General features: G+C 41.0%; 4 protein-coding genes and 1 long non-coding RNA gene across 8 annotated transcripts in view; 4 read left to right on the forward strand and 1 right to left on the reverse strand.

The window, feature by feature from the left end:
• The first annotated feature begins 35,768 nt into the window (after positions 1 to 35,768).
• LOC310962756 (pleckstrin homology domain-containing family A member 5-like) lies at positions 35,769 to 243,082 on the forward strand. 4 transcript variants are annotated; one of them, XM_083935313.1, is made up of 30 exons: positions 35,769 to 35,871; positions 35,982 to 36,058; positions 36,862 to 36,919; positions 167,172 to 167,255; positions 175,528 to 175,581; positions 188,126 to 188,306; positions 190,845 to 190,949; positions 192,445 to 192,517; positions 198,193 to 198,293; positions 199,970 to 200,085; positions 201,472 to 202,593; positions 210,004 to 210,290; positions 210,533 to 210,771; positions 213,404 to 213,487; positions 215,274 to 215,393; positions 219,099 to 219,152; positions 226,150 to 226,212; positions 226,452 to 226,532; positions 226,623 to 226,775; positions 227,955 to 228,056; positions 228,174 to 228,282; positions 228,429 to 228,475; positions 230,871 to 231,006; positions 233,972 to 234,093; positions 235,767 to 235,958; positions 236,128 to 236,241; positions 236,443 to 236,538; positions 238,549 to 238,694; positions 239,714 to 239,880; positions 240,316 to 243,082. In XM_083935313.1, the coding sequence occupies exons 1-30, from the start codon at positions 35,780 to 35,782 to the stop codon at positions 240,348 to 240,350; spliced, it is 4,410 nt and encodes a 1,469-aa protein (XP_083791439.1). In that variant the 5' UTR covers positions 35,769 to 35,779; the 3' UTR covers positions 240,351 to 243,082. The 4 variants fall into 4 exon arrangements, with proteins under 4 accessions (XP_083791439.1, XP_083791441.1, XP_083791440.1 ...); XM_083935315.1 differs by lacking the exon at positions 219,099 to 219,152; XM_083935314.1 differs by lacking the exon at positions 175,528 to 175,581.
• Positions 243,083 to 246,632: 3,550 nt separating this feature from the next.
• On the forward strand, positions 246,633 to 257,205 carry aebp2 (AE binding protein 2; the record flags this gene model as incomplete). The annotated part of the gene is made up of 8 exons (XM_083934808.1): positions 246,633 to 247,168; positions 253,409 to 253,634; positions 254,511 to 254,618; positions 254,718 to 254,904; positions 255,252 to 255,376; positions 255,468 to 255,535; positions 256,665 to 256,778; positions 257,111 to 257,205. 8 exons carry the CDS (start codon positions 246,633 to 246,635, stop codon positions 257,121 to 257,123), a joined length of 1,377 nt encoding a protein of 458 aa, XP_083790934.1. The 3' UTR covers positions 257,124 to 257,205.
• A 1,536-nt stretch (positions 257,206 to 258,741) lies between these two features.
• ndufa5 (NADH:ubiquinone oxidoreductase subunit A5) lies at positions 258,742 to 263,195 on the forward strand. Its single transcript, XM_083934740.1, has 5 exons — positions 258,742 to 258,781; positions 260,438 to 260,482; positions 261,075 to 261,191; positions 261,703 to 261,768; positions 263,039 to 263,195. Exons 1-5 carry the CDS (start codon positions 258,761 to 258,763, stop codon positions 263,138 to 263,140), a joined length of 351 nt encoding a protein of 116 aa, XP_083790866.1. The 5' UTR covers positions 258,742 to 258,760; the 3' UTR covers positions 263,141 to 263,195.
• Positions 263,196 to 264,474: 1,279 nt separating this feature from the next.
• On the forward strand, positions 264,475 to 270,746 carry LOC310962887. Its single transcript, XR_014593675.1, has 4 exons — positions 264,475 to 264,606; positions 264,832 to 264,934; positions 269,670 to 269,742; positions 270,613 to 270,746. It is a non-coding gene; the product is annotated as an uncharacterized lncRNA (long non-coding RNA).
• cog5 (component of oligomeric golgi complex 5) overlaps positions 269,749 to 288,358 on the reverse strand; it is a 62,798-nt gene continuing 44,188 nt past the window's right edge. Inside the window, exons 11-22 of the mRNA XM_083935495.1 lie at positions 287,554 to 287,635; positions 282,644 to 282,848; positions 280,190 to 280,351; positions 279,307 to 279,406; positions 279,022 to 279,132; positions 276,710 to 276,772; positions 276,130 to 276,233; positions 274,466 to 274,703; positions 274,249 to 274,325; positions 272,921 to 273,047; positions 271,727 to 271,806; positions 269,749 to 270,735 (exon numbers count right to left, since the gene is read on the reverse strand). Of these exons, the coding sequence (XP_083791621.1) occupies positions 270,609 to 270,735; positions 271,727 to 271,806; positions 272,921 to 273,047; positions 274,249 to 274,325; positions 274,466 to 274,703; positions 276,130 to 276,233; positions 276,710 to 276,772; positions 279,022 to 279,132; positions 279,307 to 279,406; positions 280,190 to 280,351; positions 282,644 to 282,848; positions 287,554 to 287,635 (1,476 nt within the window). The 3' untranslated portion in view covers positions 269,749 to 270,608. The remainder of the gene's footprint in view (positions 270,736 to 271,726; positions 271,807 to 272,920; positions 273,048 to 274,248; positions 274,326 to 274,465; positions 274,704 to 276,129; positions 276,234 to 276,709; positions 276,773 to 279,021; positions 279,133 to 279,306; positions 279,407 to 280,189; positions 280,352 to 282,643; positions 282,849 to 287,553; positions 287,636 to 288,358) is intronic.

The following is a 288,358-nucleotide window of genomic DNA, read 5'->3' on the forward strand; positions in this document are numbered from 1 at the left end:
GTCAAACTTTGCCACCAAGACAAGAGCAATGCGTTGCGATGTTTGAAAAAACACAAGTCTGAAGATTTAGTTGCTAATGTCTTCAACATATTATATTAATTATAAGTTCAATGTTAGAGATGATACAGATTACAATAAGACAAAGGTTGTGTTAAGGATCACTCCTTCTTTTACTTATTCATTACTTTCTATGTTATAAAATAAAATAATAAAAATAAAATAGATGAGTCAATAGTTCACAGATGAATGACATTTCCGACAGACATACTTAACATACTTATATACATACACATACTATTTTGTCACCCAAACAATTTGTTGATTTAATCCACAGATCTGTAAAACGGAGTTGCTCCACAAAAATATTTCTTAGAACAGGGATGTTGCACCCTGAGGCCACCACCAGGCGGGCTGCAGCCCAGGCAGCACGCCCCTTCCCGCGCTACTGACGGGATGCACAGGCTCCATGCAGGCTTGCATCTCTGATGCATCTCACAGGAATAAACATGACCTTGAGCATTTATTTACACTCGCAGTCTATACTACATATTTAAGGGTTTCATTTAGGTCATTAAACTTAAATATTTTCTTTAATTTCTTATCATCTGGCCTTGTTCTTTATTTAAATGTTTCTGATATTTTCTCAGTGTTTGTCCACGGTAGGGCAATTGCTTATGCAGCATTGAGATGCATACATTTAGCATGTATTAAACACATGGACATCACATCAATACATTTTTCCCTAGAGTTTAAGAGGGAGATGGCAGAGGGTATAAAGCAGTGTTTGAAACTATGGGTTTTAGCCAGTGGAGTCTGAGGACGGTGGCAGAAACTGAAACTGTTGGTGTAAAGGATGGATTCTGATATCTTATATAACTGTTTGAAGATCTCACAGATATTCCTGTGCAGCTGTGCAGTGCCAGTTATTTTGCTGCAGACATTGACCACCTTACTGAGTACATTTTTGTGTGTGACTTCGAGAGATTGCAACCAGCCGATGAAAGAAGAGAAGCTGAGCACAGACTCAATGAAAGATCAATAAACAGTCATCAGGGTCCTGTCCACCTGGAACTTAGAGACTTTCCTGGGACACCATGTCAGTTGTACTTTCACATGTCAGTTTATTGTCGAGTATAGTTCCCAAATACCCGTAGGACTCCACTAATTCTATATTCTGGCCATCAGCCACTGTACTGTCAGGAGAGGGGTGAGAATGTCTAGAGGAAATTTCTTTTGTTTACCCGGCTCATCATGACTGCATCATCGGCAAACTTTTAGACGTGATGGTTTTCAAACAGACTGCGGCCATTATAAGTCTGTAATATGTATAGTAGAGGAGAGATTGCACCCTTGAGGAGAGCCAGTGGATGTTACAAACAGCTCGTAAAATTGACCATTTACTCTTACTGCTTGCATCCAGCACCCAAGGTAGTCTAAAGCTTCTGGACTAGTAGATGTGGCTGAAGGCTGATGAAAAGTCCACAAACCTTAATATTGCATTACTGTTGGAGCTGTCATGGTGCTTGTATATGTTCATTCCCCCTGGCACCATCCCTCCCTCTACCTATCCCTTTTCTCTTCTATCCACCATCTCTTCGCCCTCTTCATCCCCTCTTTTTCAGTGGTCTGGGGTCTGTAACTGGTTCGAGTGCCTCTTCCCAAGAGATAGATCCCCCACACCGAGTTTCCTCCTCCGTGGTCTTCACACATCTGTTCCAACCTAATTGGACAACTTCCTTCTCCATGCTTCCTCCTTGCATCCATTCATCCCTTCATCCCCTTCCACATATCGTTCTATCCGTTCTCAACATCCTATACTTCCTCATTTTATTAAACCTTTTATTAAAAAGATTTATGCCTGGTGGCCTCCCCATTTCAAGTCCAGCTGGGGACCTTTGTTGGATATCATTCCCTCGTTCTCTTTCCCCATCTCTCCGTGTCAACTCACTTATAGGCATATAATTCACCAAAAACGACTTAAAAGACTGAGGAACTCTTTCACTATATTTTTCTTCCAGTTTTATTTTAAGTCTTTCGAAGTGGTCACCTTTTCCATGAAATCACTAAAAACAAAAATAAATATGATGAACAAATATCTACAGTATATATAAAAACACAAGATTTTCTTGCTGTGTCCCATCCTGTTCATAAACTGGCTACCACTCGGGGAGTGGGGGGTGGCAGACTTTAACTCTGCATCATTTCCTCTTACCAAAAAAGGGTATTGAAGTTAAATTGGCGGGGGGAAGATATGCCTGTGGCTGATGTTTACCTCCGAGGCGAAGTGAGGGCAGGCGGCTAGCTGTCACTTAAGAGGCGCGCCCCTAACTATTCATAAACTTCAACCTCCAATAAAATAAAAAGTAGCCTGGTACAAAAACACACACCTCCCTCAGTGTTTTCACCGAGATCTGACCTATACATACAGACTAGAATTTTTTGTACCAGGCCTTGAATAGGTTTAATTATGCTGTGAAAATGGGCCTATTTAACATGGGGGTCAATGAAAAATGTCTCTATTAGGAAACCTACCCCTAATGGCCACTCAGCGAACTGCACTTTTGGCACTTCCGTAGTGAACCAGGACATTGCTGTGGTTTGGGCTTGGATCATACCAATTTTTAAACTCAGCCTTCATTTTGATCTCTACTACACACCTGTAACGTTTCAGGCAGGCAGAAGACAGAACCACATTTTGCCATGATGACACACACACACACACACACACACACACACACACTTACAAGGTGAAAACAATACCCGCGTCACTGTCACAGCTGGTAATAGAAATAAAGGCAAAATGTATTAAATTGTTTAAAACATGCAAAACAATTACTGATCCCTTAAACAGGTTGTTGTGTTCCCTTCCCACACACGCATCCACAGTTGAAGCGCTCCGATAGCATACAGCTTTTTACCTTTTTAAAAGACCATGCAATATAGATGAGTGAGCTAAAACACTGAAGCAGGGGAGAGAATTATAAAGCAGGTCAGACAAGTTGAGAAAGAGAGGTAGAAGAGGAACACCAGACACACACACACACACACACACACACACACACACACACATACAAACCTATTCCCCTGTTGTCAGTATTTATGTTGCCTTGCATTCTCCTCTCCATACAATCAAGGATTAACTGCTCTGCATTCAGCCTACTATCTCTTCTTCTCTCCACCGTTTCCCTGTGGGTTTGCAGTGTTCAGTGAAATGCAGCAATGTGCTTAGGCTCGCACACTCCGGCTCTGCTCGCCATGCAACCAGCTGCGATTGAGACATCAGTTTATAAGGGCAGACACTGGGCATGTTCTCCTGAAAAATAATATCTCTCTATATCCAAGGCAGCATCAAACCCTCAGCAATCATCAAAGGTTTGCAGCCACAGCTGGTGTGTGAGAGATAAAACTGAGTAGTTACATCACTCATATGAATAGACACACTCTTCCTGACCTCTCTGAACCTATTGAATGAAGTAGATCTGCTGCCGTTGAATGCAGCATTGATAGCTGAGTGAATAGGAAAAGAATGTCGCGTGGTTATTTGTATGTATGTGTGAAACACAAGGAATGCGATTCCAAATATTTCTTCAGTAGCATGACGAAAAAGTGTCTGTCTGTGTGTGTGTGTGTGTGTGTGTGTGTGTGTGTGTGTGTGTGTGTGTGTGTGTGTGTGTGTGTGTGTGTGTGTGTGTGTGTGTGTGTGTGTGTGTGTGTGTGTGTGTGTGTGTGTGTGTGTGTGTGTGTCAGTGTGTGTGTGTGTGTGTGTGTGTGTGTCAGCAGCTAATAACATAGTATTTTTGTCTTGGCAGTGGAGGCGAGAGGCCGCTGCAGGCAAGCTGCATTTGTGTCTGTTCTTTTCAAAGTCGCTTGTTTTGAGCTCATTAGCTTAAAAAGCTAATCCCAATGGAGCGCAGGGAAGTTTCCATAACAAAGCAAACATTCTATAAAAAAAGGTATAATGAACTGACGCGCCAAATTCCCTCAATGCCCTCATTAAAACTATCATTAGACGACGTGTGAACACAGACAAGGCAGCCTCAGAGCAGTTTGGGAAGACTCAGATTCTGCCCCCGTCTGTCTCTCCACATTAAAGCCTACTTTGTCAAACCAGAACAGGATGTATCAGATGACAAGCAGAGGCCCAGCAGAGTATGATGTAATATTAGTCATATTGTATGTACATCGTGATGACAGTTTGAGGATGGAGTTTCTCATCTTTTACTGATCAGTGTGGCTTTACCAATCAAATAAGTTTGGTTCCTACTTTCCCATAATCCTTCATACAGCTGAACAAAACATTATGAACCATGTAGAAGCCTGATATACATTTTATGTATGTATATACATTCATCATAGAAGGATGATGGAGAGCTCAAAAAGTGCTGTGAATATTAGACTTATTCGACAGGTGGTCAGAAATACAAGTCCAGCAGGAAGCTCTTGTTGCTGGATGTCAGGAGAAGCTGGAACACAGAGAGGCTGCTGATCCAGTGGGTCAGGGGGAGAGAAAGAAGTCACAGAACCCTAACAAGAATGACATAATGAACAACACTGTGCGTTGCACTGACATGACAGCAGAGCCTACACTATCTACATCTCCACCAAGACCCAAGCAGGTGACTATGATCCCATGCAGGCACTACAGCCTCTGAAAGACAAAGAGTCAGTGGGCCCGCTAGCAGTCTGTTGAGAGTTTAATGTTATTCCGATGTGTGTGCACACGCAAAAACTACATATCACCCCTGCATAAGTCAGTGCCCAACATGGGCCACCCCAGTCAAAAATGTCTGGACACGCCCCGCCCCACGGACATATTCTGCTCTTCAGTCAAAAGCAACTGGACTTGGTTATTTGTCTAGGAAGATTTTTCACCTCTCACCCAAGAGGCTTCATCAGTTCATGGACGCATCTGAGCAGGCTGGGACTGGTCTGACTGGTGAAATTGCTTTGGGGATAACGATGACCTGGACAAATGAGAACATTCACAGGCATTCTGCTCTTGGAAAGTCAGCGAGCGCTCCCAACTTATGGAACGACCTCCAACACACACTGAGGACCTATGGGTGGTTAAGGTCCATAATCACGGGCCATTGTGTGTCAATGTGTAAAGGTTTAAGCCGATTTGATCGTTTTGATCCATTTCTGTCCTTGATTTATACTCTGTATACAATTGTTTATCTGATTTAATTGTTTTTTTATTTATCTGACTTTTTTTAATGTAAACTTGCCGTCACTGCTTGCCCTCAATGTTTTTATTCAAAATACTTAATATAATTTCTGTTATTGTTACTGACCTGTTTATTTGAATACATTTTAAAAGAGGCAGCAAATGCAAATCCCAGGTGTCAAGAAGTAGAGATGTGCTGAACGAGTTCACAGTTGAATATACCTCATGTTGTATCTGTGAAGGATTGCATGCCTCTCTGCCAGCTGTTACAACTCGTACACTTGCAAAACCTTTTCAGAGTTCTTTAAATAAACTGAGTTCTGAAATTACAAGCAAGACTGAGCAGGGAAACTTGACATTTGAAAGTAGCAAGGACTTCCCCTGTAGACAGTATTGTATTAGACATCTGCAGCTCTTGTGGAACTGTGAGCCTGTTTTGGCTCTGGACATGACTTCATGTTCTGCTGGAGGTAACTGACGTGTCTTAATAATTATCAAGTTTCACAGCACTGCCAGGAGAGAGCGGGTGGATAACAGGGTTAGGGTAAGAGACCTGACATTTTGGGCCCATTTTTCAGGCACCGTTAGGACTCATTCTACCTCAAACATGTATTCATCCAGGAGACTCAGTTTGCGTGTCATTTATGTGAGAGTTTGTAAGGTGCATCTCCCTCCTCATTACATATGCACTTCAGGGAGGATCCCACATATAATAGAAGACAAGTTAACAATGGCTGATCATGTGCTCTGCTGGATTTACTGAGCTCACGCTAGTTGTGTCAGTTTTGTGGGTAAAACTCTCCTCCTCTAAAAAGCATAACAAAGATGGGATTACCAACAGCCACTGGAAACCAGTTGAGGAGCTGACAGCGTAATGAGCTGCAGCTGTCTTAGTAAAGAAGTTGTTTCTCTATTGCAGGGGTGTCCAATCCTGCTCCTGGAGAGCTACTGTCCTGCATGTTTAAGGTTTCTCTCTGCTCTAGCACACCTGAGTCTAATGATCTGCTCGTTATCAAGCAGCTGAAGCTCGTCATTTGTCTGATAATCGTTGGAATCCAGTGTGTTTCAGCGGGGAGAAACCTAAAACAACTAATACATGATTAAATAGGATTATGAATAAATAACGACTGCTGCTTGAACACAAAGTCTTGGACCAGATATCTGGTGGCTACTCTGGAAAGCCTAAAATGTTAGCCGTTTCCCCAAGAGGCTAAACTGTCATCGGACAGACAGCTGATGAGTTTGGAAACAATGACTGAGCCAAACTGTAGTGTAATTTGGTCTTATAAAAATGTTGCCAAATGTCAGTGGTGGAAGTAAAAAGTTGCAAAATAAAGTGTTAAAATACTCCATCACAAATAAATAAAAATACACTTATCAGCTAAATGTAATGAAAGTGTCAAAAGTAAAAATACTCATTGTGTGGCTGGAGGACATCTGTCAGAGTTAAATTATATTATTATTATTGTTATTATCATTATTATTATTATTATTATTATTGAGGCATTAACAGTTGAGAAGCATTCTAATGTCAAGGGGACACTGTTGGCCACAGTTGAAGTAGATTTAATGACTTGTTATGTGCATTTGTGTTGATTGATGGGTAGTTCAGTCATATTGTGCAAACTGAGCCTGTGTTCTGCTCGTAAAATCTACAAAGTTACTGGTATTTCTAGTGTCAGTTACAATTTGTCAACACACTAGTAATCAGTGACCTTTAGAGGGGACTTTGGACAACTTCCATGAAGCAGTTTCTCCCTGCCTTCACTCTTTATACCTAGCTAATAATTGTATTTCCCAAAATGTTCAACTTTTCCCTTAATACCTTAAATACCTCAAAGTATGCAGGTAGGCTGCATGAGGAGGAACTAGTATAGTGCCCATACAGTAGTAGTATCAGTAGCATCACTTGATTTTAGACTAAAATCATTTGAGAAGCAGATTCTTTTTAAATCATTTAGTAAAATGTTTTGTATTAAAAAATATTCAGTGAAATAACTCATAAGTAAAGAAAGATATAATATTTTCCTCGGAAATGTAAAGTTATAGTATGAATAGCTCAAAAGGGTATTCTTGACCACTGCATCTGTGCCCATGTACAGACACAGGACTGTCAGTAACTGCATGTGGTGCATGGACTGAGAACCGCCAGCAGGAACCATATTGACCCTCCTTAGTCTCAACTCTGGGTGGAGAAGCAGTGAGAAGGGAGGGGGGAACAGCTGAGAGCCAATGTGCTGACAAACTGGAAAAAATGAATTGCAACAAGGCAGACCACTGTGTACAAAATGACAGCAAGGAAAATGAATAGTGTCTTTAGTGTGGTGGCACACTCCCCAGCGTCATTCAGAAGACTTAAGGAAATGGAAAAACTAACCACCATAGTATCAGTTTGATTAACAGTGGAAAGATCCAAGTGCAGCTCCAGCTCCATCCTGGGACTCCATCTGGGCATGCTCATGGATCTGAACAGCCACAAACAGAATGGAGAAGTTGTGCTGTGTTAGCTTTATCTAACACAAAGTAGGAAACTGCTCAGGGCCTACAAAAGCCCCAAGTTAGCTGAATTTCACTTTGTTCTACATAATGTTATTCATTTTATTGCAGTTGCAATTTTTCATTGTCTTGTTTTAGGATATTAACTCTTGAACTAAAGTGACTTTAAAGACAAATAATCTAATTTCAAGTATCTTTCAAATGGATTTCTGATCATTCATTGCTTATATATACCTAAAAGATCTAAATAATAAATGTTATTACTTTATTGTTATCATTAATTTGTTTTGTTTTTTTCTAAACAAAATGTTTTACTAGTTTTAAGGTTAGATTGTGTTTTGGGGTGCTGGCTTACATTTGTAGAGTTTTTACTTTATTTCATTTGACTAGTTTAAAGAATGTTTTGTAATGTTTCCCGTAGGAGGTGTTCTGTATAGTGAATAATCTGCCAAATAACTTGTAGCTAAAGATGTCAGAATAAGAATCAGAATCAGAAATACTTAAACAATCCCAGGGGGAAGTTATTTTCGTTACAAAACTCCAGATATACAAACAACAAATATTATACCGATATCATGAAAAACATATAAATATATCTAACTATATCTATATATATATATATATATATATATATATATATATATATATATATATATATATATATATATATATATGTATGTATATATATTTAAATATCCTATTTAAATATACAGAAATTATTATTTGCAGAAGTGAATATATACAAGATAAAAAATACCAGAGTAATGTGCAAAAGAACAGATTGACCACGGTTGAGTCCGTATTACAGACAGGGGGTGAAAGACTCAACTATATTAATAGTACAAGTATAAAGTTTCAGTTAAAGTGCAAGTACCTCAACATTTCCAAGATTTACTCGACTAAATTAGTTACATTCCACCAGTGAAAGATCAGGTGGCAGCATCACAGTTTGAGTCGAGCAAGAGAAAAGCCCAGAATACTAAATACTGCAGGATCCAGTGCCAAGCTGCTGGAGGCCTGTGGATTTGTCTTTCAGTACTGGCACCAGCTCATATTTGGCTCTGCCAGCATGCTCACAAACACAACAATGTATTCATGCAAATGTTGGTACACATATCTTGTGTTTGTGTGTGTGTGTGTGTGTGTGTGTGTGGGTGTGTGTGAGATCTGATGCCCTTCATTAGCCACAGAGCGCCTTATTCCCCAATCAACCTCCTGAGAGTTACTGTATCTTTGTTCTTTATTTAACCTCCACAACCCAACTGTTGCCTCAGATAAGTCACTGCTCCATGGCGACTTCAGACTCCTCAGAGTTTGACTTCTGAGTTTTTTTATTGGACAAACGTTTAGTAAATCACTATTGAAAGGCAGAACATTTTAATGGATTATTTTCTTCAATGAATCTTTCACTATGCCCTCAAACAACTTCATCTATTCATCTAAAATGTTCTAACAAAGCACTGATTTATCATTGACACAGTAGAGAAACTTAGGGTCTGGCACTAGGCCTTCAGTGTCGCAAAGAAGCTTTTGCACACACATGCAGGCAATGGCACCTCCAGCAGCTGTACTTACTCACGATCAACGCCAGATTTGAGTTATATCATATCAATTTTTTACACAGTTGGTCTAAATGAGCAAAGTGTTATAATAATCAGGTATTCCAATGCCATAACAATGCAATATTAACAACCCAGCTTTGATTTGGGGTGAAATAAAATCAGCAACAGGCATGTTGTTGTAAGACAGAATTTGCCGTGCTGCTCATTCAGCTGACATCCCTAAATGTTTTAAACTCAGCTAGTGTTCAGGTGAACAGTAGAACCCTGGTGATGTTGAGCTGACTTCTAAATCCACTGTTAGCCCCCGCGATGATTTATCTGAGTAAAAAAGCAGCAACTCCAACAACCCAACCTTAGTTAGTTGATAACTGTTGGTCTCAAAAAAAAAATCTTGTTGTCTTCTCAACTGTCTTCAGTCGTAGGTTACTGATTTAACTCTTCCCGCCAGCGTGGCCTGAAGACATAGGGCCAAATAACCTATTTGACTCAGGGCGCACTCACACTGTCCATTCGTACCGTGCCCATACGCCTATACGTGCCCGTATGAGCACGAGCATTGACTGCGGTCCTGATATCTGTTAATATGCGTCTGTTCCCCGCGGCGGACTTTTAAAAAGATGCGCCAAACAGTTTTCTGCAGATTTGGTCGGCTGAAATGTTCAAAAATAGTCCGACAAAACGAAATTCCCGAGGGGTCATGACGTATAAGCAATATGCGGGTGAGAGGGAGGGGGGTAAAATTACCCTAAAGCACGGGGCACGGTAAGGATGGACAGTGTGAGTGTGCCCATAGAGACAGACAACTTTCACACTCACATTCACACCTACCGGCAATTCAGAGTTATCAATTAACCTAACACCTGCATGTCTTTGAACTGTGGGAGGAAGCCGGAGAACCAGGAATTAATTGAATTGAAATTTAATTTTTATATGTTGGCCCTTCTCTGAAGTCCTATTAGTCTCTATGGGTTCCTCTCTGCTTTGACATCCCATAAATGCATTATGCAAATAGATTTTGCACTAGAGAGACAGTGATGGTATTGCTAATGTCACCCAGTTCTTCCGTTTTTTTCCATGAACCAACCTTCACACACATTGGGGGTACGTCGTACATTGTCCATTCTGTGGATTTTCCATGGCCATTGAACACTGTGCCGAGCAGAGCACACGGTAATGGATGATGTCGTGCAAATTTCTAATCCCTTCCTGTGCCGCTACATGGAGTCACAGAACATCAGACTCACTGAAATATGGACGTTGTCTCTGTGACGTCACTCATAGGTTCCTGAAGAGCCAAAATTAAGCTCAAAGTTGCTGGCTGCTGGTGGCTCAGGTAGTCGCCATCTTGAAGTGCCTTACCTCGCCTGCTTTGAGCTAATCCAAAAATGGGCAAAGAGGTGGAGCATGGTGGAGCTGAGGCAGGCATAATGCAGCCTGGGTAGAAGCTACCGAGCTAGCAAAGGCTAACAAGCCAGGCTAACAAACGAGCTAGACTTTGACGTGGAGGAGAGTTGGCGGCAGCTTGGAGACTGAGTTACTTAACGTCTGTATGGGTCAGTATATTGAGATGCAGATGCCCTCAGGCCTGGACTCTGCCTGTTGTTCACGGCGGAACATGAAAACATGGCACACCGCCACTTCGAATCAGTGCTGATACTGATCCAGCTTCTCAGATCAGCGCATCCGTAGCCATGTTTGGGAAGGAACATCCAGTTCAACGATTATTGTCTTATTGATGTGTTTTTAACAAAAGAGGAGCTCTTTAGCTGGAAGAGGAAGAAGATGTGTAAGGCTGTGACACAATGAACTTGTTTTGGCTCTGCACATGAGGTTTGTTGATAATGACAAAAAATGGAATATCGCCAGACTTATCCTTTAGAACTCAGCTGCATGAGTACAAGTAGCTGTAAAGACTTAAATGAGGGAGACTTAATTAGAACAAATTAGTATTTCAAGGGAAGTAATTCCATTATCTGATGACCCAAATTATTATCATGGATTATGACTTGAGGATATGCCTCAAATCCTTGTTTACATGACATGTTTACATGACGTGTACATGAGCGTATGGCAAGAACCCTACACACCACAGCCTTCTTTATTTCGTTGATAGTGTCCAACATATGCATACAGTTGCCAAACAGTGTCTGTATCCAGATGTTGAACACTGATGGGACTTATTTCCAAACGAACGCATTTTTCAGTTCACTTGACATACTTTCAATTTGATTATGCAGTATTTTATTCTGTTTCTTCTATAATAGCTCATTATCGACTGGAATTGGCCTTTTTCATTTTAAAAATGCAATCACTCATCCAGTTGAGAAGGCATCATTAGGCCTGTAACCCATTAAATAATTATGAAATACTGCCTGCTTTTATGATCTGAACTGAATGAGAATGATGAAGTTCAGTTCAAATGTCTCAAACTCTCAGTTGGCATCTCACAAACTCATTTACATCAGTGTCCTGCTCCCTGTGTTCTGTTTATATGCAACTACTTTGCTCTGGAATATACTGCTGTCCTAATTATTCTTGTCTTATATCAAGCAGAATCAGAACAAAACTTTTTTGCCAGTACCTTCCAAAACTATTATATGTGGCTGTTTAAAAAACGGATCAAAACCTTCATGGTTGACTGTCAGTAGAAAACAGGAAACACATCTCCTGTGTCTAAGTCACATGCTCCATTGAAACCACAAGGATTACCTTGTTTGTTTGTTTTTTTTACGTGTTGTTATTAGTTTCTCTGTACTTACCTGTATTTTTGCCAGTGGTAATTATCCAATAATATAATATATTATTAAGTAATTAGCGGACAGGAAAAAGGAAGGAACGGTTTAACATGATTTATTTGCATTGTATGTTTCCATTGCACATTTTTCCACATTGGCCAAGCCCAAAAACCTTTTTGTGATACTTGTATTCTTTTTCAAATTTGTTTCAACGTTTGATGCAAAAACTAAAAATACACATATAACAGTGTGGCAATACACTTAGAGTCACACATCATCAACCTTTGTTTCTGAAAGACTAACCACCAGAGGTTCTTGTCAGATTAATATTAATTTAGGTCGCAGCAGGAATCTGAACAAATGTTGTTTTTCTTTTGAAGACCGCCTTGATGTTCGGCCCAAGTTGGTCACACATCTGCTGGAGATGACATGAATGACTTCTGTTGATGGTTGCCATTTTTTAGGAGGATATCCCTGGTGTTGAGGGGTGGATTTTTAACAACTTTGTCATTTAGGTGCAATGCCAACCTTCAGTGCCGATGCATAAAGTATTTTGACCGTTATGCACTGAAGTGTGTGGAATCAAACTTGGTACACAACGGCCATAATTTATGTTGCCATCACAGATACATCACTTTAGTGTTTGATTTTTTTAACTTTACTATATAGTTAACTTCTTCATCTTTCCCTAATCTTAACCAGATGTCATAGAAAGCATGGATTTCAAAAACACTGGCGTAGGAGGGGGAAAAACATTGCCATTGAACATAATTTGCGGTTTGTAGCATTGCCACAAACATGCTTGTCTGGCAAAAGGTTTGGCCATTTAGCAATTCCTACGCCCTGTTTGTATGGTCTCTGCAGTACATCACTTCAGAGTGACCTATACTACAACACTACATTACGGCCTTGTGTGGCTACAAATGACTTGCCTAAAGTCACTGTATGAGGAGACATTTAGCCTGGCTCACCACACGAGCCGCCAGATATCAAGCCCCTTCCGCAGTCTATTTTGCAAGGGCACCATTGGTGTAGTGTTGTCTGTGATTGGTTTAAAGAGATACAAAAAAGCCAGAGTTTTCGTTTTTTTCCCCTATCCCAGAATGAAGAGCAGTTATAGCCAGGCCAAACTCCACAGCGCTTTGAAGAGATGGCATTTTTGAAGGGGATGTTCTCTTGGAGTTAGGAGTTGAACGTAGATGACAGCAAGTTTAGAAGAACAATGCAATGGCTCAGTGGAAATGCCCACTATACCTGTATGACCACTTTTCTGGTGCCAAAGGTGTTGCAGTATTCCTAGCAGCGAATGTGTGTGATAACACATCAGTTGAAGAGTGAGTGTAGCCCTCGGCTGGCTCTGTCGGACTACAGGGAACAGAGGGAAATACCCCTGCAGGGATGTGACTTAAAAAAGAACAGGGGGCCGTAATTGGCTGCCATCTGTAAATCAGTTGAACATATTGGAGTTTACTGGCAGCAATGGAAAGTAATTTGTAGGGATAAGTGGCTGTTTTACTCCCTTGTCTCAGCCACTAATCACCACCTCTGTCCACGGAGCCTGAGGGTTAGGGGTGAAACAAGGAGAATGCTGGATAGACAGGAGGTTTTTTTTCAACTCTACCATACCTCTCTCTTCCTGTGGGCATAAGAGTTGACAAAGGAAGTTCAAGCACACCAAAGAAAGCCTCAGATATAAAAAAAAAAAGAAGAGTGAGAAACAGTAAGAAGAATGTTTCTAAATAAATCAGGGGAAAGAAACAAGAAAAGTATAAAGTATTAAAATGCGACACCAAATAGAAGCCACGTAAAAGTTGAAATATATTGAGTTATATTGAAAAGGTCAAACAAACAGGCAGTTTGAGATTAACCTTGGAGACTTTAGCAGGCTTCGCATTTTAGACCAGAGAAGTACTGAATAAGAGAAATAAGCCTGACCTTTACTTAGGTCAATGTAAATGCAACTGGAAAAGAGCAAGTTGTGTTTCAGTAAATTGTCTCCCTGACTACTGCAAGAAAAACATGCCTCGGCTGACTCCTGCCAAAGTAGAAACATTGGGTATTCTGTCAGCAAGACACCACCTTAAACCTTGTTGGATAATGAAGACACTAGAGTTATACATTTCCATGGTAGGAAAGAATTGAATCTTTCTAACAGATGAATTGGAAAAGAAAGTTTCTCAAGGCCTTTCTCTGAATGTGGACACTTTTGATCAGAGCATGTGTCTGAGCCTCTCCTATCTCAACACTTCCTGCACTCACATCTAAAGTCTATAGTATACTATCTTCAATGGCACAAATCAGTCAATCTTCCTCTTAAAAGTACATTTCAACAGAAAAAAAATGTCCAAGTGTGTTTTGAGGAGTAATTTTGCAGCAGGAACAGCAAAGCATAGTTATTTCCCTGATGGACTGAGTAGATCTGAAAATAATAGCACAATAGACTTAATGTAAAATCATGTAATTTATCAATTTGGCTTTTCAGGTAGTGCTTCCCGAAGACTTTTGGGGCGACAGTCAGGTATTTATTGGGATCATTGTTGCTTTATGGCCAGAAAAGAATCTTTATCTCCATATCATTTAATAGGTGAAAAGGGGAAAATGGGATTCTGTGCGTTTAAAAAGAAATGTAAAAGAAAGAGAGAAATACATAAGAAGAGATAACTAACCTTTTCTTGACATTTACCAGTGAGTGTAAAGACAATTAGCCTCACAAATGCCCACATGTGACTAAAGTCACTACAATCTGGACTTAGCCATTAGTTTGGATGGACAAGCCTTAAAGGTGACATTATGCAAAGTGGAATTTTTCATGGCTTTTGAACGTAAACATGTGTCTTTCCCCCTACTTCATCTGTCAGGAAACGTGTGCCATTGAACCACCTCCAGCTACAGTAAGTGAAAATCCCCGCCCACGATGTTCTTCAAGTTTAGTCAATTGACTTTGCTGTCCATCATTATGATTCTTTCGCTCTCCCTAACCTGGTCACATGGTAAGAGCAAAGCACATTACTTGTTCTATTTTTGACTGCAAAAACCAGCAGATAAGTCTTCATGTACTACCATCATCTGAGGATGTTAAGACCCATAATTTCCTTAGTGAATTCTATGGAAGGTTCTCAAATTTAATATTTTTTATAAAATCCCATTCATTCCACAAATAGTCTATGGTTTCAATACTTTCAATATCAGCTATAATTCATTTTATCTTTGTGCAATATTTCTTATTTTTAGATCAAGTTCAGTTGAATTTCCATCTGTCTGTTTTTCCTTTTTTTTAATTAGACATTAGCTTCATTTCTATTTTACAGTGATCGGTTATTGGGGGATTTGGAAATTGAAATGTCCAAAATAAGTTCCACAACTGAATCAGCTGCAAGCCAGTATCAACATTGAATTGGCCGGTAGTGTTTTATCCCTAGATTTAAACTTTTCCCCATATCTACCAGGCATCTACCAGGTTTTACTAATATATTCTCCATTTGAGTGATAAACGGGATCTGTCATCTGTCTTCACACTCATCACACAACATCACACGACGAAAACCTTCCCTTTAACAGGCAGCAATGTTGAACAGACCCAGCTTTATGGAGGATGGCCATCTGTCTTGACCAGTTGGGAAAAAAGAGAAAGTGACAGAAAGACGGATGGAAAGATAGACAAACAGGCAGACACAAGAGGCAAGTAGATGGCTTTGATGCTGAAATAGTTGAGGTAAATTTGTTTTTGTAGAAAAGCAGTCCAAGTATACATCAGGTCGAACAGCTGTTTCTAGAGTTCCTTCTAAGGTTTGAAGAAAAATTGGTTCCAAGCGAGTTGATTTTGTCTATAATAGTTATAATTTTGTCATTAAAGAAGGTCATGAAGTCGTTACTACTGAGGGTAGTATTGTTCTAATATCTATGGGCACATTTTCCAATCTCTGCCTGTATTTCTCTGGCATAATGTATGTTTGAATGTTCTAACCATCAGCAAATGAAAAGTTAAGGTCTCAGCTATACATAAATGTTTTAATGTACACTAATGTTTTTTGTGTTGGTGATAAAAATTGGCACATTGCTAAAATGCTAAAATTGAATCAGCTTTCTCCTGCTGCTAAGTATAGTTATGATATCGGTCTTAAAAAATCCACCTCTAGCTCAGATGTAAATCATTGAAAATGGATTAAAAAAGGCTCCTTAATTTTCTTAAAAAGCTGGTTAATTTAGTTCCTATCCAACTTTTTTGATGGAGCTCTATAGTACCGTGGAATAAGATATATCAAGCTTTGATATAAACACAATGCTAGTTTGTAGGACCAGTTAAATTGTTGGTTTCGGACTTCATATGGGATTCATATTATAATTAAGACAAAGTAACAGAAAGAGAGGTATACTCGTCCTCGACACCGACCTCACATCTTACTAACACACCTCCGACTATGCTGCACACCTCTGTCAAACACCAACAGACACAAGTGCATGCGTGGATCGAAAAAAAAAAACTTGGCATAAAGCTGCATTGGCATTCATCTCATCATTTCCCTTGAAGGCCCCCAAGGCGAAGTGTTCCCTGCCTGTGCCCTGGCCTACACTCTCTATCAAATGTCAAGGCTCGAGGAATGGCAGCTAGTTAGGAAACAAAACAGCACTCTGCCTTTGGACCAACAACAGAAAAAAACCTCTTGTTCTGCTTGTGATACAGCAGCAAGTTGCTGACGTGCTCCCCTGTGTATAGAACATTATTTTATTACTGCAGATCCAAGATGACCCATTGTAAAACTGTTAAAAATATAATCCGTAAGATTTTTATCTATTCAATTGTCTTTTTTTTAAACTTTTTATTTATTTTGCTTTTTGTTTTACATGAACAGCAGCCCTTGCACAACAATGCAAATGGCCAAAACGACAGGTGAATAAAAAAAGTAGGTAAAGTAAAACAATAAAAGTACTAAATAAAGGGGGGCACATCACTCTGGTTGCACCTTTTGTCACTGCCCATAAGGTCTGCTGAGTATTTGACTCGTCTTTTTTCATGTACACAGTCCATTTATGCCACCGTTGTTCCAAGGTCTCTGCTTTCATTCTGAGAAAGTAAGTCAGTCTTTCCATCGAGTAAATTTCCTCCACAATATCTAGCCACTGACCTGGGCTCGGAGGGTCACTTTTCAGCCAGTTTCTCGTTATGGCCTTTTTACATGCCAAGATCAATATTTTGAAAATATACAAGTCCTTCTTTTGAATAGTACATTCCGGAGTCAAACCCAGGTACAGAATCCGGGGGTCCCTGGGTGGCCTGTAGGAAAAGATCTTTTCCAGAATCTGAACCCCCCGGTCCCAGAAACCCTGCAGTTTTACACATGACCAAAAAACATGCGAGTGATTAGCACTTATCTGCCCACATTGTCTCCAACATTGCTGCTGTTCACCTATTTGTTGTATTTTTAATGTGTGGAGTGATAATAGAGAAAAAAAATAGAAAAGAAAATAGAATTAAATTCCTCCATCCAAACTCCCTCCATCTTTTAAAGCTGGTGGAGGTTTGTTGAGTTCTGCACATAGAATGCCAATCACTCTCAGTCAGTTTAATGTTCAGTTCTAGTTCCCATTTTGATTTTACATATAGTGAGTTACTTCCATTACATTTTTGTAGACCTCTATACAGCTTAGAGGCAATATTCACAGGTGTACAGGTGTTAATATTCAGTTAATATTTCATATCATTACTTGGTGTGTGATTAAAGGAGAGTATTTTTGTCTTAGCTATGTTTAATTTATAATCTGAAATTTGACCATACTCACCTAAGGTTGCCATGAGTCTAGGGAGTGTTGGATTAGGGTTTTGGAGATAGATAATAATATCATCTGCAAAGAGTCCTATTATGTGCTTCTCGTTTGCTATGCCGATTCCTCTCAGCTCTTTATTTTGTCTTATGCTCTGTGCTAGGGGCTTTATGAATATCGCGAAAAGTGCAGGGCTCAGACGGCAGCCCTGACGGGTGCCTCTGTCTAGCCTAAAGCTGTCTGTAAGATGGCCGTTGATTTTTATTCTAATAGTTGGGTCCCTGCTGACTATTGAAGCCCAGTCTCTCTAGCACTCGATACAGAAAGGACCAACAGACCCTATCAAAGGCCTTTTCTGCATCTAGACTAGCCAATACCGCACTTAGATGTTTTTTATTGATCTGTTCTATGATGTGAAAGGTTCATCTAATGTTGTCTTGAGTTTGGCGTCCTTTTATAAACCCTGTCTGATCCTCATTAATTAAGTCGGGCCGGTGATGCTCAATTCTTTTAGAGATAATAGATGTAAACTACTTGTAATCTACATTCAATATAGATATTGGCTGATATGATCCACAATTTTCTTTATTCTTCCCTTCTTTTGGGATTACTGATATCACTGCCTCTTTCCATGATGGTTGTGCCATAGCTTTCAATAGAGTCCAATTAAATGAATCTAATATAATAGGAGCGAGGCCCTCTTTAAAGATCTTATACCATTCATTTGGAAACCATCACTTCCAGGGCACTTATTTGTTTTCAGTTTGTTGATAGCCATATCCAATTATTTTTTTCGTGATGTGAGCAATTAATGTATCGTTTTGAAGTGTTCCTATGGAAGGGAGATCTATTGATGACAAATATTGTATGATGTTTTCTTCCCAGTTTTAGGCTGTGAATATAGAGTTTCAAAGTAATCTTGGAAAAGTTTGTGGATTGCATCTGGTTCACAAGTTATTTTGTTATAGGATCTCTAATTTTGCGTGCCATGTGTTTCATTTGTTAAGCCCTAAGGCGTTTAGCTAGAATTGTTGTTGCTTTTGGGCCTGATTTGTTAAAGCTTTGCTTAGTGAATCTCAATTTCCTTTCCAGTACATCATTCAGAATATTATTTATTTGAACTTTTACTTCTTTAATCTGATTTTTCAAGCCTTTGTCCTCATCTTTTGGTTGTTGCTTCTCTAATTTTTTTCTCCGTGTTTTCTGTAGTTTATCGTATTTTGACTTCATCAACTTGTTTTAATATGTTGTTCTTGAGATGAGTTTCCCTCTCATTATTGCCTTAACTGTGTCCCATATAGTGGTCTGGTCCACTTGATCAGTGATATTATTATATTATCCTTATACTTTACTTAATTTCTCTTTTAACCTCCTTAACAACCGCTTCCCTGTTTAGAATACTAATGTTTAGTCTCCACAGTGTACACTTCTGTCTGTCGTTCAGATGTATAGTCAGATAAATTACATCGTGGTCCGATATACAGTATCTGCGTGAGTCGGTGAGTAGCTGAATAGCGGGTATAGCCTTTTTCAGATGCATGCAGGTTCCTCCAGACATCAATCAAACCTGTCTCTTGAATTAGCAAATTGAGATCTCTTGATTTAAGGCATTCATCTCTTTTTGTACTTGTTGTGACCATAGAGTGGTTCAGGACTGTGTTCTAGTCCCCTGCACAGACTAATACTCCTTCACTTTCAGATGGTAATATGTGAAACAGAGACTTTTCCATCGCCCTCTGGAGGGACGTATATATTAGCAAAAAGTGACAAGGATATTATCAATCCTTCCTTTGGTAATTATGTATCTACCCTGTATATCTCTCTTTTCCATAATTCATTCAAAATTAAGGCTGATGGAAATCAAAGTAGCCACACCTCTTTTCCGGCTGTTTTCACATGAACTAAAAAAGGAGTTTGAATACCCAAACCTATTTAACTTCTCATGTTCGTTTTTGGACATATGGGTCTCTTGGAGTTATATGATTTGCACCTTATCTTTTTCATTTAAGCAAATACCTTACTTCTCTTTACAGGGTTACTCAGGCCATTCACATTTAAGGAAGCACATTTCAGACTATGTGACCCCATTATGTATACCCCTCAAAGCAAGCAAGCTCACACCCCCACAAAAAAAACTCATAACATGACCTGCAATTAGAAAACACAAACATGAACCTAAACAGGCCTCCACAGGTGCAACCCTGTTGGTGGGTCGAGGGAACAGCCTCTCACACAGAGAGGGCCCAATGTCAAGGTTGGAAAATGAGTCAAAAAACAACTCTGCCATCCTAATAGTCCAACTATAAAAAATTAAGCCGTGTGCAGTTCTGTATGTGCAGACTCCCATGGCCCTGTGAATCCGCATGCTTGTGTATGGTGTTTGGAAGCGGATACCTTTTTCTTTCAGGGCTTTTTTGATCATGTTATATACATTGCGCCTTTTTACGATTTCCGACGTGTAGTCATGGTCGAAGTAAATTAATCTTCCACCCACTTGTATTCTCTTCTTTTTCCATGCTTCTCTCAATATCAACTCCTTGGTGGTAATAAGTTAAAAACAATGGGTTTTGGGGGGGGGGTCAGGTCGCGATCTAGGCGCAAACATGTGGACATTGTTGTCATCAAGGGAGTGGGCTTTCTCCTTGAGATGTAAATGGACAGCGGAGTCCAGGCCTGAGGAGTTAGCTCTCCTGTGTTGGGCCATGCGTTTATGCAGTGGTTGTTTTGTTTCTCGAATGTCGAGTTCTTTTCATTCCTCATTGCATTGGACAGCATAAACCAGGTTGCTTTTGTGGGTGTGTGGTGTTCTGTCCTTGGGATGTACTAGTCTCCATCTGAGTTAGTTACTGGGTTTGAAATACACAGGGATGCAGTGTTTGTTGAAGATCCTCCTGAGTTTCTCTGATACCCCAGCCACATACAGAATGACTATGTTGTTTCTCTTGTTTTCTTTTTCTTTTTCAACCACTTTGGTTTTCTTTCCGAAAGCAGCTGCCGTTTTCAGAAAGGTCCAGCTGGGGTAAGCACAAGTTGTGAGGGCACCTCTCAGGTGCTTGTGATCTTCCCCTTTGGGCCTCTGAGCTGGTGGGTATGTTATCAGCTCTGTGTTGCATTGTTCTGATAACTCCAAGCTTGTGTTCCAGGGGTTGGTGAGAGTCAAACAGTAGATATTGATCTGTGTGAGTGGGTTTTTCTGTATACCCCAATGTGGAGGCTCCTGTCATTCTCCATATGGACGTCACAGTCGAAGAAAGGCAAACTGATGTCCTTGACTTCTTCTCTGGTGAACTTGATGTGTCTGTCCACTGAGTTTATATGTTCGGTAAAAGTTTGCACCTCTTTGGATTTGATTTTTCACCCATGTGTCGTCCACATATCTGAACCAATGGCTCAGTGTTATTCCTTTGAAGGAGTTTAAAACCTTGTCCTCTACCTCCTCTATGTATAGATTTTCCACAATAGGGGATACGGGTGAACCCATGGCACAGCCGTGTTTTTGTCTGTAAAAAGTGCCATTAAACTGGAAATATGTGGTGTTCAAGCACAAATCCAGAAGATTCAACAATCTGACCTCAAAGAGCTGTTCACAAATGGCCTCCTGTGACTCTAACGGCTGTGTTAAGACCCAATAGAGCACTAATAAAGCTGAAAACCAACTTCCCGACTGTCGTTGGCACTTGGGGCACGAAGGGTTCCAGTGACATCATCAGCCTTGTGAACGTCCTCACTAGAGGTTAAATACCTGGATCTCACACCAGTTAGTTGGACCAGTCCCAGCCTGGTCAGATGCGTACATGAACTGATGAAGCCTCTTGGATGAGAGGGGAAACATCTTCCTAGACAAACAACCAAGTCCAGTTGCTTTTGACTTAAATTTATTTGGGTATAACGATGACCTGAGAATATTGATGAGAATATGAGAATATTTACAGGCTTATTTTCTTCTTCTTCACTTTGAATGAATAAAGTTCCTTGGCGATGTGATGATAAATGTGAGCCAACACAGGATCACGTTTACTGATTGAGTTAAAATTAAAGAGCTGGTTACCAAGATGTCCCAGTGAGTGTCATGCCGATCATCGCACAGACAAGTATCCATCTACACACACACACACGCACACACACACATGCATAGCACTCTCCACACAGGGAGAAGAATACACACAAAAAGTCTCTGGGTGACCAGCTGGTAGCAGTTATCTCTCCCCGCAGAGCTGCAGCGTTAATCACACATGGATCTCTCTCTCAGACACACACACACATGCACGCGCGCACACGCACACACTAAACTACCATACTCTGCTTCAAAAGAGGCACCTCTGAGTCAAGCAAGAGACCTCAAACAGTGAGCCACAATTACTTATGGCCTGACTAACTGTTCTGTTTTTGAGGGCCTCACGCACACGCACACACACACACACAGACACACACACACACACACACACACACACACACACACACAAGATTGTGCAGACACACCATATTGCTATGGGATTATAGTGGACCCCTGCTGAGGAGCTGAGCTGTCTTGCCTGACAGATGCGCATTTGTGTGTGACTGGTGAGTAACGTCCAGTTTGAACAAACACAAAGGTTCATGGTAGCATTCTAACCCAAAAGTAGAAGAAATGCAGCCCTGGACAGGAGGAACAGAGGTATAATGACCAGAAAGAACAGGGCCAATAAGAGCAAGGCAATCTCGTGTTCATCTGGGGTGGATTGAGAACCCAAAATTCAAGCCTTGGCTGGTTTATACAGCTAACTAATGTTGAGTAGCAAATGAAACATATGGAGCAGTTTGGGGCTTGATCTGTCATATGTTTTAACAATCATAGCCACCACCTCTTAATGAAAAAAAAAAATCTTGATTTTATTAATGATTGATACAATAGCATATGGCAGCTTTAATCATCCTTTATTGGTTACATATTTTTGTGTGCTTATCATTACCATCTAGTGGTACTGTTGGAAATTACCCTGTTCTCCTTTTGCAAAGAAGAATATTTATTGGGTCATGTGTCTCAGTTTCATCAATTAAAACACAGTGCTGGATTCAAGCAGATGAGAGATCTCAACTTATTTTGACACCCCAAAGGAATGTACAGCCGCTTGTGCCGTCAACACAAACCAGCATCAAAGCAGGGGGTAGTTTTGTGTCATTTGTGAATGATTTGTTCAAAAGAACAAATCTTTTTTCCAAATAAACCAAATCGCTATTCAGTTCTCAGTTCAGTTGAGCTGTGTCACAGACCCACTGAGTAACTGATTCAGGTAATTGGTTTGCAGATTTCCAATTCAAATAAATTCTCAGCTCCACCACCACCACTACTTTGTTTTCTGTGTTCTGTTTTCTCTTAGCTGCTGAACGAGCCAACACAAGTAGACAAGTGTCAAGTGTCAAGAAACGGTACTTCTGCAAAACATCACTGCAGTCTTTTCACATTGTCCTTTTCTTTCTGAGAGCAGCAGTTTTCATGACTTGGTCGATCACTTTAATTATCTTCTGGTAGCCAGTATTGATAATGCTGAATTATTGAAACCTAAACAAATTTCTAACAAATGTAAAGCCCCATGAAGAAATGCTGAGCAGCTCAAAAGAGACTACCCTAAAAACAGAATGGAGGTGGAAAAACAACAAAACTGACCATTGAGCGCAAACTTTTCAAGAACAAACAAACAAAACTACAACAATGCAATGCATTTTCAGACTTTTGGAATGACAAAATTCTTCACATCAGTCTAAATATTCCAATTATTAACTTCACTTCTAACTTCCACCATTTTGTGCCACTGGACACAAGCATTTCCCCACTGTTGATTCCAGAACTCTCACTGATGCTTCAAATCAACTCAAATCCTCTGCCCCCTTGATCTGTTTCCAGCATCCTTTTTTAAATCTCTTTTTAACATTTTTTAACAGATGACATCTTATCAATAGTTTACTGTTCTCTCCAAGTTGGCATATTTCCCTATTGCATAAAAACAGCAGACCACTTCTTAAAAAAGAACAACCTGGACCCAAATGCGATTAGCAGCAATAGGCCAATCTCCCGCCTCACCTTTTGTAATAACATTAGCGAGATGGTTGTACATCTGCAACTTTACGGCTGTGTTACAGATAATAAAGTTTCATCATATATTCCAGTCTATTTTTCACATATAGTATACCGTGGCACAGAAACAGTTCTTTTAAATGTTGTTAATGGTAACAGTAAAATATCCCAGTGCAGCATTTAACACTGTGAATCATGGGACCCTGCCAGAAAGGCTGAATGTGTGTCTGTCATGGTTATCTAGTGGTTTGAATCCTTCCCAAAAAAATAGAAATTTCACTGTCATATTTGATTTCTACTCCATTCACAGATTGTGTCTGGGGTCCGCGAGGGGCTTATTTATGCCAATGACACACCACTTCTCATCTCATTAGGGGCGGCAGTAGCTCAGTCCATAGGTGACTTGGCTGGGAACCGTAGGGTCGCTGGTGGACCATATATGGAGCGTGGACTGGTGGCTGGAGAGGTGCCAGTTCACCTCCTGGGCACTGCCGAGTTGCTGTTGAGCAAGGCACCGAACTGCTCGGGGCGCTGGTCACTGGCAGCCCCCTCGCTCTAACATCTCTCCTCAATTGCATGTAAAGGTCCTGGTTGTGCATGTGTGTATTTCGGGCCTGTGTGTGTAACATGTATGATAATAAGAGTGAAAATTGAATTGGGATAAAAATAAAGTAATTCTTCTACTATCTACCGATGACTTCCAGCCCATGAACTTCCTGGTCAGCTGCTTGGAAGAAATCCACATCTGAATTCTAGCAAACCCTTTAGCTGAACAGTGAGAGGCAACTGGTCTTATAGTATCTGGAGTCAAGATCACTGAAAACAACTGACCAGTTCAAAAACCTAGGCGTAATCTTAGATGGTGATAACATCAACAACATCACCAAGGTTGCCTTTTTCAAACTCAGAAAAATTTCCAGAATCAAAGACTTTCTTTCCCAAACTGACTCAGAGAAACTCATGCACACATGTTATGAGCCAGCTAGAATTCTCTGTTTATCGGTCTTTCAAACAAAACGATTCACAAATTACAAGTTATTCAGAACTCAACCGCAATTCTAACCAGGACAAAAAGATCAAATCATATTACTCCTATCCACTGAAACCTTCATTGGTTAGTTGTTATTTTCAGAGTTCTGCAGTGCATCTCAGACATACTGTCATTTTATAAACCCAGCAGATCTCTCCAGTCACAAAGTGGAAATCTCCCCCATGTGCCTAGAGCGCTTTCAAAGTCCAGTGAGATGACATTCAGTATTTATGAACCTCAAGAACGAAACAGTTTGCCTGCTGATCTCACAGTCGCTTGGACACTGTGTTCTTCTTTAAAACCAAAGTAAAGACCTTCCTTTCACTTAAGCCCTTTATTTAAGTAACAAATTGTCTTTTGTACTGTATGTTTGTTTGTATGTGTGGATGTATGTACTATGTAGTTTTATTAACTGTACTGTGTACCGTATGTTTGCATGGATGTCTGTTCATTTGAGAAAAAATTGTTTCTATCTGTCTCTTTGGCGTTAAGATGTAATTGCCCTTTCTTTTAGAGCCCTCCATCTTGTCACATGTATGGCCACTTTGTGTGTTGACCTTTTTTCACTGCTTTGTAAACTTTTGTAAACACATTCACCTCCCTACTTCAAGTCCCTCCCCTATATGTTAGCCTCATAATAATACACACACACATGCTCCTATTACACTTCTGCCCTTACTACAAGCCTGTCTCAGAAGTTGGAAGTTCTGGATTTCCGAAGTGTAAGCAGCATAACCGACAATGACAAGCTCAATTGGGTAGACCAGCAGCTGTTCACAGCGTCACCAACATGGCGGCCTATTTACATCTAGCGAGGAAATGCTTCTACAGACACGGATATTGGAATACTTAGCAAAAAGGCAAGTAGAAGTGCTTTCATTAGTGGGTCATATGATCAATTACCATTGTTTAACTAACTCTTTGATGCATGTAAACTTAAATACAATTAACTTGATAAAAAATGTACGGATTACAACTTGAAGGTGAGGGAAGTAATCAGGGTCATGGTTAAAAGAAACCAAAACAGACTTTGGATAGGAAATGAACTGTAGATTTTAGATTCTTTATTCAAGATGGTTTATTTGTCATATACACAGTTACAGCAGCAGTCATTGACAAGAAAATTCTTGAGTCTCAGGCTCCTTAAACAATGCAATATAAAAGAAAATGTACTGTAGAAAGAGAAACACAAGTAAAGAGAGCAACCTGAGATCTAAATTAACACAAAAGTAGTGCAAAGACATACTACACATTAAAATTCAAGTGAAGCATCCCCTGATTAAATCAGACGGTCTCCTTTAAAATCAAAGGACAGGTTCATCATTTTTCAAGTCTGTCTGGAACAATAGTCAGATGCCCATATGAACATTGAGACATGTTCATACTGGCTATTTAAATATCTTTTTCTAATGCACTTTTAATGTAACTGATGGGGGACAAAATCCGCAGTCATTGTCTTAGTAAAAATGATTCAAAGGTGAATCTGAAGCTAATATGAGGTTTAAAGATATAGTCCATAAGGTTTTAATTTATGAAATTGTCTTCTAAGTTACTATCTATAAAAGAGTGAGTTAAAAGGATGGTGATCATATGACCCACTAATGAAAGGCCATGTACTTTCGTTTTTGCTGAGTATTCCAATCTGTGTGTCTGAACATTTTCTCTCCAAATACAAATGCACCGCCATGTTAGTGACGCTGTGTACGTCAGTCTGCAGTCGTAGGTCAGCCCAGACGGAGCTCATCACTGCCATATATTCTGCGTTCACTTGTACTTGGAAAATGGGAACTTCCAACTTTTGAGTCGGGTTTATAGTAAATGCAGAGAGGTGAATGAGTGTCAATAAAGTTTACAAAAGAACAGTCAACACACATAGTGACCATGAACGTGACAAGATGGAGTCTCTGAAAGAACAGGCAATGACCTCTTACTGCCAAAGAGGTCACTAGAAACAACGCATCTCAGTGCTTACGGATTACAGCTATAAGCCATCCAAATTACAACAAATTTCAGGGAAACACTGTAATTCTAAAAATATCGTAACTTAGTTAGATAGCCACTTTAAATAATTTATATATTTCAGAGTGATGAAGCCTCATTTCAGAATATATTTTCGCACATAACGTGGATTAGACTGTGGATTTGGTCGCTCATAACTTACATTGAAAGTTCATAAGAAAAAAACCTCAAGCAAGCCCAACGTGTTTCTATGTTCACATGCGTCACTCTTGAATAATTGTGAACCTACCCTTTAATCATGCTTTAGTTTGTTGTTATTGTAGGAAGGCTGTAAAATGTGTATTTTTTTTGTCAAGTTAGAGTTATAATCAAACATTAAGACGTGTTTGTGTCCTCTGTCATGTGTCTGTGGTAAATCCACTGAAATTCTTCCTCTTTCCTTATTTTTTTTTAATCTAAAACTGGCAGTAAGCACCTCATCTGGCTTGTTCCTCATCCCCAAATATCCTGATTATCCATGTTTGACAAGTTGGTGATGATGACAGCTGCCTGCTCTGTGTGTCCTGAAAAGCTTATTATTTAGCTGAAATGCAAACTTGAAATTCAGAGTGGTTGTTGTCAGAACAGCCCCAGTGTCTCTCTCTGAAGGTGGATTGCATGGCAGAACCTTTAGCACCCGGGTGCATTTTATGATTGTTTGCTGTTATGTTACATCCTGATCACTAAGGACACACAAGGCCAAGGATGTTTGAAAGGTTATTGTTAGTTATGAAACTATTTGACTTTAATTCGGATAGTACCTGAATAAAAGAAGTGAGTTAGAGGTCATTCAAGAAAGCTGAGGTTATTATTTCTAAAACTATTACAGCCGAGAGCACACAAGCCCTGTAATTACCACAGATAATGTTGTATAGCAGTGAAATGAATTACCTTTTGAAAATGACACTACCTGACCACCTCCAGCAAAACCATTCCCACCCAGTCGGAGCGTATGGCTGTGATTCATTTACGCCCCATACCTCTTATGCCCATTACCTACTTACAGCTTAAAATTGTTTTCAACTTCAGTTTGGTCTCTCTGTGAAAATCCATCAGGCATGCTAAACGTCTCAGTTCTTTTCCACCTGAACCTCCTGCCTTCAAAGGAATTATATTTTTCATTAAAGGTTCAGCACTAGCAATTTATTTTCAGGAGTTTTGAACATGACTCTGTGTTAAAGCCATGATGTGAATATAGTATACTCAGTGTGTTATCTACAGTAGACAGGGGTCGGCATGCCCCAGTTTGGAAAAAGCAGGCAAGAGGACAGGCATAGATGCTATGTAATGTAGAGCTGTGGACGGGAGCAGCAACTAAACATATTTTAGTTACCTAAAGAAATCCATGTCAGGTTAAAGGTTGAATATGGAGAATGAGAAGAACACCAGCATCTAGTGTCTTAAGATCGTAGTTGCAACAACAACAAATGCCATGTTCGTTGCGGAGTGTGTCAAGCGATCAGCCTGCGCCATGTCACGTGCTGAATCATACAGGGTAACGACTAATTTCGACTAATCAATTAATTTTACAACAGTATTTAACGTTAGCCACTCTTCACCTGGGAGTCCTTCTTTGAGTGTTGTGGAATCCATTAGCTAGCTCTCAACTCAAAATGATTCCTTGTTTCTGTAACAACAGACTACCCTGGCAACCCACAATGCCGGCTGCTATTGGCTGGTACAATGAAAACAGAACTTGACAGAAAGTCATTGTTAAACTGTCAAAATGTTTTAAAATATTAATTTTAGATTCTTTTTGGCAGTTTACAAGCCTTTTATGAGAAAGGACAGACAGGAAATGGAGTGACGGGGGGGCATGCAGCAAAGGGCCGCAGGTTGGAATCGAACTTGCGGCCCCTGCCTCAAGGACCTTCAGCCTCTTTACATGGGGCGACTGCTCTAACCACTGTGCCACCGGTCACCCCTAAAGATATTTTTTTATGGAAAAGCAATACTTTCATTCTGTATCTATCAAAACTCCCTGTGGCTGTGTCATTTTTTATCTGAAATATAGCTTTTAAAATATTCTTAAAGAAAGATTCTACATATTCAACCTTTAAGTGTACACTATATTTAGAACATTTTCACCACTTTACCTTGCTGTCAGACCTTCCTTTCCAACGGGGAACTGGAGTCATTATCTATGCTCTCTCCAAAGCCATTTGCTGCCATATGTGACCTTCCACATCTCCAACATCTTCCTTGCTCTTTCATCCCTTTTTTCCACTTTCCCTGTACTTTCAGTCTTTCACAATTAGTCATGGCATGACTGAGACGTTGACGGTAGGAACATGAAAATCTGAATCTGGGTCTGGCCTTGTCACGAGCAATGTGCCTCAGGCTGCTTTTGGTACTGGCAGCACCTTGGAGTATGTTAGCTGATGATAGGAAAAAACTTTGATCTTTGATTTGATATTATTTGCTTGGGAATTTAGAGGTACCCATTTGGAGGTTTGTGACCTGAGCTGCCGCTGCTTGTTACTCTGCTTCTCCTTGGAGCCATATAGCCAGAAGTGTACTAAATTATAATGGGCATAGGGCATTTGGGTGCACTGTACCAGCATGCCTTGCACAGTCTGATAAAAATTCAGTTGCTTAACAAACACTGAATGTGTAATGTGGAGGCGAGCTCTGATACCCCTTCTAGCCCTTGAGACTGCAGCATGCCCACCATAAATCTCACTCTCACTGTGGACGTATGGAAACTATCTGCCTTACCAGAGGGAACTATGGGGAAGGTTCAGGATAGCCAATACATGTGGTAATGTGTTCAACACATTGACCACAAGTACATTTAAATTTAAAAATATGCAACAAAAACAACGTGTAGGGGTAGGGGTGTCTCAATTCCCTCTGGCATTCATTGCGTTTACATTCAGTTTAAAAACTGATTATACTCGGATTAAGGCAATCATCCGGTTTCTCAAACGTCATGTAAACACTGTACTCGGGCTAAAATCTGAGTTTTCATACCCCACTTCAAACGAAGGGGTATGAGATATTATTCATTATTACATAGAATCCAAAGAATCTACTGACTCACATGCATTAGTTAGCATGTTGTGTAGCTAGGCCAGCTACAAAACCTTTTTTGCACTCTGTACTACATACCATAAACTGCTCCACCCGCACTTCCAAGACGTTTTTGTTTTCTGACAAGTCTTCACTTTGCTGCAGACAAGCGCAAACGGATGCTGATAACATAATGACGTATCGCGCTCGTTCATAGGGGTATATTTTCATTTCTTCCCCTTGTAACACGGGGTAGGGGAAAGTGGTGGGGTACAAATGAGACTTTGGATTGGGCCTGTAGGAAGGTAGAGACAGTATGGTAGCACTTTTACTGAGCCTCAGAAAGGAAGAGAAGACACTGTAGCGATATGAATCCAATCCGCGCATTCATACAAACACACTCACATACACCACATTTTTTGTTCAGCGAGTGATGGTATGATTTTAAAATGAAATGTCACAGGCACCTCAATTATCTCTGTCTGAATTCAGTATGAGTGGGAGCTGGTGAGGACCCGTGGGCTGCAGGGCAGGTACCTGGGCAAGTCGTGGGCAGCCAAAATTAAATGGAGGTCACACTGTCTGGTTGAGATGGAGGGAAAGAGAAGACACAGAGTGACCTTGTGGAGGATAGACACATATAGGAAGTGAGAGGAGAAGGATGAAGTGTAGATGATGTAGGAAGGGATGAGAATGCAGTGACAGAGTATGTATTCAGTATGAACACCCACCCCTGCCCTGGTCACTTTGTACTTGTTATCTTTTTATTTTAGAATTGACTGAAGTTATTCTGTACTGTGTGTGTGTGTGTGCGTGTGTGTGTGTGTGTGTGTGTGTGTGTGTGTGTGTGTGTGTGTGTGTGTGTGTGTGTGTGTGTGTGTGTGTGTGTGTGTGTGTGTGTGTGTGTGTGTGTGTGTGTGTGTGTGTGTGTGTGTGTGCGTGCGTGCGTGCGTGCGTGCGTGCGTGCGTGCGTGCGTGCGTGTAAAATAAATCTCTTTGTTGAATTTAAGCATGTGAAATATCAGGTCATACATGGCACTGCAGGGTTCCCCTCTCAGAGTGGTCAGTGGTCCCATAATGTGGCTATTTAACTGGAATAATTAGAACCCAGTGGGTCTGAGAGGCTTTTAGCCTATTGTGTAATGTTATTTACCAAGCCTCTGTCTTTGAAGAAGAAAAGTTGCTGACATGGTTGACAAGGAGAGGAAATGGGTAGGGAAATCACCAGGGAATTTCTTTCTTTCAGGAGTTTTACTGTGAAGCCAGATATCCGTTATTTGAAAACTGTGACACAAATTCGATCAAATTGACTGGCAGCATGAAGGGAGAACTCGCTGAATATATGTCTAGGAGCTCTCTGAGTGAAAAACAATAACTCTTTAAAGAGTCGCTCTTCCATTTTTTCTAAGCTGCCCATCCTGTTCAGGTCACAAGGGACTACTTGAGCCTTTCCCAGCATGCACTGGGCAAGAGGCTAAGGGCGTACACACTGACCCTGTCTCTAACAAAGTATTGATATAATGATTTGCTTTGCCAAATACATATTTAAAGGAGACATAGGCTGATGTTCTGACGTTCTTATCCTGCACAGAAACATTAAGGATGTGGTGGATGTTTGGGCCACTCACCATCATGCCTCACCGCCACAGCATCTCTGCTAAATCCACACTGAGGCCACATCCACACTACTACGTGTTCAAAATAAATGCATCTCTCATCATCCCTTGCTATGTTTACACCTCGCATCCTCACTATTGTTTCTGAGCCCCTTAAACAGAGACGTTTGGAAACACTAAGCTTTGAAAACTTGAGGATGGCATTGCATTTTAGTCTTGACGGGCAGAAACAAAGACCTCTTGAAACGATGATGCAGACCCATTATACTTCATGATGGATAATGCTCCATAATGCTCTAATAGGTCACCCTTTCAAATCTCTTTTTTTCAACCCCCATTACCGCCTTACAGACAAAAAAACATGGGGAGCCGATGTGCAAAGACTCTGTCTTTGTAGCTGTGGCTGCTGCCAGTTTCAGAGTGCATATTGAGCTTTGCCAAGTGATAATGCAGTTGGTTATGCAGGAAGCGGAGGCGATATTAAAAAGAATTACTTAACTGGATCCCTTTGACTTCAGGATCACGGATACACATTGATTTGATTGATTATTTTAATATGAAATAAAAACACAAGGTTACTCTGCTGCGTCATATTGCCCTCAGGCAAGCCGGTAATAACAGAGTTGAGCCTGATTGGATATAATGGACATGCTCTGCTGCTATAGCTAAGGTATGGCTAATGTGAGCCCTGACAACATGACTACTGTTAACACATTTCACCCTGATACTGTTTGTCCCTCCTTGACCTCCACAGCCTCAACAAGGGTCTGACAATCCTGTCTGCCCTAACGGGCTCATAATCAGCTAAGACCTGCCTTTAACACAGGGGCTTAGTAATTAGATGGCTTTATGGGGGGCTCCTGAGGGGCGCGCGCACACACACACACACACACACACACACAGACAGACACACACACACACACACACACACACACACACAAATCTCTTGTTCTGTCTGGGGCCATAACATGCACTCAAACACCAACTGTTGTAATGCAGAATTTTAGTAACCATATGCTTGTACATGTGATTTACCAAAGCCCACCTCTCTCAACTGGGCAGGAGCCGAGAAGTGTGCACAGAACAGTTGTACTCACACTGGTCAAACAAACTAGAGACAGACTTTAGATGTGAATCATGCTTGGGCACTGTATGAATGGATAGTGTGAGTAGACCCTTGCTGTATTTGGCCAGGACTTAACAGTGGGAGGGGCTCCTCCTCCTCCTGACAGGCCATTTGACCTCTGTGTTTGTGTTTGGGTGGGTGGGTGAACAGGGTGTGTCTGTGTGTGTGAGCTATTTCTGACCTCGGGGATAGGCTTAACAACGTGTGTGTGTGTGTGTGTGTGTGTGTGTGTGTGTGTGTGTGTGTGTGTGTGTGTGTGTGTGTGTGTGTGTGTGTGTGTGTGTGTGTGTGTGTGTGTGTGTGTGTGTGTGTGTGTGTGTGTGTGTGTGTGTGTGTGTGTGTGTGTGTGTGTGTGTGTGTGTGTGTGTGTGTGTGTGTGCATTTTGTCTAGCCTGATTAGGAAGTGCATGGGGGAAGTGTGACCTCCCATGAGACTGATCAATATTTGAGCAAACAATCAGCTCCAAAAAACCCTCCCTGTCATCTTGAATGACTGCACATTAGCGTTGTCATTAGGGCTTTGCATCAGAAAAGTGGGATTTGAGGATTAAACCATCAGCGCTCTTGAAGAATGTGAGTGACTGCTCAGAAGTGGTTTTGAAATTAGACAGCTCTGACTAAAGATATGCTAAAAGCGTATGCCTTTTGTTAAATTGCATACAAAATGTGTTGCATTTCATTCATTAAGAAGAAAAATAACCTTGAGATCCCATTAAGTGATACATCCGTGTACAGACCAGTGATAAATAAAATGAAAAACATGAATAAATGTAGAAATGGAAAATATAAACAGTTCAGTTCAGCTCTGTGACATGACGGAAAAGGCTAAACAGGAGCAGTTGGCTCAAGATAAAGAGGAGCAGATTTAATAGATTGTGACAGAGGGTTCAGAGGGCACCACAGGCACAGGGCTCGCTGACTGTTTCAGTGTGAATATGGAGTAAATCATATGCTGCAGCCTTCTCAATTACACATCTCACCCATAGAATCTTTAAAGATGGACGGCTTGACAGCTCTCTTAAAGTGAAGCTAAAACATCTGGATTGCCCCCTGGTGGCTGGCTGCAGTATGGGTCATAAACAAGCTCCAACCACAGATATTTCCCGGTTCTTTCAATAAGGAAGTGCCAAAAATTGGCCACTAGGGTCAGTTTTCATAATAGAGCAATTTTTCATTGAGGCCCATGTTAAACAGACTGTTTTCACAGCACAATTCAACCTATTTAAGGCCTGGACCCAAACATACAGACATTCTAGTCTGCATGTTTAGGTCATATATCCATGCCAATCTCCATTTTTTTTTTGACCAGGCTAGTTTTTATTTTATTGGAGGTTAAAGTTTATGAATAATTAGGGGTGCAGCCTCTAGAGCGACAGCTAGCCTCTGGCCCTCACTTCGCCTCATAGGTATATGTCAGCGAGATGGATGTATCACCCTCCCCCCAACGTCACATACATGCCCTTTTTTGGAAAGAGGAAATGAGGAGGAGTCAAAGTCTTGCAAGGCAAGGACAATTGGAATAAATACAGTCTATAATCGCAACCCAACAGAACACCTAAAGGAGATTTTGGGTCGATGTGCATCTGCAGCGCTGCAGTGGTCCACCAATTTGTAATGCCAAGCTTTACGCTAACTGTTCACCCAACATCCTACAGTGCCTTGTCTGTATTACTTAATGTTCAAAAGACTTTGATGTTGCATGTAATTAGTTTGAATTAAATTCTAATGCAACACACATAACCCTAATCCTTAACTAAGATGTAGAATTGATGTTCTGTTCATTTGGAGTGTGTCTGCAGCCTCTGTTAAAGCTGTGGGATCAGTTTCCTGCAGTTCTCTCCTCTCCGTCCTCAGCCCCTCCCTTCAGACGGTAACCTGTACGAGCACTAGCCATTCCCAGCGTCACTGTGATCATGACCACTGTATAGCAACACTTATATGAGAAAAACCATCCTGTTTTCTTTGTAAAGCCCTTTAAGATGACACACTTTGATTCAAGGCTCTTGCTCAATACAGACACATGAGCTTAAATTAGCGGCAGTCGTGAGCCTTTGGCTGTGATCAGCAGAAGGCTACATTTTTATTACTGTTTTCACTCCATCTCTTTGGTTTTATTGTTAGTCTTAATTTTATTTGGCCGCTTTTCAGTGTAGGCAGTTGTTGGTTTTGTGTATAAATTACAGGGAGATTAAGAATAAAGTACAGCTGTTCAATGACCCTCGACAAACACTATTTGTAAACGACATCGTGTTTGTGTAATAGAAGCTGGCAGATGGGTTATTTGAACATAGCATGCATTTATTCATAAACTGCAGTCTGTATTTGACTATTTTTTATGGGATTTTATACTGAGTTAGTTGAATTTTGATATTGTATGACACATTAAAGAAATATATTTTATTTACAAGGTTGGTGTCTATTTGTTAGTCTGTATTACCTTTATCAAGGACATGAGTCTGTACGTTCGATAAAGCAGTTTTATGTAATGGAGACGTTGTAATGTGAAGAAGTAACAAAAGAAGAATGCGCCTCATCCTCCAGTAGGTTTCATTGACAAGGAACTGCTCTGGAGGCCCGTGTTGGAACACCTTAATTAATTATTAATAATAATAACACACTTGTTGGTTTTATCTGTAGAGGGAAGGAAGATCCTTACTTCCGACCCCCATACGTATACTGCCATTGCTCGGACCACACCCAAATTTGTACTCCACCTCCATTTAGAGCTCAACTTTTTTACTTTTTACTGCTCATTCACTTTTAGTTTTTATTATTATTATTATATATTTATATATATATTATATATTCAATAAAGATTCAAATGTATATGTATATACTTTATATAAACTGTATATATTATATATGGACTTATGGACTGATAAAAATGAGTGCACCATATAACCTATAAAATAATATTTTGCATTTCCTGGTGAACTTGGCTGTATTGTCAGTTTTGTTACAAAGTTGTTGATTGATCATAAACTCACAGCTGAACCTTAAAGCAGTTATGGCAACACGTGCAGGAATCACACTAATAGTGAACGTTCCTTTAATCACACACCCATCGAGACGTCTACCCTCACTTGGCAGAAAAATCATTTCTTGTCTTTATCCTCGAAGCGCGCTCCTGTAGGCGCGCGTAAAGGATTGTGCGCGCGCTTGGCACGGCGCCGCGCACTCAGCCCTGTGTGTAGTAACCCAGAGCAGTGAGGCTCTCAGCTAGACATGGCGGCGGATCCTAAGCCGGACTGGCTCTCCTGCCTTCCCTCTTCCTGGAGTTATGGGGTGACTCGGGATGGACGCATATTCTTCATCAAGTAAATATCACGCGGACGCATGGATTTACGGACACGCACTGACGCATTTTTCCTGTTTGTCTTTTCTCGGGTTCTCTGTTCACCTCTCCCCCGTTTTCTTCCACCAACAGCGAAGAAGCAAAGAGCACAACCTGGCTGCATCCTGTTACTGGAGAAGCTATAATCACGGGGCACAGAAAAACTCCAGGTAAACAAATGTCTCTTTATTCTATCCCTTCGAAAACAGCGCACGCACACACGCACACGCGCGCAACACCTGGGAAAGATTGTCCCGAGCGTCACGGCGGAGGAGAAAAAAAAAGAAAAGAGGGCGACAAGTTGCGGAGAAGAGCCGTGAAGACGATGAGGGGAGATTTGTTCTCTCTGCAGCAAAAGCAACAGCCTCCTCTGTTCCGCTACCCTCTCTCTGCCCTCCTCTGGCGGACCATTACGCACGGCGTCCTCCCCCCCACCACCACCGCCCCCTGGTCGCTCCACCTGGACACTTTGCGACACACTTTTTAAAAGTTCCGTCACGTAGGCGTGAACCGATTTCGGAGCCGATTCCCTGCAGTGGCATTTGACATATTTCCCAATGAAGCCAGCTATGCTGCAGAAATCCAGTGTTTCTTAGCACGTCCAGGCGCCGAGGCTGCTTATAGAACAATGCAGTGCGTCAGTGCAAACCCATATTCCCAAATATATATATGGCACATCTGCCGCGACGCCAAAGGGATGGCGGGTTCCATGCAGATCACATCAGCAGTGCGTTCAGACAGCTGGAGGCTGAGCTGCACACAATGATCCAGCGATCTACAATGTCTGCTCTGCTTATTGGGGAAACGGGGGGTGGGATGCACAATTAAAGGGCACAAGCCAAATTAGCTATTTGTGGTCCAGACACTGCATTGCTGTGCAGGTGTATGTATGTATGTATGTGTGTGTGTATAATCAGTTCTATGTCTCTGCTCAGCTGCTCATATTTTCTCTTTCCCTCCCCTCTTCTTACAGATTTACCAACAGGATGGGAGGAAGGATACACATTCGAGGGAGCTCGCTGCTTCATCAAGTGAGTTGGAATGTGGTGATGAGAGAGAGAGAGAGAGAGAGAGAGAGAGAGAGAGAGAGAGAGAGAGAGAGAGAGAGAGAGAGAGAGAGAGAGAGAGAGAGAGAGAGAGAGAGAGAGAGAGAGAGAGAGAGAGAGAGAGAGAGAGAGAGAGAGAGAGAGAGAGAGAGAGAGAGAGAGAGAGAGAGAGAGAGAGAGCTCAGGCAGTGAGGGGCTGCTTTGTTTGGTGGGCAGGCACAGAGATTTCCCTCAGCTCTTATCAACGCCCACCTCTCTGCCCTGCTGCAGGAATTCTTAAATATCTCTGTTTGCCCTCCTGTAAAACAAACACACACACATACACATATGCACAAACAGGTAAACACGCACCAGTGGAGGGATTTTCTCAGGAGCCATTCTTTGCTGTCAGTAGGATGCAAGTTTGACAAGCAATTGTGACTCAGAGGCTGCTGCGCTGTGCTGAACAGGCTCTACTTGTTGGTGTCCTGCGTGTGTGCACATGTGTGTGCTGTGTGTGTGTTTTATATATGTGTGTCTAACGCCTCCAGGGTTATTAGCAACTCCGGCTCCAAGTGCCCATTTACGTACATATATTTTGTGGACCTGTTTGACGACAAAAACACCCTGCAGCTCTTAGCCTCGCATACACCCATAGCTGACACACACACACACACACACACACACACACACACACACACACACACACACACACACACACACACACATGCACTGAGGTTGCGAGGTGACACTTTCATTTGTTCTACCTACTTTTCCACCTAGTTTTCCTGCTGTTGCTCTCTGTGGCCATTTTGAGAGCAGCAGCTGACACATATGGTGAGCTAATATAGCCTCTCTATAAATAGCCCAGAACCGCTGCTCATTGGTATGTATGAATGCATGCAGAATGTGCACACATACACACCCTGCATGCATGCATGCATGCATGTATGCGTGCACAGGGACATGTAAATATACAAGCACAGTTACACATGTTAAGTGCTCACATGCAAACACGGCCGGTCCGTTAAAGGAGTCTCTGGAAGTGGACAGCTGTGAATGCAGCCAGAGCACGTTGAGGACGCGTTGGATCAGAACAGGACACAGTCAGAGGTGGTGCAGGGAGGCATGAAATGCGTGCAACAGTTGGGACTGATGGCAGGATTAACTAATTCAGACCCCCCACAACCTATGGCCATCAGTGCCTTGTGCATTCCCCTTCCCCACTTCACCTCCAAGTTGCCATTAATACGTCATAAAGTTGTAATTAAACACAACTTTATTGAGGAAGGTCTACCATATGGGCACTATATAACGTAAACTAAAGGTATTAAAACTAAACTTTTTACGAATTCTCTTATTTCAGTTTCTTAAAAGAGAATACTTTCTGGTTTCATTCCCCCTCTATGACAGTAAACTTTATATGTTTGAGTTGTGGACAAAACAAGACATTTGAGGACGTCATCTTGGGCTTTGGAAAACACTGATCGTCATTTTTCACCATTTTCTGACGTTTTTTAGAACGAACAACAAACCCATTAATCGAGAAAAATATCAATGGATTAAATGAAAATAGTCATTAGTTGCAGCCCTAATGCAGTGAAGCTGGAGCTTTAGACCTGACTCGACTGAACTCAACTTTATTGCCGATTTAAGAACTCAACCTGAGACCTGAAGGTATATGCTCTATACCATTCAATACTGACTGTTTGTTTTCCAGTATAATGCGAAAACAGCCAAAACTATGTTGAGACCATGTGGGCTTTGTAGCAGAACTCCAAATGGTCCTCAGGCAGACATTGCTTCATTTTATGAGGTTACTTTCCATAATCAAGGTTTGGCAGCACTGTTGAAGAATGAACGTAAATGCAGAGGTACCAGAAAACGACCTCAAGCCTCCTCTGTTTGTTTGCCTGAGCACAAATGTGTTTTTATTCCCTGAAGAACATGACCTGTGAGTAAGGGCTGAAGCTGGTCAATCATTGTCATTTTTGTACTAGTGTCTGTGCTTGGTGGCAGTTAGGATAGGCATTGATAGAAGAGATTAGGCCTGAGCTGACTCAGTCTGAACCGCACGCTAAGGATTCATGTTGCCACATATACAGTCATGAATACAATGAGCAGCAATTGACTGTGAACAATCGGGCTCAGTCTCAGATTCACTGAACAACACTGCATCATCACCACTTCTTCGAATCCTTTAAATTCCTCCCAAATTCCTGCAGAGTCACTTTTCTATCAGACCCATTATTGGAACATCCGTGGTGTTGAAGGACATGCTGCCCTCTGAATGGCCGTTGACAGGCGGTCACTCCCCAGGCTCAGTGTTTCGGGGATGGGGGTCAAAGGGCTCTTGCTCTTGTTTGATTTTGGATATGTTTCTGTCCTCGGTTGCATTGTAAGGCCTTTCGAGTTAACTCTAAATACCCCACGCTGGGGTAAACGGAGTCAGCTGAAATGTCATCACTTGGCAACGCTTGAAACCGCACTGCTTTTACGACAAACATTGACGCAATCTTAATTTGACAGCGTGCAAAGCCCTGGTGTCACTGTATCTCTTCAGTCCACACCACTGTTGTTTCAGAGAGAAGTGAAACATGGAGGGCTGGGCCACAGTTTTTCTTGGGCTGTTGTATGTTCCTCAGTGTTCAGGGACTGCTGCAGTGTCTTCCAAATGACTTTCAAAACATTGTTTTCTTTGATTGCCCAGATTTGGAAGTGCTGCCAAGCTTTTTAGCTCTGCACGGCTAACTAATTGCTCCTGCATTCACTCATGGCATGCAAGAGAAGTTTTGGCTTGGATTGAAACACACAGCTTCTCATGTGCCGCTATAGAATATATTTCACTTTCACTCAGGTGAACAATGCACAACATGGCTCTCAGGGAAATGAATCCAGCATGCAACTTACGTGGTTGTCCCATTGACTGCAGGAAAACATGAAGTAAATGATGTCACCCATTTGGCTTTTGGGGGAAATATTTAGGCTTTAGTGCTTACTGCTGCATTAGACAGTGGCTTTCATGCCTCTGAGTGATAGGCTGAGACACCCGTCATTCAAGGCCTAGCCATTTTTAAGCTTTAGTATCCAACTATGAAAGCAAGGAATCTCTGTATGTGTGTATGTCATTCTGTCTGTCCTTTGCATATCTCGAGAAGCGTTCATCCAATCTACTTCATGAACGCTTTATGCTATTGAAACCACATTTAGTGGACGTGTATAGATTTACCAATGCAAATTTTGGTACCAGTTGACCTATAGGTGGCGCTGTAACAGCATAACCTTACTATAAAGCAAGGAATCTCTTCATGTATTAGGGCTCTAGTCATTACTTAAAACAAAAAGTCGACTAATAGACGCATATATATATATATATATATATATTTCCCCCCAAGTATAGCCTCTGTGACGGAATAACATAATTCAACATAATTAATAACCATTATTTTACAAGTGCACACAGCCATGCACTATAAGTCTGCTGCCTGTTAATGACACCTGCAAAGTACACATGAATAGTCTAATACTAGCGTATAACAATAATAAAATGTATTTATCTCTGCTTTCAAACATTGGGCTAGGCTAACGCTACTTACATGTTTAAGATAGTGACCTTCTTGGGGTCATCCTTGTTCTTTTCAAAGTGATCCCATATTTTAGATGTCTTTCCCGACATGAACGGCTATTAATTATTAGCTGTCTAACCGCGATGTCGAAGGGACCTTCCGTGTAAAATAAAAACAAAACACTGACAGTGAGTGAGTGTCACGACTTCCTGTATGTAGCCCTTCAAATGAAATGCCCTCCAGCATTTTGGGCCAGCTGCCAGTCACATAGACATTAGTGTTAGACCTATAAATCAGCCGGCCAATATTATGCGGGCTGCTGCATTCGCTATTCGTTTTTTTCAGGCATTATTCACAGACAGGGACCACAGGCAGCTCCGTGTTGCTGGAGAGGCCTTTTTTAAGTTTAATAAATGTTCCTTTTTTAAAAAATTGACATTCGTAACATTTGTTATCATCTGTGTAATTTTTATGATATAAATTGAGGGAGCAAAAGTAGTATCAGCCCCAAATATTGGCTCAAGAAAATTGGCAGTCTGTATGGGTCATCGGATAAGGTTGAAAATCGGTATCGGCATCAGCCCTAAAAAATCCATATCAGTCAATCCCTACAAGACATGGCTCCAAATGTTGTCTTTTTTCTTGCCACCAATAGACTAATGAAATTTTGGTCGGCTAAAGATTTTTTGGTCGACCAGTGCTTGGTCGACTATTTGGGGGCAGCCCTAGTATGTATGTATGTATGTATATATGTATATATGACTGTCCTGCACATATCTCATTAACTGTTCATCGGTTCAATCAGTTGATTGGATGAGCAGTTATCAAGAACGCTGCAAGCAACAGTTCCGAGGGCCAAGCAATTGGCGAACAGGACTAGTCTGATAATGGAATCATAGCTTATCAACCTTTTGAAACTGACACTTTTTACTCTATTTACAGGCTTCTGGTAAATAATGCCATATATTGTTTATTTCTTGAGTAATTTGGGCTAATCAGAGATTCATCAGTTTGCATGCGAGTGTCGCAGTATTAAACATGTGCTGGTACAGCTTTTAAAAAAGATAAAAGTGGTATGCTTGTACAGATTAGATCAAAGTCAGTGTTCCAGGCACATTACAACCATCTCAATCTGTGTAAAACAATGTCTTGGTACTGTAAAAGCTCAAATTCATGTATTGCTTCATTTCTACAGTTTTATTTCTTTCCATTTGGCCTACACATGCTCTGTGTATTTTCATGATTTTTCACAGTGGACTGGGTGGGGCTATATTGGCCTGTATTTGTAGTAGCATCACTTCCCGTGGTGCGGGTATGACTCTGATAAGAAGAATTGTGAGATTGCACATTGGGGGGGTTTCTCTTTGACTTCCATGTAATCAGCCTATAAGAGGAACTGCAACTTCCACATTGTTTCACCACTCGGCTGCTGTCCATGTCAGCTCCGGAGCAAAGAAGTGGCTCCAAATGTCTTCCAAAAAGGGAAATGATCAACATGTGACTCTCACATCTCATCCCACTTTGCGTTATCTAAAACAACAGATCCAGCGGGCTACTGCTGTGCTGTATAAGTAGTTTAATGTGGATGAATAAGAGTTGGTTTAATATTTCACCATCAGAAGGAACTTGCAAAGGTCTGTCAAACAGTGATTTGAAAGATGATACTTCTACTCAGTTCTATCTATAACCCCTGACATGTACACTGCTGCAGCTGTTGTTGTAGGAGCAGTGGATGATTGTGAGAAGATGCAGAATCGGGGAGGTTTTATAGATGTGTAGGGTCAGATACAATACAGCAAATGTTGCAGTGAAGCTGGATGAAAAAAAACATGGCTGAATAAATATACAGCGAGCCCCGGGGCTCTGTAAAGAATCTTTCTCCATTCATTTATTCAGAATCACCCTTAAATTGGTCACCAGCCTGTTTATCTTGTTGGTCTCTTCTCTCAGTCTCTCAGCGTTTCTCTCTTCCTCTCTGCAGCACAGTGTCCCACTGGGTTGTACGAGTGGGACACTGTGCTTCCCACTACACTCTGCACACATTGGAGAGTACACGTGGGTTTTTATAAATGTGCACAATAATGAATTCCCAAGGAGGTTTGTAAAATAGCTCTTGAAAATCACTTTTTTTTTGTATTCTATCTGGTACAAGTTGCAGAACGATAGCCGTTGTGTAGGGATGTTGGAATTAACCAATTTTGCCATTACCTTGGTAAATGGCACAGTTTCATAACTGTTCAAATTGTAGAAGCTACGATCTAGTGTCCTGATTCCTGCATTGTTGCCCTGTGAAGACAAATCTCGCGACTGACGTTTATGTGTGCGCCAGTTTGTTCTTTGTGTGCGAGAGTCGTCGTGCCACTCAGCTGAAGTGTTGAGAAGAAAAGCCGTAAAAATGTCAGAGGGAGCCGACATTCCAGCTTATATAGTATCCTTCAAAAAGTGCCTGAAATCAGCAGCGTGGGCGCAATTTGGATCTTCAAAATGACCAGGGAGTTGTTGTAGAAGATGGATAGCTGATTTGCAAGTCTGCCATCAAATGTGAATGCAAAAGGTCCAACACATTGAACATGTTCCAGCATCTTCATGATAATCATCCAGCCCTTTATGCTAAAATCTGGGGTAGTAGTAGTAGTAGTAGTTCACATGCTACTGTTTTCTTTCTGAATCCAGCAGGGATATGTAGTAATTACCTGAATATAACTCCAGTCTGAGGAGAATTTGCTTAACCATCTATTTTAGATATAAAGTAGGCTGACATGGTTGATGTGCAGGAAAATAATGTTTGTGTCTCTTTTTCCTTCCATAGTGTTGAATCATAAATTACCTGATTAATAATTGTGAAAACGTGATATTTTCTCTGATTATAATTGTCATATCCAAACCTCACATCGTGACATCCCTAGTGTTGGGTATAAAGCAACCATAAATCCATAAATGAAAGACTGTGGCATCCATATTTGTTTGCTTTATGCGGCACACGGTATTATTAAGCACCAAGTTGCATATTTCCGACAAATCATAATAACAACTTGGAGGTTGACGTGTATTTACAAGTGGGAATAAAAGACTTTCATGTTGCATTATGTTAAATGTAGGATCCATACAAGTCTGAATCTGTCGCTCACAGGTTACGTTTAATTGTTCCTGTATTATTTGGTAATGAATGATGCTATTTGTGTTGTCCATTTCTTTCAAATAATAGACACTGATTTCTTCTGTGAGAGTAGCCTTGTGTGCACATTCCTTTTTATCAGATGCGTGTGCGTGTGTGTGCGTGTGTAGACCCTTTCTGCTTAGTGGGGGCCTCAGGTCTCAAATCCCAGGAGAAATCTGTGTGAAGCTTCTCTTTTTACATCTCTCTCTCCCCCTCTGTGCGTGTGTGTGTGTGTGTCTCTCTTGCTCTCCTGGTTGGAGCTGTTTGATGTTTGCTCCCTGCTTCACTGAGCACTCCTTAAAGCCTTTGCCAGCTGTGTGTACGTGGGCACTAAATAAGAACCTATCCTCTAAATCTGAATATATATGTGAGTGTGTGTGCCTGTGCGTGTGTGCGCAAACTTTGAGCTTGACCTCTCCTCTGAATGTGTTGGTGTATGAGCCTGGCAGGTATCAGAAGTTTGACCTTGCAGCTCTCACACTCCCAATGTGTGTGTGTGTGTGTGTGTGTGTGTGTGTGTGTGTGTGTGTGTGTGTGTGTGTGTGTGTGTGTGTGTGTGTGTGTGTGTGTGTGTGTGTGTGTGTGTGTGTGTGTGTGTGTGTGTGTGTGTGTGTGTGTGTGTGTGTGTGTGTGTGTGTGTGTGTGTGTGTGTGTGTGTGTGTGTGTGTGTGTGTGTGTGTGTGTGTGTGTGTGTGTGTGTGTGTGTGTGTGTGTGTGTGTGTGTGCTCCCTGATCTAGAAACAGATCCGTTCTGACTTTTGACTGTCCCTTTGCTTGACTATTGACATCCTTAAAATACACTATTAGATATGCACCAAATAACGTATTATTGCACCTGAGACACACACACACCTCCCCAGTCTTCTGCTGCCCCTCTGCGTAAGCGTGACTGTGGTGGTATGGGTGCAGGAGTTAGGAAGTGATATATAGCAGCAGAGATGAAGCTTGCTGTATTTGTGCATGATGAGCACAGCTGATGAGGACTAGTGATGGTGATAAATATCGGGGGAAGGACGCATGCAGGACGGCCACATAGCAACACATTAGTATCCACAGGGCAGTCGTGGATGCAGCTGATCCTCTTCACTGCAAACACGACGGATGGCAACACAGCGGAGCACAAAGATGGATTTTATTCCTAACTTGGGAACCTGTAACTTCATAACTTCATATTTATATGTTTGCTGGGATGTCAGTCCATCAATTCAGGCAGGGCTCTTTTTTCCCCAAGAAGCACATAAGTTGAGAAAAGTTGGTGTGCATAAAGAACTTTAAGGGTGTAAAAATAAAGTACTAGATTCCCTAAGAGCTATTTCAATTCACGTACATAGCTACATACATAGATACATCGCCCACTCATACGCACACATGCCCCTATAAAGGCATTTTTCTGTTCTCCTGAGAGCCGGCTATGGTTGTGAGAATATCGATTGTTTTGTCTTAGTTTCTTTTCTTGGATTTTGCAGTTATTTCTGCAAAGGTAGAAGCACAATGACGGTTGTAGTTCTTCAAAGAAAAGGGGTAGAGAGGATGTCAGTGGGATGGTTGGGCATTCTGTCTTCTACTATCAGTCAACAATAGTTTGCTCTAACTCTGGCCATGTTGTTTTGAAACGGTCTGAGCGTATTCATGCTCGCCAGAAGAAGAAGAACTCCCTGCATATTGATGCTGTTATTAGCGGGGTTCTTAGAGGGGCTGGAAATTACTTGGAAAAACACTTGAATTTTAATGTGTAATTTTCAAGGTTTGATGAGTGCTTGGATTTTAGATAAAGTGCTTGAAACTGCTGAAAATGTAGGTTGTATAGGAACATAAGTCTAATTACAAACAGGTGACACATTTATAAATGTGTTTTTAATGTATCACCCTTCTGTAGAATGTAACAAAACATCATTTTGGTTGTTTATAGCAAAATAACATCTTATTCAATGTGACGAAGACGTGAAATAATCACTATTGAGCATTGAACTTCATATAAATATGTAATTTACCAGATCTGTAAGCTGCTGGAAAAGCTTGAAATGCAGTTCAGTCGTGGAGGAGACAATGGGAAAAAGTAGGGCATGACCAACAAATGATTTTAGAGGGGAAAAATGTACTATATGGCGATATGGCGGCTGATATAGTGGATTTTTAAATGGAATGAAAAACGTCCTTTTCTATGTAGATTGTGCAGTGATTTCACACCAATATGCCTCTGCAAAGCTACTCAGAAGTTGCTTCCCTAAACAAATAACTTTATTAAAGAATATTTAACATTGATATACATTATATGGTGTATATCAAATGTATTATATTGTCAACCAATTCTGAATTAAAATAAAGATAAAATAATAACACAGTTATCTTCATCATGTTCAGTATCAGTCAATTGATGACCATTTAGGTTAAATCACCCCAACCAGAATTTTCCCCATTATATGTTCTGTAACAAAAATGATCATATTGGAAAGCATACATGCTGATACTGATATCTTTATGACTGGCCAAAAATATCAGTGAGACGATATTATTTACTCCAGCTCCTGCTACATACTGTCACATGTCAAAAAGCATCCCATGGCTCCATTTTCACTTTAATTATTCGACTGAAAGACAACAGTGAAGCCTCTGCTGGAGAATAGACATTCCTGTAGTGTTTAGGGTGCTGTCCTGCACTTAGAGGAGAGAAAATAAACACAGACATTACCTGAATGTTTATGGGAAATGTAATTAAACTAGTAATTCCAGCTACAGTTTGCACAGGCACATGCATAACAATGCAGCAAAGCACACTTTGGATATGAATAAAAAATGATCCGCTGTATACTGAAACTCACTAGCTTGGGGTGCTTATTTAAACATATCACGACGGAAGAGATGTCATGAGTGTGATGAGGGTTCGGGGTTAGAGGTCAGAACTTTATGTCTGACTTCACCAACTCTGACATGCAGCTGAATTTTGACCTCTGCAGTGGGAGAGTTAACAAACAGGGCATGGTCTGGGGAGTTGTCATTCGGACTGAACTATGTGGAGATGAAAGAGGTTTTTAGCTGTGTTGCTGAGCCTCCTGATACTCCAGCCCTCTGCTAACACAGACAGATGAATAAAAAATGAAGAGAAAGGGACTGAGGAATGAAATGAAAGAGAATCTGAGTAACCTGGAGCTGACACTGTGAAGAGAGGAGGGGTGGTAGTCATGTCAGGCCACTCAGCTGTCTCTCCCTATTTCTCTTCCATTTTCACTGTGTCTACATTTCTCTCTCCCTCTCTTCTGTGCCTTTGTGTATGTGTCTTTGGTTTTGCTAGGCAGCTGCTCAGTGCTTTGGGAACACCACAAAATAAACAGTTAGAGTAACATGAACATAGCCTTGTTGCTTTCCGCCCACCAGAAACACAACTTCATGCATGCACTGCAGCAGCAGCCCAGTCTGACTCACCGTGTAAAACTCAATGATGCTCAGCAGACAATAAAACTTTCTCCTTTCAGTGTGGATGTGTGCTGGCATGTGTTCATGCAGAGATGTCTGAAAGCACTTCACAGAATTTATTCTGCAAACATACATTTCTTTTATTACAATAAGTACATTTCATTTGAATAAAACATTGTAAAAGTGCTGGACAACATCTTTTAGAACTTGTTTCTGCAGCCTACACATAACATCATTTTTCACATTGTTTTCAGCACCGTTGCTTCCTGGTTTATTCAATTTCCGGTTCAGAAACCACTGCCACGGAGGAGCATGCGCAGAAACGAAACCCAATTAAAATCCGGGAAGGCTGTTTACATGCACGAATAATCAGGGTACTGAAGGAGTTTTCTAGGTCTGGTAACCGGGGTTCCTATTTTACCCGGGGTAAGGTGTTTACATGGTGTTTGAGAAACCACAGTATGCCCTTAAGTTGGGTTTTGAAACTGCATGTAAATGCACTGAGTATTGGATTATCCAACAGAAAATATTTAATCAAAAAATCTTGTTGTCTTAGTCTTAGGCCTCAGGTAACTGCTTGTATGTATCCTGGATGTGTGTTAGAAAGAAGATACACCTGAATCTGTGACCAGTTGTATTGTGGGTAATGTAGGCATACCAGGCAGAGAATATGCCTCAAATAAAAGGACGGTATCCCCTGTTCTGCTGCATCAATTTTGAGTAAAGTAGACGATAAAGCAGGGTGTACTTTATGGCCGGGCTGCAGCAAGATTGAAATAGCCGTGAAATTGTTTTTGTGGTATCGTTTTAGAACTTTGACCCCTCACAATGTGTTTTGACTCGATCATCGTTTGGTGGCTGCACCTTGCCAACAAAGTTAGCTAAATAGCTCTAGCGTTAGCTGGTAAATTAAGGGAATGCGTTTTCAACCGGTTCTGTGTCACTTCTGTACATGCAGATGAACAGCACCAGCACTAAGAGCTCCCTGCTCACCCTGTGGCAAAAGTCCACCGGATGATTGGTTGAAAATCGGTGAAAGTTTTCTTGAATGCTTTGAAACAACACTGAATTAGCGCTTCTCCTTAGTTCTGCCATCTTATCCAAATATGGTCACTTCTGGCTCCAAAATACCAAGATGGGGTAGGCCAACAGGAGTCCACAAACCAATGGGTGACATCCAGTGTCCAACTTGGCGACACTCTCACTAAATCTATCAACTTTACCAAATCCTATGGTGCCTTTTTTTGTCAAAAGCAACTAATCTAGCAACTTTTTTAGGTGTTATTGTAGACTTTTGTGGTGTTTGGAGACTCTGATGTGAAAGCACATATCACTCTGCAGTTACGGTCCTCAACGAGGAGTGGGTACTTAATGAGCTCCTCCACATATGTGTAGCCGCCACTGATCCAGGATGTAAATAGTACTGTGTGTGTTCATCTGTGTGTACACCTCACACATTGAAGCTCACACAGTGAAGTCACATTTATGTGCTTACGTACAGTATGCATACTTAAATATGCACTTGCACGACTGCATGTCTGTGCTCAAAGGTATGGCAGGTGTATACAACAGCGCATCAGCATGCAGAGACACACTGATGAGCACAGAACAGGTTTGAGAGCAAACAAGGACAGAATACTGAGAGTCAGGACATGTCTGGTTTGAGCAAGTAGCAGTGCCTTCTTTGCATTGTCATTGCTCTGACTATTGGCAGTTTGTATCTCATTTTAATCCAAAAGTGCTCAAAATGTATCCTCTCGAAGCTACAGTGTATTGAACAAGTTTATATTTGCCACAGGATTTCAGTTTGTAACACAACCAGTTGGAACAAAGGAGCCTTATCTTCCATATCATTGAACTTCAGATGATAACCTCATTACCCAACCTACTGAGCAGCAATTTTAACTGGATTCTGTAACTGCATGGCCCATGTTTCATCTCGCATTTATTCAGAAACTGCTTCTATTGGTCATGGATGAGTGATATGATGTATGGATATTTTTACATCAATGTGACAAGGTACTTGGAATTTTTCAGGTATTTAATTCACTGGATTAACCATAAACAGCCATTCCGATCAGGCTATTATATTTATAATCCGTTAACTTCTTGGATTCTGAAAAAAATGTAGTGTATTATCATATACTGTATGTTGTTGTCACAAAATAAGATTACACATTCTGATTGATCCATATAATCTATGACTATTAGACTGCTAAAGATCATTTTTATTATGGCTTAGTATATGTGTATTATTATTAGTACTGGCAGAGCAGAGCAGTGAGTGTAAGAAAGCTTTGTCTTGGTGTCAGAGTGAAGGAGAGAAGCCAAGTTAATAAGATTATCACAGTAAGTGAAACAGAATCTGAGTGTTAGGATTCTTATTGTGGACTGTTGACTTCAAGCACTAGATTTGCACTGAAGAGTCTGCCTTCATAAGCATGACAATATCTTCAATGTTTGTTTTGACCTTGATATAGTGCAAACATCCATCCATCCATCCATCCATCCATCCAATGGGGTTATACTAGGCCCCAGGAAGTGTGCTGGGCTTTTAAGCCAATTAGACATAGTGGCCAAACTGTGTAATTGCAAGTATCGGGTCCGTCACATGATGTCATTGGCCGTAGAAAACGTTTTCCCATTGACTTACATGGCAAAAGAGACGTTACATAGATACAGTAGATCTTTATTTTTTTACAAGCATCACAACCCCCCAGATATCACATCACTATAAGAATTTGATACATTCAGCCCGATAATATTTGAACAGTCTAGAAGAGCCACATGGTTGAATCATTTAATCCCTGTTCAAGTTAGCCAGAGTGTTAAGCTGGAATCAGCCCGCTCAAAGTCTCTAGTACGCCTGCTCTATGGGCCCCATAATGCGGAAATAGTGCTGATCATCCAGGTATTTTTAAGACGGCAGTTGAACCTTTCCTAGGAATAAATGGGGCACCTTGAACGCTGTATCCGCTTCTATTTATGCATCCATGGCTCATACATGTAGTTTTATGTGTGTGTTTCTTAATGCAAGATGATCTGAGGCTTCACTAAAGGGAAGTGCGAGCGCCAAAAGTAATGTGTGTGTGTGCATATTTACAAGCCAGTGGTCAGAGTATTCACCCCGTGGTGAACAGATGCAGAGAGAGATAGGACGAGAGGAAATGGTGAGCACGAAGAAGCAGAGGGAAAGAATGGATAAGACAGGACATGTCACTCCGTCATACATTCTGCAGGTGTTTCCATCTTAACAAGCAATGCGGACAACTGTGACGGCAAGGACGTGTGTGTGTGTGTGTGTGCATGTGCGTGCGTTTCCATAGTTATAACTAGCACTGCAATATCAATTCAGGGTTTTTTTTTAGGGGCAGACAGTTCCTAGAGTAAGTGGGTCGTTGGCTGGGTGGGGCAGATCTACTAATAGTTTCCTGTGCAATTTAAACACACAAACAAACACACACACACACACACACACACACACACACACACACACACACACACACACACACACACACACACACACACACACACACACACACACACCGTTAAAGAGTTTGAGTGAATTGATATGACCTTTAGCGTCTGACAGCTTGTGGTTGTGTTTTTGGATCCCTCTCAGATGAAACATGCTCTGTAGTGAATTCAAACGAGGACTTGTGTGAGGATTGTAAAAACTGTAGTTTGACGATCTAAAGTAGGAATCATCCCTAAAGGGAGGACTGGGCAACTGCAGGAGCAACACAAGATCACAACACTGAGTGTGTTTACATAAATGGCGATATTCTGATGTTAATCTATCTTTTGTGCTGTGATTTGTCATGGACATTCTTTATCATTTTCTGTACAGATCAATTTAAATAAGTAGAATAATTGTTGGCAGAAGCAATCATTTTCTGTTCATCTTAACCTTATAAAGTTGATGGTTTGAAAGCATTTGTAGCTTGTCAACACCTCCATGTGTCATTTGCGTTCTGGATAACATTCAGAAGTTCTTCTTTTTAATGAAACCCCAGGTGTAGGATTTGAACATTTCTGGGTTTGGCAACTCAAGTGGTAATTTAAAAGATGCTGCAATCACATCAAAATGCTATGCATTGATATTCCCATAATCACACCGCATTGCCATTTTAGTTAACACAGAAGCTGTTAGTATTTGCTTGGAGCAGTTCATTTAAAATGTTTCTTAATGATCCAAGGAATCTGCCAATTTAAGAATGATTTATGTTACAACAGCTGAATCTAGAGCATCTCACCCAGGCTGGTTGAATCACTATGCGCCCATTTTAAGTCCTGCCTACTGAGCTGATTGGTCGATCGTTTCTCCCTCACCAGACCTGCATGGATGTGGGTTTACATAAATAGCCTATTTCTAAATTGAGGATAGTAAAAGATCTATTTTGTTTTGTATGTATATAAGCCATTGTAGAGGACAAATGTTAAAAAAGAGAATGACCATAAATATATATACAAGCAGTAACTGATGTATGAACATGTTTGTTAATGAGTTTGTCTGGATTTTTGCTGGACTGAAGTCAATTAGATTTTGGTAGTGATCCACACCTGTAAGTTCCACTATTAAACAATTACTGAATGGCGCCATAACTGTGAAACTAATGGAGATAGAGGCTTATTCTAACTCCTAAGGGGATATGTGCAGAGTCAAGGAATCACTTCAACTTCAAACCGAAACCATAGGAATGATGTGTTGGAATGATGAATGAATAGTTGAGTGTTGGCAGAGGTTTGCCTTCTGGTTTGAAAGAGTGGGCTTTGCTTTTTGTTTTTGTATGAATATTTCACTTTAAAATGATACTCCCAGACTTCTGCAGCTTGTTCTTTGTTCCATGTGTGGGTGACTGCATCCCTCACGCTGTCTCTGCTGACACCCATCAAACGTCTGACCTTGAAACGGGAATGGTCTCGCGGCAGAGGGAGTCGCAGACCCCTAAAGACACAGCTAACCCCATTTAACCTGACACTCTCTGGAAATGACCTTCCTGTTCCCGGTCTGTTGATCAGAGGCGTCCAGATTATGTGCATGTAGGCTGCTGATACTCTGACAAGGGCCTGGCTGATATGGGATTATTGAGAGTGACCCTCAGCAATATGATAACCACCCTGTGTTTTACCATGATCAGTAAGGTTTACGCTTTGCAAACTCTAAAACGTATGCAAGCCAGCATGTAACCAGTGCTGCACCATGTGAGGAGCGTGACTTTGCTACAGAGACTGAAACCCTGCAGAGAAGATGTCTGGATTATTATGGGAGACCACAGTTTATTTCCTGTTTCTGTCACTTTCAGTGCCTGTTTACTGTCATCTCTTCCCACAATCATTTCAAAATCATTTCATAACCTTAACCAAGAAGTTATTATTGCAACCATGTCAGCAAAGGTTTCCTTTTTTAATAATTACTGTATATACCGTATATATATATATATATATATATATATATATATATATATATATTATATATCATTATGGTAATATATATATATATATATTATATATATTATTATGGTAATGGTGATTGTTTTTGAAAGGCAATGACAAATGATGTGTTCCTGCCAACACTGAAAACTGCAATAGTGTTTGTTTCAAAAGGCAACCAAACACTTTATTTTGTCACAGCTTGGAAGACTTCAGATAAAATTACACTTAATCACTTAATGAATATTTATAAAGTGCAATTTCAAAGTTGGTGTGAGTTCTGTTATGTTTGTTTCAGATTTTCACAAAATGTTAGCAATCTGATAGAAATTGATGTGAAGCATGCTGATCTGACGGATGGCACAGCGGTTTCCACTTTAGATTCCTGAACAGTTTCATGCTTCCACTGACTTATCTGTTTGGGATCAATGTTAAAGTCACATGAAAACATTTATCTGTGACATGTTAAACATTGACAGGTGTATGTTTCACTGTATAAGGGCTTTATCATTCATCCGGTCATGACTATCTTCAGACGAACGCAGTTACGTTGTGTTGTACTACCATGGGTGTGTTGCGTCATGGGTCATTTGTTAAAGGGTTAATGAAGAAAACTGAAGAGACAATAAGATTGGCTTTCTCCCTGTGAGTTTATTTCCAAATCATGTCCTTGCGAGGAAGGCCGTCTACAAGATGCCTGCACAATCGGCTACCGTCTGAGGCAGAGTGCCCCGAAGGTCAGGTTCTGTAGAATTTAAATACAGATAGCGCAAACAGCCCAGCTGGCATGACGTTTACAGCAACATATCAGAACACAAGGTCCTGACTTGTCCTGTGTTTTGAGTTGCACAAAGTCATAATTATAAATTTCCATCACAGTTGGTCTTAAAATGGGGTGTGATCAGGCACATTGTTTGTCCTATTGCTATCTTAAAGAGGAATCATTCAGATAGTAAGATTAGTGATCCACAGACTGCAGTTATAGCTGTAGCTTTGGGGTAAATCCATGGATCGCACGGGCCATAAAAAGTAAGCGGATGTGTGAAATAATATGTCATTAATTAGGAGACTATTAATCACATTTTCTAAAATGTTAGCAGAGCTGCTGTCCACTGCTGCTTGTGCGCATTTTACGCATGATGAACTTCCTTGCTGATTTCAGAAGCTAAACATTTAGTTCTGTTTCATCTGTCAAGTTTATAACTGCAGATTTTAGTTTTGCTGCTCAAATGGCCCACAATTGTTTACTGCGCATGGAATTGTTTACACTCAAAGTAGAAAACCCCTATGTGCTGTAGCAATACAATTTACAATTTAAAAAGCAACAGGGACTGGTAGAGGGGGAGTGAAATTTATTCATACGAGTGGGCAGCGAGATGATGATTTAGGTGTACAAGTTGATTTGGATGGCATCAAAGCAATGTGCATCATGCTTGTTACACGCACACACACACACACACACACACACACACACACACACACACACACACACACACACACACACACACACACACACACACACACACACACACACACACACACACACACACACACACACACACACACACACACACACACACTCACACACACACACACACACAGGAACATGCAGCAGCACCTTTTCTCACTTAAATGGGTTATCAGTGTATTTGCTCATATGCAGTCAAATGGAGTTGTTGATGGAACAGAGGACTGTGAGACAGGGGGCGGTCCGCAGCTCAAAAACCGCTGGCTTTTTTCACAAATCCGCTGCAGCTACACCTGGCTTATAAAGGGAACGGGATATGACAGTCTGACTGTGGTTTTAATTTGTGTCAAGCCCAGTACACACCTATGGTTAATTATGAGACTTAATACAACCTTTGCCTTTAATTAGTGGCCCAAATAATCGCTGTCTAACTAGCAAATGTGTAAATGAATGCGCCCTAATTGCACTTGTGCCATGCACTTTAGGCCAAGAGCCATACAGTAGATCATGTAAATAGGGCCCTACGTCTCATTTAGTAAAATGAGCTTGATCCACGTCACACATCACCGTGCTTATGTGACACTGCAGTCTTGGAGCTGACAGTTTCTGATGAAGCTGTCAAAGCAGCTCAATACTTTCGCTCATAACTACTAAGAAAAGTCTTTGACTCCTTTCTTTTCACACACAATCCTACATTACCCAATCACTATCAGCCTCAAAAACACACACTGTTGCTTTAAAAGTAATGAAGCGCTTGGACTCTAAAACCAGGCATTGATGCCTCTAAGAAACTGTTCATGACTAAACTTGAGGCTGTTGAGGTGAGGAGGATTGATTGAACTGAGTCTGTGTCTGCTGCTCAGTGAAGGAGCAACTCATTGAGGCAGGATGGCTCTGCAGAGAGAGAGCTCGATCACATCGCTCCGTCCGTCTTTCTCACAACAGTTTGCACTACCGGTTGCTCCAGACTGAAGTCTCTGCAGTACAGCTTATCAAAAAATACAAAGACATAAAAGTTGGCAATGTTGGCCTGTTGTGAATGTCAGATTTATAATCTTCTTGATTTATACTTTAATCGGGCAGTGTCTGAGTGGAATCATACATTTTAGAAAGTATTTTATTTTGGATCCAAGACGCCTGCTTGTCTTTCTACAAGTGGTTTCCTTCTCAGGTTAAAGCATTTTTAAGATTTTCAGAAGCCCGAAGAGGTGAAAAGCTAAATCACAAAATAATCGACATGATTTTGTGCAACAGAAGCATCAGGTGACATACAGCAGTCTCCACATTTTATTTTTTCAGTCTACAGGAAAAAGTTTTGATCGGGCTGTTTTATTTCTGGGAAACATGGTGCTAGAGTTCACTGCTGTGAAAACAGTTTGTGGTTGGTCATTTGGAAAAGTAGTTCATAGGCTCACAGTTGTGTACACAAAGTTAGTTGTGTAATTTGAGAACGGAATGCGGTCTTAGTATCAGGTTTCATGTTGTGGATTGTTGTCTCTGTTTACATTTGGTTTCAGGATGAACCTTTTAAGTGCTTCCTGTTTCCTGATGGTTGTTAGCCTGAGGGCACGCCACCTCACCCGACCCTTGGATTCTCAGAGACCACTCAACACTGCATCAAGATCAAAAGTTTCCAGAGCGGTTGTGAATATTTTATTGATATTACATGATGAAGATCACAAAAGAGCAGAATTCTACAACTGTCCCTCCATAGAGAACACCACCATGTTCTCATCGAATCTTTGAGAGTTCAAAGAGAACTGATCCGAGTACTGTTTGTCAGCACTTAACCCAAATGTCACTCTGGTAGACTAGATCATTCAGATTTTATAAACATGATAGACTGATAGTATTTTGATGCAAAAAATGAATGCAAACAGATGATGAACAGCTGGAGATATCTTAGAAAGAAGTGGAATTTCAACATAATGTCTCACTTTTCAACTGGATTCTGATCATGTGGCCGCAAAATATTCTAATACTTAATTAATAGCACTGAAAGGGGCTGTGAACTTGAAGCAAATTTGTTTCCCATCTACTTCTGTGAAGAAATGGAAACTGCTCCGTTTTTCTTAGAAAACCTGACCGTGTCCCCTTTTCTCCTTTATTACAAAGACATTTTCCACCTGCAGCTCTTGCATGAGTAGCCTACGCTTGACAGTGTAGCCTGTACATAAGCATGTGGGATCTATAATAGTGTATTCAGCATAGGGCCTGCCACACTTATTAGGACAGTGTGACCCCCACGGGAGTAATAGGAATATTGAAAAATTGGAATTAATGACTTCTCTGCAATTTTCACACTTTGCAAAGTCATCCAGTGGGATTAGACCCTATGGTGGGTTGTTTCAGGCCCTAGGGCCGTATGTTTGACACCCCTGTTGTAAACGGTGAAAATGTATAACAATGGTCTTAAAATGCATTTCCTCAGTGGTCTTCCAGCACACTCACACAGTCCTATGTCATCCTCCCCAGAACATTTACTGCAGCAGGACAAAATTATTTCAGGTGGAGCGATGAGACAGCTTTTGGCTCACGGCTCGCCCTGGCCTCTGTGTTTCAGCCTCTCTCTGAGGCAGGAGGTCACACCGAAGTGTATTTTTATCCTTTCAGACTGAACACAAAGCCTGAACACAAAGCAGGATCTATGTGTGGGTGGAGGAGGTTGTTGTTTTCTTCTGTTCTGACATTTTCATGCTAATGGTTTGAATTTAAGAAAGTAGTCATCTACATAAATTATGGCCATATTAATATGCGAAAGAGAAAAAAAAATTAAGTGAAAATCTTTGTGACTGGCAGCTGGCCTAAAAGGCTGGAGGGCTTCAATTTGAAGGGCCAGATACAAAAAGTTGTGACACTCAGTCACTGTCTGTGTTTTTTTTAAGACAGCAGGGCCAGGTCCTTTTGACATCACGGTTAGACAATTAATAATTAATAGCCGATCATGTCGGGAAAGACATCTAAAATATGGGATCACTTTGAAAAGAACAAGGATGACCCCAAGGTCACATGCAAACTTTGCAAGAAAAACTTTTCCTATGACGAACATGACCTACCACCTTTAACATGTAAGAAACGTTAGCCTAGCTACCTGCCCATGGCGGTCCGAAGTTTGAAAGCAGAGATAAATACGTTTTATTATTGTCATACGCTAGTATTAGACTTTTTGTGTGTACTTTGCTGGTGTCATTAACAGGCGGCAGACTTACAGCGCGCAGCTGTGCGCACTTGTAAAATAATATATTATTAATTCATTATTAATTATTAGTTATTAATTATGTTGAATCATGTTATTCAGTCAGGTCAAATTAGGTGGTAGCATATAACCAAGTCACCGAAGCCTATACCAGCATTTTAGGAAGTATCTGAGGCATTGTAATAAAAAACCCATGACCTCAAAAAACCTAATCTGCACCATGATGCACATATAGATGCAGTTCAAGCGCCAGGTGTACAGAAAAAAGAACAATAATTGGTCTTCATTCTGTAAATGATCCTCTCCTGATCAGCTGGACAAACAGAGGGCTTGACCTTGGCTGCTACAGATCAACATGGCAGTGTTAGGGAGCTGATTAATGTGGTCTTGGTGGCTGTTAATGAATAGAAATGAATAATCCCAGCTGAAGCAGCCTGAATCACAGAGATGACTTTGAATGACCTCTCCTGGGATCCTCCATTGTTTCCATTGTAGGGCTGTGTGGACCGTATGATTATAGGGTATGTTTGTTCCTGTGCTTGCACCTCCTGAAATGATCATTACTGGCGTTTTGAGTCTGTGTGGGGGGTCCCAGACTGGAGGTCACTGTAACAAAGAGAGACACAAGGGAGAACAACAGCGCAACAGGGGACGAGTGCAGGTTGGATAAGCAGTTTAAAGAGGAAGCAAACCGAAAGGCAAACAGTGAAATTCAGATATATTTTTTTTCTCATCTGCTCTCCTTGTCCAAGTCTTAAGATTATTTTTCTCTCGGCTGACTGATCAGACCCGTCTGAGGGAAATGGGTTTTGAAACATTGTGGAATCTGAGCAACACGTGGAGCTTCAGAGGTCTGTCTCTCAGCTTGTTACTCAGTGTTCTGTCACCGGGTAATAAGTGTGAGTCTCTCACAGAGTGGATTATCTGCCATTCATCTTGGATTATGCTTTGCAGTATCACACATACTGTAGGAAACTTGGTCTTTTCGGGAAGACAAAGAATTCATTTTCTGTCACTACTTTTTAAACATAGTTTTTCTTACATTTTCCGTTAAATGTTCCCGAATTTGTAGACCGCAAAAAAACCTCAAATTTCAAAATGAAGTTCGAGGTTTGCCAAATATTAACTTAGTATATACATGTCCCAGGTTCTCATTTCTGTTGTATCCCTCTTTTTCTCTACTTTGGAGCCACAAAAAAACATATTTGGACAAGGGGGCAGAGCTGAGGAGGAGCTAAATCACTGTATTTTCAATGGAGCTAAGCTAAATGCTAAAGAGGGAAACTTTTACTGATTTTCAACTGGCTGATGCAAATCATCTGGTGGACTTTTGCTGGCAGGTGATCAGGAAGCTTCCGGCACTGGCGCTGTTTGTACAGCAGTGACACAGAGCCAGTTGAAATTTCCCTTAAGTTACCAGCTAATGCTGGCGCTAGCTAGCTAGCTTGGTTAGCAAGTTGCACCAAAACATTACAATCAGATTTGATAAAGTGAAAATGCACTGGGAGAGGGCCGAAGTTCTAAGACTTTAACACACACACCCCAAAATAAGTTCACAGCTATTTTAATGTAGCCTACACAGTGCCTTGTACATGCATTACTAAGCCTCTATCCTGATTGACATGTTGCCATAAAGCACCACCCTAAAGCACACTCTGCTTTATCATCCATTTTATTCTGAATGGGACCATTTACAAATTGAACATGCATTGAAGAAGTCTTGAAACTAGTGGTTGAGACCCTAAACTCAATGGGAAAATGTTCGCTGAGGTAATAGACCAAGTGACAGTAGAGGGTGGCTGCTGCCAGCTTCACTGTTGGCATTAGTTTTGCCAAGTGACAATGTCGTTTGTTCTGTAGGTTTGGAGCTGTGCTGTCACATATTGCCCCATGGTACAATGAGGTATGTGTCGAAACTGTTGGAGGGATGCGTAGCCATGCGGAGCGAGAGGATAATACAATGGCGATTTAAAGCACTGGCCCGGAAGCTACGTCCATTATGTTTTTAGGATCTATCCTAAACCTATCCAGCGTAATCAAATGAGCAATGTCATGCCCATCCATTAGTTTGTCGACCCGAGGCATTCTGTACATTCAGATGAATTCATTCCACAAGAGTAAGCTGGTTGAAATATTGCAAGTAAACAGCGTCTTAAAGCAAAAGATGGGATATGATGACTTTTTCTGGATTCACGCAAAGTACAGTCTTTCACCAACCTTTACCAATGTTTTAGTAGCCTAAATCGTTGAGCACATAGGAAGCCTGACCTGCTCCTTATGACTACTGTGCAGTATAAAGAAGTTCACACACTGGGTCTTTATGCTTTTCTTTCACAGTGCTAAAAACACTTAAATATGACCTGCAGAAACTTGCACATACCCGTAGGCAGTCAGACAAGTTAGTTAACCTTCCAAAGAACTAACGTATGTATCACTCCCACACTTCCCTCACAGTAGAACCTGAAACACAGTGGCAGTAATAACAACATGTGGATTAGTATAGGGTGTGTGTGGATGACGAAGAGTCGTTGTTGATGCAGTCACACTTGTGTGTCATCGGGCCTGACTGTCTCAAGCAGCAGTGTTACAGCAGCTCGTGTTCTGAGCCCTGACTGAACATTACAGGGAAGAAAATGTACCGATTCAACCAACTGGCTGCTTTGCTGCCGGCCTTATGCAAGAGCTGCATTGTCTGTGTTTGAAAACAGTCATCTGTGTCTATGTCTGGGTTGGTTTTGTGTGTACCAGTGAAGTCAGCAACATTAGGTTTGGAAATGATAAATAGGACAATCAAATAAATGAGCATCAATGTTTTTTTTCTTTTTGGCTGTTTCGATACTTATGCATGTCAGCAGGTCTTTTATGACTATGCGTATCCATATGTATCATTACGTATCTTTTCCTAATTGCCTGCAAATACAAGGGAGTAGCTGACGGAGAAGAGTTATTTCAGGATCAGGGTTCTGAAAGTTAAAGTCTTGTTAATGAAACACAGTTAGGTGACTGACAGGACACTCTGCTGGTTACAGAAGCTAAATAATTAAATCAGTTCACATTCAGATTACATTTGAACACATTACCTGTGTGTGTGTGTGTGTGTGTGCGGTTGTGCGTGCGTGTGTGCTTGTGTGTGCGTGTGCGCGTGCGTGTGTGCGCATGCATGTGATATGATTTAATGATGTGCAGTCACATTACGCAGCTCAGTAAGCCGCAGGCTCTGTGAAGTTTGGTATTAACAAATCACATTTATTAAAGTACTCGGCTCTGATATTTGATTTAGATTTGTCACATTTTAAGAGGAAGTGCATCTGTCTCTATCTCAGCTCTCGTCCAGTAACTACAAACTCTTTCCATGTTGTGTCTGCCTTTCTCGATGGCTAGACTGTGGTCACTGAGTGTGTACTTGCTCAGGATCTGCCTCTGCTACAAATATTATAAGAGGTATTCATGATCATGTTAAATTCATGCTTTAGGGCCAGACAGTAATTAAGTTTGTTTTGCGTGTTGGTTCCAGATAAGCATCTTTAGTTATAAATTGTAATAATTTGGTTTCCTCTGATTAGTGGTTGAAAGCAGTGCTTGCCTGAGGTTGAACAGCAGTGGGTGTTATTTGGAGGATCAGCTGACAGAAGGGACTCCTCAGGGGATTCAGTTATTGGGTTTGTAGTGGGTGAGATCTCAGTGTGTCTTAGGGTTCTCAGTTGAAATGTAACCAGGAGACACTCTGTTTTCGGGTTGTCTGTCTGTCCATCCGTCTATCGGTCCGTCTGTACCACTCTCGTATATCTCAGTAACCCCTTGAGGGATTTTTTTCAAATTTGGCACAAATGTCCACTTGCACTCAAGGATGAACTGATTAGGATTTGGAGGTTAAAAAGTCAAGGTCACTGTGACCTTACAAATGTGTTTTTGACCATAACTCAGGAATTTCTATGCTAGTTAGCACATTTCACCCAAATGTCCTATTGGACAAAGTGATGACATTTCATATCTAATAGTCAAAGGTCAACTTCACTGTGAGTCAGTTAGACAAATCATCATCACACATTATCTTGGTTTAAATCATACAATTCACATGACCGAAAGGGAAAGCGGGACAAAGCAAACGCTTACCTAGTCCCGCCCCTGTTATCCACAGAATACATTATCTTCATCATACTATTTTTCTTATAACATTTGACATAACATGTTTCAGCAGCAGGTAGTAATCAGAGCTGCAGTCTAGCTTTAGACAGACAAACAGACTACGTGTATGTCTGCACAAGTGTCCATATTAGTCCGTCATGAGTGAACAACAGTCTCGTCTTGTTGCCTGGCATACAATTGTATCAGTTTGTCTCAGTACTATCTGTTATCTGCACATTGTTGTTACATGTTATATATACATTTAAAAAAAGTATGTGTGTGTGTGTGTGTGTGTGTGTGTGTGTGTGTGTGTGTGTGTGTGTGTGTGTGTGTGTGTGTGTGTGTGTGTGTGTGTGTGTGTGTGTGTGTGTGTGTGTGTGTGTGTGTGTGTGTGTGTGTGTGTGTGTGTGTAGTGTTAACTATTTAAAACTAGCTTGATGTAATTCCCTAAATGTCCCATCTGGCTGGTGTTACAGTGTGTTACAGAGTGCTGTACTCTGCACAGATGCGGACTCGTAGCAGTATAAGTCTGTGCGAGGCACTGTGATTAATTCCCACTGGCTATGGAGAAAGGTGGACTTTTCTGCTGTGTTGGCTATGGCTATGCCTCCTCTGCCTTCTGCTCGCACTCTCCTCTCCAGCTTCCTCACCGAGATAGATGGGAGGGAGTTAAAGAAAGAAATAAAACACTGGCTACTGCCGCCGATCAAGTTTATGTCCAGGAGCAGTGAGGCTTGGATGGTCACAGCTAATCACAGGATTTCAGGCTACAGCTGGGACAAAAGAGCTACTACAGTGGGAATAATGTGAGATTTTCAAATTAAAGTCACAATATTCTTAAAAATATATGTATTGTTGTATGAATTTCACTGTAATTTTGAGAAAGTCTAGAACTACAGTATGCATTTGAGAGCTACAGTCACAATTGACATTAATTTGTCGTAGTATTTTCAATGAAGAGGACATTCAAATCCTGATGCCAATGCAAGCGTCAGGCAGCCCACGTCTTGACAATTTTTGCAAAGGACAGAAACTATGTTCTTGAACAGCAGGTTAAGTCAATATATTGTTTTATTTTAATCTAAAATTTAGTTAGTGCCAGTAAGTCACACTATGGCAACTGCAAATGAAACGGCAGAGCTTCTCTCAAAATGCAAGTGAGAATGTAGTTTGGTTGTGAGCGTTATTTTTAAGACACCAGGCAGGCTGGTAACTTTATAAGACAAGGACGCAGTGTCACCATTGCTCCACCATTGTAGGATATGTGAATGGGAACACATCCAACATGATAACACACATTGCACAGCATCACCCGATGTGCCAATCACCGGGGCAAGTGAAAAACAACCTGGAGCCAAACGGATTAAAATGCTGTCGGACATGTTCCCTTGCTCTGAAAGCTTGACAGGCCCCGTCTCTAGATATGGTTGCTAACATAGGATTGGACAGTGGTCGTTCTAGGGAGGGGCTAAGCCAAGGGTCAGTTGGGTTAGATGAAGTGTTTTATTTCTATAAACGTCATTAAGCCAGCATGGGGGGTTTTAAAGTGTCAACTTCCAAGCTTGTTGTGTTTGCTTAGAGGTTCAGTTCTGTTCATTGTGTTTACAACATGAACTCATCTGCTCATGTCTCCCAGTGTCTCGCCCTGCTGGGTGTTTATACAGATGTATATTTGTGCAGAATGTCTGTTCATCATAGTGAACACTGAGCAGATGTGAGAAATGTTTTAGAAGGGGCTATAAGGAGCAACTCTAACCAGGAGTAAAGGCATCATATGTATCTAACTGTCTGCTGTAAAAAGCTGGACAGTGCGATGAGCCCTAATGTGGGGCATCCACTGTAACTTGTTTTACAAATAGGCCTTCACATTGTGGATGGGGAATATGAGTTGGGCTGAAAAATGTTTCAGTTAGATGATTGTTTGCTTTAATCCCTGTAATCCACATCACAGCTCCCCTGTGCCTCGGAGATGGCACTCTGTCCTCTCTCTGATCTCCCATCATGCTTCAGGCAGGATATATAGGTAATCTAGTACTGAGGCTGCCCAGGATTACAATCATGGGAGATCTGAGTTGCCCTGTGCCAAGCTTCTGAAATTCTCTCAATCCACACTGGCAGACAGCTGCCAGGCCTTTCTCACTACGCTAATGTTCTCAATCTGGCTTTGGAGGGCTGATCTCTTCATTGTGTGTGTGTTTATGTTTGTGTATATACTCATGTTTGTGTGTGTGCAAAACAAACAAATGGATAACATGAATAGGATTTTCGAGGTGAGCCCGCTGCTCTGGAGTCAATGGAGGCTTATGTTTGGTTTATGATTATGAATTTAAAAGCAGGGGATGGCAGCACAAACAGGCTTGTGTTTTTGTGTGTGACTGTTGAGATATGCTGCAGCAGTCAGTTTGCAGCCCTCTGCACTGTCACAAAAGTCAAGTTTGACTCTCTGGATATGAGCATACACACACACACACACACACACACACACACACACACACGCATCACAAATCTCTCCCTCGACACACACACCCCTTAAGTGGATGATGTGGAGCCTGTGTTATGGAGCATTGTGTTCCCCGCTGCAGACTAAAGCCATAAATCGGATGAAGTTAGCGCAGCAGTGTTGGCCGGTGCAGATACAGGTCTCTCTGTGTGAACGTGGGCAACATCACACATACCTCCACTGCTGCCCAGTAACTGATTATGTTAAAGCTCTTTCTGCTTTATTGAGCAGACAACACCTGGCAGAGTGACAAGAAGAACTGAAGGAGGAGGGAGTACTGTGAGGGTGTGAATCACATGAATCATGTTTTGGCCTGATGAGAGCTTGTTGACTGTGGACAGAAACACACGAAAAAGCCTGACATCATGGAGAGGGCCGAGACACAAAGAATCCAAACAGTGCATGCAGTTTATATGCTCACAGAAAAAGTGACGCAATTAGTGAAAGGACTGAGAAAGCTGAATGTTGGATCTTTAGCAGTTCTGATGTCTGTGTAAGGCAAGCACTGACCCCTCAGAGGTAATTTCAAACTGTGTTTTGAAGGGAAATGTAATGGCAGACAGTAGAGAGAAGGTGACCTACGCCAACACCATGGCAACCTACGCAGCAATGTTAATGATATTGGTTAGCTACGATTTGTATATAAATCTTGTCATATTGCCAATTATCGCTTCCTTTTAAGATACGCCCCCTCTGCTGAGCTCTGCGTAGAGATGAGGTTAGGTGGATCGCAGCAGCCTGTATGTTACTGGTGTTATCAGGATCAGATGTATCAATATAGCCATGGTAACAGAATTGAGCCCGGTGCTCCTGTTTCTCTTGTTGTTAACAAATGTCATTAAAAACCAAAACAATAATGTGTTAGTATTGCTCTCAACACTTGGTGTCTTCCCTACCCGGTATTCATATCGATCTCCATACACAAAAGCGTTTTAGCTCTGTATCAGAAATAATCTCTTGTCCATATTAACACACCTAAAATGCATATGACGTGACCATTCATACACTGCATGTGCATGTTGCCGTGAAACAGGAAGCAGATTGTCTAACGTTACTCTGTGGTGGCAAATCCTGGATGTATAAATTGAAAATATAGAAAATATTTTGGAGGAGGATAAGTAGCAGTGGTGATAAATATGCTGACATCTTAAAACATGGACAAATCCTGTCCTATATGTTACTTCAGTAAAAGTCTTAAAGTATTGGATATTTACTGTACATAAAAATCAAAAGTGATTTTCTGATATTAAATGTACTTAAGTATTGGAAGTTAAAGTACCCAAAAATTTTATTATAATTTTATCGTGGCTTTTTGTGTTTAAATGAATGTTAAATGAATGTAATGGAGCACTAGTCCCAATTTTCGCCACCCAGTGAGACGGCACGGTGTGGCTTCAGCCAACTCTCGTTGTCTTTAGTCTGGACGAAGAGAGAGAAAGAGACACGTGACACATCTCATCATTTCTCTGTTTCCACAGAACACTTTTTATCTGGCTACAGGCCCCTGATTATCAGGCGAGTGAAAGACGCACCGTATGATCCGCTGCCCTCCAGCACTCCAGTACTTTCAGCTGTGTGCTGGATGTCCTCTCTATTACATGCTCTATAATTACGGTGCCGGAACACTATGTATGCGGCGACACAGGAACACCTGTAATCGTTAGAGGAATTTATAAAAATGCAGATGTGTACAGTTCCGATGGATCGAAACATTTGGAGCCGGTTCTCGATTCCCAACCCTAATGGGAACTGTAGTCTTCAACAGTGTGGACACTTGGCCAGACATAGGCTAAAAAGGTCATTGCCACTGCCAGATACACCACCACATAAGGTCATAGTTTTTTAATTCTGCTTCTTCTTCTTCTTCTTCTCCAATAAATCCAGTTGCATTTACGGCTGCTGTTTTATTAGTTTTTTCATGAAACATCCAGAATTAGTTTTAGACTGACTATTTAACTCTATTCGGTTCATCATCCTTCAGTCCGAACACGCAACACACCAGCGGGCAGCGCGGCGTACTGTTAAAATATTTAGGCACTGCTACGAGGTAGATTAGCATACAGAGCACATACACGTTTCTCAAATAACACCACTCGCACACACACACACACACACACACGTACAAAAAGCTGATCAACAGCTGACCAACAGCTGTTCTTCCAGCATTCAGTCAAGGTTTAACTAGACTTAATTAACAGTTTGCTACTTGTAACAATCATCCAACACACACACACACACACTGTTAAGTGAAGTGGAAGCGAAAGCAGAGCTGTTAATTCCACTCTGCAGACACAAAGAGCTCAGTACTCAGTACAGTGATGCCCATCATGTTTCTTGCTATAATATTCAGTATTGCACATGTAAGACACTCTAATCCATTCATAATCTGTGACAGAGCAATTCAAATCCTGTCATATCGCATCTCCGCAGAGATTAACTGTGTTCAGACACTTCCAATGGAAAGAGAGCTTCTCTGCTCTGTTCCCGCTGCTGTGAATAACTTATTGCCCTAACCTTGTATATATATTTTTAACAAGGACAACCTCAGTGAGTGCAAGGATCTGCAGGTTCTGTACCACATTTGAAAAATGAATCAGCGCAGCTTGGTGCTTGTTTCTGATGTACAGAAGGCCAGAGAGAACAAGATCAATGATTTCATCATTGTTTTATGATGACATAACAGAAAGGCTAATAATAATGAATAATAATTGCATGGACACTTGACATACATGGAGGCAGAACAAATAACACTCAAAGTAAAGTGGTAGCCGCGTTTGCCAGGGATAACAGGATTTGAGTCCAATGGCTGTGAGGAACAGTTTCTTGCAGATGCATAGTGTGTACTGTCATTTAGAGACCTTTTCACTTGAATTCCATTGCTAGGCAACAGCGTTGGTCGTTGTTGACTTCCTGTCCTGTCCTGCCTCCGAAGTGACGGCCAGCATGTCATGTTCATTTTGGGTGGCGGCTCAAACGATCTTCAGGTGACACATTCCAGAATGCAACAATGTCTTAAATTGATCTTGCGTAGCTCAAAGCATCCATGTTCGCGTACATGCGTGTACCATTTTTTGGCCCTAACAGTCGTCATTTTAAAAAAGCTTGTCAGGCACAGGGGTGCAGGGTTTAGATAACGGCCCATTGTTGTGTCATTTGATATGTTAAACTTGGTAACCTGACATAAACTACTTCTCTGGACAAAGAAACCTCATTGAAATGCCTACTTAATTCTACACCTCCTTTTTGTCAGAGCCCAGGAAGGGTAAGAAGGTGGGAGTGAGTGAAAACCAGTGGTGTATTGTAACAAAGTATCTTTAGTACATATTATATTTGCCTTTCAAAATTACAAAAAATGAATTTTGTAGCCCTTCTTCTTACCATCATAATTCAGTCTAACCAGAACACACACTTCATACAGGAACTATAAGAATATCCAGAACCTTCCCTTTATAATGACGGTCATTTCTCTGTTACTTGTCATAATTAGTAGGTCCATGAGTTGTTGGCAAATAAAAGAAAAATACAGATTAGTGTATCAGAACTACTTCCTTTGGATGGGCCTCACCTCTAGGTTGGGACTAAACTACCTAAAAGTATATAAAGCTCTTTAACTCTATCCACCTGGAGCGGCTACAGCATAACAGGCTGCTCTGACATTGATGCATCAGTATTAAAAATGTGATATTGCAGAACATTACTTTTGACTATCTAGGCAGATCCAAGGTCAGCTAAGACATCGGGTAAACGCAATACCCATTTAGCTGCCAGCTCATGCATACCTGTGCTCGTATGAGTGCCAGCCCGTGTGATCTATACACATGACTGGAATCACTAAGCATGCTGTGAGTCTCTGTTAGTGTATCATCCTGGGACACACATTATCCCTCCCTGTCCAATCTTTTATGCTTCATAAAAAAAGACCATCTTCAGGAAAAGAAATTGAGACATTTCCTTTCTTGCAGTAAAATATTATATGCTCTTGGGCTGACTTTGCACAAGTTGGACCCAGTGTACTGTAGTAGTGCTGTCTCTGTTCTGCAGTCCATAGGGGGGAAGAGATCTGACGCTCAGCGCTCCAACCAGGTGGAAAACAAATTCTGAATGATAACATCTCTCCAAATCCGTGCTGATGTTCTTCTAGTTTTCTGCTAGTTGGGTTAGCCCATGGATGTATAGCTCATGTTGGTTATCCAGCAGCACTGGACAAAAAGCCCAGTATCAGACATATACCATAGACTGCTCACACTGTTGACCTAAAGTTGGGTATGTACAGTATGTGGAGAGAACCAACAATTACGCTAACCCCTTTTTGGTGGCATTCTTGTAGTGTGTTCTGCATTGCAGATTCAATACGCTCGTTGGCACATTAAGATCATAACCCGATGGTGAAAGAACTAATTCTATTTACCGTTTATGCGCAAGCGAACAATAATACAAACAATTGTGAACTGTTGCTGCTAAAGAGCTCAGTGGCCATAAATAAAGTATACTTACATGATAGAGCAAGTCTGTTTTTCATCTCACAGCTTCTTGACTTCAGCCGTTTATTTGCTTTCCTAACTTCTGTTTCTCTTCCTGTGCACTGACTGAGCTGCCATTCAGAGTAAGTTGTCCCGCAGACGCTTCCGACGGCATGCTGAATAGGCCGCATAACAGCCAAAGATGGCCGACTTGTGCTAACAGTGAGGGACACACCGCAAAAACTAGGGATTCTCACTGTCCTCCCGACTTTTAACGACGACCGACCATCGGTTTGTGTCCCTGCCTTAAAGCTGCAGTAGATAATAAGCAAAGAACACGCCAGAATTTGAAGCAGACTGAGACAGCTTCTTGTCTCTCTGTCCTGAGCCAATAGGAAAGCTCTCTCTCTTTCTCGCTCTGAAATTACCTGCGATTGGCTAAAGTCTCCCATCATGTATACTAAAACCGAGCCCAGTGGAAGTGCAGGAGTCCAGTTTTCTCTCAGAATACTAGAATTACACTATGAAGAAAGATTATTAGGGATTTGGCCAAAAAATCAACTTCCTGCCCCAGGTTTAACAGCACTAAAAACATGTTCTATTGTTGTTCAAAATGAGTGTGCCAGGCTTCATGTGCAATGATGTATTGTGGGAATAAGCGTAGTAAAGCTGTTGTAACACATCCATAGAGAAAGGATGAAACGTGTCACTGTTTCTGCAGAGATGATCTTCAATTCAGCCCACGCTTGGCAGGAAATCTGAATGCAGCAGTGCTGGCCTATTGTTTGTTTTCAATATGCTGACACACACACACACACACACATACACACACATAAACACAGACACATTTTGGATAAGCAGAAAAAAACACAGTGCAGGTATCAAGCCACGCACACCCTCCCGCATCCAGTCTAGATGAACATGACAGAAGGAGTCATACTGTTTGCTATACAATGTCTTAGTACAGTGTGTGTGGCTGTGTGTGTGTATGAAAAAATCTTCAGTTGAAATCTCACTGTCCTTTTGGTTTGCCAATAACGTTGAAGATTAAAAAGTCACATCATATCACCATAAATAACTGTAAAAAAGTTTCTGATTTTATATTTTAATGTGAAACTGAAACACCTCAAAACAAGGCCACGTCTTGTCCTTATGCTGGCTTAATAACCTCTTTTTGTACAGTTTCACTTATCTGTTAGAGCTAATGGGATGTCAGTCTTGTTGAAGCATTGACAGGCTTCTGTATTGCTGACTGTAGACACAAAGTTCTAAAGCTGCTGAGGGTTCACAGGTCTAAATTGGAGCAGGTGGACACGGTGAAGGATGTGTCTAGCTTTATTCTCCTCTTCTTATCTTCATGTTGACATGACAACTATGACTTAATTCATTTTATCTGCAATCTTTAGTGTTGTGCAGTAATGGACTGTTGTGTGTTGAATGGACTGTGGGGTCTGTGTGGTCATGGACTCAGTGAGATCCTCAAAGTCTGTGTTGATGAGTAAAACTATTGAGTCAGCAACAGCAGCATTATTCATCATCACATAAAACCATATTATGAGGAATGATGCTGCTGTGGCTGAATTGGAGCGAATCCCTATAGCAGGTCCCAGCATATGATGGAAATCCTGAAACATTCAGGTGTCCACATACCTTACTATGTACTTTGTACTGTAAGTAAGTTTTTAATTATAACAAAGATTTGTTCTTTCCTTTAGGGTCATTGTAACTGATAATAATAATTGTAAGATATCGTATACCATGAAACCATAACATATTTTGAGATGGTTATTGTACTGTGAAAATCTCCTACAGTTGCAACCCTACAAGTTATTTTTAAGTTATTTAGTGTGCTTGGCCTGCTCGCTCATTGATTTGTAGGACAATGAAATGATAAGATCATATATTTGCGATATGCTGACCTTAGATAATAATGTATTGGTACCTAACCTTTTTCAGGCCGATAAAATAAGACTAAGGATAATGTGTTTCTTGTCAACAGAAAACTGAACCCTACGTTATGTTTTTGGGAGGTAAAAATGTTCAAAATCACAGCAGGTTTCCTTTGTTTTCTCCCGACGTGTGTACGCTTTACAAAAACAGATATTAATGACCTACAGGAATGCTGTAAAGTGAGGAAGAGATGTGGATTATGATAAATATGTGGGATAAGTAAAACATCTATAATAACAGGAGGAGGAGCAATGGGAGCTGAAGAAAGTAAAAGGAAAGGAAGCGTGCTGTGTGACAGCATGATAATGTTCCTCGCTGTCAGCTTAGTGTCAGTGCCCTCTCTTCTCTATCTCTGCCCCTCATCCCTCTCAGTGAATCCCAAGTCTCTCTATTGTACCATATCTTCCTCCTTCTACTCCTTTGTGTTCCATTGCTAATACTACATATTCCACTCAGGCTGCAATTGTGTGTGGGCGTCTAAATATTGTGAGAAGAGACCGTTTTACTGATGACTTTACAAAAAAAAGCAAATCTGTGTGTAGGCACTGGAATGAAGAGAAAGAGACATGAGGTTTAAACACTGTTCACAGTATAAATAAACCACCTTTACTAATGACTTTATGTAAGATGGCAAATCTAAGTGGGCAGCAAGACAATAGGGATGCAGAGGAGAAGAGCACAATGCTGAGGAGAGGAGCTGTTCTGTAAGGGCAGAGGAGCAGGAGTACTGAGAGTAGAGGGTTTGGAAAGAGCCTCACGTCATGTAGCCCCGCGTAAAGTAGCTCCGCGTAACATAGCCCTGTGTAATTTAGCCCTATATAATGTAGTACCGCTCAATGAAGCCCCATATGATGTAGCCTCATGTAACCTAGCCTCATGTAACATAGCCTCGCGTAACGTAGCATCACATAACATAGCACCGTGTTAAAGCACCGCATAATGTAGCTCTGCGTAACATAGCTCCGTGTAATGTAGCTCCGCACAACATAGCTCCACGTAATTAAGCCTCATATAATGTAGCCCCACTCAATGTACCCTCACATAATGAAGCCCCATATAATGTAGCCTTGCATAACGTAGCCTTGCGTAACGTAGCCTCGCATAACGTAGCTCTGCGTAACATAGGCCCGCGGTCCTATGTTCCCGGCTTTGTTTGTGACTGGGGAACAGCAGACCCTTTTCACAGAAAGGGTCCTATGTTCCCCATTCTGTTATTTTTTCCACAATCAGTGCCGAATTCCCCGGCAGATAGGCCTACGTAGACCCTAACCCTACCCCCTGAACCTGACCCTAACCCTGAGTGGGGAACATAGGACCCGGGGAACAAAGGGATGACCCCAAGTAGTCAGGGTATAGGAGGCGTAATGTGCTGATCTGAGGAGTGAATGTGATGATGCTGCTTTTCTGGAGAGTTTACTGGAAGCAGAACAGTAGTGTATCCTGTCAAGCTCCTGTCAAGCAGCAGCCAGTGTGTGAGCTCACATTATAAGTAGGGATATGCATCTTCACTGTGGGCGTGTGTCCTCTCCTTTACGTACATTTATCACAGTCTTTGCCTCCTTCACACTTGTTTTGTATAGTTTTGATGGTACACCACTGCGGAGCTCATTTTATGACCATGGACAGTCTGATTTAGTGGAGGGAGGTACTTTGATTTTGGACAGAGATACATAGTTATTATTATTAACATTGTGCTTTTACACTGCCAGCTGGATAAGGGGACCTTTTATCAGGGTTTTCCTGGAAACTAATTACAGAATACTTAAAGTATGCAATGGAAGTGTGGAGTTTGATACGTGTGGTTGTTTAGCAGGCAGGAAGGGTCAAATGAAAGATGTTATACAGTTGTATTATGTGTGTTGGATTTGAGCTTGAGCCATACTGTAAATGTAAATAAATAATAGGGCGGCACGGTGTTGTGGTGGTCAGCACTGTCACCTTGCAGCAAGAGGGTTGCTGGGTTTGAATCCCGGCTGGGGCTCTTCTGTGTGGAGTTTGCATGTTTTCTCCGTGTCTGCGTGGGTTTTCTCCGGGTTCTCCGGCTTCCTCCCACAGTCCACAGACATGCAGGTGTTAGGTTAATTGATGACTCTAAATTGCCCATAGCTGTGAGTGTGAGTTTGAATGATTGTCTGTCTCCGTTTGTCTCTGTGTGCTCTGTGATAGACTGGCATCCTGTCCAGGGTGTACCCCACCTCACGCCAGATGTCAGCTGTGATTGGCTCCAGCCCCCCGCGACCCCGATAAGGAGAAGCGGTTTAAGATTGATGGATGGATGGATGGATGGGTGGATACTGTAATAGGGACTAAAAGTAATAGGGACTTAAATTGCCTGGATTATACTACGCTGGGCTGCATTTTGCTCCCTCTCTCTGTCCCCTGTTCCTATTGACCTCCAACCTCCAATGGCATTAAAAAACAAAAAACGTTTTGCTTACTGCTTTACAGTCTTAACTATCTTTTATGTTTTGTAAATTCTCAAACATACACTAGTTTAATTTTTCCTTATAGACTCTGTAACAACCGGAAGATAAGATAAGAGAGAAGTCACTCCAACTGAAGAGACGGGTAAAGAAGAGTTAGGGAGAAGAAGATGAACAGTTTTGGAAAGGATATTAGAGGTCAGGTAATAGAAAAAGGACATAAGAAGAGAGAGATCAAGTGAGATGATGAAGTTTGTAGATAGATGGCAAAGATCTTGAAGTTGGGAGGGAAGAGAAGAGGGCAGGAGAGACGTACTTCTGTGAAGATCTGAAGGGAGAAAAGAGTAGAGTCACTTAAAAAGAGGAGGCGGGAAATATGTTTTTGGAGAGGAGCACTTCCAAGACGAGAGGACAGAAGTAGATTTACTGAAAAAGCGTTTAATTGAGGACAAAAAAAATGAGCAGGAGAGGGTTTGGAAGAGGACAGAGCTTAGAAAAGAGGAGGAGATTTGAAGTGTTGTCCAAAGCAGCAGAGCTTCTGCATATCATACACACCCAGAGAACCTTGGCTCTAGTCAGGACTAGTTTCTCAGCCTTAATCTACTCAGCCGCTTTGTCGAATGCAGGAGTTTGTGCTTTATTGTGGTGTGTGTATTCTTTGTTTACAGTTTGCAGTATATAAAGACAGTCTTGGCTCCGTTGGACCTCTTCTCTGCCAAGCAACCCTGTGAAGTGCACTACTCCCAGAGCGAGAACACCAAGAATGTGTTGGTCATGTAGCTTCGATTCATTCAAGCCTCCGTAGGCGGGAAACATTACTGTAGCATTCCTGCTGCAGGAACATGTAACGATGATAAACTGTCAAACGAAATTCAGCTCTCATTCCTTCGACAAACATGTGGGCCTTGTGTAGAATTAGTGACGCTGTTATAACAAGAAAAACATTTGAGCATGTCAAATTTGATCTGAGCCAAAGCAGGGAGGTAATATGAATCCTAACCAAAATAAATAGTTCTGCTACAGATGGGGGGGGGGTCACATAGAAACACGTCTCATAACGTTGCATTAATCCACGCATGTAGCACACACTTCAAAATTAGCTGGGTGTGCTTATCAGAGAGTGGAATACTCCAATAATTTGTTTTCCTGAAGAGTTGACGCACATCAACGCTTGAAAATAGGATGTGCATTGGGTTTTTATATGTTTATATCTTGTTGCCCTTCAGGTAGTAGCATTAAATTCATTTCTGTCTATGTTGTTCACACTGCTGTGATGGCAGGAAAGTCAAAACATATTTTTATACCATCTTTCTGCATTCTCCTGAAAACTCACCATTGTTCAGTATTTTTAAATTGTTTTTTAAGATATGTTTTTTGGCCTTTGGTGCATTTATTTGACAGGAAAATGTGGGGGGGGGTTGCGGCGCTCTGTATATTGGTGCCACACCATTGTTCAGTATTGCTCATTTTGAATGTTAAGAATCACCAATTTACTAAAAATATATTGAACAATTTTGGTTCATTCATTTTCTGTCCAGATGCCTCTCTTTTTATAAAGAAAGTGCCAAGAAGAAGACAATGGTTTTCTTTTGCAACATTAGGCTTGCTTGCCCTTTGATGTGAGCTTTACATTGTCATCTGTTGACTCTGGTTGCCGGTTTTACTGCTGATCAATAGTCTGGTCCAATGTGTAATACGATATTATTTTTTAAATTTATTTTGATCGGTTGTAACAGTTTTGTTAGCCAGTTTATTTTTGACGGTTTAATGTATTTTAATATATAAATGATTGTAAGGATGCTTCGACTTGTCACTGCTTTAACACTGCTCAGTATTTCTGATAAGCACAGCAGCTAACAAATTCTATTTGTCTTTTCTTTCCATGTCCATCTGTCACATCACATCTCTTCTCCAGGTAAGATATTTGTTTTTTGGACTATAATGGGTTTCTGCCCAGGTGCCCAGATCTCATGCATGTTGGAAGAAAAATGTGTGGATTTATTTGTGGTAGTGCTGCATCTCTTATTTTGTTTTTTAAAGTCAAGTCACATATGTGTAACCATCTGTTGCAGTAGTAATGTGGTTGAGGCTGCTCTGCCTGCGTCCTTCGATATTGGTAGGCTACTTTTGTAACTCCATAATGTAGTGTTGGTCAGTTGGTCCAGTACTTTTATCCAGAGTGAAACATCCTGTTCTATAAGATGGATTGTCATGGATTCTGGAAGAAACAGTCCCACGTCACACTGTCTCAGCTGTGTGCAGTATTTAGTGCCAATTAGTAGATGTTTGCATGCTGTCTTTCATTGTTTCACCATGTTTTTTTCATACAGAATAATAGGTCATGAAAAGTATGGTTTTACAGGAGACTGGTAAAGTGTGTAGTGTGTGAGAAAAACCCAAAAGTTGATTCTTTTTTTACCCTTCCAGCGCTAAAATGTTCCACTATATCCTTCTGGGTCTCTGTAGAATGCTGCTGTGTATCGTCTGGCTATTGTTCTTCTACTCTAGCTGGTGGTATCCCTGAATTATTCTGATAACCCTCAGAGTTAAAAAAATATACGATCGGTAGGAAACTGCTTGAGTCAAAATGTAAGATTGTAGACATTCATTTACAGTGAAGCTAGTTAGCTAACTGGCTACACCCATAAAAAAATAATTGCCACAAAAATGGCGACCAGCATGAATGAGTGTGATGCAGGTGTTGTTGAGTTGCAGCAATCATTTTGAAATTGACACATTTTTTTTATTGACTTAAAGTGATTGCGCCAATTGCTCCTAGCAACTGCCATAGCTTCTGTCTTGAAAAAATGACATCGCTCACTACAGCATGATGTCGAGTAGAAACAAAATAGCACTTCAGTCTTTATGTCAGGCATGCTAGGTGGCATGAGGCTATGTGGTATGAGATTACGTGGTGTGAAGCTACGTGGTGCGAGGCTACATTATGCGGGGCCATGTGTTGCTAGGCTACGTGACATGGGGCTCCCTGACATAAGGCTACGTGACTACATCCATAAAAAAAATGCCACAAAAATGGCAGCAACAATGAGAGTGGCACAGCTGTATATAATATTGTTGAAAATAGCTTTGACACATATTGACACATTTCTTTTGTTGAATTAAAATGATTAAGCTAACGGCTAGCAACTGCTACAGCTGCTTCTGTCTTGACTGAAAATGATGTCACTCACTACGGCTATGGCAAGCATGATTTCAAGTAAAAACAAATTGGCAATCTTAATATCAGTCTACAGATTGATGTGAAAGACGTTATAACATCAAATTCTACTTTAATTCCATTGGTCGAATGGAGTTGTGTAAAGAAGCAAACATTCAGTGCTCTGGCGGCTTTTTTTTACAATGGAAAATTAAATCGTGACACGTAGAATTGACTCTAAAACGCCTTCATGTTAATACATTTGTAAAAAATGTGAACATGCCTTTCATAAATTATGTTTTCCCTCCCAGAGAGACGATGTCCTGCCTCTGTAGTGCAGTGGTCCAGAGAGAGGAGAAAACACAGACCATCAGAGAGCAGAGATGTGTAGGTGCTAATTAGCTAATCTGATTTTATTTTACTTTCACTCTGCCGCCAAGAGGGACAAGTGAAGCAGACCTATATTTAGGTCTGCTTTTAAGACCATGGGGAACTGATTAGCATGCACAGACACCCTGCTAACGAAATGAATGAACTCTTGGATAAACTGCAGTGGGAGTAGAGAGACATCTGGCCAGATCAATTAATTAATGCAATTATTCAGTGATAAATGATGCAGAGTTATTGCCTCTTACCTCCACTCTGTAGCTGCACATCTCACACACACACACGGACTGTCTGACAAACTGCACTCACCTGGAGGGAATGAGGTACTTGAGCTGATTCTTATTATAAGGCTAAATTATCATATTAATTTATTTGGGGAGTCATAGCACAGTCTTGATTTATTTTGGCAGTGTGTATTCGAAGCATCCATAATTAGTGTTAACTGAAGCTGAAAGACAAGTCATCATGGTTATTATTTATTGCTTATTACCCAGTTTCAAACTACCACATGCACTGTGGGTGGGTGCTGTTGAAGAATTTTATTTTCTCAAGAAAGCATCATAAAAAAAGATGACAAAAACTGATCGTGATGACACAAAGGAGACAACTTATAAAAAAGGTTGCAGGTAGAAAAAAGTCCTTGGGCAATCATACTGAAACGATTAATGTGATTTTTGCAGCATAATGGAGGCAGGTCAACACTCTGGTCCCCAGAGAATCAGATTTTATTTTGAACAATACATCACTTTTTTTAAATTGTCACTTTCAGGCCAAATGCCTTTGCAGACAAAACTAAATAAACTAAAAGGCACACTGCCATGAAACCAGCCAAACATCTTCATGCTGGTCAGTGATAAACCCTTTAGATTTTATGACCTTTCCACTGGCTCTGCCCTCGGGACAAGCATTAGATTCTTGGCTTCTCTTTCTGTCAGATTAGGCAGAATCATCACTATGCCATCTGACAGAGGCTGCCAGTGGAGCGCCATCCACATCATCAGCATTTTTGAAGAGTTTCTGTAGCATTCCTTAAATCTGTCACATTTCAGCTGCTCAGAAAAAGTTTCTTAACACATTTAACACACTAAGCACTCATGATTTGGCGGTGTAACTTCTTACTTTTTCTTCTCTGAGAAAGTAAAACATTCTTATGTGAGTCACGCTCACTTATGTAGCCGAGTCAAAATCAAAGTCAATCAGAGTCCAAATAGCTCCACACTGGATTTTTTACATGTTTTTTTTTTTTTAATCGCCCCTGAATGCCACTGGGAAATGTATGAACTAGTAGTTTAGTCACAGTACTTTCTGACACTGAGTTACTATGACTTTGAGAGGTGAGTGTATAATGCAATTACTGGCTTTCTTTTACTTTTTTTATTTTGATTTTCTTCCAAATTTAGTTAAGATACCATTCAATGAATAAGAACAATGTATGCAGTATTTTAGATTGTCTCATATAAGAGTCTACTCACACTTATCATTTGTGCCGTGCCCAAGCATGAATCACAGCTAATGTCTAGTTAGTTTTACCAGTGTGAGTACAAGTGTGCCATGCCCTAGGCCACCGCCCAGTTGAGAGAGGTGGACTTAAGTAAAGCATGATTGTACATGTAAGAGGACGAGCATGCACACGTGTACGAGCACGAGCATTGGCGACGGTCCTGAGAATATTTATATGCCACTGTTCCCTGTGCCGGACATTTAAAAAGGGGCAGCCGAAGTTTTAGCGGTGGTCTGATGTGGAGGTGGAATGTTTACTGCAGATTTGATCAGGTGAGAATATTCAGAAACACTCAGAGGAGTGATGACATGAGCAAGAAGCAATCGAGTTGAGGCCCAGATCATTTCAAGTAATGTGAGTACAGGCCAGGCCTGAGCTGTTGGAGTTGGTGTGGATTGAATGGAAGGTTCACTGGTGTTAATGAGGGGTTAGTCCAGTGGCTTGTAAGCCCTGAGTGTGTCTGTTGTCCTTTGCAGAGGGGTCCTCACAGCATCTGTGTACTGCAGAATGTAAACTATGTGTAAACTACGCAACCAGCCAACTAGTTCTTCTGCTCGCATTTTTTCCTGTGTCAGGCTTTCAGACACAGGCTTCTGTTACAGAAGTACAGCTGATGGCTGTACATAAGTACCCCCCCCCCCCCCCTCAGTATACCACACGGCCATGTACACAGCTTCCAGGAAAAAGGCAAGAATGAAGGAAAGCTGTAAATGAGGGTTTGGTGTCATGACCTCTCTCTCTCAAGCAGGATTTATTGGAAAATAAAAGATGGCCATTATCATGTTAGCAAGCCAGCCTGAATGAAAATGACTTGGCTGTTATCTTGTTAGGAAATGGATTGCTCGTCACAATAGTCTAGACGTTGCGGGTTTAAGGTCAGACCACACTTTGGAGAAATGGGAATTGTGTAATTGTTTAAATCCACAAGGTATGTGTCTTGCTTTGACCTGTTCGACAATTTCTATTGGTTTTTTTAAAGGCTCACATTCGTCATCATAATGAATACCAGGGCAAAAGTCAAGTTTTTGTGTTTAAGTTGAACACCGGGATAAAATATTTTGGTATTTTTATGTCAGCCATTTTTGCCATTTTTCAAAGAGGGAAACTAAGTGCAAGGTTGAGTTTTAAAAATGAATGCTACTTGTGACACATTCAGAGGACTCAAGGCTTGACCTGCACATCCTCCCTAAGGAATTGACTTCTTTTTTCAGACTGGCCTTTATAGCTGAACAGATGACCAGCACACTGTCAACATGGGGACGTTGGGCTCCAAAAGATACACTGGTTGTGTCATCTTGTGTTTGGCTACATTCCGGCTTCTGGAAATGAAACACAGCCAGGTGGATGTGCAAACGCAGTAGTTGGCATATAACCTAATTTGACCCCCTCTGTACTAGTGTTTAATACATAGACTGAAACACACCCATTCAGCTATTGTAACGCCCCTCAAAACACGATTTCCAGATCCAAGCCAGTCCATGCCTCGTGTTTCTACAACGCCGCAGTGCTGTGTTCCCCCTTGTTTGAACAGATCTTAGGTTTTAAAAAAGGTAATTGTCATTTTACGTCTTTCCTATGGATGAAAAGGGTGTCTCACTAAAGAAAGAGGTGATTGTTCACGTGTTCTGCCGTTATCTGTTTTGTTTCATTGGAGAGTTTGGACACAGAAGTCGTATTTTGAAAGGGTGTTATGTCAGACTTAACAACCGGATAGGATTCCTCTGATCCAAACACTCTTTCTCATGTGCTCACATCACACCTCTCCCTCTTACTTCACCAGCCTCCCCATAAGGACCTCAAACTGTCCCACAGACGTCCTAAAATATGCCTGGAATAATTATAGATGAGCTGGGGTTATTTATGTATGAATTATACAGTATATCACTGGTATGAAGAGTTTTGATACGACATATTTGAAGGCATGTATTTCACATTCTTGTGTGTATTCGCCTGCCACCAGTGTGTAAAGGCCTTAAGACACGTATTGGAAGACGTCCAAGCTGGAGTGAAGTTTTGGGGTTTTCCATTCACTTCTTGATGTTTATTTGAGCCAGCATGTTGTGGTCACTAGGGCTGTATATTGTTTATATTGTTGTATTGAGTTTTGCTACAGATACCAAAGCACTGCTATTTCAGTGTCCTAGTTGGGGAATACAAGCACATTTGAACCCTTTTCGTCACTTATCATACTAAACTGTTGTAGTTCGTAAGATTCTCACCTACATAATTGTTTAAGTTACTATCTATCAAAGAGTGAGTTAAAACACTGGTGATTGAGCTTATGACCCACTGAAGAAAATGATCGTATTTGCTGAGAAATACGATATAAGTGACTGTGGCAACTTTCCCGCACTAAAAGTTCTACTAATCAAGTCTGAGAATCTGAGCAGAACATGTAATGCCATCTTTCCATTTGTGATATATCCAGTACTCTTATTCATTGCGGTGTTGAGGTTTGACACCTATTCCTATAATGGGAATCAAAGAAGCTGCAGCTTAAGGCACTTTAGAGTCGGTTAAAACACTCGCCCTGGTGGTTGCCTGTTTGTTTACTCTGCAGTAGTGATTCACTTACTTCAAAGTTAAAGCTGATTCTGTCAGGCTTGTGTTGAACAAGTAATATTCTTTCATTTGTGCATTGCCAAACAGTAGTTTCTGCTCCTTGCCTTTTGAAGACAGTCAAAACACCTAGATCAAACTGTACTCTGTAAAGCCACCGTCAGAAGTCTGTTTAGCTCTCACAGCGTCACATCCAGTGCAATTTAAAAAAAAGCCCTTCTCCACAACTTCAAGAGAAAGGGTGCTGGTCTGACAGCTTAGTGTTTGCTAAATGTTGACATCTGCATCTCACTGACTGAGGGCTGGATTGAGTGGAATTAAGATTAATTTCCAGGTTTTTTCAGTTCTCCCTCTCTTATCAAACCTCCTTCTGTTTCTGTGCCTTGCTTTTCCCCCCGCCTGTAGTCTGTTTTCCCCCGTCTCTTTCACTCGACCCAACGCTCCCTGTGTGTATATGCAGTCCATTAAAGCTGACATGTCTCCGCCAACACACAGCCTTACATGGGGAGAGAGAGGGAGAGAGCGAAAGAGAGAGAGAGAGACAGGTAGACAGAAGCAAGACACTTGACCTCTGGCAGCTGCAGCAGACTGTAGTTGCAGCGGGTAGCTCTCTAGAGGGAATATGTCATAACTTTGTAAAACTGCAAGAAAAAGAGGATTAATGCTTAGTCAGACATTCCTGGATCGATAAAGATCAAAACTATAAAACTAAAGGAGAAGAGCATGGACACAAGAGAAAATGCATGCGCTGTAGGACTGAGTTCTTAGCTCTGTTGGCATGTAGATACAGAGTCAAATCTGGTCCTTATCAAATCCTGAATCAACCAATAAGCTTTTAACAAAGCAGCCTTCTGCTGCACAGCAAATGATGTGTCCTTTGTCCCTGGCAGACACAACAGTTTGCTTTTGCTCAATGCCTAAGGATGGCAATGCCATTCAGTCATTTGGACTGCACTTCGGCAAACTACTCTCTTCTAGAAGATATTGCAGAATGCGCTGTAGACAATGGCGGAATAAGGTGGTCATGGGCCCCTAGGCTACTGTTTGGGACCCCCACATTACTAATCATGCTTTATCAGAAAAAAATCCACTACAACAGAAGAATAGTCTGCAACCTTGACAAATCCTGTCAATTTAGGAATTTTCATTAGTAGATCTTGGTCCTGCTGTTCTTTCAGTTGTTTTCTTTTTCGTGCTCCGCTATCACATTTCCTTTCTGACATTTTGCAGCTATACTGTCAAGTATCAGTTAGTGATGTATCATTTGACAAAAAAATAACCTTATGAACCAGGCCACATGTTGGCAGCTGATTGGGTAAATGTGTGCCCACAGGTGTATGCACAGGTGCCCAGTCGGATCTGGCTAGCATGCTGAAATGCCTCAATCCATCCTTCGTAGGTGATTTCTACATTTCCTTACTCCATCAGTGACTTAATTCTTTTTAGCCACCAATAGGAGGCAAGTTTTTCCCCCCCAGTGAAGTAAAAAAAAAAAACTTTAAATAGTCTGGCCAATCTGAGGCCCCTGCACACCTGGGGCCCCTAAGCCAGCCTGTGCATTAATCAACCTCTGGCTAAACATTAGTGGTTCCTTTGAGCTGCAGATGTGATAGACGCGAATGCAATCGCTTAAGACGCTTAAGAACAGAAATGAGCTCTCAGAGGAAGTGTGTGGCTCTTAAAAGAGCCATTTTAGTGAGATCAGGCCGTCACTTATTTAACCTCTGCAGCTGTACAGGTGCTGTCCAGTCTCAGACGGGGATACGATTCACTCTGACAGCTTTCTTTTTCTTCTTTTGGATTTCCGGCAGACTAGATTCCTAAAGGCACTTTGCAGGAATCCACAGTTCATAGTTAAATCAATTGTGTTATATACATAGGTACTTGTCTGATTTCCCCCAAGGACTGCAACAATAGCAGCTTAGGTGAGCCCTTGAATGTATCACGGAGAACTTTGATGACGCTTACTGCAATCTCAATGCTGATTGGATGTCCTGGCGCGATGCTGCCTGAAAAGTTAAATATTTTCAACTACATTGGCGTCTCTCCAGACGCGGGATGCTCCATTCGCACGGCCTGAATCGAGTGCCATGCGCCATTTACATTGATTTTTAATGAAGAGTTGCCGCTCAGTTTGCATCTATCGCGTTTGGTGTGAACGCAGCTTAAGAGTTATGTGTAGCCCGCACCAGGCAAATATGTTAAGTTCCACACAGGAAAACCACATTCATGCTCCACAGAGGTACTTTTTTCATTATGGTCACTCCTTATGGAGTTATGGTTTGCCATGGCCATAGCATATGAAACAAAGCCCTGCTGCAAAACAATACAAGGCCAATTGTCCCACTAAAGCACGCCAGTGGCCATTCATATACATACAAACCCACATCCCAGGTAATAGCACTGTTTACCTGGTGGTTAAAATGATGATTTTTCTTTTTTGTCAAATAACCTTTAAAGTCACAGGTGTCTTACTCAAAAAGAACTTCCTGGATCTTTACCATAACATAGGGATACAAAATAACAGGTATCAGTAATGTGTTTGCTTACCCAGTGCATTTTATTCTAGATGTTGAACCAGACGACCCTGCAGAATAAATTGTTCAGTCCAAACACAGCTTGAAGGTGATTTAAAACAAAGCAAATGTTTCCCTTGCTCTATTCTCACCATTTTGACTGCTTAGTTGTTTGTTAATGTATTTGGGTAAAGCAGCTAATGTACCTACTGTACAGATGTTTGCTGTGAGCTTGGTGGAGTGTGTCTGTGTTGATGCAACAGGTCACTCACTGATATATCTCAACTTTTCTTCTCGTAATAACTTTTCTTCTCGTAATAACTAATAACTAAGTGCCATTTATTATTTCACGACACATTTACTTACATCTTCAAACTTCACAGACACATCTGCACCGTCCAGGGTTTAGATGCATCCTCTCTGACCTTTATACTGACTTTATATGCAATCACACCAACTGTGTGCTATGTGCAGTCTGAACACACTTTTATGTCAGCAAAATGCTCCAAAAAGATAATTGGAGCTGAATTATGACTATTTCACAAACCAAAAGATGAGATGAGAAAATAACGATTATAAAATATATAGAAAAAGAGCAGGGCAGTCAGAATGAGCAGTTACAAAAGGTAATGGGAAAACATCAATTAAGTATAACACAGTGACAAAATGAGACTTGACATGCAAATTAAACTATTCTACACGTTCATAATTTCTTACCGTCTTCTATGATTAAATAATCAGTATTTTGAGTCATGGAACAGCAAACAGAAGTCTCCTTTTAAAAATGAAAGCCTGCAATGTAAAAGCTTTCAGCAGCCACTTTGGCCCATTTATCTGTAGGATTGGACCTGTCGAACTTTGAACAGCCCGTTGCCTTTTTCTGTTCGTCAACTGATGTTTTACTGTCGTCTAATTAGTGATCATTAAAGAGTTGAACAGCTCTGCAGTCGGGCCTGGAGCCTGGAGTGTGCTGAGAGAAGCACTTCTATTGATCCGGTTCTGGACGGGCGTGTGTGTGTGTGTGTGTGTGTGTGTGTGTGTGTGTGTGTGTGTGTGTGTGTGTGTGTGTGTGTGTGTGTGTGTGTGTGTGTGTGTGTGTGTGTGTGTGTGTGTGTGTGTGTGTGTGTGTGTGTGTGTGTGTGTGTGTGTGTGTGTGTGTGTGTGTGTGTGTCTGTGTGTGTGTGTGTGTGTGTGTGTGTGTGTGTGTGTGTGTGTGTGTGTGTGTGTGTGTGTGTGTTTGTGTGTGTTGTCTGAAATAAAAATGGAAAACACCACTCATTGCATTTGTTTTAAGTTTAGTTTGTTAACCTGAACAACACTTTTTTTATGGGTCTGTAAAGTTCCAATATTTTCCAAGAACTTTTCTTGGAAAGGAAAAAGTAATTTGGTATTGATTAAACTGTTCATTTAGATTGCACTGCCAATTCATTTTAATGAAATGCAACAATGTGAAATTCGTCTACTGGCAAGCATACAAATCAACATACATGGTAATTAATGATAGTGCATATTCTTTTGGTTTAAATGGAGCTCTTATTTAAAAAGCTATAATTACCATGAAATCACAACGTTCATACAAGGTAACATCTCCCTAGAATAAATTAGGATATTATAGGGACATGAAAGCATTTTTTTCTTTAATTAAATTAGGACAGAAATATTAATACAATAGGTCCCTTTACAACAACAGAAATTACTGAGCCTTTATATATATAAAAAAAACTATTGCAAGGCCTTTTAAAATATTCCTGTCTCCAGAAGGAACCAATGGGCTTAGAGCTAAGAGCCAAAGAAAAGGAGAGAGGTATGGAGTATTGAGAGTAGTTTTGGTGTTATTGGTGTTTTGAATGAGCTGACGCCTCACACCCCCCGCTCACCCCTCAACTAATAACAGCTCCTAAGAGGACGCTGATTGGACAGATGATTTTTATCGGAAACACAAACACATTACTTGGAGCCTGACAAGATAGATTTTAACATGGAATGTGAATGCGATTATCGCATGATCTTGTGATTTCGCGAGAATTCGACTGCTTTGCGAGGCACACCAAAACTGCTGTTAAGTGACCAGTTAAGTTGAGGCACCACAACGCCTTTGCTAGGTTGATTTTCCCAGGTGAATGCGGTTTCGGGATCCATCCAGCGCCCTGACGCACCTCCCTAGATGGACTTTGGCACACTTGGTACTAAGTCATCTGATTTCCTTCTTTGCTCTGGATGTAATTTGTACTTTAATGAACATGGATTTAGACATACGATTGACGACTGAGTGCATTACTTTTCATTGTTATAAGTAAGAACAGTGAATGAGAGCAGCCTGAATTGGTAACATTATCATTAAACATACTGTAATATAGTTGTGGTTGAGCACCTCAATGATTTTGTCCAAATAAAGTGCAGTATTTAGAGATTACATTTGGTCTATGGTTATGTCCCCTCTCTGTATCTCCGAGTGCTCCATATTTAATTTCACTGGATGTATTTTTAATGCTTACAAATGGCAGTAAAGTACCTCTGTTCACTTATATGAACGTCAACTAATGTGTGTCCAGCGAACCTTGTATTGCCTCCTTAATAAGAGCTGCGGTGGATTTAGGAGCTGAATGCTCAGCATGCACAGAATGTTTGACTTTGGAGAGTTTCTTTATCCCCCTTCTCTTTCTAATGTCAGCCCGTCTTCTCCCTCTAGACCTAGATTTAAAGAAGCAGATTTTTCTCTCCCTTTATTATCTAAAGTCACGAGGCCGTTCTCTCAGTGTGAGCGTGAGCGGGTATATTGTTCTGTGAAATGGTCAGGAGTGCAAATGAGACACGGGTGAGTTAAAAGGTGTTGACATAAGCGACTCTGCTGTGTTGAAACTCATTGCAATGGCGCCGCTTTAGAGATCTGAAAGGCAATTAAGACCTAATTTTTTACGGCGTGCACAGAGTGGCGCAAAACATTTTAGTTCAAAAGTGCAGCGCCTCCTTTAATCCTGTCGGGAGAAAGGAAGACTCCAGACATATGCTCACACAGCTACGGATACACGCACTTTTATCACATATTTCCAGTTTCTTGTCGTCACGATGCAACAGCGGAAGAACCCAAAGGCGGATAGTCCAGACAGACAAGGAACAGTTCAGGGATGTATTAATGAAGATCAGTTAATAATTCAGGAAGGTAAGCAGGTACACTACAGGTGAGGGTTCCTGCCTCCACGTCGGTACAGTGGAAGATAATGGAGTATGTGGTCCCAGCACTGTCATATTACTTTTGGAAAAATGCAGCATCATATGCTAGGCTATAACGAGCACTAATTTAAAGCAGTGATTAACGAGTTTGGCAGCTGGGGCGTCCTGATGGCCGGATGGTCTGGGCACATACCACATAGTCACAATGTTCTCTGTTGAATTTCATGCTCCTGCTATCCCTTAAAATGCTACTAGGGCTGACCTATAAACATCAATGAAATGCATGTAAATAACAAGTTTTATCACAATATGATATTATATTGATTCTTTGGATAACAGTTTGATATTTGCTGATTATCACAGTCTTCCACGATACAATTTCAATTCAATCCAGGGGCCTGTGATCCATCATCTGCCCATTTAGCACAGTTGGTGACCAAATCAACAAAAAGCAACTAAAATATGATTAGACGGTGGGAAGACAGCAAGAAAGTGGGAATTTCAAAATAAAAGTGCATCATAAAGATGGTGAGAGTATCATGATGCATATTGTGTGTTATTGGATCGTTCATCATTGAATCGATATATTGATCCAGACGGATGTATCGTTGCACCCCTATTGAAATCTTCGCGACATCAAAGCTTTTGATGTGAGACCATGTTTGCTACTCTGTCATTGTACATTGTCACAATTGCAAAGCTTTACAAAGCTTCTTTTCTTGTTGCAAATAGACTTAAACCTCAACCTGTGAATCTGTAGAAGAAATAGTAACAATGGTGAAGGGTACAGGCACAGAGGGAATAAACCTTATAGTTTCAGTGTATACGGGGAAGACAGAGCTTTTACAAAGTGATGATGACGTAAGTGTCCCGAGTGAAGGTCGGGCTGTATGCTGATAAACTTTCTGTTGTCTCCAACTGTTTCTGTGATCACTGATTTAAATCAATACAAGCTGTCTGCTCTGCTAATGACTTTTCCTCCACTAAAACTATGAAGGATAAAAATGATTAAAATGTGACCAAAGCTAATAAGCATTTCCGTCTAAAGACTAAATCTTAATAAATGTCTATGAGTAGACATTTATCTTTGCAGATCATAATTCCACCCCTAATTGGAACATTGTTTATGGAAAGAGATGATAAATTGCAGCCTCATTCTAACAACAGTAATGAGACACGCTCTGAGTTAGTCACTGCGTCAACATGAACAGCACAAACTAACTTTCTTGTGTGGCAGTAGTGACATGTACTGTGTGTTACTGCTGTGTGTGTGTGTTTGTGTGTGTGTGTGTGTGTGTGTGTGTGTGTGTGTGTGTGTGTGTGTGTGTGTGTGTGTGTGTGTGTGTGTGTGTGTGTGTGTGTGTGTGTGTGTGTGTGTGTGTGTGTGTGTGTGTGTGTGTGTGTGTGTGTGTGTGTGTGTGTGTGTGTGTGTGTGTGTGTGTGTGTGTGTGTGTGTGTCCGCCCGCCCCAAAAACGCAGCAGCAGCTCCCAGCACTCATCTGCTCGCATGTCTCGTCAGCATCCCTAGAGAGAGAGAGAGCGACAGCCTGCTGAGGAAACACACACACACACACACAGCTGAATGTGTTTTTGCGAGGAGAAGGAGAAAGAAATGGTTTTTGCCTGTTCTCTCCTAGAAAGTGTCACCTGATAGGCGCGTGCGTGCGTGGTAACTGCGTATAGTTGCATTTTCATCTGGGATGATCGCGGTCTTATGTTTGGAAAAGAAACCACGCTCTCTGTTCTTAACCACACACACACACACACACACACACACACACACACACACACACACACACACACACACACACACACACACACACACACACACACACACACACACACACACACACACACAGTTGATGTGTCAGACCTCTGGCTTGAATTCAAGGGGATAATTACAGGAAAGAGCTGTTTGGCTCTCAATGCTGTTTGATTGCACTGCTGCCTCTTCCTCTACTGAAAGTCAAGAGAGTCTATTGAGTGTGTGTGTGTGCGTGTTGCCATGGCAATGTGGGACGAAGGGATGTCAGAGTGAGCGTCAGGATGATATGTTCCAAAAGGAGTAAACTTATTCAGATTGTCACGTTCATCATCTGCCAAATTACAGAGCATCCAACATTTCCTAATGTCTCACTGCACAATATGCATCATGATACTCTCATTAAAAAGGCTAATTATATTCAGAGATTGACATTATTTGAACCTTTGCAGCTGTCAAGGTGTTATTAAAATGTGATTGTAGTGAAACAGCTGTTGTCATGAAACAGCTGTTGTCATGAAACAGCTTGTAACCACTAATGTTATAACTATTTTATAACTGCACCATAGGGTAATTAGTTGAGTAATTGCTGAAGGATTCATTTTGAGGATTTGCTCCTTTCCTTAGATTGATCATTGTAAACTCAATGTATTGGGGTTTATAACCAAATCTTGGTCAACGGAAAAATGGATGGGCTATTTTTCATAGTTGTTTTGTCTAAAGGATGAATTTCAAGAATGAATTATCTACAGATTAATCCATAATGAAAAGAATTGTTAGTTGCCGCCCAGCAACAATATTATGAGTTTTGTTTAGGATAAGAAAACTGAAGGCTTTTCTTTACGGAAAAGATGTTTTCTCTCTCCTTGTGATTAAAGATGGTTCATCTGATCACCTGCCCGGTATGTTTTGAAAGCGACTGTGTAACAAACCATTTGACAAGTCAGGTTAGTTCCATGCAGTGGTTTCACTGGTGATCCATGAACTGGTTCCATTGAGCTCACGTTAACTGAAGGAGTAAATCAAAGTCCTGACATGGGCGGCTGTGGCTTAGTGGCTGTGGATTAGTGGTAGAAATTTTTGAAATTGGGCTGATGAACATGCAATTGTGACGTGGTTTGGGAATTAAAGGAAAGACCTGGTCATGTGTGACTCCTGTCGGGGCAGGTCTACTGAGGAGGTTAAAGTTTAGGTCAGCACAGACACCAGCAGCGGAATGAAACATGAGCAGCCTACAGCCTCAGAGACACTGTCATGCACCGACCCAATGTCAAGTGGACCAGGCTGAATTCACTGCAGGTCTCCTGAAACTGTGAAAACTAGACATCAATGCTCCGACGGACGTTTTTTCTCGCGACAGGTGTCCCGACGAGTGTCTCCTTAACTGGACACTTTCAGCTGAAAGCGTTGATGCCTCTATGTTTACTTTTTCATGACAATGTTAAACATAATTTCACCTACCTGATCAGTCTTTTTAGTTTTGTTTGAGTAAATATGTCAGTGGCGTTTATACGTTGCTTGTTGTGACATTAAACAGGAGGAGAGTTGCTCTTCCTAATAAGATCTATCTCTAATTCATTTTCTAAATAAATCTGTCTTTGAAAGCTGCCTGTGTAAACACGTGTGCGTAGAATTTTATTCACCATTTCAAGAAAACAAAACTTTTTTAGGAGATTTCTAGTCCTGCCGTCGTAGACAAAATAAATGAGAGTTAAGAGATTAACTCGGTGCGCCACCAGCCACGTCACCCTGGTGTAGTGAAACAGATTTCCTTTGTATACAGTCTGAGAATCTCTCTTAAAAACAGAATCCTGTTTTCATCCTCTGCAACCAGCCAGTTAACAGGGTCACTAGTTAAACTGAAACACGGGCAAGTCTGTCTGCCTAAGTTTGATTTAAGTTATCACAGTGTGGACACACTATTTTTCCACTGCTACAATGTTGCGGCTGCTGGTAATGCAGCCACATAAAAGTCTACTATGCTGGGTTATTTTCATCACCATTATGTTGTTTTTGATGATGGCACAGAGGTCCGGGGCTATAGCCCCGAATGCCCAGGTCTAACGACGCGCCTGATCATAGCCATGTTTCGATGCTGCCGTTGTTGTTGTCTGGTTTTAGCCTGACATGTCGCTTTAAGCTGGCACAAAAACACTATCACAACTTGTGCAATAATCAGAGGTTTAGTCCTATTTTTTCAACAGAAAATGATAAATTGCCTAAACTATTTGTTTTCATTTTATTTCTTGAATGACGATTATTATTTCAATTTATCATTTAGTTTGGAAAATGTCAGTCTAAAACCTGAATAGATGAATATGTATGATATGATAGAGAAAAGAGAAGAAGCAAATCATCCCATCCTGGAAGTTGCACCCAACAGAGCGTGCTAGCGTTGAAAATTACGGCCCCTCCCTCCCAGAGCTGTTGGTTCCACCCGCTTAAAGTCATTTGAGACCGCTCCGCTCAACTCACATTTCACCTCGCTCCACTCAAATTGCTCACCACCCGCTCCAAAATAAGAAAAAACTTGCGTGTCAGTGTGGATGCGCAATACACAGAAGCCTTCTGGGTCGGGCTCGGCAGGTTTGGTCTGATGGTGTGAACTGTACTGGAGCGAAATTGGAGCGGGAGATAAGGTAATGCTCCAACTATTTCAAAAATCCACTCGGCCCTCCATCCAAAATCTTCAAGCTCATATGCTCTGGCACCCACAGAATATTTATGGTGTTTGATGATCAAACTTGGTGCTGAGTACTTTTCTGTGAATGCACTGATTCATTCTTTCACTTCTAAACTTACTACAAGGAATTTTTCATTGGTCTGAAACAAGTATTTCAGGGTTACTATCCAGCATTCAGCAGTTGTTTTGGGGCAGTATTGTGTTGTCACCAACTTTGTCTTTCATTATCTTAGCTTGGTAACAGCTGTGGTTATGTGTCAGTCACAACCATCCTCCAGCCAATCCGAATCAAGGTTTCTCCATGGCCACTTGCATTGAGAAAGAATTCAAAACTTAGATAAATGTGTTGCAAACTGCATTAGCTGTGTGTGTGTGTGTGTGTGTGTGTGTGTGTGTGTGTGTGTGTGTGTGTGTGTGTGTGTGTGTGTGTGTGTGTGTGTGTGTGTGTGTGTGTGTGTGTGTGTGTGTGTGTGTGTGTGTGTGTGTGTGTGTGTGTGTGTGTGTGTGTGTGTGTGTGTGTGTGTGTGTGTGTATTTTACATAATCATTGGATTGGTTGGAATGTGAATTTGGCGTGTTTCCATTCACGGGATAAATAAAGTGTTAACCTGAGAGCAAGGTGCCAATGTTAAGAAGAAAACACATATAAGAGGCTGTCTGGACCTTGCTGCTGTTGGACAGGTTCTCCTGTTTCGGCTCATATATGAGACATATTTGTGCATATGATGTTGTCTGGCTTACTGGATGCACAATGCTGGGATAAAACCTGACATCGGGCGTGTCACTCATGCAGAGACGTAGACAGGACTAATATATTATAATCCATCACTCTGACCTGCTCTATGTTTCACTCTGTTCAGTATTTCTGTAAACACGGCAGCTAACAGATTCTCCCTCTGTCTTTTCTGTCCATGTCCATCTGCTGCATGACTGCATCGCCTCCTCACCAGGTAAGATGTGATTTTAATGAATCTGCCTGTTTTCCTGTTTGTTTCGTAGCAGCGGCTGCTTGTCTTGTGGTTTTGTACTATTGTGTTTTTTTCTGCCCAGATGCAGAGATCTGATGCATGCTGGGAGAGAAATAGTGGCTTTGTATGTTGCAATGCAATCGATTTTATTCAGTTTTTTAAAGACAAGTCACATTTGTGTAAGAGTGTGTAGCAGTGTGCTGGGGTTTCTTTGAATGAGTGTGTGTTGTAAGTTGAGGAGGAGTTGGAGACACAGAAGCCATCCGAGACGTCAGCTTACATCAACCTCTGTTTATTAACTTCTTTATTGTGTGGTTAAAGTGTTCTCTGCAGCCGATGTAACCTACCAAAGATTGTTTATTAGGTAAAAGAAAGATCACTCCGGAGCACAGATGTACACCTGTGAATATTTCTGTAGTTAACAGTGTCACATTCCCCCTCTAAAACTTTCATTCCTATAATTTCAATAGTTAAATCTTCTCAACTTAATCTTGTACGTCGATCTGGCTGAAGTATACCTCCAAGTAGAAGCGAGGGCCAGAGGCTAGCTGTCACTCAAGAGGCCACGCTCCCTAATAATTCATAAACTTTAACCTCCAATAAAATAAAAACTAGCCTGGTACAAACAAATTCACCCCCATCAGTGTTGTCATGGAGATATGACCTAAACATACAGACTAGAATTTTTTTTTGTACCAGGCCTTAAATAGATTTAATTATGCTGTGAAATCGGACTGTTTAACATGGGCCTCAATGAAAATTGCTCGATTATGAAACCTGCCCCTAGTGGACTCTCAGCGAAGTGCAATTTTTAGCACTACTATATTGGATTAACCTGGAAGTCGCTGCCGTGAGGGCTTGGAAATAAACCACATGGTAAAGCTTATTTTTGTAGACTCCTGTGTGGATTTTATACTTGACAAATGAGTGTTTTCTCATTTTATTAAGAGCTTTAATACAACAGTTTCAAGTGAAATTGTATATATTTCTCCAGCTATACACTGCCATTGTTTACATGCATACATACACACGTAGTGTGATGTCAAAACAAAATCTTCAAATGACATTCCCTCCAAATATTTCTATTTATTTTAAGTTTGATAATGTAACTGTATTTCACGGCATCTCCATATATGATTTAATTGTAATACCATTCCTTTGAAAGACGATAAATTTGTTATATTGAATTATTTCCCAGTCCTAGCTGTTATGTCAGTGTGTCCAATACATATTTAATCAACATATGCAGTTGCAATTTTCAAAGAGCTAGATTTTGCTTTGGATGACTTATTTATCAGAGTGATATCAGTTGAGTGTAGTTTTGAGTGTAACAGTAATTTAATTAATTAAGATATAGTTAATATAGCCAAGTCACCATTATTCAACCTCTTTTTAAAACCTTCTGCTAGATTTTTTAGTTAAAAAGTGGAGTTAAATGGGTCATTAACTTGCTTCAGCTCTGATGCATATAAACTTCACCCTTAAGGGTTTTCAAGGTGAGATGCAATCATGGGTTAGACTAAGAAGCTTCCACAAAAGCTGAGAGAGGAAATTATTTCATTGCACCTGAAGGGCTTTGGGTATGTGAAGATTTCCTAAAAAATTAACATTCCAACTGACACCATTGGGAGCAGAAAGTTTCAAACTTATGGCATTGCTGCAAACTTGTCTGGCCGTGGGAGAAAGCCCAAAATTTAATCAAGAGCAACTAAGAAAAACCCTGTGGTACTGCAAAATACCTATAGGATGACCTGATGAAGGTCGGGACAAGTGCTTAACAAACAAGGACTTCACGGCCTGACTCCAAGACATACTCTATCCTTGACAATGAGGAACATCAAAGGTCGACTGCAATATGCCAGGAGGAATTTGTATAGGACTGCAGAGTTTTGGGAGACTGTTCTATATAATATCCATAACATAGCATAACAGTTACATAACATTCCTCAGGTAGAAAAAGAGACATTATGGTCTGTGTGTGTGCGTGCGTGTGTGTGCGTGTGTTTGTGCGTGTGTGTGTGCGTGTGTGTGTGTGTGTGTAGCTCAGTGTGAGAGACACAATGAATTGTTTGGGCTTGAAGAGATAAAACCATAAAAAAAGCAGATGTGGTGTGTGTGTTTTCTCTGTTGTCTAGTCTCCTCATGTGCAGAGAGACTTAGGCAGGATTTGATTTAATGTGTGTGAGAGAGAGGAGAAGAAACAGTGAACGTCACATGCCCTCCTTCTGTCTTTCTAATAATAACTTTGAATTATATCCTCTTTTTATGATGAGGTCTCCTAAGTATTGTGTTAAATAGTTGGTGGGAAGGAATATGGCTGTAGTAGCACACACGAGTGAGGGAAGACAAACATGGCCACCTCGGACAGGAAGTTTGTTTACTGTGTGTCTGAGGCAGAGGGCGGACACAGGAAGGACAATTCAGTTATCTCTGCCCTTGCTAAATGCTAGCCCTGCACAAAGGTATGGCAGTGAAAAAACTGATTTAGGAGTTTTTCCAGGAGATGTGTTTGTATTTAATGTAAGACGACAACAGTGAGCGATGTATGGGGACAGAAGCTGCCAAAATACACAAGCGGATGCCCATTTGGCCTTGTGGATATCAACAAAGTATGTACTTTGAATCAGGAGACCACTGTTTGTGTCCTGTTTCAGTCAACGTTGCTTTCTTTTAACCGTGACAACAAAGGTTCCTTTGCACAGAGTAGTTTAATTTAACCCAAACTATGCATTTTATCTAACCAAGTTGTTTATATGACTAAAGACTCTGTAGTAAAGATGGACGTAGCTTCAGTGAAGCCAATGTCAGAAGGCCTTAAACCTGCATTCTTTCTAATTTCTTCCAGGGGGTGAAAAAAAATTCAGTTAGCATAGAAGTCAATGAGAAAATGACCCTTCTTCTCACTTTATTTATTATCTCAGTAAACATTTTCCTAATGTTTTCCTGATTAGTTTATGGTCTCAAGCGCTAGTTTCAAGTCTTCCTCAATATAGCATGATGTTCGTTTTGTAAGTTATGGGGCCATTTAGAGTAAAATGGGCGATAAAGCGGTGTATGCTTTAGGGCGTGTCTACCTTGAGATAGACATGCTAGTGACAGGATAATTGTAGCAGTACTAACAAACGGCAATGTGTACATTAAAATAGCTGTGAACTTGTTTTTGGGTGTTGTCCGTGTAAAATTCTGGGGACTTTGAGTGTGTTTTCACTTCATTAAAGTTAATTTTAACATTGTAGTTGGCTTTAAATGTCTTGATCAGTGTTCGGTGGCACCTTACTAACAAAGTTTATGTTAGCTAGATAGAATTAGCTGGTAACTTAAGGGAAACTGGTGATTTTCAACACGCCCCATGTCACTGTACCAAATGGCGCCAGTGACCGTAGCACCCGGCTCATCTGTCAGCAATAGTTAGAGCTGTGACTAGAGCTGTAAAATTTTGGAACAGCCTCCCCCCATATTAAATCCTAATGCTAAATATTTCAAAAGTAGCTGTTATCAGTAAAGAGATATGGGTCTTTTTTTCCTTTCTTTAGTATTTATTTCATTTCATGTCACTGTTTTTTGTTTTATATCATAAAAAAACATGCTACTGTGCCTTTGTGTTATAAAATGCTACCATCTGTTTCATTGTTCGGATATACCGATATGTGTGGTGCTTTATAGTATTTGGTTATGTATGTCTTGTGTTGGACCCCCGGAAGAATAGTCTTCACTATGGTGATGACTCATCGGTCACCTGGTGACTCTCATCAGTCGGTTGCAAAACCTGCATTTCCTTTTCTTTTTAGCGTTTATCTCAGTGCGGCACCATATGAACGACAGACACCGTATAAACAGCCTGAAGCTACTTAGTGCTCCGCCCCAGCTCTCCCGTCTTGTCCAAATACGGTCACGTTCAGTTTAAGAAAAACAAGATGTGGACTTCGAAAATGCCAATCTCCTGGCTTCAAAAGAGTAGTCTACAAACAATTAGGCATCGTCATGGTAGCTCCATCCATCTCTTAAATACAGTCATGGCCTAAACCCAACCAAACCTTATATGGAAAGGTTATATGAATCAAAAAAGTCCTCAAAATGAAACTACTGAATCCAGACCACGCATGTTCTCTGGTTCAGTTGTGTTACTTGTGATATACAGTATTTGAACTTGATTAATCCCTCAGATCTAGCTGCTAGACAGCACTAACGGAGGGCATTTTGGGGTACTAGCAGAAACAACTGATGCCATCATTCTTGGAAGACAGTGTCAATGTGACTTATTTCTGTAAAGGTGTTTCCTATTGGTCTTGGAAGACATTGTACCGACCAGAAGGGGTGCCAGATCAGAAAGCCATTAATGAAACAATGTATCGTATCGTTTGAACTTTGGCACTTTGGATACTTGTATTGGACTACTCCAAGTTGGCTACAACTGCACCGTGTTAAGGATAAGGTTTCAGAGAGGGAGTACAGTATGTTTGTATGGGGTAGAGGGAGCAAAGACAACCAGATTGTGATGTTTGGTCTGTGCTGCTGTTTGTCAGACTTGAACTCCCATATCATCCATATACACACTGTCCTCGAGGATAAACTATCTCAGCCAAAGGCCAGTTGCTGTATATTCCCTCACTGTGTGTGAGACTGCACCAGTCTCAGGGACAAGGCTAGAAAACACAATATGAGGAGGACAAACCACAAACATCAGCTGGTCTCTTCATAGCAGATCAGAGTTTTAAGTCTGTCTTGTTTTTCTCTTACTTAGCATAGATGGCCTGACCGCAGCAACCTTTAGTTATTATTTTATCAGCAGAAAAAAAAATAAACATATGAAACATCATTATTGACTTTTCCATCTGTGGCCCGTTGGGTTAGTATGGTCTCTCCCCCTGGCAGCTGGAGGAACGTCTTGTCTTTCATTCCAAAACATTTCTGGAAGCTTCCAGATACTCCCCTCCGAACACACAGCGCTTCATATGACCCTGTGTATGTGCAGTTGGACTGAGGGTGTGTTTGTGTCATCCAGGAGTGTCCTCACATTGACTCAGTGATGTCAGCCCAATGGAGAAAGTCACGATGTGGGTATTTCTCTTCACCTCCATCTGGGCTGCTGCGGGTCAGGGGTGTAACAGGAGAACTGGCCCCTCCTCCTCCTTTTGGCGCTCCGTTCTGTTTTTCTTTTGGTTCACAGCCTCAAGAGGAGCCACTCAGAGATGGGATGGTGATACAGAGAGAGGAAGACATGGGGAGAGGAGGAGGAGGAGGAGTAGTGTGTTTGTAAGGGCTTGATGGAAAAAAGAAAATAGTAAAAGGGGTACCTGTTGATCACAGAAATTGAGATTCAGAATGAAAGAGATGGAAATTGAAAGGAAGGAAAGAGAAAAAAGCAGGGTGGAACCCAATGATTGCTTGAGATTAGCATCACTGTTGGCTCAATTTAAGAAAAAGATTAAAAGAAAAAAAATACCTTAGAGGGTGGAACCTGTTGCCGGTTTCAAATGTGAAGCTTAACTCTTTCACATGAGCCTCAGAGATTAGGCAGCAGGACACGTAGTTCATTTACAGAGATTGAATTTGTCTGATGATTTCAGCATCGGTCCTTACAGACAAAAGTTCCCGGATCTCGTTGTCTCTCTAGTAAGACATTTTCATTGCTGACTTTGTTTGAATCAACCTTATTATTCACCGACGGAGGTTTGTTTCCATCCGCTATTGGCTGACACATGGTATTGTATTCACAAATCCAAGTCCACAAGGAGATTAAACGCTTTTTAGTTTAAGGAGCTGGTGCAATAAACTGATTCAGATATTTGCATTCACACATACAGCCATGCAGGATCATTTCTGGGTAATTTCAGGTGTGCAGCGCATGTGTATGCTATATAATATCCCATTTCAGTAAAGGTACACTACGAAAATTACTGCTTTTATACAATTTATACCGTATTTCCTCAGATAATGGCCAGGTCCAGAATAATGTTTAGGGGTGTGGTCGACATAAACAAATAAAGGCTGGGGAAAAAACTGAGGTGAATAAACTCCTGGTGGCTGTCATATCATGTGCATGCCACCTAAGCATAATGTATATTTCCATCGCTTTAATTAAATAAATTCAGTTCTGAAGTATTCTAAAGTATTGAGTTTGTAACTTTAACAGGGTAAATGGGGACAGATGGGACGTCATATTAAACTATCGCCAATTCTACTCATCAAACAGGTATAATTAGAAATAAAGGCCTGCCTCCAATAAAAGCCTGCTTCAAAAAAAGGCCTGTCCCCTTCTGCAGTAAACAAAAAAGATGCTGGTCACTATTTGAAGAAATACAGTAGTTACATATCCTACATAGTAGTGTTAACAAACTTTACCGACTCCTAAGATTGCCCACCTGGGCAGTGACCTGTGTTGACCTTCTTTATATTTCTTCTGTCACTTCCTTTTTGACTGTTGGATTATTGACAGTTAATGCAGCTGTGTGAAATGGTAGCTTGAAAGGTGGACAATAACCTGATAACCTGATGACCTTGTTGAAAACACAGACTGGAGCAAGCAAAACTGTGTGTGTGTGTGTGTGTGTGTGTGTCTGTGTGTCTGTCTGTCTGTCTGTCTGTCTGTGTGTCTGTCTGTCTGTCTGTCTGTCTGTCTGTCTGTCTGTCTGTCTGTCTGTCTGTCTGTCTGTCTGTCTGTCTGTCTGTGTGTGTGTGTGTGTGTGTGTGTGTGTGTGTGTGTGTGTGTGTGTGTGTGTGTGTGTGTGTGTGTGTGTGTGTGTGTGTGTGTGTGTGTGTGTGTGTGTGTGTGTGTGTGTGTGTGTGTGTGTGTGTGTGTGTGTGTGTGTGTGTGTGTGTGTGTGTGTGTGTGTGTGTGTGTGTGAGTGTGTTTTGGTTGCAGGCCAGTTGGTCGAGCCAATTCCCCAACAGCACAATTCACACACATACAGAGGTGTTGTTGCCAGGCCAGCAGAAGCAGCATGAAGTGCTGTGTCATGTTGTCTAGCAGAAAGAATCAGGGAGGAAGAGCTGGTTTGTCTGTGACCTTTGGCCCCTGGTCTGCAGATGTTTGTGTGAAAGGGGCTACAGTGCTACACTGTATTTATATCCGGTCTCCAACAGGACGCTTGCAGGCTACTAGTAGCTTACTGCCCACTTCTTAATGGCTCGTTAAAGCTTCAAGGAACATGTACATACATATGTCCAACATCTGTAACACACAGTCACTTGGTAAACCTGTTTAAATGTCTATCTAATCAAATACCAAACTCGATGATACAAGGTTTTTCCAAAAGCAGCCATATCATACGGCTTGTTAGATAACCTTGTGGTTAAAGCTATGTTCTACATTCTGAAAATCAGCTGAGCCTCTGAGATAGATTTGGAAAAAACTCTGAGCTGCTAAGCTAATCGCTAGCCGCTTAGAGTTTACAGAGTGGGAGGGGACGAGGCGGGATGACGAAGAGCAGGGGAGACGAGGGAAGGCGATAAGATTTGATGGAGGGTACGAGCCAAATCAAACCCTTCCCTGACGAAGGGCTCCCATCGATTTCTATGCAGGCCTGCTGATAGACTGAATTCATTTGTTGGTTCTTTTTGCTATTCATATTGTGTAGAACGGACTACAGGACCACGATCGCTTTATAAACGATGTTAATAATAATGACCAATATTCCAAATCGTAGACCATAACTGTAAGACCCCTTTTGATTTTTGTGCTGCTTTTGGATGTAACGAAAGAAATGCCAAAATATGGAGTAACATTTGATGCAAGTTGTCTTTCAATATTTTACCGTCACAAACGTGTTAAATTCAATATATCACAAGATTTAGGTCCTTATCCCTCTTTAACATAAATTAAAAATATTTTAGTAAGATGGTGAAAATGATGTTTGTCACTGTATGTAATTTATTGTCCACTTGACAGTTTCTCTAAAAGAGTCAATCCCCAAATGCACAATTACACCAGAAACAAACATATTTGCAGCCTGGTACAAAAACGCTTTCGTCTCTAAAGCTAATTTTACCGTTCATCATTACTGAACTGGGGATGAATTTTTGTATAACTCAAGCATTTAAATTATATTAAGGCTTAAAGCCATTTAATGTTACTATATACACAAGATAAAGTAGTCTGGTATGAAAACACACATTTTTAATTTAAGCAAGTATCCTGTATCATAAATACATATCTAACATCTTTCATATGTGTAACAAACCAAACAGCTTAAAAATCTGATGACTGATGATGATTTTAATAATGGAAACACCTCTTGCCTCGATCGACATACTTGCATTAGGAAACGTGGCTCCCCCGTCCCAAGATGGCGGCCGTGTTGAGGTATTGCACCAATGAAGAGCAGTTGCCAATGCTGCATTTACAGTACATATATATGAAAAGCAGCAAATGTACGTCCGTGTTTAGTTGAGGGAATTATGCCAAGTAGATCATTAACATAGTTTCAACATTGATATTAATAAGGCAGCAGTTAAATTGTATGACATTTTTTATGTTAAAGAGGCCCTATTATGCTAGTCTTCAGTCATCAGGGTCAAATTTGTATTTTTCAGCTACATTAGGTTTACATGCTTCAATCTTTAAAAAACACATAATATTTCTCATCCTGCCCAGTGCCGCAGCACCTCTGTGTGAAAGACTCTGTCCTCTGCCCCTCCCTCCCGAAGAACCCAATGTGCCCTGTACCCTTTTGGTCAGCTGGTTTACTCTGCTGTGTTTGGTCAATCATTTAGGAACATGTCCGCAATGTTACACCCTTTACAGTATACGCTGATGATGGGAGTACATGACAGCTATTCTGTTGGTATATGCAGACAACAGCTGACAGGTCCCGGTGTCTAACTGCTAGTCTCTGCGCAGGTCCGCACAGGTCTGTTTGAGGGCGTGCCTAACTAGGAAGAGGTCACAGCTAGGCATTCTGGGACAAGGAATGACATACTATTTTCACAGAAGTAAAGTGAAAATGCTATGGAAGAGTTTCAGGCAGTTAAAGAGAAGTGCTGTCTGAGGGGGACACAACCATGAAGAAAACTCAGTTTGCTGTGAAATATCGTTGTTTTTTATATATATATATACTTAGAACACCTTTTACATGCTCAAACAAGCTATATAACATACTAAAGGACAAGAACTCAAAAAAGCATAATATTACATAATATTACAAATATTTGCAAGATAAAGTCACAAAGAAGAAGAAAAATACTTGATGAAATTCTGGTACAAAAACAGCAGCTTGGAGGAAGACAAACTGAAAGCTGTGTATTTGTTAGTGTCTGCAGAAATGTGGGAGCATGGTGAGCCAGTGGGCCACAGCTGCGGTTTGTATCTTTAATAGATTAGATTGAGTGCAGCAGCCTGTGGCGAGGAAGCAGGACTTTATGAGCGGCTCTTATCATGGGAAAGCTAAATCTGGTTCCATCTTTTGGAGGACGACGGATAAGAGACTCCTGTGATGAACTTGGAGGTCACTGACAGATGTTGCTCGACAACACTGAATTTTTTTAACTTGGTCAGACTCCAAAACATCCGACATATAATGTGACAGGAAACTTATTGCTGGCATTCACTGTATCTGTGTGTTTTCTCTGAGTGCTGTAGTGCCATCACCAGCCCAATCACAGCGAATGTCTGCTGCCACACACACACACACACACACACACACACACACACACACACACACACACACACACACACACACACACACACACTGGCATTCTTCAACAAACACTAAAGGGATTCATGCTGTCCCTCCACAGCTAATTGAAATTTTCTGGGCTGAAATGACTGGGTGTTTGTGTTTCTGTGCTTGTGTGCCTTGTTTACTTACTGAGCAAGGACAAACCACTAAGTGAAGCAGAGGTGAATATAAAGGAGCAACATGCTTGGCCTCTTAATAATAAATAATAAAAGCAGAGCCACCCTCTCTCTCACCTCTGTGGTTCCCATCCTGGAGGGTTGACCCCACAAGGGCTTGCTTTGTATATCTCCAGAAGTCACTAGATGTTTTGCAAGATAGGATAGAAGGGAAAAGAAATTCTGCTACACAAAGTGCCCAGGTAAACTACTATATGGATGACCTGATGCTATTTTACCCCCTGTGTTAGCCACTCTCCAATGACCTCCAACGCTTTCTCATTAGGGTTACTGATAAAGATAATTTGAATAATCGATCAAGATCTTAAGCAGTTATGGAATTTGTATAAAATATAGCAACAGCAATAGATAAGAAACAACACACTGTAGGTATATTTATGATTTACATTAAGCGTTTTACAATTGATCATTCCTTACTTTTGCAGAAATTGGAACAATATGGTATAAGAGCTGTTGCGCATAATTGGTTAAAAAGTTATTTAAATAATACGTTTAAATATGTAAAAATTAAAAATACTGAATCACATTTTAGAAGAATAACCCGTGGTTTTCCACAAGGTTCAGTTTTGGGACCTAAAATATTTATACTTTATTTAAATGATATTTGTACAGTATCAAGTGAATTGAAATTCCTCCCTCCCCTTGTGTCACTCGTTACCCCTTTCCCTCATCAGCCCGGACAGATTGCCAGTGCTTCTTCATGCATTTTCTTTCCAGCCTCCTGAACCTTAACCCCTTTTCTGCACCTGCCTGTCTGCATACTGGATTCTCATTTAATTCAGTTTGGACTTGTTACCCATGCCAGTAAGCTCCTTTTCAATAAATTTCTGAGCCGTTCTGTCTGCCTGGATTGTCTGCATTTGGGTCTTTCTGCCTGCTGCCTTGCAGACTCACCTACCTGACAGATTAGTTCTTAACCAAGTCTCTTCCCATTCCTTGAATTTGTTTTAAGATCTTGGTATCGGCCCTTATCGACAGAAGGCTCTGAATCTTGTCATCTCTCCAGTTAGACGAAGTTGGCATCTTTATGTAAATCACCCTTCTTCACCGTCGGAGATCTGTTTTCCTTCTGGTTTCTAGCTGACGCATGATCATCAACAAGAACACTCGCTTGATCAACTGCAAAATATCCCATCCATTAAATATCACATGTTTTAATAACCAAATTTAAGGGATCCCTATTAAGGTTTATGACAAAAAGTCAACCAGTACCTTCAGATTAGCAGTGTGGCAAAGGTGACTCGCTGTATGTCCGTCCACCACTTTAGTTCCCAACAACTGTTGGATGGATTGTGATGAAATGAGGTTTATCATTCATGTTCCCCTCAAGGTGAATTCCAATAAAATTGGTGATCCTCTGACTTGTCATCCAGCTCCATCATCAGGTCAACATTTAAATGTGTCCACTACTTTGGTTTTATGACCATATGCTGGCCCTGAGTCCAATCAGACAGCTGTGTGTCATGTTTAGTGTTTATTAGCAAATGTAAGAATGTAAAGCTAGTTTGGGTGTCGAACCTCAACTGTTTTTTGACCCTAGCATGAAGTACTGAACATGAGCAAGTTTTGAAAGTTGGTTTTGAATGCTTGGTGAGATTTTAATTTTCTTGTTTGCTCAGTGTTTTGAGTCATGGCTGTACTTCATTCAGTTTTATCATGCACAAATATTGCCTTTCATTATCAGCCTCAGTTCACATTTTCTCTCTGCAGGGTTTCAAAAGTTTGGATTGACAGTTGAATTAAACTCTGGCTTCTGTTTCCGTCTTTCCCTCTCCATCCTGTTACACACATGTTAAATTCACAACTCAATGGAGATCTCAGTCGCACTCAAGTAGAGGAATGAATATTTCAGCCCTGCGAGGCTTCCCAACTCCAAAGCCTTTCAACGCTACAAAGACGGAATCTCTTCCGCTTCATCCACAATCCGTCATAAAATATTGAAGCGCTTGTCAAAAGCAAGAACCTGCTGTTTCTTTGGGATGTCATCCTCTGTGTAATAAAGTAATCGCTGTATTAAAGACTCCCCACACTCCACATTTCATTATGCATAAAATGTAGTGGAGTCTAGCTGTTAACATAAAAGACTTGTTGATAGAAATACTTTTTTCGCATCTGAAATCATTATATACAGTTAACTATTCAACCCTAATTTGTAAATATTTTCCTGCATCCTTGCATTGAATCGATATCCCCAAAGCAATTTCAGTCAAAAGCAACTGGACTTGGTCATTTGTCTAGGAAGACGTTTTACCTCTCATCCAAGAGGCTTCATCAGTTCATGTACGCATCTGACCAGGCTGGGACTGGTACGAGAACATTCACAGGCCTTGAATTGAACTACATTTAAGAGTTTAGATGAGTTGAGGAGATGATAATTCTATTTTCCTTATGGTGATAGATGCAGAGCGTTGTGTTCCTACAAGGCCTGTGCAGCATGTAGATCCTCAGTAGGGTCGCTGAGATAGTAGCAGTGACAGATGAGATGCTTTCACTTCATATATCTTTCACAACCTTCATTTCACCTGAGGCAAGTGAATCCAAAAGGACACTTTGCTGTCAGCACGAGTGGGGAGTTTTCTGTCAAAAATCCCAAAGTTTGAACAATGGTGCAGCACTCAGAACTCAAACTGTGGATATGTACAGTAACATCTGTCTATGCATTAGTACTGTAATGATAATGCAGTATTCTGTTCGTTTATTTTGTCTTTGCAGAGATGTGTGAGTCTGTACTGTATGTGCACTATTGGAAGTTTTCTTTTATTTGTCAAGGTTTTAAGATGTTTTACTTCATCACAATACAATGGAGCTGAATGGAATTTAAATTGAAAAAGAACTACACCCATGAGCCTACAGCAGTGCCAGCACTCTGAGATTGTATTAGGCACAGCGATGCTTTGAGCTAAACCAGGGGTGTCGAACATGCATCCCCAAAAGAGTCCAATCTGGCCCAGTAGATGACTTTGTAGAGAAAATTGCAGAGAAGTAATTTATTCCATTTTTCAATAAAATGCACTGCTATTTCAATTTGTCCCCTGGGGTTGTCCTAAAAAGAGTAGCAGGCCCTATGCTGGACACGCTGTTATTGATTTCTCATGCTCATGTGCAGGCTACACACTGGCAAGCTAGGCTACTGTTCAAGTAGGAGCTGTTGGTGGAAAATGTCTTTGTTAAAAAAGTAGAAAAGTGGACCCAATGTCAGGTTTTTCAGGAAAAATGACTAGTTTCTATCTCTTCACAGGGAAAAATGAAGCAAGTTTGAGGAAACAGCAGTCTGATTTTAGTCGTAGCCAGGGGGATTAGCGACGCAGCTGTGAAAGTTAGCTAACTTATGCTAACAAAATACTGTAGTATCAGCATCAAAACCATACTCCGAGGGTGAGTTTGTGAAGACACGCTGAAGCGGCAGAAACGGTGTTGCCTGACAAGCAGCAGGTTTTTGCCAACATCAGCCTGAGAAGAAACTCTGTGGTGGATAGGATTTCCGATCTTGCTTGAGTGGTTTTACTGGTCTGAGGGCAAATTAGGCTGTATGTGGCCCATGAACTGTAATGAGTTCCTCACCCCATTAGCTAAACGTTAATTTTAGAATGCTATCATGCTCACAGTGACAATGTTAACAGGCGGACGTTAAACAGATATAATGTTTACAATTTTAACCATCTTAGTTGCGTTAGTGGATGTCACACTGCCGGTCGAGCTAGATGAAAAGTCAAAGCTACATTGTGTGGGGGGACTTTGAATATCTGTATCCAATAGTTGTTGAGACATTTCAATGTGGACCAAAGTGGGGATCTGACCACCGAAACCTGCATTGACGTCCTTAGCATCCTGCTGCTATAGCTAAACAAATGATAATGATCAATGGGCTGATATTCATTTACCATTTTATATACATAAATGTAATGCAGCTTAAGTCTGACACATACTCTAGATATTATCTGGATATTTTTGATTCAGTATTGAGCATAACAGGAATATGGAGTGTTTATTTCTCAGTGGTAGAAAAGTCTCCATGTTTGCTTATTTTGTGATCATACAAAGACTCATTTCATGTGAGCAAACAATTATCTATTTTGTGTTTCATACATTTATTTGTATTGTAGCTATGACCCACATAACGATGATGACTTCTGTCCTCCAGATATCCCAACGGTGTGTGCTTCAAACCCTTGGACATATGTTCACAGTATCAGTCTTTCTTTCTCAACATATCTGCTCTGTTCTGTCAAGTTTTCCTGCAATCTCATTCGACCTGACAGAGTAACAATGTGTAGCTTTTTCAATCCATCAGAGCATTGGAGTGAAGGGATTTCTGTGTGCTGTTTTGTCTCCAATCAGATCACTACTAGGACTATCTGTCATGATGGTTATTTCTCTACAAAATGTAGTTTATGTTCCTGCAAAATCACTTTTTTTTCTGTGCTCAAAATGTCCCATCACACTATAATTGTGACACAAATATGATTTGTCAATACCTGACAAATGCGTTGACGCTGTGGCATCTCAGTCTTACAATATATGATAATAAATGTTATTTATGTAGCACTTTTCTTAACATTTTTTCAAAGTGCTTAACAAAAAAAATAAAACTAGACAAGGCAGAAAAAATGAGATTAAGGAAGCACAGGGGAAATAAAAATGGATAGGAACAAATAAATGGGAATAAAATCAGTATAAATAAGAACATATAATTTCCAAAAGCTTTTACGGGGAGAAAAAAACTGTCTTTACTGTTGCAGGAATAGTTTTACAAGCTGCAAAGCATTGTGGGTCTCATTGCTGAGTTTTTTTCTGTTTGAGTGACTTATAATGACGGCTTCAAATCTCAGATGATGATTCCAGACAGTCTACACATCCATTATTGTGTACACTGAGTAACCTCTAATGGTCTGGTGTCAGAGCAAGTCCTCATTACAATCAGGTCAGGGTGGAAATCACAGACATTAGCAGGACATATTGGAGCACAAAATAATTCCACAAATGGTGCCATTTTCTACAGGCGGGGATGGGTATCTGTTGAGCACATTAATCAGAGCTCATGCTGTCTGAGATATGTCCCCCTTGTTCTCACTAAAGATTTCGTATAACCAGACACTGAGAACAGCACGGCCCATTTCATTTTCACCTGAAGCGATGTTTCCTCTTGTGCCTGTTTCAGAAGGGTGTATTTAACACTGAGCAGCCATACTGGGATGGCATTTGTGGTCTTTTCTGTAATGTTAGGATGAAGTCATTGGATTCCTGAGAAATACCAGTTTGGAAGTACTAAACTTGACATACAGAAAGATAAATGAATGAATGTATAAAATAGCTGAGCGCTCTAAAAAAGGCAATGCCATTGTCTAACCCTGACCTAACAACCTTAAAACTGCCTGCAGATACTTCTACAGGCCTCTGCCTGCACATACCGAGGCGGTAGATCAGCAACTCCTGCGTTCTGTGAGGTGAAATTACTGTTTTTGTCAATAGAGTCTGGGGGCTTTGAAGAGAGCACAGATGACAGTTTCAGTTCCACACCGGAAATGGCTGTCCGATGACCAGGTAGCGTGTTTTTCTGAGACGCAGAGTTATACTGAATTGTGCAAAGAAATTACACGTCATAGCCATTGTATGTGGTTATTATACCACGGTTAAGAACCAATCAGGTTGCTAAATTTAAGCTACCTGTTTGATCATCTGTATCAACCAATCCCTGAGAATCAGCTCTTAAGTGAATCCTGTTGCGTACTGGAAAGAGTTTTCCAGTTGTTGTGGGGGCATTTCAGTGTAAAATCAGTCTTCACATCCTCAGATGATGGGAGTACATGAAGACTTTTCTGTTGGTTCTTGCAGCCAATTAACATAACAAGTACCTTTGCTCGTACCTTCCACATTTTCATTTTACTAGAGCCGGCAAAGCGGGGCGATTCATCATAGAGGAGGGTCTTCTGTCTAGATGCACCTGTGACACATTCATGTTGAAAAGCCATGAAAAAGTGCACTTTGGATAATGTCACCTTTAAGTAATGGTCACCAATGTTTTGTCAGTGCTCAGAGCCCAACACACAATAATCATGTAGTTATGCACGTAAAACAGAAGAAAATAGTAAAAATTTGCTCCATGAGTCAACCGCCGTTTTGATTTAAATAGAAGTGTATCCATTCCATGAAACACGGCTAAAAAGCCTCCTGTGTTGTTTGTTAATATGAGGTAGCTGTGAGTTATTGTTGGGTTTGAATTGATTTTAAGACAAAATGAAATGACATCTTTACTTCCCTAATGGGTCGCAAGTGGTGATGAATCAGGTTGTAGCAGAGCCTTGGGATCAGTTCTTTACTCTCACACAAGAAGGTTTTTGTCATTGCTTAAGAAACAAACAGATGACTTTAATATTATCTGAACAATACCAAATGTATCGTAAAGGAGTGGCTGTTTATCAGCCAGTCTATAAAAATTCCACAGCACTTTATTAATCAGCATGGGCACACTTAGCATGACATAGAGTGCTGAGCTGAAGCACTGTGCTCATGTTGGAGATGCTGAGATGAGAGGGGCAGATTAACTTCAATGAGATGTTCAATAGAGTTTATGTTCAATTATGAAATTGCCTCAGTTAATATTATGACCAAAAAGAAGAGGATATACATGGGACATAATGTAATCGTCTGTAGTGTAACTTAAAGATGCTGCTATGTCACCTTTAATCTTGAAACAAAGTCACTGTGTTGCCATAGAGATGAGAAGATATGGGGCCTTCAAATGGTGCAACAGGAAGTAAAATGGGACACATTCAGAATGTTTATGTCAACATCTTTACAAAGGCCTATACTGCACATAGCTTAGTGGTTCCACCTGGCATATGTTTAAGTTGAGAGGTCTGGATAACCTTCACTCAGTCTGTCAGTTATTGTATTCCTTCGGTACACTCAATTATTAAAAAAGTCCTTACATGCACAGTTGGATTTATTTTACTGCCGATATGCATAGAAGTGCATGAACTTATATATTCCTTCATAAACAGTGTACGGTCTTTCATGAATATGGAGTAAACCCAGATGGAGGGCATTAACCCCCTATCTGAGGCTGTTGCAGCAGAAGCTGAGTGCTACGCTTAACTGTGACACGCCACAGCTTTGATGTGCAATGTTTGATTTGCACACAGTTGGGACACCTAAACCATGACCGTACACGTTAAGCCCATCACTTCACTATGATGGCAGAGCTTAGTTGGAGAGTGGAGACCATCGAAGTCTGGTTCTGCTCCAAAGAAAGGCCAGAATGTTGCAGGTCAGCACTGTTCCCACCTGTCCTGAGGCTGCAGTGCAAATATATAGTATGATTAAGGTGCAGCTGCATCATATTATACCGAGTCAGTGGAAAACTGTTTGAGTGACGCGCTGGGCCTAATGTTGAACCCTGAACATCCAACTGAAAGCCATCCTGTGCTTCAGAATGTATGCACTATGTATTAAAGATGCACTGCCCTGGTGGGTAGAAGTGAGCTCCTCCGGTGATGTCGTCATGTTGAAGGGCAATCTTCAAAATGTGCAATAAAATAAGGATGACGTCTTGTAACTAAACTGCGAGAGTGCATTAAGAAGCATCAAAATTACAAATAAAAAAAATAGTCCCCGAGGTCCGGACTAAGCTGAAAGAAAGAGAGTCATGGGCCTTTAAATGTTTATTTACTTATCTTCAGAGAACAGTGGCTCTCACTCACTAATATGTGCGTGGAAATGTTCTTGCTTTATGCCTATCACGGAGGAAGTGGTGAAGCTGTTTTAACAGAGAGGCATGTCACCTAAGGCAAAGAAGCTAAACAACTTCACGACTAAAGTAACTGAAACAATGGTGTCTTAGATTAAAGCCAGAAAGGGGCACTTTTTCTAAAGTGTTTTAACATCAAGGGCATTTGACCGTTCTGACAAAGCATTTGTAATTGAAAAGTCGGTATGAGAACAGGCTTTTTCCTTGAGAGAAAGAAAAAGAAAAAGAAAAGGGTTTGACATCAAAGTGATGTGACCAGAAGAGAAAGAAGGAGAAACAAGATCACAGACTCTCAGCAATTATTGTAAAAAATAATAATAATATTTCTAATATTTTGATAATGAAGATAAAAGAAAATAAATTTGTAGGAACAAATAGAGGTAAGAAAATACTCATCAATCCCGGATTTGTGCGTAAAACGTTCGCCATTTGAGCACGTATTTCTGCGTACACACTGTTTGATGCCCGGTGTGTTTTCTGCCTATTACACGGAATTTTACTACGAGGTTTGGCTTTCTAGTGTAGTGTTCTTGATTCTGCAGCAGAGAGTGTGTGTGTGTGTGTGTGTGTGTGTGTGTGTGTGTGTGTGTGTGTGTGTGTGTGTGTGTGTGTGTGTGTGTGTGTGTGTGTGTGTGTGTGTGTGTGTGTGTGTGTGTGTGTGTGTGTGTGTGTGTGTGTGTGTGTGTGTGTGTGTGTGTGTGTGTGTGTGTGTGTGTGTGTGTGTGTTTAACACTGGTCTCCCCATGTGTCTTTCATTATGGACATTCTTAATGCTCAAATCCACGCCCACATTCCCGTATCCAACCACACACATGCAAAGTTATCAGTCCCACTTCATGCTGTTCCCTCCTTCCTTCAGCTCTATTCATGAATGACATCAGACAAACTCAGTTTACACTTGTAACTTTACGGAATATATATATCAGGCTTTTAAAACTTCACTTATTTACTGTGGCCCTCAAAATCCTTTGGCCTTCACTCACACAGGACACATAGGGCTTCCTGACCCCGTACCCTCCAGTACCAGCTGCAGAAAAAGTTTGCCTAATGATCTGACTTTTTTTGCTCAGACTGCAGTTTAAGAAAAACAAAATTCACTGAAAGCTGAAATCGTTTGGCTGCTGCAACCTCCTCTGCTCTCCTCTCCTCTCCTCATCTCTCCTCTCTTTTCCTCTCCTCTTTTGTCTCTGCTCTCTTCTCCTCTCATCTCTCTTCAAACCCTAACATTTCTATGCCGCATTTCCTCATCATTTCACTGTCAGCCGGCCCTGAAGCTGTTATTAAATGTGAGTGTAAGACCACACACTCAGCAGACATGGCTCTCCACTGGTGTTTAGTCGTAAACACACGAGAGCCTTGTTTATGCTATATTTAACTATCTAGTAGCCTTTTGGTCCTCCTGAATGCTTAAATTTGAACTCTATGTTACTAAGAAGCTGTTTGAAAAACTCATTTGAATACGTTATATGGCCTAAAAGATAAAGACGAGGAACATTGTCGGGTCAAAGCTAAGCAGGCTGTTGAGAAGCTGCAGCCATCAGTCCAGAGGCAGTTACAGTTCAGGGAAGCTGGAATATTACCGTCCATTATTACACCGACTGTAGAAGAGTAATGTGGGGGTGTTAGTTTAATGTCCCTGGTTGTATTACTGAGTGTCTAGAGAAGAGCTCCTGCCAAGCCCAGCAGGCAGCAGATGAGCGTTTTACTGGATGAGAGATGTTCTGAGCTACTCAGCAGCAACCGTCCAGCTGCCCTTGGACAAACTGTTTTTGGAGAAACCTAAATTCATGTGTCAGGGTTCAGAATGCATTTTTCCCCCTAGCTAGTGAAGCTCTAACAGTTTGGTCTTTGGTAAGCCTTGTTTTCACTATTGCTCAGTGCTGCTTAGTAGACAGTAATTGTTATTGCTCATTTGGATCTCTTGGTAGACTGGAGGTCACCCTTGGAGGGTCTTACACATGCTTGTAGCTACGCATGTGTATGATGGGTTCTTGTTAGTCTTCTGCGTTGATTGGAATGAGAGTGAAATGAATGCCTGTGAAATGCAGATGTGAAATGAGGTCAGCAGCAGATATGAACAACTATGGCGGTAGTTTCTGAAGACAAAGTTATCGTCTACATGAGCACTTCTTGTTTCGCTGTAGTCTCAAGGTTAATTTAGTAAAAAGGGATCACACCAATCTGACCTTTTCGCTCCTATACCTATTGTGATACCTCAGGGACATCTGCGTAATTGTAAACTCACTGGCCCTCATTAATCAAACGAACGTACGGCAGAAAAACGTGTGTACGACCATTTCCTGGCAAACTTCGGCATTTATCAATTTGGACGTGAGTGGGAGCTACGATCAAATCTCACATCAGGTCTGAGATCGTGTACGCACATTTCAGCCTGTGGATTTGCGGTGCAGCACAGCAAAATATGGGTGAAAATAATTAACAAACCTCAGTTGTCATTAAGCATAAGCACTCACATATTAAGAACAGATCAAAACGGATTCTTAAAACGAATAAAAAAAATAAAAATTGTGGTTGGAGCAATTGATTGTACTCATATGCGTCTGAAGGCACCATCTGTGAATGATTACGCATTCATCAATCGCAAAAACTACCACTCGATAAATGTACAGGTGATTTGTGATGCCAAGCTGTCGCTTTTAAACGTGGTGGCCAGGTGGCCAGTGGGGACACACGATTCTTTTATATTTCAAAACAGCTCAGCTCCAGCCCCCCGCGACCCCGACAGGGACACGCGGTTGAAGATGAATGAGTGAATGGATGTGTTGGCGCGCGGCTGCAGCAAGGCGCCCTGCAGAGCCAAAGTCATCTCCTCTGTTAGTGGCTCCCCTCGATAAATTGCATTAAATCAAACAAGGTATCAGATGATCAACATTTTGGTATGGTTCTTCTAGATGACAAAGGTTATCCTCTAACGGAATACCTAATAACCCCGCTGGCAAACCCCGCTACAGACCAGGAGCGCAGGTTCAGCAGTGCCCACACACGCACACGGGTCACAGTAGAGCGCTGCTTCGGGTTGACTGCCTCCGTTATTCTTTTCCATACAGCGTTTTTATGGGCCCCTTTTATTCCACTCTTAAGACTGCCAAAAAGCACATCTTTATTTTGCTCCATCTCGGATGTCAGGATGCTGATGTGTGTGTCTGAAAAGTTTATTTTCTTCCCAGTCTTCCTTGTCTCCATGCTTGTCCTCAGTGGGCGAACCAGGAATATTTAAGGGCGTAACATGTTAATGACGATCGAATTCAGCCGCCGCATTTATCGTATGCTGAGATTGGTCAGATACGAATGTTTCATAAATCACACGTGTGTCCTGTCCTACGGCCAATTCTGTGCTCAGATCTGCGCCCGTTTTCACGCAAGATTGATAAATGAGGGCCACTGTGTGAAACTCACTGGGATCCTTCTGGTGTGAGGTAACAGGAGGCAGGGATTGTCGTGGCACTAGAAACTAGAGCTGCAGCAGCGGCATTAATCCATATCAATATCTTTGAATCTTTCAAACAAAACATTTGAAGATGTCATCTTGGGCTTCGGGAAACGAAACACTGACATTTTAGAAATAATTGTTGCATCTTCTGACATGACACTGGAGCCTGATAAATTATAATCGACTCCACTCATTTCACCGCACAGCTCAGACGCCCACTAGCTGTGTGGGCTCACATTAATATGCCAAAATATTGACTGATTACTGCTTTGAAGAAATTTAACAAATTTGATTGTCTTTTTGACATTTCACCAGTTTCCTCCTTGTTGCTGTGGGAATCGTAATTAAAATTGTATTAAAGTTAACTCATGCACAAAGCTCAAATGCGTCAGGTGGGAAGTTATTGACTTCTGAAAAAATGTTTTAAAATTAATCAAAAATAGACACAGACAAAATATTACACAAAGTGATAGTTACAAGGGAGCTGCTGGATCCAATCAAATCAATCAATCAATCAATCAATCAATCAAACTTTATCCATCCCCGAGGGGAAATTCTTTAGGTGCCTGATCAAGTTCCAGCATGGTCCAGCACAAATTAAGCCCCGGTTGCAGCCCTAATATAGATAATGGCAGCCTGCTGTGACCTAATCAATGTAAATCCAAGCAGAGACACTGAATTATAGAGTATAACTGCCAGATTTTACCAATCTGCTTAATAAGGTCACTACACTCGGGATACCTATACATGTTCTCACTCACTCTGTTTACGCAAGTAGGAGCTGGTTCTTAGTATGGTCGTAAACAACTGCCTATCTTGTTGTTCATTGAATTTGTCTGACGAGTTCAGCATCAGCCCTTACTGACAGAAGTTCCTCAATCTTGTCTTCTCTCCAGTTAGACATTTTTATTGCCGTCTTTGTGTTAATCACCTTTTTTCTTCACCGTTGAAGGTTTGGTTTCCTCCACCAGCGCAGCGTGATATAAACATCATTAGCATGCCCATTCGTTCTCCGTGCACACTGGAGACTGAGCGGCTTTATTCATGAACTCTGTTTGATGCCCGGTCTGACTGGACATATGCGTTCTCACAAATTAATTATTGAGGCTAAAAACACATTCACTCATTGGTTTTCTTTTCAGTCGGCATCTTGTGGCCAATAAAGGAACTGCAGTTTGAGGAGTTAAAAATGTTGAAAAACACATTAGAGGAATTTATTGATTCAGTGTGTATGTTAATAGTTCACGTTACACGCTACATCTGAACAGGTGCATCGGCCGAAATGTGTTTTCTCAGGAGGGTGGCTGGAGTCTCCCTTAGAGGTAGGGTGAGAAGTTCAGCCATCCGTGAGGAACTTGGAGTAGAGCTGCTGCTCCTTTGCGTTGAAAGGAGCCAATTGAGGTGGTTTGGGCATCTAGTAAGGATGCCCCCTGGACGCCTCCCTAGGGAGGTGTTCCAGGCACGTCCAGCTGGGAGGAGGCCTCGGGGAAGACCCAGGACCAGGTGGAGAGATTATATTTAATGTGGCCCGGGAAAGGGAAGGTTGGGGTCCCCTGCTAGAGCTGCTGCCCCCGCTACCCGACCCCGGATAAGCAGTTGAAGATGAGATGAGATGAGATCTGAACAGGTTACAACATATCCATGGTGTTAGGTTCTTATTCTTGTGTTAAAGTACTGCTGCTTATACATGTCTCACTTTTCTAAAGAATGAATCAGACGAGCTAATCCAGATTAGATTCTACCGTCAGACGGCTTGAGAGAAATTTCTTCTTTCTCTACAGGGACCTTTCTCTGGATAAAAACAGTGTACGGTGTATGTAAGAGCACTGTTTTTGTGTAATCTTAAGTGCTGAGTGTCAGCTGATGGTTGCTGATGGATGTGGGAATATTTGCTGCTCTTTGTCCTCTGTGTGCCCTCTAGAGCTGTTTTGGGAAAAACTGCATTACAGAACCACATTAAAGCGTTGTCATACTGAGCGGGAATAATATCCCCGACCATTTATTTTTCATAAGTACATGTCAGAATCTGGACCACTTTATTCAGCAGAGGTAATGAATGCACAGGCATTTGTCTTAATGACAGTATTATGCAGCCGAGCCAAGGAGCAGACAGTGCATCAGTCACACTAGGAGAAATGACTTTAACCAAGAGTGTTCCTGGTACACAAGTAGATTATATAATGCTTGTGCATTTAAAATAAACATAATTTATGTTTAAAGGATATTACAACTTTGCGTAGATTTTTAGCAATCATTTTTAGTGCTGTGTGGCATGATCAAAAATGAGTGTCACAGTATTTTCTATCTTTCACATAACTGGGCCTCTAAAGTGGCTTCTTCAACTGTCAGGAGTGCATAGAAAATGAAAACATTAATGTCCAAAAAAAATTGAAATTGCACTTTGCTGAGTGTCCACTGTAGGGACATGTTTCATAATAGAGCAATTTCTCATTGACCCCAACGTTGAAAATGCCGTTTTCACAGCATAATTCCGCCTAATTAAGCCCTGGTACAAAAAATTGTAGATTATTAATTGTTCTAAAGTTGGATAAATATGAGTGAGAAGTGTATGCTGTTAATATGGCTACCCTCCCAGTACTCACAATGACCGTGGCAGTAAATCCATACCGTACACAAAATTGATAGGCCTACCGGTATACCGCGCAGCATTACAACATTTCTTTCCTTTATGATAACATTGCACCCGTCAAAGTCATTTTGGAGATCTGAAACAGTGACATCACAACATCAAAGTCACCAAATACGACTTAATTCACTTTTTTAGAAGGGGAAACCATATTGGTAAGTGAAAAGGATAAAGTGGTTTGGGTAATTATTTTACCTTTCTGTTTCAGTATTTCTTCCAAATTAGGTTTAGCCTGGTTCAACGCTTCGTAATTTCTTCCATTTAATTTCAGTGATTCAAATAGATTAATTTTGCACTCACTGACAGGTGTTTACACAATTGGAAAAACAATTGGGCTTTGTAGGCAGAATCAAGGATGTGGTTGTGTGCAGAACCAGGAAAATAGCAACACGTTGAAACAGCTGTGCAGGTTGTAGACAGGACTCACAGACACCTCTTAAAGGCCCAGTCACACCAAAATGCATCTGTTTTGAGGCAAAACAATTATTTTAATGCTTTTATTGCATAGCCACAAATGGAGAGATAGCAGCAGTAGAAAAGTAAGGAGACAGATGGGGAAGTACATACAACAAAGGTCCCTGGCTGCGGGCAAAGTGAGGACGATGCAGTTCATGATTGGCTCCTTAAACCCTTAAGCCACCTGGAGGGCGCAAATGAAACTGCTCCTTCTGCTCAGCAAACTTTTATGTACTGTAACACTGAACATGCTTTTAGGCATATCTTCCAAAGGGATACAGTGTTTTTCTTACCTATATAAATAATGGCCACGTCGTTGCACATCATCTTCCCCCTATTTGTCCTCACAGAAACATACATCCCCTAATGGCACAGAAGGGCCACTCCACGTTTAATGCCGTTTACAGTGTGTAATTGACTGTACAGCAGAGTCTTCTGTCAGTCTATCTCTGGTAATTGATAAATGGCACTCTGCTCAAAAAATGAAAATCTTCCGATGAGACTTTGCGGTTAATCACGGCTGGTTTTGTACTTTTGGTTTGTGGAGAGTCATTAATCATTTAATCAAAGAAGCAGTGTTGTGTAATGTTCAGAACAAACATCGCAAACACAACTTCTGTTCACTCAGCCAGGGGGGAGAGTGAATAGCATAAGTGATATAATATGTTCCCTAATTCATTTTTTAAATGCGTAACTCGTGAGGATGCATGTCTGCTCTGTTTTACAACTAGAAAAGGTGTGTGTGTGTGTGTGTGGAGGGGGGGGGGGGTATTATGGTTCTGTTTTGGTCCTTCTTTCCGTTTCTCCCTCTGCAGCCTTCGGGCGGGGGGGGGGGGGCTTAGGGTGGGGTGGCAGGCTGCTTTAGGTTCTGTTTCCGCTGAGTGAGTGTGTGTGCGTGCCTGCCTGCCTGCATGCATCGCGTCTGTGTGGGCTTTGATCCCGGAACGCAGCCAGAAGCATTAGGCACTTTTCCACTCGTGTCTTCTTTTAATTAAGGACCCAAATGAAGGCTGCACGCTTGGCTGCAACACATCACACACTCGGAGGAGGAGGAGGAGGAGGAGGAGGGAGATCCCACCCCCTTCTTCCCCTCCACCAGCCTCCTCTATGTGATGTTGAGCCCTCTCTTTGGCCTGTACACTCCAGTTTCTGTCTTCTTTTCTTTTTCAAGTAACTTAAGCCCGGGCTGTAAATCAGTGATTCACCGCCCTCTCTAGTTCCACGTGTGCCATGTTTCACCTGTGATCACAACCAACAGTAATACCATGCACCTGTACATCACTGCAGCGAGGTCAGCAAGAACAAGATCGTCAGGGTGTCTTGTTAGTTTAATCCAAACACGGAAAGGTTTTACATGATAGAATCATTTCTTGGCCATGCCAGTGACTTCCAGGGCCTGTATTCACAAAACATCCTAAGGCTTAAAGTAGTTCCTAACTTGTTGATTTCGGAGTAACTCTTTAAAAATGTCCTAACATCAGTCCTTATTTTACTGCTTTCCCCCTCCATCTCGTCTGGGTCTTGCACAGTAACCCTGTCATGTAGATCACAAAACTTCTCTCTAATGGTGAGGCGAATAGCTAGTTCCAAAATCGGAGGTGCTGTGTGCCCGCACAAAAAAACAAACTTTAGTACCAATCATGTTAATTTGAAACGAGGACTACTCGAGAAATCAATCGCTCAAGCCCATCCCTACCAGAAACCAAAGTTACTGTTTAAATTTTCCCAGACTTGTTTTGTCCTTTGCAGTTATCACGACTAAAAAAAAAAATCCGTTCTTGTGTCCAGTTTGGTTTGCGTTTGCACATCCCACTATCAGCCATTGTAGTCTGATAATTACAAGGCTTCCCACAAAGATACATATAAGTGTTAATGAGCTGCCAGACATGTAAGAGGCTGACAATTAGCTAGTCAGTAGCCTGCATTACTCCTTGTTTCATGTTAAATGAGCAGATGAAACATGACATCATCCATAGCAACGGGATCAACCCTGCCCTTTCTCTTAGCTTCAGACTTCTCCCAATTCCTTAGTAAAAGTTGATCTCAGCAGCTTTGTGAACAGGTTTTAGGAGGACACTCTTAGCCAGGACCTTTTAGTGATATGTGAGGGAGTCCTCCTGGTGGTAAGATCAAATGTTATGTGAATACAGAACCTGGGGTCTGTCAGCATCACAGTGACGACAAGGATCCAGGAGGTCACTGGCGGGCCAATGCAACACCTGGAGCACAGCCACATCCTTTTATAGCGGCTGTGCCTCTGCTATCATCAGCCAAATCAAAATGTCATTCCAGCTAGTTGACAAAAGATGGCAGCCCTGCAGTAAAGGGCAGGTGTTTGGCGGCATTGGGAGAGGCCAGGGAGCATTAGTGGAAGCTCGCTCTCTCTCTCTCACTCCCTCTCTCTGTCTCTGCTCCTGTCCTGTGCTGTTGATAAGATGTACATCTGTTTGAATGTTTGCACGGATCACTGCTCACAGGTTTCTTCCCCTCCAGTGTGAGTATAACTCAGAAGGGAGAGCTGGCTCTTAACTACACACCTGCTCTGAGTGAGTGAGAGCCTCTAGGAGGAGGCCTGCTCCTGGGAGAATTGAAAAGGTCATTCTCTATATGCTGAATTATGGCCCCAATGGGCCATGAATCAGCTCTACATGACTCTTATTATTCTAAACCTTATTCAAAGTTAATATCACAATCATTAATCATTCCGTTTCAGATCAGACTTGTAGATTAGAGTTGTTCATTAACATCATCTTAGAATGAAAACGACATGAAAGAAAGTCGATACTTTATTCCCATTACTCAGACAGATATGCAGAGCGGTTCAGGAACATCATTAGCTATGATACAGCACTTCTTGTTTGTCTTCTTCTTAGAGCAGTTGTTCAGCGATTTGGGAAATGCATGTTTTCTCTGTCTCTCTGAGAGTGAGATGAGAAGATCAAGTGTGTGTGTGTGTGTGTGTGTGTGTGTGTGTGTGTGTGTGTGTGTGTGTGTGTGTGTGTGTGTGTGTGTGTGTGTGTGTGTGTGTGTGTGTGTGTGTGTGTGTGTGTGTGTGTGTGTGTGTTAGTACAGAGATGGAGTCAGGACGTGGTTAGTGTGTTAAACAGCTGTTTGGTGGGGGCGGGTTGTTTAAGTTATGTATAAGTCAACAGATGAATGCATTCAAGGATTGCAACTTTTTAATCTTTTTTTTTTTTATAGAGATCTCAAAGTAAACAGTGGAACTACAGCTTTCACATTATTAATAAAGTAATCCACCAGGAATGGGTGCTGCTTGCACGGATGTGATTGGCTGCCGCAGGGCTGCATTTATCACCCAGGGCCGAAGAAGAATAGAGAAACTCTTCTTCTTTTTTTCCTTTGGTAAATGAAATATGCTTCTGTATGCGTCCTACCTTTCGGCATGAAAAAAAAGTATACCTGTGTGTGTGCCTTGTTCTTCTCATCTTCTCTTTCTGATACATTATCCTTTTATAGTAGTTTTAGGACTATTTTTTTTATGAGGACATCTTTTATTCTGTCTATTTTGGGAAAATAAAGCGTCTCTGTGTGTATGATATCTTGATCAGTTTACCCAAATGTAAGTGTGGCTTAGCTGGTAAAGAGCGGTGTTTTTTTTGCATGTCTGAGCCATAATATACTGGCTTATTCTACTGTCAGGAGTACAGAGAATATATAAACGTGCTGTTTGGCAGTGTGGTCTCGCAAATGTACAGTTATTGGTGTTACAAATGGTTTGTGTCTCACATATAGGCTAATGGTGTTCTGCCCTGTAAAAGAGAGTTAGTTGTGGGTTTTTAATTGTTGTTATAAAGTTGGTAAGAAGGGTATGCAGTTAATAGGGTCCCCTCTCAATACACTCACAGCTTGTCCCGACTGCAGTGCGTTTTGTGGCGAACTGTATTGTATATTTTGCCGCCCGTAGAAGAGATACAGCAATTGTTTCAGGTATGGCAGTTTATGAAAAATTCATATCATGCGGGAAATTAAAACTGGTGTACCAGTTCACAGGATATACCCACCAGCATTATTCAAGCTGCAAACAACTTATTGTTTCCTACATTTCCCACAATTCAGCACAAGAGAATGTTAAGTTAGCCCTCCCCTGCTTGGTAAAACCTCATCAGATGTCGGATTGCACTGACCCTATGAACGGCTTCCCCGCAGTCATCTTCAAACCTCTTTTTATTCATGTGACTTTCTCTCTTCTGCTCTTCACCCTGAGTGTCTTTCCCTCGTGTCTTCATCTGCTGTTTTTCAAAACCCTCCTTTTGTAAAACACCTTCACCTCAAGCTGTTTTTGAACTTCTGAAGCTGTTTAAATAATTATCTGAAGATAAAGTCTGAAGAGGCCATAAGAGGACCTTGAGTGGAATTGGTGAAAAGGGGATTTATTCATTTCATTTCACTTTTTTTACCTATTCTATTCATTTAAACGGTGGTTAAATAGTTTTGGAATCTTCCCCCGCAGTAGCCACATGGTGCCCTGTGAGGAAATGTCCCTTTTTTTTAGAGAGAGAGAGAGAGAGAGGGCATTGACTTATTTTGGAACTCCTTAACCGAATGCTTGTGTATGTTTTGTTTTGATGGGTGGTGGTTGTGTTAGTTTGTGGGCACAAGAGGGAGACAAAGTTCCACTGCTCCTCAGTGTGCGTGCTGCTCAGAGGGCTGAGGTTGAGCACATCACAGAGCAGGCAGTCTCCCAGGGCAAAGTAATACAATGTACCGAGACAACTCAACCTACTGACAGCTTTACACACTGACACTCACAGGTCAAGGATGTATTAGACTAAACCGAGTAGTGGCCGCCTCATCCTCTTCTAAAACACTGCCAGTCCAAACACACTGTAAACACAGCATATTGGCACTGAGGTGGTCGTGATGAGCTAGTTCCAGGTCAGTGTGTTTGGCCTCAGCGCCCAAATCAGTAAACATTTTTTTAGAGATTCATTAGCTGCTCTATCTTCTCCTCACCAAACCATATTTGTTGACTGGTAGTGGTTTGATTGTGTTTCTTTATTGTGTCAAAAATATAATACATTCATATATGTCGTAATATCTAAAATAACAGTCACGGTTCACTGATATCAGGGTGGATGATCTGTATTGGTTATCAGGGTCATCAGTGATTAAATGTCTATACTGTATTGAATATTACTCAAAAAAAAAACTTATTTACTCTTCGCAATCTGACACATCAGGACATGTGGGCCGTCATGCTGTGCAGTGACATGATGAAGTTGTGTTTCCTGGGTCTTTATTGAACTCTGGAGATAGGAGTGAGAAAATTCATCTTTCTTTTCTGGCCTTCACACTGAGAAAGGATGACTTTATTCAAAAGACATATGTATGACAGATACGAGACTAAACTGACATGTGTACACGGCAGAAGCTAACAGATTCTCTCTCTGTCTTTTCTGCCCATGTCCTTCTGCTGTACGACTGCATCTTCTCGTCATCAGGTAAGACGTTGTTTCAATGTATCTGCTTTTTAATGTTTCCTGTTTGTTCCCTAGAAGCGGCTGCTTTTCTTATGTGTTTTTGGGAAACAATGAGTTTCTTCCTAGGTGCATGCTGGAAGAGAAGCTGTGTGTGTGTGTGTGTGTGTGTGTGTGTGTGTGTGTGTGTGTGTGTGTGTGTGTGTGTGTGTGTGTGTGTGTGTGTGTGTGTGTGTGTGTGTGTGTGTGTGTGTGTGTGTGTGTGTGTGTGTGTGTGTGTGTGTGTGTGTGTGTGTGTGTGTGTGTGTGTGTGTGTGTGTGTGTGTGTGTGTGTGTGTGTGGGTGTGTGTGTGTGCGTGCGTGCGTGCGTGCGTGCGGCCTGGGCCTGTAACTAAAGGGATATTCTTCCACTTTATTTATTGCATTAGTCATGAACTAGAGCTGCACCCCCCCATCCCCCACACTCCTCCGCCCTCCTCTCTGTGACATAATCCATCTATCTCCGTGTGTCGGTCCTAGCCTTCTGAATGTCACGCTGCATCTCTACTGTCATATCTCAAGGTCCCACATTTAAATAAATAAAAACTCTGTGTGTGTGTGTGTGTGTGTGTGTGTGTGTGTGTGTGTGTGTGTGTGTGTGTGTGTGTGTGTGTGTGTGTGTGTGTGTGTGTGTGTGTGTGTGTGTGTGTGTGTGTGTGTGTGTGTGTGTGTGTGTGTGTGTGTGTGTGTGTGTCTGTCCTTGGTTGATGTTTTTGGATTGTCTCACATTTGATGGGGCTGACGGGAGGATGGCTTGATGGACGAATGAGGAGATGGATGAGCGGGTGGATATGCTCTGGCAGTTTGTCTTTTCTTCATCACTGGAGCTTACACCACTCTGTTTTTCTTATTTTTTATTTATCTCTCTATCTTTACCGCTTCCTCTGTGTGTGTGTATGTGTGTGTGGGTGCGTGCTTGGGTTATAGTAAGTGTAAAGATGGGTAACCATGACAACAACAGCCTGAAGTAGGAGCGCTTGTGGCAGACACAGCACAGTGCCCTCTCTGTTTCTATCTACAGATCCAGCATCATCTTCTTCTTCTCCTTCTACATCCAATCCCAATCTCCAGATATGTTGTTGTTTACATGTACATAGAAAAAAATGGCCATCAGTCACCATGAATAACAAGCGCATACCTCCGTGAGTGTGCAGGCTCAACAACTCCTTTTAAGATTAACTTACTACTAGACTGAGCAGTAGTGTTTCATTAATGTCACAGCGCTGACGCACCCTGGTGGTGCCCTGTGACATCACTGCGGCCAGGTGAGGCCTTAAACCACCTGAGCTTAGTTCATCTTTAGTGTCAGGTGCACATAGAGTAAATCATACTATGTCACATAGACTTAGAATTATGTAACATTGGACAAAAGTATTTGGACACCATGTGCATTAGAAAAGAGTTCTCCACAGGATTAATGCTCTCCTTTACAACGTACTTGGACGCATGATAGGCAGTTTTTATGAAAAACAAAACAAAGGATTCAAATGGATGCAGTAGAACCAGAAATCCTCTTTTTTTAAATTTCACTCTTCATTGTCAAACCCTGGCATCTGCATTACCCTCAATGCACTGCTGGTTCACTGAGTTCACTCTTTCTCTCCAGTGTTTTTGGGGTTATTGCACCTTTTGTTACACTGTTGCAGTGCTTGTTCGGTGAATGTGCCCGTTCAGAACAGGACGGTTACTTAGCCCCCGGAAGTGCTGATTGCAGCAATCAAGAGAATCGCTCATTCAACACCACATTCCTTTGGGTCCTCAGCAGTACACCTGCCAATTGTGGATTAACAATTGGATTAACAGTTCTTCTATTATGTGACAGTCATACATACAGTACATACATACACAGACAGAGAGAGATTCCTTCCTTTATCGTTAGATGTTGCTGCTACAACGCCAGCTATTGATCAGATGGCACCAAATTTGTCATGGCCACTTAAACATCATATCTACACATGTCCATTAAAGTTGGTTGCAATTTAAGAAAGCATTCAGGAGATACGACATTTGAATGATATAACCATCTAGTTGAGCAGACTTTGAGGGCCAGCTTTAGAAAAACTGTATGGACCATCAAAAATCTGAAAAAGTTACCTTTTCCAGCCAGGTCCAAAGAAGGTCTTTCCCAAATTTGGTGATTACGCAAAAAAAATTCTAGGAGTAGCAGCAGTCCAAAAAACAGATTTGGACACAACTCAAAATGGCTGAAAAGCAATGTAGACACTAATGGGTGTGCCTCACATGGATAGATTTGTCTGGACCAACAGAATCAAGGGGAAAAAGTTACAGGACAAAAGTTAAAGTTTGTTGTCATAGCGCCACCATCTGGCCAAAGTGCACAAATACACCTGTACTGTAGCTCCAAAGAACACTTCTCGAGGTATGCAAATTACATACAGACAGACGGACAGAGATTTCTTGCTTTATTGTATAGCTTCTTCTTGCTGTTGAAAAAAATCCATGTGCAGCTCTTCATAAAAAAAGCTTCCATCAGTGTCTCTTCTCCCTGCAGCTCTCTGTGCTGCATTATATCACCATGCTGGCAGTGTGTGCAGTCGCACGGCAGGAGTGATGCCTGCAGCAGCAGAGGCATCATGGGTGCATTCTTTTCCCTGAAATGTCATCACTTGCTGTGTTTCGAGCATCCCTCAGCCCCTTTCCTGAAACTGGCAACAAACTGACCCAGTTTGTGTTTGTGTGTGTGTGTGTGTGTGTGTGTGTGTGTGTGTGTGTGTGTGTGTGTGTGTGTGTGTGTGTGTGTGTGTGTGTGTGTGTGTGTGTGTGTGTGTGTGTGTGTGTGTGTGTGTGTGTGTGTGTGTGTGTGTGTGTGTGTGTGTGTGTGTGTGTGTGTGTGTGTGTGTGTGTGTGTGTGAAAGAGAGGGAGAAAGCATTCAACCACTTCCTGGTTAAACACAAGCGGGAGAGCGGTAAGGACAGACAGACAGCTGCAGCAGGTGTAAACATGTTTCTCCTCTCTGTGGGCTGTTCCCAGCACGCCCCTGGGGTCATGGTAAGCTCCGGACGCATCCTGACTTAATATGCTGGTTTAGTTCCCTGCTTAATATTCATCCAGAGTACAGCAGCTGTGGGTCACAGTGCTGTGGAAGCACAGGCTGATACTGGAGATATCTGAGGCTTTCATCTGTGTATCTGCTGTCTGAGGCTTTCATGGTGGATTCACATTATCACAGTTATTGTCTAGGTTGTGTATAGACGTGCAACATGTAGCTTATCTGTATCTCTCCACACAACTACGTGCTAGGTATGTCAGGGTTCACACTGACACAGGAAATGAGAATGTGGCACGTTTATTTTGGAACTTCAGTAATATTAAAATATCAAAATTGAATGTAATAATTCCAAAAAATTGATAAAATTTAGATTATTTTTAGAATTAATTTGATTTAGCCAATGGCTTGTGTAATATTCTGTTGAGTTCTGCAGGTGTGAGGTAAAATAAATGTTGATCAAATTATCAAGATAGCAAAGATCACACCACACCACACCAGCAGCATGAGTATATAGTAGTGTAATGAACTATTGTCATGGTGGAACAGTTGGAAACGTTGAAACATAACGGTACATCTGGTGGAAGAGTGAATCTTGTTTTTACAGACTATATACATTTAAATGTGTGATGATGAGTGGACATGCATGCTGCACTGTTACTGTAATTTGAAAAAGACAATGTGGTTTTATGCTGCATTCACTTAAGCAATGTAATTGTTGCAGCATCTCTTGGTGAGGTGCGACAAAACCAGTTCAGATGCTCACTTGGGCAGAATTTTGTCAGTTTTCCAGACTGCTGTTGATTGTTGCTCTATTCATCCATGGCCAAACATATGTGCAGTACGACCACCACACCAATGATTGTTAAAGGATAACTGATTCAAGTAGAAAACAAGTAGAGAACACAGCACATTCTTTTACAAATATAAAAAGTCCATGGGTTAATTATTAATAATAGAAAGAGTCATCATCGACTTTATTTTGCAGTTTGTGGTGCCCGGTTAACTTATGCTAATTTATGCAGGAGAATTTTTTGTTGCAGTACGGGGATTGGCCACTGGAAAAACTTGGCTGCGAGGCTGAGCGCCGGTGCCATATCCATGTCTAATAGTTCTACCACGGTTGTGACTCAAAAAAAAAATTGACACTTTCGCCATTCAAGTAAATGAGAAAAAGTATTTTTGGGCCCAATGGCATCACATGACGGACAAAGAAGTTGTGTTTTTACTGTTTTTGCCACCCAAATTGGCTTCAAAGCCTGGTGCTCTTCCTGGAGGCCTGGCATCAACAGACTGCCTCAACTTATCTTAACATCTCTTCAATTCATCAAAGACAAAAAAATGCTTATTTTATTATCATTTAACAAGAACATATCCCATGAGTCTTTGCCTCAGAAGCACTGTCAAAGCACTACGCTCCATGCTAAGAGTTGTGGAATGCTAACAAAAACTTGGTTCACTGTGTTAAAACGATAATTAGTTTAAATGTTAGCTCCAAGTACAGAAACACATAGGAAGTGTCACATATGACAAATGTTGTGTGTTCTTACTCAAGGAAAGCCAGAATACCTCTCAAAGATTAAAAAGTTTATTATAAAAACAGCAAAGAATTTTCAGCTTGAACAAGGACTCTCTCTGGGGTCAGAAGTTGCAGACACCTTAGCTTTTTAGCCACTGAGGCAGGAAGAGCACAGAGCCCCTCCTTCACAACGAATTTATACAGTAATAGTCATTGAGTTGTTGTCTTTGGTTCAGAATGTTGCTGAGGCAGTTTCTGGTTCCTGGTTTCATCACTCCCAGACTCGCGAGTTGAATCCTCTGCCCTCTGGTCACACGGTTCCTCCAATGAACCACAAGCTCCTGTAGAAAGAACACTCCCTACTGTAGCTTCACTTCCTGGTGGGCTGAGCCTCTCACATCTAACTGCACCTAGTTTAAACCTGGGGTTTATCTTCAACATCCTTTAATTATGCCATCTGTGTTTATTGATAACAATGTGAAAGCACGCTTAATCATTTTTATTTAACTTCTGTCTGTGCACAGTGCGTCATAACAAAACTTCAATTATATTGTGACAAAAATCAACACTTCATTTTAAAAAATCCCCACACAAACTACATGCAGCAATGAAAGCTAGTGGAAAAGAAGCAAACCAGGAAGTGGACAGGATTTCAGCTGTCTATACTATATAGTTGTGAGTTTGCAAGACACCTCGCTAAATCTAATTCAACACAATATAACAGATCTACAGTCATTCTGGAGAAACTTTGGGATTTTAATCAACCTATTAGTAACAACCTTAATATTAAACATCATCAGACCATTAAAAATTGGTTGAATCCTACTATGAGGAAACACCGTGGCACAGATAGACACACTGAAAATCACCCAGCAGTTTTATCAGACCACAGTGAGTGCCTCCATGCACACTCACAGTCATCCAGTGGACCGTAACGTTGACCATAGTGAAGCACCGCCAGTCAGTTTTTCCCCAAAGATGATGTCACCATTCATACTGCAGCTACACACAACCTCTGGAACGAGGCAAACAATAACTTTACTACCCCGCCAGCAGAACATTTTATGTTTTGGGATAACTTAATAATGGTTAAGATGACGCTTGTAGCTGGAATTAGAAATATGTTTTCATATACAAGAAATCTGCTTTCTAATGAAAACACAGTACTGCAAAAATCAAGCTTCATTAATAGAAAATGACAATGGAATACCTGTATTAAATATCAAATGAAAAGAGCTGTAGAGGAGGGAATGTGAGGTCAGGGGTTTGAAAATGCAAAGCTGGAGAAGAGTACTCCATTTGGTTGCATGAACAGGGGAAAGATCCAAAGTGACCCGCTGCTAGAGCTCATTTCTTCCCAGAAGATAATGATGTCATACATCAAGTTGACATGAGTATGTATGATCTACGCTCAGAGGGAAGTTCATGTCCCTACTTTTCTGACTCATACGATTATCTCAGAACTCCCATTCTGAAAGTCAGACTATTATTCCAATCGTATGCAAAACTGACTTATTATTGAGTGATTGGCCGACCTTGAAGTGCAAATTCATTTGAATATTCTGAGTGTACTGTGCTGTAGCAGACAGTCAGACATTGACTTTTGATGGTCTGTCCAAGATTTTTAACGCAAAATCTTCAGTGTATTATTTATGTGACCCAGACACTATCATCTGCTTGAATACAATCTTGTACAAACGTATTCATCAGAGTCCTCACACGTAAGCTTTTGATTTGGATGTGTTGAAGGTATTTTGAGAGTACAAGAGAGACAGATAATCAGGGATAAATAGCACAAGAACACAATCTAACATGAATAGATATAATGACATACTTAACATTATCATGTAGCAATTTCTGCCTGCAGGGCAGTCTCTGGGTGATTTGAGGTCGGTTAAACAAGACATGAGTAGATACTCATCCTACTATCGGGTCAAATTAAGGCCAGCATATATTCTTTGTAAATATCAACAGGACATCTTTCATGGTCTTTTTTAGCCAGAGCTATCTCAGTAATTAGTTGAAACCTTGCCACATTGTTTATCAATCAATTTAAACATTTCACATGGAATTTTATAAGGTACTGGAGTCTTCTTAACCTTAACAGAGAGAAAAGGCTGTTAACCTGGGTGGCTGGATCTTTTTAAGAATCTCTTTGCCTTATCCTTGCCGTTCGTGGTGCAAATATCCTTTAGGCAGGGTAAGGAACCAAAATATTGTATGTTCAGTTGAAAAAAACCACTTTGCATGGCCTGTCTTCCATTCCAGGCAGTGATGTTCCTAGTACAATGCTCTCTATGATACAGAAGTAGAATTCCTCAGTATTTGAGGGGGTACCCGGTTTTCCTCAGTTGTCTAAGGTGAAACAGTCTCTGCCACTGAGTCAGTATGCAGCGCCCAAGTCAGGGTCCCAGTGATGGATGCTACTGATAGTAGCGCCTTTTTACTTCCTTTAATGCTCCTCACATGTTGTAGGCTGCCACTTCCATGATTCCAGATTGCAGTCCTAATTTGTGGTGTGTGTTGATGGTTTTAGTAATCCATGGTTTCTGATTGTGGAATGATTTAACTGTAGTTTTGGGCACAGTTGCTTCTGTTTTTAAAAATTAAATCCTCCACAGATCCAGTCATGTATTGCAGACTGTAGAGCGGCCTCTGATTGGCCTGACCGTTTCCTGACCTCTTGCGTCATCGGTGGCATGCGCCGTAAATGTTTACATACTTTGACCACAGCAAGATGGTCGCTCTTCAGCGAACGTGGGAGAGATTCTGTGTAACCTTGGGAACATTTTGTTCAGATCTTGAGTGAGAAAAGAGGTGATTCTGGAGCTGACTGAGGTGAGGGGGTGAGGAGGGACATTAGATCCAGAGGGATTTGTATGCAACTGTAAATGCTGTGTTTGAAAGAGGGCAGTAGCATTAATCCACTGCTCTATCTGTCTACCTGTCTGTCTGCCTCCCACCACACTGAGCTGGGAGCTGGCAGGGTAGAATACGGGCGCTGAAAACTCACTCAGCCAAGAGCTGAGCTGCTGTTGGCAAATTCACCTTTTTGACACCGAATCTCCATGGGTCCTCCTACATCCTGTGCGCCTCTCTCCCTGACTCCTTATCTATCTAACTCTCTCCAAATTTAGTTTTCATTGCCGCACAGCTCAACTCGCTCCACTGCCATCAGCTTCACCTTCAACTGACAATGTGAAATATCTTCCTCTGCTCAGCCAGGAAGAGGATTCAGCTGAATGGCTTTAGATCGAGTGTTTGATCACACAGTTCGCAAATGTATGCACACAGTCAGTAGATTCAGTTAAGATGCATGTAATGCATTATCATTCTTGTCATCATTTACATTCAACTATCATCAAACTGTTATCAAAGCCATGCATAAAGCATTTGAGATCAATTAAATCCTGATTGCGATGCACTCGATTCAGATGCTAAAGGTGTGTAAATGCATCTGGCTCTCAATGTGTAACAATGTGATACTGCAATTTCACAACATTAGCACTTTTTACCCTGTTTCAGTAAAGGATGGTGATATTCTTTATTTCTATAGTCAAGAAATCCCATTTTCAGCCCATGGACTGAAGTAAATAATGAATGTAGCTTCCGGGTCTGAAAAGTGAGGCCAATGGTGAAGTGTCCAACAGGGGGCGAATCCTAAAAGGAAGCCAGATTGTATAGAAGTCAATAAGAATATTTTTATATGAGCCTTAGTAAACATGTCACTAATGGCATGGTCATTGTGGTGTTCTCATGGTCTTAATCTATAGTTTCAAGTCTTGTTCAATACAGCATGATGTTCATTTTGTAGATCACGGTCCTATTTAGAGTAAAAGCAGGGTATGCTTAGGGGCGTGGCTACGTGGCAACCTGTCAATCAGGATAGACACTTAGCGATACATATCCACAACACTGTGTACATTAAAACAGCCACAAAGTTGTTCTTGGATAGATGTCAGTGTTATCATTTTAGGACTTGTTTTGACTTTATCAGAGGTGATGTGACATTGTGGTCGCCTCAAAATGTCTTTATCATTGTTCAGTGGTTACGCCTCGCTATCCACGCTAGCTAGCTAGCGCTAGCATTATCTGGTAGCTTAAGGGAAGATGTCATATTTAAACCATGTCTGTAGTACGTGCGGATTAAGGGTGTGATCGTTGGGAGCTCCATTGAAACGTCGTTTGAGTAGTAGAGACCGCCTCCTCCGCGTGTGTGTTTATGACCTATACTAAAGACAGTATATACAGTCTATGGTATTTCTGAACAAATATAGTGTGTTTATCACAGCCTGATATCACTTCTTCTTCCATTGTTGGTAAGAAAAACACATTAAGGAGCCACACTGTTGCACTGGATGACATGTTCCCTCATCACCAACACACACTGTAGTTTATTTCCACTCGATCCCACACACACACACACACAGACACACACACCGTTCTGCTGCCACAAGTACTCACTAGAGCACCAAATGAAGATTCATCTGAAGCTGAAATAGGTCTCCAAGAAAAGTCACCATTTCCTCCTTTTTTCCGTTTTATAGAGAGCAGCTAATTTATGAAATTATTGATGAAACTATATTTGCAAGGTATTTTTTTTAAAGATTTACATCTTCAGTAGGAACCAATGGGCTTGGAGCTGAGAGCCACACAGAGAGAGAGTGTATTGAGAGTAGTGTATAATATAATATTTATTAAGATCAGTTCTTTCAGCTGAATGAACTTCTACTAAAAAATGTAGCCATATTTGAGAGCAAAAAACTGAAAGCAAAACCCACATTGTGAAGACCTGACCGGACCTGACCTGACTGAATCAGACCAGTGCTGCCACATGCGAGACCCGAACCTGACCTGAGGTTGTAGCTTGTCAGGCCAGTGCAGCACATTGACTGTCTCTTTCACTCCATCAGCCAGGCACTTGGTGTCTACTTGCAATGTGTGACACGCATGGAAGCACGTAATTGGCACAGTCAGAAAAGAAGGGAAAATATCTATAATAGATTTTGCCACAATGCATGTAATAATCATGTTACATGCTGCTGCATTCTGCCAGAACAAAATATGCTGTCATCCATCTAAAAGCTGCCAGCAACACCATCATCACCATAAAGCACCGCACCTTAATCTCTCCTTTAGTCTAATCATTTCCTTCCCCTCGTTCATTAACTCATTCTTCTCCCCGCCTCTCTCCCTCTGGTTTGTCCCTGCACCCTGAGCCACCATCCGCCTCAATTAGACGGAGGATTGATGAAGATGTCCAGCCAATATGACGACTTCATTATCCATGTGTTACCTAAGGACAGTAGAAAAAGAGTGGCACAGCTTGAAAGGAGTCTGAGGGATCCAGAAAGAAAAGACTGATTCCTGCTGACGCCAAAAGGCTGCAGACTGTGTAGAAACACGTCAAAGCATCGCTGCTGTCAGCTGTTTGGAAGATGTTTCATCGCTGTTCTAAGCTCTCAGATTTCAGTCCTCTCCCCAAATGAAATGCTAATTAAGCTTTTAATGTGAGCTGATGATTTCCAGTAATTGATGGTTGAAGATGACAGTAGTAAGTATGAGCTGCTGTCCGTTGACGACTCTTTGAATCTATCAGCTTAACAAAGATCGCTGCGTGGCTCTCATTTCTGTACTAAATGTTTGTAGCAGATGACACACACATTTTACAAAAGACAAGATACTTGTGGTTTGATTAAATATATATATATATATATATATATCAACTTCTGATAGATAATCCTTCACTCTGGATACTTCCTTCCTTTTATTTTTTTGTTAAAGTGGCATTGACAGATGAAGAGCCAATGGACTGCTGGGCACAGACATATAAGAGGCTCCCCACCCTGTCTGCAAAGGAACAAGACACCCAAACTCAGAGAGTCTACTTTTAGTCATTTTACATCCCTTTACAGTTGTTTTGCATTCTCTTCCCAGTCTATTTTAGTAATTCTACATCTCTTTGGAGTAAATTTGTGTCTCTTAGTGGTTGTCAGTAATTCTGCATGTCATTGTGATAGTTTTGCATACATTATTGTTCATTTTGCTTCCCTTTGATTGTTTTGGCCTTTTTGTGTCTCTTTGAAGTCGTTCTATGTATAATTATGGTCATTTAGCGTCTCTTTGTGATCTTTTTTAAGAGAAGTGGATACAGTGTTTGACGCGGGGGCCCCATTCGTTCATATGAATGTTGATCAGTGGCGCATTAAGCCAAAAACATTGATGGGCCCGTAGAGCAGGCTCGCTAGAGACTGAATTGGCTACTTCTGGTTAGTGGCAAATTTGAATGTGTCTTAAATGATTTAATCATGCGGCTTTAGAGATGTTACCTGACCCCTGGGCCTGTGGCCTGCCGTCAGGTAATGACTAATCCATCCATGCAAAGTGACATCAACATTATGTAATGCAGCTGCAGGGAAACACTAATTTGACAACCCATGCATGTTGATGCATTCAAGAACACTTCAACTTTAATCTGAATTGTTTCGTGTCAAGCGGTACAGGAATTATTAGAAACAAACAAAGCGACATATTTCTACACAGGTTTGTGGTATCGTACTGTACTGTTTATAGCTTGTGCTGTTGCTTCTATGTTATTTCTATGTATCTATTTATATTTTACCCTTTTCTGTATCCATTGGTTATTACATGGTTTTCACACATTTATCAGAGGTGTCTGCCTCCGATGTCTGATTAGTACGCATCTTTCAGCCAATCAGAATCCAGAAACCTCAATGACCATAGTATAAGATAACACAACACAACATAACAAAAGGCAATGTAACATATAGGGCTACCCAATACATTCATTCATTCATCTTCAACCGCTTGTCCCTGTCGGGGTCGCGGGGGCTGGAGCCGATCCCAGCTTTAAAAAAATGACGTTGGAAATATTTTCCTTTTTATTTTTTTTACTTTTTTTTTTAGTCAACACGCCTGTTTTTATAAAAAAAAAAAAAAAAACAGCAAAAAGGCAGGAGTACACTTTAATATGTTTATATATCAAAAGTAATAATAGTTGGAGCATTGTCCTTCGACATTTTCACATATCACATATTTTGTATGAACAAATCGCATAACATAACAACCCCCAGAACAAATGTCAAGAAAGAGACTGTAGGAAGATGTTATCATGAACTTACCTCGTTCACCTTGATGGATTGCTTTCAAATCTCTGCAAGTTAACATGAAGTCAGACCAATGGCTGCCTGGAAGCTCAGTTACAGTCTAATAAAAACAGCAGCTTAAAGAACTTGCGATGTAGTACACAGTGGACCACAACATGTAAACGTAAGTGAAGTTTTTTCTGTCAGTCAACCGCTGATCTGCTTTCAACCTTCAGGATGTGTGAGACCAGCTGTAAAAGGAAGTAGGATTATTGTGTGTGTGTGTGTGTGTGTGTGTGTGTGTGTGTGTGTGTGTGTGTGTGTGTGTGTGTGTGTGTGTGTGTGTGTGTGTGTGTGTGTGTGTGTGTGTGTGTGTGTGTGTGTGTGTGTGTGTGTGTGTGTGTGTGTGTGTGTGTGTGTGTGTGTGTGTGTGTGTGTGTGTGCGCGCGTGCGTGCGTCTCAGAGGTAGGCGAAGCACTGAGATGACATGTCAGGCTGGGGGACACAGGCTGCCCCTCAGCTCTGCCATGTCTTATCATGTGTCATTTTACATTACAGAGCTACAACAAAGCGGCCATACCCCTGCCTGTCCTTGTGTGTGTGTGTTTGTGTGTGCTCACATTCAAAGAGCAGTCAGCTGACAGGCTGCATCATGTGACAGGGACGAGGTGAAAACAGCACATTAAGGCTGAGTCCTTCACTCGTGTAGAAAAGACTTTTCCAGAACCCCAGGGACACATACAATGCTTCACATATACCAGTTAGAGTGCTCTACTTTTTATTCCAGCCACAGTGCACACATCAGCTACGTCATCAGGTCTCAGACTGGCATTAGGGCTGAGGAGAAAGTACACAACAGTATCCGACTTTACCGGGATGCTGCTGTAATAAACATTTTATATCTGTCTTTTTTGTCAGCTGCATGAGTTCAGGTCTGTCTCAGCCCCACGTCATTCACTAGCAGGTCTGTATCACCAACATGTCAGCTTTCCACCAGCTTACAGACTGCTTTGTTTGGACTTGGAAATGATTTTAGAAGCCAAAAGATCAGGGGGTTGCATATCTCCCTTACAAGGTGAGACATATCTAGGAACATGGGCTACAATTTTAATTTATAGTAATTCAGTGTGAATCTGATACAGTTCTCAACATTTGTTTAATGAAGACATTCATTTTCCAATATGAATTAAAATAAGCAAATCTTACAGTGACATATTTCATAAAAGACCAGGGAATTCCGAAAATGGAATAGAAAATGGAAAACAAATGTATCACTTCAGAATTAAATGTCCTCATGTTTACTACATTTCCAAAACAGTTTGACTGCAAGGTCTTCACTCCTGAGCAGTAAAACGAGCTATAGATGCCATGATTACCTTAGACCTTGCCAAGTTGCAGCTGGTAAAACTTTTTAAGATCCGTGTCTTTGTCTTGCGTGTTCTTGGTCATGCTAGCTGTACTAGCATCTACATAATGCTTGTCGACAGCATGACTTTAGTCATGTCGTCTCATGTGGTGAGTTTTAGGATTTTCTTGCTGCCTCTGTTCTTTATATCTGTCTTACAGACCTTACAAAAAGTTTTCCTTCCTTCTTATAAAATTGCAAATTCCTCAGAAATTTTAGATTGAATGGTGCACTGTAAACCATGTCGGCCATGTTGTTTTTTCTAACAAGCAACAATAGCAGCTACGCTAACATTATACTTTCATCAAAGCGAGTCTATTATTGAATGAATCTCACGTTGTAGAAGTTTTAGTCACACAGCACTCAAGACACATTCGAGAATTTCAAGGCTGGTGATGAACAAAAAGGAAAAATCCAACATCTGAGTGGAGGAACATAACAAGCACAGATGCTGACTTTGACCCTTTCTTTGAATACCCAGTAAACTTAGTGATTGGGCCACATCAGCACAACTGCACTGAGTACTGCCCTGAGAATGTAGCCAAATGTAAAGTTAATGTAGAAGCATTGACCTTATAATATATTCAGTCAAGAGACAAGAAAACACAAAAAGTGTAAATTGAATAATTTTCTTTCCTTCTCTGGTAATTCTATAAATGAATTTCAAAGTTGACAACTACCTCGGGTGGAGTTTTATTATTATTGTACACAGTAGAAATGCATCTTTTCCTGTTCTCATTAAACACAGTGGACGGAGGCCAGAGTAAATCTGTTCTATGGATCTCCCACAGTTAAACATGAATGGAGGTAGACTCCTTCATCGACAGTTTTAATATCAATACATTTGTGAGAAAAAAAAAAGACTAAAGGCCTATTCACAATATTCTGAAGAACATCTTTTGTGGTGGGTTGCGATGAATCTGCAAAGCTGTCGGCGGTTCACCAGGTGGAGCGGGGGTGCACTGAAAGTTCAAGTTAGTCGAATTTGATCCAGAGCCACACGGAGGCGAGTGGGCGCAGCCAATCACTGTTGACCGCTGCTTGAACTGCAGACATGTACAATAACAAACTTTCCTCATGGCAAAGCAGACAAAAGATATTCGCTTGGCAAAATATCAAATCTAATGGACTGAATAATTTAAGTTTATAAATGGCCTCCTGATTGGCACATTATTAAAAACATGCAGAGAATTGAGCTGACAACCTTAAAGAATAATACTAGCTCCCTTCTACTGTACCACATCACACTGTTCCCTCTAGTGAACTGTGTGTGAGCTGGTTGCATTCCCACAACCTTCTGTTTTTATAAATACCACTTTATGTGTAGGAGCTGGCTTACGCATGGTTTCCATCTATATTTCCGTTATACCTGTGGACTATGCTCTTGGTCGGCCGCTGTAAAATCCTCCATTGCTGGTTAAAGTATCAGACACACACAATTTTCCGATACCAACAGTAATAGGGCTGTGGATCGATTATTGTAGTATTCAAATATTTTACTGATTATTCAGTTAAGATATGGAGTCATTTAGCTTAATTAAAGAGCAATACTAAATATGCAAGTGAAAATAAGGCAGCTCTCTCAAAATGAAGACCTAATTTGATTTCTTTTTAGAAAAATCTACATTATATTTATATAATTATATTCTCTGTCAAAAAGCTAAACGCATTTAGTGTAATTAAAGGTCATATTTAAGCCATATACAAGTCCGCTACGTCAGACTATTGGTGAGTGGATCACTGCAGGTGCCATATCATCTGTATCTTGTGCTACCCAGCTGCAGTTGAAAGCTGCCAAAATGCCACTAGCTTCTAACGTCATCAATGCTTCCTTGTGTCGAGTCTGCTTTATGCAGACTGGATGCGTAGACCGAATGCTAAAGCGTTAACATCGTGCTATAGTGGTAAGCTAGTTGAGATTTACAGTAGGCACAGTGTACTGACTTTTAGTTAATTTAGTTTCATCTTGAAATTATCCCAAACTTCCTCCACTTTGTAATCTGCACATTCACATCTTCTTCACGGCGCCTGTAATAATCATCTGACTGTTATAATCAACGGAGTGCGCTGTGTATTTACATTAAAGCTGCAGTAGGTAAAAAGAAAGAAATGCAAGAATTTGAAGCAGAGTGAGACCTCTTCTTGCAGCTCTCCCTCTCACCTCTCTGTCCTGAGCCAATAGGAACGCTCTCTCTGAACTGACCTGTGATTGGCCAAAGTCTCCCGTCCCTGAAAACAGAGCCAATAGGACGTGCAGAGGTCTAGTTTTTACCTGAATTACTTACTAATTAACTACGTACCACCTGTTTAAATCAATTAATCTCATCATGATTTTGAGTAATAGAGTTATTCGAGTTTCTTGAGGAATCATTTCAGCTCTAAAGAGTTATGCAAAAATGCAAAATGTACTCAGGGGAAATAGTCAAAGCAGCGTTTTTGAAATTGTGCCTGTAAATATGCACATTACTAATGTGTAAAGCAAAATGTTGTTGTTGTTTCCAAAAAGTTTTGACACTAATTACTGCAAACCAACACATGGTTTTAGCTCATTTTCCCAGTTTCCTTCTGAAAACTGGAGCAGACGGTGGCCTGCTGATTGAAAGCCCAGAGGCATTCACACACATATCTGTATCCAAGCAGCAAAAAACAACAGTTTATACAGTGCGTAATGTGGTAACACAACTAAATCAGCACCACTCTGCTTTAAACAGTAGTGTAAGAATAGAGACTAGATAGTGATGGCAGAGGTTTTAAACATTTTATTACATTAATGTCGTAATTTGCAGCCTGCAGAGGTGGGAGGTCTTTGGAATTCCTCAGGGGACTCAAACGTGTCATGTGCAGATGAATCCGTGGCTCAGATCCTGTCTCTCTGGGTAGCAGGCAAGTTTAAAAATACTGCTGCCTCGGCTCCGACGCAAACCTCCCAGGAAGCTACTGGAGAGCAGAGGCTGGAATACACACACACACACACACACACACACACACACACACACAATCCAAATTAAAAGTGGAGAGGAGGAGAAAATGACGAGAGGAGGGAGGAGATGAAGAGAAGCTCATTTGAAAGTATAAAAGGAGCAAAATGAGGAAAGTGTTTTCTTCGGGGCGACTGCGACAAATACAAAACACAGTTTGATGTTAAAATGACAGCTGGGGCTCTGTGCTGTGTAGAGGGGAGGGGGTTATAGAAAGAGGAACAGAAGAACAATCAAAGAGAGGGATAGAGAGGTTACACTGTATCCGCTGCTAAATGATCTTTATTTACTTCAATAGCAGGCATAAACAGGCCTTTATAAAGGTTTATATTCAACACTTCTCTTCCTAATTTCGACGCTGAATGCAAATTCAACACTTCCTGAATGTTTATCTGTTGTCTTGATAAATTCTGTCCATGTCCACATCCATCATTTATAAGTGCAGTCATGTCATGCTCAGACTGCTCTGAGCTTCACCTCTCAAATTCAAATACATTTTTACTCTTGTTTTCAGTTCTATCATGGTGGAGGGATTTCTCTCAAATATGGCACAAATGTCCACTTGGACTCAAAAATGAACTGATCAGACTTTAGAGGTCAAAGGTATACTGTAGGTCACCGTGACCTCACATGACACATTTTGGAAGCATCCCTACGCTAATTATGACAACATTTCAAACAGATGTCTAATAAGATAAAAAGACGAAGTGATGACGTTTTATATCCCAAAGGTCAACCTCACTGACCTCTTCATGTTTCTATATCTCAGGAACAGAAGGGGAGGCACACTAATCTTGAAACTGTAGTGAAACCGCTTATCTTTTATGAAATTCAATCATAGTCTTCAATATATATATATTTTGTATGTCTGGGCAGTTTGGATGTAAACTCAAACTTGACTGGTTTGCAGGGGCGCTCAACTGCAAGGTGGTAATTCTAGTAACATTAATTCTAGGTAACACTAAAAGTCTCCAAACCTTTCTTTTGCTGGTAGGCTTTTAATGTGAAAAATCTGCAGGAGGCCACTGAAATTAGCTTTCACACTGATTGAAAAAGCAGCCAAGTAGATGCGATGGAGAGTTGAGCATGACACAGCTCTGTTGTTCTGCTGATGTGTTGTGAAATTGTATATTAGGAGCTCTTTGTGCAGCTTTTTTGAATATGCTATCATTTTTTTGTTACTTTCTTGTACCCTTTATTCTGTAAGATATCATGCCAACCCATATCCTTCATATTTTATAGGATATCATACCAACCTGTTTCACAGCATTGAAGAGAACACCACGTTTTCTAGGATAAATGATTTGTTTTGCGTACGTTTCGTAAGATGTCATGCAAACCTGTTGATGCGAATATGTTTTCTCATTTTATATAACAGCACCCTGGATCAGCCGTGTCAGTGCTAATATTTATCTGGGCTATCAGAAGGGTCCATCTTCAGCATTGACTGCAAACAGCGGCCTCCTGTCTTTCCTACAGTTAACCCATCCATCCACCACAACCTGCTCCCTATGAAGTCCGTCGCACTAATCCAATCCAATCGAAATTAATTCATAAAGCACATTTAAAAACAACAAATTGACCAAAGTGCTGTACAGTCAGACATTAAACAACATAAGAAAACCCTAAGACCAACTTAAAACCAACAGACATTAGAATAATGAAAGCGTTAAGACCTATTGGAAAGGAGATAATGACTAAAATAGGCCGCTCTCGAGCCAAAAGTCAGTTCAGTTCAGACAAGAGTCATCAGTCACACAACTGCTGCAGGTCCTTGTCTGTTAAACATTAAGCTCTGTTGTTTTCTTCTTTGGAGGACCGTCTCCTTGCTCGATATGTCGTGTAATAAGTCTATTATGTCATGACATTGCACGCATGAACAGAGACTCATCAAATCACACCAAGAAAGTGCTTTTGGTCATGAGATGCATCTGAGGGCTCGTCACACAGCCTCTTTCCGTGCGGGAAATTGCTTCTCCATCACAAAATGTTCACCACGACTCAGGGAGATGTTGTGAAGGTGCATTTTGTCCAAAGTGTTGTAAATTGATATGGTAATGATATTGTAATTCTAACTCTATTTACTCCAGACTCTTCATTCCATGGTAGGAATGATTTCATGGCACAGAGAGTGAGTCTCAGTACCCCCAAGGTGCTGTTTGCACTCTGAATGCATTTCATGACATAGAATTCATTTCACTTTTCACAGGAGTGTCAAGTGTCACGTCACTGAATAGTTCATCATCACATACCTATTCCCCGGCACATGAATGGTTCAACGCACAGCGCGATGTTAAGCTTCCAGCAGCATCACCAGCATCACACACACACACACACACACACACACACACACACACACACACACACACACACACACACACACACTGATGAACAGATTCCTCTCCTCCCCTCCTCTGTGGAGCTGCTCACATCGTCCCTAGGAAAGTACCGACATGCAGTCATGAATCTTTTTGTACAGACAAGCAGATTCTGCCTTGTTGCCAAGCAACACAAAGAAAGTGTCAGAGGTTGATGTTAGTTTTTCACACAGCTGTGAAGATGTATGTAGCAACAGTGAAGTTACCGGCTGCTAATTACAGTACCAACACACACACACACACACACACACACACACACACACACACACACACTGTAGTAGCAGCTCCTTGACATGGTGCATCTGCTGGATGATGAGCAGCTGGGCCTCCTGCCTCTCTGTCTGTCTCTGCAATATTATATCTCTCTTTTACTCAGATAGTTTTTTAACTACATATGTTATATTTTCAGACAAACGACGTACATGTGTCTGCTATCATAAACTTCTTAACTGCTGCGTTTTAATAGTAGTTCAACATGAACTTGGTGAAGTCAACCCCGGGGAGGGCTGAGTGATCGAGTGAACAACGATGGTAACTCCGGAGGTTGATATCACCCACAATGCATTGCAATTATGCATTTTGTGGAAGAGAACACATCCATGGGTAGGTGGCAGTAATGGATGTAAAACCCAGCGATTGCTCACCACTAAAGAAGAACAATATGCATAAATTAAGCAACTTTTTTTATCATCATTGAAAAGCCTTACTATCTAACTTGCTTTTCAGTTTCAGTTTTCTGTAAATAACATCTTATTATAAGTCTGTATTCTTACATGTGTGGGCTGTTGGCCTATTGAGCAGATCGTTTTTTTAAGAAAATCCCATTGATAGCTTAATATTTTACTGAAAAATGACTAGTTGCAGTAAATATTTAGTCTACTTAACTTATATATAACTATACTTGACTTGTGTGGTTTCTTCTTAACATTATCTGTAAACCCATGGAATAACTGTTATATACTGTGTCATAGCAATAATAATGATGATAATCATGATACAGATCACAAACAGAAGTTTCTGAATCAAAGACAGAGGCAGCTATTTACAAAATGCCTAATCTAGTCTAAAGCCAGTACAGTACAGCACTAAACCTACAACTCGTGGTGGATTCATGGGCTGAAGTGAACGAGGGCAGGTGTGTTTCATTTCATACCCCGCTCCTCTCCCTGCCCAAGTTCCCTTGTGTGCAGTTACGTAATACCAAGGGCTGAGGGGAAGTGAAGGAGGGCATGTTGAACCACTAACGAAATGCAGCTAAAGTGTTTCCATAGAGGAAATAAGTCATGAGGAGACTGAAAGTGGTTGCTGTGTCCTGCTACAGTTGAAGCATGTGTCAAGTGTGAGCTACTGTTGTAGCACAGCGGAAAGCAGCCTTAAGCAAATCGTTTCCGTGGCAAAAAAACAATATTTCAGTCGAGCAACTGTTTATACGTTGATTTCACAGCAAGGATGTGATCAGAATACGTATAAAACCGGATGTACCAGTTGGTCCATTTCCCAAAGCAATTTCAGTCAAAAGCAACTGGACTTGGTTATTTGTCTAGGAAGACATTTCACTAGACCTGGTCCAGTCCCAGCCTGGTCAGATGCGTATATGAACTGGTGAAGCCTCTTGGATGAGAGGGGAAACATCTTCCTAGATAAATAACCAAGTCCAGTTGCTTTTGACTGAAACTGCTTTGGGGATAACGATGACCTTATTAGTTATTTGATTAATGAAAGTTGTAAAAAAAAATAGTTGACAACAACCCTAATGGGATTTAGAATATAATTGAATGATATCTGAACACAGAGTATTGGCAAATATGAATGAATTAATGAAAAATGCTTCAAAATGATTCAGTCTGTGCTCACAAATGACACATGTAAGGTGTTAGAAATGAGGCACAGACCAGAACTAGCATGCATGTGGAAACCATGCTAATTGATGAAGAACAGATACATGCAGGCAACATACAAACACAACTTTATATTCGTAATATTTGTATCAGTAATAATATTAATTTGTACTTTTGTTTACCAGTGGAAATACCAGTTGATATTTCTCATGGATGCTAATTACTGCACTGGCAAAGCGCTTACACGATGTGGTCATGATGGCATTTATGTAGCAAGAGAAAACGTGAATGTTGAGGCCTTTTCCAGGCCTGTGATGTGACGCAGGCTAGGGCTTTTATTGTGGAAAGTAAGAACGGAAGGTGTGGATCTGGTATGCGCTGCCATCTTGAATAGGACTACGGATTTTCCATGTTGTTATTTTTTAATCCTCATGTCAGTAATTTGTGGTGCAAAATCTAAGAAAATTGACCTAATTCTGAAAAAAATGCTATAACGCTGCGTAATATTCGTGTTCTGTGTTCTATAAAAATATATTGTCATGCAAATTACTCAAAAACATTTTTAAAAATGCCTGCGGTGCGTAAAAGCACATGATCAATCTACACATCCTTACACCCACTCTGTGGGTGGCCGTTAAATTATAAGGTGCATTTATAATAAATGGTCACATCGGCTCATGGAAGAGCAGGGATATGGAAGACATATGTGAATGCATTTCACCCAACCAGCATGGGTACACTCACAAAACTGCTCTTTGCCCATTTGTTTCTCTTTCAGGCACAAAACCAATTTTAATATCCTTCCTTTCTCCCCAACTGCCAAAATGAAATTTTCTGAATATCCTTTGCTCTTGTTTGCTGCAGCCAGCAGCTGGTAGTCATCTCTGTTTGGAGAGAAGTCCAGTTTTTCATGTTAACTTCAGTTGAATAGTCACATGTCCTCGAACAACTGTCTACTTAAAAGTTCTTCAGATGTCATCGGAGAGTCTGGAAGGAGCTGCTACGCCAGAACATCACTTCGGGCTTTAAGGAGATGGTAGAACCTCCGAACACTACCAGTCACGAGCCAAGTTTCTCCCTTGGACCTCTCTATATATCCATGCGTCAGCCCCCGCTGATGTATACTGTACAGTTTACTCCTAATCTCTCCACTCCTGTAGGATTTTTTCCAACAGTTAATATCAGGGCTGCAAGTTGGAAACCTTGAAATAGTGTTAATTACTAAATAATGTACCAACAAACACATCAAAGCTGTTTATAACCTTTAGTAATGGATAGCCCACTTCAAAAAAATATGCACAATTAGTTGAGCTTAACACACCACATGCTAGTGTTTTAATATCAAATTAGAAAAACCCCGAGACAGTTATATTTTGCATTTAATTTGAATATTTTACAGGCCTCTAGAGGAATAATTGCCCAGTAATTCACAAGAAGATTTAGGAGAACATATCAGGAGGGGGGGCATAATAATATATAATATTAACATGTGTTTTCCAATCATGCTCAGATTTATCTTGTAACTGCTCTAAAATGTCATGAATTGGTCAAATATTCCCATCGCACACCCCACTGTGACACTCTCAGATCGCCTGTTTTATTAAGTTTTAATGATATTAAACAGCAAATCACCACATTAAGAGGCATAACTAGTTAATAATTAATAACTTACTTGATAGATGGATAAAAGATTCATCCATCATCAAAATTGTCAAATCCGTCATTAGACCCATTAGTCGAGTAACTGACTCAGCACTTTTAAATTTAGCTACAGTCTTTTGAAATCACCTCCTGCTTTATGTCATAGCAGTAGCTCCATGGCTGATGTTGGAGGTATGTATTTTGGTGTAAAATCATGAAATTGGAACAAGCAAAAGTATGTTACTTTTATTTACACGTGACAGCAGCACGGCTCTGTGGGTGGCAATGTCAGTCTGTCATCAAAGTTTTCACTTATGCAGTGAAATATTTCTATGTTTACGGGTTCATTCAGGGTTCAAAGAGGATAAATCGTAATGACTTTGATAACCCCCTGAATTTTTTATCTTCTCCCACCATGATGCGGGGTTTTTACAGGCAGCTTTGATAACAATTAATTCCCAATGAGAACAGCAGTATGAGCAATGTGTGCTGACAGCAGTGCCCGGATGTTAACTGATGTGCAAGCTCTCGAAAAGCTAATTCAGAGTTTACAGGGGCAGAATTGCAAACCTCCAACATATTCTCCTGTGTATACACACACGCTATATTTTAAAAAGAAAAAAAAAGAAAAATGGATGACTAGGTATGTTGATAGACAACAGCTGGCTTGGCAGTTGTTATTTCTGGTGCATTTTTATAATTTCTTTAGTTAGTAGCCTAGTAGCAATGTACTAGCATTGTAGCAGTTACAACTAGCTAGTTGCTAGCAAGACATATCTTACTACAATCCATGATGCGCACAAATATGAAAATACTGTAGGCTATGCAAGTAACCAAGCACAACATTTTAAGCAGCAAAGTGTGCGATTGGAGTGATGGGCCATATAGAAAGTGACAGAAAGGTATCAGCACCACCAAAAATCACCAAAGATTGTTAGCAAAAAGCATGTCACCGATATAGCGTAGTTGCAGTTGAAAAAAGCTGCCTGTGAAAACCCAGTGTGAGGTTGACATTTGTGGTTTTAAGTAAAACAGCTTTTGGATGGAGTGCCATGACATTATACACATACACATTCCCTTCTGGATGAATTATAATCACTTTGTGTTTAATGCTAATTAGCAAATGTTAGCATCCTCATGTGAGCATATAGCTAATGGCATTGCTGTAAACAAATATTTACTTAAATGAAAGTTTAAATAGCTGACTAGAGGGGACTTGTTTTCAGCCTCCAAAGGAAAAAAATCAGACGCTGGTTGGACTCTTGTCGGTCTGAAATCTGAGTGTTCATTCAAAGTGAATTTTATAGAATACAGCCAGGAGCTGTTTAGGTTTGTCTGGCAGACTCTGCTCATTTATTTGGCAGCAGAGAAGTGAGGAGCATGTTGCTCGTAAAGGGCAAACATTCTCAGCTGACTTTCCCTTTATAGATAAAACTTTAAACACTGCTCCATTACTGGGACCACAGGACTCCAAGCCTCAGGTCTCACATTGAGACAACACTAAATGGCCACATAAAGTCTCCTAGTACAGATACATGCGTTAACAAGCGTCAGTGAAAGTGGTTGTATAGAATTGATTAACCTGTTCCACCTTTAACATGCAGTTGGTCTTGATTTCTTCATCTAATTGAGGCTGTAACAAACATCTGCAATAAAGTAAATATGTCCCTTCAGTAGTCATAGTGCACCTTTCTGAAACACTGCTGGGCCCTTGTTAAAAGCTGCTCTGTCTCACACATCAATAACCATAGAGAACATTCCACCTGTTGTCTTGGTAACGTGTGTTAAACGTGATACAGAGTTCAAGTGTGTGAAGAGCACGGCAAAGTGGCTAACCGGCACACACAAGTAGGAGTCTGCTGTCACTATGTGAAGCTATTGAAGTGCTTTCACATTGAATATGTTTTACTTACTGTAACTTTGTCAACTCATTTATCAGCTGGACTGTATGTGCAGATGCCACAATGTACAGACGTTAGCTTGTGTGAGCAAGGTGCGTACAGTACAGGATGTTTACTGGCAGTTCTAGCCTTGACCCCTCTCGACCCCCTAACTGTGGCAATTATTTTTGATGTCGGCCAACATTGCTGTCTTTAAAAGGCTGCAGTGCACTGTTTTTGAATGAAACCCATTAGTACCAACCATAACATGCTAGCTTGACAGGAAGGGGGCTTAATAACGCTTCGAAAAATTGCAGTTTTGCTCATCCCTCTAAATTATCCACAGAATTTTAATTTGTAATAAATTTGGCGTGTCATTAGGCCACACAACATTTGAGATCAAAATTGGGGCAAACTGAGGTCATCATTTTCACTCTGCCATTTAATTGCACCATTAGTCCCCACATCAGAAAATACGGAACATGAAAAATAAAAGCCTTGCTAGCAGCCGCATTAAGTGTGTTTGTGTGTTTGTGTGTGTATGTGGGACTTTGCGTGTGCCATATCTGACACCCACACACAAACACGCACACATTCTCCCTGCTTTTCATGTACATTCAAATGGCAATATCTCAGCTAATGTGTTTTCACTCTCCATGTCCCCTTGACTGAACGGGGACTCTGGCCTTTTTTCTTAATGCACTACATATGCTCCATCCACTGTAGCCTAAGTGCATAGTACTCCTCTTTCAAAGCCCCAAATTCATTACATTAGACCAACCCCTATAGTGCAACTCACCACGATGGAACACTTTCTCAAGTCTCCTTTTACCACCATCTTGAAGAAATGGCAACAGAAAACAGTATTGCACATATCAGACTATTTTGGTCTCACTTACCGCCTCCTACAGTGGATTGAATACATTCCACAAGCCTGGGTAGTCTGCATGATGAAACCAGACATTTTAGCAGGCTACATGTATGTGCTGTGGCATCTGAGAGGCATTTAGATGTAAAGGATAAAGGAACAAAACAGACACTGCAGTCAGAAGCAGTTCCAACTCCAAGTTTGACCTTGTCAGTTAAGTAGAGCCACCCGCTAATAAACCCACCCTATTTTCACATCTAACTCTTTTTTATTTAGATATCTCCCAGACAGCTTTATTTAACTCTTCACAAGAACAAATGGCAGCCACCCCGAAATATTCTCAAATAAAAACTCACATATGCTCTGTTTACACTATACTCAGTGACCAAAACAGATCATCTGGCTAATTAGAATAAATGTATCCAAACACACCAAAACACTTTTTTTCTTCATTAATGTACCTTGCTTGGCATGCCCTTGAAGATATTTAACATTTTGATGTGTGCAGGAAAAGTTATTTTATTTCTCTCAAGTGTCTTCATCTAGCTCAGTCCATCCTCTTCTTGCTTCCATTATCTTAGTGTAACCTTTGAACCACAGGCCACCATTTAAAAAACTAAATGAATAGATTTTTTTTTCTCAATGAGAGTGCAGCATATATGTTTATGCATTAAAGTTCATTCTTGACCGTGGAAATAGAAGATTGACCAGACGACCCCAGCTCAAGGTCCACTTACTAGCCTTGACCGTTTTACTCATGGGCCCAGTCATCATGTCCATTGTCAGTTCATCTCTACAGCGGCTACTTGTGATAGGGTAGAGAGCTCTGGAAAAAGTATCTTGTTATCTTGGGATTGTTCTGTCGAAGCCATAGACCATTGTTGTGTCACAGCCACAGCAGGACACTGGAAGTGTCGCAAAGGGCTTGTGCAGGCATGAGTCCGGCACTGTGGATTTAGGGCAGGCAGTGAAATTTGGGCACAAGTATACAAAGAACGGTACTCAAGTACGACTCAGTTCCCTACGTTCATACTAAGAACTGTTTCGTTCACGAATGTCACGAGACAACTCGTAAAAAAGACATACATCTGTAGATAATATAGAAAAACAGATACAAACTTTATCAAAGTAAATACGCTGCTTCTGAAGCCCAGTTCAGACCAGAGATTCGCAAGGAGTCGAGTTGAAACTTGCAACAACTTGCAATGTGCAGGTCTGCAACGTTCTGAAACCTGCTCGTTCAGACCAAGGAAATGAGGCGAGATGGTTTATTGTTTCCATTGCCACGCCGCTCTGTATTTCCGTTCAAACCTCCAACTGTTTTCTTTCCCTGATTCACTGCTTTGTTCTGGATTATGGCGCTCACTCTCTCTCCATCTCTTTTTGGCTGTTGAAACAGGTGACGAGTGTTATGTTCTAAAATCAGCCGCTCGCAATTTGACAAGCCGAAACGCAGGCAACAACATCAGCCGGCTAGATGCGCAACAAGACGGGTCAGTTCACAGCGCTGAAACTTTTCCCTATGACGTTCTGAAACAGTTTTGTTGCATTGCGAATCTTGGGTCTGAACCGGGCTTTAAAGAACACAAAACTGGCTAACAACAAACAAATAGTAGACAACATACAAATGCAGCTCAAACTGTTTAAAATGACCGGCAATAGGGTTAAACCTGTGATAAGCAGTCTATATTTGGTGTGGTTGAGCAAAAAAAACATCATAATATCTCCTCATGTTATAATTCAAGTGTTCTGAGAGAAAACGAAACTTCTGCCCCTTCCCTTGGCTCAGGCCTTAGAAAATCTAGGCAAATCACTGTTAATTTCAGTGATTTACCTAGACCAAGTTTCATTTCTTGGTCTAGGTATCATTGTCTTGTTCTTTTGGTTTTTCTAAAAGAGTCTAGATGAGGGCTCTAATAAATGCTGCTTATAGCAAGTCAGCAGAACGAGACGATATAACAGCTTTGATCACAGTCATAATTTCCTCTGAGTTTGCACTGAGCAGAGTGAGAGAGTCTTTGAAACTGTATGAGACAGTTCAACACTCCAGCAGAAGTTACTTCAGAGAATGTTAATGTCTCTGTGATCTAATAGTTTGTGTAGACGCACTGGGTTTCCTCTTTTGCTTCATAGTAATGTTTCAGTATACATGTTTAATGAATAATACATTCTTTGAATTTTAAAAGCTCCGCACCTACAGTACGACATCTGTTGTGGAAATAGCTAAGTGAAAGAGGGATGGTGCAGCATTAAAAAGGCTTGCTAAAGCTGGAAGAAAAACATGCATTTCACAGCTGAAAGGGTTTTCACAGCAGAAACAACTGAAGGCACTGATGCAGGACACACATCGGAAGAAATGGTATCAAAGCATGTTCATGGCCCCAAAAAGTGTCTCTCTTTCTCTTTCCCGCTGGTAACTGAGAGAATAAAAGTACACTCGAGGCTTCACAGCTGGTTCCCCTCTTCAGAAGTGAACAGAAGCTCTGCATCCCAGACAACATCACAAAAACACCCACATCTTCACACCTGAGCTACAGTTTTAATCTATCTTAATCCTCTTTGTATGTAAATGAGTTTGATGTTGTTACACATAGAGGACAGGAGAATTTAACTCTTGGCTGCTTGTAATTAGTTTGCATGTACTGTATGTGGCAAACAAAAATCCTTTTTCGACTGTAAGCTACGACATGCTCTTTAACAGTAGCTAAACTTTGTCGCTGTGTGTTGCCGAGCTCTGTAGCCGTCCCCTTTGGTCCTTGTGCAGCAGAACACTTGTAGATGTAAATTTGATGACTTTTGTGACGTGGTGGCAAGGGATGTCGGTAACTAATCCTGCTATATCGTCACGGTTTCATAACTGTGCGAAGTGTAGAAACTGCAATAGTTATGCTGTCCTTATTTCTGCATTGTTGCCTTGTGAAAATGAGTTGCAATGTTTGTTTCTCCCCCCTCCGGAGTCACATGACACGTGACACATGTTTTGTGTGCAGCAGTGTTGTTGTGTCACTCACCTGAAGTGTTGAGAAGAAGAGCGGTAAAAATGTCAGAGGGAACTGACATTTCAGCCTTATATCCGCCAAAAAAGCGCCTTAAATCAGCAGCCTGGGAGTATCTACAAAAGGATCAGGGAGTTGTTGTAGAAGATGGATATCAAATTTGCAAAACGTGCCATTGAAAAGTGACTGCAGAGGCGCCCAATACTTTGAATATGTTAAAACATAGTTTGATAATCATCCGCACCTTTATGACCAAGCCAAGGTAAAAAAACAAAACGTAACTAGCGAATGTTACTAAGTTGGAACAAAGCGGTTTAAACTCAGCTGGGAGTAGTTAACGCTACTTCCTCAATCAAGCAGTGAAATGTAGTAGTTACCTGGATGTAACTCAAGCTCTATGAGTACAAGCAGGAGCCTCTATTTTTAATGTAAAGTAGCCTGACGTGATTTATGTGCCCGACAAAAAGTATGCTTGTGTTTTTTTCCTTCCATAGTATTGAATAATAAATTCCCTGATTAATAATCCTGACATTGTGATATTTCCTCTGACAATAATAGTGATATCAAAGTTTTATTTTGTGCCACCCCTAACCTTGGTCTTAGCTTTGAGCAACTAGAGGTACTTCAGAAGTATTTCTTGTCATTTTAACACATACGCATCTGAGGACTGGCTCAGATATGCATAAAAGTTGGAAAGTTAGTCCTCAGATGAACCTCCTAGTTCTTACCTTTCATCCAGTGCCACCATCAGGCAAAAACTGCCACTTATCCACAGATTTGCGCTTCTACAATATTCTACATGCACTGTAGGGGACGGGATGACAGTTTGCAACAGTTGTTTTAGTTTAGAGACAGCAGTGTCAATGGCTTGCAGGTTTTGTGATCAATCAATGACATAGTGGATCAAATAGTTACCATAAATGGACAAACCCTGTGTGATGCCCTTGAAGGCTGAATCCATATGCTTCTCTTTGACATGTGCTTGTACTTGTCTTCTCGGCTCTGCCGCCTTCACGGGGCAACCTTGTGGGGATTTCTCCCAGGATACCACTCCACGTTGGCACATCTGTCTGATAGCACAAGCACAGTGTTGGTGCAGGCAGAGCAGGGGAGAGAGAGAGCAAGGAGGGAGGGCTGTTGAGCGGCGCTCGCGCAAGCAGAGCTGCCTTCACCCGGAGCAAAGCCCATGGAAGAGGCAGCCGTCCTCCCCCTGCTCTTCCTGCCTCCTTAACTCCTGCTACCTTTCCCCTGGTAAGTCAACAAGCTGTGGACTTTAACTCTGTTGTGTTTTTTTGTTGCGTGAAGTGTGCTTTTTTTTTTTCCTGGAACGCAGAGACTGTGAAATATGGCGTACAGTGTGGCATATGCTGAGAGGTTATTTATTGGCAGTGGTGATTGCGGTGTACCATTCACACATGCTGTTGCCAAGGCTTTCTTTCCAAAATGTGTGCAAAATAAAATGAGCTGCTTCACCATGGCTCTGAGCTGTTTGTGTGCTGTTTCAGCTGGCTGATTTTCCTCAGCAGTCATTACTGCTGCTCAACCCGCTGTGTTTAGGCTGAAAATCTCAATGTGAAACTCAATCGCAGCCACGTTTGTTTATCTACGGGCATTAGCATCAGACGTAACTAATGATGGATTTTAGGCTTCAATGGACGTGGGCGTGCATTTCTGAAAGGAAACATATACGGTATGAAGGTTAAATATACCGCATTACATATTTCCTTTTTATTAGATGTGCATCATCTGAAATTAAATGTTCTTTTCATTAGTTGAAGAAAATCTTTCTATTAGTTATTTATTTATTTGGAATATAAGATCCCAATGTATGTCCTATTTAGGTCCTATTTGTAACTATTGGGCTTGGTCTGTCAAACTGTCTCTCTTTTTCTATTTATTATCAGATCTAAAATCACAGGGTCTGTTTATATATTACATATAGGATTTGTTTCTATTTTTTATCTTTTATGGGTAGAAAATTACAAATGTTTCTACTTTCTATCTATGAGATAAGACGCTGTGATTTGTCTACCCATACTGGACATGAAAACAGATCTATTTGTCTCCCTACATACATGTATATACTGTACATACTATCTATCTGGTTTCCTATTGAGACACAGGACGGCTGATCGATCCTGATAACTCATAATGGCTGTGAGAACAGTCAGGGGGGTAAAGGATGGGGAGGTTTAGCTGATGGACACTGTGGACGCTTTTGCCACTGATACACAGCCAGAGAGAACAGAAAGCATCTCCATCACGCCGACATAATAACGTGCTGTTTCTGCCCTGAAGACCATTGTTGCTGAATTTTTGGTAAACAAGGTGATCTGACTGACTCGAGAACAATTTTGGAGCGTGACTAACAGCAAATTACTTTATTTTTATGTCTCTTTGAAACCAGACTTTGTTGCAAATTGAGTGGAAAATTTCAATTTCACTGTGGCTCAATGTAGCAATGCAGTGCAGTTACCATCTGACCTGTTTGTGTCACTGCTTATTTGTGCATAGAAACCCACAAAGCAGTGGCCTATATGTGCATGCAGTCCATAATGTATAGATGCTCACATCTTGCAGGAGAGTGCCTCTTGACTTCACATTCCTTTCTCTCGCTCCCGGGTGGAATCAAAGATGCTGCATGCATCGTTTTTACACATCGATATATCACAGTTAGTGAACTGTGTTAGTGAAATGGACAAGATTGCTGGCACATCACAATTCTCTTGAAGTGAAATTACAGTTTCATAAAAGTTGCATCTTATTTTTGTGAATTTCTGTCAGTAATGATATAACTCTGAAATCAGGGAACAGGGTGATTTTACTCAAGAGAAGTCTGGCAGGTGAGGCATTCCGCTGTGTTGTAAACTGTCTGCCAGGTTGCCCAAATTTACTAGGAAAACAATTTTCCAAACTGTCTGTTGCGTTACATTCATGTGATATCTTTCACACTGTCAAAATAGCTGAAAGCTATCAAGGAATTATTACTATTAGATGTCATTGTAATAACATCACTGTGTTCCCAGATCTCTGATGAAGTCATGTTAATGGTAGTCATTGTGTGTTTGTTTTCTTTTGGACTGTACTTGCACACTGGAAGTAACTTTTTCATTTGACTAACTCCAAAAAAAAGTATAGTATTCATAGTGAATTATCAATCTATTGACAGAAAGAGAGTCTATAAGTCTTTATATGTTTGTAAGTCACTGCATATATGATGGACGTTGCTTTTGATCAGGCTGGATGAAGCAATTTCCCAACAAAGGTTTTCTTCATTTCTAGAATTCACATATTTATCCTTGTTGGATTCCTAAAATAACTAGCAGACTGTAATTGTAATTAACCTCATTAGAGTCACACAATCTCTTGCATCATGTACCAGTACTTTTCTTTTTCGGCCTAGGTAAAAAACTAAAGTCCCTCCCTGCTTTCCATTGCAATTAACAACTTCCCCCCTTTTTTCAATTTAATGTGCCTAATACTAAATTGGATTCTTGGAAAATCTAGTGATTATTTTGCAGCTGTTTTTCCAATTTATATGCTAAAAACCTTTTAATATCCCAGATGGTTGGTGAGATATTGCCCCAAGTTAAGGAGTTCAAGGATCTCAGGGTCTTGTTCATGAGTGGGGGCTAAACACAAGCTTTTGTTAGTGACCGAAATAATGAGATTGTGGAAACAAGCAACCATAAAGAGTTTCCCCTCCATAGGGCTGCTGGGTTTAGTCGTATAGACAGGGTGAGGAGCTCAGACATGTGGAGGAAGCTTGGAGTAGAGCCGCTGCTTCTTTGCGTCAAATGGGGCAAGTTGAGATGGTTCAACATCTGATCCGGATCTTCCTGGGCGTCTCCCGTTAGAGGTTTTTCCAGGCATGTCCAACTGGTACGAGGCCCTTGGGTAGACCCAGAACAAGCTAGAGAGATATATTTCTCTTCTGACCTGGAAAAACGTGGGGTTCCCCAGGAAGAGCTGGGAAACGTTGCTGGTGAGAAGAACGTCTGGAATACCTTGTATAGGCGGCAGGCTATACCCAATGTAATGTGTTGTAGTGTGTGTTTTCGAAACATAGCATTTTAAACATTAACAGTCACTATGATTATTCAATCAATCATTAAATCCCACAGCAATAATCAATAGATTTAGTGGTACCTTAGACAAATATCAGTACTTTCACCATCATCTCAAAAAGTACAAAGTAACATGTGAAAATGACACATCTTAAATGTGAATAACATAAACATATATGTCATTATGAGCCCCTGGTATGAGCAGAGTTCAAGTGTTTTGTACATAATGTATGACTTCATCCTGTAATGGACAGTTAATGCAGTTGTTGGAGTATTCTACTACTGCCCTCATTGGACGTTACTTGTCAGCCAAACACTTACATTATGGAAGTGTAAATGAGTGGGTTATGTCTGGCTAAAGGCCAGGAGGAGGAGGATATCACTGGCCTCTTTATGCAGCTCTTTATAAGAGGCTGTGGGCGTCAAGGCTAGCTGTGAACATGCTGATGATGGTGGTGATAGGTGAAGAGGAAATATAGAAGAGGGGATACAAGGACAGAAGGAGAGATTTCTTTGGATTGTCTCTTTGGTCGAATCCTCTACTGGCTGATAGCGCTCAACTCCAGGGACTTTCATCACAATCACAATCCCATCACCCATCTGTCGCAGTTACCAATAGCAACACGGGTCCTAATACAGGAGTGTGATAGCAATGTGAGGGATTGAGTGAGTTGAGTGCATTGTGTAGCACAGGAAACACAAGGGGATGGCATGAGAAAGTGTTATTCTCTAAATTCCACTGGTTGCATAGCACAGAGGATGATCCAACAATGAAATTCAGCTGCTTACGACTAGGTTACTTAAAAACGTCTAAGCAAAGTATTAAAAAATTAGCTTTAGGGTTGATATTTTTAATTAACTTTGGACTTCTGATTCCAGCCTGCTATGTAAGCTAATGGCCTCCTGGCTCTGGTTTCATACCTAACGCAAGTCTTTTCATTATTTCTCAGAAAGAAAGTGAAAGTTAATGATGACAAAATGCCAAAGTGAGGAAAGCTCGCTGATTATTGCAAGGAATGGTCTCAAGATGAGGTGCAACGTTCAACGCGATATTGGTTGACCACGATAATAGTCCTCACGCATCCATGATAACGGAACATTATTCAATTATGCAGCACCATTAATGAATGTCGTGCTATATTCAGTCTCTCTCCTCAGTGTTTCCCCTTTATTCAGTCTACAGACATGACTCCATGAACGAGGCTGTCTGTGTTTAGTTCATGTCTGTAATAACTGCAGGACATTCGAGTGTCTGTTATCTAAAATAAAAGTCAGTTGAACAGGTGAAGATAATGTTGACCGTAGCCTACCGGTTAGAAGCCGACTTGGTAGGGATTGACACTCTGCTGTGCTGACAGATTTGTGGATTTTAGCTGAGCTAAACCAGATAATATTGAGTTAAAACAGATCGGAGATGCAGTTTTGCCCTAATTGTTCTCCGTGAAGATCGCTGGAAGTGATGAACGTTAATGTAAGGCCGGTGCCCTGGTGTGTTTACTGTGGAGTGAGCCCTGCTCCTGACTTTGTTAGCCCGCTGCTAAAGAAGAAGAAGAATTCCTTTATAAGTCCCGCAACGGGGAAATTCGATTTTTTTAACTCTATTATTATTTTTCATGAGTGCCTCATTGTTACTAGTGTAGCATTAAAGCATGGCAAAGGTAGCAATCTAGCTAACAAGCCAGCTAATTAGTTAACTTGCTTTTCTCTGTGCTTTTACTGTTTTCATACAACACTGATTGAGCAGTAGTAGCACAAGGGTGCTTTCGCCAGCTGTGGTCCGATGAACAGTAAATCCAAACTTGTAGGTTATGGATAAATTGTTGGCCTGTGTTATCGTAATTCTATACATATACATATATATTTAGGGGTGGCACAAAATTCTATATAGATTGATATGACTTGATGTCCTCCTGTAAAATAGAGTTTACTGCCTATACAATGTGGCCACTTTGTGACATGTTATGATATTGCAGCATTCCTCTCATTTCCATAGATATTTATATCCATGTGTACCTACCTATTTAACTTTTCTTGGGCGATAATATATATATATATTTTTTTTTTTTAAAGCAATATTGTCTTTAGGGGAATTTCAATATTGCCTTAACCCTAGTCTAAGTTACAACTGTGCTGTGACATCATACTGTGCCAAAATAACTCATGTGAGCACTTGATTAATTTGGTCTGATAGCATTTTAAAAGTCCAGTAGAGCTGCAAGATTAAGTCATTTAATCCCCATTCAGGTTAGCTGGAGTGCTGAAAGGGAACTAACCAGAACTTGCCAGCTCAGCCAGTAGAAGTCTGCCCCATAATACGGAAGTAGTGCCGTTTGTCATGGTTTTTCAGACGTGGTGGTAGAACCTTTTTGGCTTTGTGCGCTACTGAGCAACTTTCATAGGAATGAACGTAGCTCCCCATTGCACGCTGTATCCAGGTTTCTTTAAACATACATGGGGTCAGTCTGTTCTTCAGAGCTTTTTGTTTAAAGATAATTTCTTTGGCACTTTATGCGACAACATAGCTCAAGATCAACGGGAAAGGGGAATCAATGCCATAAAACCAAAACTATTGCTAAAATATCCTAAAATAGGATGATTCTGATTGTATTGTTATATAACAAATAACTATTAATGTACATGTATTTGTTTTTTATGGCACCATAAACAATATTGAACAAAATGAGTTAGTGTAAAGCTAATGTTCAGGCTTGTACCTATGTAAATGTGTATCAGCATATTCTAGCTTTGAGTACAACAGGTCAAGGCTGTTAGAAAGGAGCTTCATTACTTTGAGGAAGATAAATAACTGTCTGGTCTTCCTTGTACATTTTCATAAAGAACCTTTAGTTAGGTACTTGTTCTATAAGTGTTGGGCAACCTGGCAGGTGTCTGTGAGTTTAATAAATTAGCATGAATTCAAATTGAATCACTCTGCATGGCTGCATCTTATTGATATTCATGCACACAGCTCAGACAGGTAAACATACTTGTCCAACAGCACAGCATGTCTCTCAGTAAACCTGATTAGGACTTTTCCCCCCAGTAATAATGTTAGAGAGGAATTGCTTTCTGATTGAGCAACAAAGAAGATTTGTTGTGCTGCTGGGTCTCAGTGTAGGAAAGGAGCTTTGGCTTGTTGCTGCTTCAATGTGTTGGCACGCTCGTCCAGGCGGCTTTGTGTGAGTGGAACTGGATGGAACAGCACATTGACTCGACAAGCCCAGTTGGGGCCTTAGGTGGAGCTGTTTAGGACTGTTGAGCAGGAGTTTGTACAGTGCATGGTGCACCATGAGCAGATATTCACAGTAAACTATCATCATTACACGCTGAACCTTGTCAGGCTAAGATTACCTTCCAGAGCAGCTCTACTTTATTACACTGGGCTATATTTTATACGTCACATACTGTACACAGTACGTTGTAACCATCCTCTGTTAACAGGTACTGTATGTGCATATGAATGCAGAATCTGTAGGCAACAGGATAGGATTTATGTATCAGAAGCATTCTTGTTTCCATTTTTTAAATTCTCCAATCACGTTTGAGCATGCTTTCATTGCATGCAGGTAAACAGTCCATGTGTGGATAAAAAGAGGCAGAACACATCGTCCGAAAAATGCAAAACAGAACCAACCGGCTCTCATCTGACGACAATTTAGTTTTCCATTAGCTTTTTTACATCTTTTTATCTGCAGTCATGGACGGATATCTCTTTATAGAGATGTCATCTCTTAACCCAGATTTTCAAAAATACCTGTCGTTGCTCAGAGAGACTTATTGTCATTGTCAGACTGAGCCGATGGGTTCAGAGATTGCGTTGTACCTGGTTCCTGCTGGGGCTGGGCGCCTATGTAATCTTGTTTCTTGAAAAAGACATATTTAATACAGCATGTTGTTTTTTAGTAATTCAATAAATAAATAGTCTATATCAGGGGTCAGCAACCTTAGACATGGGTCCCACCATCGGCACATTGTAGCTTAACCAATGGCACTATAAATAAACGTGCAAGAGAGTTTTTTTAGAAATGTTACAGCGTAGGGCTCTTTCAAAGCCATTGGCAGGTGCACAACCTGTTATTTGCGTTATTTTGATTGACTTTTTCCCCATTAGCATTCCATGAAGACGTGCCCAACTCTGCCTGTGATTGGGTAGTGCTCATTTTCTTCTTCACTGTATGCAGCGAAAGTTGGGAAATTAATAACAATGTCTGACCTGCATTGGTAGACAATAACAGGCTTAATATTTCCGCAAAAGGTTGCCGACCGCTGGTCTATATGAAATAAGTGCATGATGAAGCCTATTTTTGTATACACTTGCTAATGAAAAGCATGTAGTAGTAGTTAGAGTATTTATTAATTTTATTAAGAACTTTAGTGGAAAGGACCAAATATAACTGTAAAGCTGTTTATATCATTTTGGCAATATATATCCCCCAACCCTAGTTCCAGCCACTCCTTGTATTGTGCTTCTCCCTCCAGGCCTAGATGTGCACAGCAGAGAATTATACGAATCCTGAACATGGTTCACCATGCTTTGTAACATGACCTCCATCATATCTGAATCTCCATCACAAGCTGCAGGCCAGTACAGGCGGTTACAGCAGCAGCATTTTAAGCTCTACAATATTCAGCTTCTAACATATTAAATCTTGCATTAACTTTTCAAACAGTCATCTTCAGAAAAGGTTCAGTTGGAATATAGTAAATCAATCAACCTGCATCTTCCTCTTTAGGTTTTAGCGTTATTATTTAGCCTTTGATTGAATGTAGTGTGTCTCTCCTCTATATAGACAATCAGGCGAGCCATTTGTGTGTTTCGCAATCTAGCGGCGCCGCCATTACCGCGGTTGCGTCTCCCTCCAGTATGCATGCAATTTAATGGGAGCTGTCATAAGAAATTGACCTTTTTTTTTTCTTTTGAATGCACTTTTTATGCAGCATTACGTTTGACAACGATGTCTAGGAAGTCGGGAAGAACCTGTGGAATTCTCTGCTGCTCCAACATCAGTGGGAAACTTTAACTTTGGAAAAAATCTGAATGCGAACTAAACAAACCTTTACCTCATGAAGAGTGCCCCGGTCTGAGGCCGTGCGGTCTACATCGATTCCCTGGGCCTGCAGATGTTTGCCAGAAGTGGATCAAGAATATTAACAGAAGGGACTTGTTCCCAACAGCAGGCAGAGTTTTGGTTAACAATCGTCAATCTCACAATGAATACCATGTGGCTGCTTAGCTTAACACAGTGAGAAAAAGTAATGACAGCTAAGCTAACACTGCTTAGCTAGCTCACGTTAGACGCCTCTATCAAGGCTGCCATGGTCACACACAGTTAATTAACTCAAGTGTTATTGTGAATCATAACGTAGGTTAGTCTAACTAGGGCAACCTAATGACCACAATGTAAACGTCAAGTAGCTGAGTTAATCAGCGATGAAGGTAAATAATTACAAGCACTCTTCATGAGGTAAAGTATTTTGTAGTTCGCATTTTCCCGACTCCCTAGACATTGTTTTCAAAAGTAATGCTGCATTATAAGTACAGGTAAAAGTAGAAAAGGTACAATTATAATGACAGCTCCCATTCAATCGCACGCATACTAGATGGAGATGCCACTGCCAATGATGGCTTGTTCACGGTCTTCGCCAGATTTGTCTTTAGAAGAGGCGTAAAACATTTGTGCTCTGGTTACTGCCGAGCGAGGAGGAAAAAGCAGAGAGAAGTGAAAAGGTCAGAGGGGATGGAGAGAACCAGATGAAGGGCTTGCAGAGAGAGAGACCTCAATGAGACGGTAGAGGAGAAAATGAAACGGAAAAGGTCGGGGAGGGCGCAGCAAGAACAAAGAAAGCAGTGGGGAAACCAAAAAGGAGGGGTGGAAAGAAAAAGAAATGGAGGGATGCAGAGAGGAAAGGGTGGGGGCAGGCTGTCATTGCTGGTGGCCTTTTCTGAAAGGTTAGTGGCCTGGCCAGAGGGAGAGACGGTGAATGGCAGCTGCTCTGCAGGGAGGTGAGGAGAGCTGTGGTCAGGCTGTGGATGTTCTCACACACACACACACACACACACACACACATCTGGCATTTAAAGCGGAGCACATTGAGGTCTAATGACATTAAACATTAGCTGGCATTTCACATGGACGGAGCTGAGTATTGTCTTTGTGTGCGTGCGTGTGCGCGTGCATGCATGCATGTGTGTGCAGGGGTATATGTTTGGTGCTGCGTCATGTGTACAGGGTGTACGGAGAGATTGTACATTAAAATGTCAGCTCTGTGCCAGTTAGTGTTGCATGCTGTGTAGGATGCACTTTTTTCCAGGCTTCCAAATGGTTGACTAGAAAGTGTTCCTCTCACTGTGACTGAGCTCAAAGGATGCATTAAAAGAATTAAATTGCTGGAACACACGGGTCCTTTCTGCTCATATTTCTTTCATTTTTATACCACATCTTCGTCGGCTATCACCGTATAATGGCTTTGACATTTGCACTTACAATGGTTTTAGTATTATGGGTTATTTAGCATATTCTATTGTTCAAGTCAGTCTAATTCACTCGGGATAAGAAGGACATCTTAAGAGCCTCTACAGCAGGGCTGCCCAATCCTGCTCCTGGAGGGCCACTGTCCTGCATGTTTTAGGTTTCTCTCTGCTCTTACACACTTGGGTCTAACGATTTTTAAACCTGTGACAAGCTTCAGCTGCTTGATAAGGAGCACATCATTAGATTAAGTTGTGTTGGAGCAGAGAGAAACCTAAAACATGCAGGACATTGGCCCTCCAGGAGCAGGTTTGGGCAGCCCTGCTGTACAGTGTATTAGGAGAACTGGAAAGACCTTAAACGCAATACCTAAGTTCAAACGAGTTTGAGCACTGATGTTTTCGCCGCAACGCTGGATTTGGTGTGAATGCAACCTAAATATTGAAAATGTAGGCCAGTATTCTAGGAATTGTCCATATTGAATTATCTGCATAGCATGACTGTAACCAGTCTTTCCCTTACCTTCACCACTTGTTTTAACCGAAGCTTGAACTGAAGTTACAATAACATACAAAAGTACAATAGGTGCTCTGTGCAGACATTGGAGAAAGTGAGAGAATTATTGGGTGGCTGAGTAACTCGAAATGTCATTTTTTTTATGACATTTTGGAGCATGGTCACCAGAAAGAAATGTTGGCTTTGCACTTTTTGCAAACATTGATACACACCAGGCTTTCAACTGACAGCAAGTTCTTTGGAAGTCAGGTGACATACAGTAGTCGAACATAGTTAAACTCCGCTTAGGGAGGAGGTTGGGTGGATGGTTGAGTTAACACACTGGACTTTCATCCCAGAGATGTCCTGTACTGTGAGAAAGTGAAACAGATATGGTTCCTAAACCTAACCATGTAGTTTTGGTGCCTAAACCTAAGAAACGTTACGAGTTTTTCTTCAGAAACATTGAGATTCAACGTATGTGTGGTTTGTAGAAGGTGTACACTGTAAAACTTCCCATTCACTCAGTCATCGTACATGTTTTTTTATGAGATTACATATTAATTGGAAGTTGTTGGAGCCAAACCAGGAGGCTGCTGTGAATTGGCACTCTGTTGTCTTTGTTTATTCCAGTAATTTTTTTGGTTTCTCCGTCTTGGCCTCCATCATTTACAGTTTGTTTCTCACCTCCTCTCTTCTTCTCTCTTGCCTCCCTGTATCTCTTCATTTTCTCTGCTACATTTAATTACCCTTAATTACAAACTGATGGCCTGTTCCTTTTAAAACAGCCTAATTTTCCTGAAATAACAGCAAGAAGGTCTTCGGCCTCTTGCTGAGGTGGAACAGATAGCCGGTGCAGCGACCTGAGACCTTTTAGTGTCAGTAGCAACAGTAGTAGTAGTAGTAGTAATAAATGTAATGAATTCAGTATTGTTTAAAAGGTTTTCCGAATTGGCTCTTTTGATTTACAGAATGTGAATTTGTGAATGCAGAATGAAATAATCCAATGTAATCTGTGACATGTGCAAATAATACAATGATTATTCAAGTATAGCAAGTTTTGTCTTTAAGCTTTTTGGGCGTAAAGTATTAATACTGTTCCAAAATGATGTGAAATTACATCATTTCAGTCAAAAACCCTACATAAACACGGAAACGCTTCATACTGAGTCCCATGTGTTGTGCTTCACTTGTAGAGAGATGAGTTTTTGGAAACACAATTTGGGATTTTGACTTAGTGATTTGAACTTTTGTGTCTTTCTTGGAACACTTCCAACTGGTTGATTTGCATGATAATAGAACTTATACGATGGCCACATGGTATACAAATGTTTTTTTTCTAAATGAGAGAAAATGTTATTTATGACAGTAGAAGTATATGATCAAGGGGTGGCGGTGGTGGTGGTTTATACGTTCAAAATGCTGATCATTTTGAGTAATTTTTGTTTACTACAATAAGCGCTGACTTATTGTGACTTCAACCTTTTCATGAAAAGGTTCAAATGATTTAGCTAACCTCAGAGGGCTGCTTGCACTTTGTTTTGTGGGTTGAGGAAAAGTCATGCAAAGGACATTATTTAAAGGAGCCATAATTAAATTGTATAAAACTAATCAGCCTAAGTCCTGCTTGTGCGCAGCAGCAACATCAGTGCGTGCAACGTGCATATTAATTTATTCATCAGTCATAAAAACTATTTCTTATGTCAAACCAGTGTCGCACTTTTACCTGAGTTTATTGGCTGGTAAGCAATAAGCATGACGTTGCATTAATTAATGTGTGTGGTTATGAAACTAAACTCTTGATTGTGTGTTCTGTCAGTGCTGCCTGTAGCTGTTCATGTTTCAATATTTGTCTTATGATAATGAGAATATGAGCCTGTCCCTGCCTCTTCTTTTTTTTACGATGACTCAAGGTGACTGTTGTCTCGTCGGAGCGATGTCAGCCTTGCGGGGAAGCGTCAGGGATGTGACTGTAGTTCAAATTGAAGCTCGCATGGAGTCCACTCACGACGCATCGCTGTGATTTGTCTGGCTGCGTGCCGAGACTGAGTGTAATCATGCTTCTGGTTTAGAATGCTGCTTTAAGTTTGAGCCTGAAAGCCTGTGGAAAGTTGCCCTGAAGGTTTATTCACAGCTTGTCATATTTTTATGATGCGCTGCTCCTTCGGCGTCATTATCAGAGGCATGTTTCTGCTCCTTCTACTGTACTCGTGTTTTATTTTTTTTAAAAGATTAATGTATCACAAGATGTGACAGATGGTTCTTTCTTTATTATTTTGAGTCAAAAGTCTGTAATTAACTGTACAAGACGGACTATTTCTGCATCATTTTTTGGTGGAAACGTCTCTATTAATGTAAAGGAAATCACAGTTGTGAAAATATAATAGAACATAATAAGGCTGTCAGCCACTTTGTATTGCTTTCAAATATTTATTCTCTATTTTTCTCATTTTCGTGTTATCCCTGCTGATCCGGCATACATGGAAGCATGGTTTCCAAGTCTTTGTGGCTTTTGGGGCATTTCACTCCTAATTTAAGAACTAAATAATAAATGTAGATCACAAAGCATTGTAGTGTTAAAAGTAGCTCCTAAATCTATAAAAAACTTAGGAGTTCTCTGGTGGACTCCGATGTCACTCAGAGTAAATCAGGAGCGACCTCCCATGGCTGCTGCAGTCAACATTTTGAAACGATTAAATGATAGTGAGCTTTTCAAAAGGTATCGCCTTAATGGAGATGGCATTCTGAACGTGGTAGACTTGGATGCCATCACATCACCAACCAATCATTTTTTAAAACACCCAATATCACTGCAGATTAAAGTGGCTACAACTCTCCTCGGTAAAATGCAGCTGCAGGAGAGGGAAGGCAGCATTGACATGCATGCAAATAGTTTGCCATGCTTCTTTTTTGTTTTTGTAGAGATCCCAACTCCAAACTTTCCTTTGACAACATCTTTACTTTCATCCACATGTTGACCGAGGAGTAGGAGTTGGTCATTGGTCCAGTTTGGTTTTCTCTTCCGTTTTGGCGAAGCGGATGTGTTTGTATCAGCCATGGTTATTCTAGCCCTATAATTAAAATGCTTCTTATATCAGCCTACGTATCCACTGCTTGTCTAATGAGCTGTCAGACATGTCAGTAGGCCTACCTGGCAGACAAGTCAATAAATAAGTATTAAATCAGAGACACGCAATTCATTTTTATTTATAAATCTTTATTTGCACATAACAGGCTATTTCCCAGTGATTCTACCATAAACTCACTCTTAGGGACTCATTCCCTCTCAGCCAATCACTGTGGGCATAGAAGCTATGAACATGATGTCATCCATAGCAACAAGGTCAACCCCACCCCCTGGTCTTAGCTCAGGAGTCTCTCCTCTCCAAAGTAAAAGTTGGTCTCACAGGCTTTGGGAAAAGGTTTGAAGAAATTACCCTTAACTAAGACCTTTTAGTGCTCCTTAGGAGAACTCTTAGCGCTGAGATAAAATGTTTGGTGAATACAGCCTCTGGACTTTAATAGCCCAGATGTGTTTTAGCGAGGTTTCTGCTCATGTTCAACACCTACTGCACATTTCCTCATATCTGTATTCTCTGAGAGGAATAAAGTTGTAATATTTCAGGGGGAAAACTCCACCTGTCCTATATTCTGCTGTGCATGACGATATGGTGGTAAACTCCTTCAGACTGTCTGACGGACACAGAACCCCGTTGGGGACTTTCTGAATGAGACAGAGTTTCGAGAAGCGGGTGTGTGCTTCTTTTCATCTGCAGTGGAAAACTGAAATGGAGAACACATCTCCTCATAAATGTCTGTGTGGCTTATTGTCAACACAAATGTTAACTTCCCTGCCTACCTCCGATAAAGTGCAGCTCACAGCTGCTTCCCTAAGATGGTCAGTGGGGAAGCATTCTAGCAGCTCTTCAAAATAAAAGCCTACTGTTCTTGATCATGCCGGCTGGCCTTTGCATCTCTCTGGCCTGGCTCTCCTCCAGATGCAGATGATTGAAATAGCAGAGCAATCCCAGCTACAGTGTTGCATGGCTGGCTAGATTAGATCCAGGAGGACCCCCCTACCCTCCCTGACTCCCTTCGGCTGGGCCACATCTGGCGTCCCCAGATGTAGGTTTAAAAACACGCTCTGCCTCCATCTGCTGCCAACACATGCTGACCCCCCGGAGAGCCTACTGGGTTTATTTAAAGATCCTCACCCAAGTGTCAGCCTACTCACCTTTTTGTTTGGCTGTTATGAATATTAATGATCTACATTTTTAGATCATTCAAACTGGTTGACTGTAGAGGACTCAATGCTGCAATTTCCTCACGGGACTTTTGTGTTTTGGGGCCCATGATTGTATTGCATTAAAATCATTCTCAAGCTGATGTGGTGACTCACCGTGCAGATTACTGAGGCAGCTATTTGACACTTTACACGTCTTATTGGATCAAACTCTGATAACACAAAAAATTATTTTTTAAGGTGACGCTTGAATTCTTGGTTTCCCAGCAATTCCTTTTTCTAATGAACAGTACAGGAAATGTCTGTACTGTGCATAATGTGATCCTTTAATTCTGACCGGCTCCTTCACTAAAAGTGCCTCAAAACTACGGCTTGGGTTATGGCAAAAATGATAATCATGATTATGTTGACCGATATTGAGATCATGACTATTTTTTGTGATTATTCATTGATTTTAAGCACACAATGTTTCCATTTCACTCTTTACATTCAAATAAACAGATCTCTGCTTTCATGTCATGTACAAATCTTTACATCAAAATAAGACAACAATGCATCTTATAGAAGCAGAATATAAATTAAATTGTCTTCTGCTCCAGACAGTTGATTTTGATTTTGGTTGTGGTTTTGGTTTTGCGTGTCCGCTCTCTGTTGTATAGTACTACTCTATTCTGGAGCAGCTGCAACGTTCAGGAAGGTTCTTTAACAGGCTGCTTCTGCAGGGTGATCTGGCGCTCAGCAGTTCCCCAAAAGTGAAGCCACACATCTGGATTGCCCCCCACTGGTGGCTGGCTGTTTCTTTCGGAGGCACTTGATTTGATATTCAGCAGTGTTTTCTATGAGCGTTTTAAACCTCAATATCGCAGTCGATCATGTTCATTTCATTGAAGGGAGACAAAATCACGATCGTGATTAATATTCCATTAATTGTGCAGCCCCACTCGCAGCCCAGTGTTTGGAAGATAAAACGTATTCTATTGTTTCATTTGAAGAATCTGCTGCAGAAATGTGTTCAAAAACGTAATCGTGTTTTCGATTAATAAGGTCACATTTGTAAGTAAGAGTGTAATGATGTGTTTTTTAGCCAATAAGTTTTGGCTGTGTATTGGTGTTTGTCTGTCTGCATTTGTAGCACCGAGCTCTGTGTGTGTGTGTGTGTGTGTGTGTGTGTGTGTGTGTGTGTGTGTGTGTGTGTGTGTGTGTGTGTGTGTGTGTGTGTGTGTGTGTGTGTGTGTGTGTGTGTGTGTGTGTGTGTGTGTGTGTGTGTGTGTGTGTGTGTGTGTGTGTGTGTGTGTGTGTGTGTGTGTGTGTGTGTGTGTGTGTGTGTGATTTTGAGAGCACTAATTCTCTCATTAGTGGCAGTAAAGGTTATCTAAATGATTAGACGAAGATCAGGGGGAGTTTTAGTTTGGCTGCTCTATGTTACAAACTTTCCTCCTGGCTTCATTATATAATGATCTTCATCGTGTTTTCAGGGTCAATAACAAAGAAAAAAAACTACTCTCCTGTTGTGAGAGGGAGGTGAACAAGTCAGCAGCATATTGCTGAGAGAGAAACAGCATATGGAGAGAACATGAGAGCGATAATACAGGAAAAAGGAACAAAAGAGAGAAGTAAAGTAACAGTGAGAGGAAGTAAACACGCAAAATATGATCATATGAAGGAGAAATTAATGCGTCCTGTACGCTGTTCACCTATACAATGATACTGATATGTCTGTGATAGGCTGATATCAGATATTTTGATCTGGCTCTACTGTTCACACAATTTAACAGCGCTGAGCAAACAGTTTGTGGGCACAGAAAGAAAGAAAAGGTCTCTTTTTAAAAAGTATTTGAACAGGGCTTCATAAAAAAGTCTGAGCGCTGCAGGTCAGGGTTTGTGAGCGTTGTTCGAGTGTTTGAGCATTTTGAAATGTGCAAATGTGTCGGTTTGGCCAGAACCCTTCACTTTAAGCCTGTGTTTGAACTGTTTTAAAAAATGTGATTTCTGAGGACAAATGTGTTCTGTAATAGCAACACTTCAACTAACATTAGGTTGGAGTTACAGTTAGTCTGACCAGTGTTGAGATGTCGCTGTTGGTACCAACAGATTTGGTTTATCAAAGATACTAGCAAATCAACACATTGCACAAAATAAACACAGCGGAAACATCATAAAGGTCAGACAACGGAGTTTGGTTATCTTAAAAAGCTACAGTTGTGGTTAAAATGACAACAGACATAACTTACATTTATTGACAGTTTTTTATCTCATTTTCTCCAATGTCTGCACAGAGCACCTATTGTACGGTTGTACTGTATGTTATTGTAAATAAACTTTGGTTAAAACAAGTGGTTAAGGTAAGGGGATGACTGGTTACGGTTATGCAATGCAAACCATTCAATATGGACAATTCCTAGAATACTGGGCTATATTTTCCACATTTAGGCTGCATTCTCACCAAATCAGGCGTTGCGGCGAAAACATCAGTGCTCAAACTCATTTGAACGTGGTCATTGCGTTTCATCGTAATGTGAATCAACCACCAGTTCTCTACCTAGAAGTGATTGTTGTTGTTACTGCAACGTCACGGTGATTTGTTGTGAAGGCCTTTGGAGTGTGCCATCGCTATAATGATAGACTTTCAGTGTTAAATTAGAACCAACTTAGAAAATGATTCAAACATTTCAGAAGAAATTACGTGACTGTGTCTATTGAAGCACTTACTTGGCCTTTAAAATCTAGACTCCGAAAATATCACGAACCGCCTTTTTCAGGTGGATTTCCAGGCAAAAGATACTGTCTTATATTCGGTACAATACGGTAAATGATTAAAATTGGGCTTAAAAGTTGCATTGCAGAAATCCAAAGGGTTAAGGCGAGAGAACATGATGAGGAGAGAGAGAGAGAGAGAGAGAGAGAGAGAGAGAGAGAATCAGTTCACTGTTGTATGCGGGAGTTGCTCACACTACTTCCTCAGTGTGCTGTGGACTGGATACACTGGAAGTTCTTTTTTTTAACTTGTGAACTCTGTACTTTTTTATTTTGGAAGGGATCATCTGCAATAACTTTTTTTTTCCCAATCAGGACATTATGCTGAAGTTTAGCGTCACCCACTGCTCCAGGTGTGTGAATGAGTGTGTGTGTAGTGTGATCCAACTTGGCCAGTTTTTATGTGTGTTATTGACGAAGAGATGCTACTTTTTCAGCTGATTGTATTTAATTTTGTGTGAATTATGCCTCTTTTTACATGTTTAAATTGTTGTGGCTGTTGCATTTATCAAACCCTCTCTCTCCCTCTCTCTCTCTCTCTCTCTCTCTCTCTCTCTCTTTTCCTGTCTTACTCTGTCTCTTCCTGCAGTCACAATGAGCGAAAGGTGACCTGTAAGCACCCGGTGTCAGGCGTCCCCTCCCAAGACAACTGCATCTTTGTCGTAAATGAACAGTAAGTCTCTTTGCACCCTGACACACCCCCAACAGCATTGTATGCTCCAGATTCCAGCACTGATTTTAAAGGTCACTTAGAGATTCATTCATTCATCAAACCACTGCTGTAGCTGATTTGTGCAGCTGTGTCACTGTGTGAATGTCCTGTGTGAGTGTTGAACTCCAGGGACTCGGATATACCAGAGGTTTTTTTTCCCTCATCGTCTGATTAACACAGTTTTCTGCAAATGTCGCACCACTTCCCCTCATAATTTGTTATAATACAGTCAAATCAGAAGAGGTTATACACACACTGCTATCTCAGTTCGTTCTCTCAAATGTAAATGGAAGACACGCATCCATAAATCTGTTGGAAATCATAGAAAACAAGTTGCTCCTTGTAACTTCAGGTCATGCATTTGACTAATCAGATTTTCCTTCAGTATCACGATAATCTCTGTGATTATTGTCTGCACACTGAGAACAGGAGCTGCTAGAGGCCAAAACAACACCCGGATACAAACAGAGCAGAATATAAAATAGGCAACAGGATAAAACTGTTGAAACATAATAACAAAAAAAGGGAAAGTCAACTATAAATAATTACTGAATGAAAACAGTATTTGTATTTAAGTATTGACAATAAGAGAGCAGTATGTTGATTTTACTGGATACTGGCATTCATCTGAAGTTCGGATCGTTTGGGCATATATGAACACGGCAAACACATTCGGATAAGGGGGAAAAAAACAAGCAGAGATCACTTAGAAAGGGTGGTCTTGGCTCGCTTCCAACTGATCCCTGGAGCACTTCGTTTGCAGTGCAAAAGCAATCGACCCACCAACTTTAACAACTGAGTCACAACTTTGAAAGCGAGAGTCTTGCAAGATGGTTAAGGTTAGGCCTTGTCCTTGAATGGTTAAGGTTCAAGGGTTACGTTTAGAGGTTTTCCTCGAATGGTTAAGGTTAGACATTATCCCTAAATGGTTAAGGTTAGACATTATCCCTAAATGGTTAAGGTTAGACATTATCCCTAAATGGTTAAGGTTAGACATTATCCCTAAATGGTTAAGGTTAGACATTATCCCTAAATGGTTAAGGTTAGACATTATCCCTGAATGGTTAAGGTTAGACATTATCCCTGAATGATTAAGGTTAGACATTATCCCTGAATGGTTAAGGTTAGACATTATCCCTGAATGGTTAAGGTTAGGCATTATCCCTGAATGGTTAAGGTTAGGCATTATCCCTGAATGGTTAAGGTTAGGCATTATCCCTGAATGGTTAAGGTTAAACATTATCCCTGAATGGTTAAGGTTAGACATTATCCCTAAATGGTTAAGGTTAAACATTATCCCTGAATGGTTAAGGTTAGACATTATCCCTGAATGGTTAAGGTTAGACATTATCCCTAAATGGTTAAGGCTAAACATTATCCCTGAATGGTTAAGGTCAGATGGTTAAGGTTAGACATTATCCCTGAATGGTTAAGGTCAGATGGTTAAGGTTAGACATTATCCCTGAATGATTAAGGTTAAACATTATCCCTGAATGGTTAAGGTTAGACATTATCCCTGAATGATTAAGGTTAGACATTATCCCTGAATGGTTAAGGTTAGACATTATCCCTGAATGGTTAAGGTTAGACATTATCCCTGAATGATTAAGGTTAGACATTATCCCTGAATGGTTAAGGTTAGACATTATCCCTGAATGGTTAAGGTTAGGCATTATCCCTGAATGGTTAAGGTTAAACATTATCCCTGAATGGTTAAGGTTAGACATTATCCCTAAATGGTTAAGGTTAAACATTATCCCTGAATGGTTAAGGTTAGACATTATCCCTGAATGGTTAAGGTTAGACATTATCCCTAAATGGTTAAGGCTAAACATTATCCCTGAATGGTTAAGGTCAGATGGTTAAGGTTAGACATTATCCCTGAATGGTTAAGGTCAGATGGTTAAGGTTAGACATTATCCCTGAATGATTAAGGTTAAACATTATCCCTGAATGGTTAAGGTTAGACATTATCCCTGAATGATTAAGGTTAGACATTATCCCTGAATGGTTAAGGTTAGACATTATCCCTGAATGGTTAAGGTTAGACATTATCCCTGAATGATTAAGGTTAGACATTATCCCTGAATGGTTAAGGTTAGACATTATCCCTGAATGGTTAAGGTTAGGCATTATCCCTGAATGGTTAAGGTTAGGCATTATCCCTGAATGGTTAAGGTTAGGCATTATCCCTGAATGGTTAAGGTTAGACATTATCCTTAAGGTTAGTATAGGTGATTGGGAAGTGAGTCTCACAAGCGAGTTTTTGCGAGTTTTCAAAAATGTAGGGTTGCCACCTAGATACAACCAGGAAAATCTGGCCTGAGGAGAATTCTTCTGGTAAGATTTGTGTCCAATAAGAGAACAGTTTGCTCTCTCATTGTTGACAACTTTGGACAGCTGTTGAATGTTTCCGCGTGAACAAAAATGAACCACGGGAAAAATTGTATCATTTTAGCCCCTGAATAAAAACAAAGCAAACTAACAGCAGGTGTGAAAATGCCTGACGATGCGGATGTTGCCTTCTTGCAGTTATATCAGCCAAGTATGATAACCATCTGTAATCAGCAGACATAAGGCAATTATTGTATTAGGTGTTTGCAAAAAGGATAATACACACATGAGTTCAGTGTGCACACGCTGCAGCTTCTTTTGCATTAGAGCAATTCACGTTTCTTTAACAGTGGTGGTGTTGAGGATTGACTGCATCATCTGTAGGCCTTGTCAAAGCTCTGACCGTTCATCTCTCTCCTTTTTTAATGTAATAATCGGAGGTATTGTGCTGAGTGTCCATGCAGCTGTGAGGACATACACAGAGCCTCAGTGTGTAGCTCCACAGCAGCATGGAGACCCACACTGAGAGCAGAACCACTGGGTGCTTATCACAGTTTGCAGTCTGTACAATGCTCCCAATCCTCCGTCGGTTTTGATGACAAAAAAAAGAAAAATCCTATTAAATTCCATTTTCAAGCCCATCCTCTCTCTCTCAAGGCGTTGTTGTCTGAGCTTCCTGGAGGCGGTGGTTGAATAGAAAAGCGGAGGATTGTGGTTGTTGTATAATCGCTTAAGTTTGCCTGATCCATACTACAGCTGGACACAAGCCAACAGCTCTGTTTGTCTTTCTCTGTGTCCCCCCCTCTCTACATAACTCTCGCTGATTAAAGCTAGGGTGATGTTTAACTGCAAGACAAAACATATAACTCATAATGGCAGGACATGGTTTGTCAGTGCCTTTCAACACCATCACCCATAACTACTACAAGGACATTTATATAGTGATCTGCCAAAGCTATGGTTGATGTTTTGATGGCTCTACTGTCCCCCGTAAAAATAGTAAGACGAGTCTCATCAAAAGATAACAGTGGGACAGCCACTGAAGATTCATGAGGTTGAGGAAATACAGGATCCAGACAGGTAGGCAGGCAGGCAGCAGGGTGAAGAGTGCAAGCTAGCTGACTGAAGATTAGCAGGTTGGGATGTAGCGGAGGCAGGAATGAGGTTAAAGTTTGGAAGAAACTAGCCAGCGTTGCCATTGACAAAGCTGCTTCTGTTTTTTCAGTACTGGTGGTGTTTTTGCAGTAGTTGGAAAGACACTGAATGGGACAAATCACCTCTTTGAGTTCATTGAAAGCAAAGGTACAAAGCACGTGGCAACTTTGACGATCTGTCAAGGAGTGAGGGGGGTAAAAGTTGGCTAAGAACAAAAGTCCGAGGGCATCAGGTGCACAGAAAGAGAAGGGCAGTAGTTGGGTTTGAGGGAGTTTATTACAACTTGGGTCTTTTTCTATATTGAAAAGTATTGAATATTAAAAGTTTCCACTGACCGCTGCTAATGCACAGCAGATGTAAGGTGCAGCTGGTGGTGAGGAGACTTTCGTAGTGGCGTTGTATAAGTCTTAAGCACAAAACCGCAACCAAGTGTTCCTGTGATGCTCATATTTGTTTGTTGGCTAGATTACAAATGCATTGTAAAGTCAAAAAAAAAAATCAATCTTGCGCAAGATTGTGATGTGCAGGTTGATTAGGGGGCCTGCCTATGTGAATCTGATGCACAGCAATTACATTTCCCCCCGGGCGACAGGTCAGTTTACAACCTGTCAGATGGTTTGCGATGTGTGCATACAATTTTATCATAATCAATAAATATGCCTCAATTACCCAGGTTGTAACAAACAGGACTTATCCTTTTATGTGTATCTGTCTTGACTCTATGTTTCCCTTCTGTCTCCTGTTGTGGGTTCAGCCGCAGACATGCCGGGCTATTTGACACTTTGTAGCACTTTCAGTTAAGGTCAGCCAGTCTGTGAATGCCACCACTGTGTTTCTTTTTTCTATTTTTCCCGCCATCCATCTCAATCTGTCATCTACATTTTCTATCATCTGTAAATCCATCTTTTTTTCTGTTCCTCTGCCTTCTCTGCCTGTATCTCTGCAGCTCTGTGTGCTTTGTTTATGGCAGCCATGCAACAGACTCACAATCTGAAATGGAAAAGAGCTCTTTTGAATGTTTTCCTCCCTCGCTCCCTGCTGTCGGAATGACTGACTGCTGGATGCTCCTTACCCATCAACTCTGAAATAGGATCCACCGCGCACACACAATTCTTCCAAAGAAACGACTTTCTACTCCTCGGGAGACAAACAGGGAGATAGAAAAAAAAAGAAGTCAGGAGAACCGAGCCAAAATGAAATTTAGGAGCGGAGGTTCTGAGACAGACAAACAAACTGAAGCAATTACACACACCACCTCCGAAAGAGTCGTCGGGATGCTATTTCAATCTGTTCTCGTCTCCCAACTGTGCAACACCCCCCCCCCCCCCCCCCCCAACACACACACATTTTCACACACTGTCTTACCGCTAACAAGTTCAGTGGGGTTCAGTGGCAGAACTTCTCTCTCTCACTCTCCATCTCTTTCACACTCCCCCCATTCATCTCCCATCCCAATTATCTCCTCTGTCACACTGCTCATGCTAAGGTGCTGCTCCACAGTGTGTGTGTGTGTGTGTGTGTGTGTGTGTGTGTGTGTGTGTGTGTGTGTGTGTGTGTGTGTGTGTGTGTGTGTGTGTGTGTGTGTGTGTGTGTGTGTGTGTCTGTGTGTGTGTGTGTGTGTGTGTGTGTGTGTGTGTGTGTGTGTGTGTGTGTGTGTGTGTGTGTGTGTGTGTGTGTGCGTGCGTGCGTGCGTGCGTGCGTGCGTGCGTGCGTGCGTGATGAAAATAAGGTGTGCATGGTTTGTATTTTTAAACTTGTTGAGAGAAGGTGAGAAAGTCACAGATTACGACAGGTGTTTAACTGCGGTGATGCTGCTAATGAGATGCACCCCCCACACACAGCTGGCATCAAGATGACGAGTGAAAGTAAAAATATCTTTGCTTTGCACTACACTCTCAGTAACTAACGCATTAGACCTGCAGGAACGCATGCCAAGCTCTAATAACATTCATTGCGCTTGTAAAACTGTAAAAAGTTTTGTCATGAGGGAGGAGCTAAAGGAATGCACACAGAGAGGGTTCAGTCATTGTGAAGCATAAATCTGTTCACTAAACCACAACTCGTGCTTTTTGAAGTTTCTCATCAAAGTTTTGTCCTGGTGGTGGCCCCAAACCACCACAACCGGAACCCCCAACCCCCCAGAATTACTTAAGGTTAAATGATGTTTGCTTAGTATCATGCTTTAGGTAATATTACTATGTGTGTGTTCTCATAGTAACTAGCTAGCTAACTTCAACTGTATTCAGGTACAGTAGTAAGCAGTTTAGTCAATCTCAGCTAGGTAGCTTCTAGCTAGCTATCGTAGTAGTCTGCTAATACCACCTCACCTTTCGTCTTCTGGGACTCAGGCTTTACTTGCTTAGGGGAAGACATTACAAAGTCACTGTTCAGTTAACCCCCCCCCTTGGGCCCTGGGTAGTCTGTCCCCCGTATTCCCCCCAGTGCTACCCCCGTGGTGGCACCAGAAGAAAGGTCAGTAAAATCCTCAGGAATTATCCTCGGGGCACCATGAATATCCACACAACATTTAATGGTGATCTTGTTAGCAGTAGTCCAATAATCTTACTCTGGAGCTGAGGTTTCACAGCTGTTGTATGTTGCAGTTTGGCCCGCTGATCTCAGCTGTTGCAGCTGCACTGGCTGAGACACACAGCTAATTGAAGCAATTAAGGAAGCTTGGACAGGGCGTGCCAGCAACTGCAGCAAAGTGACGGTTTTCAAACAGTTACCTATATTTGATGTAATATAAAGGCGTCCCATAGCCACATGAGCCCTCAAGCCTCTTCCCTTCTTCTCCCTTCCTCTCAGACTTTTAAATAAATCTGAAAATAAATGAGCACAAGCCCTAAGCTTTCCCTCCAGGCTCAGGGTCTCCTCAGCCTAAGAGAGCTCCTCAGATTTAACCCAGCGCTCCACTGAGGTGATTCAAGTGATCCTCAAGGAATTGCTAAAACAGACTCCACAAGAGGATGCTCACACTTTTATGACCAAGGATGTTTTTTTACAGAATGTCTTCCCTTCTCTCTGGTCTCTCGCGAAGATGAGTGTGTTTGAAATATACACTATTTTCCCTTAAGTGGTTTTTATAAATAAAAAAAAACGCATTCAATCCTTTTTTAGTCCCTTGCAAAAAGCAGACATTTAGATCAACACATTCAGTATGACTTAAAAATCTCAAATGTTGGATTTTCTGAACTTATCATTGAATTATCAGAGAGCATTAAAGGCACAAGAGTTACTGCTAGCTACTTTTAGCTTTAAGATGTTTTGTGAATACAGGGCTAGAAGGCAAAAGTGTTTGCCGTTGATTCAAATGTTCAAATAATGTCTGTCATAGAGAGAAGCAAGAGGTGATGAACCCTTTCTCACATCCCCAGAATCTGCTTTGTTACTTTGAATTCTAACTCAATATTAAAGTTGCAGTCGGCAACATTTTCATCATATTCACTGAAACCGACACTATGCTCCGATAGAAAAACATAAATCATCCGTTTAAAAAAAAAGAAAAAAAAGTGCCTCTACGTGCAACGAGAGTCTGTTTTGCAAAAATCCACCGCGCCCGTATCATCCTGTCCACTCAGCGCAGTTGACAGTTTGTGCAGCAAACATCCGTGTAGCGTGTACTCCATGCTGTTTATCCATTAGAGAGGACACAGGCACATTCACAGGAATCTGGTGCACACGCATTGACGAGCACTTGAGGGAGCGGAGGAGCTCTATGGTAGTGGGGGAGGGGAGAGTTGTTACATTGAAAATTTGACCGAGTCAACTCGATCTGCCAGACTTGCCGACTGCAGCTTTAACAGTGCATTCCCTTCTTTCCATTTTAACCATCCCTTGCCTTAACATCTCCCTATAACAAATGTGACTTCTCCTTCTCCACAGCTTGAGGGCTATTTAATGGGAGTCAGCGCACCACAGCCCTTCAGCTATTCAAATGTCACTCACTAAGAGTAGTTTAAATCAAGAGATCCTAAAAGTAAAACGCACATTCACAAAGTTTGCTTTTGGTTCCCAGGGTGAAGTTCTTCTCCTCTTATCTCATTAGAATATACTGTACGTCTCTGCAGCTCTTGCTTTCATTAATGACTCCCTTTTCCCCTGTTTTGTGTCATAGTCAGCTCACTAATATCTTGTTCTGTTCATCTCCCTGATGTTTTGTTCATAGCTTTCTGATTTATCCCATCCTAACAAGTTTAAAGGGAATTTTTCTAAGATGTGTCAAGCTCTTCTTGCTCTGACCCTTTCTGACACTTTACGTTTTTCTCTCTTCCTCACTTTATTATTAACTGATTGTACAAACAACAGCAAGATAAGAAGTTGGGAACACAATAGATAATGTTAACAGACAGACAACTGAAAATCTGAAAGAGAGAAAGGCGAAGATGAGGAGAAAACCAGAACTGGTGATACTGAGCTAATGAAGGCTGTGAAACGATCAAAGCGGTGTCTGTAATATGGCTTTAAATTAATAATCAGATCGCCTAGAGGGAGGCACTGCTAGATTGGTGTTTAGAAGAATGAAGAGCTTGGGTCATGAAACCTTCCTGTTTTCACATTTCATCTGCTCATACAACAAAACCCTCGAGTGACTACCTCCATTCATGTTTTATTCTCTGTTTTCCCTTTTCTATTCTTAATGTTATGATTTCTGTCATGGTTTATTTCATGTAGCATGATCGAATTTAAGTCAAATTTAAATTTTATTTTGTCATTCTCTCTCCCTCCCTTTTTTTGTATCTAGCATGAGTTGTGGAAAGCTTGTCCACCCTGACATGCCTACAGAGGCTCTCAGCAGGTAACGATCCATCGCAGCTGCTTTGGCTCAGCTTCTCTGTCAGCCTTTCTGCCTTCAATACTAGTTTGCTGTTGTCATTCACTAAAACCCTAAGCACTTGCATGCAGCATGCGTTCTTAGCAGTGTTAATAAGTTCAAAGAACAGTTCCACAGCTGGGAAAGTACAGTCGTCTTCAGCAGTCAGTGAGAAAATCAGTATCAACGTGTAGAAATAATATGGTGGATTTTTATTGACCACCCAGCATCGTCAGGTGGTGACCTCTTCAGACTATGTATCTTCTCCAAGCACCTCGGAATTAGGTAAGGTTATGCCAAAAATCATAACATTATCCTGGCACTGTCTCTTCAGCTGTGTAGGACTGGAGGCTTCTATAGGAAATGTTCACAATGAAACACCATAGCTGTAGCTTATGTGCCATCTTTGTGTTGCCTGTTTGTTGTGGTGTGGTGAAAATGCGCTTTACCTGCCTGTTGTGGCCAATGCTGAAAGTACCACCGCGGGTTATTCTCATAATAACGAAACTTAATGCGCAGTAATTTGTGTGTTATCCACGGATTTATTTCATGGGTATGTATTAAAAGCAGGGAATGCAGTGTATGAACCAAAAACTCAAAACACAGGACTTTCACCTGGGCGAGCAGGCTTCATTTCCATTTCCAGTTCGTGTCCCTGGCGTACTAACCACCAAACACCTTTTATCTAATTCTAATTAAGTCATTTTGATGCCTTACCCTAATGTCACATTTTGTAGGCAAACGCCAGTCACATAACAGTATTTTTGGTGCCTCAACCTAACCAATACCAAAAGCAACTGTTGCAGTCGACTTCCGGTCCATTGTCATCTCATGGTCACCTTGCGCCCGACTTCAGTTTCGCCATTTCGTAAGATATCATACAAATTTTTGTGCAGAACTTCTCGTACGATATCCTACTGTATGGGCCTGTTGATGAGAATACATTGACCACTGCGGTTCTCACCAACAGCAACACTGGGTTTTTCAAAGTTTTCAACTCTTTTCAACTTCAACTCTGGTATGTTTTCCAAGCAGAATTGTGTCACCACAACATGGTGCAGACGATGTACACTTTTAGCTAACAGTTTGGTGGTGTTCATAGGATTCTATCAATTTCTATCTCACCTGTAACCTCAATCACACGCTTTGCTGCTTGTTTAGTTACTTGCATTCAGTGATTTCCCTCATGTATTTGCACATCATAGATCATTGAAAGATATTATTGCTAGCAGCTAGCTAGTTGCCATTGCTACAATCCTAAGCTGTCCTCTACTAACATCCCTGTAGTCACCCTTTTTTTTCTATTTTTATTTGCGCAGGATTTTAAAAATAACGTAGCGTGTCTGTTGACTCGGAGTCAACTTTTGGAGAGCATGCAGAGCCGTGAACACCATGATACTTTGTAATAACAAGGACTTTTTACTAGGGAGCTGGCAGGGTAAAAACTATTTTAATGTCTGGTCCAACTGATTTGAATATTTGTGTTCTCACATACAGCTCCTCCGGGTAATGTCTAGATGATTTCAGGGTTACAGTGCATGCGTGAAATGGGCTGTAGTCCCAGTGGGTGTTCAATGGCCTCAGGGTAAGCCCATGCCGGCTTGGTGCACCAGAATGAGGTGACGGAGATGCCAAACTTGTAAACTCACTTGGACAAGCCTCAAAGAGAGATTCACTGGGTGCTTTCCATTCTGCTAATGATGTTTCCTTATTTCCTCGCTCATCCGTCCTCCAATAAACAGATGGAGGTCCACTATTGTCAAGGATGTTCAAATCCCTTATAAGGAGGTTCCTGGAAATTGAAGCAAGGAACCCCAGATGGATTCTATGGGGAGGTTGTTTTACCAGACGCCAACACCCCTTCGACTAGAGTCGTTAAGGCTGGTTGAATGTACTGCTAAATCCCAGGGAAGCTATCTAAACTTGTATCTCTGTACAGGACACAGTATTGATCTTCTCATATCTCTCTGTTTAAAGATAGACAATCAAGCTGTTCATTAGTGTTGAAGAATTCTCACAATGTTAGCAATAAAAAGCTAAGAATAACACACTGATGCAAAATTCCAGCGTTGTTTTCAGCCCCGTTCATCTGTCTGAGAATTCTTCTTCATGTTTCTGCCTCTTGCTAAAACTAACTTGATTTCAGACTTTGTTTGAATTGCTTGATGAGCCACTGTGCAACACTAACGCTCATGATATTCTCGATGATTAATGTGTATGCCGTGGCTTGTGTCTCTAGCATACAGATTCCTCTGAATAATAACAATGTGTGTTATTCAATAGTAACTGATGCTTTTTTGTTGCCATCCAAATCAAATTCAATCTTTTTTTTCCCCCTCTGCAGTTGCTTGTATTAAACCTGATACGATGAAAGGAAATCAGGTGTCAGGCTGCCACTGTGACTACACACAGACACTTCACTGCTGAATGGCAGCGTATCAAAGTTTCTCCCAGCTAAAGCTTTAAATTGTCTCCCCAAACACGCAAGAAAGAGAATTCCATTACTGAGAAATAAACCTGAAGTAACTCTGAAGGCTAATGCAAACATCATTTACCCGAGTACTGGTGTCATTTAGTGTTAGACCTGTCTGCTATTTAAGTAAGATTGCATAGTATTGGTATTTTTTGCGAAGTGGTGCCTCTACAGTTTCTTAGTGTAATACATATGGGTAGCTGTAGATAGATAGATAGATAGATAGAGAGATAGATATGCATTGTCCTGTGGGGGAAATTTGTTTTCACAATCTGTTACATTCACATGGGCAATATACACTCACTGTCCACTTTATTAGGTGCACCTGTCCAACTGCTCGTTAACGCAAATTTCTAATCAGCCAATCACATGGCAGCAACTCAGTGCATTTAGGCATGTGGACATGGTGAAGACGATCTGCTGCAGTTCAAACCAAGCATCAGAACGGGAAAGAAAGGTGATTTAAGTGACTTTGAACGTGGCATGGTTGTTGGTGCCAGACGGGCTGCTCTGAGTATTTCACAAACTGCTGATCTACTGGGATTTTCACACACAACCATCTCTAGGGTTTACAGAGAAAGGTCCCAAAAAGAGAAAAGATCCAGTGAGCAGCAGTTCTGTGGGCACAAATGCCTTGTTTTAGCCAGAGGTCAGAGGAGAATGGCCAGACTGGCTGGAGCTGATAGAAAGGAAACAGTAACTCAAATATCCACTGGTTCCAACAGAGGAATGCAGGAGAGCATCTGTGAACACACAACACCACCTACTTTCTAGCAGATAGGGAACAGCAACAGAAGACCACACTGACACTTTATTAAGCACCAGGTAAGCACCTAATAAAGTGGCTGTGAACAGAGACAAACAACAGATACATAAAGCCAGGTATATGGACACATAGAACAGGTACATTAACAACGACGACAACAGATCTATACAAAGTCAGAGAGATAGTTTATTCAGCAGTGTTAAGGCAGAAGGGTCAAAACTTCTGCCAAAGCGAGTCCTTCTACATCTCAGAGTCCCGTATCTGCAGCCAGATGGCAGCCGTTTGAAGTGTGGATTTAGAAGGTGATTGATTTCATTGACAATGGTGAGGGCAAGGCTTATGATGGCTCCTTCGTTAAGGCCTGAGATGTTGGGTGCGGGGGAGTGGATCATTTTAGAGGAGAAGGGTGTGATCTTGGAGAGTTTGTTTTTGTTAGAAATGGCAAGCATGTTGCAGAAACAGGTGGAACAGTACAGCAGGATAGGTTGGATTATGCTTTTGTAAAGTAACAAAAGGAGGGAGAGGGCAAGAGTGCTCTGAGCTTACTGATATCCTAATCTCTCCTGAGATCGTTTATGGGTATCAGTGTATACGTACTTTTGTTGTGATAACATTACTCTTGATCAAAGAATAGCGGTTTGATAACTATGCCAGCACAGCGGAAAGTTAAACCTTAGAAGAAGAAAATACAAATTCCCACCTCAGGTGTAAAATCCCAATTATTTTTAGCCAATTCTTTCTTCTCTTACTAAAAGTAATGAGTTCAACCCTGTCAAAGACAACTTGGTCCCAATTTATATGATTTAATGAGATATTCAAGTAAACTCTTGAAGAACCTTATTAAAGAGATGTACCTTGTTTCAAATCGCTTACTGGAAGTAGACTTTTTATTTTAATACTCACTATATATCTGCCAAAGCAGGTCATGCATTAATGGGGCGGCCGGTGGCACAGTGGTTAGAGTAGCCGGCCCATGTAAAGAGGCTGAAGGTCCTCGAGGCAGTTCAACTCCGACCTGCGGCCCATTGCTGCATGTCTCCCCCTTTCTGTCTCACCCAATTTCCTGTCTGTCCTACTGAATAAGGCTTGAAAACTGCCAAAAATTGCGATTACGGTACACATAATTCAGCAAAGATTAACCTGATATTTCCTCTCATCGTCAAAATATTAATAAAAGCATATTCAGTATACAAATCTTCAAAAGGGAAGTGTCGAAATGTCAAACCTATTACAACTTTTCAACCCTGTTACTGACCATACATTGTAATGTGACAGGTTGAAGTATTTGGCTAAAAGTAGCCATACCTCTATATTTAGCGAAGATAATATCATCACATGGTATTCAGGCTAAATGTTTTGCAAAAATTTTGTGATAAACAATTATTTACTATCATTTATTGATGCAACAGAGTTGAACTGTTGATCTTGATGACCTCAATCTGACAATAAAAACAATGAAATAAAGTTAAGGAAAGATCTACAGTTGCCTCTCCTTGCAACATGTTCTTCAGAAGACTTTTGTGATTTCACTTCCTCAATGCTGTTGTCACAGTGAATGACCCAACTTCAACTTAATAGATAATAAAAGTATTTTTTCAGGGGGGAAAATGCATTTTAGTTGAAGTACAGAAACACATGTTATGTTAGAAGCACAATTTTTTGTATGTGTTTGATATTCAATGAAACATGATGGTCTATGAGGACGGAGTCTACAACTTTGACAATCTATTAGTAATAATGAAATAAAAATGAATTCTTTTGTGTGGCACCTTGTTTTATTAATAGGTGGCTTTAAGATGCATTTTGTGCTTTCTTTTAATTGAAAAACTTTAAGTCAAGTCTGAGGGACTTAACGGTTTCAAAACTAGTATTTTATCTATTACCAATATGCTGTTGCCATAAGGAGAAATTTCTTTTTTTTTTAAATGGGATGGAACAGGGAACCAAAACGGGATGTTTGAAATAGGCCAGTCATCAGTTACAGCAGTCATATTCAGAGTAAATAAACACAGTGAAAGAAAGCCATACTGCATACAAATAGATCAGGGTAAAAAAAATAAAAAAACTCTCTGATCCTGCTGTAAAGGCCTGCACCGCCAGCGTTCACAAACTGGTTTCATCAGCAAGTCACTGTAGTTCAGTAAACAGAGCAGCAGGAGGAAAAGCTTGAGTAAGAAATTTGAATAAATAACTGCAACTGAACGATGAAAAGGCAGACGAGATGAGACAGTGGGAAGGACTGAAAAGACAAAAAAGACAGGGAAAAAAACATTTGCTGTACGATCAGTGGGTGACTCTTGTTTACGTGCGTGTTTGTCACCCTGCTTTAGATGTAGGGCTCTTGTTACTAGAAGCGAGTGAAGGCCTCCACTCTCAATCACAGTCAATTGGCCGGCAATTCAGTGTCCACGTCATGGGAGAAATTTCCGAACATCCGCCCCTGGCAACAATTGCTCCTTTGTTTTCTAAAGTCTGGATGCCTTCACTTGTCGACACTACACATAGACACAATTGAAACTGGTATATGTGAATGTTGACAGCTTAAAAACATTTCATAGTTAATGTATTCTGACTCTGAACTCTTGAGCTCTGGTCAAGTCATTCAGAGGCTGTTGTGAATAGACAGATTGCTTGAGGATTTAAACACATAGCAGTGTGGACAGATACCAGAAACACATTGGAATACAGTATGATCCCCTCTGCAGTGGTGCAGCATATAATGTTTGGATTTTGCTGAGCGTTTGATTTAACTTGTTGTTGGTCATTCCAGGCTGTTCCTCATTGCTACATAATGCAGGTTTCGTGTTTGCCACTCTGAATGCCCTCTCCATGTATGAGAGGTTTTCTCTTGTGTCGTGCTAGCAGATTCTCTGTGAAGTCCCGAATCAAAAAAGAATTTAGAACAACAGATATGCTGTAGCTTCTAGGCAGCACCGTGTAGAATTTAAAATAGTGCCACAAGTTTCTAAACTCCTCTAAAAGGCATAATTAACCATAACTTAATCCACTAGTGCGGCTCCCTTAACAATTATTAGTAGCCTAATTTTCCCCCTATTAAGAGCTAAGTATTAAACGTGACAAATTGCCTTAAGTGCTATTGCCAAACTATATCCAGTTTCAGTGCTCTACACTGTTTAAACTCATGGCTGATGCTGGGTTTTCACAGGCAGATTTTTTCAACTGCAACTATTGTACATTTTTGCTAAGAATGAGCTGTGGGTTTGGTTTGGTGGTGTTGATACATTCCTATCTATCACCCCAGTCACACACGTTGGCGCTTTAAAAAATTGCGTTTAGTTACTTACATACTGGGTTTGCTCTCATTTCTTTGCGCGTCACGGATCGTAGAAAGATATGTTTTGCTAGCAACTAGCTAGTTGCTGCAATTCTACGGCTAAGAGCTGTATATAATCCTCTGCTAAGATAGCTGTCTTCTATTAACATCCCTGCAGTCATACATTTTTACACTTTTTTCTTCTCTTACATTGTACATTGGAGGCACATTCATGAGTCTGCCCTCTCATTGGCTACCACTCAGAGTCAACTTTCAGAGAGCGGGCAGAGCGGTGAATGTCCGTAAACTTAGTAGCTAACACTCAGCTTTTAAGAGCTAAGTAGTAAACGTGACAGGTTGCCTCAGGTGCTTTTGCCAAACTTAGAAATGGATAACTGCTGTGAGTATCCAGTGCTCTACACTCTTTTTAAACCCATGGCCAACGCTGGGTTTTCACAGGCAACTGCTGTACACTTTTTGCTTCGAATTAGCTGTGGGCTCTCTTTGACTACCGCTCGGAGTCAACTTTCGGTGAGCGGGCTGAACTGTGAATGTCAGTAAACTTTCACAACTGTCAGCGAACTTTGGTCATACTGCTGTTTTCATTGGGAATGAACTGAACTGCTCTGCTCTGCTGTGATCGAAGCTGCCTATGAAATCCCAGTGTAAGGCGTGTCACACTGCTGAGGCGATACAAGCTCTTTAGACACGACAACAACAACTGTCTCCTCTATCTTGGTTCATGAAGAAAACTGCAGCCAAGCGGGACCAACCACACACACTTCGTTGCTATTGGTTGAGGCTGCAACTGTGAAAGTGAAAGCCAACGGGAGGTGGATAATTGTTAATTTTGCTCATGTGTGCCTGCACTGCAATAACTTTGATTGGTCAAAAACATGCTAAGTTTCTTTTAAACCCTCACAATACAGTTATTTGCTTATCAAGTGGTCATTTCAAATTTTAAAACGGTCATAAATAATTGTTGTTTATTGATTGGCATGGCAAGAAATTGATGTTCCTTTTTGATATGTGAGTTTAGTAAACATTTAATTTGCAGAGTTGGGGTTTTCCATTTGGCTTCAGGCGACTACATATTGCTGAGTCGGTTTAAGTATAGCAAAGGAGATTATCAAAGCTGTCAGTGTGGAATATAGAAAATCTGCTAATGCCTTTCAAGGCATTTAAATGATTTGCATGGCAATTACGCTCCTTCTGCTGCAGCACTTTTAAAGTACAGTACAGTACGGTAAATTCTGGGGATCAGTGGTCATAAGCTGTCATTTTATTTAAGATAGATGCTGTGCAGGATGAATAATGAAATAGTAAAGGGATGATGGTATTACAAAGAGTTAATAAGGCAGGTAAGATAGAGTGGAAGGTGTTGGAAGCCAGATAAAGACAGGGGCCGTCACTGCTGCAATCTTACTGGTTATCTGACCAGCAGCTTGGGACAATCGCAGTCTGCAACACACCTGGGAGACAAACATATTGTTTTTATCAGCACCATCAGCCTGTGTGTGCGTGTCTTAAAGGTACAGGTTTATTCACAGGTGTCAGGGACTGTCTGGAAAGAAAACTTTTCTCCCAAACTTGATAATGGATTGTTCTGAAGCAGATCTTATCAACTTGGATCTTGGTGTATCTTAACCTGCACCTAAACTAATGAAACAAAGCCTCCAAGATAGTGCAGGCAGTCGACTCCAATCACCGCTACACTCACGTGGTACTTTCGACCTACTTTTTTTCAAAATATATTCATCACACCCATTTCATTATGGCTTAATCCGTCATTGCTAGGGATAGGAATTGAAACATTTTTCTATTGTTACCAATGCCATTATCAATTCTATTTTATTTTGCACGTGCTGTAATCAGGGCGTCTGTGTAAAACAGAACGTGCTCTCAATGGCCTTCCCCGTTTTCAAGGTTTCAATCAATCAAGCTGAAACTGTTTTATTGTCCGAGTCTGAAAACAGTGTAGATGAAATGAGATTTGTACAGGATTTGTTTTTGTTTAGGTTTTCTTAGACAAAGAAAAAATCTGCTCAGCCTGCCTCTGTGGAGCTAATGTTTTTAGAACAGGATATTTACTCTTGGTAGTGGTAGTGCTCAGTAGGGAAGCACTGGTAAGCACTGGTACTCACACAGAGAGTGTCAAATACATGACATTCGTGAAATTGAAGCCAATGTTGCATAGAAAGATGTTTCAGCATGTGGCTGGTGTTTCCACCCTTACTTGATACGATCATTTTACAGACTTTATAAGCTGCACTGTTCATCTTTCTTTGCGAAATAAAGTCACGCTTTGGTCTGTTTCTTCCTCTCCGCCATGACTCCTTGTTGCCAGTTCTTCTGCAGCGTAGACGAATGAGTTTGACAGCTTTGTTTTGCAGTGCAATGCAAAGCAATGCTGTCACTTGCTGCAGGGATGTTCATAAAGCATTTCATAAAGTCATACCTCCACTTCTAGGCTCTAGATTCCCTAATTACTTCCCTCCTCTACATAGGAGGGAAGTAATTACGGTCACTTTCTGCTGTGCTGAACTTGGTGTTTTCTTTTTGGGAGTAATGAGATCAAAGACTAGATACTTTTTTGTGCTATAGCTCTGACTTGCAATTCTAAAATATTATATTTCATTGGGGTAACAACCATCAGCTTACTCAAAGGTCTAGTGTGTGCTCGTTGAATACAGAAAATAAAGTTTTATCAAGGCTAAAAGTCTAAAATCCCACAAGGGATGAACAACAAAGTAGATGTAGCTGTTCTGTCAGTACCATGGATTGAATGCAAAGTTTGTATTGAAGGTTACACTAATTTAGTCACAAAACCAACAGGGTTAATCCTCTGAGGAATCTGAATATGCTCAGTTATTCCATGGCAGTGTGTCCCATGGTTTTATTACTGAAGTGTGTGAGTGGAAACTGTGGTCGGATTTTGGCACCAGAAGAAAAGACAGGGATCAGTAAAGGAGTCATGAATAAATAAAGCAGTACATCTAGTCATTACTCTTTGACATACCTTGTCATGAATGAAAGTTTCGGTCAAGTACAAATGTTTGGCACTTCCCTGAGGAAACATCGGGACAAGAGTAAGATGTGTAGACTAACTGTTAGATTGTCAGATTAACTAAAACAATAACAACAGTATAATCTGCTCCTCTAGCAAGTCGGGGAAAAAACAGCAACAAGGTAAAAGCACAACATCTGACATACTAACACCTTACTAAGCTGTTACGGCTAACATATTAGCACACATTTACCTATGTAGGTTAGAACTCCAGTGGAAAAAAAGCAACTTTTATTTATTTATTTGGAGTCGTGTTTTTGGCCACCTGATTAAAATCTGTACATCATTTACTCTCCTTTAGCTTTGTCTTTTACTCTCTAGCTCTCTTTAGCTGCAAGATGTGCAGCTTCTTTACCAACTGCAAAGTGTGTCTGTCTGGGCAGCTAGTGTGCAGTGGGTTTTTCAAAGCTTTCCCCCGAGACTGGCTCCCTGCCGCTGCTGCTGCTGCAGACCAGGTTGAGGAGGGTGTAAGTTCTGATAAATAAAAACAATAAGCTATTACAGTCTAAAATACTGTAACTCTGATGAAACTGCAGAGTTTGTGGTAATTCTCTGTGGAGAAGGGCCGGGAAATATCGATCACTGGAACTTTAGGTTAGGTTAGAAACTTTATTTTGTGGAAAGTTGTTAACTTTAAAATCAGAAACAGAATAGCAGTAACAAAAACAGGGCATAATTTGTAGCCGATAAAACTGACGATAAAACAGAAACAGAAACCTGTCTGGCCACATCCAAATGGCCTGAGACTGTTGAGTATTATCGTATGGATTGGCAGCAGTCCCGGGCCCTCAGCCTTTGAAAAACCTTGAACTACACTGTGAGCAGAATTAATTAAAAAAATGTGTGCGTTGTATGCCGTCAATAATAATAATAATAAGATGGACGATGAGTTTCTTTGACGTTCCTTGCTCATAGTCTGCCGACCCTGAGAGCAGAGATAGGGCTGTCACTCTGTGCTAGTTTTAATCACACTCTAGACCTTGAACTTTCTTTTTCTGACATTAGCTATTGTCCTTCGACTCAGCTAGGGACAAAAAAAAAAACTTTTAGCTGGTTCAATTTGTCAGGCCAACTTGGCAGGCCATTTAAATTGGCTGGACGCAGAGGCATGTATCAAAGGTGACACCCAGAGAAAAATATCTCTTCCCTCACATTCCCTCACATTCTCACTTTTTTATATCCGTTTCTGTTCTGTCGTCTCCCTCTCTGCTTGTGCTCATTCAAGCCCGCTCTACCCTTCCTCTCGTTTTCATCCTCCCTGTCTTTAATGGCCCTGACAGAGAGAGAGTGTCATTAAGGGAGTGAAGATAGGGTCTGCCTGATGAGACGGAGGGTTGGCTGATTGGCTGGCTGGATTGCCGTGCCGTTGAGATTAACGACTCCTCTTTGTCATCTTGGTAGCACGATTGGTTTCGATACCAGCGTGCGCGCACACACACACACACACACACACACACACACACACACACACACACACACACACACACATACTGCATCTACCTGCACACATTTACATCAGTTATTTTAACAGAATGAACTGATTAACCAAGGACACATTAACAAGGAGGCATTTGCTGCACTTTATAGTCAGTCTAAATGCAGTCTGCCAGCAGAACTATCTGCAAGACACATTAGGTCTTCCCAAGTCTACCATCCCATGTAGACCGGATGGTGAACTCACATGAGCCCTCTAGATTCCTTGCAAGAGAAGAGCTGCTCCACGTTTCCATGAGCCTGTGCAGGACAAAGAGCAACTCAAAGACTCAGGATTTAACTGGAAGGCCGAAGACAGGAATTGGAAGACTGCAAGCACCTGGCAGCCACGCCTCTTAGGGCTAGTCAGCTAAGCCGATGGAATAACTACTTGGTGCGCTGCGATGTCAGTCTTGTGTGCTGCTCACATCTTATTTGGCAACAAGATAACTTTCCTCAGACCCAGTTTCCTCTCGCACATTTAGATGTACCTTTCATGTAATGTTGCCTTTCGGTTGAAAGTTCGAACATGAAACGGGCTGGAGGGGACTCTTGACAGGTTAGCCACTGTTGGACATACCAGTTGAACCCATTATGTGGTATTTTGCGCATGCATAGCAACGTGTCCACAGATAGAAGATGGACACTGCTGTGTTTTGACTGACTTAATGAGACACGATTAATCAGAAGTGAGAAGGGCATTCCTACAGCTGCAGCTACTATTGATGCTGGGTGCCGCTATGTTGGATTTCGATTTGGAAATTCTGACTACTTGAGGTGTGCCAGATTAAAGAAATTTTTGACTTCCGGGTGGAACGGGAATGCAGCAGATATACTGTACAAACCTGTTCCTATAATTTTGAGTTACTCCCAGATGTCCAGATACAGTATATTGTTGGCATGTGTTTTTTTTTTAGATAAAATATGTCATTTTTAAAAATGTTTTACCTAAAACTGCACTGTTTGGGATATATTTCGCTGTCATTTTCATGTATAATGGTATAAGTGAAATAGTGTGTATAGTGTCCTTTATTTCAAGAGAAAGAAATGAACTGAAGGAGGAGAGATTTGAAAGTTTGTTCTTGATCCTGGAAATATTCTGGACTGATGTCCATGCTCAGTTCAGTCCTGTCTTTTATGCTCGGCTGAAGTTAGATGGCTGACCATGCACTTCACCTGCCTGCTGCCCGTAATTGTCATAATACAATATACAATTTGCATAATATTCATCAGAAAAATGTGTGTCCACTGGAAGAGCAATTGGTACGTGCATGTAATTTAGTTTTTCTTATAATTAAGCGATTTGAATACACAATCAAATACAAAAAAAAACAATGCTATGTTTTTTACCACTGAAAACAAAAGTGAAGTCAAGGTCACACCTACGAGCTCTCACACAGTGCTGTACTTTGTTGATATAGAGGTGTAACTGACTCCCTCTCTCTTCGTCTCTCTATGTCTCTCGCCCTGTGGCAGGCCGGCTCCTAAGGCTTCATCAGAGCAGAGCAGCAGCAGTGACAAGAAGGAACGTCCTCTGAGCACCATGAGCGAAGCGTCAAACTACACGGGCGGCTCCGACTACAGCACCTTCCCCGGCAGCCCCACCACTGTCGTCACTACCGCTTCCACTATCACCACCTGCACTTCATCCACACGGGTCAGTCTCCATCCATACATGACTTAAATCTTCAGCAAAGCTCTGTTGAGCAGTTAAATCGCAGTGCTAGATCAGGGCTAATAACATCACCACATTTATCAAGCATCATTGGCCAGTGGCGTGTCGATTTCAGTCCGTCATTCGGTCTATTGGTCAAACCGCCACTTTGGTCCGGACTGAAATGTATTTTTGCCATAACATTTTACTATTTAGCAATTGTTAGACTAAAGGTTTCTCTAAAATGCAACACACAATTGTCTCATAGTAAGACACCTTTAGAACACACATAGAGCGTTAAAATGCATAAATGAATTTGGGAAATTGGGCCGTGAATTCTGACACATCAAAGTGTGTAAACGCTCCAGAAATGCAGTGTAAGAATCCAGTTTTTAGAGAAATTTTAATGAAATAGTTACAATCTTTGCAAAGTATATAACTGCAATAAGTCAGCGGTAAGAAAAAGTCACCGCCTGACAGAAGTTTTTGAGTGGAAACAAACAAAGTCTAGTATGTTAATTAGTGAGCTTTAGAAGTGCTTGTCAGTGGCTTTTGTAACCATTGGACTGAGCCAGGCTAGCTGTTTACCCCTTTTGCCAGTATTTGTGCTAAACTAAGCTAGTTTGCTGCTGCCTGCAGTGTAATATTTAACGTACTGACACTTTCTTCTTATCTGGCTGACCTAAAAGTGACCAGGTGTGTTTTAGGCTACATTCACACTGATATGTATTCCTTTTAAAACGCTGCATACCTTTTGCTACGTTAACACCTAGCATCCAACCGACTCTGGCATTTTCGTGCCCCTCAAACCCTTGAAAACGCTGCTGAGCCCGTTTTAGTTTGTACAGGTGAAAACTGAGACTTAGCTTGATGATTCGGTCTTATCAGTCACTGTCAGTCGGTCTTACCAGTCAGCTTGTTATATTATATACCTTCTGATTTCATCCCTCTTACGGGTGCTCTTTTCCCTTTGCCATGGCTTTCTGTGGCGGTGGATCATGCTCCTGATAACAGCCTAATATGTATATGACGTATTTGCTTCACAACGACTCAAATTCTTTCTTTTCCGCCACCGATACCACTTATACGCATGTGTTGCTTTCAGGAACAGTTCCACCTCATCGTCTGTCCAACTAAAGGAATCTTGGGTCTTGTTTTATACCATTGCTGTTCTTCTTCTGTAGTATGTTCTGTATTTTCAACTGCATAGTAACATCAGACAATCTCCTTCCTGTTTACACCTTGACGTGCATCACCAGCATACGTCATGGTCACGTGATATGCATTTAAGACTTGTTAATATGGATGGAGATTATTTCTGGTACGGAGTGAAAAGACTTATGAAAATATATTAGTGTGGATGTGGTAGTAATAGTGTGATTATACAAAAGAAGCAGCTGCTTGAGTTCAAGAATTTGCATTCAAAGTTGAGCATACTGATAACTGATGGACTGAATGAAAGGGAATCATTTAAGCGATTCACACCAACATTAAACCAATGCAACCATCAACACCCCTGAAGAGTTGATTTGTTGTTCCCCTAATGCTGTGCTGGAGGTCAACCTCAGGCTTTCTACAATGATATCATGCTGAGTCATCATTTGCTCCCAGCATTTAAGTGACTGTCCTCGAATGTGTCATTACTTCTCATTTCAGGCCGGAGGCACGGCAGTATGAAGCAGGCTAACTCAGCTGTATTAGCAGCCAGCGTGTCATCTACACGGGTCACTGCGCGGTTTCACTGGGCATGTCCGTTTAGAAATGCTCAGTAAACAACGCAAACACATGGAAAATGAATATGCATGGGTAGATCAAATCAGAAGTTCTGTGCTTTCATGAACACCTGATATATGATATTTACCTATGCTTAGACAAGTTTCCTAGCAACTACAGCATGATTAGCAATTCTGTATACGCAACGCAATGATTAATAAACGTTAGGGGTGTTTTATTTACCAAAACCATAATCCTTCCCTGACACTAATCCTAGTGTTCAAGTCATTATATATACAGTATATACAATGTATGGCATACAACATCCATATGCTATATGAAAATGACACTTTGTGGCTGAAGAAAATGTTACCAGTGAAACACCATCAAAAACGTAATATAACATTTGGTAAATGGTGTCTCGGAAATTCCATCCTATTTTTCTTCAATTTAGACTTAATCAGATAACTCTGTGTCTTTCTTCTGTTGACTGACTTTTATGCTGCAGCGCTGCATCTTTCAGCGGGCATGATTTATGGGGGATGTGTTTAATGTGCTGAATACATCTGCCTCTGTGGTTGCTTTTTATAGCTGCTGGGAAAAGCTGCTGTTTTACAATACAGTGCACCAAACACGTGTCACGTCACATTGTTGTGTTGAGATCAGGAAAGACGCTGATGTATTGGGTCATTGCATAATCTGGGCTGTTGTCTTTCAAAAAGGTTTATGGATTATTTTGTTTGACGTATGTATTTAAAATACATGTAAATGTTTCCTCTGTAGAGCTGGTTCTTCTGTGTATTTATTACCCATTATGTGTTTCAACAGCCTTCCAGGTCTTCCAAAAAAGTTCACAACTTTGGAAAGAGATCAAACTCCATCAAGAGGAACCCCAACGCTCCGGTCGTCAAGAGCAACTGGCTTTACAAACAGGTACAGAAGGACGATTACGGGATGTACACAGATAGAAGATATGTGAGGAATACTGCTGGCTAGCCAATATTAACGGTGAAAGGTGCACACTGATAAATAAACAATACATAGAAAGTTGTACTAGTAGTTTTAGGGGGAGTTACATGCTGAACAGTGCAGTGACTGTGCAGTATCCCAGCAATTAGAGAGAGTTGTTGTGAGTTTCTAATTCATTTGGACCACCAGTTTTATTTATCTATATCTAAATTAAAATACCACAATGATGTTTTCGATCAATACACCTGTTCAACATGCTTAAAGGTCTTTTTCAGAAGGTAAGCGACACTCTGCTTGACCCAATTGGATTCGTGGGGTCTCACTGCTCTCCTCAAGTGAATAGACAGGCAGACAAGCGCTCCTTAGGCCCTGTTGTTGATAGCTAAAATAGCAAAGAGTTTTAAACTTTAGTGCTGATGCTCTAGAGACAACAGAAAAATCAATTCTAATCCTGATCTGAATTTATTCCTGTTTAAATTAATATATTTTTTCTAAAAGCAGTTATTAAGAAGCAAAAAAATGAGTTTCCATAAAGAACCGAACCAATAAAGAGCATTGATAAGAGTAGTTGTATCAATAAACCCTTAACATATCCATCCCAAATGGAGCTCTGCGAAACTACACCATACAGTATGCCATACAATTGACAAAGTGCAATTGTTCCTCTGTTTGGTCACAGATGAAAGGACTGAAGGCTGAAAGGACCGCTCCTTGCCTGGATGTTAGCTTACCCAGCGTGTTATCTCATTAGCTTTCCACCCACTCTTGCAATTTTTCTTCTCCCCACAGAGAACTACTGTGGGTCAATTTTTCAATTGGTCTGTGGACCACTGACCATTGCGTGACTCCCTGAAGACAGCCTCATCAAGAGCTATTCATCTCAGCTTCCTGATGCCAGTTAGAGCCAGTGTCAAAAACCTCCATTTGGCCCTTTCCTCCACAGAGAGCTGTCCGGCTAAGTGAAGGAATATATGTCATCAGTGTTAACCCAGAGCTCCTGACCTCAGGATCTGTGGCCAAACAGTGAGCCAATGGTGTACAAAAAAACTGGTATTATCGCTGCAGTCATTACGGCACCAGGGAGGAATAAAAAAGCACCATAGCAGCAGCGTAGAGAACAAAGCACAGGCCTTCGCCCCGAGCTTCACAGAGGCAGATTTGTCACTGCGTTATGAAGAGATAAAACTGAGCAATTTGTCTCAGAGGGGGAGATAGAAGCTGGTTAATAGAAGCAGCCAGAGGGAGAGACCGCAAAGGGGGGAGAGAGGAGGGAAGTGAGGGGAGATCAAAGGAGAGGGAATGTCTGTGTGTGTGTGTGTGTGTGTGTGTGTGTGTGTGTGTGTGTGTGTGTGTGTGTGTGTGTGTGCGTGTGCGTGTGCGTGTGCGCGAGAGGGTTGTTCTCTGTAATGAGTACACTTTGACTGGCTGACTGACGGTCTGTAACCTTTGACCCCTGCAGGACAGCACAGGCATGAAGCTGTGGAAGAAGAGGTGGTTCGTTTTGTGCGACATGTGCCTCTTCTACTACCGCGGTGAGGACAAACACACACACACACGCACACACACACACGCACACACGTATCCAAATGTGTGATGCTGTTGAATGGGTTTAATTTCAAATCAAAAGCAAGTTCATGTATTGTTCAAGGGCAATGCCATAAAGCGCATTCACTAATTCAAGGATCTTTACTACAAATGTACAGACAGGGGAAAGGAGTAAAGGAAAGAGGAAGACAATAATTCAGATTCACTTACATGCCCGTTTTCTGTTTCTCTGTTTATTTACTCCGGTCATCACTTCCTGCATGTGCTTCACAATAAAAAGCATCATAATGCAAAGGCAGTAGTAGGCTTTTACTTTGAAACCAGACGTTAGACTATGGATTTAAAAGTACAATTTCTGCACGATTGTCCGGAAGCCTACAGGAAGAAGAATATTATTTCGTTTGTTTTTTTGAAATTATTTGACAGTGACAGAAGAAATGCTTTCAAAGAGAGGGTAATAGCATGCAATAAAGGATCCTTATGTGTCTTTATGTGTGTGTATGTGTGCGTGTGGAGATGGGGGCACCAGCACACAATAACCAAATACATGTTTAAATATTTAACAGAATTGCTCGGAAAATGTGAATACACATGTAAATTATAGCTTATTGATGACTTTTAGCAGGTTAAGTATAATGGCCTAGAGAGGCAGGTACTCTGGGATGGAGAAAGACTCTCTGGGAACCAGCCCATCGCGAAACACAAGATCTTAGTCACCTGTTTGAGGACATTGCAGGTTTATTGCATGGCTAACTATACACAATCTTGTACAGCGTCACCCCTGAAATCAATAAATCATGCAGCTCTTGCACAAGGTCAAACTGTCCCCTATTTTCTTGGAGCATGTGGCCAGTTGGCTCTACACATTGGATTAAGGAGCTATGCAGCATTAGTTGAGCAGGTCACTTGTAGTTTGTGAGGGAAAAGCAGAAAAAAGACCAGACGATGGAAGGCACTGGGACTGGGTTCTCTGAGTCAGCAGAAACCTGAGTTCAAGTAAAGTTTAGTGCTCTCAACCATTCTCTAAAGAAAAAAGGATTACAATGCACAAGGGGTAATTGGAATATTTCCATTTCTTAAGGGTTGAATTGTGGGTGGAAACAGATGCTCTCATCATTGAAAACCATTTGGCTGAGCTCATATACCTTCAACAAGTTAGTGTAACCAGGGGATAACAAACCCTCTCGCCGTTTTTTATAATATAATCAGAGCAGTGTAACAGGGCAAATCTAGGGTCAGGAGGTTAAGTGTCCTCGCCAGTTAAAAGTAGTCGTCCTTGCTTTCGCCCACGCTGCAGCACCACTCATTTAGAACTTTACCGTTCACAAAAGCTCATCTGTTCCTCCTTCGTGTCTCCTAAACCCTTGAGAGGGATTTTTTCATCTCCATAAATTGACAAATTAGCCGCTCCCTGAGCGCAATCAGCAGCCGCTTTCATGACAAACCCAAGGGAAAATTGGATGTTTATTGGCTTAGCCGGCCAGAGACGAGAGAGAGGAGGCGTCCTCGGGAAGGACAACGACGTGTTCAGCTTTCCGATAATAACCTCTTCGTTTTCCATTTTTCTCCTGCTTGCTCTATCACTTTATCCTAAGTACCTTCTGTCACTCAGGTTGGAAGCATTTGCAGAATTTGAAGTTGTTCTTAATTATTTTTGTATGAACAAGGATGATAAGAATCCCTCCCACTGCAAATCTCACCCAAGTTCATTCATTCCGTGTCTACATGCAGTCTAATAATTCCATTATTACCCCAACACTGACATTTGCAGCTGTCAGAACATATAAAGCAGGTTACCACAGTGTTTGGCAGTGACTTGATATGCACAGACCATATATCTGAAGCATGTTCAATCAAGGAACAAAATAGTGCACAACCATGTTGAATGTGCACATGTGTATGTGCCCTTGACTTGTGCGGCTGTGGTCCAGGGGGCAGAGCAGCTGTCTATTAATCAAGGGTTGGCAGTTCGATCCACGTGTCCAAGTGTCCTTGAGCAAGACACTGCTCCTGATGGGCAGGTCAGCACCTTGAATAGCAGCAGCTCTGGAGCTGTGTGTGTGTGTGTGTGTGTGTGTGTGTGTGTGTGTGTGTGTGTGTGTGTGTGTGTGTGTGTGTGTGTGTGTGTGTGTGTGTGTGTGTGTGTGTGTGTGTGTGTGTGTGTGTGTGTGTGTGTGTGTGTGTGTGTGTGTGTGTGTGTGTGTGTGTGTGTTGCGTGCGTGCGTGCGTGCGTGCGTGCGTGTGTGGCCAAATGTGAAACACTCTCCAGCAAAGCGCTGTATAAGTGCAGTGCCTCTGCCATTCGATTAGAGAAGGAGCTTGTTGTCGTGTTTGTGCTTGAAGTTGAAGTGGTCCCTCAGATGCTGTTAAATTCATTCAGTTACATTTTTAACGTTTCTAATTTTCTCTAAATGTATTCCCTGTGATTATTTCTACATTGATGTATCCGCTTACAGCTTACTAGGCTGTTGCACTTTCACAAACGAGAACAAAAACAACTGCAGATTTTAATTCAAACTGATGGTGAATGGAGTCATTGCACCTGTACAGTATCCTGACTCCGGACCTGTCACCATAAGAAATTTGGGTGATAAATTGTCCCTGAAATTATTGCACGTAGCGATAATATTGCCGTTTTGACAACATTTTCAACTGATAAATTGATAATGGCATAATAATGCAAGTACACCCTTTAAAGATCAATAAACGAATCGAAAGAATATTAACCACTAGAACTCACAGACATTTTAGTTTCCAAAATAAATAAACAAAACAACCAAAAACAATAAATGAAATGGACTCTGACTATTTTAACACATTGGCGCGTTTAGTTGCTACTGTTTTACAACAAATGCGACACATCGGCTCGCTCAGGTGAAGAGGTTCATCGCGGTCATTCGGTCTGCACACAAAGCGCTCCCACACCGATTCCATCTTTGTTTTTATACCTCCAAATCTCAACTAGCGTGTCCTCTAACTTGCTCCTCACAGGGCGCTCTTGCTGCACTCTGAGTAACGCCTGGGGTCCGCCCTCCCCACACAGAGACCGTGCGGCTGACAAGTGATTGACACGACAGTGACTCATTACACTGAGGAAGCAAGGGGTCAGTGGAAACAGATGCACCAGAGTGAAAACTCTTGTCATCCAGTGTCTGATAGAGGGACACCAGGAAAACAGAAAAATGGAAAGTATTGTGGCTGGAACAGTTATTGAGCTCATTAAAAGGTATCATGCGATTCATTGATTTATTGCTCATTGCAACAGGGCTATCCACAGGGACACCTGAGCAACTGATCCTGACCAGTAGCTTCAGCGCCCCTAGTGGTAGGAACCAGTGGTCCATGTTAGCAACCACGGTCAGTTTGGCTACAACCCGTGCTCCTTGCAACAGAAAACACAGTACTTGATCTAGAGTTAAACTCTGGGGTCCCCAGAGAGGAGACATTAGTTACCTTTTTACTTCCACCCTTCAACTTCAACTTTTTTTGCACATGAAAATAACTTGTCGAAATGATTATCTTGTCCATCAGTAATATAACCTTGTGAGCACAAGTTATTATCTTGAAAAAACTTGTGTGAACAAGATATGAATCTAACAACTGGTGTGCTCAAATGGCTCTCTTGTGTTTATAATGTGAAATATCTGTCTTTTGAGGCTCCACAGATGCCCCAAAGTACAAAATAAGTAGTTAATCTGATTGAAATAAACGATAATAATCTTTTAACCAAACTTTAATCTTAATCTAAGTATCCACAGTTACAATGTTTGTATATGTAGGTCAGGAACTGAACATAAAAAGTGTTTTCATGACAGATTTGCATCTTCCCGCCCGGTGAAAAACCTTGAAATGTCAGTTGCTTCTCAAAGGAAAACACCCACTCGTGCTGCAGCGTGTACCTACAGCATGTCTCTGCATGCCAGCTTACTCATTCTCTTTCTTTCTTGCTCATCTTCAGTGTGTGTGTTCTGTGTATCTCAATAATTTAGCAGCAGGATTGGGGCGTGAGAAGCTCCGTTCAGCCCGGGCTAAAGCAAACAGCAATGCTGGCTGGCTGGAGGCGCTGTAGGTTTTTACTGCAGCAGGTGCAGCTGACGTGTTTCTGCCTTTAGTCTGTAGCCTGCAAGCTCCATCACAGCAGCATCGAGCTATGCAGAGCACAGAGAGGCACCCCAACGTGAATCGTAAATGTAGCATTGATAAATATTTACTTGGTTAGAGGAGTCTGTAATGTATTCATGTTTATTCACGTCTTTTATTTTTTTTGTAGCTGTTTTGTTTCTGAAATGTAAAACAATCAAGGAGAGAACAGCGTGTGTGTGTGTGTGTGTGTGTGTGTGTGTGTGTGTGTGTGTGTGTGTGTGTGTGTGTGTGTGTGTGTGTGTGTGTGTGTGTGTGTGTGTGTGTGTGTGTGTGTGTGTGTGTGTGTGTGTGTGTGTGTGTGTGTGTGTGTGTGTGTGTGTGTGTGTGTGTGTGTGCCCTTGTTCACATAGTCAAAGGCAAAACTTGACAACACGTTCTAAAATCTGGATTACAAGAACATGTTTACATCCTTATTTCAGATTGGATGTTTTAAAAGAAGGAAAAGATTTGAAAAACGACGGCAAAAACAGACAAACAAACAATGAAAACAACATTTTGTTTAACACTGCAGTATAAAATACACATAATTATCTTTTGGCGTGGTCTGACACATATTTGGGACATGTTTCAGATGAAACACAGTGTCACAAGCCAACTGGATATTGGCCATCGACCCACATGTATACAGAGCATAAGAAATAACCTAGAGTTCCCCTCATGAAACATTCCCCACAATACTTTGCTCAAATTGTGAATATGGACCAAAATCCATGGTCCCCAAAACCCTTTTTTTAAAAGTGTCTTGTTTATTCCTAATCATTATATTGTGTTTGTACATTGTTCCTTATATGAGAATTGGTTGGGTACAATAAGCACTTGACACTTTCCGCCCCATTTGCCGAGAGTAGAAGTGCTTGACCCAGCGGGCCCGGGTCAGATTCCCATCTGCGGCCCTTTGCTTCATGTGGTTCCCCCTCTCTCTCACTTCTGTTTCCTGTCATTCTTCAAGCTGTCCTATCCAATAAAGGCATGAAAAGGCCAAAAAAAGGATCTTTAAAAAAATAAAACGATTGCACGTGTAGCAGGTATCTGATTGTGTACTATTCAGCTCCTTCAACCTAGCAGGAGTTACAGATGTTCACATCAGCCAGCTGTATTGTAATAGTTTTAGCCGAGTATTCACAGTCTGTGCCTGAGCCTTCATACAAATTCTCCTCCAGTCATCCAGTAATATGTCCCCCTGAATATCTTTCCTCCAAGAATTCAATTTGTACACAGAGGACTCAGTTGAGCTAGAAGCTCGCATATTGTATTGAGCTAAGCTTCTAGCCATACCACTGCAGTGGGATAAGACCTTATTTTCTAAAGTGAACAAAGAGGAATATTAGTGTTTTGTGTTACCAGTCCAAAACCCTTCTTTAATCTACAACCTCACTTGATACTGATAAATCCGTATTGATCGTATGTCCACTGAGCCAGATCCAGACTCCACTTAGTTTAGTGCAGGTCGATGTGGCTTCGAATGCAAATGTCCCAGCCGAATATGTTGACTTATGACTATTGTTCTACTTTGGTGCAGATGAGAAAGAGGACAGCATCCTGGGAAGTATCCTGCTGCCAAGCTTTCACGTCTCCATGTTGTCGGTGGACGATCACATCAGCAGGAAATACGCCTTCAAGGTAAAAACATAAGTGTCTTGTTTGGCTTCCCTCCATATTGTCAGCACCTAGAGCTCCCCCGCTCTTTTGCTGGGAAAAAAAGTCTGTTACATGATGGCTCCAGGCAGTGGCAACATGGAGGGAAGCCAAACACAGTTCATCTGCATTTACCGCCCACACTGCAACGACAAAGCTGGATGAAAATCTGCAACGTCTCTCTTTACCATGACTAAATGACACTTTAAAGGCCTGGAGCCGTATTACAGAAACTTCTTAACTTGCAGATTATATCTCAACTGTTTGGTAAAAACAAAAGAACCCATCACAGATGAGCAGTATTAGTGGTTAAAACGTCGTTTTAATGCCTTCACTTTACTGCCCCGAGCTAATCAGTGTTAGCCACATCCGGTTGTTAGCGACTCTACCGGATTTTTCCGTTAATAGTCCATACACGAAAAAACCCTGATGACTTATTTGATGTATACAAGTATCGAAACAGACCATGGGATGATTTTACACCAGAATTACACTTAAAAATAGGAAAAGTTTAGTACACAGGCAACCTAACTTCCCAAAATCGCCAATAAACTCTCCTAACTTTATACTAACTGTTAAGCTCTCCTAGCTTTCACTTTTCCACCAGGTAGTGTATTTAATCCATATGGCTGCTCATTTATTGCTTCTAAACAACCAACATAATTTCAATAGGTAGAACTTATTCAATGAGAGGCTTATGGCAGACAGTTTGAGGAAAAAGTGCTCTTTAGCGCATACAGGCTATCCCAGGCTATGAGCCTGTGTTAGCTGAGCAAATGCGACCAGCTTTGAAGAGGCTGAGACATCAACATGGGGCCCTCCTGGTTGTGGTGCAACTGAAAAATGGCTGGTTGTTGTTTTTGCAAAAAAATGTGTATGTTCTGGTATGTTTCAATATGTTTCAATGAGAACGGTTACAGAGTTGTTTGGCTAGGTAACATATAAAAGTTGATAACCAATGTTGGATTGAGTTTTTAGGATTTCCTAACCTGACATTATATTGGATGAGGATAAAATTGATGCTTGTGTAATTGCAAATTATGGGAAATCCTTAAATTCCTCCTACCTTAACTTAAGACTTAAGATAATAATACAGGAATATTTTCAGACACTCTCCTGGAAGACATTCAAAGTGCTGCCGTCAGTTGTTCACATTAAAGCGGCCCTTGTGCATCCGCAGTCTGAAAACTCATACCGGGTACGGAAGCATGATTGGTTCCATCATGTCTTATTGAGATCCGCTCGATTTGGCGCTCCCTCGTCTTGGCGTTCCAGCGTGTGCACTGTTCCATTAAGGTGTCAATTTATTTACAATGAACTTCATTTCTTAGTTTACATAATTAAAACTGAAGAACACACACACAAACACACACACACAGCATAATCAAACACACACTGTACACACTCAGAAAGTCTGCCACCTCAGTGTCATTCTTATTCATGCAGCTTTACCCAAGATACACAGAGCCTTGAAGAATTTCACACTTGTGTGTTTTTCAGTGAGAGACAGCACACAAGCAAACTCTTCTGCCAACAGCAATGATGTAAAGACTCCCTGCTAGTATCTCAAGGTCACCATCACACTAGTGTTTTATCTCCTCCTTCTCCAGTTTATCTCTGTCTCACTGTCTATATCTTCCCCTCTCTCCCCTCACTGCTAGGCTACTCACCCCAACATGCGGACGTATTATTTCTGCACTGACGCAGCCAAAGAGATGGAGTCCTGGATGAAAGTCATGACGGATGCTGCCCTCGTCCACACTGAACCAGTCAGAAGGTCGGCACTCAGAGAAATGTCCACAGACTGATAGGAAGAAATGTGACACACGCACACACACATAGTTCACACACACAGAGACAGTGTAACCACAAACTCATATTCTCCAGATTAGTGCTATAATATTCATGAAGTGTTTCATCATATCTCTGGAGTTTTCCTAAATGCCTCTAAAAGCGTCTAGTTAGGAGTGTCCTCTCAGGCAGACAACTTCTCAACTGAGAGAGGCAAAGTTGAGCTTGTTATTAAAACTGAAGGAACGTTGCCATCCTCACAGGACCGGAAGTGGAATGAGAGGAGACCAAGAGAGCCAGCATGAGCATCAGGACTATGCTTTGATAGACTGGGAACACTGGGCCAGAGAGATACTGACTGAACTGGTCATAATCTGCATTGAGAACTTATGCATCTAAGCGTTGTGTGTCTTTGTTGTGATTTATTCTGCTGTTGACTAAAGAAGTGTCAGACTATTGGATTGCATGTTGCATCCCTTGTAATCTCGATAAAAAGATTCTGCATAGGAATGTATACAGTGATCTGTCACCAGTCACATTTGAGCATGCTTTGGTTGGTTGCATGCAGGTAAACAATATTTGTGGGGAGGAAAAGAGTCAGAAGGCATTGAGCCAAATGCAATCACGGAACCCATCGTCTGTTATCTGTTATCTGACAGAGATTTAGCTTTTCATTAGCTTCTTGTTGTTGTTCATGTGCATTCATATGTAGATATATGTTTATAGAGATGCCATATCTTAACTCCAACTCCATTCTTGTGTGTCAATATGCTAATTGGAGCGTAAATAATGACAGCCACTCTGAAGAGCGATTCTTGGCCCGGATATCCACTGGCTACCCTGGAAAGCCCAAAATGTTAGCCGTTGCCCTAAAAAAGGGATGCTAAATTGTCCTTTGTGGTCAATAATTGTGGTCAGTTATATTTATTTAAGTGCCCGTCTTTAGCAAAGAAACCATTTTACCTCCAAATGCAGTGGTTTAGATTATCTAAAGAAGTTTAGATTAAAATATTAAAAAACTACTACTACTACTACTACTTCTCCACCTTACAAAAGACAGTATATTCTAAACAATGAGTGCTTGATCTAATGTTTTCAATAAGATGGACATATTTACAAGTTTAAAGTCTTGAGTGTGAATAAGAAGTTATTCCCAAGGAAACGTTAAACCCAGTGGGCAGTGACTCTCTCCAGTCCTGCTGTCACAGCTTTCTGGCAGAGATCCAAAACTTCTACAAAGTGGAAGTCCTAGAAAGGAAAAGTGACAGACATAGAGGGGCTGTCAGGCAAATACAGAGCTTCTGACAACTCTTAGAAAACTTTAACTTTTTCCTTTACCATTGGTCACATTCCTCTCTTTCTTTCTTGCTAGACTGGACAAGTTGAAAATGGATCAGCGGACACCTCAGGAGTTGAACAATTTACTGAACCACAGAGTCCTAACTCGGCCCGAGATGCAGAACAACGAGCGCAACCGCGAGCCTCTGCGACAACACTCCCTATCTCGAGTTGACGACAAACGGCAAAAAGACCTGGAGAAACACAACGGCCAGAGGGAGCGTGAGTACTACACCTTACAGAGAGATGGGGAGAGGTACTCCCTGAAGAAAGACGGCGTTAGCTACCTGCTTCAGAAAGATGGAGAGAGGTATCTCCTCCACAAGGATGGAGAGAAGTACATGCTGCGAAAAGACGGGGAGAAAGCCTTGCTGCAGAAAGACGGAGAGGTGTACGCAATTCACAGGGATCTGGAGAAGTATGCTGTTCAGAACGTGGAGGAAAAATGCACTGTGACGCCGATGGAGGAGAAATACGCTCCGCCCAAAGATGCAGAGAAGTACCTGCTCGCGAAGGATGGAGAAAAATATGCACTGAAAAAAGTAGGAGACAGGCACACACTCCAGAAGGATGGACAGAAATACGTTCCCCAGAAGGAGGTGAGGAGACAGCTGTCGTTAAAGGAGACAGAGAGGTACGGCATACTTAGGGAGACAGACAGTAAATACGGTACCATACATGTTGTGGACAAATATGGCACTCTGAAGGAAATGAAGAAATACAGTACGCTCCGAGAAGGGGATAAATACGCTACACTTAGAGATGCAGGGAAGTATGCCACAGTCCGCAGCGGGGATAGATACGGCTTCCAGAGAGACCCGAGTGCAGAGAGGTCTCTGACTAAGATCAGCAGCATCAAGCTGCAGCCAGCTCAGGCCGCAGCAATCGCAGCCGCAGTCTCTGCGTCTCGCCAGGGCCAGGCCAGTCTGAATGTTCCAAATCCTGCACAGGTAAACGGCTCTGGGTCCACAGCAGGTGATCAGACGGGGGACTGCAGCCCGGCAGAGGTGGAAAGCAGCCTGGCCATGGCTCCAGTTAAGTCCCCTGCTCCAGTCCAGGAGCCAGAGAGGGGCCTGTCCAGGACCAGCTCCATGCAGCAGCTGGAACACTGGGTCCGCACACACAGGACCAGAGGACTGGACGACGACGCCAGGAGGTGAGACGGACTCAGTGTGCACAAGTGTTTTCCTAATGCTGCTGTTATTGTTGGAACCACTTGGGGTTTTGCAATGTCAAAATGAGGGCGTTTGTGCATAGTGAGGTCATTTTGAGGAAATTGCTAGAACTTTCTCGGTTCTGTATCTTCAAATGTTACCCCACCATTCAGGACACAGGACTATAAGCAGCCTGATAATCTTCATTCATTTGTTCTCTTCTGTTTTAAAATATTATTTAGTTTAGTCAGTTGTGAGTGACATGTCCATCCAGCTTGTTCTCTTCCAAGGGCGTCAAATACCGCCTGTTTTGTCAAGGGTATGATACCGACGTATAAGGCAGCCTTGAGCCTCTATATGAAACGCACCGAGCTTTTAACTGTAAACCCATCCACTGCAATATTAGACGCTCAGAGCAAGTGCTCCAGAAGTAAGAGTGATAGTGTCCATTTAAGGTGGAGGATGGGAGTGGTGGATGGGTCAAACTGGGCTTTCACCCACACCACTGTTCCCCCTCCCATGAGCTTTACCACGCTGTTTGAAGGCATGAGTTACCACCAACTTCTGAAGGAAATTGTATCCGTCTCTTTAGCTGCTAAATACTCCAATATGTTGACTCTGACAACGAGGCAATACACAAACGTCTAATAGGATGAAATGATTAAACTGATGACTTTTTATATACAAAAGGTCAACTTCACTGTGACATCAGAATGTTTCATAAGTCAGGCACAGAGGGATACTGGATACTGAATTGGTGACACTAATCTTGAAACTGTAATGATTGATGTGTGTGAAGCATCCACGTTTCACCAAGAAATACACTTAGTACCTTTTATGAAATTCCTTGAAAGCCCTCACTACATATATTATGTAACTCTGGACAGACATGGATATAAACTCCAACTTGATTGGTTAGCAGAGCTATACAACCACAAGGTGGTGAGTCTAGCTTATCTCTGCCATCCTATCTTTCACCCTTGTTTCCCTCTGTATCTTCCTCCATTCCTGCTCTGACCTTGTGGACCAGAGGGACCTGAAAGCGCTTTGTGTGGCCACAGATGTGTACCTCATTTGGGAGCGCTGGCGTTTAGCTGGCGATTAGCCGGCTGTACGGAGGAACACAGCGGAACAGACTTATAGAGCACCGATGCTCCCCTCTCCTTCTGCTGCCATGAATAAGTCATGGAAATGAAACTGTAATGAGAGCAGAGCGAGCTGAGTGCTGCCAAAGCACATTTGTCATCTTTATCAGCACTTGGTGCAAAGCAGGGAAATTGAGTAACTTTGTTGTAACTGATTGTTATTGTCGTTAATACGGAGTCCTGCTTCTTCTAACAGCCATATGATATACAGTGTGTGGAGTATTTGTACTGGGGCGCTGTACGAGCAGCAGCCCTCTCTTTCTTTTCCTACTCTTTAATATATTCTTCTTATTAATAGTTTGTGTGTAGCTTAGTTGTATGTTCAGTTAGTTAGTTTTGTTTACACGTCTTCATCCTCCCACAGCGATACGCCGTCGACAGAGCCATTGTTTACAACAGGTCTGTTGGTGCTTCGACCAAGCATGTTGGCAAGCAAGGGACTTTAAATCCATGTGTATCTATTATTCATACAGTATGCTCCCAGATGTGTGTCTTGGTTTGGTTTTTCCTTTTTCTTTTCTTGTAAGAATCCTGTAAAACTGTAATCCTACATTTTAGATTCCTGTGTGACAACAATATAAAGGGTGAATGCCCCCAAAACACATATTTTATGTTTAAAGTCACTCATGTGCAAGTTATTGAGAGATTTATTTTTAGCTGCGACCAACTCACTGTAGCTTTATCTGTCAGTCGGTCCACATAAATTTCCCAACCCTTTGGCAGCCACAGTTTTCACCCTAGGAGGCTGAAATTTGACATAGAAGTCAAGTGTGTGTGTGTGTGTGTGTGTGTGTGTGTGTGTGTGTGTGTGTGTGTGTGTGTGTGTGTGTGTGTGTGTGTGTGTGTGTGTGTGTGTGTGTGTGTGTGTGTGTGTGTGTGTGTGTGTGTGTGTGTGTGTGTGTGTGTGTGTGTGTGAGTTTATGAACGCGTGGATACATTCACATCTATGGTCATAGCTATAACGAAATTGCGCTTGTTTTAAATATTTAATATAACACAGTACTGTTAAATAAGAACAAGCCAGCAGTCAAATGAAAGGCAGGCTTTTGTCCTGCAAAAACAAAAGGCGGTGGCTAACGCTGACCAAATAAAAACATTACCTGTTCTATGATGGTTGAAATTCCCTTTATAATTTGAGAGTTTAAGGCAGTGATTCCCAACCAGGGTTAATTTTACCCCACTTGTACCACTTGTACAAGTACTCACTTGACAGGGAGTACTTGTAAAGATTGTGGATCAGCTCAACTTCTTTGAAAAAAAAAAAATGATGATTTGATTAAAAGAATATATCAGCTGTAACACCTGAACACTATTTTGCAGTCATGTAAGTTTGTGAAAACTAGTTAGCAAGCAAGCACCGGAGTTTGAGAAGTTAGCTAAACAACTAGCTAAAAGTAATGGATAAACAGTTCAGAAAGCTTAAAGTAAACAGTTCAAGTAATTAGCCAAAAGTAATGGCTAACTGGTTCAAATAGTTAGCCTAATGGTTAAGTTTCACTGCAAGTAGGGATATGACCAAACCAACCTTTAGTTGACCGACAGCATTATTAGTATTAACAATATCTACTTCTCTATAATGAAGTTAGAGTTAATGGCCTTCATTTGACAGGGCTGTGGGGGTACCTCAAAGATTGGCAACAACTGGTTTGGGGTATTCCACTTTTGTCAGACCACAGGAAGCAGTGATTTAAATGTTAAAATAGAAGCCCAGTGGTCCAAGGTGGAATCACCAACCTACCTGGTTTGACTTTGCTTGAAGGCCTTTGTTGCATGTCATCAACTTGTTTTTTTTTGAGCAAGTGCTTGTAATCCTGCAGCCCTTTTTTTAGAACAGTTCCACACATTGACTACATGTCAGTGCAGGAGAATGAGACAGTGTACAGTAAATAGTTTGATATGAACAGATGGAAAGAAAAGTCGCTTCTATGACAGAGATTTGGAGAACAAGTTTCTATGAAAACGCTTTTGCATCCATTAGTAATTATTAATTCATGGGAATGAATTCATAATCTTGCTAACTCTGATGTTTTCCTTTGCCAAATGCTCCCACAAACTTGGAATGCATTCACATTTTGTTTCATTGTTTCGGCATCAGCAAGAAAAAATATTTTTCATAATAGTCAAAGCAGTGAAAAGAAATACTTTGGGAAGTTAAAAGAGAAGCAGTAAACTAACCCAGAGCACAGAGGTGATGTATTTTTTTTTGACGTCCCTTCAAAGACCTAAATGGCTGACTGCCCCACTGATTGGGTCAAGATACATTTTCCTTTCAAACTGTTTCATTAAGTTCCACTATGACTATAAGTACTGATCTTGCTTAAGGAAAATAAAAAATATATGTTGTAATTTGACAGTGGTATAGCTTTATACATTACATTATCTTATACTCTGTGTATTTGATACGAGAAATGATCAGAAATCAATTTATTTGTGTTTTTAGCTTCATCTTTACCTTCTGTGACACCAATTTAGATCATCAAACAATATATTGAGAATAAATTATGAATTATCACAATTAGAGTAAACTTTTTTCATTTGTTATGGTTAGGTATATCGACCAAAAGTGGTTCTGATTTGCATTGGGTGTATGCATAGTAGGTGTGTACTGTCTGCATGGTCATCCATTTGTTAGCAATGGATGTCTTATGAGAATCAGACATTTTTGAATTAAGGTTCAGCTGCAGAATGCAATTAGGAAGTGTTGTCAGATGATCAGCCCAGTCATAAGTCTGAGATTTTGGAGCTCAAAGCACTTTCAAATAGTGCACTTTCAACGACATATCTGGCTTCAGAATCAAGGGCCACTTCTCAGATTTGCTCAATAATTCAAATAGGTGGTTTTGTACTTAACTGCACTCAAGGTCCTTCTTACATCTGAAGGCTCCTCAGGGAATATAGAACTCAGAGACAAGTGCTGTGCAGATCGTTCTACTGCCCTCTTATCAGCTTAACGGATGGAACAAGTAATTAGCTCCTGTAATATAGCCTCATATAACTGTTGTGGAGAAAGTCTTTGAAGTATGACGCTGGAAAAGGAGAGTAAGCTAATCTAAGCGTGCTAGACAAACTCTATTGTATCGTTTCCATTTTTTACTAATGCCACCTCACCTCTACAAGTTCATCTGTTTTGGGGGCTGAATCATCTACAATATGTGGAGTGCAGCCCAGCTTTAGCGTTCATTTATCAATGTGTGTGTGTGCATGCTAGTGCTACAGTTTGCTTCGCTTTGCCAACGTGTCTAACCCCGTGGCTCAAGTACAAGCACTCCCTCATCCTCTTCCAACAATTGCAAAGCTCAGCAGCCAGAACAGGGAGACCCTTGCTAATATTGATTCAGGCTATGGTTTAAATACAAACACAGCGTTAAAGCCTGTGCTGAAATTGAAACTAATGAAGCCATTTAACCCAAGTTACTCTTGGCCATGGCTCAAGTACTCTGTAAAGATGCATTGAAAGCTAAATTTACAATAAATGATGTTACAAAATGAGATTTCACTACACTAAAATGTGTTTCTGAAGACATTTAATTTGCAAAATAGGCAATAGAGTAACAGAATCTTGATTCATGTTTGATCATCGCTGCCTAGTTAGAGTTTCGGGAGCTTCAAAAACTGCGCTGAACGGACATCCAGACGGTCAGTCATCGTCTTAAACTCGCTCTACATGAGATAAAAGGTTGTGATTGATTTGCCCAGAGCCAGGACAGTCGGAAATGTGTCTGTACAGGAGACCTATCTGCCAGAACAAATGGAACATGAGTTTGACAGATTTGTCAGGTTTAGGCTACTAAAAGCCTATTTAACTACAGACCGTTATCCTGAAAAACAAGTTTTTCTCCAAAAACGTTATCAGACCTTCTTACGATGGCGAAGGCATGACCCCTCCTACTCTGCCTCTGATTGGCTAGTACTCATTGCATTTTCTGTTTGGGTTGGTTAGGTTTAGACATGAGGGGTAAGATTGATTAAGGTAAGGGGAAGAATATCCGGGTGAGCCAATCAGTTTACGTCATTATAGTTTGCCAGCTTCTGTTTTGGGAGAGTGCCGTCAGAAAAATGTCCCTTAGGAACAGTGTGTGTTTGTTTCCCAATAACGGTCTTTTTGACAAATGGCCTTTCGGTCCAATAGGACATTTTCCGGCTTTGGAATTATCAACTATCAGAACAATGGCGTGTCCCACTGACAAGCTGCACTACATCCCCAGGCCAGACAAGCCAATTCCAGTCTGGTGGATGGGTTTGACTCAGCTGTCCAGGATGTTGTATTACAGAAATTACAGTTCACTCCTTCTTACATCCGCTACTGGCTTACATGAACACAATGTCAGGCTGAATGCGTTAGGTCAAACACAATGGATGCGGGTCAGACTATTCGCTTGTCTGCTGAAATCAAAGGTTAAATGAGAAGGAGAAGGACTGTAATGCTCTCCCCCTTTCCAGGTGACAAATGGTGATAGGCAGCCAGAGTGACAACAACCATGATGAATGTCCGTTCAGACTCATAGAGTCAAAGCCAGAGTCCTCAAAAATCAAGGTGACCATTTTACGATGAGCTGCTAATGGTTGCAATAATAACAAGCTCCTCATTACTTCATGTTCCCAGGTCAAAGTGAAAGTGAAGCAGAGTTCTGTTAACAAAAGTAGTTTAATAATTAAACCCAGTCAAGCACAACATACATGTCAAGGCACACACATCGAGATAATTAAGCCGGTTCCTATTCAGTACACCCTGATTAAAGGCATTGATTCACTGCTACTGGATCCGACGGAGACTGGTGTTTATGTGGAATGTGTGTCTTCAGTCCTGGTTCTTATTATGCAGTGTAACTACTGTAAGTAACCACATTAAAATGTATGAGTGGGTGATGTAGCTGATGCTTGAAATGTCAAGCAACTCTGATCAAACCCACAGGTTTAATGTCAACGGTTCTTTTGGTTCTCTTGATTGGTGCAAAGGAAGCAAATGTCTTTTTCTGAGCATGTTTTCTCCTCAGCCTGTCTCCTGGTCACCGGCCACTGCAACATTCATGACTCAGGGACTCATTCATTCAGTTATTCGCTTTATTTGCATGTTTATTAGTTTCTGCCAAGCTCCGTTAATTCTTCCATTCTTCCTTGGAAACACTGTTCGATTTGGCACCTATTCAAATGTTATACAAGGGTTTAGAACATATTATAACATACATATGATGCCCATTATCAAGCTCTATTATGTCTCATAAATTGTTGCAGCTATTTTCTAGGTTGATACCATTTACAGTTTACAGATTTGGTTCAAAATTTAACCATTTTTTACCACTTAATGGTACTCAAAATAAACTGATAAAAATTGACTCATGTACTTACTTGTGGGTACCCATAGGACCCATTTTCTTTCTCATATGTTGAGGTGAGAGCATTATTTACCCCCCTCCCTTGACAAGCTAACATGTCAGGGTATCAATGGATTCCTTAAATTATCGTGTTTCATGATGATACCAGTAGCTCCACTAGCTAGCTTTAAGACGGCGCCTGCTACAGCCTCTGAAAGACGGTAATGTCGACTGAGCTCACCAAGGATCCCATGGGTGTCTTACCTGTGGTGGCACCTGGCCTAGCCTCTGAATGGCTCATACCACTGAATTACTCATTATCGGTTACTATGTTTTTGTGATTTAGGATTTCAGTCTCATGCTTTGTTCCCTTTGCCCTCAAACATTCTTTCTCAGATTACCAGGGAACAAAACTTTCCACTGTGAGACGCCTAACTGCAATTCAAACAGTTTATTTAGCGCTGCCTATGACAACAAGGGCTACCCATAAGACCTTTTCTGTTTGTTTAGTTGAATGATCTCCCTTGTAGCACACTATTTGTATGGTCTCTCCCAACTGCAAATCCATATCAAGAAGAAGGGTTCAAGGATAGGTTCTGACCTTTTAAGGTCTTTCTTTACACAGTATTTACATTTTATAGTGGTACATATTAAGGTGTGTTAATAATGTTTTTGGTGGCACATACATACATACTACATACTGTATATACATGAATTACATTCACGCACAGACTCACACACCCACACTTACACATATACTTATATATGCACACTTATTAGCCCTGTTTGTGTTCACTCATACACTGTTTCCAAAGCTGCAGTGGAATACAGGGATAAGATCTGGTAGTCTCTTGTAGATTTATTGCTGGGCCAAAACATGGGCGGTAGACTTATGAGGAGTGGGCACGGGTAGCAAGAACTCACTACTCATCAGCTTGTCTGTTTTCTCTCACAGTATTACGTCCTACCAGACCTTACCGAGGAACATGCCGAGCCACCGTGCTCAGATTGTGCCCCGCTTCCCAGAGGGCTATCGCACATTGCCCCGCAACAGCATGATGAGGCCCGACAGCATCTGCAGCGTGGCGGGCTCTGTGTATGACCGAGCCCTCCGTCCCGCCTCTACCTCCACCATCACCACATCGGAGAAGAGGAGATCAATGAGGGACGACACCATGTGGCAGCTGTATGAGTGGCAGCAGAGGCAGGCCTTCTCCAGGCAAAGCATGGCTCTACCAACAGGTACAGACACCACAGAAAGATAAAATACATGTATTACGTCCTGTCCTGCAGTAAGAGCCAAGTAGCCTAGTTCTATCTGCCAGGTTCACAGTACTACAGGACACACCTAATACATGAATGACACACCCTCGAAACCAAACTACCTGATTAAAGTTCATGACCATCTCAGAAAATGCTGTAGTCAAATACAGCTTCTTACTCCACTGTGACTTTCTTCTCTCTTCCTGGTTTTGGGCGTCCAGCTGTTGGTCATTATGGCACGCTGCCCAACACAAAGACCATGGGTAACATCTCTGAACACACCGTGGCACAATCCATCCCCACATCACCTTCTCACGGCTCCCTGGCGCTCTACAGCACCTTCTCTCCTCCTCGCCAGCAGGTCGCTCAAATCCCAAGCACTTCCCACTCCGAGGTGTCCTCACCTGTCTTCAGGGGGGACGTGACGCTGGACCACCGGCACAGGACACACCTCGCCAAGGTACAGTAGAGGGCGTGGCACTGGAGTTTGACTTAAATGATAATAATAATAAAACTTTATTTATGCTGCATATTTCAAACAAAAATTGCAATACAATCTGCTTCAAGAAAATTGAAAAATAGGCATAAAAAGACAATAAATTATAAATAATAGTAATAGATGAATACAAAAGAGATAAAATAAAAATTAAAAATAAATATTTTTAAAAAGTAATAAAAAATAAGCAGATATATACATAGGTGTATACACGTACACACACAACTATGAATCAAATACACATACAAATGCACACACACGAGTACAACCATGCATGTGTAAAATTTTTCATTAAATTTTTTCATGCCCATCTTACCTCACTCCATGTCATAGTTAACAAAAATAAAAGCGTAAAAATTTAAGGCAAAATCAAGGATGAAAGAACGAGTTTTACCTTTCAACGTTATAAGTGAAATGCAAATACAACCAGGCTAAAGACAGTTTGAACATGCAGCATCTCTAATCCTAATGTTGAAGGCTGACTCAGTGTGAAGGGAAAACAAATATACTTCCCCAGATGATATGTTCCTTTAACATCAATTCATCCTTAAATCACAGAGATTAAATGCAGATAAAATTAGCTGAAAATCACATTGTCTCTCCTATCATTTCTCCATCCAGAGGGGGAAAATTAGACAAAAAACAGCTGCCTCCGATACAAACACGCACTAATTTGCTTGGCATTCCATCCCCCATCAACTAATGAGGTCCTTGTCAGATATGAAAAAGTCTTTGATCTGAAGAGTCCACAGATGTTCCTTCTGATTTGCCCATGAGAGTCAGGGAGGATACAGAGATGAGTTTGCAATCAGTGGATGATTCTCACTTGAGTGGATGAATCCAATCCTCCTGTCAAAGGTCTAAACCCCAGATCCAATCCCAAACCTGGGCTGTAAGCCACAGTGACACCTCAGATAAAGTTTAAAGTTGACAGCTCACGTTAATACACCAGACGGCACCTGTTCTCTGTATTCACAGTCAGAGAGAGCAGGAAGCCACCGAGAACACCATCCGATTTGGAAGCAATGAGCTGGACTGAAGCGTAACTATCTTGAATCTCTAAAAGGCTGAACGTTCTTGTGTCTGTGAAGTGAATTTCTGCTCTACAGAATGATATAGTTGTACACGTACAAAGATCAGAGTAGAGCCTTGTCAGCGATTGAGCTTTGCTGATACTGTACCCACACTTGTTTCTAGAAAGTTCCTGAAGAAAAAAGTTACCATGCAGGGTTGTATTAACACACAGGGTGTCTCAGAGAAAGAATAGGCCATGTGCCCAGTTCAGTTTTAAGGCCCTTGCTATTACAGTTCATACTGTGCTTTAGTGGTGCATTTTACCAAAGTTTCAATTAATTTGTAAAGAGTGTCACTGGAGCAGTTGCAAGCTTTGCCATGCCAGGTGTTAATCCAGTTTTGTCTTAAACGTCAAATTGAATATAAGATTAACTGGCTTTAAAAATGATGTTTATTTTTCTGTGGTCCTTTTAGTTTTACAATGTTCTGCCTCAATACAATAAATTCCCTTTAGCCCAACGTAGAAGCAGAATTTAATTGCCTGTTTGCTAACAAAGAAAATTGATGTGTGCAAATAGATAACAGGGTGAAGCTATTACAGCTGACTGTACCCTATTGTTACCTTCTCATTTTAATAATGTTCCTCTTTTGATGCATTGATGTTCCTCTCGGTTGGTGAATAAATTCCGTTAAAGTCTCCGTTTGTATTAGTTAATCATTTAACTACAAATCATGTATATTTTTCATCACGAACAGTCATCCTTATGCATGTCATTCAGTATTAGCTTTTTCTAGTGATGTGTAAATGGTACCAAACAAGCTTGTTTAACTACTGTGAAGTAAAGTGCACTGTTTCAATAAACTGTGTTAGTAGTGAGGAGTACAACGTGACTGAGGAACAAGGGAGCGTGTCAATGTTCCCTCAGCCCTGTTTCCACAGCTCTATATTTTCTCAACCCTATGTTTTCTCAGCCCTATGTTCCAGCGGCCCTATATTCCCTCTACCCTGTTTCCTCAGCTCTATATTCCCTCAACCCTATGTTCCCTCAACCCTGTGTTCCCTCAACCCTATGTTTTCTCAGCCCTGTATTCCTTGAACTGTATGTTCCCTCAACCCTATGATTCCTCAGCCCTATGTTCCCTCAACCCTATGTTCCCTCAACCCTATGTTTTCTCAGCCCTGTATTCCTTTGACCCCATGTTCCCTCAGCCCTGTATTCCTTGAACTGTATGTTCCCTCAACCCTATGTTTCCTCAGCCCTATGTTCCCTCAACCCTATGTTCCCGCAGCCCTATATTCCCTCTACCCTGTTTCCTCAGCTCCATTTTCCCTCAACCCTATGTTCCCTCAACCCTATGTTTCCTCAGTCCTGTATTCCTTTAACCCTATATTCCTTAAAAAAGATGCTCCATCAGCCCTGTATTACTTCAATCCTATGTTCCCTCCACACTTAGTTCCTTCAGCCCTATAATCCCTCAATTTACCATACCTGAAATCAACTCCATCAACTTAAATGAAATGAATTCAGCTTAGTTGAAGCTTCTGTCAAGTGGACTCCATTCTCATCCCTCTCCTCCACAGTACGGCTACCCACCTGACCGACGATCCATTGCAGCCAGTGTCCCTTCTCAATCCATCACCCCGCAGACCCTGCAAGGCAAGACGGTGAGTGTTGGAGCACCCCCTCTCCTACCTCGCACTACATACTATGAGATTCAACCTACTGTCCTCTCTGATTTCTTCGTGTTTTACAACGAGTGAATGCATTTACACATAGAAAACAGCCTCTGCTGTCCATCACTCACATTCAAACACTCCCACACTCGTTGAAACACAAAAAAACAACTCACACATCTACCGTATGTCAGCGATGTTTTGTTCTCAGCAGCCTCTTATTGCTTTTTTTCCCACTCATCTCAGCAGGACCAATGTAATTATTGACAATGCCATTGTCTCTTAATTACAGCACGCATACACACAATGCAGCGTCACAAGTGAAATGGTCTTTGCGCTTAAATTGAAGCACCAACAATCAAGGATGAGGACTGATCTTTCTGTTTGAGGCATGCTGTGAATAATGTGATTGTTTCACAGCAGTCGAGTGCCTCGGCAGTTTGATGAGAAAGATTTGTCCGGTAATTTTCCACATGGCTTTTGCAGTGCACTGTTTTGTCACAGTGGCTGCACTCCTTTATCGCATTGTGTCACAAGTAATGATGGTGACTGTGTGGGTGCGTGTGAGACCGGTGTTTGTATTTGTGTCTGCAGGCACGCGTTTGTGTGCACTAGTCCATGCAAAAATCTATAACTGAAATCACAGGTTGCTCCTTTTCAAACTGACAGTAAAACTGAAAGTAGATGACAATGGCCAGTAGCAAAGTCATGAGGTCAATGAAAGGCTGCCACTTTTCTTCTCCGGTTGACAGGTTATATTGAACTCTCTCAGATGCAGTATATTTCCTAGCTCAGTGAGCCTCATGTCAAATGTATGAGCCTTTTCAGATTTGAAGGAAACAGAGGCTCAATAGTGCAGACAGAAATGGCCTGGGTCTCATACCTGTTCAGCCCTATACCTGGTTCAATCAGAGCCACAGTAAGTCCTCAGGGAGCTTTCTCGTTCTTTAGCTGGATGTTCAACATGCGAGTGGTGAGACTGCGCTAAAACAGTTGAAACCAAAACCATAAGATCAAAAAGCTAAAAAGCACTGTAGAGCTGCGAAGTTGGACAATGATTGTCTGTGGGTTTGCCACTACGATGGACCCCTCCCACACAACACATTGAGCCATTGTTAATATAAAGATGATGATAAATGCTGTGTTAAAGTCACTAATACGTTTGTAATATTTCAGTTTATTGTTTTGGTTTTACTGAACTTTGAGTATAATCAGTCTTACTGCAAGCAGTCAAACACGCTCTGATAAATTCACTGTACACTAAGCACCCTGCACTAAACATAAACAGCAGAAATACAAAGTTTGAGAGAGCTGGTGCTTATATTGTAAATAGGCAATCGTTGCTTGTTGGCCAGAACAACTTTAATATGTCAGGCCTGTGTGTCTGTTAGCTTGTTGTGGAGTTATTCTACCCCCTAGTGGCCTAAAAAATCCTTAAATTAATCTTTTCAACCCTGCATCATACCGCGGAACGTAGACACCACCTTGCATGTGTATGGATGCAGAGCCAACAGGCTGTCATGACCTCAGTGAAGTTTCCTGAGTAAATAAAGACAAACTTACTAACTAATCTCTATGTAAAAAAGAAATGCAAGGGTAAATAAAGGATTTAAATGCATCATCTTATGATTATGGGGTTAGAATTTTTTCATTTAATCAGCTGTTGTAGTAGTTCCTCTCCTCTTAAAAGTCATTGCCTCATGTTTCGATCGGTGGAGGTGTTGTTGATGTCAGTGTGGCAGCTCCTCTTCTCTCCTCTGTGTGTTGCTCTGTGCAGCCCGAGGAGCTGACCCTGCTCCTGATCAAGCTCCGCCGGCAGCAGGCGGAGCTCAACAGCCTGCGGGAACACACAGTAGCTCAGCTAATGGCCCTGGGTTTGGAGGGGCCCAACGCTAAGGTCAGCACTGAGTGTGTACCGTACGTACGTGTGTGTGTGTGTGTGTGCATGCACGCATTTGTGCTTTCCCAACCATTGTGTATTTGCAAGGGCAGGTTCCTTGTGTGAGACTATTAGTTTGCTCCAAATGAAATTGCATTTGGTGTGTTCTGAAAGATTCTGCGAGCTAAAGGCTGTACACACAATGACTCAAGTTATGTCTTTTTGTGTTAGCAATTAAAGTCAAATGGCCCGGCACTTTGCTCAAGAAATATCTCAGCAGATGTTAGATGTCAAGAAATGTTGTACAGAAGGGGAGGAATTTCATCCATCCATTATCTTTACCCGCTTGTCCCTAACGGGGTCACGGGGGCTGGAGCCGATCCCAGCTGACATTGGGCGTGAGGCGGGGTACATCCTGGACAGGACGCCAGTCACATAGAGAGAGACAGACAGAGACAGACAACCATTCACACCTACGGGCAATTTAGAGTAATCAACTAACCTAACACGTGCATGTCTTTGGACTGTGGGAGGAAGCCGGAGAACCCGGAGAGAACCCACACAGACACGGGGAGAAAATGCTGTTAGGCGACCACCACACCACCATGCCGCCCAGGAGAAATTTCCTTAAGCACCATCAGCTGGTTGAAGTTTCCACTTATCCAGTGAAATAGCTCAACATCTACCGGACAATGGATTCCTCCACCAACAGGTGGACATCTTCAACAGAATTGCCGTGAAATTTGATGCAGACATTAATGCTGAGGGATGATTTATAATACATTTTGGTAGGCTGCTTCCAACACACTGAATGCCAAAAGGCCAATTGATCCTTGCCTCTTTGGTTAAGTAACACAGAAAAGCAAGATTTGTTTCCACTAAAACATCAATTCTTGGTACCGGTTACGACAAACACAATTGGAACCCTTTCTTTCTAGAAGGCACAGACCTCTTCGTCAGCCTCTTCGTTAGCTCTGCTAAATTTATGCAACTGTTTGCTCTTCCTGAGGACTGCTACCTGGGCGATCAATGTTTTCAAATGTAAGCATCAGAGAAAACACTGAGGAAAAGGTGGAGGGGATAAACACCAACCACGATCCCAACCACATAGACAAACAAGACCATCTCCGCATCCATCTCAACATGGGAGGAGGAACCAAGACAAGAATGGAAGGATTAACCACCAGCTGAGATCCCGACCACATGGATGTTATCTGCCAAGTATCCTACTAGCCAGCATACTGACACTGGATAATGAACTGGATGATCTGCATGCCCGTATCCGTTTACAAAGAGGTATCAGGAACTGTAATGTCTGCAACTTGGCTATATCCTGGAATACCGGACAGCGCCATTCAACCGCTGACTCCTTTTTTATATTCCGATTTGACAGAACACAGGAAGAAAAAGGGAGGAGGAGAATAAGGACTGATGTGACGGTAGGAATATTAAAATACTATCCAGTTCCTGCTAATTTTATTTTCAATCAACTGCACCATTAAATCTATCAAGGGAATTTACATCAGTCATTATCACAACTGTCTACATGCCACCACAAGCGAGTGTAGAGTCTGCCCTGTCAGATCTTTGCGAAGACCTGAACTGCTCACAGACTGGTAATCCTGACGCTACGCTCATTCTCGCTGGAGACTTCAATCGGGATAGCTTTAAGAAGGTTATGGCTGACTGCCTACACCTTATTGACTGTCCCACAAGGGGGATAAATACTCTGGATCACTGCTGTAAGCCATTCAAAATCTGCTACAGAGCAGAACCACATTCAGGATGAGTGACCATACGGCCATCTGGCTGAGATCAAAGTATGCAAACAAATCAAAGTATGCAAACAAACAACAATAAGTGCCCCCAGTGACCACCAGTGCAGGAGAACTCGGCTTTGATCTTTGTGCTAGAAAATCCATAATAACTGGCGGCAATGGTGACGAACAGTTACACACATACAGTCACAAGTTTAGTAATAGATATCACAGTCACACGTTTGACCAGTTGCAGATGGTGTTGTATTTTTGGACATTTTAGTCAAAATCTATCATTTGGCTATAAGAACACCTCAAATTCAATTTCATTTTGGAGTATTGTGCTAGCATTAACATACTCGCAGGATGGTGGGTGTTGGGGATTTGGGGAAATGATGTGTGGATTTATGGGCTGTATTTTGCACCTGTGTATATGTGTGTTTGAGCATGTGTCCATGCATGTCAGCTTGAGGTCTTTTTGTGGTTTTAGGCCAGGAGAGCATGGATGAATAGAAGCCGGTGCATCAAACAATATGGCATCTGTTGTCTCTTATTAAGCTCGATGTACATCGTGAGTGGGCTGTTTTTATTTGCGGTCATTAACCTCATCAGCCTAACCCTTATTTGGATCTTATTGTATAATGCATGAACAGTTGGTGTTCAGTGTGACTGATATACCAAAAAGGTTATGAAGACTTGCACTGCGGCATGCTATCAGTCATTTGCGAAGTTTTGTAAATTCTATGATTCATATTGCAGAATATACTATTTGAGTGGTAATGTCGTTACAATTAGCATGTGGTTAAAACAAAAACCTAGCCAATATAATATATAGATATAAAATGATGTTGTGATATTAGATTGGATCCTGTATGATTTGGGATTCTGGAAATAGTAATATGGTGATAGCGCTCAAATATTGTTTTACTGTAATGTCTTCTATTTTCACAACTCACTGATAAGCTAAGTGAAGTGAACAGCTAAGTGAAGTAAACAGTGATTCATTTTTTGTACATCATGTCTACATTAGTCCTGGGATTTTGTGGATGTAAATATCTACTGAAGGTACCGGGCAGTTCTCCATGCACTGCATGTGTTCTAAACACAGAACCTCTGCATCTCAAACATGCTGAACGACGGTAGAAACAGTCATGACCCTTTTTATTCTAATGTAACTGATTCATGGGTCAGACATAGCTAATAGTTTTGCAATGTTGGAAGTAGACTTTTTGCATCTTATGTGACCACGTTGTGTAACCCCGGCACCTGACAAAATGCTGTTATCGGACAATCTTTACTGACATCTTTCGGTGTCTGTGATTATACCACAGCTAAGGGACATGGTTCGGCCCGACACACTGCGGAAAAGTCCCATAAGCAAACTAACCAATCGGGGCAGTGGTAAACCAGTAACTCCCAGGCGCTGTTCATCTCCATGTCCACAGAGCTTCCCCCAAGGCGGCAAAACGTCTGTTGCTCAGGCAGACATGACGCCGTTCATCTGCATGTACTGTCCACACTACAGTGACACATTGAGTTTTTTTTTAGGAGATGGGCACTGCTCAGGCCACTCCTCCGTAGTTCTGACACTCAGGAGGTCAAAGTTAATTGTAAATAGTTCCATTTTGTATCTGGTTTTAGCCAGCTGACTTTGTTAAGCTATGTTTGTTAGTTTAACGTTCTTTCTCAGATGCAGAGTGATGCTAATTGTGCATCAGATTGCATGATTTTAGCTTGATTTAGAATGAGATGTTTAACCGTTCAGTACCAACTTCAATGCCAACTAAACTTCTTTCTTTTTACAATATCTGTGCATGACAACTATAATCAATGATCCGCTGCCTTCCCTTTTTATGATCTCTTCATTCCTGTTGAAATGTACCGTTGACTCCCTTTTTCCATCGTCTTCCTCCTTCTCCTCTCACTTTTCTTGGGTCTTCTCTTCCTTCTTCTGCGGCTACTGCAGACTGATGTTCTTTCTCATCACCTCCAGAGGAACCTTATTTACCTGGACAGCCAGGTGAGGACTCTCGAGCTTACTCCTGTCCAACTCTGTCTCTACCAAGTCCAAACTTTAAAGCAAGTCCAGTACCAGTGCGTCACAGAACATTTTTTTAACCATTAGTGGAAGCTAACTTTTCTTGTTTCAACTTACATTCCTATACATTTATGATAACCTCAGTTCCAGACTTCTATTTCTATCTCTATTTCTTGTTCATCTTTCTTTAGCTCTAGGCCTGTGTATTCAGAATCCTTTAAACTATCTTGTGTTAGCTCAAACTGCTTCTGAGCCTTAAAGCAGCAGGTTTAGCTCTTTTCCCCAGTTTCTTAACTGCCGGCCATTTTGTCTGTATTGATTTAGGTAATCTAGGTAAGATAGAGGACCATACTGGTGTTTTTCATATTTAAGGCCTTTTACTTTATTGTTGCTGACCATTTTCCAATGCATACCATGCCTTTTTGAAGTAAGCTAACCTACAGGTAGCTTTTGGCTTCATTTGAATTCATCTCGCAGAGCGTTGAAACTGGTTGTGCATCACTGATTTTGAATTTTGTGTGTGGGGAATTGTTGTATTCAAGCCCTGACACTGATTATCAGCACTGAAGTCATGGGCTGTGAAAACAAATTGACAATATGATAAAGTCAAATTTGAATTTGATATTTTCTTGCATTGAAATGGACGTGCTTACCTTCAGAGCAGCTACATAATATTGCAGATAGGGCCGCCCCCTAGATGTCTATGATTTGAGTCATCGGTCAAGAAGATCCTGCGTCAAACAGAACCCAGTCAGTCAAATCACACTTGGTTTTAGCTGGATTGTTCTACACAGAACAACGCAGGATGACAGCATGGCTGTCCGAGTCTAAATCTCTGCAGTCTTTAAAAATTGACTACAAATCTAACTGTGACAGAATGGAGAAAGGGGGAAGGAAATGCAGAGCATGTTAGTGAAGTCTGAAAAATTCTGAACTCAACACTGGTACAACAACTCTTCAGCAGCAGAGGTGCTTTGTGGAGCGTTAAGATTTTGTATCTGAACTATGACAACTAGCACTGTGTGAAAAGCTGATATTTTCACATCACGGATGATGAAGGGAGACACTAAAATTTTAGACTTGGAGGTAAAACCTGAGACTGGCATGCGGGCTGTTTTAGTGTTTGGTGGCTGCTCTGCAAGTGCGCTGAACTGTAGTGACTGAAAAATGTATAAGGTCTATTGACGAAAAAAACATTTGTAATGATATTTATTGCAAATAGATGATTATCTATAGATAAGAAAAGGCCCATGGCAAAATAATATGCAGAAGTAGAGGGACCACACTTTTGGTAGCTAAGCAACAATGTGCATAGACACTGTCAGCTCCTTGATGGATCGGTAAAAAGTTAACAACTGTTTAATTTGCAAAGCTATCATAACATTTGCACACTGCTTGGAGCTGTTTTAAACATTACTCACAGTCTGATGTGTATGTACATAAGTGCTGCAACACTCAGCCTCTCTGATTTCTTGCAAATGTCAACCTTGTAAACCCAGGACAACAGCTCAGACAACAAACTAGGGGAAGTAAATGTAAATGTCAAAATTCTGCTTAAGTGGAGGCTTTTATCGGAACCTAGGATAAGAGTTATGGTGTACAGCGAGTGGCTGGTTATTTACCTGTGGCAAGCATTTGTTATCTGCCGCAACTCTTTCTGTTAGAAATAATATGGATGTGTCTACTGGAATCTCTCTAACATTGTATTACAGCAGGCTAATTGCAAGAAAAACCTAACCTGTCACCAGTTCACAGAGGCATACCCTGATCATGGCAGGCATCAAAATGTGCTGCTTATTTTTGGCCTCCCTACAGCTCCTGCATTATTGAATATGACTGCTTGGCTCTGAAAAGGTCGTGTGCTTCAGGGAGAGACAGGCTGTATAGGAGGGAGGGGTTAACTGTTTACATGCTTATTGTACAAAGAGTCTATTTGAAGATATGTTCCTGTTCCCTACATGTACTTCCTTTTCCCAAACCATTTTCTTGAATATGTATTGACGTGATAAGTTATTTGTAATGAAAGGACTTCTGCAAAAACACCGGGATGGTCCTTTAATGTGTAAAAGATCAGTATAAGTATTAGACCAGTTCAGTAAGTTGATCAGTTAGTGTTAAATGGTTTTCTCCTGTTTTAGGAAGAGGGTTAGTCCCATTCTAGCTCCTGGAAATCAGCCATTAATCCTTCAAGTACATACTGCTGTGTTATTACACCATTGTATCCTCTTTCTCCTTGGCGCTCCGCTAGACGAAGGAGAATGAGCCTCTAATCTTCATGATTCACACTATGATCGAGAACTCGGCACCGAGGCCGCAACTCTATCAGCAAGTAAGGTCCTTGGCAGGTTCTGGCTTGAGTCAGGGTCAACTTTCGACATATACTGTATATCAAAACATCATGGTAATCGTAGTTTTCAGTTCAGCCATTTTTTTAAAGAGTAAAGTAGCATGTTGCTTATATTAAATTTTAAACTTGAAAACACCAAAATTGGAATTTTTAGGTTTTTATTCCACATCAAGTACATTTTAGTATACTTGACTACATTATAACTATCATAAATTATTTCTTTCAACTGACCTTCACTGAACTCAAACCAGACCTTTGCCCTGGTAGCCCAGTGTATCCACGTCTTCCCCCGTCACTGCAACCTCTTGTTTTACCACTTTGGATTCATTAACCAGTGGTCAATCATCTTAGCATTATTTAAAGTTTATGAGAAGTTTTTTTTTTTGTTTCAGTACATCTCATTTCATTACTTTCTGTTGGAAGTGACCTGAAGCGAACATGGCTTATGGTATAAATAGGTGAAGTCCCTCCTTCAAAGTAGACCACAATGGGACTTATACACAAGGAATATAGTGAACAGAGAAAAAAATATGTTTTGATCCTGTTTGAATTATGCCATGAATTAGAAATATATTGTTCGTGACTATAAAAGATTAATTTTGAAACTCAAATTTGTCGAAATACTACTCACCTCAAAGTAGCGCAAGTGATGTCTTGCTGAAGCAACGATGCCTGGATGTATTGTTGTTTATTTCTTTCATTTCCTGGTTAATAAATAGAGTTGCTGGATAAAACACATTAGATAAGAATTCTTGTGGAACATTGCAAAGTTAGCTAGCTGGCTAACTAATTAGCTACTGTAGCTGGCTAGCTAGCAAGCGGGCTGAGCAGGCAATATATACTTATAGTATATTGTGCGAGATGAGAGATGTAGTTCAATGAGTGGTTTAACACAAAACACAAAAGTGGCACTAAGACAGACTTTGGCTTTTTTGACTTGCAAAATTATCTTTTTAATTGAAAAAAATCTGTATTCAAGACACAATTCAAACAAGATCAAAAACGGATTTGTCTCTCTCCGTTCTCTACCATGCATATTTTTTCCTGAAAAAAGGTCCCATGGGGTCCAACAGAAGGGGAGAGACTTTGCCTCTCTATAATGCGACAAAGCCATGGGTTTCTCCTCTCACCGCCCGTCTTCACGAAGCACTGTTCGTCGTTGTCATCGCTTTGGAAATGCTTACACTGTTTGGATGTGTTTGTCTTAAAAGTTGTCTTTTTCAGGTGGTCTGTGGAGAATTATGATCCCATTGTTTAAATGAATAGCTCAACACTCTCTCACTCACTCAACATGAGTGAATCTGGGCATGGTTAGCCTAGCTTAGCATAAAGACAAAAGGCATTGTGTCCAGCTGTGATCCATTGATCAGTTTCAAACCGACCATTAGAAAATTAGTATAATGTACAATATTTTACCCAGTAAGGTAAAATAAAATAAAAATAACCACATCTTCATTAAACCTCTTTTGTCATTTCTGCACATAACTAGAACAGAGTTTGAACTCCTGTAGCCTAATAGTAAGACATTTATTCATGACTTCTAGCGGGCGGAATAGTCTTATTTTTGAAGGTTTCATCTCAATGCAGCCTCTCTCTGTGTGGGTTTGTACCATCCTTTCTCAGAACATAATAATGTGGTGTGTAAAATTCACTCGGAGGAATTGTCAGAGGATTTTATCACTTTACTGCAGACCGCTAACAATCTGCCTCTGCCTGCCCTCATCTATCACATCTGTCTGAGCCAACAGCCTCCCTCTCTGTTCTGTAGGAGGAAACGGCAGAAGCTGTAGTTTATGTCCCGGCTGTATAAGAAGCTGTTCGGTTGCGTAACACTGCTGCATTGAATGTTTTTTTTTCTTACGGTGTCTGTGTTTAATTTTGCACAGAGAGCTCTTTAGGTGGGCAATTATCTGTTTTCCACAGCAGATACATAGTCGTGTTATTGGCCTGTAAAATCAATTTAGGTGACACAATATGTGGATATTACTATGAGAAAAAAGGCAGAGCACTACAATAATATCTTAAAGTGACAATAGAAAGCTTTTCAACTCCCCCCATTGTTGGTGCCCCTGTCGCAGAGACAACCGGATACTGACTGCTTTCCGTTTTCCTCAGATCGAACGTTACCGGAAGCAAAGGAAACACTGCATTTGTGTCTTTTGATTTTCTTTGATCGAGTCAGCCTGACTAAACCGATCAGTTACGTGTTCATATAAAGTTATCATCAGCTACATGGCTACCACTAGCAGCCTGACTACTGTCCAGAGCAAACAACTGTAAGAATCCCATTTTTAAAGCAGAAATCCCAATATCAGTGCCATGATAAAGGCAGAGTGAAACAAAAGGTATATGTTGGCAGCTTTTGTTGCCTACTGAGAGTAGAAAAAATGGTTCTTATAGCTCTCCCCCTTCTTATTCTTTTGCCTGATAACGTTAGTGTTTCCACAATTACTCCGGTTGTTCCCCCGTTTGCCATTTATGCTACCTGTAAGCTATTTTGTTGAGTTTACTTAGCTAAATACTCCGATTCCGATACTTACCACATAATTTATTAGAAATAGGAATCTATTTAGTTAGCTCCGTTAGCTCTAACAAGGCTCTTCGTAATCTTTAATTAATCAGTTTAATAATTCTTAGTAGTTCCTGTTCGTAATTATTCCTATATTTATTTAGTTAAGTTGCCGTTGCAATACTGTTTTATACTGTTCTATTTAAAACTAAATGTAGGAATAAATGGCTTCCATTTGCTGTATTCATTCATGTTTACAAAGGGTTTAACCTGAGCCAGGCCTTATCACAATAATCAATCATATCACAGTCATGCAGGCGTAGTAAGATCTTTTTCTCTTTTTTTTCAACACACTGGTATCAGTATCTGTACTCTGTGTCAGCCGATACCCACAGCATGAGTATCAGAATAGGTATGGGAAGCGAAAAAATGGTATCGGAACATCTCTAAGTGTAACATTAAGACTGTATATCTAGGGATATTAAATTGCCTTTATAATTGCCATCTTCTTCCTTTGTGCCATAAAGCAAGTCGTCCCTCTCCCTGTCAATTGTACCCGGTGGCAGACAAAATTCCATCATGAAAGGGAGACTTAAAGGAAACCAATGTCATTATTCCATAGTCATTATATTGTGCAGTCAGCAATTATATAATGTTACAATAAGTTAAAACAGAAAAGTTGGCTATTGTCCCTTTACATGAAAAGCAATTGGAATCAATAGGAATATTCATTCATAAATGGTCGACATATCTACATATGCACAAAATATGGAGAGGTGTATTTCTATTGATGCCACAGCGATACATGGCTAAGGTGAAATGACCACTAGTCACTGCAGACCTTTTTCCCCTGGATTTGGTCTCACAGGCACTCTTCATACTCAGGTTGTGGCTGACACAGATCAAGCATCTCTCTAACCTAAAGCAGGTTATACATAAATCATAGAGTTATAAAGGTTTGGTTTCAGAAGCGGAGGGACGCGGTGGCATGTGGGGTCCTTCAACCGCCCAACCCCCTAAAGAAGGGGTTTAGTTACAGACATTTGTACAGTATAAGCTAGAAAATAACACCTTATACTATATATTGGATTTATGGCTACCTTTAGTCTAACATAAGAGTCAGTTTCTGTATTATTAACACACTATATCTGTAGATGGAGAACTGAAATAGAGAGAACGCTGTATTTTCATCTCTAAGCAAAAACCACTTAAACAAAAAAGGAAAAGAATTATGACTAAAATATAATTTTAATCACTAAAAGTACCTTCTTTTCTCAGAACAAGTCTTTGATTGATTGATCGATTCAAGTGTCTTTCTATTATAATAATAAAATAACACAATGTTGCCTGTTGTGTAAGCACTTTAAGGGTCCTGAGTTGTGTCTGCAAAGCTTCCTGTCTGGCTCGACCAATCACAGGACAGTCTGCTCTGGAAGCTTGATAATGAATGAATGTAGATTAACTGATCAGTATTTTATATAATTGTTTACTATTGTCAGGGACACTTACCTGGGATTTTAGTGAGTAAATCAGAGTCTTAAAGTGGAGGAGAAAAAAAATGGATTAGGCAGAAATGACACTCTGCATTTGATGAATATACATATAATAGTTTGGGGCTCAATTTTATTATTAGCTTTCATCTGCCCCCCCCCCCCCCCCTCTCCATCTATCTCTGCATTATAATATTAGGCCACAATATCCCTGGTAACACCTGTGTAAACAGGATTAGTGAATATGCACGAAGCACTCATCCCTCATTCCCTCACTGCCGCCTATGAAGAGTCTCTCTCTAAAAATCTGTAGCATTTGGGGGAAAATACTATTCGTCTTTTCACAGAATTTATATATAATTCACATCAAATTCTGTTATTTTCAGAAATGTATCAGATTAGTCATATCCTTGGTTAACCCTCACTTTGACAGACTACATCTTCTATGCATGAGGAGAAATTAAGGAATAAAAAGAGATTGTCAGGTCATTCTTTTCACCCAAAATTGCATGAAGTAAGATTTTGGAGGAGAACTCTTGGTGGCTGGAGCTCCCAGCAGCTCTCCATCCTAACGGAACAGATGTGTTGTTGTCACCCCCTGCTGTCCATATCTGACTGTGCTCTTCGTTTCAGATCAGTCCAGACGACTTCAAAGACGGCTCCTTCATCCAACGCACAGAGGAGGCCGACATCGATGTAAGCCAAACCCAGCTTGCGGTGAAATACATCATAGGTATCAAAGCAAGTAGTTGAAGTGTGTCTGTTTGTGTGTGTGTGTGTGTGTGTGTGTGTGTGTGTGTGTGTGTGTGTGTGTGTGTGTGTGTGTGTGTGTGTGTGTGTGTGTGTGTGTGTGTGTGTGTGTGTGTGTGTGTGTGTGTGTGTGTGTGTGTGTGTGTGTGTGTGTGTGTGTGTGTGTGTGTGTGTGTGTGTGTCAGACCAAGCTGAGCAGGCTGTGTGAGCAGGACAAGGCGGTGAGGATGCAGGAGGAGAAACTGCAGCAACTACACAGAGAGAAGGTGCAGCTCTCACTGCGTGGATTCATTTGTGTGCCTCTGTGTAGACTTGTATGTACAATAAGTATTTGTGTGTGTGTGTGTGGGTGGCAGCACACTCTTGAGACGGCGCTGCTGTCGGCCAGTCAGGAGCTGAGTGAACAGAGCGGCTCCAACGTTGCAGCCACGCAGAGCCTGGTCCAGCAGAGGGACGTGCTGCAGAACGGTCTCCTCAGCACCTGCAGAGAGCTCACCAGAGTCAACGCTGTGAGCACAGCAACACAAACACACACACACACACACACACACACACACACACACACACACACAAACACAACTGCAGGACTGTTTATTAAAGAACAACGACCACACTAGCAGTTTAGTCCGTTCCCTGGAGCATTTGGTCTAAAACTCGGTCAGATCCAGAAACATCTATTCATCAAGTCAGTCGTGTCTGGTCCTAGGCTTAGGTCTACTAGGAAAAGAACGTCCTGAACAATATTGAGTCCTATCTCTGCTGATGTTTAGGAGAGCTCCGAGGAGTTGTTTCCTTTTTGGAGCTTCCAGGAGATATAAATAATACTATAATTTGTCACGACCCACTGCATTTAATACCTTCATACAAGGCACCCCTGAGACGCACTGGGCTTTCATCTTTAAACACATCCCGGGCAATATTAGACACTCAGAGCGAGTCCTCCAGGATGAAGCCCGACAAAGCCCTTGTAGGGAGGAGGTTCGGGGTGGTGGTCAGGTCAAACAAACACAGGACTTTCCCCCAGGAGGCTGCGGTTCGTGTACCTCTGTAGTTACATTACAAAAGCATTTATACAGACTGTAGTGGAGCGTCACAGTTTGACACGCAGGGCTACACAGCGCATTAAGAAGTGAAGCTTAGGTGTCCTGAAAAAACAGCTGTATGTAATGATAAAAAGAAGTTTTTGTTATGTTGATGATGCCCTGATATTTCCTACCTGTGTGGTGCGATCCTAGGAGAGCGGTGCTAAATGAGAACATATCACTTTTAGCACCACTACAGAAAGAAAGAGCTATAGGAGGCTGTTTATGTCAGTGACGTATTCAACTAGTGATTTAGCAGGATTTAGGTCTCAGGCTGTTCCATCAACGTGGTGCTTCTGTCGCTCTCCTCCATCCACGCACAGAAATCTGTAGTGTGTTGGAGACAAATATTATCTCAAGTAGTCAGTGTATAATTTTTTTTCATATATCACACATACACACACGCACACACACACACACACACACACACACACACACACACACACACACACACACACACACACACACACACACACACACACACACACACACACACACACACACACACACACACACACACACACACACACACACACACACACACACACACACACACACACACACACATTCCATTGAGCCTCCTGTTGGCTGGTGTCCTGGTTTCAGGAGCTGGAGCGTTCCTGGAGGGATTACGACAGGTTGGGGGCAGACGTCACTCTTGCCAAGTCCAACCTGCTGGAGCAGCTGGAGGCCCTGGGGAGCCCACAGGTAACACACACTCTCTCACACACACACACGCACACACACAGACACACACACAAACACCTTCTGTGGTGATCAAGCTTTTAACAGCATCTGTGTTTGTGTGTGTGTGTGTGTCCTCAGACGGAGCCTCCGAGCCAGCGGCACATCCAGATCCAGAAGGAGCTGTGGAGGATCCAGGACGTGATGGAGGCCCTGGCCAAAAACAAACCCCAGCGGAGCACAGACAGCAGTGAGAGTCTCCATTAATTCTCAGATCAATTTCATAATTATTGGATGTGATTAACATTAAGTACATGACTACATATGCTTTTTTTTAATTGTTTGTCTCTGTTGTGGAAAATGTTAAAGTCCTGTTCTCCTTCTCTCCATTTTCAGCAGGTTTGCCTGGTTCCAAACCGCTCTCCAGTCTACAGAAGAATGAGGTGAGCCCCACGGCACACACTCGCATCATTAGACCACACTGACTGTCAGCTGTCTGAAATGTGTTCAGCCTCCGGCTCCAATTGAATGTCTTAAAGGTCATTTTGGAAGACAGAATGAGTCTGTGATTTTAGGCTTGGGCATCTTAGAGACACACGCTGGCAGGATATCAACAATTCTTCAGGTATTCTCAGCACTGCATTTATCTCTTGAGATCAGTCTGTTTGCTGTGGTTTTTTTAGTATTTTTTTACACTACTGCAGAGCATTTTACAAGGCGCACTAAATCTTTCTATTCCAAGAAACAACCTTTTCATGATGTCCATCACTGCCCATTATTTCTCCTCTTGTCGTGATTTTTTAACAATGTAGCTCTGTGCCAAACTCTGAAGGTTTCTTGCGTTATTGGGGCAGGTTTGACTGCTGCCTGGCTGATGTGTCTTTGCAGTTGGCACGGCCACAGACATGCATGCGTTACAGCCACAGACATGCACACGTTACAGCCACAGATGTGCACTCATTACAGCCACAGACGTGCACACATTACAGCCCCAGACATGCACACATTACAGTCACAGACATGCACACATTACAGCCACAGACATGCACACATTACAGCCACACACATGCACACATTACAGCCACAGACATGCACACATTACAGCCATAGACGTGCACACATTACAGCCACAGACGTGCACACATTACAGCCACAGACATGCACACATTACAGCCAAAGACATGCACACATTACAGATATAGACGTGCACACATTACAGATATAGACGTGCACACATTACAAACACAGACATGCACACATTACAGCCACAGACATGCACACATTACAGCCAAAGACATGCACACATTACAGCCACAGACATGCACACATTACAGCCACAGACATGCACACGTTACAGCCACAGATGTGCACACATTACAATAGACATGCACACATTACAGCCACAGACGTGCACACATTACAGATATAGACATGCACACATTACAGCCACAGACATGCACACGTTACAGCCACAGATGTGCACACATTACAATAGACATGCACACATTACAGCCACAGACATGCACACATTACAGCCACAGACGTGCACACACCTCTGCAGGTCCCCCCAGCTCTGTGAAGTCTTCTAGCATCTTCCAGCTCTGTGTTTTAGTTCCACTGCTCTCGTAGTTCACACTCTGTGCTCTCATCAGCCTCTTGTCTAGCAGCAGCTGTTTTCAGTGAAGTAATAGTCCTGTAATACGATTTCCTCCGAATGAGACCAGCTGTGTTAACTCAACAGGCAGTGACGCTGCTGCCACTCAGTCCTCTCAAGGAGGGCGACAGTGTGCCCCCCCGCCCGCCCCTCCCCCAGTACTACGACTCCTCAGAGCGCCCCCCTCTAGTGCCCCCCCACCACTCACACCCCGGCGGCCGCCTGCCCCCCCACACGCACCGCCCCGAGGACCGCAAGGCCGGCCCCAGGAACGGAGCGCACAGCGTAAGAACCAGTGAAAACCTTCATGCCCCCCCAACCCCACCTCCACTCCCATGTCTGCTCCCTCCGTCCACACCTTAACTGTGACCGCCATCCATCAGACGTTTCTGTGGGCTTGAGGCCATTTTTACATTCATCTTCACCATTTTCATATCTCAAATCTAATATACAACGAAGAGCCGCATTCCTCAACAAGTGCCATTTTGGATACATGTCATTGATTTCAGTTTTGTTTTGCTTTTTCCCCCTGCGATCCCTGCTCCATCCAGCCGTCACTGTCACTCACCTGCAGTGTCACATTCAGACCATTCTCGCCCCTACTTTGATTTATTTGTGGGATTTCATTCTTATTGTGTAGCTTGCACTTGTGTTTTGATTGTGTCTTGCCTTCTACTTTGAATGTGCACATTCTAAAAAGCATCACAGAATTCTCCTTTATGCCTGGACTATTGCAATGGCACACTTTGGTGCTATAAAGAACCAATATATGGGATTTCGAAAAAAGGAAACTATAATATTTCATGAATAAATGCTGATATATGACTTTATTCTGAAAATATTACAACTTTTTGCTACTAATTGACAACTTTTATATTGAAATATGAAGTATTCTTGTAAGACTATGACGTTATTTTGTAATATTATACATTTTCTAAATATTTTGATATTACAGTGGCCCTAATGTCACTCTCGATAAATGTGACGTTTGTAATTCGTGGGTGACAAAATTCTTTAACCTCTATAGCTCATGAAGGACAAGAGCAAAAAGAAATGATCCAAATCAGCAGTTCACTCTTAAAGCTCACATGAGCCGTGACATGCCCATGCAGCTCTAGTAGGGCAGCCACAGAACCACTGACGGCCCCTGTGGATTCTGACTCTCAGCGATCTCTCCCTCACAGCAAGCTCCAGACTACCGGCTGTATAAGAGCGAGCCTGAGCTGACCACGGTAAAGGAGGAAGTAGACGAGGCCAACGGCGAGGACAAGGAAAAGACAGAGAGCTCTGCTGAGAGTAAGGACACCGCAGCTTCTAAAGGTACTTCTACGCTCAGTCACATAAAGCTCATGCTCCTACTTTATAAACAGCTAAACAGGGGCGGCCGGTGGCTCAGTGGTTAGAGGAGTCGCCTCATGGGAAGAGGCGGAAGGTCCTTGAGGCAGCGGCCGCGGGTTCGACACTGACCGGCGGCCCTTTGCTGCTTGTCTCCCCCTCTCTCTCTCACCCCATTTCCTGTCTGTCCTATATAATAAAGCCTTGAAAAAAAGCCAAAAAAAAACATCTAAACACTATTTTCAAGATACTTCTCTAAAACTTAGCATTACATCTCTAAAGATCCAAAACACAATACGTTTCCTTCTCCTTCGCCTTTATTTGTGTAGCTGGACATAAAACAAAGAGCAGCTAAAAGAACAAAGGTTTCTGATATGATATTGAGCTTATGCACAGTTGTGTATGTTGGGTGTTTTTGATGAAGCAGTTTGATTTACAGAAATTTGACACTAATTATGAGAGAAAAACTGTTTTGCACTTCTTCTTTTTTTTTTTTAATCAACTTCCCCAGACTGATTAATGTCAAATTGTAAAGTTTTTTTTGAAAGCTTTAGGAGACCCGGACTGCTAGAACTAAAATATGTTGTTTTGCCGGCGCCCTGTTTCCAGAACTTCTGGAGGTGTCCAGACTGTTCAAAGGTTTCTTGCAACAAATACAATGTTTACACGATCCATAGTCAAAATGGCCACAATTATGAGAATAAGACCCAGGTTGAACAATACAGGAATGCTGCACGTATGTGACTTACTCTTCTATCCGGATCCTAACTGACTTTATCCCATTTATCCCTCCCTTGGTACTTATTGTATTAAACTCAATACACACATTAAAGACATGTCATTTTAGCTCCTTTAAAGAGCAGACACTGTATGAATTATTCTAAGCTTATCAAAGCTTATCCCCTTAAGCACAGCGAGTCTTCCTGGGGTCCACATTTAAAACCATACAATAAACATTACAGTCAACAGAGACCTTGCTATTAGTGCGTTGGACCCCTTTAGCCTTTAGAACTTCATTCTCGGTGTCATAGATTTAACAAGGAAACATTCCTCAGATTTGCTGGTCCACATTGACATGATACTATCACATAGAGGTGCAGATTAGACAGCTGTTCGTCAATGATGTGAAACTCCCGTTCCACCACATCCCAAAGGTGATCTGTGAGACTGAGATGTGGTGGCTGTAGAAGCCGTTTGAGTCCAGTAAACTCATCGTCATGTTCAAGAAACTGGTTTGAGATGATTTGAGCTTTGTGACATGGCGCATTATCCCGCTGGATACATGAGTTACATCAGCATTCAATCAACTGTGTCACTTTAGGGATTTACATGTTCAGCAACAATATTCAGGTTGGCTGTTGTGTTTAAACGATACTCAATTGAGCCCAAAGTGTGCCAAGACAATATCCCCCACACCATTACACCACCAACAACAGCCCCAACAGTTGATAAAAGGCGGGATGGATCCATGCTTTTATGTTGTTCATGGCAGATTCTGACTCTACCATCTGAAATACCAGACTCATCACCAGGCAATGTTATTCCAATCTTTTGTTGTCTAGTTTTGGAAAGCCCGTGCCGACTGTAGTGTCAGTTTCCTGTTGTTACCTGACAGGAGTGAACATGTATGGTATTCTGGTGCTGTAGCCTTGACCTCTGCCGTCAACAAGGCATTTTGGCTCACTGGATATTTTCTCTGTTTCGGATCCTGGAGATGGTTGTGCGTGAACAGGCCTGCCGTGTGTCTTCCCTGTGCCCGGGACAAGATTTTCACCTCTGAAGCACATAACTTAACTTCTGGTCACTCTGGGTCTGACTCAGAGGCAGACGCATTGTCTCCCTCTCTCCAGCACAGCTCGCCTCTCCTGCTCTGCTCTCATATGCAGACTGACTCTCTCCTCTCTGTGTCTCTCTATCCACCTGCTCTGACACTATCTCTATCCCTCCAGCGCAGCTCGCCTTAGCAGCAGTGCTATCGGCATCTGCAGCCTGGCTCCCTCCTCCTCTCTGCCCCTCTCTGACATTGGCACAACGGACATTGTTACAATTGGTCGCTAACGGACCTAACGTCTTTCTTTTTTTCTTTTTTTTTAGTATTGGTAAGCAGCCTGGAGGTGGGAGGGGCCCAAGTAGACATTTGGAGGAAAAAAAAAATGTTTTTTTCCGACAGTCTGCTTGGGCCCCTCCCACCTCCAGGGCCCGGGCGTGAATATCCCAGTGTTTTAAAAGGACTCAAACCAAGAACCATGTGGCATTCATGCTGGTTTGAACCTCAGCACATCATCCTAACCATGTCTACATGCCTAAATGCATCTGGTTTCAGCCACGCGGTTAGATATTTGCATTGACAAGCAGTTGAACAGAAGGGGTGCAACAAGCCCACAGTTCGGTTTTTATTGAGGTTTTTGGGTCATGGGTTCAGTTTTGCGCATCAAGGAGAAGAAAAACGTCACCATTTCCAATGTTTTTATCATTTTATCATTTGAAGAATCATATTTTCTTCCACTCAGAGATTTGACATTTTGACTTAAAAGTTGATGGTGCATCCTGTAACATGTACTCCTCCACAGTCCATCTCCACTGATCTCCACATTGTATTCCTCACTGTTAGATTCCATTAGGGGAAAGGGAAGGGGAATCCTGCATGCTCACAACCTAACAACTTTTCTTTTCTCATGGAACCAAAAATCGCAGCTTACGTTTGCAAACTGAGCTGCGGTTTGTGTAATGAACGGTTCGTTTATTGCTGTATTTCTTCCATATTTCTTGATCCATGCTTCTGTAATCGCACTGAACAACTTCCAACTTCCTGATAAACAGCGACGATGCCCCTGAATGCCTCCTGTGTTTGTTCACATTATTGAACATTGTTTTGTGAAACGAAGCATGTTGACTGACTACAGTTTGTTGATGTGTAAGTGACGGCGGTCCCTGCCATCTCTCCCAACAGTGCCCCCCTACCCAGTGGGCATCATTCCTCCCCGGACCAAATCTCCCATGAGTCCTCCAGAGTCCTCCACCATCGCCTCCTACGTCACCCTGAGGAAGACTAAGAAACCTGAATCCAGAGCAGTAAGTTCCGCCCTCATATCACAGAAGAGTTTCCGTTGAGGGGCGGCTGTGGCTGTGACTGAGTGTGTTTTCCTCCATTTAAGAGAGCGGCGGTTCAATCCCCAGCTCCTCCTGTCCGCAGGTAGAAGTGTCCTTGGATAAGACACTGAACACCGAATTGCTCCCCGTGCTGCGCATGGGTGTGTGTATGTGGTGTCAATGGTTAGATTAGATTAGATGGTATGTAGATGTCCACTGCCATCAGTGTGCAAAAGGTGTGTTTGTGTGCCTTAACGCATCACTTAAATATCAGATGTTGTGTTTGAGGTTTCTGCTCCTTTTAATCTCATCATGCTGCTCCTGGGGAAATCTTAAAACTCCAGCAATCCATCCATTTAATTAACAAAATCAACCTACATTCAAGCAACTGAAAACATAATGAAAAGGGAAATGTGATTTTTGAGATTGATTCATTTTTTACAGGGGGCTGCTGGCTGATATGGCGACTGATATAATGAATGTTTTTTGCACTGATATGACTCTGCAAAGGCTGCTTTCCTAAACAAATAAGTTTATTTAGGAATATTTAAAAGTATTATAGATCATAACTTTGATTTATTTATACATAACCTAACATACAATGTAATACATTGTTAACAATTTAGAAATGAACACAGAAAATAAAGAAAAATATAGATATTAGCTAAATAAACATCATATTCAGTATCAGACCATTGCTGACAATTTAAATAGAGAATAAATAAAAAATGTAATAAATTGGTAAATAGTACTGTATGTTCAATATCAGTCAATTGCTGACCATTAAAATAAAATATAAATGGATAAATAGCTGTATGAGACCATTTTGAAATCACCCCATGCATTTTCTTCTGCATTTTATATTAAATTTTTTTTTACATTTTTCATAACAACGTATAGCGATAGCGATATGTCTGTGATAATATACCGACATATTGGACTGGATCTAGTAAGAAATACTGAAGTCTAGTACAACATTGACATGCAGATGCAGACAAAACATTTCCTGCACAGATGTTTCACATTAAAAGCCTTTCAGTGCCTCGAAGATCATAATCCTCCCCTTCAGTCAATTTAATGTGAAACGTGTGCAGGAAGTTGAGTTTTGTGGACAGTAGCCTAATACTGATGGCAGTAAAGCAAAGTAGATTCATTTCAGATTCATTAGTGAATGCAATATTTCTGTAAGTGGTTATGCAGATTATCATACTTGCCTAATTCCATCACCAGCCCCTAAACATTTTTTAACCAGCGTTTATTAGAGATCTACCTTTACAGATTGTGTTTGTCACGTCTGCAACTTTTAACTGAGCCATTCTTTGAATACCAGCTTTATTTGAGAATTTATTAGCAACGATGTGCTGGACTCATTCTGTTGCATCAAGGTTAAAAAATAAAAGCGCATGGTAACTATAGATGAAGCTTTGACACATTTACCTAAACACATTTGGTGTAGTTCCACTGTACTTCCTTACCACTGACATGAGCCAGACATCTGAATCAGAAACACCCAAGTGTTTAAAATCAAGACTAAATACAAAGCCCATACATACTGAAAGGACTCATTCTCTAGGCATCTTTAATATCCACAGCATTTTTGTAGAGACGCCTTTAGTTTAGATAAAAAAAGTGGCCCTGTGTCTTGCCCTGTACAGGACCGACCCAGGAGTGCAGTGGATCAGACGGGGTTTGGGGAGCGGGAGGTGGGCAGAACGAGGATGAGTGTGGAGGAGCAGCTAGAGAGGATGAGGAGGAATCAGCAGGCCTCATCGCTCCGAGAGAAAAAGAGAGAAACCCCATCCCGCTCGCCCTCCTTCAGCAAAGACAACCCTGTTATTATCCAGCAGGTGAAATCCCACACACACACACACACACACACACACACACACATACACACCAGAAGCCTTAACTAGACTGCTGAAGCTTAGAAACTAGCTCTTTTACTTACATTTTCATGGGCCTTGAAAACTGTGAAACATTTTCAGTCCATCGATTAATTCAAGTGTGTGTGTGCAGAGTCGGATCCAGGCAGAGGGAGCCTGTGCAGACCCAGTGGAGCTGGAAGCAGCTCTGCAGCAGCTGAAGGAGGCGCACATGGAGCAGAGCAGGACGGCTGCTGAGACACCACAGGTGCATAATATATTTTTATTTCAGAAGTTATGAACTTCGCACTGTCCAGGCAACCGGTTTTCATCCCAAACAAAAATAAAGGATTTGTTATAACCTCTATATGTACTGCAGTACATGATGTACCATCACAAATAAGCCTCATGCACATTATAATGATGACGATACGAACAGCTCATGAAAAGGTTCTGTTTCAATCTGCAGGAGGTGCAGAGAGTGGAAGAGGTGCAGCGGGACAGAGAGGTGACCCTGCAGAGTGTGAAGGAGCCGCAGGCAGAGGACAACAGCATAGACAAAGAGGTACTGCAGACAGGAATTCACTTCCTGTACCAGCTTCTATTCATTCCCAGTATTGAAAATAAATGAATTGGCATGCCGTTAAAGGACGAGTCTGATTAATAATCTTTAACACCGGACTCCAGAGAATTATATCTCAGAAGATACTGGAAAAATATCCATCTCGGTTCCTCAAAGTCCAAGGTGAAGCCAAATATATTCAGTTTAACGGGATATAAAACAGAGAGAAGCAGGAAATCTCTGAATTTGATACCGTCAACAAATCCCTTGAAGAGACTTTCTGCCCTCTCTGTGGCCCTCAGCATCAAGCTATTGGTTCTTTAAAAACAGCTCACAAATATACCGTTTTAGTTTCACCTTACTCAAAGAGAAGGAAATAGTGCATTTGTTGAGGACTATTTTTAGTGGAGGATTGATCCGGGTTTCGCTTGTGCAGGAGTTGGCAACCTTTTTGATATGAAATGCCGTTTTTCCATTTTCTTTTGCCATCAGTGTGCCATATCATGGATGGGGGAAAAGGTAATGATCTCCAAGCGAAAGGTTCATGAAGCGCTCACTGTGGAAAACTCACTGTTCAACTCACTGTTCAACCAAGGGATGGAAGCTCACGGAATTACCAGACCTTGAGCCTTTTTCCTTTAAACCAAGAGCGCCATCCAGTGGCTTCATACAATTAAAAAAATGCTGTGCACCTGCCAATGGCCAACGGCTGTGAAAGACTCATTTGGAATGTGGATGGAAAAGCGCTACATTTCCCCAAACATTTCTTCCACACTTGTTGCTAGTGTGCCATTGGTTAAGTTGCCGCATGCCAAAGGTGGCACCAGTGCCCAAGGTTGTTGACCCCTGCTCTAGTGATTGTATGTGATATTGAGTTAAAACAAAACACCCCCCATACATTAATCTGGTGACAATTTAAGATTTAATCAGTCTCATGTCTGAAAGAACACTTTAAGTAAAAGGCATGAACTGGTAACAATTGTGTATCACTTTGAACACAACACAAAGTTGTCTTTGAGTTGAATGTCAGATTAACGCAAAGGCTGCAGCAGCACAAGGTAAAACCCACCTGAATAAATTATAAATGCCTGTCTTGTCGCTCTAGCACATTCTAAGATCACTTTTAAAAAGGTGTTATCTTAATCGCATCTCTTATGCACAACAGAAATAAAACATCTATTTAATAAACTAAAAAAAGGTTGTTCTCAGATCGGTCTTTTAAATCACACTGATTGCGTGGCCCCCTCTGGCAGTTGTGGCCCTAAACAGACGCATAGAGTGTTTATGCCAGCGGCCGACCTGCTGGCAGTAAACAGTGTGAATGTTGAGCCAAAGTATTCTTGATTGCCTGTACGAGAACACCAGAATAAGTTAGAAAATGATAGTTGATGACATGCCAGCATCCAACAGGCTAACGACCAGCTCCTTAACATCCCACTGGTACAGTGCAGTGTGCTGGAGGCTGCAGGAGAATCGAAGGAATTGACTATACACAACTCTCTGTTATATTCAGCATCTGTAATCCAGCCCACAGCTCACACAACAGATGATCGGCTATTGTGGCTGTAACATCTCCTAGTGTAATCTGGGACGATAACAGAAGATTTGTATGAATGTGGAAGAAGCCAGGTTGGCTTTAAGGGTTTTATCTCCTGGATGCAGCCAGGACTGACAGCTGGGTCTGGGCTGCTCTCCAGCGGGCTGCCACCCCCGGTACACACACCATCCTCATTCCACAGCAGGGACAGAAATTATGTTTTTATTACATAATGACTTATTCACTCAGTCATTTATGCGTTATTTCTTTATTTAGTATGTTTTCTAAACTGACTGATTTCCTGTGTGTGTCTGTATTTGTGTGTGTGTGTGTGTGTGTGTGTGTGTGTGTGTGTGTGTGTGTGTGTGTGTGTGTGTGTGTGTGTGTGTGTGTGTGTGTGTGTGTGTGTGTGTGTGTGTGTGTGTGTGTGTGTGTGTGTGTGTGTGTGTGTGTGTGTGTGTGCGCCTGCGTTTCAGCTGTGTGAGAGCCAGAGGGTGGTGATTGTGGACCTGTGCACACAGCCTCAGCGCGTGGAGATTGTAAACCTCCTGCCGTTCGAGGATGACGAAAGCAGAGAGCAAGATCTGACCAGCTCGCCGACAAACACCACCACTGAAAGCAGGTGTGTGTGCGTGAGAGAGAGAGTGTGTGAGAGTGAGATCCGCTCTTGCCCCAATTTTAATGTCCCAAAGTTCTTTTGATCCCAACTATAATTGATGTGACTCGTAGTTAGAAGGGCTTTAACATAGTGCTGGGCCATAATACAATCTTTCAAAGGAATTAATTTCATGATACAGCGATACGTTGTCTAAATTGACAATAACAAGGTCATTAAGTCTAATTTCTCTCTGTAATATGATGATTTATATCATAAAAATTCTATACATTATCAACATATTTATATTATTTTTATTGCGTCAAAAAGAACAGCGGCTGAGCTGGGTTACGGCAATATTCATGTCATTGACGGTGATGATGCCTTACCTTCTGATCCTTACGTTATGTCATATTCACCTTGCCTTTCTCATCTCATCTTAATAAAAATGAGAAAAAAAGTACAAAAATGAGCTTTACCATGTGGATATTTTATATGGACTATTTATTTATCATATTACCAGAAAACATGCTTTATCGCGATATATATATATATGTGTTGAGATATGAAGTGACCTATATCGAGATCAAAGATTTTGACCTTTTCGCCTATTCATGTAGAGCCTGCTGCACGGCATTAGCAACATGTGCTGAAGTTAGCACAACTAACTCACGTACGAGTCAGTCTAGACTGGCATTGCGTCTACATGTTACACCTCTGTCTATTAGTAATATAAAACCTATTGATTAGTGTAGCTTTAAGCCTCAATATGCCCCTAATGCAATGTTGATTTTCAAAATCGCACACGTTGAAATCAGTTACTAAGAACCAATTTCACGGAAAACGTTATTCATAGTTTTACTTTTACACCAAACTTGTGTTCATTAGTGAAACCCCAGATGACGTGCTAAGTGTGTGGCCCAGGGGCAAAGGGATCTCATGGATGCAAATACTGTGAAGTGTATCTCTTATGCATGTCCTCTTTGTCTTCCGAGCAATAGTAGTGCCTTTTTTGAGTGTGACCCATTGTGCTTCTGTTGACGTAGCTTTCAGACTCCTGAGCCGGAGACTCCGAGCCCAGAGCCCAGGGAGGAGGAACCAGACGTGACGCAACGAACCAGCAGAGAGGAGAAGCGGGAGAAGAGATTGGATTCTTCCAACCAGCTGACGGAGGACGACAAGAAACACAACAACAACAACAACGTGTTGGCTTGTAAGCGAACAATTCCTCTGTCGCATTTCATGTCATCCGCGCTGCACTCGCTCACCAATTTCAATACGATCACACATATAATAGCATGAAGGTGCAATAACGATCACTACTAATTACCAAGTATGTGGACTACTTCTGTTCTGTCTACTGTGTCTGACAGAACAAGTCTGCAAAGGTCATAATCTAGACAGAGAGCACACTCCAGTGGCTGAACTATGAAACTGCAGCTTGTGAAAAAAAAATGGAGTCTGGGAGGACAGACATTCAGTCATAACATTTTATGGCGCCAATAATTTAAATATATTTGATTCTGAAAATAAATAACCACAAATACATCACGTATCAGGAAAAAACAAACAAACAACGTGCTACTTATCACTGTGGAATCTCTGATTTACTCGTATTTCCGATGTCCCTCTCTCCTCCTCCCTGCAGCACAGACGTTCAACTTGGTGAGCAGTGACACGTGAGCGACGCCGGCCTCCACCTCCACACTGGTGTCCCGTACAGCCCAAATGTAGCCTGCCTGCACAGAGCATGCTCCACGGCTTCCTGCGTTTACAACAGGACTGTTTTGTTACTACTGTTCCATGCCAACTAGGAGACTGAGAGGAGGACGGCTCTGCTGACCGACTCACAACACACAAACAGGCTGCCATCACTTCCAGACAGAAAGGGCGGATGTACTGTATCTTTAGCACCTGTTAGATCTGTCCATACTGATACTTCCCTGAGCAAAACACAGACTCTATGGAGTCCCGTTTGCCTCGAAACATTTCTGCATAAAAATAAGATTGTGAAATGGTGAAGTTAGACAAAGTGTACAGATTGGATTCTTGGGAGTTCTAAATGAGTTGAAGTGTTTTTTATGGGCGGGCCCCGACATTCAAAGTCCTTTTCTGACTTTTTAATGCAACAATGGATTGATATTGAATAGTTCAATATTATGTAGGTTTATATGTTAATAGGCTACCATAAAATGATATGCTTATTAACCATATAAGATTGGTTCAGCCAATATGGACTGTGACCCCATGCTAAAGTGGTGTAGTCTCACCCCGCTTCCAATTCATACACAAACAGTCTGAGGCCTGTCAGTTATTAGTGCAAAACAAAGTCACTTACACAGCGTCATGGTGACGGTTTTGATCAGCACCATGGACAGCACTACACATCAAACAGCGTGCAGCTCAGGGGACATTTTATCCGACTCTCATATCTATTACTTCATACTGGCTAACACACTGTACACTCACAAAAGACCAAATGTTTTTAGCCGCCTCAAAGTGGGAAGAAACTTCTAGAAAACTTAAATAAAAATAATATTACTTGACAAGAATGGATTACTTGATGGTGGTGGTGGTGGAGGACTAGGGAAGCTGCACCCAGCTGCAGTTGCTACCTTAGCGGTGACGTCAACGCTAGTTCCCTTTTCATTACTGGAATCTACAAAAGCTGATTTTTGTGGTGAGGCTCACCTGATGAGTGACCATTGCCATCAGGTGAGCTCCTCTGGTTGGTAACCCGCTTTCCCATGTCCATTTCCACAGAGAAATACAATAGCTAAACTATGCTAGCCAGACGCTAGCTGGAATGAAGCATCATGCTGACTTGAAAAACATGCAAAACTCCCAAGAGGTGAAAGTTGAGTTTCAAATGCTGCTGATAATTTAATAAATTTGCAAATAAGAAGATGGGCCCCAGTAGCTCACATAGTAGAGAAATTAGGCAAAAAAACATTTATCACTGCATCTTATCTGGCGATGAAGTCGCTAACTACTCCAAATGCTAGCAACAGTATAAACGCAGATTGGCATGTTGATAAAATGTTCCATTTATTCATTCCGGCTACAATCCTGTTGTTAACCACTTTCCAGTTACAAAGTATGAAAAGCATTAGATTTAATGGGTTAGCCACTGTAAGCATTAACAGCGGATATCAATGCATTATGCTGTATTTTTGCGTACAAACAGCTTAGCAACATGTCTACACATGAAATTGGACAGTACTGTGTGTACGATTATCTAATGAGATAATAAGACAGAAGTGAGAATAAATAGTGTATTCCTACAGCTGTAACTACTGTAGACGCTGGGCACCGCCATGTTGGATTATGGGGTCAGGGCTCTGAGAAATCTGTGACTGGGAACTCAGAAATGTCCACTTCCGAGTTCGACTGGATCACAGCAACAGTCCCTGCGACCATTGCTCTGTTTTTCTTTCTTTCTTGCTGTTAATTGGCCATACTTTTATAGCTATAATATATACAACTTAACCATTTCACAATCTTGGCTGTATGTATGACTTGTTGGGGCAATATAGCTCCATAGATACGTGCTGACAAATGTATACACACACATCAATACACAGAACTTTTGATACCTTACTAAGTATTAAAGTGATCTTAACATAATAGTTGTTAGAATATTCTACTGATCTGGAGGAGGGGATATTAGCTGTGAGTGAGTGGCAGGAGGGGAGTGTACAGCCGCATATGGATGGGCTAAGCACCAAAACTCGACACACATGCAGTGCTTTACTTTAACCCCAAAGTGACCGCCGATGCTCTTTGATTTTAACCGCTCTGATTTTGATTCTTTGTGTTCATTTGAGGTTCTCTTTATCACTCTATTTTCATTTTGCACCTGCAACATAACAGATTGTCCTTTGTTGAATATATACATGTATAAATATATAAAAAGTATATATATATATGAACATAAAGCAGATTTTTACTTCAACAAGGTGCCAATTCATGCTGCTGATTTTTTTTTGGACAAAACTAAGTATTTATGTTGAGCAGACAGACAGACACACACACATACACACACACACACACAGTATGTGAATGTTTCAGTTGGCTTTTTCAGTTGTGTGTCTAACTGTTTTTCTCTCTTTTGGTTTACACGACTTAGAAGATATACAGGGGCTGAGGATATTTTGCATTTGAATCTGTCCTACGTGGTGAAAAATTGGAGAATAGCACATGTACGAAGCAATAAGTAAGACTTTGGAGCTCCAGGACGTAAAAGAAATTTAAAAGAGATGTATAAACTGTAAAAAAAAATAATAATAATACAAATGAAAAAGAAGAAATAAAATAGATAGTAATTTATGTACACACTGAAAAGAAGAAGAGTGAATATTATAACTATAACAGGTTATTATTAATATTATTAGGGTCAATATGCAAAAAGTTCATATCCCATCTGTTTTATATCATGTGAAATAAATGTTGTTCTTAAAATATGCCTTTTGCTGTTCTTTTGTTTGTATTCTCGTCTGCAAATCAAATGATCTTTTGCTTTTCAGTTCTTTGAGGTATTTTTGTCCATTTATATATTTATTTCCAACTCCTTCAAATGAATACAAGCATACATGTCTACTTGTATGTTGACTTCGTAGGATCATCTCTTAAATCACTGGTTCTCAAACTGTGCTACTTGAGCTCTCTCTGGTGGTATGTGAAGGAATCTCCAAAATAAAAAAATAAAAACATTAATTACTAAATGAATACACTTTTAAGATCTGTGAAATGTAATTTAAAATAAGTTTAGCATTTCCTGTAATATTTTTATTTCGATATCGGCCTGCTTTGTAGTCATGTTATGAGTCACGAGCTAAACTGTGATGGTAAGAGAGTAAGCAGAGGTCAAATCATTGGTTTAAAAACACTGACATGTCAGTTCTGATGTCCTTCCTATAGCGTGGCTTCGGCTGAAGACAGTCAACAGTAAATAATCTTCTGATTAGGAATAACCCTTCCTGTCCGTAGCCGAAGAGTGTTGGCCTTCGGTGTTGTATTTGAACATTGGTCTTAGTGGTGGGACTTGAGGGAGCCTGATATTTTCTGAGGTGGTAAGTCATGTACAAAGTTTGAGAACCACTGTCTTGAAAGAATATACCGAGACAAGGTACCGGTAATTGCATGCCACTTATAGTAAAGCATCTTCTTTTTGATCAAGTTCACTGTATCCCATCAAGTAAACAACTAAAAACTAGTTAGTCATATTTTACACTTGCTGTAGAGGAAAAGCAAACAGACAACACAACATTACATTCTCTGCTTCTATTTTTTTCTTCCAAATCGGAGAGCACCTTGCCCTTATCTTATCCTTTCGAGGGAATGAATACATTAAACCTCAGAACAGGAGAGAATATCTTATCTGAACAGTAGTAATTGCCTTGCTAACAGAGTGCAAAAGGTCAGTATGTTGCAGCATCTAAAACTGACTGCCAGAAATGAAAGAATCTTGGATCAAAACATATGCAAGAGACGTGCAGCAGCAGCAGCAGCTCGCATCTCACACATGTAGGATCCAGATTTGGTTTAGCTCTAGACAACCTAACTTTCCACCAATTAAATCAGTATTTTATATTGAATTTCCTGGTAAACTGCATCTAGTCATCTTCCCATTTGTTTTTAAAGGGATGTTTGGCTTACAAGAGGGTGTATTAGGTACTTATCCATAGTCAGTGTGTTACCTATGTGACGGTTAGCACACCCCCAGTTTGGAGAAGCAGATATAGAAGCTAAGCAATGTACTGCTCCTTTAGCCAACTACAATTGGTGAACGTGATGTGACATTGATACCACAGGATGTGATGCGGATGGTGCTGGTGGGGTGTTTTTCTGTCATGGTGCGTTTTTTCGCTTGCTTTTTGCTTCGAGTCCTATATTTGTATGTTAATCAGGATTCAGTACTGTGTCGTGAAAAATGGGTCAAAGCACCTACAGAGTGCACCTGCCACTCATCCGGTACGCTACATTACACTGATCAAAAATCAGATAAAATGTTTTAAAATTCAGGTGATGATGATTAAACTGAAGAATGTGTGAAACGGTTGAAAGTGACTGAGCATGGCTGGAACAATGACTTGATTACCAAAATTGTTAATTTCCTGTTTCCTGTTCTCTCTCACCCGCTCATCTTCAACCACTTATCCGGGGTTGGTCGTGGGGGCAGCAGCTTTAGTAGGGGACCCCAAACTTCCCTTTCCCGGGCCACATTAACCAGCTCTAACTGGGGGATCCCTAGGCGTTCCCAGGCCAGTGTGGAGATATATTCTCTCCACCTGCTCCTGGGTCTTCCCCGAGGCCTCCTCCCAGCTGGACGTGCCTCGAACACCTAGGCCAAGGAGGCGCCAAGGGGCATCCTTACTAGATGCCCTGTTGATGGCTACAATGATTCAAATCATTTCACCCATTTGAAAAAAGCTAGAGCCCTGTTTCATTAACTATTTCCAAAGTCAATGAAGTGAACTTCCATGCTTCATTTTTGAGCAAACACGTACAAAAAGTGCTCTGGATGAAATTATAAGAGAATATCAGCAAATTCATCAAGACCAAGTGATATGGATGAAAGTTCCAGAAAGAAGTAGTAAGTGGATCTTTAGATAGTTTTGTTGAAAGAAAGTAATAGAAATTGAAAAGATCTACTCACTGTGGGGTGTAATGACACAACAAACTGGATCATGTGCCAATGCAATAGTCAATGATCCAATAGTGAAAAGTGAAAATATCAATAGCCTGCATACACTAGCCTTGGTCGTTTAAGATGCACGTTTATTGTGAAATTCCCACTTTATATTTCTCCTTTTTACTGCAAAGAATAGCTTTCAAACATCTCTATGTGTAACTTATTGTGTTAAATGGGCAGTTGATAGTCTCATATCGATCAAAGGGCCCCTCAATTGAATGGAAATCAAATTGTACCATCGCAAACTTTGTGATATAAGTAAAGATATTGTTATCCAATCAATATATCATATTGTGATTAAACTTGTGATTTAGAGTCCTATTTTCCTAGTCTGTTAATATCCAGTGACCCATGAAATGTGGGCTTATCTGTAGTCGAATTTACTTGGAATTTGATATTTTAAGAGAGTACTTTGTCTCCATCTTAGCACAGGCAGCACAGAAGCAGGCCTTAATTTCAATGCAACAAGTCGACCACTAAGCTCGGGTTCAGAGTATCCACCACAGAGCCACAGGCTGAGTGCAGTGAGCCGTAGTGTAAGACAGTAAAGGCTGGTACAGTCGAGGAGGCCAGACCAGGCTAAAAAGAGCGGTGGTGCCTTCAGGAATATGCACCTTGCTGAGATAAGAACGTGCCTTTTCAGCACTTTTTGAGTTGGATCATTTTTCTGTTTGTCGGAACACGTGGAGCTGAGAGGCCACAATGCCGAAGATCGTGTATGTCTACGAAGATGACTCACTCGTTAAAAAAAGTTGAATAAGCTCCTCTTTCGCAGTGGTTTATTTTACCAATGATTTTACCCCCTTTTTTTAAATTTAAAATAATTGTTTGCTTCGTGTTTTCCATGTATTAAATGAGACATCCCATCAAGATCAAGAGTACTGAACATGACAGGAAAACAATGTATAGACATTCATTTGTAAATATTTAGATATAGTTAAACAGCTTACACTGCTACGAGCTTTTTCCACTGGTCAGAATCAAACAGTAATAATTTAAGATTGTAAACTATATCAAAAAGTGGAATGAAAAATGTTGAAGGGGTGTACTATATTCAACGTTATTAACAAAGTTAGCGATGTGCATGTTTAGTGCTACGGGAGACATCTTTCTAAATAGACGAGCTTCGGCCATGCGGAGCCTCTACGTCACGCAAACCCCCTGCTGTGTTTTACGCTTGAAGCGGAGAGTGTGAGTGGAGGAAGAAGGGCAGCCCGAGGGCAACTTTTTCAGTGGAACATCACAAAAATAGCTTGTCGTGCTGTTCGAAAATGGCTCAGATAACGAGCGAAGGGGCCGAACAAGATTCTCAGCCGACGTCGGATCAAAACGGAACCGGGGAAACGGCAGAAACCGGCAAGGAGGGACAGGCCGTGCCGGACCCCAAACAGGAACCGGGCGACAACAACGAGAACAGAGCAGGAATGGACGTGAACAGTGGTCGCGGTGCGGCGGCGGTGGAAGCGGAGGACGGGGACAGCATGTCTCCTGTTCCCGACGCCGACAAAGAAACGGCGTTACCGAGCGAAAACACCGACAATGGTGAAGGGGAACCCGACGATAAACTCTCTGAACCGGGGAAAAGTCCCGCACAGGGGAGTTTGGCGAGTAGCACTGATTCCGCACAAGAGGGCTCCCGGGTGCTGAAACAAGAACAAAGAGAGGGGGAGAACGTGTCCTCCTCACCGCACAAAGACCGCACAAAGACCGCGGAGAAAGCCGAGCACCACGGCACCAAGAGGCCGGCCAGCGTGGAGCTGACCCCGGCGAACGGAGAGCCCCTCAGCCGGATGGATTCAGAAGACAGGTCTGTTGAAGTAACGTAGTAACGGTAACGATAAGCAGTATGAAGAGAGGCCTTAACGCTGCTTTCTAGAACAAGCCAGAGGTGGTGTGAGGTCAACACGATGCTCGCTTCACTTCATGTAACTGTTAGCCGAGAACACTTCGTTTAAAGGGTAAATGGTTTCGATGAACGGTCCGAACGTTAACTGAAGGGCTTAGTAACGGCTCCCTACGGTTAATCGGGGAAGTTTTTTTTTTTTTAAAGGATCTAGATTCTAGAACATCCGTTTTTGGTGGAAGAAAAAAAAGTTTGGCAACGTTCCACGAACCGCGAGACTGTCGGCTCTGGGAACGTTATCGAGCCCCAACAGGGACGCACTCGGTTGGGGGTCGATTTGGTTATCAGCGGTAATGGTACTCTTATTTTAAAAGGGGTCATATTTTTACAACAGCATGGCAGCTGTCTCTGACTCTGCGGGATAGCAGACCGAGTCTCTTCATCCGTTCATTCTCAGTCTTCATTCACTCCATTCTCAGAAAATTCGTCGGGCTATGGGACATTTGGGAGACGCACCTCCCCGGGGTTGTTCCAGTTTCAGCGACCGAGCTTTCAACAAGTGCTGGGCTGTATAACCAAACATTTGTATCACGGTATTTTTTTTACGATTCTGACGGTTTCACGGTTTATCCCGGTATTTAAAACCTATTATAGCGACATCTACTCCAAGGACTACTTTGAATACAAAAACACTTAGATGCCATCATGCATGCTGATACTTTGACTACTATAAGGTTTGCTTTGCCCCACAAAATTATGCAATACATGAAGGTATCTGAATGCACGGAAAGTTGCAGGATTTACACCATTTTTAACGTGTAAACTGCAGCGTAGTGAAATGTAAAAGGATTTAAAAATATACACGTATGCCAACATCGCTTCCTTTTTCGAAACTAAATATTATAAACTGAGCTGGACCAAAGGTCAGGAGGGTGACTTTTCATAGCTCCGCTTCCAGCTCGCTTCAGTGTTTTGGGTGTAATCTATGCATCCCATAGATTGAGACATGTCCTTGCATACCCTCGCTTGATTTTCTTGACGCTAGTGCCTCGAGCAAATGCCTTTTAAGCTATGTCTTATTCTTTGACTTCACTATTTTGCTGGAGGTTGGTCGACGGCTTTGTATCCAACCACCGTAATCGTACTCTCAGTAACGTTATTCCAACGTGTTTACTGCTGAGTTGATGGAGTAAGTCACTAGTGTTGGCACCACTTGTAGCAACAGCGGTGACATCCCATTTTTATAAAGACCAAAAACCTTCAGACAGCAGACACCTCTTCTCTTGGGCACGAGTTCTTCTGGTGCGTCTCCGGCCTCTCTTTCTGCATCCTCCATCACGCGTTTCAGTCATTAAATGAATGCTCCAAGCTAGCCCAGACTGTATCGTGCTTTGTGGCTGTTAACTCGTATGGCGGTATGTGGCAGAACATTTACACCAGTATACCGAATGAAACGGTATTCTGACCAGCCTACTTTCAGTCAATGATCAATTCAATCAATAACCTAATCATACAAAACCGTATCAAAAGTTATTTTCCAGGCACCATGTCAGTGTAATATAAGAGAAATAGGAATCATATCCAACTGGCAGTAAAAAGTTAAGCAGTTCAATAATAAGTGTTATGAATTTATTGAAATAATTATAAAATACCAAATTAACAAAACAATCCTATGTAATTGTTACTCATTAGTTTTACAAAACATATGTGTAAATACAGCACCATTATATATGCAACCAAAACTGAATGAGTTTATATCATCCTTCAAAACTAGCTCTCTATAAACACAGTTATGGAGTGTACACTGAAGTTTACTGAGCACTTGAATTTAGGGCTAAAAGATAATGTAATACAACTCTTGGTCAAAATCAATATTCCAAAAATATGAACTGGCACGTGTAATTGACCCGACCCCGGATAAGCTGTTGAAGATGAGATGAGACGTGTAATTGCACAGCTACAATACTTACTACCCCCAAATCACTTGTAGTTCCGTAAGGGTGGTCAGCTTCATCAGTTGCAAGAAGGTTATGGTAAACATATGTTTGATTTGTACCTCACACGTTTTTGATCCACTAATGTAAATTCACTGTTACTAACTAATTCCAGAGGTGAGCCTTTCTGCTTCTGGGCATCCTTGTGTGGGATTATGCTGTAAATATGTACAGTAGATATCAGCTTAAGACACGTAATTATAGACAGGTTGTTGTCAGACTCAAAGAAAGTGGGAGAGTACCTTACTAGGGCGTAAGGATCTCATACACAGTGGAAAAAAGCAGTCAGATGCATACGTTTTCCATCTCTCCTCCTCAAGAACTGAACAAGAGAAAAATACACCAAAATAGTGATGTCGCAGTTACCCACGGCCACTCCATGGTGAACAATTAACAGCAGTCCTTCACAACAAATATCACATTTCCAAATAAATCAGCACCATCTGTCACTGTCAATGCAGAATGCAGATTGTTTGAGTGGAAAGTGAGTGCTCATCCCATTCTAAACGATGATGTTTATTGGGAATTACAACTATTTTGCTTTTGCCTCTTGTTGTAGCCACTGTCTGTGTACAGCTATAGACATCATTTCTAGCAGACCCATAATATATAATATATACGGGTCCCAATTCAATACAATATACTAACAGCCTGATGTAAATGTTATACTAATGTTGAGAGTGCAAAATTATTGCAGTTTACATACAAGAAATAATTAGTACGTACAGGAAGTCAGAGGTATCGCACATGACAGGACTCGCATGCTCTGGATGTTTTTTTTCTCCCTTTCAATCTGCTCTTTAAACTTTTCTCTATTTAGTAGAAAGTGAACTTTCCCTCGAGGCTACGGTGACAAATTGAAACTGTGTGAATCACTCGGAATAGTTGTGATACCGTAGGTTAAATCCTGAACCCTTTGCCAGAAACCATCTAACCACGCTCAGTCAGTACACAAACATCAGTCATGCCAACACAGTGGGAAATGACTAAACTAACACCGTTATGAAACCTGTACTGTGCAAACCCACACGGCTGCTGATGAGGTACAGTGTGAGTAACGGCCAAATGTTTCACTGGAACCTCCACTGCTCATAGGCCCATTCTCACTTTGATTACCGGATATTAAACTCACTATTGTCTAGTGTTTTTTTCCCCCAGCTGCCGGTTGATGAAATATTTTTGCAATGCTCTTTTTTGTCCATCAGTAAACATTGAAAAAACATTGGCTCTGTATTGTATCATAAAGCATCAGTAGCAGTTTCACAATTTCTGTGAAGAAATGATAAGATGCTGAATGCCTGGAGGGAAATTTTCCAATCAGGTTCGTCCGCTCCTGTTTTTGGAAATAACCAAAGGGTGACGCCTTATTCAGACAGGTGTGTTATCAGCTGTTGAGTCATTCCCTGCCCCTCCTTGTAGTTCTCAGTGATAGAACTGAAGTTACATCCAGTAACGGCTATTTTGCTTTTGTGATGTTTTTCTTTGTTGCTGTGATGACAGAGCGTTACCAGTGGAAACACCGGGTGTTTTGGCAACTTCAGTAATATCTGCTGCCTTGTCCAACGCGCAGCTTTGCTCTGCCAATCAGAGGCGCAGCAGCCTTCAGTGGTGTTGATAGGCCATTACTTGTGACGCGTGACCAATCGAGGCGGAGACAGGCGGCTGCATGCACTTGCACTTATTTTCACTGGACACTATGACAGGAGAGGTTTCGATATGTCGGATTTCAACGGATTTTCAGCAAGCCCAGACTTGAACCCCATTTGTGGAGGGACCTGAAGGTGGCAGTTCAGGCTCTTCCCATTAAATCTGACGCCGCTTGATAGGATCTGTCAGGAAGACTGGGGAAAAGTCCTAAGTCGAGGTGTGCAAAGCTTGTAGAGACTTACTGGTGAAGGCGCCAGCTGTAATTTCTGTCCAAGAGGTCTGAATACTTGTAAATAAGAGTTTTCCATTTTTGTTTTTTAAAAACATCTGCAAAGATGTCTAAAAGCATGTTTTTACTTTGTCATTATGAGCTATTGAGTGTTGATTGAACTGTATCGATTTTTAAAATGACATCTACATCATAGTGTGCGAAACATGTAGGGGTCTGAATCCTTTCTGAAGCCACCAGCTGTATATTTGCGGCTTTGACCAGTGTTCTAACTTAAAGTGGCTCATAGAGGAGTAGCAGTCGCCATAAAGATAGAAAAAAGAATCCGTTGCCTGCCTTAATGCCCACTTGGCTGCCCCCTCAACGTTTGGTAATCCTGCTGTTGTGGCAGCTGTAAGACTTCACTGGAACTTTTGTTCCCACACAGAGCAGGGTAGCAGCTGGTGTGTGTGTGTCTCGGAGGTGTTGGTCGTGTTGCAGGATGTGTAAGCACAGCATGGATCAGAGCACTTGGTCAGCGGGCTCAACACACACACACACACACACACACACACACACACAAACGCTGCAGCACTAAGCAAGCTGTGAAGTCTGCTCACATCACACACAAACATACTGTTCTTTAATCTCTCATTTGGAGGTAATAGCTCAGACAGTTCCTTCATTGTTCCTCTGTGAAATGTAATTTTACTTCCACCACATTAAATTGATTCATTTTATGTTTGTTTATGTGTAGAATTCCAGAGCAGTCCAGGTGTGTCGTACGTAATCAAACGGGTCATATATATGAGTCATATTCCCCACAGTAACTGTGTTTTACATTCTTTTATCTATTTCGTGAAGTTACATCCAACTCTATTTTGCCATATCTCTGAATAGGTGAAGTGGCTAATCCACAATTAATTGGAGAAAGTTGGACGGAGAGAGTCTTCTCAAAAGAACTGTAACATTACTTATCAAGACAAAACTCAGGTTGACTTTTCCAGAAACTAAATGAGTTCAAACACAGGACTATAAATGCTCTAACCAACAAACATTTCGTTCACCTGATTAACAGGGACCCCCTACTCCAGGAGGAGCATCACATACTGTATATTACACAGAGTTAACACACCAATTATTAAGTGGTTATCTCTCCTGTCTCCTCTGCACAACAAAATCAAAGTAAAAGTTTTTAACAAATCTTGTCTCTATAGCTCATTAGACTCAAAATCAAAAGCTGTTCATATGGCTCCAGCAACAGGAGATGGCTGCTGGGGTGTTACCATGGTTACTTTGTTTCCTTCCTAACATCCTCTGCTACATGTTACTTCAAAGGAGTAGATAACTGACTTTTTGTTTTAACGTCATGTTATCTTCGCCCTCAACAATTTGCACTAGAAACTTTACACCGCCACAGTTCCTGTCTCCAGCAGGTTTGTCACTAACAATTATTTTCACTGTCAATGAATCTGTCGATTATTTTATCGATTGATTAGTTGTTTCGTCCATAAAATGACAGAAAATTCAGAAAAATTACGATAGTGTTTCCCAAAGCCAATGATGACGTCCTCAGGTTTTGTCCAGAACCCAAAGATATTCACTTCACTGTCATAGCAGTCATAGCGGAGGGAGATCTGCTGTTGTTTTATTGTTCATTGATCTGTTGAAGGATGTTGTCCACATTGGCGGTGCCACACACAAGGCAACATTAATTCAGTGCCTTGTCAATAGACAGCGACAAATAGGAAATGGAGTACTCTCTAAGTCATTTTCCGGATCTTCTGAGCTGCACCCTGTTTGATGTGTACTGCTGTCCATGGTGCTGATCATAACCGTCACCATGCTGCTGTTTTTCGTGACTTTATTTTGCGCGCCTCACACGGTTTGTGTATGAATTGGAAGCGGGCTGCTAGCATACTTTGCCATTCTTATAAATAACATGCTACACTATTCGGGTCACAATCCATATAAACTGAACTGAATTTGAAGTTTCACTGTTAAAATATACAGTTAATACGCATATTATTTCATGGGGGTCTTTTGATTACTTAATTTCCTACATAACATTGAACTATTCAACTTGAATTTGTTGTTGCATTAAAATGTCAAATACAAATACTACAGAGACATTCTCTTTGCTGCCTCAGGCTCAAACCTCCACGCCCTTTTAATCTGCATATTCTCAATCATGTTGTCTAAACCAGGTTATCATGCGTTACACACTGTACAGTAAGATGTTAAATTTTTTCTGCAGTGACAGCTCCTATGTGTACTTTTTTATTGGTTTTTGTCAGGACCATGTGAAGTATTGTCTTTCTAATGTCTTCTTTCTGTTGTGTGTGTATTCTCCAGTATCGGCAGCACCCTGATGGACCTGGAGAGCACGGCGTCCAGCGGTCGCTCCACCCCAGCCATGCTCAACGGCCACGGTGCGGGGGCAGGCAGCGGCTCGGCAGCAGCGGGGGGCAAGTCTCTGAGCTACACGTGCTGCTGGGATCACTGCCAGCTGCTGTTTCCCAGTAGCCCCGACCTGGCCGAACACATCAGAGCCACACATGTGGACGGACAGAGAGGAGGGGTCAGTGTCTCAATGTCATGTCACGTTACTGTATGTACAGTATGTATGTTTGTGTGTGTGTTTATATGTAAAAACGACTCGAGTACACACTGAAACACCTAAACGATCCCGCGTCTTTATGAAAATCCCCCCTTAACTTAGGAGCTTAAACACCAAGCATATATTTTAGGATTTATCCACTCTGGAGACTTTGTTTTGGGGTGGGGGGGGGATGCCAGCTTAGTATAGATGGAGGCCCAACTTTTACATTTAAACAGCTTAATGTAGACATAAACCCCATTTGAACGTAAATGTTGTTTGAAATATAGGAGTTCATCTCAGGACCTCATCTCACAGCAGTTTTTAAAATGACGACTATGTTTGAAAAACACTTTGTACAGCTAAGGAAACAACACTATTTTGTGTTATTTGTAGTTACTGTGTGAGTCCGATACTGTGTGAGTCCGATTCAGTTCATCCGATTGCAAGGGAGACTTGCAGAGAATTAAAGGAGACTGCAAATTCCCATTAGCTATTTGACCAGAGTTTACTGGTAACTTAATGTTTGAAAAAACACACTCACACCTTTCTGTCATACTGGCCGTGCTGATTGGTTTAGTAAAGAGGGCTTTCCCTGCCAGGTCTTTTTCTTACTTCCATTCACACCTATGCACAGCACAGGGAGCAATTTGGGGGTTCAGTGTCATGCCCAAGGACACTTCGACATGTGGAGGAGGAGTCGGAGATCGAACAGCTGATCTTAGGTAGGGGGAACACCCGCTCTACCCCCTGAGCCACAACCGCCCCAGGACCAACTTTAACCTAACCCCCTACTACTCTCTCCGTGTACTGACTCGGTTATCAGACTGTGCTTATATGTTTGTGTGTGCCACACAGGTATTTGTGTGTCTGTGGAAGGGTTGCAAGGTGTACAACACTCCGTCCACCAGTCAGAGCTGGCTGCAGAGACACATGCTGACCCACAGCGGAGACAAGCCATTCAAGGTGCCAACACACACCTGACATCAAACACTACATTTATACACCACACAGTCTGAGGGGGAGTCTCATCTGTAACACTGTCAATCACATGTCTTCCTGCAGTGCGTGGTGGGAGGCTGCAACGCCACGTTCGCCTCTCAGGGGGGGCTGGCCCGTCACGTCCCCACTCACTTCAGCTCACAGGGTTCATCCAAATTGTCCAGTCAGGGCAAACTGAAGGAGGAGTCTCCGTCCAAGGCCGGCCTCAACAAGAGGAGGAAACTCAAGAACAAACACAGACGCTCCCTCCGTAAGTTCAACACACACACACATTCACATTGTTCAAGATTAAAACATATGCTGTTGTGGTTTTTCATGTTCAGCTTTCAAAAATGGACAACCTCTAATAGGCATGAAGGAACTGAACACTGAAACTATTTTTTTTTTTTTAATAATTAGGCATTGTGTGGCCTGCAACAAAGGTCCCGTGGCAGAGTTATTGTCTTTGTCTTGAAATTATTTTTATAAATAGCGGTTTCCCTCAACATGCTCACTGAAGTGAAAGACAAAATGGTCCTCAAGTCCCTCAAATGCACACAAACGCACTTAATTTATTTTTTTGTAAGTACTATTTAAAAAAATGTCTCTGATTTCCAGCCCGACCTCATGACTTCTTTGACGCTCAGACCATGGACGCCATCCGCCATCGAGCCATCTGCCTCAACCTGGCAACACACATCGAGAGCCTAGGCAACGGACACAGTGTGGTCTTCCACAGCACGGTGGGCACGCACACGCACACTCACTAGCCAGTGCGGGAATTTGTATGTCATTCTGTGCAGTTTTAATGCTTGTGTGTTTGTTTCTGTTCAGGTAATAGCCAGGAGGAAAGAGGACTCTGGGAAAGTGAAGGTGTTGTTGCACTGGACACCTGAAGACATGTAAGTCCTGATCTTCTCTCTTCTCCTCCTGCTCTGCTCCACACCCTCTTTTGGCAGTAATATAAAGTACCAGTTCACTGTGGATTCGATTCAATTATGAGTGCTGCTGAGGTGATTTTTGATACAAATTAACATTAAAATACAACTTTTGCTGTTTTTGGAATATATAAAGTCCTTATTCTCCATCACTTCAACACCTGTAGCCATTGTTCAACAGCAGCATTACATGTGTTGCATCTGCAGATGTCAAGTTCTGCACGACTGCTACTGTGTAAGCTTTTTACTGATTATTTAAATCTTCTGCGCTCCACCAAAAAGAAATGGTAATTGACCATCTGTGCTTTTTGTACACATTCGTCAGCTGTTCAGACAGTCAGATTATTTGGAAAAAACAAACCAACCCCATTTTTTCTGCTGTGTGCAGTTCATTAAGAATTGTCTGACAAAGAGATAAAACAGTAATTCTCCCATAACATTGCTGTCCCTTCCCAATCACTTTGTCTTTTTTCAGAACATGCACTCTATTTGCAGTTTAATAATTTAATACTAATAATGCCCTTGTATGAATCTGTCTCCCAATGACCTCCAGAAAGCAGACTAGACTCTCCTCTGGTTTCATTAAGCTGCTGCTTTTAAAGGGTTAATGACTAGATTAACTCCAACTCCATCAACTCCATTTTCAGATCTTACGTATGGACAGAGTTACTCTGTTTTGGCAGACCTCCAATTACATTAATTGCACACTGGCCCCATTTTTCATTTTCTTTATAGAAATAAAACCCATTTAGTTCATTTTTGTGTATCAGCGCCCACTTGTTTGGCAGCAGAGAGTAGCTAGAGATTTCACTCATTACGAAATGAACAGCAAAAGTGAGGAATCAGATCATTTATATTATATAATTCATGAACCCAGTGGCTGCCAACATGGGCCATGCAGCAAAAACTTGAACGGAGATCTGGAGAGGCCAGACAGAGCCGTGGTGGGTTTGCGGTTTAACCCGTAACTCCCGTGTTGTCACAAGTTTATTACTATTCTGCCCAGGCAAGAGCAAGAATTGGTTAAATTGCAGCTTTAATGTGTCAGGAGACAGTGTAGATATGAGTTTCAATGTATTCTTCGCTGTGTCAGACTGCCAGATGTGTGGGTGAATGAAGGCGACAGACTGCAGCAGAAGACCAAGGTGGTTCATCTGTCCAAGCTACCCACTGACACAGCTGTGCTCCTGGACCCCAGCATCTACAGGTGTGTGTCTGTTTGTGTGTGTCTGTCGGTCTGCGTGTGTCTGTCAGCGTGTGTCTGTGTATGTCTGTCACTCGCTCTCTCTGTCTCTCTCACTCTCTCTGTCTCTCTCGCTCTCTCGGCCTCCCTCGCTCTCTCTGTCTCTCTCGCTCTGCCTTCCTCGCTGTCTGTCTGTTTCGCTCTCTCTGTCTCCCTCGCTCTCTCTGTGTCTGTCTGTCTGTACGTCTGTCTGTCTGTCTCTCTCTCTCTATCTCTCTCCCTCTCTCTGACTCTTTCTCTTTTGGATGTTGGTAGATACAGCAAAAGAAAATATCTCAACCTTTTTTTCCCCACAGGATGTTCTTTTAACCGCCTCCAGAGGAACTCCACTGTCACTTCCTGCTAATCCAATCTCCTTTTCGTCTCCATCTCTACGGCCCTCTTCTCCCGGAGGATGCTGGGAGTTTAGTGACTTTTATGTCATGGCTGTCTGAGGCCACCAGTGTTGTTGCATTAGGTGCTGAGTTTTCAGAGGACATGTAGAGGAGATGTTGCTCGTTTTAGGTAACACAACTAGACTAAGAACTAACTGACAGAAGTGTAACTGTAGACAGACTCACGTCTTTGTAAATACTTGAGATTTGTAATATATTTTTATACTTTGAATTTTTTACTGTACTGTAGATAGATGTCTTTTTTTCTGCCAAACATTTTTAAATAGATGTTTTAAAAGCTGATAATATTGGTCATGTGCATAAAACTGGCATTTCTCTGGTTTGATGTCATTAAACTTTTCCAACCTCCACTCAGTCTGAAGTCTTTACCTGCCAGCTGCTTGTTTACAGGGGACGCTAATCAACATCGACATTGTAAGAACACATCTCAAAATAGTAACATGGCCCCATAAGAACTATATTAGGAATATATAAAAAATATATTGCAATTTAAAGCAAAGAAACGTGGGTGGGACTGAATTAGGAAGTTACTCAGAAAATATATACAGTATATAAAAAAAGTATATAAAAACTACTGAATGGCACACATGTGATGGTACTTGACTGCTGTCAGGCAACAGAGGGAGCTGTGCTGTCTGTTGAGATAGAGTATAATGAGTTGGTTTCCCCTGAGGTCAAAGAAACTAAACTTGATTGCCTCATAAGTTTATTGTAAAATTAAAATTGTCCACCCCTTTTTTAAATATCCCAAAGTTGTCTACATCAGTGGTTCTCAAACTTTGTACATGACGTACCACCTCAGAAAATATCAGGCTCTCGTGTCCCACTACTAAGACCAATGTTCAAATACAGCACTTCTCTTCCTAATAGTTCCCATTTGGAGCCACGATTGCAGTGTTTTTAAACTAATGATTTAACCTCTGCTTACTCTCTTGCCATCACAGTTTAGCTCGTGACTCATGAACGTGACTACATAGCAGGCTGATATTGAAACAAAAATATTACAGGAAATGCTAAACTTATTTTAAATTACATTTCATATATCTTAAAAGTTTAAGCATTTTCTTGCGAGAAGTTGTAGTATTTTGATAGTGTATTTATTTTGTAATTAATGTTTCCTTTTTTAGTTTGGAGATTATTTTAAGCACCACCAGAGAGAGCTTGAGTACCACCGGTGGTACAAGTACCACAGTTTGAGATCCAGTGGTCTGCATCATCTTGCAAATGCCTTTTCTAATGGACGATCTGGCGTATTGATTGATTTTGTACATTCATGATATTGCAAATGTCCCTTTATTTAAAATGTAAAGGCGATGCTGCGTTTCATCATGCTGTGGCTGAACATCGTGTTTATGTATTTTTAAATTATTTTCGTTCACATTTTATTTAAACTTAGAATGCATTAAAAATATTAGAAAAAAAGAATAGAAATGTATCAAGTATATATACAGAAATAAAAAAAATAATTGATATAAACAAACGAGTATTAAAACAAAAAGAAACATCGGTGACGTCATATTTAGTGGCCGGAAGTGTCCGCGGAGACGAAGAATGGCCGGGCTGCTGAAAAAGGTACGAGTAGAGGTCACTTTCTAATTTTAATGGTAAAAAAATAATACAGTAGAGACCAAGTCCATATTGTTTGCTGCTCACGGTCTGACGGTGGAGCTAACGGCACTGGTTTGACCTACAGCGGCACAGTTAACAGTTAAAACGAGACGCTGAGTGTTAGCTAGTGTTAGCTGCGGTTAGCTAACCTTATTGTACTAGGAAGAGCTAACGTTATACCTAAAGGTTACTATGGTAACATTTAATTTGACTTGGTAGTGTATAAATACCATGGTATGTACATAAACCTTTATGATAACATAAGCAGTATTTTCTTACTTTAAAAAAAAAAAAAAATATATATATATATATTTTTTATATATATTTTATTCGAGATTTAATATAAACATTTTTCTTCTTACATGTTCCAGAGTTATACACAATGCCCAAAATATATTTGTAAATGTAGAAACAATAAGAATAAAAGAATTAAGAATAAAAACAAAAGATAGATCTTTGGTGTTTGTCTTTTTTAGTTTAAGTAGACAGATGTCCGTCCTCCACAGAGCTGGGTCTGTCTGACGTTCCTGCCTGTAATAGGGAAGGTTTTTTAAGAAGAAGAATTCCTTTATTAGTCCCGCAACGGGGAAATTCGATTTTTCACTCTATTATTATTCGTCACTCTATTATATATATTTTGTCGTTGCCACCGTACTCTACGGGGGAATTGTTGGGTCTAAGTAAATCATAAATAAGTCATAGTGTGGTCTTTACCTCGTTTGTAAAGTGTCCTGAGATAACTTTTGTTATGATTTGGCACTATAAATAAAATTGAATTGAATTGAATATAAATAGCAAAATATAAAACGGTAAAATACAAACATTTGACAAATATATACACAGTGAGGTAGTAATATAAACAACGTGTGGGGTAAACCAAACATGTATGGTGTTTGCTAAATTAAGGGGGTAAATTTGAGGTGCCTAAATAAACTAATAGATTTTGACAATTTGACAACTTTTTCATAGTTGTCAAATATGATTAAAAATCGGGATTTTTAAAAACATAAATAGTAGCAGTAGTTTGTGTCTTGCTACGCTGATGTTATTCCACAGGACTTGGAGATAACTTCACTGTATTGTTACAGGTTCGTACATTTCTAGTTCCTTTTAGAACCCGTTGTTTTGTTTCCAACAAGGTTAGCTCTCATTTAAAGGCAACTACGGCCCGTTTGTGTCCCTCTCAGAAGGTCAAAGGTTTTGTTCTAAATGTTTAATAAAAAATGCTTTGGTTTTAATGAAACGTTTATTTCACAGTATATGCTATGGGAACTGACAACCAACAAAACGAAACTCTGATAACAGTATTTTAAAGTCTAATTCTCATAGTTTTTGTACCACATATGCCTAGAGACTTCAGACAACCGTTTGTAATATATGAATAAACAATGTAGTCAAACTACATTGTTTATTCATATATTACAAACTGTTGTACTGTTGTAGGACCACCACTTTTACAATAGACACTTCAAAAAAGAAATATTCTCTATCACTTGATTTTGTTATTAAGTATTTTATTTTCCAGGAGCCATATCTATAAATAATGTTACTCAGAGGGAAGTTTGAAGTTCATAAAGTGAAGAAGACATAACAAGTTTCCCCCCTGCTGTTCTCTTTCAGACGACCGGCCTGGTCGGCCTGGCAGTGTCCCACAATCCACATGAGGTGAGCAGCTGACGGTGAATGCTGTACACAGTCTCACTGCACATTTCATTGTGACAAAATAAAGTTAATCAGGACTCATCAACATATTCACTACAGTTAGAGATGCACCTTCCCAGTTTTTTCTGATTCAGATACAGACACCTGGGCTGAGCGTATTGGCCGATACCGATCTAATACTGTTGAATGAATGAACAGTAGGGCATCAGGCTTGACATAAACATTTAGCCTTGTTAAACAAGGTAACAAATGAACACAGATATAAATGTACTTAATATTATTTATTAAAAAATAAATTGTACTTTAGCCGCAAAAATAAATAACAATTTCATGTAAATAGCACTGCAAACAGACATTTTCACATGTAATAAAAATGTAATAATATAATAAATAAACCCTAACCAGTGTTGCAAGCATATAATTGAAGTGACTAAATCGCTGTAACTGTATTGCTGTGTATGATATTAATAAAAAAGAAATGACTAATTAATCAATACTGGAGCCGATATCGGATCAGTGCATCTCTAACTACTGTCACTGTTGAACACTTCAATTCAGCAGCCTTTGTTCTAATCTGCTCTGGTTCTTCTCTAAGCGTCTGAGGATTCTGTACTCGAAGATCCTGGCGTCAGTGCAGACCATGCCACAGGACGCCGCCTACAGGAAGTACACAGAGCAGCTGGTCAGCGAGAGGTTCAACCACGTCAAAACGGTACATCAGTTAATAGTCAGGGGCCTGTATCCTGAAGCAAAGTTAGGACTACCTGGCTTCACTGAGCCCAACATCTGTGAACCCAGACTATCATTTATCTCTGTTTTTCCTGTAGCAGCTATGATCCTATTCTAAGGCTGTACCCAAATCTGAATAGGTCATTGTCATTGAAATGGTTCATATATAGTTTACTAGGAGCAAATCAATAGCGTGTGGTTTATTTTCTAATGAGATAATTGATTAATACATATATCTCTGCTGCTCTCTGTTGGCACTGTAAATTGTAAATGACCCTTTCGGGATAGTGTAGGAATAATGGCTTGATTCTAGTGATCTGATTGGGAAGCAGAAGTACTGTTGGAAGGTTTTGATAAGACCCCTTTTCGAGCAGTTGATCTACTACGATAGTTTGGTGATAACAAATAAAACCCAAGTTAGAGCAGAAGTTACAGCAAAGTGTCACACTGGATACACTGATATGATCAAAGTATCTCTGTATCTCTCTTCACAGGAGCCTGATGTTGAGATGCTGGAGAAGAAGATAAACTGTGGGCAGATTGAAGAAGTTATTTTCCAGGTAGGTCACTGATGCCGTCTTCATTTGTTCACACACATTCCAAAGTCACTCAGGAGAAGGGAGAAACATCTCCATCAAGAAAAGCCTTCAGTGCCTGCCTTTTCTCTCAGTAAATAAAACATCCCCAGTTCTGATAAAGCTGATGCTATTGCAGAATCTAAATGTGCGTTTCCATTAGGGTCAAATACCCGGAATGAGGCAGGTCTATCTCACCTAAACGCCACTAATTTTGCATGTGAGTTTGTTGGCCCAAGGCCTTTTTTCTCCCCTGAGAGAAACCTGGTTGCTGATTGGATGTCACCCTCAGCGAGATGTGACTCGTGGTAGTACAACACAAGGCGTAGAACAGTGGTGTAGGTGTTCAGCCTTTGCACGGGCTTGTTAAAAGAGTACTGCGGGGGGGCTCTTTGCTCCATGTTCTCTCTCTCTCTCTCGCTCTCTCTCCCCCTTTCTCCCTTCCTTCCATTTTCTCTAACACACACACCCTGTACTGCAAGCGGGGTGACAGCCAGTCGGTAAGCCCAGAATTTTCAAGTCGGAGTATTTTTTTAATATGCTACTTAGTAACTTGATGAGTTAGCCGAAACACAAACACATTACTTGGAGCCCGACAACAAGCTGGGTTTTCGTGTGACATGTGAACGCATATCTCGTATGATCTTGTGTGATGTCGTGGGATCTTGTGTTATTGCGAGAATTCGGCTGCTTTGGGAGGTAATTGTTCACCAGCTCTACTCTAGCCAATATTTAACAGTCCTTGTTGCCCACTGGCCACCTGCTGATCTCAGTTAGCTACAAACACTTTTATAACAGTGTGCGTTTGGAGGATTTGAGGTGACAAAACTGTTGATCTGTGTAATCAGTGTGTTCTCCTTTTTGATTGACATGCTGAAACCATTTTTGTATATGTCTTTGAGAGGATCTGCTCCCAGCTGTATTTGTGATTTAAGACATGGCATTATTGTCCTCAGTACTGCTGATTCCATCAAAACATTTGCTTGTTATTTTGATAATAAACACTAATGAGAAAGTAAACCTAGCTGTAGTTTACTAGCTATGTTCAGGTGAACCACAGTGGTTGGTTATTGGCAACAGTAACAAATTGTTGTTTTTAAATCTGTTTCTGAATTTAAGACTTAAGATTTTGGAATCCATCCAAAATAAAGTTGAATTTTAACCCTGATTCTATCAAAATCAACTGTAAGTCATGAGCTTATTTCTAAGTTAAGTGTTGTTGGATGTTGTGTGTGTGTGTGTTTCCTGTGTATAGGCGGAGTGTGAGCTGGCTCTGTCCAGGAAGATGTCTGAGTGGAAACCCTGGGAGCCCCTGATAGATGAGCCTCCTCCCAACCAGTGGAAATGGCCCATCTGAATACACTTGTGTATATACTGTCTGTCTGTGTGTGAAGTACTGTACAAATAAAAGTCCTGCAAATATTTCCTCATTTCTTCTCAAGAGTCTTTGATGAACTTGACATAACTCCTTCCTGTCTTCCATTACATGAGTCGGTGACACGTGAAATCGTTAAAGGCACAATTCCAGTTCCATTGCGTCGCATATTTCAACTACTTGAATGACACTCCAGGATCCAGCCAGGTCTCTTAGCTGAAGCTGCTGCCCAGCTCACCGTCCAGCGCCTGCATGCTGGACGGCAGAGAAGCCCCATGAATCACAGCCAGTGTGTAACTCCTCCATACTGGCCTTTGTGTCCCCTCAGGTGGAGAGATGGACATGGTCCCGCTTTCTCATGTTGTTTGGGTCTATACCCATCTTTTCCACCTTTTTCCTCCGTTTACTCTATTTACATTTGAAAACCTTCAACTCTGACTTTTTTCCTCATCCTACTCTGTAATCTATAACTTTTGTCTTTTTTTTCTTTGACCTACTGTGCTGACTTCTTTATGTACTAAACTAAGACTTGTTCATCATAGTACTATACTATGCTTTTTTATACCAAGACTTTCTCATACAATACATTTTTCAACATCACAACACAGCAGGACTTTTTTCAACATACTATAACTTTTTTTGACACTGTATTTTGAAATGTAGTGTTTTTGACATACTATTTATGTCGTTTATCATACCGTACGCCAGATCACTTCTCTGGCATACTATGACTTTTTTAAACCATTACCTTTTACTATAGTAAACATGGCCACTGAATGAGAAGGCAGGACCTGTTTTAAACCATTACCTTTATTGTAAACATGGCCACTGAATGAGAAGGCAGGACTTGTTTTAAACCATTACCTTTATTGTAAACATGGCCACTGAATGAGAAGGCAGGACATGTTTTAAACCATTACCTTTATTGTAAACATGGCCACTGAATGAGAAGGCAGGACTTGTTTTAAACCATTACCTTTATTGTAAACATGGCCACTGAATGAGAAGGCAGGACATGTTTTAAACCATTACCTTTATTGTAAACATGGCCACTGAATGAGAAGGCAGGACATGTTTTAAACCATTACCTTTATTGTAACAATGGCTACTGACTGAGAAGGCAGGACTTGTTTCAAACCATTACCTTTATTGTAAACATGGCCACTGAATGAGAAGGCAGGACTTGTTTTAAACCATTACCTTTATTGTAAACATGGCCACTGAATGAGAAGGCAGGACTTGTTTATGTTCCTTGACTCTGATTGGTTGTTTCATTTCGTCTGCTCCACCGGTCATGCGCAGATAACCCTGGAGCTGAAGGCCATGCCACAGCGCAGCACCTCATACTGTTGTCGTTTATAAGAGTTTTAGGAAGGTTAGAAACTTTTGCTTTTGGATTTAGTTTTCCAGATTCTAATTGTGCAGTCCAGTGTGTACATCCAAAAAACGTAAGTAACGCTTTGTCTTTCTGTTTTTTTCCACTGACAAATCGAGCTGAAAGAGGTACTTAATTACCAGTTTAGGTGAAAAGAAATGACGTGAGCTTTCAATTGCTTCTAAATACTTAAATGTCATCATCTGTCGGTTACAATGTAGTAAGCATTTAACAAACAGTTGGCCTATAAGGTTGTCTGTGAGATTAAAAGCAGGTGTTGGCTGTTGTTGCTGTGAAGAAGCTGTGCAGGTGTTGCTAATGAAGGTGCAGGTGACCGTCATTCTGAGTGATGCATCACCTCCGCTAACCGGATGTTATTGACACCACAGCACCAGTTACAGGTAAATCAGTTACAGGTAAATCACTAACAGTAATGAAACATGCTTTAACTCCTGTTATTGTTTGTTAGAGACACAAAATACTGATTTTGATACTGACACACTATTCACTGACGTTTTCGACATGTATGCCTTTTTTTTTCTCAACATACTATACTGAGTTTTTCGACACGACTAATTTCAACATACTATAGTACGATGTTTTTGAGACACTGACTTTTCGATATGCTATATTACGACTTATTTTTGACAGACTTTACTGACCTTTTTTAGCAAAGTATGCTATGACTTTTTTGTCAACATACTATACTATTGTTTTTTTCGGCATGACTATTTTCGTCATACTGTAGTCTGACTTTAACATACTATACTGTGACTTTTTTAACATACTATACTGTGACTTTTTTAACATACTATACTGTGACTTTTTTAACGTACTATACTGTGACTTTACATACTATACTGTGACTTTTTTAACATACTATACTGTGACTTTTTTAACATACTATACTGTGACTTTTTTAACATACTATACTGTGACTTTTAACATGCTATACTGTGACTTTTTTAACATACTATACTGTGACTTTTTTAACATGCTATACTGTGACTTTTTTAACATACTATACTGTGACTTTTTTAACATACTATACTGTGACTTTTTTAACATACTATACTGTGACTTTTTTAACATACTATACTGTGACTTTTTTAACATGCTATACTGTGACTTTTTTAACATACTATACTGTGACTTTTTTAACATACTATACTGTGACTTTTTTAACACTATACTGTGACTTTTAACATACTATACTGTGACTTTTTAAACATACTATACTGTGACTTTTCTAACACACTATACTGTGACTTTTTAACATACTATACTGTGACTTTTTAACATACTATACTGTGACTTTTTAACATACTATACTGTGACTTTTTAACATACTATACTGTGACTTTTTTAACATACTATACTGTGACTTTTTAACATACTATACTGTGACTTTTTAACATACTATACTGTGACGTTTTTAACATACTATACTGTGACTTTTTTAACATACTGTACTGTGACTTTTTAACATACTATACTGTGACTTTTTAAACATACTATACTGTGACTTTTTAAACATACTATACTGTGACGTTTTTAACATACTATACTGTGACTTTTTTAACACACTATACTGTGACTTTTTTAACATACTATACTGTGACTTTTTTAACATACTATACTGTGACTTTTTAACATACTATACTGTGACTTTTTAACATACTATACTGTGACTTTTTTAACATGCTATACTGTGACTTTTTAACATACTATACTGTGACTTTTTTAACACACTATACTGTGACGTTTTTAACATACTATACTGTGACGTTTTTAACACACTATACTGTGACTTTTTTAACATACTATACTGTGACTTTTAACATACTATACTGTGACTTTTTTAACACACTATACTGTGACTTTTTAACATACTATACTGTGACTTTTTAACATACTATACTGTGACTTTTTAACATACTATACTGTGACTTTTTTAACATACTATACTGTGACTTTTTTAACATACTATACTGTGACTTTTAACATACTATACTGTGACTTTTAACATACTATACTGTGACTTTTTAACATACTATACTGTGACTTTTTAACATACTATACTGTGACTTTTTAACATACTATACTGTGACTTTTTTAACATACTATACTGTGACTTTTTTAAAATACTATACTGTGACTTTTTTAAAATACTATACTGTGACTTTTTTAACATACTATACTGTGACTTTTTTAACATACTATACTGTGACTTTTTTAACATACTATACTGTGACTTTTTTAACATACTATACTGTGACTTTTTTAACATACTATACTGTGACTTTTTTTTAACATACTATACTGTGACTTTTTTAACATACTATACTGTGACTTTTTAAACATACTATACTGTGACTTTTTTAACATACTATACTGTGACTTTTTTTTACCATACTATACTGTGACTTTTTTAACATACTATACTGTGACTTTTTTAACATACTATACTGTGACTTTTTTAACATACTATACTGTGACTTTTTTAACATACTATACTGTGACTTTTTTAACATGCTATACTGTGACTTTTTTAACATACTATACTGTGACTTTTTTAACATGCTATACTGTGACTTTTTTAACATACTATACTGTGACTTTTTTAACATACTATACTGTGACTTTTTTAACATACTATACTGTGACTTTTTTAACATACTATACTGTGACTTTTTTAACATGCTATACTGTGACTTTTTTAACATACTATACTGTGACTTTTTTAACATACTATACTGTGACTTTTTTAACACTATACTGTGACTTTTAACATACTATACTGTGACTTTTTAAACATACTATACTGTGACTTTTCTAACACACTATACTGTGACTTTTTAACATACTATACTGTGACTTTTTAACATACTATACTGTGACTTTTTAACATACTATACTGTGACTTTTTAACATACTATACTGTGACTTTTTTAACATACTATACTGTGACTTTTTAACATACTATACTGTGACTTTTTAACATACTATACTGTGACGTTTTTAACATACTATACTGTGACTTTTTTAACATACTGTACTGTGACTTTTTAACATACTATACTGTGACTTTTTAAACATACTATACTGTGACTTTTTAAACATACTATACTGTGACGTTTTTAACATACTATACTGTGACTTTTTTAACACACTATACTGTGACTTTTTTAACATACTATACTGTGACTTTAACATACTATACTGTGACTTTTTAACATACTATACTGTGACTTTTTAACATACTATACTGTGACTTTTTTAACATGCTATACTGTGACTTTTTAACATACTATACTGTGACTTTTTTAACACACTATACTGTGACGTTTTTAACATACTATACTGTGACGTTTTTAACACACTATACTGTGACTTTTTTAACATACTATACTGTGACTTTTAACATACTATACTGTGACTTTTTTAACACACTATACTGTGACTTTTTTAACATACTATACTGTGACTTTTAACATACTATACTGTGACTTTTTTAACATACTATACTGTGACTTTTTTAACATACTATACTGTGACTTTTTAACATACTATACTGTGACTTTTAACATACTATACTGTGACTTTTAACATACTATACTGTGACTTTTTAACATACTATACTGTGACTTTTCTAACATACTATACTGTGACTTTTTAACATACTATACTGTGACTTTTTAACATACTATACTGTGACTTTTTAACATACTATACTGTGACTTTTTAACATACTATACTGTGACTTTTTTAACATACTATACTGTGACTTTTTTAACATACTATACTGTGACTTTTAACATACTATACTGTGACTTTTAACATACTATACTGTGACTTTTTAACATACTATACTGTGACTTTTTAACATACTATACTGTGACTTTTTAACATACTATACTGTGACTTTTTTAACATACTATACTGTGACTTTTTTAAAATACTATACTGTGACTTTTTTAAAATACTATACTGTGACTTTTTTAAAATACTATACTGTGACTTTTTTAACATACTATACTGTGACTTTTTTAACATACTATACTGTGACTTTTTTAACATACTATACTGTGACTTTTTTAACATACTATACTGTGACTTTTTTAACATACTATACTGTGACTTTTTTTTAACATACTATACTGTGACTTTTTTAACATACTATACTGTGACTTTTTAAACATACTATACTGTGACTTTTTTAACATACTATACTGTGACTTTTTTTTACCATACTATACTGTGACTTTTTTAACATACTATACTGTGACTTTTTTAACATACTATACTGTGACTTTTTTAACATACTATACTGTGACTTTTTTTTAACATACTATACTGTGACTTTTCAACATACTATACTGTGACTACTTTCGACACACTGACTTGTTTTGTCATAACTATTTGACATACTATGACTGACTTTTTTCGACTTACTATAACTATTTTAAACAATTTACAACGACTTTTTTTCGACATAATATACCATCACTTTTTTCAGCATGCTCTACAATGACATTCTGAAATCCTATACTTGAAAAACTATAATTTCTGGCATGACATTTTTAGAAATATTATACACTGACTTTTTTGACATACTATACCATGACTATTAGACATATTATGACTTTTTCAACATACTATACCATGAGGTTTTTTGGCTTGAGTGTGCTCAACATACTATACTATGATTTTTTTGACGTACTATAAAGTTTTTAAAAAGTCAGATGGCAGTGTCAAAACAAGTGTAATATAATGTCCATAGAATGCTTAAATCAGTCATAGGGTAGCCTGTCTACAGCAGTCATAGCATAGTTGTTTTAAGTCAAGAAAAGTCACAGTATAGAATAGTATAATATGTAGAAAAAAGTTAAGTCATACTAGTATGTCGAACAAAGTCATTAAGTAAAACTATCAATAGCTCACTTTATAGCAAGCAAAAGACTGAGCGTTTCATTTGGTTTGACTACTTTAATGAAAGTAATTTAAAAAGGTCACATAATACTGTAACAATAGCACTTAAATACAATTAATGGCTTACACAGTAGTTTAGGAGAGTGCCTTAGGAAAAAAACATTCTCATTACTTGATTTGTTTAATAATTATTTTATTTTCCAGGAGCCATCTATTAATAATGTTTCTCAGAATGAAGTATGAAGTTGATGGTCGGCCTGGCAGTGTCCCACATGAGGTGAGCAGCATGTGGTGAACACTGTGCACAACAGAGTTATACTGCACATTTATTGGTGACAAAATAAAGTTTGTCAAGGCTCATCGAGTTAAAATGGATTCAGTAGCCTTTGTTCTAATCTGCCCTGGTCTTCTCTCAGCAGAAGCATTATTGTCCTCAGTGCTGCTGGCTCCATCGAAACATGTTCGCCTCATAATAAAGGCTACTGGGAATGTAACAAATAAAAATCCTGATTCGATTGGAATTGGCTGTTATTCGAGGGCTAATAAAGTACAAATAAAAGTCGTGCAAACATTTCCCCATTTATTCTCAAGAGTCTTTGATGAACTTGACGTAACTACTTTATATACACCATAACATGAGTCAGTGACATTTTACAGTGCTGTCTGGAGAACACTGAATCCAAATCACTGGACTGTAGACTTTTTGTATCTTTACCCTTCATCTGAACAGCAGAAAATAGTTACTCAAGTCCCAGTGGTTTGGATTGGATTTTCCATACCACCTGAACCGTCACACACATTTTTACAGCTGTATAATTTCAACCATTATGGGGTTCTTTTATAATGACTTAATGACATTCAGCTTTGGTCACTCATAACATCCAAATCCTGTGTTCAACAAAGAGTGCTACAGCCGGTTAGGATTAGATGTGAAAAACAACTTCAGTATCAAATCTCCATTCTCTCTCCACAACAAAGTCCCTGGATTTAGTCAGAATGATCACTTTTTAGCTTGAATGGAGCTGCTATAGTCATAAATAATGGAGACATTGTGTACTATGTTCTATGCATAGACATACAACATAAACCTGATTCCAACAATCCCTCTAACGATAACGCTCAGATACGTTGGCTGTGTCCTCTTCAGACTCTGGCCTCCTGCGAGCCACTGGTGGCTCTCTGTAACAGCTGGAGCATGATGGGATAGATGGGAGCAAACTCCTTCCCCTGTCGAGTCCTCACTGACTGCACATAGGCCTCCAGAGCACCCCTTAAAAGGAGAACAGGTACAGTTTTCAGTGTACAGTACGCTTCGATGTCATGGGACTGGTTGTATCGTGACACAAAAATGGCTAGTAAGTCTAGTGAAGCATTTCTGATTCATCTCTGACTATGAGGTAGCACAAACGATACTGTGACGTCATTAAATAATGAGTGACAAATGTTGTCAAAGTGATCCGGAGATGTTAAAAGTCCTGGTTCATCAGAGCAGTGGCTCCCAACCTTTATGTCTGAGGTTCCCCCACAGCCCTGTCAGATGAACCTGGTACCTCTTCATCTGTTGCCAACGTATGTTCCAAATGAATAACACAATTCACTATATGAATAAAATAAATACCATTTTCACAACTGAACTGTCAACATTCAGGTTGGTTTGGTCAGCAATCACCTACTCCTGCTAGTTTTAACGTTAATCCATTTTGGCACTTTTAGCTAACTATTCAAACTGTTTATTCAATAGTTTTAGCTGATCATTTGAACTGTTTAGGCATTACTTTTAAAAGTATACAGATAATAAATATCTAGTTATTTGTAACTCATTGCTGCTTGTTTAAACTTCTGTACTCACCTGCTATCTAGTTTTCACACACTCGCACATAAGTGCAACAGCGTTCAGGAGTCAGAGCCGACATATTCTTTAAAACAATTACCCCTGGTTAGGAATCAGTGCATTAGAGGAGAACTGTTGCACTGAGCTGCCTGTCGCTAAAGAGAAGTGTGTGTGAACAGTCTTTAAAACTTTACCTCAGTATAGAGGAATGTAAGTTAGCGACTGTAAAAAACTAACGTGCAAAAACAGAGACAACCTTTGGACAAGCTACACAGAGTTCACCACTAGAGGCTGCTGGTTCACCACAGTTCACACCACAGTGAGGGCGTGTACGTCCTGTTTAGTTGACAGGTTGGCATGCACCTACATGCACCTTTGACGCGTGTGTTTCCCTGTGATGAGGAATAAGCTAACGAAAACAAAAGGTTACCTGATGAGAGTGAGTCTGTCTCTCTCAGAGGGATGATCATCCAGCCACTGGGAGTACCGGGCGATGGACCACTCTGCTCTCTGTGGGGGACAACACTCTTTCAGCTGCTATGGTAGTACAGTATATACATTGCAAAGCACTGTTGTGTTGAGGACATTTTTGGCCACTCCTCACTACTTCAAAGGACTGTTGGAAGGTTAAGACTAGGGCTGGGTATTGGTGCTAAAGACAGAAATAACCCAAGTAGTACTGAAACCTAAATTACCTGGATTCGTTCCTTTTTGTACCCAGACCGGGAAAAACATGCTATGATTTTTTCTTTTTAACCCATAAAGCATGTGGTGTGGTGAAGTCCACAGCAGTGTATTTCATGGATATGGCAGTTAGACGTGCCGAGTTGTGCCAAAAAGTTCAAAAGTGTATTTGTATAAAAATCATTTGGATGTGGAGGTGTAGTGGGGGTAAAAAGGTATCAAATGAAATACGTAAGTAAGTTGTTGTATCATTTTTAGAGTTTAGGTTAAGGGGGCTAGGCATTCAGCTGTGATGGTTAAGTTTAGGATTATGATGTACACAGCAGTGTTTCTGGACATGAGGGGTCACCCGTTTCCCAGGAGTGTGGACTTGATGGGATTGTCACTAGCAGCACTATTTCTCAATTTCTCCCCAATGACAGACTGAGAAACCTGGCTACACTCTCCTCCTACAACCCCGATGGCTGCACCTGATTGGACCAACGCTCCACTCGGGGTTGTCTGCTCCCAGATTTCAAACCAGACCAACTTGGCAGCTGATTTGGAAGCTTTCTCTGATCTTATGAGAACAATTCACCAAAACATGTGTCTGAAAAATTTTTTGGCAAGACATAGGAAATGCACCTGCTGGATCTGTCCTCTTTCAATAGATCAATAAAGGTTTGTTTCAAAGATTTTTAGGAGTTTCGAGAGGTGGCCTTTCACCCCTGATTTGTGAGCAACTCCACGCCCTGTCTCTCAAAACTCAAAGCATCACTACCACAATTAGTTTTATATGTTTAGTTTTCACTACTTTCTTCTTCAAAGAAGATACATTGCACGTCTGTCACATAGACAATGAATGGAAACGGAGAAATGCCGGTCTCTGTGACACGCACCACTGGGGGCTAGGGAATGTGGGTTTTAAAGTGTGTGTGTGCGTGTGTGTGTGTGTACAGACCTGGTGAGGTGACTTGAGCTCAGACGGGGCTCTGTTGAAGAAGAAGTGCAGCAGGGTGCTGTAGGGGATCAGGTCACCCACAGTTGGACTGCTGGCTATCAGCTCGCTGGTCTGAAACAGCAGTGGCCTGAAACACAGAACACACTACATATAATGGAATATACTGTATACTTAAAGGAGCTTACTGGGGTCTGTCCATGTTTCACACCATTAATTACAAGTCATGTTGGACTTATTCTGTCTCGCAACATTTCCCAGTGTTTCAGTTCATTTCAGTCTATTATGAAATTCAACTCCCAGAGACACGACAGCTACTGGATAAGTAATTCAGTCACCTTTATTACCTGAAATGTTTTTGAATACATTTGTCACTGCGTTGTGGTTCAGTTTCAAACCTCTCCTCAATGCTAGTTTAGTTTGTGACTGCACATATACACTCACCGGCCACATTATTAGGTGCACCCGACCAACTGCTCGTTAACGCAAATTTCTAATCAGCCAATCACATGGCAGCAACCACATGCATTTAGGCATGTAGACATGGTGAAGACGATGTGCTGCAGTTCAAACTGAGCATCAGAACGGGGAAGAAAGGTGATTTAAGTGACTTTGAACGTGGCATGGTTGTTGGTGCCAGACGGGCTGGTCTCAGTGTTTCACAAACTGCTGATCTACTGGGATTTTCACGCACAACCATCTCTAGGGTTTACAGAGAATGGTCCCAAAAAGAGAAAATATCCAGTGAGCGGCAGTTCTGTGGGCGCAAATGGCTCAGTTCACCTAAATTACCATCCGGCAGTTCTGTTTTCAGCCACCACAGTGGAGGTGAATGATTTGTGGTTCTCAAAACACTGGAAATGACCATTAAGAAAACCCAACAGTTTTACTCTGAGTAATTCATAAACCTCACTTTTCAGAGGAACTACTTTCTACTGTAAAACCCTCTTTGTGAAAACTGTGAATTGTGTTTTTCTTTTTGGATTATCACAGCAGCTGGGACACTGTGGAAGGACACAGCTGTGAAGTATTTCAAATGTAACTAATTGTCTGAGGAAACAAAATCCATTTACCTCCACTGCATTATTATAGTAGCGTAGTATTGGGATGGAGCCCAACATCTCAGAGATCTATCCAGACTTGAACAAATACGGGGAAGCCATAACCATCCATTGTCCAATAATAATAAACACTTTACATTTTTTAATTGGGGAAACTGACCCCTAAATAGCCCCTAGCTCATGTTGTTAAAGCCCTGATGATGAAAATCCCTCCTCCTCCTCTTTATGACAAAATCAAAGAGGACGAATCATTGTGACATGCATACACACCTGAAGGAGCGCAGCATCCTGTAAGGTTTCCCCAGATCAGACACTCTCCTGCACAGAGGAGCCACTGCCATCTCCATCTGACACACAAGCACAGACAGTAATCAAACATGAACATACAAACAGAGGCATACATTTCAGTCTGGTGAATGACCCTGAAGCATCTGTTAATCCTGCACACGATGAACAGTCTAGAATCAGCCTGGAAGGTCTTCCTCACCTGTGCAAAGTCAGCAGCCAGCCTCATCTTGCCGCCCTCTCCCAGCGGCCGCAGCAGGCTGGTGTGGCGGATGAACAGCTCGATGGCCCTCTGAGCGATGGACTCTGTGCTCTCGTAGATGAAATCCACGCACTGGAAGTATCTAAAGTAGTCGGCCATCACTCTGCTGATGAAGCCCTGCAGCTCCTTCATGTAGAGGGAGCACGGGACATCTGGCCTATCAGAGCTGGAAACAGCCCTGCAACACACACACACACACATATTCATATACAAAAATGACACCCACAGAAAGAACTTTTGAAAAGATATTGCTGGTTGTTGACTACATCACACTGAATCCGTAGGCTGAGACGGTATACTAATGTATGGAGTAAGACAGCTGTCAAAAAGATGTGTCCATGATTAAAAGATTTGTCCGTGATTCTAACCATTTCTTATTCGTAAATAAAAAAGTTGTACACAAAATTCTGCTGTCATACACAAGTGTGAGAAATTGTTTGGGTTAGGATTGTTTTTATGCGAGTATGAATCTAAAAGCTGTGAGTACAACTCTAATTTCTACGAATACGGAGTCTCCCCTGTGAACACAAATTCAGTTAGTGGGTACGAGTAGAAAACGTGTTGAAACGACGTCACAGAGGTCACAGGCAGGTCACAGGGGAAAGTAATCGAACCCTGAATGATGCGCCGAAGTCAAGGATGGCTGACAACAGTGCACCCACTGACACCGCCGGTAACTCAGGGGAAGCATCATCACAGCTAAAGTCACATCCAACATTTATTTATTTTTATTTAGTTATTTATTTCATGAAATTGTGTGATATGTGGTTTAATTTGGGTAAGAATCACCAACGAATCTTTTAATCATGGACACATCTTTTTGACAGCTGTCTTACTCCAAAGCTCACATAATCTGGACATCATGAAATATACAATTCATTATCACACAGTGAAATTGACACATTACTTCAGCCCAAAATGTAACTTAGCAGTATTCAATGAGCTGTAATTAGTCATTTGGGTAGCTTTGAGTTTGAAAAGTAGAGCTGCATCAATTAGGTATTATGGCTCATATTAGGAAATAACTTGGTATTGGTGTATATATTGGCCATTACGTAATAAAAAATCTCAGCACAGACATGCCAGGGTATGTTTAAAGTAATTTAAAACTCCATTACAGTTTGTCCACCAGAGGGCAGTCATAAGCTGATTTTCCAACAGTTAAATGTCCTGCTCAGTATGCATCTTGGGCTCCATTAAAATTAAGATGAAACAAGATTCTATCATTATTCAAATATTTTAAGTCCCAAATTTCACTATCAGTTTGCGCCTCAAATATCCAGCATGGGTCGGGCTATCAGGGAAAAAAGGAACTGCGGCAACAGAAGGACAAAAGTGGAACCAAAAAGCTCCTATTGTGCATTTTGTCTTGTTCGCTTCAGAAGAACTGTGAAGCTCAGGCAAATCCAACCCTTTTCTCCTAACTGCTGTTTACTGTGTGCATGAAGCTGTACACAAGTTTTAGCAGCGTTCACCAGTCAGCATCATTGAGCCCAGCAGGCGGCACACCCACAGTTTTCTGGGGCAATCCGAAAGTGTAACCCCCCCCCAGAGAGGAGGGATATTTTTGAGGCCATGAAGTGATTCACGGATCTCTTGCTTACCCTGAAAAGTCTTCTTGGTGGAGCGTGATAATGATGGCCTCTATGGAGTCACTCACTGACTGCAGGAGAGGCTGCACTGCGCTGCTCATCAGGGCCTGCACTGCCTGAACCAAGCAAACAAAGTGAACCTCTGCTTTAAAGAATGTATGTAAGCACAGAATAAGAGCAAACTCCAAATCAGAACCTGTCAGCAGCTACTGTGCATCCACAAAAATGGTGCAGCTGGTTGAAAATCAGCTAGGTTTTCTTTTCATATCAGGCTACATATCAACTGTGCGAGACCTAGTTTTCTAATCCAGTTACAATAAAAGGACGTGAGCTTCAGGCCTTTTGTAGTTTGACAAAAAACTCTATAACAATAACAATACTGCAGAAGATGTTGTCTCCTATGATCATGTGACAGCAGCGATGCAGTGACTATATGGACTTTCTACCAATGCAAGTGTGCTTAGGCAGCTTTTGCATCAAAGCAGAATTCATGATAAATACAAAAAAAAATCTCTAAACTAGTTAGCATACTAGAAAATGAGTGTGTTAAATGAAATGAATATATTAATTAAATCTCAGTTTTCTGTGTCACCTCTAGAGAAGAAGAGAGAGCCTCTGCAGCAGCTGGTGGACACGAGCCCAGTCCTAAAATAATCTGCAAACACAAAGCACAGGAAGTCAAAGGTTAACAGGAAAATAGAGCAAAACATAATGAGAATCTTCATTTGCATAGCGCTTTACGCACATGAAAACATTTAAATGGATAGAATTTAGAGTTTCATGGACAGTTAGGCTGCCTCTCCAGACGTGTGTGTCTTAACTGTTGGCATATCTAATTCTGTAGAGCTCTGTGAGCGTAGTCAAAGGCTCAAGAAGAAACTATCACCTTATTACAGAGGTGTTAAATCATTCTTAGCTGTGTAAACTAGTGGTACATTTGAAAGTGTGATGTGCTGGTTTGGATTTGTTTTTGTTAAAACTCACGCAGCCTCAAATCTATTCACTGAATTCTTCGGTAGTCCAGTTAGAAGAGCAGGGCAGTGGTTAAGACGAGAGAAAACCATGGTATGAACCAATGTTTTGGCATCAGAGAGAGTTGCCATATTTCTCAGGAGGAAAATTGCACAGTTATTGATAAAGTCTAATTGGTTACTTGAGTTTGAATTGTGATCTATAAGTCATGAATTTAAGTTCACCTCGAATGTTGTCTTTCTTAGAATCAGCACAGACAACTTTAATTAATGTTCTGTCCTTATTTAAAAGAGACACTTATGAGCAGGGCTGGGTATCGTACCAAGATAATCTATAGCAATTTGATAAAAATCCTCTCTCACTCTGAAATAGGTAAGGAACCTTTGCAGAAATACCAACTTCGTGTTCCAACCTAATGAAGGAACTAAGGAAGCTCTTTAATTAGGACTGTAGTGCTTTCTTCAGGAGATGAAGGGGAGATTTGAAAGAGGTCTAAAGTTATTCAACACATTTAAATAGAGGTCTGGCTAAAGCTCAAAAGGAAAAAAAGGAAAAAAAACACCCTTCAGTATATGAATGTGTATGTGTCTGCCCCTTCCTATTCATCCCTGTCTTTGTCCCTCCCTCCGTCTGTCTGGAATAAATTCTCACCCTGTGTTCACACAGTCAAATTTTCAAGGCTTTGTTAAATATTTAATGCTGGAGTAATCTGTTCTTTTACGTTATTAATCAGCCTGGCTGCTGTGCCGGGACACACTATACACCTTTAATGGAGGGAGCTGAAAGAACACACTGCACCGGGCTTTTCCTTTTATCTCCCTTTAATTTTCATTGCTTACTTTCATGTGCGTGCGTTTGTGTGTCCGTGGACATCTCTATGCATTAGAAAAGGTGGGAATAGGAGTCCAATCTCACACACACACACACACACACACACACACAGAGTCGGAGAGCTGTGTGTGTGTGGATGTGTGTGTCATGTTAAGGTTTGAAGGAAATTTTATAAATGCTTTAGCGCTTCAAGACCCCAGCCAAGTCCCCAAGTAATGGAGTCACCTGTTTGATTAAAGTGAAGGTTAGCCGCGAAGCCAACAACTTCAGCAGAGGCTCAGTGCACAGACCTTTAAGGTGCAACGGCTATCCTCACCTTAGTGAAGTGAATCCGAGCCAAAAGTCCATGTTAAGTTCAAGGTTTTTATTTTTTAGAAAAAATACCTTTTTATTAGCGCCTTGAGTGGTTACGTTAAGGCAGAGCATGGGACCAGCCACTCACATAGTAATGACAAGTTGCTCCTCTCCCAGCTTTGATTTTCCTAGAACAAAACTTCATTTTTATATATAGTAGTTTTTATTGTTAGTGGCGGTGTCAGCCAACCCCATGCTGCATTCAAATAGGCTACCGTTGAACAAGCTGAGTCCCCTTTTTTTTCTTGCTTCCTGCTTATTAAAAGTGAAGGGAGTTACCCCCACAGCTAACAACTTCAGCAGTGGCTCACTGCATTGAGCTTTAAGGTAGACCGGCTATTCTCAACTTTGTTACAAACCGCTCCTCCAAGTTTTGCTCAGCACACCCTTAGTCCAAGTTTGGTTTTTTTCAACACACCTTTACTAGTCCCTTGACTGGTTAAGTTTGCTCCACTCACATTGTAAGAATGAGCTGCCCCTCAGAGTTTATTAACCAAATCTCATACGTAACACTTTTAAGAACTGAATCAAATTGGAAAGCCAACTTGACATCAGAGTCAATATAAATGTGAGATCTCTGTTTGGTGATCAAATGATAATAATTGACCACACACTGATATAGTAACATTTCTCATTAGGTCTGAACAATGACAGTCAAAGTTATGAAGTTACTACATTCTTGACAGAATATTAAATGTGCAGGTGTGTCTGTTCAGCAGAAAGACAGTATTTATTGCAGCCTCCTACCTTGGTGACGGCCTGCTGCAGACGATAGAGGGAGTTGACCACAGCAACGTTCCTCCTCTGGCCGTCAGTTAATGGGCCGATGACCTGGCTGGCATCTCCTTGAGTGGACAGCTGCAGACACGCGGACACACAGGGAGGCGGTGCATGGGGTGTAGATAGGATACAACACATGGTGGGTTAAGAAGATACAAAGATGGAACTGAAAACATTTCAATTCAGAATTTTAGACAAACCAACATTCACAAGCACATACACACACATACACATACACAATGCTGTACACACCAGCTGTTCAGACTTGACACAGAAGAGTTGGACGGTCTTGGCAGCATTCTTGGACACAGCCAGAGAGAGGTTTGGATCTACTGATGCTACATTCAGCTCACTGCAAACAAACAGATAAACAAATGCATAATATTATAATGTAACCTGGCTAATTGTCAAATGTAGGCTACACAGTATGTTTGTAGTTTAAACTGTAGCATGGCTGCGTGATGTTTTATCAATAATCATTCAATAATTTGTCAGGGACAATGCAAAAACACATTGTACCAGGTGTGTTGCATATAGGGTTTGTAGACCAGGCTTATTGGAGAGCCCTGTCCACTTAAAAAGATCATAACCTATCAACATTATGTGTCTTCTGCAGGTCAGGGAGGTAAATAATGTATTCTCTGACCAGATCATGAAATCAGAATGAGAAACATCAACATTTAGTATGTATATTAATACATTTTTTACAAAACGGTCTGTAAAATTAAAATGCCTCATACATTAAATTCATAATTTAGAATTGCACTGATACTAATATATTAACTATCATGAAAGTTGGTATCCCTGTTAGGGTTCAATTTGCAATAATGATCCGTTTGTTCTAAATGATCTTACTTATTACATGGCTACTTAAGAAATATAAAATTTGACCCAAAATATTGATTTTAAAATCAAAGTCTTCCGGAGTCTTTGTAATTAGAATGCCGCAATTAACCAATCAATCAGACTCGTGTATTCAACAAAGCAGTATAATGAACTATATTGTATTTAATTCTGCTGTACGCTGTTTTAGTTGGTGACTCATCTGATCTGATCTGATCTTGATCTGTGTTTCTGTCACTTCCATTGGGTCTATGCTGTAAAGCAGCCAAATTGGTGTGTGTGCTGTGCTTGCCTGCTGATGGTCTTGATGATGCTGTCCAGTTCGTCGTTGGAGGGCGGGTTGCGGCCGCCCATAGGGAACACGAGGTTGATGGGATCAAACAGGCGAGATAGGGACTTGGAGAGGTAGGCCGCCTCGTACGGCTGCAGAGAGTCCTTCAGAGCCTTCTCTGGGCTGCGCACACACACAAAAAGATACCATTATTAGTAAGATGGATATGGTGACAAGGTGAAAATAATATCACTATAATAATATCAATATCACTGACTGTAAGGTAGCCTTTAAATTCACCATTTCAGATGTGTCGTGCCACAATCTACCTATTGTCTAATGTTGACATATTATATCCTCTAATTGGTTCGAATATCTATGCTGACATTTATTAATGGAGCACTTAAAAGTGCAGACAGAAATGCCGCCGAGTCTCATCCTATTACTATTCAATGCAGACAGGCAGGTGTGAGTGCGTGTGTGTCGTGTGATTAAGAACATGTTTTTTTCATGTTTTCAGCCCCTCAAACAGTCCAATGTATAGTTGTGAATTATAGTCACAGGCTTAACAAAACTAAACAGGTTGAAATGTGTTTCTCAAGTGCTGCACCAATACATTTTTTTATTGAAGTGTTTTTTCCCCTTCAGCTGTTATTTGTTTTTAGCCAGCACTTTGATTGACTGTGTTATCTAATGGGCTTACTATACAAGCAGCAGTCTCATTAGAGCTCATACAAGAAGGGACTTTGTTTCTGCGATGTCTTCACTCCCTCTCCATCCACCTGTTACATCATTCCTTTGTTCCTCTGTCTCTCCTCCCTCTCTGATTTCACAGTTCTCCTCCTACCTTCTTTTCGTACGCCGTCTTTCCAACAACACATGCACTGAGGCCTTTTTGTTCTCTCCTCATATTTAAACTGAACAGGTTTTCAGATACAAGTGGATGGTTTTTTTCTGGAAATGATGAGTTCTTTGTGTAAGGTAACACAAGGCTGAAAATGGATTTTATTTTGATTCATTGTTAAAATAATTGTTCATGTTTTCAGCCCCTCAAACATTGCAATTTCCTGCATCTCTCCGTTTTATATCATGTGAAAATAAATATCTTTGGAGTTTGGACCAAACAAGACATTTAAAAGGCAGGATTTTAGTATTGTATATACCTCATTTGGACAGTGCTTTACTGCGAAGCTAGACTTTGCACTTAGTGTGAAACATGGACACAGTCTATGTGTGTACTTCACTGATAGGGACTGCAAGTCTTCAATAACCTATTAATTCAACCCAACACAAAACTGACCTGAACCTGAAAGGATTCAACAGCTCGTGTACATGAACACAAGCGACCCCTGCTTGGGGTTGAGTCTGTGCAGACACCTCTAGTATGAAGACGAGCAAATATCAGACAGACGAAGCTCCAAAACAAAGAAAATCCCCTTAGACCCCCATGTTCAAATGCCCAATAAACATGTTTACAGCCTGGTACAAATATAATTTTGATTTCTAATTTAATAATCTAATCCAGCAGCTGGAGCTGCTGCGCCAGGCTGCTGTGAAGTGTGACCGCCTGTGAGTACGAGTGACCGTGACAGGGGGAGAAGCTCTGCAGCTGCCGCAGCTCGTTGGGGAAAGAAACCGCAGAGTGACAGAACAGAGTCGCCAAACACAACGCTAGTCGTTTTTAACAAAGACAAAGTCGCTGGGGATCGGTAAAGTCTCTGGATCAGTTCAGAACAACAGAATGAAAAACTTGGAAAATGCTGGATGGTTATTCTTCAAGATCGCTGATTCGCTCATTCAGCTGTCAATCAAAAAAGGATTCCGCCTCAGACGGCTCACCCAATCATCATGCAGAAGCCGAGCATCCTGGCCAGCCCACTGTTCCATAGACCCCCAGAGATGCTGAGCGTCTGATGGGCGGGACAAAGCCCATCATCCATCCAATGAGCGTCTAGTTTGGCTGCAGTGGAACAACCCGCTCTACGCTTCCCCATTGAAGTCAGTAGAAGCTGACCATCCCACTGTGTAAAGAGCTGTGGGGAGAAGGAGCTGATTCTGAACAAAAGATGAAGGCTTTCTAGCGCGTATTTAGTCAATAAAATGTACACACAGCAGTACATATTTTAACACTTTTTTTTTGTGACATTTTAGTGGAAGCTGAACTTCCCTTGCAGTCTTCCTTGCCCTTTTTTGGTCAGTTAGGTGGAGTCAGGCAATGCTAAGATGGTGACAGCCTGAGCCAAAGGCAGCCACCCGCAGTATGTCCATGCATATTTCATACAGTCTATGGTAACTATAGGTGACCAGAACTCTGCCTGTTAGAGGAGCAAGTTAGTTCACTTCTAACTGAAGTTTTAATCTAAACAAACAAAGCACAACTATGGTCCAAAATAAACTTCTCTGCCCTGATTCACACCAAACAAAAAGCCTGTGGGCGTGATCACACCCTGAAGTGACTCAGATCGGTCTGCTCACTTGTAGTCCTGTTTTCCATGTGTGAAGAGGTCCTGACTGTCTGTCTCTGTTGCGCTGATGTCCAGAGATGCCTCCATTCCTCCGCTGCTCATTAGCGCCCCCTGCAGGCTGGCGCTGTACTGCTGCAGGCGCCGCCACAGCTCGTTGTACAGTCGCAACAGCTTCGGATACTCTCCTTCAAACGCCTGCTTGAGAAAGGACGAGGCTAGAGAGGGAAAAGAGACCAGAACAGGCAGTGAGGATTCTGATTATTACACATCATGATTAAAAGAAAAGTTTATTCTCACAATATCTCCACTATTTCTGTGTGTTCACTACAGAGTTGGACTCAAGACGTGGATAGCCTAGCTTAGCATAAAGACTGGAAGCAAGGGGGGGACAGCTAGCCTGGCTCTGTCCAGAGTTAAAAAAAAACAGATAGGATTTGATGACTATACGAGATATATAGAAAATCATCAGCCTTGTCATTTAGCCCTTTGAACTGTGCAATAGAAACGGCCCCGCAAGTGCCTACATTGGTATTTTGGCTTATTGTGATGTCATTTCTTGGAGCATCTTCAAAATGCTTCATATCCCTAAAATATGTATAAACTAAGCCTAAAGGTTATGCAAATCATTAAACCACGATAATGAATTAAAGTATGGAAATTGTGTCATTAATTTAAAAAAGAAATTCAAAAATCTTTGGCATGTTTTACATCAAATTTACACAAAACATTTTTGGTTTAAAATATTTCTAAATGTATACATGTTATCATTATCAAATATTTCTTAATACGTTATTGGAACTATGTACTAGTTTTTCATTTCCAGTGTAAAGGCGTTTTGACAGCTTCATCTGCAGATACCGCAGCTTTCTGCTGCAAAAAGAATGAATGCTCTAGAGTCGAGCCATCATGGTTTTCATTTTAGACTTTTTTATACAGAATCATGTGAACAACCACCAACGTTTTTAAAGGGTTAACAACCTGAGGGAGAGCAAGAAGAAAAGGGGAACTGAGGACAATCCGTAATCATGCCTCTCTCTCATCCTTCCACTTTTGTTTTTGTTCCACAATATCTTCACCACACAGCTTGATTACACACACACACACACACACACGCGCACATGCACGCACACAAGTACCAGTTTGAAGCCAAGTATGCTAGCAAGCAGCCAGAGCTGCCTCTCCTGTTCTCACTTTGTTATTCTCTGTAATCAGACAACTCTCTACTGAAACGCCTCCATATGATCTGTGAGTGAGTGAGTGAGTGTGTGTGTGTGTGTGTGTGTGTGTGTGTGTGTGTGTGTGTGTGTGTGTGTGTGTGTGTGTGTGTGTGTGTGTGTGTGTGTGTGTGTGTGTGTGTGTGTGTGTGTGTGTGTGTGTGAGAGAAATCTAGTTGTTAGCATTATTAAGTCTTTCTTTCTTCCTACTCTTAGAAAGGATTAACTTACACAGCCACATTTATCGATATTTTAATAATGGCATTTCATGTGATGCTTCATAATGAAGACTCCAGAGAGATGGAGGAACAAAGAGAGAGCTGATTAGGGAGGTCAAAAAACGATCAGCTCCCATTTAAAACCGGTTCCTAATTATTCCAATTCCTGAGAAGCACCATCCATCCATTTTCAACCACTTGTCCCTGTCGGGGTGGCTGGACAGGACACATCACAGGACACACAGGAGACAAACAGAGACAGACAACCATTCACACTCACAGTCACACCTACGGGCATTCGAACCAGCAACCCTCTCCGTGCCCTGAGAAGCACTTAGCTTCAAAATGATCAATGTCCCGGGAGGGAGCATGTACTGAGACAACAGACACAAACTGTTAATGCATCGGCTCAGAGTGCTGCACTGGGACCGAGGAAAGATGTGACACCAGCAAAACTGAACAGGTACGGTGTCGTCGTCCTAGACCTGGGGTGTTCTGATGGGAAACTGAACAGTGGGCTTGCATTTGACACCTGGCCCGGGGCTTCTCATTCTGGCTCTGCACTCTGATGAACATCGTACACCTAGGAAAGATGCTGTTGCCTTTTTTGGCTGCTTGTTGTCTTCAGGGAGGGCCAGGGGACCCTCATTGGTTGGATCAGGGTTGCATCGCTTTTCAAGGGCATTTGGGCTCCTTTTGCGCAGCATTTGGAGAGATTCGATATGGGTGGTGTCGTGGGCGAGGTGTGGATGATAAGGGTGTGCCATATCATATCATTCACAATAATCTAGGGATCATTTTTGATTGAAATTATATTATTATCCGGCAGTGAAATGTCACACCATTATGATGCGGATTTGAGTCTGCGCATCACAACCAAACAGACATGGCAGAAGGAGACGTCGGTAGCTAGACTGTGCCGCTGGAGTTAAAAACTAAAAAAAGGTGCCACTTCGACTGTGTGGAAATATTTTGGTTTCAAAAGAGCAATCTTGCTACCAGCCTGTGACGACCAAAGGTGGAAATATTTTGAATTTATTCAGCCACCTCAAGAACAAACACATAATTCAATCAGAGAGAAAATCCAGTGTGTGCAGTGCACTTTCTATGTGGTAGGTGATTTCATTTCGCTGTATTATTTAATACAGAATATGAATCTCAAGCTGAGCTACTGTTGTTTTCAAGTCAAATAATTGAACATGGGTTTCTGCTTAGTTTTTACCTGATATTTCAAATTGTTATGTTTTGGTTTTGTATACACTACTAATTACATTTATGCACTGAAGTTTCAAGGACATTGTTTTTTCAAACTGTGCGGTGCTCTTAGGATGTGGTGGTTTATATTATTTTTCTGTAATATCTGATACAGAATATTTGTTTTTACTGTATATGTTGAAGGCAAATGATTACATTCATGCTGGCCTATTGAGTATGTTCTTGAAATTAAGAAAGAAAGAAAACAACAAGAAATATAATTCTGTATTTTGTGATATCGCTTTTGCGAAAATTCCAAGAAATATTGTGATATCCCTTATTTTTTTGGCATTTTTTAAGCCTTTTATTAGATAGGACAGACAGGAAATGGGGTGAGAGAGACAGGCCATATCGTCCAGCCCTAGTGGATGAGGGCTGGACGATATGGCCCTGTTTGAACTCTTCTTTAAAGCATGCGACATCCATCCATGCACACTGTGTCATTGAGTTTGACACAGTGTGAAAATAATCAAGGTATGACATGAGTGTGACGACATGGGAAGCCATTGTTTATGAACAGAAAAATGTTTTTTGTGTATTGTTGTTCACATTTAATTCTTCTATCTTTTTTAATGTTTGTAAAAAAAAATTATTCTTAATAAAGATATTGATGTAAAAAAAAAGATCAATGTCTCTCTTATTGATGCCTGTGTACAGCTTTGGAATGTGTTTGTTTTCAACCCTAGCAGAAAAAGAAAAGCATGTTGGAATGTGTGGATGTAAAATCACCAATATGTCTCAACCATTTTTGGCACTTTATGTTATTCAATAAGTGTTGTAGTGTTGTATGCCGGATCCCCTCAAGCCAGTACACAGTAAGAGCATGTTCTGAGCGAACCTTAGATTCACACAGCAGATATTTTTATTTCTAGAGTAGGAAGCTGTATAAACACTCTCCGACTTCATCTATTTCCGATCATGTGTGGTAGGTTGGTTCCAGAGCATCAGTAGTTTATAGCCAATGTAAACAAAATGTTTCATGATTTTTTAATTTTACGATTCCTGTATGTATTTTTAAGTCCGTTCTTTTCAATAACACCGTTTAGCTCAACGGTTCGCTTTCCTAATTTCTTCCAAAGCTACATCAAGAAATGACAAGTGTTTGTTACTCTACGTGACAGGACATTGGTGTGAATAAATCTAGTGTGTGACAGATAGTGGAGTAAAATGTAGTGAAAGAAAATGCTTTGTCAAAGTGTCAATCATGGAAAACCCAGTGCTACATTCATCCACCCCTAGTCAAAAAAGAAACACTTAGCTTGTACCGAAATATATTTCATCGTCTGCTGTGTGGAACTGGATTCAAAGATGAAGATGAAACTCAAAAGCACAGCTACCTGAAAATTCACAAAAAGGGCGGGAAAACAAGGAAATCCCAGTTTCCCGACCGCGCAAGCATCTGGTGGAGTGGAGCACTAACAGGTCTACAGAGGCTAGCTGGGGTCACCATAGAAAGGAAGGGAACAACACTTCAACACTACAAATCAGTGCCTTCTCACAAATGTCCTTCGTATTGTGCTATAATGCAAAACACTAGGGTTAGATTTATGATCAAGCTGAACCAAAGTAATAAACTCAGCGATTCTGTGGTTTAGAGCTATTTTTAAATCATCTTTACCAGCTCAGGGGCGTTGTTAGGCAAAACTTACTTTTTCCAACACTTCTGCCTAAAATAGGCCCTCTCTTGGAAGGATGAGTAGTGTCTGCATAGCGGACGAGTAGCTGAAGTGTTGTAAATAGTGAGGTTTTAGCAAAAAACTCATGTGTTTTTAAAGTACTAAGCAAACAACTGGATAAATGAGACTTGGATTATTCTGCACAAGTTGTGTGAGAGAGTTTTTGATTCTCCGTTCACCTTGGAGGAATGAGACAAAAATGTTTTCTTCAAGAATTCAAGGCAACGCGCGGTGAGTAACTGATACACAAATGGTCATTGTGAGGGTGGAGTGTTCCTTTAATACAAGCTAAGGTTGTAAAAGAGGCCAACACTGGTTCAATGAGTCTGCTGTGTACTCTGATTGCTCCACGAACAACAGATCTTTTATGACTTGCAGCCCCATTGATTTCCTGATGTTAACTGAGCTCTTGTTACAGCCTGATGATTATGGCTCAGTCAATGAGACCTCCCACTAGTTGTTGTTGTTGCTGCTACTGTCAGACTGAGAGGAACCTTAAAAGATTTGAACTCTGAGTAATTCGTCTCTCCTCTTAATTAGCAGCTTTTGCAGTCTTACCTTCAGTCGCTCTGTGAAACTCCTCACTAAGAGTGTTGGTCACATCATTCCAGAAGGTGTAGAGGATATCAGGCTGACCATCCTGTCGTCAGGGGGACACAGGAGAAACACACTGATTATCACATATCCATGAGTGACATGAGCTGGGGAGTCGATGGAAAACACCCTCCTCTGATCAGCCATTGCCGTTTGTCTAATTGCCTATTTACGTCTATTGAAGTTGTGCTGATGAACAAGCATTCACATTTGCACATTTCTCACACTTTGAGGAAATGTAATCAATTGATTTTTTGTACTTTTTTGTACTTGAAGAGCCTCTGAAAAGACTAGCATGGCCATCTGAATGCACTACAGAGAGGAGCAGTACACACAGAGGAAATAAGCAGTTAAGATGGAAATACATGCAGAGAAACTGAGTATTTTGGTGTTTCGACCAGCGCTAACCTAGTTCTGGTGCTGGTGCTAGGGCTGGGGCTGGTTCAACAGTTGGTTCAACTTGTGAACCTTCTCAGAACCTGCTAGCTTTTTCACAGGCTTGAGAGCCCAGAGAGCCACGTCCTTACGTCATTGTATACTAGGGTCGAAACCAGTTTAAGACCAGCAAAGAGTTGCTGCTGCTCTGGAACCAGTTTAGATCGCCGGGAGCTGGCTCTTTGGCTTTCAAAACTCAAAGAACTGGCCCGAGATTAGGGACAGGCCTTTAACCGACCCTCAAAATGACTTGGACGAACAGGGTGGACTCCAAAGCAAAGCAACAATGATTATTTATTATTTGAATATTACAAAACAACAACAGCTGAAGTGA

Source organism: Echiichthys vipera (genome assembly GCF_963691815.1).
Source record: "Echiichthys vipera genome assembly, chromosome: 20".
Lineage (NCBI taxonomy): Eukaryota > Metazoa > Chordata > Actinopteri > Perciformes > Trachinidae > Echiichthys > Echiichthys vipera.

Excerpts from the sequence above, each read along its gene's own strand:
- LOC310962756 (XM_083935313.1), top strand. The coding sequence starts at position 35,780 with ATGGCGGCGGATCCTAAGCCGGACTGGCTCTCCTGCCTTCCCTCTTCC. Across the intron at positions 190,950-192,444 it reads GCAACTGGCTTTACAAACAG|GACAGCACAGGCATGAAGCT; the intron begins GTACAGAAGGAC and ends TGACCCCTGCAG. Across the intron at positions 239,881-240,315 it reads CAACAACAACGTGTTGGCTT|CACAGACGTTCAACTTGGTG; the intron begins GTAAGCGAACAA and ends TCCTCCCTGCAG.
- ndufa5 (XM_083934740.1), top strand. The coding sequence starts at position 258,761 with ATGGCCGGGCTGCTGAAAAAG. Across the intron at positions 258,782-260,437 it reads TGGCCGGGCTGCTGAAAAAG|ACGACCGGCCTGGTCGGCCT; the intron begins GTACGAGTAGAG and ends GTTCTCTTTCAG. Across the intron at positions 261,192-261,702 it reads GGTTCAACCACGTCAAAACG|GAGCCTGATGTTGAGATGCT; the intron begins GTACATCAGTTA and ends CTCTCTTCACAG.